Source organism: Engystomops pustulosus, chromosome 4, assembly GCF_040894005.1.
Source record: "Engystomops pustulosus chromosome 4, aEngPut4.maternal, whole genome shotgun sequence".
NCBI lineage: Eukaryota > Metazoa > Chordata > Amphibia > Anura > Leptodactylidae > Engystomops > Engystomops pustulosus.
This window is the reverse complement of record NC_092414.1, coordinates 82,617,373-82,905,730: the sequence shown is the minus strand read 5'-3', so window position 1 is coordinate 82,905,730 and position 288,358 is coordinate 82,617,373. Positions and strand designations below refer to the sequence as shown.

General features: G+C 40.6%; 2 protein-coding genes across 2 annotated transcripts; both read right to left on the bottom strand.

The window, feature by feature from the left end:
- Positions 1–141,949: 141,949 nt before the first annotated feature.
- On the bottom strand, positions 141,950–156,022 carry ALX1 (ALX homeobox 1). The gene is made up of 4 exons (XM_072150668.1): positions 155,778–156,022; positions 154,344–154,636; positions 145,739–145,867; positions 141,950–142,436 (listed from the first exon to the last, which is right to left on the bottom strand). Exons 1-4 carry the CDS (start codon positions 156,004–156,006, stop codon positions 142,116–142,118), a joined length of 972 nt encoding a protein of 323 aa, XP_072006769.1. The 5' UTR covers positions 156,007–156,022; the 3' UTR covers positions 141,950–142,115.
- Positions 156,023–172,647: 16,625 nt separating this feature from the next.
- On the bottom strand, positions 172,648–274,892 carry LRRIQ1 (leucine rich repeats and IQ motif containing 1). The gene is made up of 26 exons (XM_072146512.1): positions 274,729–274,892; positions 268,933–269,062; positions 265,815–265,906; positions 265,040–265,142; positions 263,592–263,821; positions 260,538–260,612; positions 258,341–259,654; positions 248,882–249,034; positions 248,318–248,468; positions 245,158–245,351; positions 243,334–243,461; positions 242,266–242,339; positions 240,382–240,475; positions 223,475–223,642; positions 222,995–223,378; positions 221,812–222,013; positions 219,850–219,969; positions 219,027–219,113; positions 216,156–216,280; positions 214,954–215,049; positions 214,782–214,870; positions 210,387–210,488; positions 179,864–179,996; positions 178,629–178,689; positions 176,810–176,933; positions 172,648–173,167 (listed from the first exon to the last, which is right to left on the bottom strand). The coding sequence occupies exons 1-26, from the start codon at positions 274,843–274,845 to the stop codon at positions 173,034–173,036; spliced, it is 4,680 nt and encodes a 1,559-aa protein (XP_072002613.1). The 5' UTR covers positions 274,846–274,892; the 3' UTR covers positions 172,648–173,033.
- Between the last annotated feature and the right edge of the window lie 13,466 nt (positions 274,893–288,358).

The following is a 288,358-nucleotide window of genomic DNA, read 5'->3' as shown; positions in this document are numbered from 1 at the left end:
ACCGCGGCGTGTTAGGGGTTAACACCCACGATCGGAGAAATCTCCGATCGCGGGTGTTAGAGGCGGGTGTCAGCTATATTATATAGCCGACACCCACAGCTTCTGGCCCCGGCTCCGTTCAGGAGCCGGGGCCAGAAGCTTGACGTAATAGTACTGCATTTTGCGGGAACGCACCTCCCGCCATGCAGTACTATTACGTCAAATGTCGGGAAGGGGTTAAAGCATGGAAGAGTCTTACAATCAAGGTTAGTATGTGTTAGCCCCAGCATCTACAATAGAGCCTATTTATCATGTCTTATATGCCAATGTGCCGGCTTTAACCCCTTTAGGACGTAGCCAGTTTACAGCTTAAGGCTCAGTCCCATTTTTTAATTCTGACTTGCGTTGCTTTATATGGTTATAACTTTTGTAACTATTACTTATCCAAGCGATTTTAAGATTGTTTTTTCATCAATTGTTGTACTGCATTTTAGTGGTAAATTTTGATTAGATTAGTTTTGTGTTTTTTTTATAAAAAGGGATGATTCGGTTTTCCGTATTTTCAAGGAGATTTCAGATTAGATTTTTTTGGGGATCATAACTAGAGATGAGCGAGCACTAAAATGCTCGGGTACTCGTTATTCGAGACGAACTTTTCCCGATGCTCGAGTGCTCGTCTCGAATAACGAGCCCCATTGAAGTCAATGGGAGACTCAAGCATTTTTCAAGGGGACCAAGGCTCTGCACAGGGAAGCTTGGCCAAACACCTGGGAACCTCAGAAAAGGATGGAAACACCACGGAAATGGACAGGAAACAGCAGGGGCAGCATGCATGGATGCCTCTGAGGCTGCTTAATCGCACCATTATGCCAAAATTATGGGCAACAGCATGGCCATGACAGAGTGACAGAATGAAGCTAGATAGCATCTAAAACATCCAATAATTGACCCTGACACTATAGGGGACGGCATGCAGAGGCAGCGGCAGCAGGCTAGAGAGTGTCATGGCGACATACCCTAAATGGACTCAGGCTTCAAACCAATGGGTGGCAGAGAGGAACCAAAGGAGGTGAGCAAGAAGCGCTCAAATAATATCGGTACATGATAAAAGTTTGCCAGTATATTTTGTGGATTACACAGCAGGGTGGCGACAAAGTTAACATGGAAGCCATGAAAACAACCCAAAATTCTGCCTGACACAGCTCGTTTGATAAGGGGACCATGTATGGAGGCAGTGAACTAGTAGTAGATTAAAGGTGCTGCAGTTAAAACTATGTTAATTGGATCTTGGCATGGAGCTGGCGCTCCGCTGCCAGGCGAGCTTTCGCCAATCCAAGCCCCTGTCTCTAGGCTACTCCCCAAACAGCACTTCTAAGAACCTTTTGTATAAGATCAAGTGTAGTAGCGTTCTTATAAGTTTGGGATATGGCGGGTGAGGGGAATGTAAACAGATGCGCAAGAAGCGCTGACATAATATCGGTAAATGATAAAAGTTTGCCAGTATACTTTTGATGTGGAATGCCCTGTAATAGCTCTTGGGCGGTGTGCCTTTTATCGCCTAGGCTCAGCAGTTTGAGCACCGCCTGCTGTCGCTTAGCGACGGCACTGCTGCTGTGCCTAGAGCTACCGACTGATGGCGCCATGGCCACGGATGGTAATTCGGAGGAGGAGGAGGTGGAGGAGGGGTGGGAGGAGGAGGAGGTATAGTAGGCCTTTGAGACCTGGACCGAGGTAGGCCCCGCAATCCTCGGCGTCGGCAGTATATGACTAGCCCCAGGGTCAGACTCGGTCCCAGCCTGCACCAAGTTAAGTGTAGTAGCGTTCTTATAAGTTTAGGATATGGCGGATGAGGGGAATGTAAACAGATGCGCAAGAAGCGCTGAAATAATATCGGTAAATGATAAAAGTTTGCCAGTATATTTTGGGGATTACACAGCAGGGTGGCGACAAAGTTAACAAGTTTGATGTGGAATGCCCTGTAATAGCTCTTGGGCGGTGTGCCTTTTATCGCCTAGGCTCAGCAGTTTGAGCACCGCCTGCTGTCGCTTAGCGACGGCACTGCTGCTGTGCCTAGAGCTACCAACTGATGGCGCCATGGCCACGGATGGTAATTCGGAGGAGGAGGAGGTGGAGGAGGGGTGGGAGGAGGAGGAGGTATAGTAGGCCTTTGAGACCTGGACCGAGGTAGGCCCCGCAATCCTCGGCTTCGGCAGTATATGACCAGCCCCAGGGTCAGACTCGGTCCCAGCCTGCACCAAGTTAAGTGTAGTAGCGTTCTTATAAGTTTGGGATATGGCGGATGAGGGGAATGTAAACAGATGCGCAAGAAGCGCTGAAATAATATCCCTAAATGGTAAAAGTTTGCCAGTATATTTTGTGGATAACACAGCAGGGTGGCGACAAAGTTAACAACTTTGATGTGGAATCCATGAAAACAACCCAAATTTGTGCCTGACACACCTCGTTTGATAAGGGGACGATGTATGGAGGCAGCTATATGGACGACTTTTGGAGGTAGCAATGGAGACAACGTGTGGAGGCTGCTATGGAGACAATTTAATTTGAATAGTGCCTGTATGTGGCAGTCCAAAAAAGTTTTCAAACCAGAGGAGCATGTAGGTGGCCCTCCAGAAAAATGGAATAGATTGAGTGCCTGTATGTGGTAGTCCAAAAAAGTTTTCAAACCAGAGGAGCAGGTAGGTGGCCCTCCAGAAAAATGGAATAGATTGAGTGCCTGTATGTGGCAGTCCAAAAAAGTTTTCAAACCAGAGGAGCAGGTAGGTGGCCCTCCAGAAAAATGAAATAGATTGAGTGCCTGTATGTGGCAGTCCAAAAAAGTTTTCAAACCAGAGGAGCAGGTAGGTGGCCCTCCAGAAAAATGGAATAGATTGAGTGCCTGTATGTGGCAGTCCAAAAAAGTTTTCAAACCAGAGGAGCAGGTAGGTGGCCCTCCAGAAAAATGAAATAGATTGAGTGCCTGTATGTGGCAGTCCAAAAAAGTTTTCAAACCAGAGGAGCAGGTAGGTGGCCCTCCAGAAAAATGGAATAGATTGAGTGCCTGTATGTGGCAGTCCAAAAAAGTTTTCAAACCAGAGGAGCAGGTAGGTGGCCCTCCAGAAAAATGAAATAGATTGAGTGCCTGTATGTGGCAGTCCAAAAAAGTTTTCAAACCAGAGGAGCAGGTAGGTGGCCCTCCAGAAAAATTAAATGCATAAAGTACTATAGCTAGAGCCAGTGGGCCCTGTCAAAAAATAGCCAGTTTCCTCTGCTTTAGTGTACAAAGAGGAGGAGAAGGAGGAAAATGAGGAGGAGAAGGAGTGCATAAATTATTCAGGTTGAGCTTCCTTCACCTGGTGGAGATTGGAAATTATGAGAAATCCAGGCTTTATTCATCTTAATAAGCGTCAGCCTGTCAGCGCTGTCAGTCGACAGGCGTGTACGCTTATCGGTGATGATGCCACCAGCTGCACTGAAAACCCGCTCGGACAAGACGCTAGCGACAGGGCAGGCAAGAACCTCCAAGGCGTACAGCGCCAGTTCGTGCCACATGTCCAGCTTTGAAACCCAGTAGTTGTAGGGAGCTGTGTGATCATTTAGGACGATGGTATGGTCAGCTACGTACTCCCTCACCATCTTTCTGTAAAGATCAGCCCTACTCTGCCGAGACTGGGGACAGGTGACAGTGTCTTGCTGGGGTGACATAAAGCTGGCAAAAGCCTTGTAAAGCGTACCCTTGCCAGTGCTGGACAAGCTGCGTGCTCGCCTACTCTCCCTCGCTACTTGTCCCGCAGAACTACGCACTCTGCCGCTAGCGCTGTCAGAAGGGAAATACTGTTTCAGCTTGTGCACCAGGGCCTGCTGGTATTCATGCATTCTCACACTCCTTTCCTCTCCAGGGATGAGAGTGGAAAGATTTTGCTTGTACCGTGGGTCCAGGAGAGTGAATACCCAGTAATCGGTGCTGGAATAAATTCTTTGAACGCGAGGGTCACGGGATAGGCAGCCTAGCATGAAATCTGCCATATGCGCCAGAGTCCCAACGCGCAAGAATTCACTCCCCTCACTGGCCTGACTGTCCATTTCCTCCTCCTCCAACTCCTCCAACTCCTCTTCTTCTGCCCATACACGCTGAACAGTGAAGGTCTGAGCAATGCTCCCCTCTTGTGTCTCGCCAACATTCTCCTCCTCTTCCTCCTCATCCTCCTCCACCTCCTCCGATATGCGCTGAGAAACAGACCTGAGGGTGCTTTGGCTATCAACAAGGGAATCTTCTTCCCCCGTCTCTTGTGACGAGCGCAAAGCTTCCGACTTCATGCTGATCAGAGAGTTTTTCAACAGGCCAAGCAGCGGGATGGTGAGGCTGATGATGGCGGCATCGCCACTGACCATCTGTGTTGACTCCTCAAAGTTACTCAGCACCTGACAGATATCAGACATCCACGTCCACTCCTCATTGTAGACTTGAGGAAGCTGACTGACCTGACTACCAGTTCTGGTGGAAGTTGACATCTGGCAGTCTACAATCGCTCTGCGCTGCTGGTAAACTCTGGATAACATGGTTAATGTTGAATTCCACCTCGTGGGCACGTCGCACAACAGTCGGTGAGCGGGCAGTTGGAGGCGGCGCTGCGCTGCCCTGAGAGTGGCAGCATCTGTGCTGGACTTCCTGAAATGCGCACAGATGCGGCGCACCTTCGTGAGCAAATCTGACAGATTGGGGTATGTCTTGAGGAAACGCTGAACTATCAGATTTAAAACATGGGCCAGGCATGGCACATGTGTCAGTCTGCTGAGTTGCAGAGCCGCCACCAGGTTACGGCCGTTGTCACACACAACCATGCCTGGCTACAGGTTCAGCGGTGCCAGCCACAGATCAGTCTGCGCCGTGATGCCCTGTAATAGTTCTTGGGCGGTGTGCCTTTTATCGCCTAGGCTCAGCAGTTTGAGCACCGCCTGCTGTCGCTTAGCGACGGCACAGCTGCTGTGTCTAGAGCTAGCGACTGATGGCGCCATGCCCACGGATGGTAGTTCGGAGGAGGAGGTGGAGGAGGGGTGGGAGGAGGAGGAGGCATAGTAGGCCTTTGAGACCTGGACCGAGGTAGGCCCCGCAATCCTCGGCGTCGGCAGTATATGACCAGCCCAAGGGTCAGACTCGGTCCCAGCCTCCACCAAGTTAACCCAATGTGCCGTCAGCGATATATAGTGGCCCTGCCCGGCAGCACTCGTCCACGTGTCCGTGGTCAGGTGGACCTTGTCAGAAACGGCGTTGGTCAGGGCACGGATGATGTTGTCTGACACGTGCTGGTGCAGGGCTGGGACGGCACATCGGGAAAAGTAGTGGCGGCTGGGGACCGAATACCGAGGGGCGGGCGCCGCCATGAGGTTGCGAAAGGCCTCGGTCTCTACTAGCCTATAGGGCAGCATCTCCAGGCTAAGCAATCTGGAGATGTGGACATTAAGGGCTTTGGCGTGCGGGTGGGTTGCACTATATTTGCGTTTCCGCTCCAGCGTCTGGGGTATGGAGAGCTGAACGCTGGTGGATGCTGTGGAGGATCGTGGAGGCGACGATGGGGTTTTTGTGCCAGGGTCCTGGGCAGGGGGCTGACTATCAGCTGACACAGGGGAAGGAGCAGTGGTGTGCACGGCCGGAGGTGAACGGGCTAGGTGCCACTGATTCGGGTGTTTAGCATTCATATGCCTGCGCATACTGGTGGTAGTTAAGCTAGTAGTGGTGGAACCCCTGCTGATCCTGGTTTGGCAAAGGTTGCACACCACAGTCCGTCGGTCATCCGGTGTTTCCTTAAAGAACCTCCAGACTTCTGAAAATCTAGCCCTCGCCGCGGGAGCCCTCGCCACGGGAGCTTCACTACGTGACACATTTGGCGCTGATGCACCTGCTCTGGCCCTGCCTCTCCGTCTGGCCCCACCACTGCCTCTTCCAACCTGTTCTGCTATAGGACTCTCCTCCGTCTCAGAAGCACTGTGTTCACCCGGCCTCTCAACCCAGCTTGGGTCTGTCACCTCATCATCCTCCGATCCCTCAGTCTGCTCCCCCCTCGGACTTCCTGCCCTGACAACAACTTCACCACTGTCTGACAACCGTGTCTCCTCATCGTCGGACACCTCTTTACACACTTCTTCCACTACGTCAAGAAGGTCATCATCACCCACAGACTGCGACTGGTGGAAAACCTGGGCATCAGAAAATTGCTCAGCAGCAACCGGACAAGTGGTTTGTGACTGGGGGAAGGGTCCAGAAAACAGTTCCTCAGAGTATGCCGGTTCAAATGCCAAATTTTCCTGGGAGGGGGCAGACTGGGGGGGAGGAGGCTGAGGTGCAGGAGCTGGAGGAGTGCCAATTTCGGTGACATGGGTGGACTGCGTGGAAGACTGACTGGTGGACAAATGCATTTGTCGGCAATCCACGACATCACCTGTTCGCACTGTTCTGGCCTCAACAGTGCTCTACCACGAGTCCCAGTAACTTCAGACATGATGAACCTAGGGAGTGTAGCTCTGCGGCGTTCCCCTGCTCCCTCATCAGCAGGTGGTGTCTAACCCCACCCAGGACCACGGCCTCTGACCCCTGCAGTAGATGGACGCCCATGTCCCCGCCCTCGTCCTCGTCCTCTACCCCTAGCCCTCGGGTTAAACATTTTGAAAATGAAAGTTATATAACTTTAATTTTGTTTTTAACTTTTTTTTGTTTTTTTTGTGTTTTTTTAGGTTTTTTTTGTGTTTTTTAGTTTTTAAAACCAAACAATGCTATCCTATTGCTATGGCTATTTTCTAGCCAAGTATGAAAGCACACTGATGAGATGACGCTGAGTTATGAAAAAATAAACGTAAAATAAAAAGGAAATGGCAGACTGTGCCTAATTGAAATCCAACCCCTAATAAATTTTCCCACTTCGGTCTTTGCGATGGATATGTGCATCACTAAGCGCTAAACACAGCGGTCGCAAGTCTCACTACAAATTCCTCACAATTGGCTAGTATTTGCACTGCAGCAAGGACAGCCACCAGCAGATCAACCAGAAATAAAATATATATAACGCTATTGTAGGCGTAAGTAAGCCGTTTGGATTCTCCTTTGGCTATTTTCTAGCCAAGTATGAAAGCACACTGATGAGATGACGCTGAGTTATGAAAAAATAAACGTAAAGTAAAAAGGAAATGGCAGACTGTGCCTAATTGAAATCCAACCCCTAATAAATTTTCCCACTTCGGTCTTTGCGATGGATATGTGCGTCACTAAGCGCTAAACACAGCGGTCACAAGTCTCACTCAAAATTCCTCACAATTGGCTAGTATATGCACTGCAGCAAGGACAGCCACCAGCAGATCAACCAGAAATAAAATATATATAACGCTATTGTAGGCGTAAGTAAGCCGTTTGGATTCTCCTTTGGCTATTTTCTAGCCAAGTATGAAAGCACACTGATGAGATGATGCTGAGTTATGAAAAAATAAACGTAAAATAAAAAGAAACTGGCAGACTGTGCCTAATTGAAATCCAACCCCTAATAAATTTTCCCACTTCGGTCTTTGCGATGGATATGTGCGTCACTAAGCGCTAAACACAGCGGTCGCAAGTCTCACTCAAAATTCCTCACAATTGGCTAGTATATGCACTGCAGCAAGGACAGCCACCAGCAGATCAACCAGAAATAAAATATATATAACGCTATTGTAGGCGTAAGTAAGCCGTTTGGATTCTCCTTTGGCTATTTTCTAGCCAAGTATGAAAGCACACTGATGAGATGACGCTGAGTTATGAAAAAATAAACGTAAAATAAAAAGAAACTGGCAGACTGTGCCTAATTGAAATCCAACCCCTAATAAATTTTCCCACTTCGGTCTTTGCGATGGATATGTGCGTCACTAAGCGCTAAACACAGCGGTCGCAAGTCTCACTCAAAATTCCTCACAATTGGCTAGTATATGCACTGCAGCAAGGACAGCCACCAGCAGATCAACCAGAAATAAAATATATATAACGCTATTGTAGGCATAAGTAAGCCGTTTGGATTCTCCTATGGCTATTTTCTAGCCAAGTATGAAAGCACACTGATGAGATGACACTGAGTTATGAAAAAATAAACGTAAAATAAAAAGAAACTGGCAGACTGTGCCTAATTGAAATCCAACCCCTAATAAATTTTCCCACTTCGGTCTTTGCGATGGATATGTGCGTCACTAAGCGCTAAACACAGCGGTCGCAAGTCTCACTCAAAATTCCTCACAATTGGCTAGTATATGCACTGCAGCAAGGACAGCCACCAGCAGATCAACCAGAAATAAAATATATATAACGCTATTGTAGGCGTAAGTAAGCCGTTTGGATTCTCCTTTGGCTATTTTCTAGCCAAGTATGAAAGCACACTGATGAGATGACGCTGAGTTATGAAAAAATAAACGTAAAATAAAAAGAAACTGGCAGACTGTGCCTAATTGAAATCCAACCCCTAATAAATTTTCCCACTTCGGTCTTTGCGATGGATATGTGCGTCACTAAGCGCTAAACACAGCGGTCGCAAGTCTCACTCAAAATTCCTCACAATTGGCTAGTATATGCACTGCAGCAAGGACAGCCACCAGCAGATCAACCAGAAATAAAATATATATAACGCTATTGTAGGCGTAAGTAAGCCGTTTGGATTCTCCTATGGCTATTTTCTAGCCAAGTATGAAAGCACACTGATGAGATGACGCTGAGTTATGAAAAAATAAACGTAAAATAAAAAGGAAATGGCAGACTGTGCCTAATTGAAATCCAACCCCTAATAAATTTTCCCACTTCGGTCTTTGCGATGGATATGTGCGTCACTAAGCGCTAAACACAGCGGTCGCAAGTCTCACTCAAAATTCCTCACAATTGGCTAGTATATGCACTGCAGCAAGGACAGCCACCAGCAGAGCAACCAGAAATAAAATATATATAACGCTATTGTAGGCGTAAGTAAGCCGTTTGGATTCTCCTTTGGCTATTTTCTAGCCAAGTATGAAAGCACACTGATGAGATGACGCTGAGTTATGAAAAAATAAACGTAAAATAAAAAGAAACTGGCAGACTGTGCCTAATTGAAATCCAACCCCTAATAAATTTTCCCACTTCGGTCTTTGCGATGGATATGTGCGTCACTAAGCGCTAAACACAGCGGTCGCAAGTCTCACTCCAAATTCCTCACAATTGGCTAGTATATGCACTGCAGCAAGGACAGCCACCAGCAAATCAACCAGAAATAAAATATATATAATGCTATTGTAGGCGTAAGTAAGCCGTTTGGATTCTCCTTTGGCTATTTTCTAGCCAAGTATGAAAGCACACTGATGAGATGACGCTGAGTTATGAAAAAATAAACGTAAAATAAAAAGAAACTGGCAGACTGCTCCTATTCGAAATCCAACCCCTAATAAATTTTCCCACTTCGGTCTTTGCGATGGATATGTGCGTCACTAAGCGCTAAACACAGCGGTCGCAAGTCTCACTCAAAATTTCTCACAATTGGCTAGTATATGCACTGCAGCTAGGACAGCCACCAGCAGATCAATCAGAAATAAAATATATATAACGCTATTGTAGGCGTAAGTAAGCCGTTTGGATTCTCCTTTGGCTATTTTCTAGCCAAGTATGAAAGCACACTGATGAGATGACGCTGAGTTATGAAAAAATAAACGTAAAATAAAAAGAAACTGGCAGACTGTGCCTAATTGAAATCCAACCCCTAATAAATTTTCCCACTTCGGTCTTTGCGATGGATATGTGCGTCACTAAGCGCTAAACACAGCGGTCGCAAGTCTCACTCCAAATTCCTCACAATTGGCTAGTATATGCACTGCAGCAAGGACAGCCACCAGCAGATCAACCAGAAATAAAATATATATAACGTTATTGTAGGCGTAAGTAAGCCGTTTGGATTCTCCTTTGGCTATTTTCTAGCCAAGTATGAAAGCACACTGATGAGATGACGCTGAGTTATGAAAAAATATACGTAAAATAAAAAGAAACTGGCAGACTGTGCCTAATTGAAATCCAACCCCTAATAAATTTTCCCACTTCGGTCTTTGCGATGGATATGTGCGTCACTAAGCGCTAAACACAGCGGTCGCAAGTCTCACTCCAAATTCCTCACAATTGGCTAGTATATGCACTGCAGCAAGGACAGCCACCAGCAGATCAACCAGAAATAAAATATATATAACGCTATTGTAGGCGTAAGTAAGCCATTTGGATTCTCCTTTGGCTATTTTCTAGCCAAGTATGAAAGCACACTGATGAGATGACGCTGAGTTATGAAAAAATAAACGTAAAATAAAAAGAAACTGGCAGACTGTGCCTAATTGAAATCAAACCCCTAATAAATTTTCCCACTTTGGTGTTTGAGGTGGATATGTGTGTCACTAAGAGCTAAACACAACGGTATCAAGTCCCCCTGCAAATTCCTCACAATATGGTACTAGCTGCACTACTAGTGCCAGCAAGCCCAGCCACAAGCAAACAAAAAAAAAAAAAGTAGAACGTTATTGTAGCCCTAAGAAGGGCTGTTGGGTTCTTGTTGAATCACTCCTGCCTAACAGTAATCTACTAGCACCCTAACGCTGTCCCTGACCAGCAGCAGCTCTCTCCCTAGCGGCATCCAGACACAGAATGATCCGAGCAGCGCGGGCAGCGGCTAGTCTATCCCAGGGTCACCTGATCTGGCCAGCCAACCACTGCTATCGACGTGTAAGGGTACCACGTCATGCTGGGTGGAGTGCAGAGTCTCCTGGCTTGTGATTGGCTCTGTTTCTGGCCGCCAAAAAGCAAAACGGCGGGAGCTGCCATTTTCGCGAGCGGGCGAAGTATTCGTCCGAGCAACGAGCAGTTTCGAGTACGCTAATGCTCGAACGAGCATCAAGCTCGGACGAGTATGTTCGCTCATCTCTAATCATAACTGTTTTTAATTAGAAATCCCCTATATATTTTGTCCCTCCCAATGTTGGCTTAGTTCTATTTTATAGTGGCCGCCTACTTCTTCTTAGTCAGTGTCTGAGACCAAAATGAATAGTGAGCATTCAAGACCTGTTCACATGGTGTGGTATTGCATGACGTCTGCTGCTTCTGTGGTGTACTTCTAGTGGGGACCTGTGGCCTAGAGTCATGGTGGTTATGCCTGCCAGTATGGGTGCTAAGGAGCAACTGGGTCTTGGTTCCTGCTGGCGCTGTGTTTACCCCCTGGCTGCCCTAGGTGTTTGGTTCCTTGTTAACCATTTCTATACATGTTTTTTTCGCTTCATTGGAAAGATTTGACTTATAGGGTATTTCTGTGATACTTGTTGTTTTGAACCTTGGATATTGTATGATTATCTGTATTTTTTGGTTGACCTACAAACACTCTTTGCAGTCAGGATGGTTTAGAGATGAATTTATCATGTTCACCTCATTGAGTCTGTTTTTAAATGTTATTGTCTGGTCTTTGTCAATTTTTGTATGTATTTGTAAGAATAAAGATTGTTGATTTATTGCATTTCTGTGGTTTTAATGACACATCTTTCTGGCTTGTGGGTTGCAGCGTCGGTGGATGCCATGTGATGCCGCACCTAATAGCGTAAGGACCCACTACAACAAGGTCACTGTAAAGTGGTTAGTGGGGTTATGCAACTTGATCAAAATGTAACTAAGAACCACTAGTTCGTTTTGTAAATGTAGCCTAGCGGCAATAGATCATTGTATGATGAGTGGATGTGCGGTCCAGTTTTTTTTTTTCCCAATGTTGTTTTAGCACCTTTAAAAAATAGATGAGAAGCATAAAACAAATAATGACAGATATCTTCAGTTCAAGGTGTGGAATTATCAGCCTCTCTTGCCTGGGTGTACATCAGCACTGGTAAATTTAAAGCGAACCTGTCACCTGTGTTTACCCCACTAAACTACTAGCCCCCTCAGGTAGGGTATGAAATGTCCTTTCTAGAATTCCCTCGATTCCCTAGATTTATGTGAAATGTCCCCTGTTTACCTATTAAAAAAAATCAGCCCTAAAAGTCAGGCCAATATAACTCTTCTCATCCCATTTTCACATGAGATGAGTCAAGTTTAGTGGTTTCACAGGGAAGTTTAATTTCAGACTCCCCTATAATTGGTTCTTTATTACCTAGAAACATGCTTTATGTGAAATATTAAATATAAGAATCTCATTTTTGAGATCCCTTCAAATCCATTTATGGATCTAATAGGCAGGAACTGGATCTTTCACTGTAGCTTGCTTATCCAACTACAGGCAGTCCCCGGGTTACATACAAGATAGGGTCTGTAGGTTTGTTCTTAAGTTGAGTTTGTACGTAAGTCAGAACTGTATACTTTATTATTGTAACCCCAGTCAACATTTTTTTGATCTCTGTGACAATTGGATTTTAAAAATGTTGGATTGTCATAAGAACCAGGATTATCAATAAATCTTATTTACAGACACCATTGATAACTGTTATAGCTGTTTATTGTAGCCTAGGACTAAAGTACAGTAAATTACCAAAATCCAGAGGTCCGTTTGTAACTAGGGGTCGTATGTAAGTCAGGTGTTCTTAAGTAGGGGACCGCCTGTATCTCTTTAGTTGTCTGCATCTCTGGTTCTGTAGCTCACAAGTCTGATAACATCCTTATCTTTAATATGACATAAAGAGCATGTTTCTAGGTACTACAGAACCAAAGATATGGGCTTCTGAAATGACACTACCCCTGCAGTCACTAAACTTGACTCATCTCACGTGAAAATGAGGTTAGAAGAAAAATATTTGTATTACATGATTTTTTACAGGTAATGAGGGAAAATTTCACATAAAATGAAAAGGACAATAAAAGGGTCATATAATGTTTTTATACATTTACAAAAATTAAAACCTCATGTACAAAAAAAAACATTATTTTGCCAACTTAACTTTTTTATACTTTGGTGTACGTAGCTGTGGGTGGTGTAATTTTTTTGTGACTTTTTATGACATTTTCATTGCTATCATTTTAAAGACTCTACGACCTTTTGATCACTTTTTTATGCATTTTTTTAAAGTTTTCAAAAAAGTTCCATTTTCGACTTTCGGGTTAAACGCTGTGAGAAACCATCATTATATTTTGATAGATCGGGCATTTTCGGGCTGGGTGACAGCTAATGGGGCACATTTACTTACCCGGTCCGTTCGCGATCCAGCGGCGCGTTCTCTGCACTGGATTCGGGTCCGGCCGGGATTCATCAAAGCAGTTCCTCCGACGTCCACCAGGTGGCGCTGCTGCGCTGAAGTTCGCTGGAATGCCTCGAAATACACCGGCCTATCCAGGATGAAGGTGAGTGAAATTTTCGCGACACAATTTTTTTTTTAAATGCGGCGGTTTTTCCGAATACGTCGGGTTTTCGTTCGGCCACGCCCCCCGATTTCCGTCGCGTGCATACCGGCGCCGATGCGCCAAATTCCGATCGCGTGCGCCAAAAACCCGGGGCAATTCAGGTACAATCGGCGCAAATCGGAAATATTCGGGTAACACGTCGGGAAAACGCGAATCGGGCCCTTAGTAAATGACCCCCAATGTGTTTATGATTTTTTCTGTTTATTTATTTTTATGTCAGTTCTAGGGAAAGAGGGTGATTTGAATTTTTAGGTTTTTTAATTATAATTTTTTTTTTACTTTTTTTTATTTTTACTATTTTTCAGACTCCCTAGGGTACTTTAACCCTAGGTTGTCTGATGGATCCTATCATATACTGCCATACCCCAGCATGGCAGTATATGGGGATTTCCCTCATTCATTCATGAAGAGGTTAAGCTGAGGCAGCCTCTGGTCTTCGGAAGACCAGAGGCTGTCATGGCAACGGATCGCCGCTCCCTGATGATGTCACAGGGAGCGATGATCCCCGGCAAGATGGCGGCGCGCATGGGCAATGCAATAAGCAGCAAAAACTTAGGGGCTATGGAGAGGGCTCAGCCCTTGAGCCCTCTCCATGCACCCGCACCCGGCATGTAACGTACCATTACGTCACATGCCGTGATTCAATTCAGTGCGGTTCAACCTCTTTTTATTGTATTGTCATATAATCCCCCTCACTATTGGGAAGTAGGGATACTGTCCACTCAATGGGGCACATTTACTTACCCATCCCATCGCGTTCCCCGCCGTGCGTTGTCCGACGAGGATTCGGGTCTGCCGCAATTCATTAAGATCGTGCGTCCAATACCCAGCATGTGTCGCTTCTCCACTGAGATCCGCCAGAGTTCACCTTCTTCTTACCGGTGCATGTGAGTGCTGATCTTGCGACACAATTTTCTTTTTAAATTCCGCTTTTTTTTCCGTTTTGCCCCCCGATTTGTGTCGCATGCAAGCCGGCACGTATGCAAAACAATCCAATCGCGTGTGCCAAAAACCCGTGGCAATTCAGCGCAAAATGGAAAAACCCCCGAAACCTGGCGAAAATGCGGCGTTCGGACCCTTCATAAATGTGCTCCATTGTCTTTGTTGTCTGACACTTTGTTTCCAACTTTTATATACAATATGTGACAATATGTGACACTATCACATAATCGCTGAGTGGGGGCAGAAGAAAAACACACCAGTCTATTGTTTGTCACCTCCATGGACATCCGGCAGCGCACCACCATACTGAGTCAATCAGCAATTCTTTGAGCAGGCAGCAAGTCCTTGCATTGCTGATATGCAGCTACAATTCGAGAGATTCGACAACCATCTACAACTGGTCTCAGCTGAACAACCTGGCCTGCGATGTTCTCTACATCCTTTGAACACTAGCAGAAACTACTGGTGATAGTAATTGATCTGCTACACTGGAGTGGAGGGGAAAAATAAGTATAAGTTCTTTTATTGTGCTTTTGACAAGTTTTTACTATAACACAAAAATAAATGAACCCTGAAAATCCCTCATCATCCCAAAGAGTAATGGATCATAAAATAATTTCATCTGTATTATAACATAATACAGATGAAACTGGGTTTAACTATTAATTGACCACAAATATCCTGCATTAGAAGATCAATATAAATGTAACTTAGCTTCAGACCTAGTTACTATCACGTTTCCCAGCATATAGTCAAATGTTGTGTATGCAGTGCATTAAGCACATATACACTTCGAATTATTGGAAGCAAGAATTGGTACCTAATGAGATTTCATCAACCATTTAACCATAATTGGATTTTAATGCGTATTTGTTAGCTAAAAAAAATAAAATGGCATAGAAAAATCTTTACAACATCAGATAATTTTACATCTAAAAGTAATCATAATTGTTAACTGGCATTAATTCTGATTTATTGTTTGAACAAAAATAGTTGACCCATCTTTTGACCTTTTAAGTTTTAATGTAGGCCTCCAAAATAAAGTACAACCAATAAAATACTTCATATAAAATTTTAAACAGAAAAAAATTCTTACTACTAGAAAAGCATGTAGAATTTCTTACTAAAATAACCTCATATTCATGAGTGGATCAAGGTTAACATAAATCAGAGGGCCACTTACTGCAGAGATACAATTTTGATTTATGCATGTAGCACAAGAAACAAGTGCAACACCCCTGCCAATGCATGGAACTGTTTATATTATATGGGGCAAGAATGGTTTTATACTGGGGGGGGGGGGTACTGTATATATTATATGGGGTAGGAATTGTTTTATATTGGGGGGTACTGTATATATTATATGGGGCAAGAATGGTTTTATACTGGGGGGTACTGTATATATTATATGGGGCAAGAATGGTTTTATACTGGGGGGGGTACTGTATATATTATATGGGGTAGGAATTGTTTTATATTGGGGGGTACTGTATATATTATATGGGGCAAGAATGTTTTTTATACTGGGGGGGTACTGTATATATTATATGGGGCAAGAATGGTTTTATACTGGGGGGGGGGGTACTGTATATATTATATGGGGCCAGAGTAATTTATACTGGGGGATGCAGTATATATTATATGGGGCAAGATTCATTTATACTGGGGCGGGGGTGCTCTATATTTTATATAGGGCCAGAATAATTTTATACTGGGGGGCTGAGTATATAGGATACAGTATATTACTAAGCTGGGGGCTGTATATGGGATACAGTATATTACTAAGCTTGGGGGCTGTATATGGGGTACAGTATATTACTAAGCTGGGAGGCTGTATATGGGATACAGTATATTACTAAGCTGGGGGGGTTGTATATGGGGCACACTATATTATTAAGCTGGGAGGCTGTGTATGGGATACAGTATATTACTAGGCTGGGGGGCTGTATATGGGGCACACTATATTACTAAGCTGGGAGGCTGTATATGGGATACAGTATATTACTAAGCTGGGGTCTGTATATGGGATACAGTATATTACTAAGCTGGGGGCTGTATATGGGGTACAGTATATTACTAAGCTGGAAGGCTGTATATGGGGTATGGTATATTACTAAGCTGGGGGGTTGTATATGGGGCACACTATATTACTAAGCTGGGAGGCTGTATATGGGGTACAGTACTGGGAGGCTGTATATGGGGTATGGTATATTACTAAGCTGGGGGGTTGTATATGGGGCACACTATATTACTAAGCTGGGAGGCTGTATATGGGATACAGTATATTACTAAGCTGGGGCTGTATATGGGATACAGTATATTACTAAGCTGGAAGCTATATATGGGATACAGTATATTACTAAGATGGGGAATTTATATGAGATACAGTATATTACTAGGCTGGGGGATGTATATGGGATACAGTATATTACTAAGCTGGGGAATGTATATGGGATACAGTATATTACTAAGCTGGGAGGCTGTATATGGGATACAGTATATTACTAAGCTGGGGGGGCTGTATATGGGATACAGTATATTACTAAACTGGGGGCTGTATATGGGATACAGACAGTATATTACTAAGCTGGGGGGCTGTATAGGGGATACAGTATATTACTAAGCTTGGGGGCTGTATATGGGATGCAGTATATTACAAAGCTGGGGGGCTGTATATTAGGGGGTGCTATATATTCACATTGGTCAGGGAAGCACTGTATGTAAAATCATGTAACATAATAACAGGGTGGGATATATTAGTTATAGGATACAATAGATTACTTTGCATCATTTAAACACAATGTCAGGGGTCTGTATTAATAAATTGGGGGTGTTTTATATTGATTGGTGCTGTGCATGCTATAATTCCAGTAGAAATATATATATATATATATATATATATATATATATATATATATATATATATATATATATAAAAATGCCCTTCATTTTTTATATGTGGGGAGAGTGCAGTCATTTGTGTTGTGAGGGGTATATACTTCATAATGTTAGTGACTGTGGTATTTTTAGGGACACCGGGTGGAGATGCTGCATGGAGCTGAAGATATCTGCCCGTGAATTCAGCAGCGATACGTCATGGATTGGAGAACCCGGAATAAAGTTCTCCTGATGGAAGAGATTGTCATCTATAAGGTACTAGATGCCACTAATGACTCCAAGAACCTGTAGTCAGTCACACAGTGTCAGGGAGCTGCCTGTGGGATTGTTAATTGTTAGTAAAGTTTTCAGCATTTACTTAACAGGGAGCGGGGGGGGGGGGGGGGGCAGCATTTTAATATTCGCCTCAGGCAGCAAATATGCTAGAATCGGCCCTGAATATGAAGTTTGCATTTGTGTGTCTTGATTTTGTGTAATTGTGTAGAAGTAACCTTTACATTCTTTGCTTGTTTTCCCAATTTGCAATAAATATTTGTTCTTAACATGTGCTTTTTAGTGAAGAAATCAAAGTTTTCTTTTATCTGTTGGAATTCTGATGGAAATGAATTCCTTTCATCTTTACTTTATGACATAAAGAGTATTTCTCTGGACATGTAGGGTGTAGTTTGTAATTTTCTAAATTTATTTTGAGCTGGCATGACTAACACTAACACTTACTGAATTTACTAACTTTTAAATCTAAGTCTAGTAAATTAAAGTATAAACATAAATTCTGAGTTATAAAAATATAGTAATTTTGTTAGATAATTCATTTAGAAGGCCATAACATCAAAATATTTTTCTGTTTGAGCTTAGTTTGATCTTGTAAGCCTACAATGCAATAAGCAACATGGTGCACTAGTTAACAAAAGAAGGTGCAGTTAACATAAATGGCAAATTCTTTTTAATACCATGGCTAAAATGTGCCTATAAACTCATGTCCCATTGTAGCTCTACCCCAAAAAAATTGTCCTTGCTATATGTTTAGTGTACTGTTGGATATAAAAAAACACTGACAAGATATATCAATTGTTTACATCAGATGTAGAAAAAAAGAATTATGGCTTATACTTGCTGTCTTTTCTCACTGTGTCCATTTAAGTTCCCTGATTAGCATGAAAGTTTCCCCCTTCCATACCTGTGGACAGTGTGCTGCCTTAGCATTTGACTTTTTACATCATATACAACCCAAGATAGCCACTAATTTGTTTCATGTTAGATACACTAACACTAGCACAATGGGGCAGATTTACTTACCCGGTCCATAGCGATCCAGCGGCGTGTTCTGTGTGGAGGATTTGGGTCTTCCGGCGATTCACTAAGGTAGTTCCCTGATGTCCACTAGGTGTCGCTGCTGCGCTGAATTCCATCGCAGTGCACTTAAGTTCACCAAGCCAGGCCGGGTGCAGTTAAGAGCGTGTCAAGCGACAAATTTTTGTTTTTTAAATGCGGCGGTTTTTCCGAATCCGTCAAGTTTTACTTACGGCCACGCCCCCCGTTTTCCGTCACGTGCACGCCGGAACCGATGCGCCACAATCCGATCGCGTGCGCCAAAAACCCGGGGCAATTCAAGGAAAATCGGTGCAAAACTGAAAAATTTGGGTAACCCTCCGGAAAAACACGATTCGGGCCCTTAGTAAATGACACCCATTGTCTAATCTTAATCTATCTTTAATGTGCTGTTTATTCATCTCCATCCTAATTTTTCTTCTGCTTTTCCTTTCTGCAATTCCCCAAACTGCCTTCTCCACAGTGAATCAAAGTCAAAGTTTAAAATACCAACATGACTGTAAATATGCATAATCTGCCCTCTCCATAGATCTCTGAACTAAGAAATCAATTCTTGTCAGTTCGTAAACTCTGAACTTGTAAGACCTCCTTGATTTAGTCTCCTACCATTTACTCGTCTCCAAGACTTCTCCCATGCATCTCCCAGACTCTATACCATACTTTCTGTCCCCCATCTTACAAACCCAACAAACCTTCAAACATAACCTCAAAAGCCAACCTTTTAAGAACTGTGTACAATAATCAATAACCTCACTGCTATGCTTGTTCCACTTTTGCTTTCATTTATCCTATATAAATTGTGACCCTCTCGACATTGAGTTATTTAGAGCTCAGGCTGTCCTTTAATGTTGCTTAGAAGGAAATGCGCAAGTAGTTTTCCATGGTGAAATAAGAAAATTATGCCTAGGTGCTACATCTAAATGCATACCCATAGACAAATCAGCCCCTATACTGTGCTGATCCGATGTTAAAAATTTCTAATCACCACCATAATCTGTTGGGAGCCAATTTCTTTTTTAAAAGATATGCTGGTTTAGCTATTATCCCACATCATGTCCCCAGGTTTCTCAGAAGTCATGCATTGATGCATATAAAGCTGCCTTTCAAGTGTGGCCCTCAGACACATTTTTCCTTCCAGAATCTATGGGAGAGCATGCATGGCCTTTAAAGGGTAACAGTCATTCTCAGAAAAAAAAAACAACATAATTCTGCTCCAGGTGTCCCTGGAAATCATTCCTCAAGTCCCCATTTAGTACGTCTTTTGGCCCATAGCAACCATCACCATAAAAAACGGGGATGAAAAGGAAAAAAAAACAAACAAGAATTGTAAATTACCCAGAGGAATAACAGAGGACAAATGAACCCATACACAAGTCTACATACACACATACCCCTGATGAAGCATGCCGAAACACATGTCGTTTGTTATGCACCCTTGGTCTGCATATACCTGTGTCTCTGTGCAATACTTGTGCAACATCCCCCACCGGGGCCTAGCCTTTTCTTGGGGCCTGGAGACAGTCGGGGCCCGCAGTACCTGAGTGGCTGGCGGTTGCGGCCTAAGCACGCTTGTGTCACGGTGCTTGGTATGAGGAACCGGAGGGCTGTCCTACAGCCTGGCAGGTCTCCAGCAGGGTGGTGTTGGCAAGAAATGATGAGGGAGAGGCTGCTATAGCGGATCTCCCTGGGGCAACCCTTTGGTGTCTAGAGTATGAGTCTCTGTGTGGTGGACAGGGTGCCCATGATGGTGACAGCCGGAGTAGCAGGGACCAGACGGAGGCAGAGGTTGAACAGAAACACTTACAGTTCTTTATTGGAACCGACAGGAACATCAGCAACGTGCCTTTAACAAGATGGTGGAGTACTGGAGAGGTACTTGGAGGGAGCCACAGGATGTAGATCACCAGCCTGGATGCAATGGCAGGCTGGGAGGTAGCTGTGTCCTAATAGGAAGCTTCAGCTTTATCCTGGATTGCTTCAGGTATCACCCTTGAAGGTAGGATGATACCCCTTTCCTCACTAACTAGCTATTAGCTCCACTTCAGGCAGGGGCTAGGCTCTTCCTGCTCTGGTCTGGTGTGCTAGCTGTACAGACTCCGAAGAGTCTGTACTGGAGAGACTCCAGTCTGCTTCTGAGCTACTGCTCAGCTAACTGCTCTCTAGAACATTCTTGGCCAGGGGTTTTATTATCTCCCCTTGGTCAGGTGGTGGCTGCTCCTCCAATTACCTCTCAGCTCACAGAGACAGAGTGTAACACAGATCATTGGATAATAGACTCTTACATCATACACAGATTAACTTCTGCCTTGCCAGGCAGGATTAACCACTGCAATGTCCCCTGTGTGATGTGGTGACATGCTGTGGGGCTTATTCGCAAGCACTCCTTCGCCATTGCATCGGCGAGGGTTTTGCATTTGTTTGTGAGCAAATACCTTGTCTTGTCCTAGGACTGTACCTTCTATACCTCTATACAGGTTACTGTGATCTATTTATCATGTATATTTAGTTATTTGACCATTGATGGACTTTTTCTGTGTATGTTTAGATTGTTTGAATTGATCTAATAAAAAGTTATGTTATATCTAACATATCTAATATCTATCTATCTTAAACTGCAGCACAACACATGGGGAAGATTGGAGACTAGAGATGAGCGAGCACTAAAATGCTCGAGTGCTCGTTATTCGAGTCAAACTTTTTCCGATGCTCGAGTGCTCTTTTTCGAATAACGAACCCCATTGAAGTCAATAGGAGACTCGAGCATTTTTCAAGGGGACCAAGGCTCTGCACAGGGTTATGGGGGCAGAGAGGAACCAAAGGAGATGAGCAAGAAGCGCCGAAGTGATTTCCTATGTGAACAAAAGGTTGATGGTATATTTAGTCGATAACACAGCATGGCGGCGACAGAGTGACCAAGTTTCATAACGTATCTGGGAAACACCCGAAAAACGAGCCTGACACAGCTCGATTGCTAAGGGGACGACATGTGGAGGCAGCTATGGAGACGACTTTTGGAGGCAGCTATGGAGAGGACATGTGGAGGCTGCTATGGAGACAACGTGTGGTGGCAGCTATGGAGACAACGTGTGGAGGCAGACATAAAACTAGCAAAGGCCTTGTAAAGTGTACCCCTTCCAGTGCCAGGCAAGCTGCCTGCTCGTCTACTCTCCCTCGCTACTTGTCCCACAGAAGTACGCCCTCTGCCGCTAGCGGTGTCAGGGAAAGACTGTTTCAGCTTGTGCACCAGGGCCTGCTGGTATTCATGCACTCTCACACTCCTTTCCTCTACAGGGATGAGAGTGGAAAGATTTTGGTTGTACCGTGGGTCCAGGAGAGTGAATACCCAGTAATCGGTGCTGGAAAAAATTCTTTGAACACGGGGGTCACGGATAGGCAGCCTAGCATGAAATCTGCGATATGCGCCAGAGTCCCAACGCACAAGAATTCTCTTCCCTCACTGGCCTGACTCTCCATTTCCTCCCCCTCCTCCATCTCCTCTTCTTCTGCCCATACAAGCTGAACAGTTAATAAGGACTGAGCAATGGTCCGCTCTTCTGTATTGACTCCTCAAAGTTACTCAGCACCTGACAGATATCAAACATCCAGATCCACTCCTCATTGTAGACTTGAGGAAGCTAACTGACCTGACTAGCATTTCTGGTGGAAGTTGACATCTGGCAGTCTACAATCGCTCTGTGCTGCTGGTAAACTCTGCATAACATGGTTAATGTGGAATTCCATCTCGTGGGCACGTCGCACAATAGTCTGTGAGCGGGCAGTTGGAGGCGGCGCTGCGCTGCCCTGAGAGTGGCAGCATCTGTGCTGGACTTCCTGAAATGCGCACAGATGCGGCGCACCTTCGTGAGCAAATCTGACAGATTGGGGTATGTCTTGAGGAAACGCTGAACTATCAGATTGAAAACATGGGCCAGGCATGACACATGTGTCAGTCTGCCGAGTTGCAGAGCCGCCACCAGGTTACGGTCGTTGTCACACACAACCATGCCTGGCTCCAGGTTCAGCGGTGCCAGCCACAGATCGGTCTGCACCGTGATGCCCTGTAATTGGGCGGTGTGCCTTTTATCACCTAGGCTCAGCAGTTTTTTGCGACAGCACTGCTGCTGCGCTGCTGCTGCGCCTAGAGGGGCAGGCCCCGCAATCTTCGGCGTTGTGAGTATATGAGCGCCCCAGGGTCAGACTCGGTCCCAGCCTCCACAAAGTTAACCCAATGTGCCGTCAGCGATATATAGTGGCCCTGCCCAGCAGCACCCGTTCACGTGTCCGTGGTTAGGTGGACCTTGTCAGAAATGGTGTTGGCCAAGGCACGGATGATGTTGTCTGACACGTGCTGGTGCAGGGCTGGGACGGCACATCAGGAAAAGTAGTGGCGGGTGGGGACCGAATACCGAGGGGCGGCCGCCACCATGAGGTTGCGAAAGGCCTAGGTCTCTATCAGCCTATAGGGCAGCATCTCCAGGCTCAGTAATTTGGAGGTATAAACGTTGAGGGCTGGGTGTGTGGGTGGGCGGAACTGTATTTCCTCTTGCGCTCCAGTGTCTGGGGTATAGACAGCTGAACGCTGCACATGTAGACATTGGGGGACGCTGTGGAGAATCGTGGAGGCAAATGTGTGGTTTTCGAGTGGGAGGTGTTTGTGCCAGGGTCCTGAGCAGGGGGCTGACTAGCAGAGGCAGCAAATGACACAGGGGAAGGAGCAGTGGTGGGCCCGGCCGGAGGTGAACGGCCTTGGTTCCATTTAGTGGAAGTGTTTATTACTCATATGCCTGTGCATACTGGTGGTGGTTAAGCTAGTAGTGGTGGAACCCCTGCTGATCCTGGTGTGGCACAGGTTGCACACCACAGTCCGTCGGTCATCCGCTGTTTCTTTAAAGAACCTCCAGACTTCAGAAAATCTAGCACTCGCCACGGGAGCTTCACTACGTGAAACATTTGGCGCTGATGCACCAGCTCTGGCCCTGCCTCGGAGTCTGGCCCCACCACTGCCTCTTCCGACCTGTTCTCGTATAGGACTCACCTCCATCTCAGAAGCACTGTCTTCACCCAGCCTATCAACCCAGCTTGGGTCTGTCACCTCATCATCCTCCAATCCCTCAGTCTTCTCCCCCTTTGGACTTCCTGCCCTGACAAAAACTTCATCACTGTCTGACAACCGTGTCTCCTGCAGCTCAGCAGCAACCTGAGAAGTGGTTTGTGACTCTGGGAAGGGTCCAGAAAACACTTCCTCAGAGTATGCCGGATCAAATTCCAAATTTTCCTGGGAGGGGGCAGACTGGGGGGAAGGAGGTTGAGGTAGAGGAGCTGGAGGAGTGCTCACTTGGGTAGCATGGGTGGACTGCGTGGAAGACTGACTGGTGGACAAATGACTTGAAGCATTGTCCGCAATCCACAACATCACCTATTTGCACTTTTCTAGCCTCAACAGTGTTCTACTACGAGTCCCAGTAAGTTGAGACATGAAGCTATGGAGTGTAGCTCTGTGGCGTTCCCCTGCTCCCTTATCAGCAGGTAGTGTCTCACCCTGCCTAGGACCACGGCCTCTGACCCCTGCAGTAACTGGATGCCCACACCCTCGTCCTCTACCCTTATCCCTCGGGTTCATCATTGTCCAAATAAAAGTCAAAAGAGAAATATAAACTGTAAATTTTTTGGGGTAATTTTTTTTTATGTTTGTTTCTTTTTGGATTTATAGAAGAACAAAACATGCAGAAGAAATCAGACAGCAACCTCAGAAGATGATTGCTATGGCTAGTTTCTAACCAACACAGACAATTTTTTTTAAATGTCCCGATATTGATGTGAACAAAAGACCATATTAGTTTACGCCACACGTGACGTACAGTACGCTTCACCGGCAGAGAGAATGTGGATTGGGATTTCTGGGGACTAGCTTGCTAAACAGTAGCAGGCAGACTAAGCTAGATGAAATTGCATTTGCACCACTGATAGCACACAAAAGGATTTTGTGCTGTGACTTTCACTTTTGAAAAAAAAAAAATCGGCAGACTGTGCCTAATTCAATCAAACCCCCAATAAATTGTCCCACTTAGCTGTTTGAAATGGATATGTGTTTCACTGAGAGCCAAAAATAACGTTCGCAAGTCTCCCTGCAAATTCGTCACAATATGGTAATAGCTGGACTACTAGTGCCAGCAAGCCCAGCCACAAGCAAATAAAAAAAATAAATAATAACACTATTGTAGCCCTAACAAGGGCTTTTGGGTTCCTGTAGAATCACTCCTGCTTAACACTAATCTAATAGAACACCCTAACGCTATCCCTGATCAACAGCAGCTCTATCCCTAACGGCATCTAGGCAGAGAATGATCGGAGCACCACGGGAGGTGGCTAGTCTATTCCAAGGTCACCTGATCAGGCCAGACAACCACTGCTATCGACATGTAAGTGTACCACGTGATGCTGGGTGTACTGCAGAGTCTCCTGGCTTGTGATTGGCTCTGTTTCTGGCCGCCAAAAATCAAAACGACGGGAGATGCCATTTTCTCGAGTTGGAGAAATATTCGTCCGAGCAACGAGCAGTTGCGAGTACGCTAATGCTCGAACGAGCATCAAGCTCGGACGTGTATGTTCGCTCATCTCTATTGGAGACTTAAAGAGGACATAGCGCATGTTATCTCTGCTCTGTATCTCCTCCCCTGTCTGCCAATTACTGCTGCAAGCATGAGGTGAAGGGAAGGGGGCTCTGTAGTAGCTGCTGCTTCTAGTGGATTATTTGTTTATATAGTGGCGTGGAGGGTCTACAGGGAAAGATAAGAGTGTAGGTGTTTTGTGAGAAAAGCAGCTTAGAGCAGGGAGAGCTTGTATATTCTTACTCATTCTTCAGCTCAGAGAATATAGGTTGTGCCTAGCAACCGCCCTGTGAGGGTTTACTGACAAAGACTGATAGCAGGGAGAAGGCTGCTGAATAGCAGTGAAAGGAGCAAGATTCGGGTAACTAATCCAATTGCAGAGGGGCTTCAAATTTCCTGCCCTACAACATCTCAAAATGTATGCCTGTAAAGATGACCTGCAATGAAGTTTAATTTTTTGCCAAGATTTGCATCAACTGTCTCTTAGCTAGCCAAACCAATTTCCTGCACTGTACCCTGTGTAGGGAACTGGTTTGGCTAGGTAAGAGAAAGTGGATATTAGCATCTGTGAGACACTAAATATCAAAACAACACTGTCTACAGTTGGGAGTCTATTCCTTTTAAGAAAATATATATTGTTTTGGCTGTCACCCCAAACCATGTCACTATGCTTCTTGATGTAAGACATCCATTGATGTAAAGGGAGCTGCCTTTCAAGGTATCACTGAGGTATAGATTTCCTTAACAAACCCTGGATTGTGCCCAGCGGATTATGCGTTTCCTTTGGGTCTCTGTACCTATGTAAAGATGGCCTGATAAAAATAATGGCTCTGAATGAATATATGAATGTGGGGAGAGCTGCTATCTTCTATTTTTGTCATGTCCGTTTCTCTCCTGTAGGCTACTAATCCCTCCCTTTCCACTAATAAAAAGTGACGGCAGACCTAGGTATTGTACGTAAGCTAAGTGTATCAAGTATTTTGCTAAATTTACAGTTTTTAAACTCTGAGATTTGCTTGGTAAATTATAATGTGGTATATTAGATCAAAGGAGAAAAATTTACCTAATTGTTTTCCCTTGAAGGGACTATTGCCTTTTAAACTAATAAATCTGATACTCGTGAATGTATCTGATAAACTTTGTCTTCAAAATTTTCTAAATGCTATTGTACAAATGGCCAAGCATAATGTTTCATCTCAGTGTGAAGCCTGAGTACTTTTGGTAGTTATTGGAAGTTGCACTATTATCAGGCCTTTTGGAACATTTCATGTATTTTTCTTGCGGAGTAACATGAATGATGTCCTACCTCCTGGGTGCTCTGGGCTTTATTCATACTTAAAGACAGATTTTTTTTTTTACATTACAATAGTGGCAGTTCAAACAGCATGCCTTGCCCTCTTTAGCTAGAATATTCTTGTTTACTACATTTTTCCCAAACCACCCTTGGATTCATGTGCTGAGATAAAATGTGTTTATGACATCTATTTGACAAGCCTACAAGGCTAAGTACAAGCCTAAAGCTCTTACATCAATATTAGATTGGTTTAAAAAGCTTCTAATAGTTTACTCACAACTTTAATAGTTTTATATGATAGAATTAAAAGATCTTTATTCAGAATCTTTGGGGTAGGTCTTAGCATCTTGCAATATTGAGTGGAATTGGCTTCATGAGAAATTAATGTTTTTTATTAAATTTGAGATCAATGTGTAAAAGTTTAAATGTCAGATAGACATTTTTCAATAAATTTGTAGACAAGAAAAAAAATGTACTTTATTAATGGTCTCCAGTTTTTTCAATAAAACCCTACTAACTGTGAAGGAACTCTGTAGCAATTACCTGACTAGTATACAGTAATGGCCAAAAGAGAGAATGATACAAATGTTAATTTTTACAAAGTCTACCGCATCAGGTTTTATAATAGCAATTTGCATATACTCCAGAATGCTATAAAGAGTGATCAGCTTAACAAGAATTAATTGCAAAGTCAATATTTGCCTAGAAAATGAACTTTTTTCCCCAAAACACATTTCAACTTCATTGCAGGCCTGCCTTAACCCCTTCCCGACATTTGACGTAATAGTACTGCATCGCGGGAGTTGCGTTCCCGCAAAATGCAGTACTATTACGTCATGCTTCTGGCACCGCCTCCTGAACGGAGCCGGCGCCAGAAGCTGCAGGTGTCAGCTATATATTATAGCCGCCACCTGCCTCTAACACCCGCGAACGGAGAATTCTCTGATCGCGGGTGTTAACCCCTGACACGCCACGGTCGCGCTGAACGCGGCGTGCAAGGGGCATTTGAGAAGAATCGGACCCCCCGCGGCGCTTACCGGGGGGGGGGGTCCGCTGCTCCGATCGCAGCCCCGCGATCCTCCTCCGGCTGCCGGGTCCTGCCTTCTGACAGGACCCGGCTGTAACACACTGAGCATGCGCAGTGTTACATTACACAGTGTAATACATCTGTATTACACTGTGTAATGTGAAGAAGAGCTTGAACAAGTGATCAGTGGATCATTTGTTCAAGCTAACCTGTAAAAGTTAATAAAAAATGTTAAAAAGATTACATAAAATAATTTTTTAATAAAAATAATTAATTAAATAAAGTTAAAGTCCCCTAAACACAAATATTCCCTATACACATGCAATAAAGTGAAAAAAAAACACAAAATCGCCAAAAAAACCCACATATTTGGTATTCCCGCATCCGTAACAATCCATACAATAACTCAGAAACATTATTGGACCCGCTCGGTGAACGCCGTAAAAACAAAACCCGAAAAACATGCCAAAATGTAAATTTTTCATAAAATCTCTACACAAAAATGTTCTAAAAAGTGATCAAAAAAAGTTATGTGCACAAAAATGGTACCACTGAAAAGAACAACTCAACACGTAAAAGATAAGTCCTAAACTAGCTCTGTCAACCAAAAAATATTAAAGTTACGTCTCCAAAAAGATGGCAATGCAAAAACAAATGAGATTTCCTGTATATTAGTTTTTATCCAGTAAAATTGTAAAAATAAATGAAAAACTATATAAATGAGGTACCAACGTAATCGTAGTGACCTATAGAATGAAGATAATATAATAGTTTTAGTGTATGGTGTACGACCCCAAAAAAATACGAAAAGAAAATAAACCAAAATTGACAATTTTCTTTTCACCCATACATTCAAGAGTTAATAAAATCTCATCAATAAGCTAATGACCCATTAAAATGAAGTATTTGTAAAGTGCATCTCATGTCGCAAAAAATAAGCCCTTATATGTCCAAATTGCCAAAAAAATAAAGATTGTATAGCTAATAAAAAGTGACAATGCATAATCTGCTCTGAATGGCACAGCTTCCCTTCGATGCCCTGGCGTGTGCCCATACAGCAGGTTACCACCACATATGGGGTATTATTATACACGGAAGAGATTGGGTATCAAATTTTGTGGAGCGTTTTGGTATTTTATCCACTGAGAATTTGTACATTTTTTGAAAAACACATTAATTTAGCCAAAAAAATTTTACTTTCAAAATTGCATCCGATTTTGTTTTAACCCCTGTAAAACAATTAAAGGGTTAACAAACTTCATAAAAGTTGTTTTACGTACGTTGAGGAGTGTAGTTTCTATAATGGGGTAATTTATGGGGTTTTACTTTTATTTAGGCCTCTCAAAGTGATTTAAAACCTGAGCAGGTCCCTCAATAGCAGGATTTAGCATTTTTTATGAAAATGTGAAAAATTGCACCTAACGTTCAAAGGCCCATAACATCCTACAAAAATAAGAGTATGCATAAAAAACCATGTCCACATAAATTACACATTTAGTGAATGTTAGTTATTACGTTTTTTTGCGGTTATGAATATGTATGGAAAAAGTAGAACATTTTGAAGTTCGAAAATCAAGAATTTTTCCAAATTTTCACCAAATATCTGATTTTCTCATAAAAAAATGCAAAACATACCACCAAAATTTTTAAACTAACCTGAAGTACAATGGGCCACATTTATCACTCGTTTTTTCTGTTGTTTTTGCGCCTTTTCATTCAGGCGCACCGTTTTTGCGCCATTTTTGCGATTAACCACCAAACTAGCCGCGCAGCTCAAATAACTAGCTTTCCCTCATCTATCTTACCAATCCAGATGTTTTGCTGCGCCTAATGATATTCATCACTTGCAACGTTTTCATTTAGGCGCAAAAACGGTCGCAAAAACACTCCAGCCCGAAGGTGGCGTTAACTGAGAAGAAAGCACTGAGCCCCTTTGCAGAAGAGCTCATTTCTAGCAGCAGAGCTCAGCCAGACACTGGAACATATAATAGATACATTAGATACTCTGCAGACACTAGAACATATAATAGATACATTAGATACACTGCAGACAGGAGCTGCAGACTCTATTTACAGTTCATCACCTTCTATTTACAAAATATTCTGCAAAATGCTGAGCTCACAGCAAGAGAGAAGAGAACTTTGCACAAGTTTGCAGAAGCTTGCAGAAGTTTGCAGATACTACAAACAAGTGTCCCCCATGTAATTCTGCACAGTGTCTGAGGGGGATATTGTGCAGAATTACAGGGGTGCAGCAGGAGACCAGCACTGGGGGATCCCCTCCAGGAGAAGCCCCTGCTGAGGAGGTCACTGGGTGCAGGGTGTCACACACCTGGGTGCTGCTGTGAGTGTTATCTTCATTCTGGGATGTGGGAGAAGCAGAGAGGAGCTTCTAGCAGAATCACATGTAAGTGCCCGAATCTAACATTGCGCCTAAACTGCGCCAAAATTGCGCCTAAACTGTGTTAAAGTAAAGTGATTAATAAGAGGCAGAAAATATACTTATCACAGATGGTTGTAGCTTGTGATAATTCTGGCAAAACAGTGCGCCAGAATTTAGGCGCAACTACTACACTTAGGCGCACAAAAGTGATAAATGTGGCCCAATGTGTCACGAGAAAAAAAATTTAAAATCACTTGGATATGTTAAAGCGTTCCGAAGTTATAACCACTTGTAGTGACACAGGGCAAAAAAATGGGCCGTGTCAGGAAGGTGAAAAGTGGCTTCAGCGTTAAGGGGTTAAAAGGACCTGCTAACATCGTTTCACTAATTGCTCCATTAACACAGGTGTGGGTATTGATGAGGATAGGGCTGGAGATCAATCTGTCATGATTAAGTAACAAAACATGGAGATTTTGGGTCCATGGTCTGGAAACTCCCCAGATCTTAATCCCATTGAGAACTTGTGGTCAATCATGAAGAGACAGGTGGACAAACAAAAACCAACAAATTGTGGCAAAATGCAAGCATTGATTGTGCAAGAATGGACTGCTATCAGTCAGGATTTGGTCCAGGAGTTGATTGAGAGCTGCCAGGGAGAATTGCAGAGGTCATGAAGAAGAAGGGTCAACACTGCAAATATTGACTTGCTGCATTAACCCATTCTAACTGTCAATAAAAGCTTTTGTTATTCATAATATGATTGCACTTGTATTTATGTATGTGATAAAAACATCTGAAAAACACACATAAAAACCAAAGGGCAACAGATCATGTGAAAATATGATATTTGTGTCATTCTCAAAACTTTTGGCCATGACTGTACACTGTACATTTTAACTTCAAACGGCACTTCTTATGTCCCTTTTTTCTTATGTGTCCTGCTCATGCTGCATGAGTTAGGTATCAGAGTGTCAAGACAGGGATGAGGTGAATTCCTCAACCTCTGTCCATGTCTACTTGCTGGTCCTGCACTATATAGCTGACAGCTGGGTGACAAGGCAAAGAGTCAAAACCAAGGTGGTGAGGTACAAAATCGTAAGCCAAACAATAATCAAGCTAGGGTCAGAAAAGCACATCAAACATTGAGAGTAAACAGATACACAGAACAAAAAGGGTCATTATTTATCTTTAGTCAGAGCATTTATGCATGTCTTTTCTTTTTTTTTGACAGGTTTTGGATTTGTTTGATTTATCTTGAAGCAGTGGTTCTTAATCGGGGGTTCTATTGAACCCTAGGGGTTTGGTGAGTCGGTCTCAGGAGTTTGGCTGAGCCTCCGCCATGGAGGTCACTAAACCTATCACTAAAGAAGGGTTCAGTCAATGTACATATGAAACTGGTGGGTTCGGTACCTCAAATAAGGTTAAGAACCACTCTCCTAGAGGTTGATATATCTAACATCTAAGTCTAAGGGTCTTTTTCAACTTTTTATTAAAAAGTTGCACAAAAGTCTCAAACTCTTCTGCAACTTCATCTTAAGTTCTATGCCTGCTCAGGACTGGAAGTGTAGATTTGTACCGTGTTAGCCATGGAGAGCAGAAGAAGAGTGAAGAAATCAGGCGATACCTTTTTGAGGCTAACTGAGTATATTTGATGGTGAGCTTTCGAGAAGACTAGTTCTCTTCGTCAGACATGATGTTATGCATGAAACAGAAAATTCACAGATACACAGAACAAAAAGGGTCATTATTTATCTTTAGTCAGAGCATTTATGCATGTCTTTTCTTTTTTTTTGACAGGTTTTGGATTCGTTTGATTTATCTTGAAGCAGTGGTTCTTAATCGGGGGTTCTATTGAACCCTAGGGGTTTGGTGAGTCGGTCTCAGGAGTTTGGCTGAGCCTCCGCCATGGAGGTCAAGACACACACATATTTGATTTATCACTAAAGAAGGGTTCAGTCAATGTACATATGAAACTGGTGGGTTCGGTACCTCAAATAAGGTTAAGAACTAGAGATGAGCGAACATGCTCGTCCGAGCTTGATGCTCGGTCGAGCATTAGGGTACTCGAAACTGCTCGTTACTCGGACGAATACTTCGCCCGCTCGAGAAAATGGCAGCTCCCGCCGTTTTGCTTTTTGGCGGCCAGAAACAGAGCCAATCACAAGCCAGGAGACTCTGCACTCCACCCAGCATGACGTGGTACCCTTACACGTCGATAGCAGTGGTTGGCTGGCCAGATCAGGTGACCCTGGGATAGACTAGCCGCTGGCCGCGCTGCTCGGATCATTCTGTCTCTGGATGCCGCTAGGGAGAGAGCTGCTGCTGGTCAGGGAAAGCGTTAGGGTGTTCTATTAGCTTACTGTTAGGCAGGAGTGATTCTCAAAGAACCCAACAGCCCTTCTTAGGGCTACAATAACGTTCTACTTTTTTTATTTTAATTTGCATCTTTTACCATTTTGTGAGGAATTAGCAGGGGGACTTGCTACCGTTGTGTTTAGCTCTTAGTGGCACACATATCCATAGCAAAGACCGAAGTGGGAAAATTCAGTAGGGGTTGGATTTCTATTAGGCAATAACTCAGTGTCATCTCATCTGGCATAGTAGTGTGCTTCCTTTGATACTTGGCTAGAAAATAGCCATAGGAGAATACAAACAGCTTCTTGAAGCCTACAGTAGCGTTCTATATATTTGATTTCTGGTTGATCTGCTGGTGGCTGTAGTTTCTGCAGTGCATGTACTTGCCAATTCTGAGCAATTTGTAGTGAGACTTGCGACCGCTGTGTTCTGCGCTTAGTGGCGCACATATCCATAGCAAAGGCCGAAGTGGCAAAATTCAGTAGGGGTTGGATTTCTATTAGGCAATAACTCAGTGTCATCTCATCTGGCATAGTAGTGTGCTTCCTTTGATACTTGGCTAGAAAATAGCCATAGGAGAATACAAACAGCTTCTTGAAGCCTACAGTAGCGTTCTATATATTTGATTTCTGGTTGATCTGCTGGTGGCTGTAGTTTCTGCAGTGCATGTACTTGCCAATTCTGAGCAATTTGTAGTGAGACTTGCGACCGCTGTGTTCTGCGCTTAGTGGCGCACATATCCATAGCAAAGGCCGAAGTGGGAAAATTCAGTAGGGGTTGGATTTCTATTAGGCAATAACTCAGTGTCATCTCATCTGGCATAGTAGTGTGCTTCCTTTGATACTTGGCTAGAAAATAGCCATAGGAGAATACAAACAGCTTCTTGAAGCCTACAGTAGCGTTCTATATATTTGATTTCTGGTTGATCTGCTGGTGGCTGTAGTTTCTGCAGTGCATGTACTTGCCAATTCTGAGCAATTTGTAGTGAGACTTGCGACCGCTGTGTTCTGCGCTTAGTGGCGCACATATCCATAGCAAAGGCCGAAGTGGGAAAATTCAGTAGGGGTTGGATTTCTATTAGGCAATAACTCAGTGTCATCTCATCTGGCATAGTAGTGTGCTTCCTTTGATACTTGGCTAGAAAATAGCCATAGGAGAATACAAACAGCTTCTTGAAGCCTACAGTAGCGTTCTATATATTTGATTTCTGGTTGATCTGCTGGTGGCTGTAGTTTCTGCAGTGCATGTACTTGCCAATTCTGAGCAATTTGTAGTGAGACTTGCGACCGCTGTGTTCTGCGCTTAGTGGCGCACATATCCATAGCAAAGGCCGAAGTGGGAAAATTCAGTAGGGGTTGGATTTCTATTAGGCAATAACTCAGTGTCATCTCATCTGGCATAGTAGTGTGCTTCCTTTGATACTTGGCTAGAAAATAGCCATAGGAGAATACAAACAGCTTCTTGAAGCCTACAGTAGCGTTCTATATATTTGATTTCTGGTTGATCTGCTGGTGGCTGTAGTTTCTGCAGTGCATGTACTTGCCAATTCTGAGCAATTTGTAGTGAGACTTGCGACCGCTGTGTTCTGCGCTTAGTGGCGCACATATCCATAGCAAAGGCCGAAGTGGCAAAATTCAGTAGGGGTTGGATTTCTATTAGGCAATAACTCAGTGTCATCTCATCTGGCATAGTAGTGTGCTTCCTTTGATACTTGGCTAGAAAATAGCCATAGGAGAATACAAACAGCTTCTTGAAGCCTACAGTAGCGTTCTATATATTTGATTTCTGGTTGATCTGCTGGTGGCTGTAGTTTCTGCAGTGCATGTACTTGCCAATTCTGAGCAATTTGTAGTGAGACTTGCGACCGCTGTGTTCTGCGCTTAGTGGCGCACATATCCATAGCAAAGGCCGAAGTGGGAAAATTCAGTAGGGGTTGGATTTCTATTAGGCAATAACTCAGTGTCATCTCATCTGGCATAGTAGTGTGCTTCCTTTGATACTTGGCTAGAAAATAGCCATAGGAGAATACAAACAGCTTCTTGAAGCCTACAGTAGCGTTCTATATATTTGATTTCTGGTTGATCTGCTGGTGGCTGTAGTTTCTGCAGTGCATGTACTTGCCAATTCTGAGCAATTTGTAGTGAGACTTGCGACCGCTGTGTTCTGCGCTTAGTGGCGCACATATCCATAGCAAAGGCCGAAGTGGGAAAATTCAGTAGGGGTTGGATTTCTATTAGGCAATAACTCAGTGTCATCTCATCTGGCATAGTAGTGTGCTTCCTTTGATACTTGGCTAGAAAATAGCCATAGGAGAATACAAACAGCTTCTTGAAGCCTACAGTAGCGTTCTATATATTTGATTTCTGGTTGATCTGCTGGTGGCTGTAGTTTCTGCAGTGCATGTACTTGCCAATTCTGAGCAATTTGTAGTGAGACTTGCGACCGCTGTGTTCTGCGCTTAGTGGCGCACATATCCATAGCAAAGGCCGAAGTGGCAAAATTCAGTAGGGGTTGGATTTCTATTAGGCAATAACTCAGTGTCATCTCATCTGGCATAGTAGTGTGCTTCCTTTGATACTTGGCTAGAAAATAGCCATAGGAGAATACAAACAGCTTCTTGAAGCCTACAGTAGCGTTCTATATATTTGATTTCTGGTTGATCTGCTGGTGGCTGTAGTTTCTGCAGTGCATGTACTTGCCAATTCTGAGCAATTTGTAGTGAGACTTGCGACCGCTGTGTTCTGCGCTTAGTGGCGCACATATCCATAGCAAAGGCCGAAGTGGCAAAATTCAGTAGGGGTTGGATTTCTATTAGGCAATAACTCAGTGTCATCTCATCTGGCATAGTAGTGTGCTTCCTTTGATACTTGGCTAGAAAATAGCCATAGGAGAATACAAACAGCTTCTTGAAGCCTACAGTAGCGTTCTATATATTTGATTTCTGGTTGATCTGCTGGTGGCTGTAGTTTCTGCAGTGCATGTACTTGCCAATTCTGAGCAATTTGTAGTGAGACTTGCGACCGCTGTGTTCTGCGCTTAGTGGCGCACATATCCATAGCAAAGGCCGAAGTGGCAAAATTCAGTAGGGGTTGGATTTCTATTAGGCAATAACTCAGTGTCATCTCATCTGGCATAGTAGTGTGCTTCCTTTGATACTTGGCTAGAAAATAGCCATAGGAGAATACAAACAGCTTCTTGAAGCCTACAGTAGCGTTCTATATATTTGATTTCTGGTTGATCTGCTGGTGGCTGTAGTTTCTGCAGTGCATGTACTTGCCAATTCTGAGCAATTTGTAGTGAGACTTGCGACCGCTGTGTTCTGCGCTTAGTGGCGCACATATCCATAGCAAAGGCCGAAGTGGCAAAATTCAGTAGGGGTTGGATTTCTATTAGGCAATAACTCAGTGTCATCTCATCTGGCATAGTAGTGTGCTTCCTTTGATACTTGGCTAGAAAATAGCCATAGCAATAGGATAGGATTGTTTGGTTTTAAAAACTCAAAAAAAACAAAAAACACAAAAAAAAAAAAAAAACACAAAAAAACACAAAAAAAAAAAAAAAAGAAGTAAAAAAAAAAAAAAAGTTATAACTCTCATTTTAAAAATGTTTAACCCGAGGGCTAGGGGTAGAGGACGAGGGCGGGGACGTGGGCGTCCAACTACTGCAGGGGTCAGAGGCCGTGGTCCTGGGCGGGGTGAGACACCACCTGCTGATAAGGGAGCAGGGGAACGCCGCAGAGCTACACTCCCTAGGTTCATGTCTGAAGTTACTGGGACTCGTGGTAGAGCACTGTTGAGGCCAGAACAGTGCGAACAGGTGATGTCGTGGATTGCTGACAATGCTTCGAGCAATTTGTCCACCACCAGTCAGTCTTCCACGCAGTCCACCCATGTCACCGAAATCCCCACTCCTCCAGCTCCTGCACCTCAGCCTCCTCCCCCCCAGTCTGCCCCCTCCCAGGAAAATTTGGCATTTGAACCGGCATACTCTGAGGAACTGTTTTCTGGACCCTTCCCACAGTCACAAACCACTTGTCCGGTTGCTGCTGAGCAATTTTCCGATGCCCAGGTTTTCCACCAGTCACAGTCTGTGGGTGATGATGACCTTCTTGACGTAGTGGAAGTGTGTAAAGAGGTGTCCGACGATGAGGAGACACGGTTGTCAGACAGTGGGGAAGTTGTTGTCAGGGCAGGAAGTCCGAGGGGGGAGCAGACTGAGGGATCGGAGGATGATGAGGTGACAGACCCAAGCTGGGTTGAGAGGCCGGGTGAACACAGTGCTTCTGAGACGGAGGAGAGTCCTCGACCTGAACAGGTTGGAAGAGGCAGTGGTGGGGCCAGACGGAGAGGCAGGGCCAGAGCTGGTGCATCAGCGCCACTGTCAACTAGTGAAGCTCCCGTGGTGAGGGCTCTTGCGGCGAGGGCTAGATCTTCAGAAGTGTGGAGGTTCTTTAAGGAAACACCGGATGACCGACGGACTGTGGTGTGCAACATTTGCCAAACCAGGCTCAGCAGGGGTTCCACCACTACTAGCTTAACTACCACCAGTATGCGCAGGCATATGAATGCTAAGCACCCCACTCAGTGGAAACAAGCCCGTTCACCTCCGGCCGTGCACACCACTGCTCCTTCCCCTGTGTCAGCTGCTAGTCAGCCCCCTGCCCAGGACCCTGGCACAAAAACCCCATCGTCGCCTCCACGATCCTCCACAGCATCCACCAGCGTTCAGCTCTCCATACCCCAGACGCTGGAGCGGAAACGCAAATATAGTGCAACCCACCCGCACGCCCAAGCCCTTAATGTGCACATCTCCAGATTGCTTAGCCTGGAGATGCTGCCCTATAGGCTAGTAGAGACCGAGGCCTTTCGCAACCTCATGGCGGCGGCCGCCCCTCGGTATTCGGTCCCCAGCCGCCACTACTTTTCCCGATGTGCCGTCCCAGCCCTGCACCAGCATGTGTCAGACAACATCATCCGTGCCCTGACCAACGCCGTTTCTGACAAGGTCCACCTGACCACGGACACGTGGACGAGTGCTGCCGGGCAGGGCCACTATATATCGCTGACGGCACATTGGGTTAACTTGGTGGAGGCTGGGACCGAGTCTGACCCTGGGGCTGCTCATATACTGCCGACGCCGAGGATTGCGGGGCCTACCTCGGTCCAGGTGTTTCAGGCCTACTATGCCTCCTCCTCCTCCCACCCCTCCTCCACCTCCTCCTCCGAACTACCATCCGTGGGCACGGCGCCATCAGTCGGTAGCTCTAGGCACAGCAGCAGTGCCGTCGCTAAGCGACAGCAGGCGGTGCTCAAACTGCTGAGCCTAGGCGACAAAAGGCACACCGCCCAAGAGCTATTACAGGGCATCACGGCGCAGACTGATCTGTGGCTGGCACCGCTGAACCTCAAGCCGGGAATGGTTGTGTGTGACAACGGCCGTAACCTGGTGGCGGCTCGTCAACTCGGCAGACTGACACATGTGCCATGCCTGGCCCATGTGTTAAATCTGATAGTGCAGCGTTTCCTCAAGACATACCCCAATCTGTCTGATTTGCTCACGAAGGTGCGCCGCATCTGTGCGCATTTCAGGAAGTCCAGCCCAGATGCTGCCACTCTCAGGGCAGCGCAGCGCCGCCTCCAACTGCTCGCTCACCGACTGTTGTGCGACGTGCCCACGAGGTGGAATTCAACACTGACCATGTTATCCAGAGTTTACCAGCAGCGCAGAGCGATTGTAGACTGCCAGATGTCAACTTCCACCAGAACTGGTAGTCAGGTCAGTCAGCTTCCTCAAGTCTACAATGAGGAGTGGACGTGGATGTCTGATATCTGTCAGGTGCTGAGTAACTTTGAGGAGTCAACACAGATGGTCAGTGGCGATGCCGCCATCATCAGCCTCACCATCCCGCTGCTTGGCCTGTTGAAAAACTCTCTGGTCAGCATGAAGTCGGAAGCTTTGCGCTCGTCACAAGAGACGGGGGAAGAATATTCCCTTGTTGATAGCCAAAGCACCCTGAGGTCTGTTTCTCAGCGCATATCGGAGGAGGTGGAGGTGGAGGAGGATGAGGAGGAAGAGGAGGAGAATGTTGGCGAGACACAAGAGGGGACCATTGTTGAGTCCTTCACTGTTCAGCGTGTATGGGCAGAAGAAGAGGAGTTGGAGGAGTTGGAGGAGGAGGAAATGGACAGTCAGGCCAGTGAGGGGAGTGAATTCTTACGCGTTGGTACTCTGGCGCATATGGCAGATTTCATGCTAGGCTGCCTATCCCGTGACCCTCGCGTTCAAAGAATTTATTCCAGCACCGATTACTGGGTGTTCACTCTCCTGGACCCACGGTACAAGCAAAATCTTCCCACTCTCATCCCTGGAGAGGAAAGGAGTGTGAGAATGCATGAATACCAGCAGGCCCTGGTGCACAAGCTGAAACAGTATTTCCCTTCTGACAGCGCTAGCGGCAGAGTGCGTAGTTCTGCGGGACAAGTAGCGAGGGAGAGTAGGCGAGCAGGCAGCTTGTCCAGCACTGGCAAGGGTACGCTTTACAAGGCTTTTGCCAGCTTTATGTCACCCCAGCAAGACACTGTCACCTGTCCCCAGTCTCGGCAGAGTAGGGCTGATCTTTACAGAAAGATGGTGAGGGAGTACGTAGCTGACCATACCATCGTCCTAAATGATCACACAGCTCCCTACAACTACTGGGTTTCAAAGCTGGACATGTGGCACGAACTGGTGCTGTACGCCTTGGAGGTTCTTGCCTGCCCTGCCGCTAGCGTCTTGTCCGAGCGGGTTTTCAGTGCAGCTGGTGGCATCATCACCGATAAGCGTACACGCCTGTCGACTGACAGCGCTGACAGGCTGACGCTTATTAAAATGAATAAAGGCTGGATTTCTCAGAATTTCCAATCTCCACCAGGTGAAGGAAGCTCAACCTGAATAATTGATCCACTCCTCCTCCTCCTCCTCATTTTCCTCCTTCTCCTCCTCTTTGTACAGTAAAGCAGAGGAAAATGGCTATTTTTTGACAGGGCCCACTGGCTCTTGCTATAGTACTTCATGCATTTAATTTTTCTGGAGGGCCACCTACCCGGTCCTCTGTTTGAAACAATTTTTGTGAGTGCCACATACAGGCACTCAATCTATTCCATTTTTCTGGAGGGCCACCTACCCGGTCCTCTGTTTTAAAAAATTTTTGGGACTGCCACATACAGGCACTCAATCTATTCCATTTTACTGGAGGGCCACCTACCTGCTCCTCTGGTTTGAAACATTTTTGGGACTGCCACATACAGGCACTCAATCTATTCCATTTTACTGCAGGGCCACCTACCTGCTCCTCTGGTTTGAACAATTTTTGGGACTGCCACATACAGGCACTCAATCTATTCCATTTTACTGGAGGGCCACCTACCTGCTCCTCTGGTTTGAAACATTTTTGGGACTGCCACATACAGGCACTCAATCTATTCCATTTTACTGCAGGGCCACCTACCTGCTCCTCTGGTTTGAACAATTTTTGGGACTGCCACATACAGGCACTCAATCTATTCCATTTTACTGGAGGGCCACCTACCTGCTCCTCTGGTTTGAAGAATTTTTGGGACTGCCACATACAGGCACTCAATCTATTCCATTTTACTGCAGGGCCACCTACCTGCTCCTCTGGTTTGAACAATTTTTGGGACTGCCACATACAGGCACTCAATCTATTCCATTTTACTGCAGGGCCACCTACCTGCTCCTCTGGTTTGAAGAATTTTTGGGACTGCCACATACAGGCACTCAATCTATTCCATTTTACTGGAGGGCCACCTACCTGCTCCTCTGGTTTGAAACATTTTTGGGACTGCCACATACAGGCACTCAATCTATCCCATTTTACTGGAGGGCCACCTACCTGCTCCTCTGGTTTGAAAAATGTTTGGGACTGCCACATACAGGCACTATCCAAATTAAATTGTCTCCATAGCAGCCTCCACACGTTGTCTCCATTGCTACCTCCAAAAGTCGTCCATATAGCTGCCTCCATACATCGTCCCTTTATCAAACGAGGTGTGTCAGGCAGAAATTTGGGTTGTTTTCATGGATTCCACATCAAAGTTGTTAACTTTGTCGCCACCCTGCTGTGTTATCCACAAAATATACTGGCAAACTTTTACCATTTAGGGATATTATTTCAGCGCTTCTTGCGCATCTGTTTACATTCCCCTCACCCGGCATATCCTAAACTTATAAGAACGCTACTACACTTGATCTTATACAAAAGGTTCTTAGAAGTGCTGTTTGGGGAGTAGCCTAGAGACAGGGGCTTGGATTGGCGAAAGCTCGCCTGGCAGCGGAACGCCAGCTCCATGCGCATCATGCGCTTCTTGCGCATCTGTTTACATTCCCCTCACCCGCCATATCCCAAACTTATAAGAACGCTACTACACTTAACTTGGTGCAGGCTGGGACCGAGTCTGACCCTGGGGCTGGTCATATACTGCCGACGCAGAGAATTGCGGGGCCTACCTCGGTCCAGGTCTCAAAGGCCTACTATACCTCCTCCCACCCCTCCTCCACCTCCTCCTCCTCCGAATTACCATCCGTGGGCATGGCGCCATCAGTCGGTAGCTCTAGGCACAGCAGCAGTGCCGTCGCTAAGCGACAGCAGGCGGTGCTGAAACTGCTGAGCCTAGGCGATAAAAGGCACACCGCCCAAGAGCTATTACAGGGCATTCCACATCAAAGTTGTTAACTTTGTCGCCACCCTGCTGTGTAATCCACAAAATATACTTGCAAACTTTTACCATTTAGGGATATTATTTCAGCGCTTCTTGCGCATCTGTTTACATTCCCCTCACCCGCCATATCCTAAACTTATAAGAACGCTACTACACTTGATCTTATACAAAAGGTTCTTAGAAGTGCTGTTTGGGGAGTAGCCTATAGACAGGGGCTTGGATTGGCGAAAGCTCGCCTGGCAGCGGAGCGCCAGCTCCATGCCAAGATCCAACTAACATAGTTTTAACTGCAGCACCTTTAATCTACTACTAGTTCACTGCCTCCATACATGGTCCCCTTATCAAACGAGCTGTGTCAGGCAGAATTTTGGGTTGTTTTCATGGCTTCCATGTTAACTTTGTCGCCACCCTGCTGTGTAATCCACAAAATATACTGGCAAACTTTTATCATGTACCGATATTATTTGAGCGCTTCTTGCTCACCTCCTTTGGTTCCTCTCTGCCACCCATTGGTTTGAAGCCTGAGTCCATTTAGGGTATGTCGCCATGACACTCTCTAGCCTGCTGCCGCTGCCTCTGCATACCGTCCCCTATAGTGTCAGGGTCAATTATTGGATGTTTTAGATGCTATCTAGCTTCATTCTGTCACTCTGTCATGGCCATGCTGTTGCCCATAATTTTGGCATAATGGTGCGATTAGGCAGCCTCAGAGGCATCCATGCATGCTGCCCCTGCTGTTTCCTGTCCATTTCCGTGGTGTTTCCATCCTTTTCTGAGGTTCCCAGGTGTTTGGCCAAGCTTCCCTGTGCAGAGCCTTGGTCCCCTTGAAAAATGCTCGAGTCTCCCATTGACTTCAATGGGGTTCGTTATTCGAGACGAGCACTCGAGCATCGGGAAAAGTTCGTCTCGAATAACGAGTACCCGAGCATTTTAGTGTTCGCTCATCTCTATTAAGAACCACTCTCCTAGAGGTTGATATATCTAACATCTAAGTCTAAGGGTCTTTTTCAACTTTTTATTAAAAAGTTGCACAAAAGTCTCAAACTCTTCTGCAACTTCATCTTAAGTTCCATGCCTGCTCAGGACTGGAAGTGTAGATTTGTACCGTGTTAGCCATGGAGAGCAGAAGAAGAGTGAAGAAATCAGGCGATACCTTTTTGAGGCTAACTGAGTATATTTGATGGTGAGCTTTCGAGAAGACTAGTTCTCTTCGTCAGACATGATGTTATGCATGAAACAGAAAATTCACAGCATTTTATACACACTATACAGTGATCATCAAAGGGTATTAAAAAAACCTCTAAAACAACAGATTGATAAAAACAGGGACATCTTATTTACAACAGGATGGCAATAAAAACATTAAAAACCTATGAGGCGAGACACATGAGCCCTGGCTCTTATCTGCTTGTGGCCTCCAGGTCAGAGGTAGGAGGTCATGAAGCTGGCATGAATGTTAAGACCACCATGTTAAGGTGTTGAATCTCCTCATTAATTTATACTCCCATTCTTTCCTTTCCCTCTGCGTCTTAAAATGTCCCATTAAAATAGTAATCTGCAAATCCTCCATAGTGTGGTCCTCTCTGGAGAAATGTGCAGCCACTGGGAGATCTTTTCTTTCATTTTTAATGTCAGATCGGTGTGAATTCATACGTTGATGGAGTCTCTGACCTGTTTCCCCAACATAAAGGCCTGTGGTTGGACACTGTTGACACATAATAAGGTAGACCACATTAGAGGACCTGCAGGAAAAGGTCCCCTTGATCTGATGTACCTGCTGTGTTTGAGGTACGGGTACCTGGTCACCTGTGCGAATGTGATGGCACGTTTTACATCTGCTTTGCAGGCAGGGTGAGGTACCATTTTCTGATGGAGGTCTCAGGGCACTCCGGACAACCAGTTATTTGAGGTTTGGTGGTTGCCGGAAGGACAGGAGTGGAGGGACTGGAAATATTTCTTTTAGCCTTGTGTCTTTATGCAGAATCGGTTGGAGTTCCTTGGCAATGTGACGTAGGATCTCCAGTTGTGGGCTATAAGTGACTACTAGGGGTACTCTGGCCTCCTGTTGGGTCTCCTTATATTTGAGTAAATCATCTCTGTTGATGGCTGCTGCTTTACCTATTTGGTTATCAGTCACTTTTGGCCTGTAGCCCAACTGGAGAAATTCAGACCTGAGCTCCAGGAGGTGTTTTTCCAGGTCTTTCTTGTCTGAACAGATACGGTTGTAGCGTATTGCTTGGCTGTATATGATAGACTGTCTTGTGTATTTGGGGTGGAAGCTGTTATTTCTCAGGTAGGCCGTTCTGTCTGTTGGTTTATGGAATATTGTTGTGGTTAAGTGGCTGTCTTTAATCTGTATGGTGGTATCCAGAAAGTGTATCTCCTTGTCTGAATAGCTTAGTTTCAGATTGATGGTGGGGTGAAAGTTGTTGTAGCCCTCATGGAATTGAATTAGGGCCTCCTCACCTGCAGTCCAGATGATCAGAATATCATCAATCTAACGGAGGTAGATCATGGGTTTTGTGGTGCATGTGGATAAGTAAGCACCTTCCAGTTCAGCCATAAAAAGATTGGCATACTGTGGTGCACACCTTGAACCCATCGATGTTCCCATACACTGTGGGTACAGATCCTCTCCAAATGAAAAATAGTTGTGGGTGAGCACAAATTGTATGAGATCTGAGACCAGTTCTGTTGGTAAGTTGTGCTTCTCCATATGTGCCCGGCATGCTGCTATTCCATCTTTATGGGGGATGTTAGTGTATAGGGATTCCACATCCATGGTGGCCAGAATTGTACCCTCAGGAAGTGGGCCTACAGTCTTGAGCTTGTTTAAAAGGTCAGCAGTGTCCTGGATGTAGCTAGGAGTACTTCTGACCAGGGGTTTAAGGAGATTTTCCACCCAACCTGAGATACTTTCCGTCAAGGTGCCAATGCCAGAAATAATAGGCCTTCCTGGATTACCATCTTTGTGTATCTTGGGGAGCATATAGAAACAGCCTGGCCTGGGGTCCTCTGGGATGAGAAGGTGGACTTTGTGTTGCATCTCAGATGAAAACTTCTTGGTCATATCAATAAGTTGCTTCTTGTAGGCCTCTGTTGGATCACTCTCAAGTTTACTATAATGAATGGGGTTGGACAGCTGTCTGTTTGCTTCCTTGATATAGTCAGAGGTATTCATTATGACTATTGCACCCCCTTTGTCTGCAGGTTTTATGATGATATCTGGGTTTGTTTTCAATGATAGAATAGCCCTTTGTTCCTGCAGGGTTAGGTTATTTACTTGTTTCTTTCTTTTCCCCAGGATTTCAGTTTTCACTTTTTTTCTGAAGTGGTCAATGTATGTATCCAGTGTTGAGTTGGCTCCAGATTTGGGGGTCCATGTAGATCTTTTTGTTGGGTTGCTGTTGAACTGTCCTGTCTCCAAATCTGTGCTGTGAGGAGAGTCTCTGTCGTGGAAATATTCTCTGAGTCTTATTTTTCTGAAGAATTCCTCCATGTCATTGCAGACAAAATTAAACTCTGCAATGACATGGAGGAATTCTTCAGAAAAATAAGACTCAGAACCTGAGACCTCCATCAGAAAATGGTACCTCACCCTGCCTGCAAAGCAGATGTAAAACGTGCCATCACATTCGCACAGGTGACCAGGTACCCGTACCTCAAACACAGCAGGTACATCAGATCAAGGGGACCTTTTCCTGCAGGTCCTCTAATGTGGTCTACCTTATTATGTGTCAACAGTGTCCAACCACAGGCCTTTATGTTGGGGAAACAGGTCAGAGACTCCATCAACGTATGAATTCACACCGATCTGACATTAAAAATGAAAGAAAAGATCTCCCAGTGGGTGCACATTTCTCCAGAGAGGACCACACTATGGAGGATTTGCAGATTACTATTTTAATGGGACATTTTAAGACACAGAGGGAAAGGAAAGAATGGGAGTATAAATTAATGAGGAGATTCAACACCTTAACATGGTGGTCTTAACATTCATGCCAGCTTCATGACCTCCTACCTCTGACCTGGAGGCCACAAGCAGATAAGAGCCAGGGCTCATGTGTCTCGCCTCATAGGTTTTTAATGTTTTTATTGCCATCCTGTTGTAAATAAGATGTCCCTGTTTTTATCAATCTGTTGTTTTAGAGGTTTTTTTTTTAATATCCATTGATGATCACTTTTTAGTGTGTATAAAATGCTGTGAATTTTTTGTTTCATGCATAACATCATGTCTGACGAAGAGAACTAGTCTTCTCGAAAGCTCACCATCAAATATACTCAGTTAGCCTCAAAAAGGTATCGCCTGATTTCTTCACTCTTCTTCTGCTCAGGACTGGAGTTTATTTGCTACTTTTTAACTATGATTTGTGCCAAAATTGCAATTGCCAAAATTCATGCACGGCTAACTTTGATAGGAAAAAGTCACAGATTTAGGCATAAATTTACAAATGTGCTACAAAAGGTTGCAAATATAATAGAAAAAAGAGAAAATCTTAAGATAAGACATTTGATATGCAAGAAGATGTCAGTCACTCAGCCATCTGCAATGTAAACATCTGGGAGTGTCACTTATCCAGCAGACCTGACACAGGGATAGTATAAAAAATGTAGAGTCCATCTAAATTTCACAGAACTAACAAAAGCTATAGAGCCTCTACACTACTATTTAGTTAAGAAAGCTGTATTCACTGTGTGCATTGGCTCTCCTTGAAACTCATTTGAAACTTTTCTAAAGTGGGGCTTCACAATAAGAAAGTTCTTAAATTTTAATCGCCTAGGGATTATTACACAATAAAGATAATTTTTAACCCCTGTACTTTACAATTTTACTCAGTTTTATTGGTCTTTTAGCTCCTATAACTCATTGATGGTCAGTGTAAAATCTCTAAGCAGACACATCATGATTCCTCTGTGCTATGAGATTCTGCATGCTGACAAAGTGCTTATATTATCAGGGCCCAGGGTTTATCAACATTTTCATTTAGCTTTCATTTAGAGAGATGAGCAGAGTCATCAGATGGAAATAAGACACAATGACACACACAAGCTCTGCTATCCCACCTATAACACACACAGTCAACTCTGCTCTAAAGTCCTTATCTTGTCTGTAGTTTTTAGAGTAAACTCTGCACAATGCTGCTTGCTGGCAGGAAGTGCCAGTGTCTGAGCTGTTCTTGTATTGCAGGGGACATGAAGCAGAGAGCACTGCAGTGTGCATAAAAGAGAAGCTATTCATGAGAAAAATTCAACCATAGTCAGAAGATTTACGGTTGGATCCAGGGACAACCAAATTGTTCAAACCAGGACTGATAGAGATTGTCTGGAATTATATCTGTGAAATGCTTTATTTTTGTTAATAACAGCTAATTAGAGCATGTGTTATGGTGTTATCCTAGTTAAGAATATTGTCTTCATGGGAATTCACCTTTAGGTGAAATTTGTTTATAATTCCACACATTTATCTAAAAATGCTTAAATGACGTCTAGACTTTAAAACTCATATGCCTTGTCCGAACATTGAATAGAATAGAATGGATGCAAAACCAGAGAGAAAATGTTGAAAATGATAACAAAGTAAAAAAAAGTATTGTAGACCATAAGGGATGACAGATGCAACCTTCATGGCACAAATGGTAAATGATAGCTATAGCTGAGACAAGTGTAAAATGTGATCTGAATTTTTATACTATAATGAAAACCCAAGACAATAGTTAAAGTATAATTTCCTTATAAATATTTGACAAAGCATCTGCAGGGTATAGATGGAAGCGGCTTGATAATGTTGTTCTGCCATTAGTCAGCCATACAGCTCTAGAATCAGATGTTTTATGAAGTTATGAGTAAAAGTTTACAGTAAATGATTTTAAAAATCTGTGTACATTCATGTTATAGCAGTTTTTATCCTCACCAACTACAGTATTTATTGTGGTGTCACAACCTGGATTCTCCTAATGCCATATGGATCAAGGATCAAGGAGTTATTTCCAGTATGATTTTGTAACTGTGGGGAGTGTTTATTATGTGATTGTTTCTCCTATTTGTGAAGTCTGAAACACACAGGTTGTCAGCCTTCAGATCCACCAGAGCACAAAAAGGTAACTGGAATTCATTCTATAAGACTATTGAAGTCAGTCTGAGGTGATTTTATATGATATCAAAAACTGTATTTAGCCATGTTTTGTGAATGGTACATATAATCATTATGCATGGTCATTCCAAAACCTTGAAGTGGTCCGAGAGCATAAAAAACCGCTTGGGTGATCAGGATGTGGCAGGTTAAAAAAAAAAAAAAATGTACTTACCTGTGCAGTGCACTGCTATCTGTCTGTTCCGCGCCCCATGTAAACAAACAGGGAAACAGAAGTGTGCTGCCTTCAGCCTTTGGTCCCGTCATTGTGTGCGGCCATGCCCATTCGTCCCTCACTATACAGCGCTGGGAATAAGGACAGGTGGGCGTGGCCAGCAACCTAGGGCGGCCAGAAGCTGAACGCAGAGCGTGTAGTATAAAAAGAGCACTGCCATAAGCAGTTGGTTTTGTGTTCCTGTAGAAGCTGAGCACTGGGTTCATTATAATGTGAATGCAAGCTGTCCGCTTCTGTCCGCTACACAGACACAGATTCATCTTATTTTTCTGTGCAATTTGTTAATGCATCACTGATTGATGTGAGGGCCAGCTTTTGGCACCCTAGCGATAATCTAATGGTAGTCTATCCTGAAGTTAGTTCATCAATTATACTTTCTAAAATAATTTCTAAGGATATCAGATTAAGAGCATGTAACAACTGCAGCCAATCATCATTGATGACTCTTCCAGATGCATCTTTTGTAAACCCCACCATGCTTAGACAACTCAATTGAATAGTAAAGACAATATCTTATAGAAAAGGTTTATAGTTTTAAAATCACATGAGCAGAAAACCCTTGAGAGGCAGCGATTTACAATTACTTTTCTTTTACATGCAGAAACATAAACCATCCACATCGATGAACAGATTACAGCATTTGGAAACCATCATGTGCCACAAACAAAAATTCTCATCTGTTACCATCCTATGCTGTAGTATTTTTGATTGATGTCCAAAATCAGTTGTTCTCAAAATGGAAAAGGAAGCATGCAGCTCTACTGTATGGTGGTCAATATGGGTTTTCCATTAGTTTGAGAAGGATCTAGGCTACAGTCATTACACTGAGCCGCTACATTGTTTATCAGAGGCTGCTCTGTGTCAGTGGTGAATGTTAAACCACCATCAATCTGATATTGCTGACATATGCTTTGGTGCATCAATATTTTTGGCCAGTTGGGAAAGACTGTATATAATTTATATGTTTCTGAATTTGATAATTTAACTCTGTATTGCTTGTGACAAAGTAGACGTTTTTGTAACATCTTCAGGCAGACATGTTAGAAGGAAACATAAATTGGTTTACAGGCTTGATCTTGAGATGAAAGCTATATAGTGAAAATAGTAAAAGGTTTCATTGTAAAGCACACCAAACAATAACAACTAAGCAATAAACGTGTGGTAATATTACTGGGGAAAATAGAAAACTGAAAAGAAAAGGGGAAAAAATAACAAAAGATGCAAAATACAAATAGATCTGATTCATTGAGATGAGCTGAGAACAAAAAATTAGAATACAACAAAGCCGTCATATTTCATGTTTTTTTGTGATACCACATGGTCATTCCCACTGTATGTATTTCTATGAAGTTGTTCAAGGAGTTCAGATGAAAGTGAAATAATAGAGGTATTATAAAGTGTCATTTCTTCTACTATTATAAATGGCAACTTATGCAATGTCTACATCAATGCTATTAGTCTGCTTTGTTATGCCCTGCCACAGATTTCATTATCACTACTACCAGCTCATACTTCTGTTATCTTCACAATGTGCCATCAAGTGTCCATTCAAATGCGCGGACAGTAATTCCTATAAATGGATTCATGGTGCATTTAGATCTTTCTTCCAGTGAACTGTTCTGCAGTTTAAAGAAAAAAAAAAAAAATAAAGTAAATGCAACTTAAAATTCAGACTTTTATATTCAGAAGATTTATAGAAGAAATATACTGAAGAGTTTACTTTGTTGATTTCTCGAACAAATTACAGGCACTCCCCGGGTTACATACAAGATTGGTTCTGTAGGTTTGTTCTTAAGTTGAGTTTGTATGTAAGTCGGAACCGTATACTTTATTATTGTAATCCCAGGCAAAATTTTTTTGGTCTCTGTGACAATTGGATTTTAAAAATGTTGGGTTGTCATAAGAACCAGGAGTAACACTAAAGCTTCATTACAGACGCCTGTGATAACTGTTATAGCTGTTTATTGTAGCCTAGGACTAAAGTACAATAAATTACCAATTACCAGAGGTCCGTTTGTAACTAGGGGTCGTATGTAAGTCAGATGTTCTTAAGTAGGGGACCACCTGTATACATAACAAGCTTTCATGCTGACCATGTACTTTTAACAACTGTCAAACAAGCTGCCATGTATACAAAGGCATGTCTGGCAGAGCATGCAGGTGTTTTAATGTGGAGAAGGAAGGAAACTGCGACAAAAGGAATAGATTACCTTCTCAGGACCAATATTTGGCATGAACACAGGACCAACACTAGAAATTCGGGGCCCTTGACTGGCAAACGATGTGGGAAGCTTCATTCAGCACCCACGTTAGTTTCTGATCTTATATTTGCTATGTGGTGTAATAGAAGTACAAGTCTAAAAATGTCTTGGGCCCTTGACTGTAAAGTGAATGTAGAACTCCCCAGTGGTCTAGAGTTTGTGAATGAAGTACATAAAATATTAATAAAACTAAACTTGTTGCACAGAAACTATAACTTAACTAAACAACTCCTATCTGTAAATTTAGCAACACAAACATTTTAGCATTCTTAAAATGTAATACTGCTTTGCTGTCCCTATAGAGAACACTATTAGGTCCCACAGTAGCCCATAGATTAGTGTCCCCACAGTAGCCACTATAGTAACATTGCCCTCAAAGTAGCTGACATAGTAATAATGTCCACATCATTGCTTATATTGTAATGGTTCCTTCACAGTAACCAACAATGTAATGGTTCCCCAAAAAGTAGCCAAAAGTCACTTTGCCCTAAATAAAATAGCCAAGTCACAGATACCCATATTAGCAAAGTTACAGTTCCTCCCACAGTAGCAAGTCAAGGTACCTCTCACTATAGCCAATAGTCATGCTGTCAGCCACAGTAGCCAAGTCACTGTCCCCACCATCAGTAAACAAGTGAAAGTGTACTCTACAGTAACCGGCTCATAGTGTCCACCATAGTGTCCACATGACAGTGTCCATGTACAACTAACCCAACCAGTATCCAAAGGCGTGTACATTCACAATCTTCTATTTAACCCCACTATATAGAATTGTGCTGAAACATCTGCCAGGAAGATACACCGGATTAAACCCGAAACACCCGAGATTCATGCCAGCAATGATCACGGGTATTAACTGTTTGCATGCCTTTGGCAAAGTTACCAGTGGCATTGAAACTACTGCAGACATGTGCGCCACCATTTTGGGTAGTGTCGTGAACTCCTGATGATGTCAATGGGGAGTAACAATTCCCCCAAACAAATGGACACTATAGATTATGATTATTTAAAGATGGTGTTTTCATTTTTATAAAGCCATAACTTTTAAATAAGCTGTTAATTTCTAAAACCATTAAAGGGTTTGTCCACTTTCAGCAAATAATTAATATTGTTTGTGCTGTGGAAAGTTTTTTTCAATAAACTTTCTATATCAATTCAATGTTTACTTCCAGTGGATAGAAACCTGTCTATGGTCATGTGATGTCACACATGTGGGTGCATGGCTCGTTGGTATCACAAAGTAATCGAAGTTGTGTCATATATAACGAGCTGTGCACCTGTATGACATCACATGACCATGGATAGATTTCTATCCACTGGTAAAAAACATAGAATGACAGCCAGCAGAGATCTAGAAAACAGCAATAAATTGATACATAAAGTATATATTGAAAAACTATAACTTTTAATTACACAAAAACATAAATTATTTTATAAAAGTGGACTATCCCTTTAAAAGATCTGTAAATCTGACTGCAGTTTATTCAGCATTTATTCAAAAATAGCTATAATGCCTATCCATTGTAACAAAAAACCAACATATGTATTATTATCTTTAAAGAATGCAATCTTTGTGGCATTAAATGGTAGCCAAAAGCAGAGAGAAATCACTATCTTTCATAATGAAAACATTGTGCTATTGGGAACATATTAAACTCTCTGTGCATTTCTAGTTTTGTGGTACTACAATATAAAAAACCTCAGCCATTTTCTCAAGGGATTTCACTAATAGAAAGGGTGTCTTGCTTCATGAATTACGACACGGATCATTTTTTATCATAACAATAAGGCGTTGGTGCTGTCTAAATGATGTATTCACTTACTTTGTGATATGGAGCTTAATCATTGATATTAAGAAGAATTTATAATCAAAATGATGTAGTAATATATAAAGCGCCCTGTGAGATTTAGTTTCAATGATTATGTTCCTACATACATATTGGGGGTCATTTATCATTAGGCCACGTCCTTAAGACAGATCTATGCCTGACTTTGAGGTTCCGCTGCAGTCAGATTCATTAAAGTGGCTTTGGTCCTTGATAAATCTCCTAGCAGTTGCATGAAAAGTCACAAAAAAACATCAAAAGTCGCAGAACGTAGATCAGCGTGGGAACTGGTGTCATTTTGCGCCAATGGTCGTAAAGTCGCAAATAATGAATTCAGTCTAATTGTGAAAACTGTTGTCAAAGCTTTACACTGTTCTATTCTATCAGTACCACAACTGCTCCAAAACAACGCCAAACATAGACATAAAAACTATGATAAATACCCCCCCCCCCCCCCCACTGTCTTCATTTTCCAGTTATATATTCAAACATTTAAAATGACAGCAAATCTAAAACTACTTTTGCTCTACAAGGTAAATCTTACATCTTATATTACATATTATATTCAACATTAACTAGGTCAATGGCTATTTTTACAGGGATCTGGGGAAGACTTGGTGCAGCGTTCACAAGCAAATTCTCTCAATGAGGGAATTAACATGACATATGTTTATATTCAAGTGAGGAAAGTCATTTAGGAAAGTATTTCAATGATGTTCTTTATTGATTTTTAAATACCAAATTGTGAGATAGTTATATTAAAGAGTTACTCCAGGCAAAAATCAAACATTTGGGCTTTGGACAAATGTTGGAGCTTGGATGCATCTGAAGACTCTGCTGCCAAACAGAGAAGTGCTGTGAAATGCTCTCAAACAGTATAACAGAATTCTAATAGTCTACTTTTCTATTTTTAACTGGAGAGTTGCTTTATAAACAGAACATAAAGGCTCTGGTCATAAAGATAAATAAAAACATATGAAAACCAATGAAGGAACATATATCCTAGAATCACCCCACAGCGGCATCATGTTTGCTCCAGTTATAGCTGATAATAAAACAAATATATAACAAATAAAAAATAAATAACAAAATAAAAAATCATGAAGCAATGTCATTGAACTACTGCCTCAATAAGCCTTCATTTCAGCACAATAATGCTCAATAGCTTATTTGTTTAGAATTGCAGGAAAACTGTGAATCATCTCGAATCTGAAGTTCACAGTGATTCGTGGGAACGAATTTAAATTTTTTTTCCCCCTTTATAAGCAAAATGGTCACGAGCACAACGTGTTACATGGGGCAGGGAACTCTGGGAAGAAGAAAGGAACATGGCGGTAGTGTTCCTCACTGTATGGGGTTTGTGTTCCTCACTGTATGGAGCTCAAATAGAGGAAGAGATACAGAGAGGGCGCCACATGTGTGAAATGCTTTAAAGATTTGTTAAATAGTAATGAGAATTGTTGTGCTCACCTTTTCCTGTTGTACAGCCAGTACAACACGTTTAGCAAGTTTTTAGTGGTTTTGACGGATTCGGCAGCCATCCTGGTCTCCGTGGTGAAGAATCATCTATGGAGTATGTATCATGGATAGAAAAGATTTCCAGGCTAGATCCGTGCCAAATCATCCAACTTAAAACCTTTTGTCTTTGTTTAAGGTTTCATTATTAGCTTGAGCAAGGCGCGTTTCGAGCCCGGACCGAGCTCTTCCTCAGTTGCATAAGGTCCGGGCTCGAAACGCGTATTGCTCAAGCTAATAAAGAAACCTTAAACAAAGACAAAAGGTTTTAAGTTGGATCATTTGGCGCCTTATATAGCCTGGAGACCTTTTCTATCCACCTCATTGTATGGAAGTAGTTTTCCTCACTGTATGGTGGTAGTGTTCCTCACTGCATGGGGGTAGTGTTCCTCACTGTATGGTGGTAGTGTTCCTCACTGTATGGGGGTAGTGTTCCTCACTGTATGGAGGTAATGTTCCTCACTGTATGGAGGTAGTGTTCCTCACTGTATGGGAGTACTGTTCCTCGCTGTATGGCGGTAGTTTTCCTCATTGTATGGCGGTAGTGTTCCTCACTGTATAGCGGTAGTGTTCCTCACTGTATGGGGGTAGGGTTCCTCACTGTATGGCAGTATTGTTCCTCACTGTATGGCAGTAGTGTTCCTCACTGTATGGCAGGACTGTTCCTCACTATATGGGTGTAGTGTTCCTCATTGTATGGCAGTAGTATTCCTCCCTGTATGGCAGTAGTGTTCCTCACTGTGTGGCAGGACTGTTCCTCACTGTATGGCAGTAGTGTTCCTCACTGTATTCCTGTAATCTTCACTGTATGTCTGTAGTGTCCCTCACGGTGTGGCGATAGTGTTCCTCACTGTATGGAAGTAGTGTTCCTCACAGTGTGGGGGTAGTGTTCCTCACTGTATGGCAGTACTGTTCCTCACTGTATTGCTGTATTCTTCACTTTATGGCTGTAGTGTCCCTCACTGTGTGGCGGTAGCATTCCTCACTGTATGGGGGTAGTGTCCCTCACTGTATGGGGGTAGTGTCCCTCAAAGTATGGCGGAAGTGTTCCTCACTGTATGGGGGTAGTGTCCTCACTGTATGGCGGTAGTGTTCCTCACTGTATAACGGTAGTGTTCCTCACTGTATGGCGGTAGTGTTCCTCACTGTATGGCTGTAATCTTCACTGTATGGAGGTAGCGTATCTCACTGTATGGTGGTAGTGTTCCTCACTGTATGGCGGTAGTGTCCCTCACTGTATGGCTATATTCTTCACTCTATGAAGGTAGTGTTCCTCACTGTATGACGGTAGTGTTCCTCACTGTATGGCGGTAGTGTTCCTCAATGTATAGCGGTAGTGTTCCTCACTGTATGGCCGCAGTGTCCCAAACTGTAAAGGGGTAGTATCACTCACTGTATGGCAGTAGTGTTCCTCACTGTATAGCGTTAGTGTTCCTCACTGTATAGCAGTAGTGTTCCTCACTGTATAGCGGTAGTGTTCCTCACTGTATAGCAGTAGTGTTCCTCACTGTATGGCGGCAGTGTCCCTCACTGTATGGTGGTAGTGATCCTCACTGTATGGCGGTAGTGTTCCTCACTATATGGCAGTAGTATTCCTCACTGTATGGGGGTAGTATCCCTCACTGTATGGCGGTAGTGTCCCTCACTGCATGGCTTTATTCTTCACTCTATGGAGGTTGTGTTCCTCACTGTATGGCAGTAGTGTCCCTCAATGTGTGGTGGTAGGGTCCGTCACTGTGTGGCGGTAGTGTCCTTCACTGTATGGCCAGAGTGTTCCTCACTTTAAGTCAGTAGTGTTCCTGGCGCTAGTGTTCCTCACTGTATGGCGTCAGTGTTCCTCACTGTATGGGGGGAGTGTCCCTCACTGTGTGGCTGTATTGTCCCTCACTGAATGGGCGTAGTGTTCCTCACTGCATGGCTGTAATTTTCCTCACTGTATGGCAGTAATGTTCTTCACTGTATGGCGGTAGTGTTCCTTACTGCATGGCGGTAGTGTCCCTCACTGTGTGGCGGTACTGTTCCTCACTGTATGGGGGGAGTGTCCCTCACTGTGTGGCTGTATTGTCCCTCACTGAATGGGCGTAGTGTTCCTCACTGCATGACTGTAATTTTCCTCACTGTATGGCAGTAGTGTTCTTCACTGTATGGCGGTAGTGTTCCTTACTGCATGGCGGTAGTGTCCCTCACTGTATGGCGGTAGTATTCCTCGCTGTATGGCGGTAGTTTTCCTCATTTTATGGTGGTAGTGTTCCTCACTGTATGGCTGTATTCTACACTGTATGGAGGCAGTCTTCCTCACTGTATGGCGGTAGTGTCCCTCAGTGTGTGGCGGTAGTGTCCCTCACGGTATGGCCGTAGTGTTCCTCACTGTATGGCAGTAATTTTCCTCATTTTATGGTGGTAGTGTTTCTCACTGTATGGCGGTAGTGTTCCTCACTGTATGGCGGTAGTGTTCCTCACGGTATGGCTGCATTCTACACTGTATGGAGGTAGTATTCATCACTGTATAGCGGTAGTGTCCTTCACTGTATGGAGGTAGTGTTTCTCACTGTATGGCGATAGTGTTCCTTGCCGTATGGGGGAAGTGTCCCTCACTGTATGGCCGTAGTGTTCCTCACTGTAAGGCGGTAGTGTTCCTCACTGTATGGCTGTATTCTACACTGTATTGAGGTAGTGTTCCTCACTGTATGGCGGTAGTGTCCCTCACTGTATGGAGTTAGTGTTTCTCACTGTATGGAGGTAGTGTTCCTCACTGTATGGCGATAGTGTTCCTTGCCATATGGGGGAATTGTCCCTCACTGTATGGCCGTAGTGTTCCTCACTGTATGACGGTAGTGTTCCTCACTGTATGGCGGTAGTGTCCTTCACTGTACTACATTAGTGTTCCTCACTGTATGGTGGTAGTGTCCCTCACTGTATGGCCGTAGTATTCCTCACTGCATGGCTGTATTCCTCACTGTTGTGGCGGTAGTGTCCCTCACTGTATGGGGGTAGTGTTCCTCACTGTATGGCGGTGGTGTCCTTCTCTGTACTCCGGTAGTGTTCCTCACTGTGTGGTGGTAGTGTCCCTCACTGTATGGCCGTAGTATTCCTCACTGTATGGCTGTATTCCTCACTGTTGTGGCGGTAGTGTCCCTCACTCTGTGGCAGTAGTGTCCTTTACTGGGAGGTGGTAGTTTCCCTTACTGTATGGCTGTAGTGTTTCTCTCTGTGTGGCCGTAGTGTTCCTCACTGTATAGCGGTAGTGTTCCTCACTGTATGGTGGTAGTATTCCTCACTGTATGGAGGTAGTGTTCCTTACTGTATGGCGGTAATATTCCTTACTTTATGGAGATAGTGTCCCTCACTGTACGGCGGTAGTGTCCCTCACTGTGTGGCGGTAGTGTCCCTCACTGTATGGCTGTAATGGTAAGGTAAGGTAAGGATACCGAATTTGTATAGGTTTTATAATGTTTTCATACATTTACAAAAAGTAAAACCTCCTGCACAAAAAAATTTTTTTTCCATCTTCTGGCACTAATAACTTTTTATACTGGTGTACAGAGCTGTGGGTGGTGTCATTTTTTGTTACTTTTGATGACATTTTAAAGTCTGTTAAACTTTTTAATCACTTTTTATTGAATTTTTTTCAAAATGGCAAAAAAGTGCCATTTTCGACTTTGGGCGCTATTTTCCGTTACGGGGTTAAACGCAGTGAAAAAACATTATTATATTTTGATAGATAGGGCATTTTCGGACAGGGGGATAGCTATGATTTTTACTGTTTATTAATTTTTCTATCAGTTCTAGGGAAAGGGGGTGATTTGAATTTTAGGGGTTTTTTATTATAATTTTTTTTTTACTATTTTTTAGACTCCCTGTGGTACTTTGATGGATCCTTTCATATACTCCCAATTGATCCTATCATATTCCCAATGACATCATGGGGAGCGACGATTCTCGGCAAGATGGCGTCATAAATTCACTTGCCCTGTATAGTGTGTATATACAGGATCCAACTAGTGGCTTTCATAACATGGAGAAGCATTCAGTATGGAATAAGTAGTATAAACCAGCAGTGAAATGGTTACATGAAGTGCAAAGTTTATGCTGTGTGAGCAGCAGACTACACTTCATGTAAGTGTTAATAGTTTATCTACTGGAAAGCAGAAGCTGGATTGCAGGGAACAGTCTGTAACAAAGCTTGAGTTGCAAAGAGAGGCAGAGAAAGTTCTGCAAAGTTACAAGCTGGGTTGGAGAGACTGAAAGGAAACAGGGAAGTCTGTCTACATACCTATTCTTTGCAGGCACCTTGTTCATCCACAGATATGCATAGACAGCCTTTTATGCTAAAAAACTACAGATAGTGTAAGTTATTTTCCCTGGGGAGCTGTGTGTGTTGTTAGTAGTAGCAGGACTATGCAAAATTCATTTATGTTTCTGGTGTGCACCTCCAGCAAATGTTCTGGAGGGGTCTTTTAAAATGAAGAGCTTTTTACTCTGTGAAACGAGCTGCTACTCAGTCCCTTCTCTGCCATGATTAGGAGCTGTAGTACAATTCAAGTTGGATAATACAGCATTCACTTGTATAGTATCCCTGCGGAGCAATTTCTGGAGCTGCAGGCCTGGAATATTAATCTTTTCACAGTCCTGCTTCTACTAACTACATTTCTCCAGTGACAATTCCCAACACCATCTACAAATTTGCATGATTAAAATGACCAACCAATTCCTAAATTCCACTATTTCAAGACAGTATTCTGCTAATACTTTTTATCAGAGTCAAAGCTGACAGTATCTGCTGGTGTGTTTTATCAGAAGTCCTTGGGGGCATTTATTATGGCCTTTCAGATGGAAAACTGGGGGTGTTTTTTTTGTCCCTTTCTGGGCCTCTAGCACCTAAATTTATGAAGTGTCTGAGTCATAGTATTGGGGATTTCCGTCATTCTCCACTTGCTCTATTTTTGGGCGCATAATTTTGGTGCCACTTGTGAATCCACCAGTTTTCTGGTGCTTCTATTTTTACGACACATTTTTTGGCACAAAAATAGCTGAGATAAAAGCTGGTCTAGGGAGTTCAAAACATTTCAGTCCATGCGCCAATTCAGTAATCCCTTGCACCACAAACTTTTATCCCACTAAAAATTATAGAACGCTTCTGCGCCGAAATGAATAAATGCCCCTCCCTATTTCTTAGAGGCACTTTCTGGGCAGTCCATTTCGACATGTTTTAGGGGGGAATTTTTATTTCTACAACTATTGATTGAGACTGATGACATTGGTGAGAGAACTATGTAAACTATAAATAGATAATTGTGTATGATAGTAATATTTAATTTAGTCCAGTGTATACATAGATGGGAAAATACAAAGATTGGCCAATCTATTTATCTGTAGTGTATATACCTTAGGTCAAATATGTTTTTGTAGCAGTAACAATGAGGAATTTAGGTAATAAAGCAAAGTAAAAAACATTATCTCTTAAATATATAAGAGATAATGATACTGTATGAGTGCTGTGCATATGAGTACTATGCTATTAAAATATATTAAGATCTTACTTACAGCACATATTGATAAAAATAGCATCCAAATTACTTATACAACTTCCTATATGAATTTTCTTTTATGAATTCAGAACTGAATATTTATTTCAGAGCAAAGATGCCTTTAAGACGCAAAATTAACTGGAGCACATTATAAATAACTTGAAAAGGTTACAGAAGAATAGCATAGCAATCTTATGTCACGCTTGTTCATTTTCAGAAGACCCTTATGAAATAATACAATAAGAATGGCAAAATGAAAAGAAAATGTATGCGTCTGTGCAGGGAGACAGGTTCATTTTCTTAATGATGCTGCCATCTAGTGGTGCAAAATACTTCTCACACTGTTTTACTTTAATGAATATTATTGCTAATAGGTATGAGAAGCATATCTTAAATTATACTCTATACAATTTAACCCTAATAAATTGTAAAAACTGTATGATAAAAAAATAGAAAGTTAATATTTTATGTGAAAAATAACATTATTGTTCACTCACGTTTTCAGTAATTGTTAATTTTACCTGCCAAGAATGATTAATTCAGAAAAGGAAACCTCAATGTCCATTTGAATGTCATGTTATTCAGGAATTTTAATACAATGACTTTTACTGTGAATGCAGCATCCAGCTCAATAAGCAAAGGCTTTGTTCTTTAACTGAAAGACATCTTAATAGGACTATCCAGTGTGATGAAGATTTTCATGTCAATATATTTGTCACATCTCTGATTTTGAATAGGTAAATTTCAAGTGAATTTCACACTTTACTATGTAACAGCGTATTTTCAGATTATGCCATCACTTGCCGAAATCCTAGTGCTCCAATCTTAAAGGCGTTTGCCCATGAAAGAAAGTTCTCAAATTTTATTCCCCTAGTGATGTTTACACAATAAAGATAATTTTTACCCCTCTACTTAAGAATGTTACTCCGTTTTATTACACTTCATGATTCCTCTGTGCTATGAGATGCTGTGTGCTAACAATGTGCTTAGATTATCAGAGTACAGGGTTTATGTAAACTTTTATTTAGCTTCTGAACATCCTACTAGTATCTGACACATAGAAAAAGAGAGATGAGACAGATCAGAGATGATCAGATGCAAGAGATGGATATAAAACACAATGACACTCTCAGCTCCGTCAACTGACCTTTAACACACACAGAGTCTACTCTGCTATATGCCTCCCTCCCCCTCACCCAGTTAAAGACCTTACTTGTCTGTAGCTTGTAAAGTAAGTCTCTGCATGCTGCTTGCCATCAGGAAGTGCCTGTGTCTGAGCTGGTCTTATAATGCAGGGGGAGGGGCAGGAGGCAGAAAGCACTGCGTGTTCAGACAAGAGAAGCTATTCATGACCATAGTCAAAAGATTTACAGTCGTATCAAGGGGCAACCAAATTGTAAATACCAGGACTGATAGAGACAGGTTGGAATTTTATCTGTGAAATGCTGTATTTTTGTTAATACAGTCAATTAGAGATTATGTTATTACCTTATCCTGAGTATAGTTAAGACTCTTGTCTTTGTGAGAATACCCCTTTAAGCTTTCTGATCATCTACAATGTCAGATAAACAGGTTTAACTAAGAATAGAGATGAGCGAGCACTAAAATGCTCGGGTACTCGTTATTCGAGACGAACTTTTCCCGATGCTCGAGTGCTCGTCTCGAATAACGAACCCCATTGAAGTCAATGGGAGACTCGAGCATTTTTCAAGGGGACCAAGGCTCTGCACAGGGAAGCTTGGCCAAACACCTGGGAACCTCAGAAAAGGATGGAAACACCACGGAAATGGACAGGAAACAGCAGGGGCAGCATGCATGGATGCCTCTGAGGCTGCTTAATCGCACCATTATGCCAAAATTATGGGCAACAGCATGGCCATGACAGAGTGACAGAATGAAGCTAGATAGCATCTAAAACATGCAATAATTGACCCTGACACTATAGGGGACGGCATGCAGAGGCAGCGGCAGCAGGCTAGAGAGTGGCATGGCGACATACCCTAAATGGACTCAGGCTTCAAACCAATGGGTGGCAGAGAGGAACCAAAGGAGGTGAGCAAGAAGCGCTCAAATAATATCGGTACATGATAAAAGTTTGCCAGTATATTTTGTGGATTACACAGCAGGGTGGCGACAAAGTTAACATGGAAGCCATGAAAACAACCCAAAATTCTGCCTGACACAGCTCGTTTGATAAGGGGACCATGTATGGAGGCAGTGAACTAGTAGTAGATTAAAGGTTCTGCAGTTAAAACTATGTTAGTTGGATCTTGGCATGGAGTTGGCGCTCCGCTGCCAGGCGAGCTTTCGCCAATCCAAGCCCCTGTCTCTAGGCTACTCCCCAAACAGCACTTCTAAGAACCTTTTGTATAAGATCAAGTGTAGTAGCGTTCTTATAAGTTTAGGATATGGCGGGTGAGGGGAATGTAAACAGATGCGCAAGAAGCGCTGAAATAATATTGGTAAATGATAAAAGTTTATTAGTATATTTTGTGGATAACACAGCTGGGTGGCGACAAAGTTAACAACTTTGATGTGGAATCCATGAAAACAACCCAAATTTCTGCCTGACACACCTCGTTTGATAAAGGGACGATGTATGGAGGCAGCTATATGGACGACTTTTGGAGGTAGCAATGGAGACAACGTGTGGAGGCTGCTATGGAGACAATTTAATTTGGATAGTGCCTGTATGTGGCAGTCCCAAAAATTTTTCAAACCAGAGGAGCAGGTAGGTGGCCCTCCAGAAAAAAAGAATAGATTGAGTGCCTGTATGTGGCAGTCCCAAAAAGTTTTCAAACCAGAGGAGCAGGTAGGTGGCCCTCCAGAAAAATTGAATAGATTGAGTGCCTGTATGTGGCAGTCCCAAAAAGTTTTCAAAGCAGAGGAGCAGGTAGGTGGCCCTCCAGAAAAATTGAATAGATTGAGTGCCTGTATGTGGCAGTCCCAAAAAGTTTTCAAACCAGAGGAGCAGGTAGGTGGCCCTCCAGAAAAATTGAATAGATTGAGTGCCTGTATGTGGCAGTCCCAAAAAGTTTTCAAACCAGAGGAGCAGGTAGGTGGCCCTCCAGAAAAATAGAATAGATTGAGTGCCTGTATGTGGCAGTCCCAAAAAGTTTTCAAACCAGAGGAGCAGGTAGGTGGCCCTCCAGAAAAATGGAATCGATTGAGTGCCTGTATGTGGCAGTCCCAAAAAGTTTTCAAACCAGAGGAGCAGGTAGGTGGCCCTCCAGAAAAATAGAATAGATTGAGTGCCTGTATGTGGCACTCCCAAAAATTGTTTAAAACAAAGGAACGGGTCGGTGGCCCTCCAGAAAAATTGAATAGATTGAGTGCCTGTATGTGGCACTCCCAAAAATTGTTTAAAACAGAGGACCGGGTCGGTGGCCCTCCAGAAAAATTAAATGCATAAAGTACTATAGCAAGAGCCAGTGGGCCCTGTCAAAAAATAGCCAGTTTCCTCTGCTTTACTGTACAAAGAGGAGGAGAAGGAGGAAAATGAGGAGGAGGAGGAGTGGATCAATTATTCAGGTTGAGCTTCCTTCACCTGGTGGAGATTGGAAATTATGAGAAATCCAGGCTTTATTCATCTTAATAAGCGTCAGCCTGTCAGCGCTGTCAGTCGACAGGCGTGTACGCTTATCGGTGATGATGCCACCAGCTGCACTGAAAACCCGCTCGGACAAGACGCTAGCGGCAGGGCAGGCAAGAACCTCCAAGGCGTACAGCACCAGTTCGTGCCACATGTCCAGCTTTGAAACCCAGTAGTTGTAGGGAGCTGTGTGATCATTTAGGACGATGGTATGGTCAGCTACGTACTCCCTCACCATCTTTCTGTAAAGATCAGCCTTACTCTGCCGAGACTGGGGCAGGTGACAGTGTCTTGCTGGGGTGACATAAAGCTGGCAAAAGCCTTGTAAAGCGTACCCTTGCCAGTGCTGGACAAGCTGCCTGCTCGCCTACTCTCCCTCGCTACTTGTCCCGCAGAACTACGCACTCTGCCGCTAGCGCTGTCAGACAGGAAATACTGTTTCAGCTTGTGCACCAGGGCCTGCTGGTATTCATGCATTCTCACACTCCTTTCCTCTGCAGGGATGAGAGTGGAAAGATTTTGCTTGTACCGTGGGTCCAGGAGAGTGAACACCCAGTAATCGGTGCTGGAATAAATTCTTTGAACGCGAGGGTCACGGGATAGGCAGCCTAGCATGAAATCTGCCATATGCGCCAGAGTACCAACGCGTAAGAATTCACTCCCCTCACTGGCCTGACTGTCCATTTCCTCCTCCTCCAACTCCTCCAACTCCTCTTCTTCTGCCCATACACGCTGAACAGTAAAGGACTCAACAATGGTCCCCTCTTGTGTCTCGCCAACATTCTCCTCCTCTTCCTCCTCATCCTCCTCCACCTCCACCTCCTCCGATATGCGCTGAGAAACAGACCTAAGGGTGCTTTGGCTATCAACAAGGGAATCTTCTTCCCCCGTCTCTTGTGACGAGCGCAAAGCTTCCAACTTCATGCTGATCAGAGAGTTTTTCAACAGGCCAAGCAGCGGGATGGTGAGGCTGATGATGGCGGCATCGCCACTGACCATCTGTGTTGACTCCTCAAAGTTACTCAGCACCTGACAGATATCAGACATCCACGTCCACTCCTCATTGTAGACTTGAGGAAGCTGACTGACCTGACTACCAGTTCTGGTGGAAGTTGACATCTGGCAGTCTACAATGGCTCGGCGCTGCTGGTAAACTCTGGATAACATGGTCAGTGTTGAATTCCACCTCGTGGGCACGTCGCACAACAGTCGGTGAGCGGGCAGTTGGAGGCGGCGCTGCGCTGCCCTGAGAGTGGCAGCATCTGTGCTGGACTTCCTGAAATGCGCACAGATGCGGCGCACCTTCGTGAGCAAATCTGACAGATTGGGGTATGTCTTGAGGAAACGCTGAACTATCAGATTTAACACATGGGCCAGGCATGGCACATGTGTCAGTCTGCCGAGTTGCAGAGCCGCCACCAGGTTACGGCCGTTGTCACACACAACCATGCCTGGCTTCAGGTTCAGCGGTGCCAGCCACAGATCATTCTGCGCCGTGATGCCCTGTAATAGCTCTTGGGCGGTGTGCCTTTTATCGCCTAGGCTCAGCAGTTTGAGCACCGCCTGCTGTCGCTTAGCAACGGCACTGCTGCTGTGCCTAGAGCTACCGACTGATGGCGCCGTGCCCACGGATGGTAGTTCGGAGGAGGAGGTGGAGGAGGGGTGGGAGGAGGAGGAGGCATAGTAGGCCTGAAACACCTGGACCGAGGTAGGCCCCGCAATCCTCGGCGTCGGCAGTATATGACCAGCCCCAGGGTCAGACTCGGTCCCAGCCTCCACCAAGTTAACCCAATGTGCCGTCAGCGATATATAGTGGCCCTGCCCGGCAGCACTCGTCCACGTGTCCGTGGTCAGGTGGACCTTGTCAGAAACGGCGTTGGTCAGGGCACGGGTGATGTTGTCTGACACGTGCTGGTGCAGGGCTGGGACGGCACATCGGGAAAAGTAGTGGCGGCTGGGGACCGAATACCGAGGGGCGGCCGCCGCCATGAGGTTGCGAAAGGCCTCGGTCTCTACTAGCCTATAGGGCAGCATCTCCAGGCTAAGCAATCTGGAGATGTGCACATTAAGGGCTTGGGCGTGCGGGTGGGTTGCACTATATTTGCGTTTCCGCTCCAGCGTCTGGGGTATGGAGAGCTGAACGCTGGTGGATGCTGTGGAGGATCGTGGAGGCGACGATGGGGTTTTTGTGGCAGGGTCCTGGGCAGGGGGCTGACTATCAGCTGACACAGGGGAAGGAGCAGTGGTGTGCACGGCCGGAGGTGAACGGGCTTGTTGCCACTGAGTGGGGTGTTTAGCATTCATATGCCTGCGCATACTGGTGGTAGTTAAGCTAGTAGTGGTGGAACCCCTGCTGAGCCTGGTTTGGCAAATGTTGCACACCACAGTCCGTCGGTCATCCGGTGTTTCCTTAAAGAACCTCCAGACTTCTGAAGATCTAGCCCTCGCCGCAAGAGCCCTCGCCACGGGAGCTTCACTAGTTGACACATTTGGCGCTGATGCACCAGCTCTGGCCCTGCCTCTCCGTCTGGCCCCACCACTGCCTCTTCCAACCTGTTCTGGTCGAGGACTCTCCTCCGTCTCAGAAGCACTGTGTTCACCCGGCCTCTCAACCCAGCTTGGGTCTGTCACCTCATCATCCTCCGATCCCTCAGTCTGCTCCCCCCTCGGACTTCCTGCCCTGACAACAACTTCCCCACTGTCTGACAACCGTGTCTCCTCATCGTCGGACACCTCTTTACACACTTCCACTACGTCAAGAAGGTCATCATCACCCACAGACTGTGACTGGTGGAAAACCTGGGCATCGGAAAATTGCTCAGCAGCAACCGGACAAGTGGTTTGTGACTGTGGGAAGGGTCCAGAAAACAGTTCCTCAGAGTATGCCGGTTCAAATGCCAAATTTTCCTGGGAGGGGGCAGACTGGGGGGGAGGAGGCTGAGGTGCAGGAGCTGGAGGAGTGGCGATTTCGGTGACATGGGTGGACTGCGTGGAAGACTGACTGGTGGACAAATTGCTCGAAGCATTGTCAGCAATCCACGACATCACCTGTTCGCACTGTTCTGGCCTCAACAGTGCTCTACCACGAGTCCCAGTAACTTCAGACATGAACCTAGGGAGTGTAGCTCTGCGGCGTTCCCCTGCTCCCTCATAAGCAGGTGGTGTCTCACCCCGGCCAGGACCACGGCCTCTGACCCCTGCAGTAGTTGGACGCCCACGTCCCCGCCCTCGTCCTCTACCCCTAGCCCTCGGGTTAAACATTTTTAAAATGAGAGTTATAGCTTTAATTTTTTTTTAACTTTTTTTTGTGTTTTTTTTTTTTTTTGTGTTTTTGAGTTTTTAAAACCAAACAATGCTATCCTATTGCTATGGCTATTTTCTAGCCAAGTATGAAAGCACACTACTATGCCAGATGAGATGACACCGAGTTATTAAACAAAATAAACGTAAAATAAAAAAGGACAAATGGCAGACTGTGCCTAATTGAAATCCAACCCCTACTAAATTTTCCCACTTCGGTCTTTGCAATGGATATGTGCGTCACTAAGCGCAAAACACAGCGGTCGCAAGTCTCACTACAAATTGCTGACAATTGGCTAGTAGATGCACTGCAGCAAGTACAGCCACCAGCAGATCAACCAGAAATCAAATATATAACGCTACTGTAGGCGTAAGCCGTTTGGATTCTCCTATGGCTATTTTCTAGCCAAGTATGAAAGCACACTACTATGCCAGATGAGATGACGCTGAGTTATTAAACAAAATAAACGTAAAATAAAAAAGGACAAATGGCAGACTGTGCCTAATTGAAATCCAACCCCTACTAAATTTTCCCACTTCGGTCTTTGCAATGGATATGTGCGTCACTAAGCGCAAAACACAGCGGTCGCAAGTCTCACTACAAATTGCTGACAATTGGCTAGTAGATGCACTGCAGCAAGTACAGCCACCAGCAGATCAACCAGAAATCAAATATATAACGCTACTGTAGGCGTAAGCCGTTTGGATTCTCCTATGGCTATTTTCTAGCCAAGTATGAAAGCACACTACTATGCCAGATGAGATGACGCTGAGTTATTAAACAAAATAAACGTAAAATAAAAAAGGACAAATGGCAGACTGTGCCTAATTGAAATCCAACCCCTACTAAATTTTCCCACTTCGGTCTTTGCAATGGATATGTGCGTCACTAAGCGCAAAACACAGCGGTCGCAAGTCTCACTACAAATTGCTGACAATTGGCTAGTAGATGCACTGCAGCAAGTACAGCCACCAGCAGATCAACCAGAAATCAAATATATAACGCTACTGTAGGCGTAAGCCGTTTGGATTCTCCTATGGCTATTTTCTAGCCAAGTATGAAAGCACACTACTATGCCAGATGAGATGACGCTGAGTTATTAAACAAAATAAACGTAAAATAAAAAAGGACAAATGGCAGACTGTGCCTAATTGAAATCCAACCCCTACTAAATTTTCCCACTTCGGTCTTTGCAATGGATATGTGCGTCACTAAGCGCAAAACACAGCGGTCGCAAGTCTCACTACAAATTGCTCACAATTGGCTAGTAGATGCACTGCAGCAAGTACAGCCACCAGCAGATCAACCAGAAATCAAATATATAACGCTACTGTAGGCGTAAGCCGTTTGGATTCTCCTATGGCTATTTTCTAGCCAAGTATGAAAGCACACTACTATGCCAGATGAGATGACACTGAGTTATTAAACAAAATAAACGTAAAATAAAAAAGGAAAAATGGCAGACTGTGCCTAATTGAAATCCAACCCCTACTAAATTTTCCCACTTTGGTGTTTGAGGTGGATATGTGTGCCACTAAGAGCTAAACACAACGGTAGCAAGTCCCCCTGCTAATTCCTCACAAAATGGTACTAGATGCAAATAAAAAAAAAAAAAAGTAGAACGTTATTGTAGCCCTAAGAAGGGCTGTTGGGTTCTTGGAGAATCACTCCTGCCTAACAGTAAGCTAATAGAACACCCTAACGCTTTCCCTGACCAGCAGCAGCTCTCTCCCTAGCGGCATCCAGACACAGAATGATCCGAGCAGCGCGGGCAGCGGCTAGTCTATCCCAGGGTCACCTGATCTGGCCAGCCAACCACTGCTATCGACGTGTAAGGGTACCACGTCATGCTGGGTGGAGTGCAGAGTCTCCTGGCTTGTGATTGGCTCTGTTTCTGGCCGCCAAAAAGCAAAACGGCGGGAGCTGCCATTTTCTCGAGCGGGCGAAGTATTCGTCCGAGCAACGAGCAGTTTCGAGTACGCTAATGCTCGAACGAGCATGTTCGCTCATCTCTAACTAAGAAACTTGTAAAAGAATATAGGAACATCTGTAATTTATAGGCTCAGATCTGGAGTCCATGTTTGTTTAAGAGGTGTGATTTAGTTTGTATACAGGGGAGCTGGTTTATTTAGGGGTTTTGCGTGTGCAGGGTGCCTGATGTGTTGTATGTAGGGAGTCAAGTAGGTGGTCTGTATTTACTTAGGTTAGTTTAGAGAAATATCTATTAAAGGTTCAATAAGGAATAAGTAGGTTTTTAATCCTGACTCCTAACAAGGACTGTGTTTCCAAAAAGTCACATTTATCAAATGTAAATGCAACAATTTGACTATTTGACAACCCAACTGGAGCCAGACAGTATATGGGGCAGATGGTAGATCAAGAGATGAGTGACTGGTTTGGCTATGGCCTAGCCGCAGGCTCACAGTAGTAAACTGCTGGAGTAGGCCTCTCCCACATCCTACAGGGCAAGCAGAGTGAAGAAAGGGGGGGGGGGTATGTGGTATAGAATGGCTGTCTTGAAAGTATAGAGGAGGAAGGATCTTTAGCACTGCAGCAGTTGTCTGCCCAGCTGGGTAAATCTTCCTGGAACTTTCTCATTAGCAGCATAAATCAGCAGCCAAGTCTTCCAACAAAAATCCTCAGAAAGACTAAAAACCCAGGACTGAGCCTTTATTATAGACTGCATCTCACCAGGGGATTACTAAATTGAGCATAAATATATTCAAAGAAGCTACATTACAAGTAGTAAATAACCACTATTACATATCTCCCAACTTTTGGGCTACAAAAAGTCCCTCCCATTTCCCTATACCACGTCCATTGTCCCACCCCTTGCCCCACCCTAAACATAGTATATTATCAACCTTAACTTCTTCAAGGCACAGAGCTCCACGTTGAGCCCTAATCATACAAAGGTGGGGTTTGCTGCGTATTGAGATATTAACTCTTTGATAGCTGCTGGCGTCTTTTAAAAGAAGGCGGTGCGTGGGCGCCACCATCTTTGTTGAGATCACCGCTTGGGTGCCTGTGTGATGTCACAGGCACCCAAGGCTGTATCGCATCTGCAGATACGTTACATTGTGTCTTTGGCACATTGTAATGAATCCTATCTAGAAATGCCATATACTACAATACTAGTATTGCAGTATATGATAAGAACGATCAGACCATCTAGGGTTAAAGTACCCTAGAGGGTCGAAAAAATAGTAAAAAATAAATAGTAATAAATAAAGAATAAATAAAACAAAATAATCAAATTAGGCTGCATTTAGACAAATGTATGTCCACACAGCTACGCCCAGGCAGGCATATATTCATTGCCATGAAAAGGAGGAGGCATGACCCCCAAAAAATAACGTCTTACACAGCTCTGTGCACCAAACATGAAACAGTTATTAGTGTCAGGAAGATGGCAAAACTATTTTTTTTTTCTAAGACCTTAAGAACATGAAGCAGTAGAAAGCACAACTGCTGAGAACACAGCAGGCAGTTAGGAGGGTATGAGGTGTACAGAGAATACAAGCACTGTGGGGAGGTATACAGCCATAAATGACTAGAAATGGTGAGCAGCACATAATCAGGTCTCAGACAGAAATGTAGAGTGTGCAGGCACATGAGGAGACAGCTAGAGGCTTACAATGGCCACCATGCCTCTGCTACAACTACTTGCTGCTCTGTGGTACAGTCACATGACAGAAAGCAGTGCTGCAGTCACATCACACTTGTACTCCTGGAAATGAAGAGTTTAAAGGTGTGCTGGGCGGAGTCTACATGACTGTACTGACTGTGACGTTTGTACAGGGGATCGGCTGAAGCTGAGGAGGAGGAGGCAATGTGGCTCTGGGGTGGGGTGTGGACGGTACTGAGAGTGGAGATTGTATTTGTAGTGAGTGAGGGTGGAGTGTTCATTTTCTGGGGAGAGGATAGATGTCCCGGCCCATACCAATCGCTGGACAGGACAGTCCCACTGGATCCGGGATGGTTGGGAGATATGCTATTACATGTTGATGATGTATAAGTAGGTGGCGTTATCTCATCAAGGCCTGTGTATTTGAATTTTTATCTCCTAGATGTCTGTAAAATAAATATTAATACACAGACAGTTGGAAACCTGCCTGTGGCTGGGCACTACCTTGCAGCACACAGGGTTGAGAGTTCTTTTCCATTGTTGTTTTTGGTTCAGTTGTAGCAGATGCTGCAAACAGTTGGGGTACCATCGGGGTCAAAATTGGAGCAGGTTTAGTAGGTGCTACTGCCATCCCTGGAAAGTCCCTGGAATGAGACTGCCGACAACAGACAGTTAATGGAATAAGAGTGCTGGCGACAGACAGTAACAGGATATGAGACTGTCAGTGACAGACAGTCACTGAAATAAGACTGACGGCAACAGACAGTCACTGAAAGAGACTGTCGGCGACAGACAGTCACTGAAATAGACTGCCAGCAGCAGACAGACATTGAAAGAGACTGTCTGTCGCTGGTAGTCTCTTTCAGTGACTTTATGTCCCCGACATTCAGTGAAAGAGATTGTTGGTGACACACAGTCACTGCCTGTGACAAACAGTCAATAAAAGAGACTGCAGGCAACAGACAGTCACTGGAAGAGACTGACGGTGCCAGGCAGTCACTAAAAGAGACTGCCGGCGACAGACAGTCACTGAAACAGACTACCTGCAACAGACAGTCAATGAAATAGACTGGCGAAAACAAACAGTCACTAGAGTAAGACTGCCGGCAACAGACAGTGACTGAAAGAGACTACCTGTGACAGACATATAGCGAAAGAGATTGTTTGTGACAGACAGTCACTGAAATAATACTGCCGGTGACAGACAGTTACTGAAAGAGACTGCCGGCGCCAGTCAAGAACTGAAAGAGACTGCCGGCAACGGACAGTCACTGAAAAAGACTGCAGGTGACAGACAGTCACTGAAACAGACTACCTGCAACACACACTCACTGAAAGAGACTGCCAGTGACAGACTGTTAATGGAATGAAAGTGCTATAGACAGACAGTCACTGGAATAATAGTTCTGGTGACAGACAGTCCCCGAAATGAGTCACTGAAATAAGACTGACGGTAACAGAAAATCACTGAAAGAGGCTTTCGGCAACAGAGAGTCATTGAAAAAGTTTGCCAGCAACAGATAGTCACTGAAAGAGACTACTTGCGACAGATATGTGAAAGAGATTGTCGGTGAAAGACAGTCACTGAAAGAGACTGCCAGTGACAAGCAGTCATTGAAAGAGACTACCTGTAACAGACAGTCACTGAAAGAGACTACTTGCGACAGATATGTGAAAGAGATTGTCGGTGAAAGACAGTCACTGAAAGAGACTGCCGGTGACAAGCAGTCATTGAAAGAGACTACCTGTAACAGACAGTCACTGAAAGAGACTACTTGCGGCAGATATGTGAAAGAGATTGTCGGTGAAAGACAGTCACTGAAAGAGACTGCCGGTGACAAGCAGTCATTGAAAGAGACTACCTGTAACAGACAGTCACTGAAAGAGACTGCCGACACCAGACAGTCACTGAAAGAGACTGCAGGTGACAGTTAATGAAATGAAAGTGTTATAGACATTCACTAGAATATGAGTGCCCACGACAGACAGACAGACAGCTAATTGAATGAAAGAGCTGGCTACTTCCCGACCCTAGTCTCAAGCCTCTCACCCAGCCAAACCAGTTCCCTCCGCTATACTGGGGAGACCCAATCAGGTCAAAACAATGCTGTCTACAGTTGGAAGTCTATTCCTTCTGGAATAGATATACTGGTTTGGTTTTAATTCCCGCATCATGTCATAAGGCCTCTTGTAGGTCATGCTTGATGTCAAGGGAGCTGCCTTACAAGGTAGCTAAAAGAGGCGTGGTTTTCCTTGTTCCATCGTGGAAAACTTTGTATATTTTCCCAGAGCTGGCTACAGACAGTCACTGAAAGTGGCTGCCAATAACAGACAGTCACTGCAATGAGAGTGCCGGTGACAGGCATTTACTGAAAGAGACTGCCAGCGGTTGGCAGTCACTTAAAGAGACTGCCGGCGACAGTCACTGTAAAAGACTGTATGCAACAGACATTCACTAAAAGAGACTGCCAACAACAGACAGTAAATGAAAGAGACTCCCGGACAGTCAGTTAATGGAATGAAAGTGCTATAGACAGACAGTCACTGAAATAAAACTGTCGGTGACAGACAGTCACTGAAATGAGACTGTCAGCGACAGTCACTGAAATAAGACTGACAGCAACAGACAATCACTGAAAGGGACTGTCGACAACAGACAGTCACAGAAAAAGACTGCCAGCAACAGACAGTCACTGAAAGAGACTACCTGCGACAGTCACTAAAAGAGACTGCTGGCAACAGACAGTCACTGAAAGAGACTGCCAGCAACAGACAGACACTGAAATAAGACTGACGGCAACAGACAATCACTGAAAGGGACTGTCGACGACAGACAGTCACAGAAAAAGACTGCCAGCAACAGACAGTTACTGAAAGAGACTACCTGCGACAGTCACTAAAAGAGACTGCTGGCAACAGACAGTCACTGAAAGAGACTGCCGGCAACAGACAGACAGTGAAATAAGACTGACGGCAACAGACAGTCACTGAAAGGGACTGTCGACGACAGACAGTCACAGAAAAAGACTGCCAGCAACAGACAGTTACTGAAAGAGACTACCTGCGACAGTCACTAAAAGAGACTGCTGGCAACAGACAGTCACTGAAAGAGACTGCCGGCAACAGACAGACAGTGAAATAAGACTGACAGCAACAGACAGTCACTGAAAGGGACTGTCGACGACAGACAGTCACAGAAAAAGACTGCCAGCAACAGACAGTGACTGAAATAAGACTGACGGCAACAGACAGTCACTGAAAGGGACTGTCGACGACAGACAGTCACAGAAAAAGACTGCCAGCAACAGACAGTTACTGAAAGAGACTACCTGCGACAGTCACTAAAAGAGACTGCTGGCAACAGACAGTCACTGAAAGAGACTGCCGGCAACAGACAGACAGTGAAATAAGACTGACGGCAACAGACAGTCACTGAAAGGGACTGTCGACGACAGACAGTCACAGAAAAAGACTGCCAGCAACAGACAGTTACTGAAAGAGACTACCTGCGACAGTCACTAAAAGAGACTGCTGGCAACAGACAGTCACTGAAAGAGACTGCCGGCAACAGACAGACAGTGAAATAAGACTGACGGCAACAATCACTAAAAGGGACTGTTGATGACAGACAGTCACAGAAAAAGACTGCCAGCAACAGACAGTCACTGAAAGAGACTACCTGCAACAGTCACTGAAAGACTGCCTGTGACAGACAGTCACTAAAAGAGACTGCCGGCGACAGACAGTCAGTGAAAAAGAATGCCAGTGAAAGACAGTTAATGGAATGTGAGTGCTAGAGACAGACAGTCACTGGAATAATAGTGATGGTGACAGACAGTCAGTGAAAGTGACTTCCACAAAAGACAATCACTGGAATGAGAGTGCCGGTGAAAGACACTCACTGAAACAGACTACCAGCGACGGACAGTCACTGAAAGAGACTGCTGGCAACAGACAGTCCCTGAAAGAGACTGCAGGCAACAGACAGTCACTTTAATGAGACTTCCGACGACAGACAGCCACTGAAATGAGACTGCTGGCGATAGACAGTCACTGAATAAGACAACCTGAGACAGACATTCACTGAAAGAGACTGCCAGCGACAGACAGTCACTGAAAGAGACTGCCGGCAACAGACAGTCACAGAAAGAGACTGCCGGTGAGAGACAGATAATGGAATGATAGTGCTAGAGACAGGCAGTCACTGGAATAAGAGTGCTGGCGACAGACAGTGACTGGAATGAAACTCTTCGCAACTGACAGTCACTGAAAGAGATTACATGCGACAGACAGTCTCTTAAAAGAGATTGTCGGCAACAGACAGTCACTGAAAGAGACTTCCGGCAACAGACTATAGCATTTATGTAACATATGTCCTTGGGGAGTAAATCTGGGAGAGTTCCTTGCTGTACTAATATATATATCTTAAGTGGGAGCATTTTATATATTTTATAAAGGGAGCATAGTATATAACATAGGGGCACAATATATAGCTAAAATAAGGGGCACAGTATCTATCTAAATTTAGGGTGCACAGTATGAATTAAAAGGTGGGACTGCATGTATGCATTCATTATAGGGATGCTGTATACATGTATATAAGAGGTCTCTGTAAATATTTAAAATCATTTAGAATATTATATATATGTATATAGGGACCGCTCATTGGTCCTGGTGCTGTGTTTCTGTATGAAGCTTGGTTCTAGTAGAAAGGCAAGTTTGTGGTCGGGGACAGGCAGGAGGTCGAGACAGGCAGCACAGGATCAACGTCAGGAACAAAGCAGGAGGCCAGGGCAGGCAGAACAGGATCAGAGTCAACTGCAGAACCGTGGTCACAATGGGAAATCCAAACACAAGCACAAGACAGGGACAGAATCTTTCTCAACAACATGAGCATGATCCAGCAGGGGTGGTCCATTTCCAAAATTTTCCCAGGGGCAACACCTCTAGTGATGCTCCTGGTTAAAAAAGCAATTGAATACATCAAGCAATTGCCATGGAAAAATTTTCCCTGCCCCAAACTTTAAAGATTCTGTGTAGATAGAAGGTGATTTGAGTAGACAAAATGCCCTCTAGGGTTAGATTTAGTTTTAACATAGCAGTGATGATGACTAGAGATGAGCGAGCACTAAAATGCTCGGGTACTCGTTATTCGAGACAAACTTTTCCCGATGCTTGAGTGCTCGTCTCGAATAACGAGCCCCATTGAAGTCAATGGGAGACTCGAGCATTTTTCAAGGGGACCAAGGCTCTGCACAGGGAAGCTTGGCCAAACACCTGGGAACCTCAGAAAAGGATGGAAACACCACGGAAATGGACAGGAAACAGCAGGGGCAGCATGCATGGATGCCTCTGAGGCTGCTTAAATGCACCATTATGCCAAAATTATGGGCAACAGCATGGCCATGACAGAGTGACAGAATGAAGCTAGATAGCATCTAAAACATCCAATAATTGACCCTGACACTATAGGGGACGGCATGCAGAGGCAGCGGCAGCAGCGGCAGGCTAGAGAGTGGCATGGCGACATACCCTAAATGGACTCAGGCTTCAAACCAATGGGTGGCAGAGAGGAACCAAAGGAGGTGAGCAAGAAGCGCTCAAATAATATCGGTACATGATAAAAGTTTGCCAGTATATTTTGTGGATTACACAGCAGGGTGGCGACAAAGTTAACATGGAAGCCATGAAAACAACCCAAAATTCTGCCTGACACAGCTCGTTTGATAAAGGGACCATGTATGGAGGCAGTGAACTAGTAGTAGATTAAAGGTGCTGCAGTTAAAACTATGTTAGTTGGATCTTGGCATGGAGCTGGCGCTCCACTGCCAGGCGAGCTTTCGCCAATCCAAGCCCCTGTCTCTAGGCTACTCCCCAAACAGCACTTCTAAGAACCTTTTGTATAAGATCAAGTGTAGTAGCGTTCTTATAAGTTTAGGATATGGCGGGTGAGGGGAATGTAAACAGATGCGCAAGAAGCGCTGAAATAATATCCGTAAATGGTAAAAGTTTGCCAGTATATTTTGTGGATTACACAGCAGGGTGGCGACAAAGTTAACAAGTTTGATGTGGAATGCCCTGTAATAGCTCTTGGGCGGTGTGCCTTTTATCGCCTAGGCTCAGCAGTTTGAGCACCGCCTGCTGTCGCTTAGCGACGGCACTGCTGCTGTGCCTAGAGCTACCGACTGATGGCGCCATGCCCACGGATGGTAATTCGGAGGAGGTGGAGGAGGGGTGGGAGGAGGAGGAGGTATAGTAGGCCTTTGAGACCTGTAACGAGGTAGGCCCCGCAATCCTCTGCGTCGGCAGTATATGACCAGCCCCAGGGTCAGACTCGGTCCCAGCCTGCACCAAGTTAAGTGTAGTAGCGTTCTTAGAAGTTTGGGATATGGCGGGTGAGGGGAATGTAAACAGATGCGCAAGAAGCGCTGAAATAATATCCGTAAATGGTAAAAGTTTGCCAGTATATTTTGTGGATAACACAGCAGGGTGGCGACAAAGTTAACAACTTTGATGTGGAATCCATGAAAACAACCCAAATTTCTGCCTGACACACCTCGTTTGATAAGGGGACGATGTATGGAGGCAGCTATATGGACGACTTTTGGAGGTAGCAATGGAGACAACGTGTGGAGGCTGCTATGGAGACAATTTAATTTGGATAGTGCCTGTATGTGGCAGTCCAAAAAAGTTTTCAAACCAGAGGAGCAGGTAGGTGGCCCTCCAGAAAAGTGAAATAGATTGAGTGCCTGTATGTGGCAGTCCAAAAAAGTTTTCAAACCAGAGGAGCAGGTAGGTGGCACTCCAGAAAAATGAAATAGATTGAGTGCCTGTATGTGGCAGTCCAAAAAAGTTTTCAAACCAGAGGAGCAGGTAGGTGGCCCTCCAGAAAAATGAAATAGATTGAGTGTCTGTATGTGGCAGTCCAAAAAAGTTTTCAAACCAGAGGAGCAGGTAGGTGGCCCTCCAGAAAAATTGAATAGATTGAGTGCCTGTATGTGGCAGTCCAAAAAAGTTTTCAAACCAGAGGAGCAGGTAGGTGGCCCTCCAGAAAAATGAAATAGATTGAGTGCCTGTATGTGGCACTCCCAAAAATTGTTTAAAACAGAGGACCGGGTAGGTGGCCCTCCAGAAAAATTAAATGCATAAAGTACTATAGCTAGAGCCAGTGGGTCCTGTCAAAAAATAGCCAGTTTCCTCTGCTTTAGTGTACAAAGAGGAGGAGAAGGAGGAAAATGAGGAGGAGGAGGAGTGCATAAATTATTCAGGTTGAGCTTCCTTCACCTGGTGGAGATTGGAAATTATGAGAAATCCAGGCTTTATTCATCTTAATAAGCGTCAGCCTGTCAGCGCTGTCAGTCGACAGGCGTGTACGCTTATCGGTGATGATGCCACCAGCTGCACTGAAAACCCGCTCGGACAAGACGCTAGCGGCAGGGCAGGCAAGAACCTCCAAGGCGTACAGCGCCAGTTCGTGCCACATGTCCAGCTTTGAAACCCAGTAGTTGTAGGGAGCTGTGTGATCATTTAGGACGATGGTATGGTCAGCTACGTACTCCCTCACCATCTTTCTGTAAAGATCAGCCCTACTCTGCCGAGACTGGGGACAGGTGACAGTGTCTTGCTGGGGTGACATAAAGCTGGCAAAAGCCTTGTAAAGCGTACCCTTGCCAGTGCTGGACAAGCTGCCTGCTCGCCTACTCTCCCTCGCTACTTGTCCCGCAGAACTACGCACTCTGCCGCTAGCGCTGTCAGAAGGGAAATAGTGTTTCAGCTTGTGCACCAGGGCCTGCTGGTATTCATGCATTCTCACACTCCTTTCCTCTCCAGGGATGAGAGTGGAAAGATTTTGCTTGTACCGTGGGTCCAGGAGAGTGAATACCCAGTAATCGGTGCTGGAATAAATTCTTTGAACGCGAGGGTCACGGGATAGGCAGCCTAGCATGAAATCTGCCATATGCGCTAGAGTACCAACGCGTAAGAATTCACTCCCCTCACTGGCCTGACTGTCCATTTCCTCCTCCTCCAACTCCTCCAACTCCTCTTCTTCTGCCCATACACGCTGAACAGTGAAGGACTGAACAATGGTCCCCTCTTGTGTCTCGCCAACATTCTCCTCCTCTTCCTCCTCATCCTCCTCCACCTCCACCTCCTCCGATATGCGCTGAGAAACAGACCTAAGGGTGCTTTGGCTATCAACAAGGGAATCTTCTTCCCCCATCTCTTGTGACGAGCGCAAAGCTTCCGACTTCATGCTGATCAGAGAGTTTTTTAACAGGCCAAGCAGCGGGATGGTGAGGGTGATGATGGCGGCATCGCCACTGACCATCTGTGTTGACTCCTCGAAGTTACTCAGCACCTGACAGATATCAAACATCCACGTCCACTCCTCATTGTAGACTTGAGGAAGCTGACTGACCTGACTACCAGTTCTGGTGGAAGTTGACATCTGGCAGTCTACAATCGCTCTGCGCTGCTGGTAAACTCTGAATAACATGGTTAATGTTGAATTCCACCTCGTGGGCACGTCGCACAACAGTCAGTGAGCGGGCAGTTGGAGGCGGCGCTGCGCTGCCCTGAGAGTGGCAGCATCTGTGCTGGACTTCCTGAAATGCGCACAGATGCGGCGCACCTTCGTGAGCAAATCAGACAGATTGGGGTATGTCTTGAGGAAATGCTGAACTATCAGATTTAACACATGGGCCAGGCATGGCACATGTGTCAGTCTGCCGAGTTGCAGAGCCGCCACCAGGTTACGGCCGTTGTCACACACAACCATGCCTGGCTTCAGGTTCAGCGGTGCCAGCCACAGATCAGTCTGCGCCGTGATGCCCTGTAATAGCTCTTGGGCGGTGTGCCTTTTATCGCCTAGGCTCAGCAGTTTGAGCACCGCCTGCTGTCGCTTAGCGACGGCACTGCTGCTGTGCCTAGAGCTAGCGACTGATGGCGCCATGCCCACGGATGGTAGTTCGGAGGAGGAGGTGGAGGAGGGGTGGGAGGAGGAGGAGGCATAGTATGCCTGAAAGACCTGGACCGAGGTAGGCCCCGCAATCCTCGGCGTCGGCAGAATATGACCAGCCGCAGGGTCAGACTCGGTCCCAGCCTCCACCAAGTTAACCCAATGTGCCGTCAGCGATATATAGTGGCCCTGCCCGGCAGCACTCGTCCACGTGTCCGTGGTCAGGTGGACCTTGTCAGAAACGGCGTTGGTCAGGGCACGGATGATGTTGTCTGACACGTGCTGGTGCAGGGCTGGGACGGCACATCGGGAAAAGTAGTGGCGGCTGGGGACCGAATACAGAGGGGCGGCCGCCGCCATGAGGTTGCGAAAGGCCTCGGTCTCTACTAGCCTATAGGGCAGCATCTCCAGGCTAAGCAATCTGGAGATGTGGACATTAAGGGCTTGGGCGTGCGGGTGGGTTGCACTATATTTCCGTTTCCGCTCCAGCGTCTGGGGTATGGAGAGCTGAACGCTGGTGGATGCTGTGGAGGATCGTGGAGGCGACGATGGGGTTTTTGTGCCAGGGTCCTGGGCAGGGGGCTGACTATCAGCTGACACAGGGGAAGGAGCAGTGGTGTGCACGGCCGGAGGTGAACGGGCTTGGTGCCACTGAGTGGGGTGTTTAGCATTCATATGCCTGCGCATACTGGTGGTAGTTAAGCTAGTAGTGGTGGAACCCCTGCTGATCCTGGTTTGGCAAAGGTTGCACACCACAGTCCATCGGTCATCCGGTGTTTCTTTAAAGAACCTCCAGACTTCTGAAAATCTAGCCCTCGCCATGGGAGCTTGACTACGGACAACATTTGGCGCTGATGCACCTGCTCTGGCCCTGCCTCTCCGTCTGGCCCCACCACTGCCTCTTCCAACCTGTTCTGGTCGAGGACTCTCCTCCGTCTCAGAAGCACTGTGTTCACCCGGCCTCTCAACCCAGCTTGGGTCTGTCACCTCATCATCCTCCGATCCCTCAGTCTGCTCCCCCCTCGGACTTCCTGCCCTGACAACAACTTCACCACTGTCTGACAACCGTGTCTCCTCATCGTCGGACACCTCTTTACACACTTCTTCCACTACGTCAAGAAGGTCATCATCACCCACAGACTGCGACTGGTGGAAAACCTGGGCATCGGAAAATTGCTCAGCAGCAGCCGGACAAGTGGTTTGTGACTGTGGGAAGGGTCCAGAAAACAGTTCCTCAGAGTATGCCGGTTCAAATGCCAAATTTTCCTGGGAGGGGGCAGACTGGGGGGGAGGAGGCTGAGGTGCAGGAGTGCCGATTTCGGTGACATGGGTGGACTGCGTGGAAGACTGACTGGTGGACAAATTGCTTGAAGCATTGTCGGCAATCCACGACATCACCTGTTCGCACTGTTCTGGCCTCAACAGTGCTCTACCACGAGTCCCTGTAACTTCAGACATGAACCTAGGGAGTGTAGCTCTGCGGCGTTCCCCTGCTCCCTCATCAGCAGGTGGTGTCTCACCCCGCCCAGGACCACGGCCTCTGACCCCTGCAGTAGTTGGACGCCCACGTCCTCGCCCTCGTCCTCTACCCCTAGCCCTCAGGTTAAACATTTTGAAAATGAAAGTTATAACTTTAATTTTTTTTTTACTTTTTTGTGTTTTTTTGTGTTTTGTTTTTTTTTTGTGTTTTTTAGTTTTTAAAACCAAATGATGCTATCCTATTGCTATGGCTATTTTCTAGCCAAGTATGAAAGCACACTGCTATGCCAGATGAGATGACGCTGAGTTATTAAAAAAATAAACGTAAAATAAAAAGAAACTGGCAGACTGTGCCTAATTGAAATCCAACCCCTAATAAATTTTCCCACTTCGGTCTTTGCGATGGATATGTGCGTCACTAAGCGCTAAACACAAAGGTCGCAAGTCTCACTACAAATTCCTCACAATTTGGTAGTAGATGCACTGCAGCAAGGACAGCCACCAGCAGATCAACCAGAAATAAAATATATAACGCTATTGTAGGAGTAAGTAAGCCGTTTGGATTCTCCTATGGCTATTTTCTAGCCAAGTATGAAAGCACACTGCTATGCCAGATGAGATGACGCTGAGTTATTAAAAAAATAAACGTAAAATAAAAAGAAACTGGCAGACTGTGCCTAATTGAAATCAAACCCCTAATAAATTTTCCCACTTCGGTCTTTGCGATGGATATGTGCGTCACTAAGCGCTAAACACAAAGGTCGCAAGTCTCACTACAAATTCCTCACAATTTGGTAGTAGATGCACTGCAGCAAGGACAGCCACCAGCAGATCAACCAGAAATAAAATATATAACGCTATTGTAGGCGTAAGTAAGCCGTTTGGATTCTCCTATGGCTATTTTCTAGCCAAGTATGAAAGCACACTGCTATGCCAGATGAGATGACACTGAGTTATGAAAAAATAAACGTAAAATAAAAAGTAAATGGCAGACTGTGCCTAATTGAAATCCAACCCCTAATAAATTTTCCCATTTTGGTGTTTGAGGTGGATATGTGTGTCACTAAGAGATAAACACAACGGTAGCAAGTCTCCCTGCAAATTCCTCACAATATGGTACTAGCTGCAAATAAAAAAAAAAAAAAAGTATAACGTTATTGTAGCCCTAAGAAGGGCTGTTGGGTTCTTGTAGAATCACTCCTGCCTAACACTATTCTAATTGAACAGCCTAACGCTTTCCCTGACCAGCAGCAGCTCTCTCCCTAGCGGCATCCAGACACAGAATGATCCGAGCAGCGCAGGCAGGGGCTAGTCTATTCCAGGGTCACCTGATCTGGCCAGCCAACCACTGCTATCGACGTGTAAGGGTACCACGTCATGCTGGGTGGAGTGCAGAGTCTCCTGGCTTGTGATTGGCTCTGTATCTGGCCGCCAAAAAGCAAAACGGCGGGAGCTGCCATTTTCTCGAGCGGGCGAAGTATTCGTCCGAGCAACGAGCAGTTTCGAGTACGCTAATGCTCGAACGAGCATCAAGCTCGGACGAGTATGTTCGCTCATCTCTAATGATGACCTATGCTTGCAGTAGGCAATAATTATTCAGACAGTAAGGGTTTTACTCCCAAGACCTTGACTGATGAGCCAAAAAGGAGTCCCCTATGGATAGAGCATCTCAAAGAAAAACCTTTAATGTTAGCATTTTCTAAACAAAAACATTTACTAATTATTTTGTATGGTAAATAAGAATGTGTGTGTAATGAAGAATGTAATAGATTTTAACACTCACGATTCTAAAATAAGAGCTGACTTGCTGCCATCTGCTGGCAAAAATGCTAGATACTGGTGATTTATAGTAAACGCACGTTGTCAGGTTTATATTTTTAAAGGTTTTATGTTCCTGGTGTTTTCCACATCAACTTGAATGCAGCAGCAGTTATACATTTCTGTTTTTCACTGCCCACCATCAAAAAGCCATAACTTTTGTATTTTTCCATGTACAAACACGCATGAGGGATTGTTTTCCACGTTACAAATTAAACCTCCTAGTGATGATATTTAATATTCAATGCCATGTATTGGTAAGACAGAAAATTCCAAAGTGCAATGAACTTGACCAATAAAAACCACATTTGCTACATTTTCTTGTGGATTTTGTATTTACAGCTTTTAGAGTGCACACCTAATGATACCTCTTTACTTTTGAGTTGATACAATCATGGAGATACCAAATGTATATAGATTATATTATGTTTCAGTAGACGATATTTGTTATACTATTGTTTACAGCATGGAACAATCATTTTTATATTTTTTAAAATCTGGACAAAATCTGACCAAAAGTTTGGACACACCTTCTCATTCAAAGAGTTTTCTGTATTTGAAAATTGCAGATTCACACTGAAGGCATCAAAACTATGAAGTAACATGTGGTATTATATACTTTACAAAAAAGTGTGAAACAACTGAAAATATGTTGTATATTCTAGGTTCTATGTAGCCACCTTTTGCATTGATCACGCCTTTATACACTCTTGGCGTTCTCTTGGTGAGCTTCAAGAGGTAGTCACCTGAAATGTTTTTCCAATAGTCTTGTTCTCAGAGATACTTAGCACTTGTTGGCCCTTTTGCTTTCACTCTGCGGTCCAGCTCACCCCCAAACCATCTTGATTGGGTTCAAGTCTGGTGACTGTGAAGGCCAAGTCGTCTGTATTGTATATATATATATATATATATATATAAATATATATATTCATAATAAAATATAAACAGCATTCTTCACCATCCTGCCATCAATGGTATTGCTATCTTTAAAGGTGTGTTCACACGAACATGCGGGGGACGTATATCTGGCCAATGGATATGCATCATCCATAGGCGACTATGGTGCCGCAGTCATTACCGTGCCGTGGCCACAAAAAAGATAGAGCATGGGTAAGAATAGCCCTCCCCTTCCTATGGAGAGGGGAGGGGTGAGCAGCACTCAGCGCTACATCCGGATGGGCACACATTTGTGTAAATGCAGTCTTAGGGCTCATTCACACGCCCGTATGTGGGGATGTATATGTGGCCTGGGAATATAGAGCATGCTCTATCTTTTCCCGTGTGTGTGGCCGTGCACCGCTGTTTTCTTTGGAGGGGGAAGGGGTCACCTCCTCCTCCTCTCCAGCGCATGCCGGTATGCCTGCCCGGCGGGTATACCGCAGTGTGAATTTACCCTTAAAGCCAGATACTATTGATTATTTTATTCACAATGCATTTGTACTCATGCATCCTGTTCCGGAATCTCTTGAAGGACACACTTTTCTTAGCGCTGTAAGTATTATTTTACATGCTTCCTCCTCTGCCAGTGATTAGACATAACTTGATTCCTTTCCTTTAAAAATCTTCAGTGACCAAGCTACTTATAACATTGTAGATGCTGGGTATAATGAACAATTTGCTTGCTCGGGGCAATTCAATAATAAAAATTTTCACTGAGCCAAATGAGAGGTCCTGTAGTTTTCACTGAGCCCACCAATGTGTTTAAAAGGCACTACCATAAGTTATATATGCCCATGTAGTGTGGTGTTCCATGTGTCAAAATCAATATATCTAAAATAAACTGATAACTATATAGAAGATGCATAACCTTCCCTACTTTGAAATTGCTGAAGGCGTTTATTTTAGTTATCTGTGTGAGCTTCAGACACAACAAATCTCGGATCTCCCTCCTTCCCCCAGTATCCTATTTATAAAGGCTTCAGTAATGTTTGAGAGATCAACAAAGTTTGAAATTATCAATCTCAGCCTTTGACTTTATCAGTCTGGGATAGAAACATAATCAGGAACATAAATTGTATTTCCTTGTGAAAACATTTTCTTGCCTTAAGACACCAACCTCACTGATTGCCGAGAATGTCTGTGTTTACACTTTGCGGGGCGCATGCTGACTGCATTAGGACCTAAGGAAGCGAGCAACGTATAGTACATACACTCGGAATTGAGTGAAAAGGCTCTCTTGAAATCAGATACTTCAATCTCATCATTTCAGATTCCTGAAGCGCATTAACCTTACTACTAGATGTTCTGCACGGTAGTATTCCTTGTAATGAAATCTGACTGAAAACCTAAATGAGTTTAATGCATGAAATGCGTAAATACAATCTGGCCTGGATTATGTTTATGTTATTCACTTAATTTTAAGTAGCTTTCACTGCCTAACAACAAATATATAGTCCGGGTTCGACAGAGACTTTACCAGTGTCACCGAGACAATAAGAATTTTTTAACTTTTTTTTTTTTGCTTTGAAATATTAGAAAACCCATCACCTTCCAATTGTTTGTTTTCTACGGTGAAAATATCTAGTGATGTACAATACATGTTTATATTTGTGATTCTATACTTTAAAAAAAACATAGAATTGTTTAAAATAAAATACACAATTTTATCACTCATTATTCAAAGTCTTCCTTTTTGTAAAATGAGCCGCTACTTTTAACAAAATAGAATAGAAGGAATAGAGAATAGAAATTTGATGTACTAAAATTTAGAAATTGACAAAATAGCAGTTGGTGCACATCGGAGGTCAACATTTCAGATGTTATTTCTCTTTTTTCTAATAAGGTAATAGGTGGATAAATAAACAGAATTGGAAAATAGCATCTTTCACATTAAATATTAGAGTTATAAAATATATGTGTTTACTATCAATGAATATTGCAATTCTAAGTAAAATATTATTAGTAAATATATTATGTTATGGTAAAAAAAATGTATTATTCATTTTATATTATGGGAATCTTAATGTAAAAATAAATGCTTAAATACATATAAAATTGCATATATCTTATATATTATTTATATTTCAATATTTAGTAATCATAGATGATACATTCTATTAAAAATATAAATTTATAAAATAAATACATAGACAAAGTATATCTGTCTTTCACATTTTGATCTACCTCCAAAATTGGCAAATTTCTACAATTAGATAGCAGCAATGGGAGTTGTGGCATCATATTGCATCCATAATGCTTAAATAACATAGGACATCATTTCACATGCCATGCTACATTTCAACAACATGAACTACTTAGAATTCCCAAATTATTCAATGATGGCCTCTGTTTATGGGGCCTTTTTGCAAGTCATATTAAATAATAAAAGCAATGTACAAAACTCTACAAACAGCATTTCCTTTGTAATCTCTTCTGATTAGAATGGCTCATAACCCTATACAAAATGTTAGAACGCCTCAAATTTGAAATATGTTGTTTGAACCACAATCGTCTGCAAATGCGGCTTAATCCATAACTAAATCAGCACATGTGTGCTGCCTTCATAATAAAATGTAGTGTAGCAACCGCCTGACAAGTTGATTAACTAACTCCTAGCTCAAAGTACACAGTAAATACTTAACAAATGATATCCATAAAATATAGATTTGGTGACAGATTATGGTCAGATAAGACGACCACAAGCAGCAATGTCAGCCACAACATTCCTGATTTCTGCATGCTGTAGGATTGAAATTGGTGCTGCCCCCAAGCTACTGCTGGAGCGTGTGTGGCGAATTAACTTTCTTTTATTACACAGAAGGACTCAGTTTGGATAAAGGTGAATGCTATTACAGAACTATACAGAGTCAATGTTTCATTTCTTTGGGGAAAGGGGCATTTCTTTATTTTGTGAAGCCTTTACACGTTACAGATCATTATATGCAACATTTATATAACAATGCTTAAAGGGACTCCAGATAATACCCCATTAAACTACTAACCCAATGAAGTAGCATATGAATTATGCTTTATACGATTCCCTCTCTGACCTGACATCTCACCCCTTTTCCCATAAAAATGTTTCTCCAAATTCATGTAAAGATCAACAGAGAAGAGTCATCTTTTGCCCGAAATAATTCAAATTTAGAGGCTGGCGGAAAAGTATCACGTTCAAATGCTTCTATCTTTATTTTCATAGTACTTAGGAACATGCTTTTGGTTTCATATTAAAGAGAAGAATCTTATCTTTCAGTCCCTTGTTTGGGAACCTCATCACTTGGATTGAGTGGAGGGCCTTACAAAGTGGAAAGGGAAACATAACACGTGTTACCTACAGATAAGTGTTATTGCATATGTTGCAGATAATGTACGGATATACGAAGTGGATTTTTTTGTGAAAAATCCCTAGCCTAAGGCTACATTCACACAAACATATGCCAGTAGCACAGCGGGTATACTTTCACGGCAATGGAGAGGAGGAGGGCTGACCCCTCCCCTATCCATAGAGATACATGGCACACTAAGCCATAACATGGGGAAAATGGGACATGTCCTATCTTTTCCCCGGGTCCTGAGCGGTACGGTACCACTCCATACCATTCAGTGCACCCATGGCCGGCCTATGGGAGACGTATATACGGCCGCAAGCTTGCAGCCAAATATATGTCCCCCAACAGTTGTGTGAATATAGTCTAATACTGTAGCGTTCAAGTGAATTTGATTTGGAAAAAGTAGTATGAACAATGCATGTTTTTCCAAATGGAAATTGTGCAATGCACAAAATAAATTGCTGATCATTTCACTTGTCTGCAGATGCTTTCAATTTTTCTTTACATTAAAGTTAATGACCTTGAGAAAATCCACATCCACGATTCATAGATATCTCAATAGATGGATCCATTCTCATACACTTATTGTCAGCCATTCTTATAACAGTTAAGGATTTTCCAAATAAAATAAAGATTTCTGGATAAAATAATGTTTCAGTTTATTCTTTGAATGTCCCCATTACAATCCCCTTGTAGCTGCCAAATGAGGGCTACATCAGAGCTGGAGAGCAATTTTACAGGTCCAGTGCTTTTACCAGATTCCCTCATGTAGTGCTTAGATCATTTACACAATTTAATGTCAAAAATCAATCATTTACATTTCATTAATTGATCAACAATTATGTTTACTGTAAGAGAAACTGTAGCTTTTCAACACCAAATTAATGTAAAAATGATAGTTATACAATTTTCCAATATACTTTTTTTTTTTTAATTGCTATTTTTCTAGATCTCTGCTTGCTGTCATTTTATAGAAAGCTTCTATGTTTACTTCCAGTGGACAGAAATCTGACCATGGTCACACAGGTGCACTGCTCATTAGTATCAAAGAGAGTTATCAGAGCTGTGTGATATAACGAGCCGTGCACCTGTGTGACATCACATGACCATGGACAGATTTTTATCCACTGATGGTAAACTTAGGTGGTTTACCTTCTCCCTACTCATTCTCCTGCTCCCCCTCCTATTGTAGATAATATCACAGCAGCAGTGAGTATCTTTACTGCGTTTCTCAATATTTCTGGCACACAGTGGGAGGGGAGAAAGCAGAGAGAGCAGGGAGGCAATGTAGAATTGCTCCTTGGAGGGGGTGTGAGCCAGAGCCCCAGAGCTCAAAGAGGCTCTGGTTATTGCCTCCCAGATCCACTATGCTTAAAGGACATCTAGCACCAGGATCAGAGCTTGTAAACAAAGCACACTGACATACTAATGTGTGCCCCCTCTGGCAGGTTAATTTCTCTTTAAATAGGACTTTTCACCACCTCTCCATATAGTCTCTATTCCTTTAGTCTCTCCCATCCCTAAGCAATCAGTGCCCTTAGTTTTGGTACCAAATATGTTAGCTGCTTTCTACTGCCAAGTGGGGGGTGTCCTGGCAATCCTTCATTCAAGGACCACAAAACTGACTGCAAAAAGCCTAAGTAGCATATTGAATACCAAAATTCATAGCATTGATTCCATGGAAACAGTGGGCGAGGGGGGGAGTAGCTAGAGAAAAATCTCCAAACATACCAGAATCAGCAGAGATTCGCAAAGACTTAGTGGGTGGTGAATGGTCATCTTTAAGAAGATTGTATAGTAGAATGAATAGTATACCTTTATGCCATCACAAGATAATAATGATTACTATCTATATTGTGGCATTACAATGAGTCATAGTTGGTAGTTTCCAGATGAAAAATGCAAGTCATTAACAATATTAAAGTAAAATTGAATTTTAAAAAACTAAACATATATTATAAACTATATTATAAAGTTCAGCAAAAATGTGGCAAGATATTTGTGAAACAAAAAATAGTTGCAATACTAAAATCCTACTTTGTTTGGGAAGTTGTACCAAAAAGTGCCTGCAGAGGGAGACAAAGGGTCAAATACTGTTATCACAAGAGTTGGAGGAAGATGACATGGAAATGAAAATGCTCTAAATGTCTGTATACTGGTCTGTCACACAGTTTATTTCATTTCCATTTATCATGTACTATGTACAACTATATAATTCGTTTTTATAAAATAAAATTTTACATAATCTCTTATAAACTGAAGCAGGTTTTGGGGCTTAGGAAAGAAACATTTAACTAGATTTCTAAGGCTAAGTTCACAATACCGTTTAAATCTGCATTCCTCACCTCCATTAAAAAACTAAAGAACAGAGGTTTAATGTATCAATCAAAAATATCATTAACATCAATGTAAAATCTATGCCTTCCGTCAGTTTAGGCAGGTAACCGTTATCCATGCGTTTTTCTACCAGAAAAAGTGACGGAGGCTGCAGTAATTTTCCTCTGTTTCCTCTAATGTGACTTTGTGAAGTGAAGAAGTTCTGGGTAAGAACAGAAAAGGGCAGATAGACTTTTTCTGAATTTTTTTTTTTTTTGTATATTTGTGTGAAGAAGAAGAATATTCTAAAATATAAATTTTGTGGCACATAGAATTTATTAAGATGATCTTAGGTCTTTCAATTTAAGGAATGAAAAAAAGAATGAATTAAACACCAACCTTCAATTTGTGTGTATGAAATATTGTACTGCTCATCATGTGGTTCAAATAGGGAAGAAAGAATGTGAGCCAAGCGCTTCCCACAACCTCTTTCTCTGCTTACTTACCAGCACTGCACTAAACCGCAGGTGACAACTGGGTGGAAGTCCCTACCCTTTCTACATCCAGAGAACAGAATGTCAGACAAACAAATTTGGGTTTTGTATGTTGGAGGATTTATTGATATTTTCTGTGAAACATGCAACATTTTGATCGCCAGCAAATCCATTTGTGTGCTTTGAACAAAAAAAAGATATTTTTTTTTCATTCTTGTTTTCATCTTGTAGGTGAATTGTTTTTATATTTTAGGCTTCTACAGAGATAATGCAGATGTTTTGATTATTATTTTCTTGTTTGATTGTTAAAAGCATTTAATGGTTTTGTGAACTTTTTCAACATTTTTCAAAACATTTTATGAAATTTTTTACATTTTTTTAAAGACCTAGAGTACATTATCCCTTCATCACATATGCATTGCAATGATATATGCCTTTTGTCCACACAGTGACAGGAATTTTTTTTTTAAATGCCTCAGGAAGGAGGAGGTATTGAGATTGCAGTAATAATTTTGGAAACCTATACAGTAATCCATGCTTCCATTATCAGGAATGCAGTTCTCAAAGTCTGCAAGAGCTTCCATAGTTGTATCTGCAAAATGACCACTGACAGCTGGAGCAGACAGGTAATGTAAGACAGAGTCAAAGCCTGCCTCAGGATCCACAGGTCCAAAATCAGCAGGCAAGTAGAATAAGAATCAGTCAGGAACCAGACTATATCCACCATGAACCAGAAAGAAAGGTTAACACTTACTAAACCATAGCTCCTTGGACATGTAGAAGAGGAAGAAAGTATAGGAACACCAAATCGGAATAGGTCATAAATATATCCAGCCCCCAAAATAAATATTCACAGCCCCAGCAATAACTATATAAGTCCCCCAGTAATAAGTATATACAGCCTCCCCAGTAATATATACAGATTCCTTAGTATTATCTACAGCCTCCTCAGTAATACATATACACAGCCTCCTTAGTAATATGTACAGCACCCCAGTAATAAATATATACAACCCTCCAGTAATATATACAGCCTCCTCAGTAATAAATATATACAGCCTCCTTAGTAATATATACAGCCCACCAGTAATAAATATATAAAGCCCCCAGTAATATATACAGCCCAACAGTAATAAATATATGCAGTCTCCTTAGTAATATATACAGCCCACCAGTAATAAATATATACAGCCCCCAGTAATATATACAGCCCCACAGTAATAAATATATACAAACACCTTAGTAATATATACAGCCTCCTCCAGTAATAAATATATAAAGCCCCCCAGTAATAAATATATACAGACCACCTACAATAAACATATACAGACCCCCAGTAATATATATAGCCCCCCAGTAATAAATATATACAGCCCCCAAGCAATAAATATATAGTCTTCCCAGTAATAAATATATACAGCCTCCTTAGTAATAAATAGATACAGCCTCATTAGGTGATTTATCCAGCCTTCCTAATAATAATAATCTTTATTTATATAGCCCCATCAGGTTCCATAGCACTTTACATATTGTGGGGAACATATACAAATAAAAGAAGACAATACAGAGAAACAACAGTCATATGAGACAATAGGGTTGAGGGCCCTGCTCGCAAGAGCTTACAGTCTATGAAAATATATACAGCCTCCTCAGTAAAAAATATATACAGTATAGTACCCCAGTAATAAATATATAAAGCCCACGGTAATAAATATATAGCAACCCCCTATAATAAATATTTACAGCCCCCCTGTAATATATATAGCCTCCAAGTAATACATATATACAACCCCCCAGTAATAAATATATAAAGCCCCCTGTAATAAATATATACAGACCCCCTGTAATAACTGTATACAGCCCCCCCCTATAATAAATATATACAGCCCCTTCCCAAATAAATGTATACAGCCATCCCTGGAATAAATATATACAGTGCCCAGCAATGAATATATATATAACCCCCAGTAATAAATATATACAGTCTCCCCAGTAATAAATATATAAAGCCCACTATAATAAATAGATATAGCCCCCTCTAATAAATATATGCAGCCGCCCGTTTTATATATATATATATAAAAACCAGCATAGGTACACTATAAGATCCAACCGTAAAGATCTTCCGGTTCCGAAGCACTTTTCGGAGCTAGGACATACCGAAAGACACCTCAGGTTTCGCATAATCGATCATGTGCCCCCGCTTAGACGGGGGGGTGATAGGGAAAGAATCTTAAAGAAAAAAGAGCTCCAATGGATTTATACATTGGAGACACTTAGACCTAAGGGACTTAATGTGGATTTTAAGTTGTGGACACTTTGAATTGCTTTTGGAGTCATATTCAGGCAGTAGTATTCTGTAACCATCTGATTTGTAGATACACAATAACACTTAGTGTGAACATATTTGTATATAAAAAAATTTACTGATGTTTCTTTATTTTACAGATTTTATGGTTTTTGCCCCAGATGTCTCCCCGCGAAAGCTGCTGGACCTTGCACATCAATTTTTTCTATATATTTTTCTCTATAATACTTACCTTAGGCTGGAATCGTACCATGGACATACGCCATCCTGTTTCCTCTTCTTTTGAAAACCTGATACCATGAAGTGGAATTTTTTCCATTTGTGCCTCACTCAGCTAGGGATAAATTAAGGTATTATTATACCCATGACCACAAATCAGGGTTTAGGTGACACACTGGATTACACCCGTAAATGGGGAGCTTCCAGGTACGTTGTCACCCTCAAGGGGGTTGATTTCCCCGGGAGGGGTTAATCATCCCACCCCTGTCCCGGTCACACTCGTTGCTATATGCACCCTTGATAACTGAGTATATAGGCACCTATACTAGATATGGGACATAGAACTGTACACTACAGCGCATCATTTCAGCGCATTGTCATGTTCCTGTGCCTCTGATGATCATGCTTGTTTGAGATACATACCGCATCAGCGCAGTGCTTGAAGCACATCCAGACTGTAGCCTTGTCCGCAGGTTGCCATGACTACGGAGTGGTTCCTATGACGCGTGTCTAGCTCCACAACAACCGCAGCGCATGCGCACTGCGACCTGGATGGCGTGCGTTCCACTGGTGCGTTCCAGAGAGCCTTTTTCTTTTTCTTCTGTTTGATCATGCTATTAGATGCCTCAGATCGGAGTCCGCAGCCAAACCGGGGACGCATCAACCACACACAGTAGGAGGATACACTTGATCCACTTGGCACTTTATCACTTTTATTGTGGGGGATCCGCTGGATACCAGGATATGGCATATGCACTTTACCTTGTATATATATTTATTATGTCTGCAATTTCTTTCACTATATGTACTTACCCAATTTTAAATATACACTGCATCTATGTATTATGATATTGAATTGTTTTGACTATTGTAACACAAATATGATAATATGATGGGCGGCACTTATGAGGTCATGTGACCTCTCACGTTTGTATATATGTCCACCATTCACACTTGTTAAATGGCTTGAGGAAGGCTACCTGTAGCCGAAACGTCGCTTGTGTTATTGAACATGGAATAAAACTACAAGATTTTTTCACTTCATCCGGTGTGCTGCGCTATTTCCTCTATATATACTACTAAAGGATTTAAGGCCCAATCCTTAGACGCTTGCACCCACCAACAAGACTTCTCTGAATGTGCTGCTTGGATTTTTCTATACGTATTTTTTGGCTTTTTCATAGCTTGCACTTCAACTCTTTTGATAAAAATTATGGAGCATGCTAATCAAAATGATGGATTCCATACGTTTACCTACACATCTGAAGATGGGGAAAGGATTCTACAAGGCCTGACATGTGACTCAACTTTTCTAACCACCCCAGGAATTACAGAACTCAAACGTAAATATGAAAATTCTTCTAAAAAAATGATGTCTCTTCAATTGCACCTTATCACTTTAAGTGAGTATTACAAAAACCACATGATCCCCAGGGGGATGCGCTCACGAGTCTCACCCACATTGTTTGCGCATGATAAAGACTTTTGCACTAAATTTTCGCAAATTTCTAACAAATATGCCATGGATCTTATATTACTAAATGTTGAATTTCTCAAAAAAGATATAGAAGAGACTAAGAATAACATCCAGGACATCGAATTGCAATTAAATTCTTCCCTCGCAGCTGATGAATTTTCCACCTTCATTAACTCAGTCCAGACACGAGTCCAAACAAACAAAACTGAACAAGAGGTTACAAAGAGAAATAAATGGCTACGCGACACGGAGGACTACAAAAAGGGACTAATATATTGTTGGCAAGGTGACCATCCTCAGACTAAACAGAAGGAAGCGACCAGACGCAAAGGTAGAATGACAAATAAACAAACAACATCAAGTTCTACATCTAGACAAGCTAAAGACCGTTCCGGTGCTTTTTTAGAGAGAACAAAGACTGTGAACGACCCAGGACAAGAAGAGGGGGGCGAAAGCACCACAGATATAGGAAGACCTGCAACAGCCAAGACAGACCAATCCACACCGAAGATGGCACTGCGAAAGAGAACCTAACATCACTTGTGGTAAATATTTCATCTAAGACTCTTACCAATAACCAAATGTCAGTATTGTCTAAAGGCCTTTCTTTCTGTATAACTGCTCATCCTGACTGGTTCCAGTTAGAAGTTGATGTACAAAAGTTTATTCGTTCAATTAAACTAAAACAATTTTTCCATACTCACCCTAGAGTTGATAGATGTAGCAGTTCTGAGTTAAGCCTTAAAGAATTTCGATTACGCAACAAAAGTTCCTTCCTCCCGGATGTTGAGGCACCTCATATTGAGGCCTTTGCATCCGCGATTAAGAAGGACATTATGAGTCTTAAAGAAAATACTAAGGATGTCATTTTGGATCACCCTAACCTTACAAGAGGTGAGATTGATGCCTTGTGCGAGCTGGCCCATGACGGCGACATCACCATCAAGTCAGCCGACAAGGGTGGTGCTGTCGTCGTCATGGATACCAGCTCGTACCTGGCGGAAATCAATAGACAATTAGCCGATACAGGGGTATATCAAAAAATCAGCATGGACCCCAAATTCACTCTGTCCAGGAAAATTAAAAATATACTGGACCAGGCACTACTGGAAGGTATCATTGACGATGAAATGTATAAATTTTTATATGTCACAAACCCGATTACCCCTGTGATTTATATTTTACCCAAAATACACAAAGATTTAAGGTATCCCCCTGGTCGCCCAATAGTTGCTGGCACACAATCGATCTTCTCTAATATCGCCACTTTTCTTGATAGAGCACTCAATGACCTCGCTACTTCAGGTATCTCGTACATCAAAGACACATCGGATTTTATCAACAAATTAAATGAGATACAAATTTTACCAACACAGTACATATATTTGGTCTCATTCGATGTGGTCTCGCTGTACACATCTATTGATCATCAGCGAGGCATTTCAGCGGTTATGAAAAAGATAGCCACAAAAAACTTTTCACCAAAAACACAAGATTTCATCCTTACACTCTTAGAGTTTGTACTTAAAAACAATTATTTTTTGTTTGGTGATCAATATTTTTTGCAGTGCAGAGGTGTTGCTATGGGCGCCAATATGGCGCCAACCTACGCCAACATTGTTATGCGGGTGTTGGAGGAAGACGTCATCTATGCCTCCCCACTCTTCAGACATTGTTTGAGGTGGTGGAGGTATATAGATGACGTCTTCCTCCTGTGGACGGGGACCACACATGATTTGGATGCTTTCCATGCTTTCCTCAATACTATTGATGATACAATCAAATTTACAGTTGTCATTTCCGATTCAGAGTTGCAATTTCTTGATGTAACTGTTAAGTTGGTGGACGGCCATTTTGAAACTGACTTGTACATAAAGCCAACAGATAGGAACACTTTGGTGCGCTACGAAAGTAGTCATCCACGCACCACTATTCAATCATTGCCCTATAGTCAGTTCCTCAGAGTCAAACGAATTACTAGTGAACCACATAATTTGAATAAAAATTTATCCAACATGTCACATAGATTTCGTCAACGTGGTTATCCACAAAAAATCATTGATATTAACATGCAAAAAGTCAATAATGTACAAAGAGCTGATTTACTATCTCAAGCTAAGAAAAATACACATACAGAAAGAATTCCATTCATTACAAATTTCAATTCTCAGAGCCACAAAGTGGCAAACATCATCCGACGACATTGGCCAAAACTTACATGTAATGACACAGTAGCACCAGAATTTCTTATTCCCCCATTACTATCTTATAGGAATGCCCAAAAAATCGGGGACAGACTTGTCAAGGCTGATGTAGGTCCAATGAAAATAAGTCGACAGCGAGGGATATTGGGACAATTGAGGAAGGGATGTTTCCCCTGCTGCAAATGTGTTAATTGCAAACATATGGACAAAGGCTCTACCTTTTCCCATAATGGCAAACAGTATGACATTACTCATTTTTTAACATGTGACAGCACTTATGTTATATATCTCTTAAGTTGTCCATGCGGACTGGCCTATGTAGGAGAAACTACATTGGAATTCAAAACTCGCTTTAACCAGCATAGGTACACTATAAGATCCAACCGTAAAGATCTTCCGGTTCCGAAGCACTTTTCGGAGCTAGGACATACCGAAAGACACCTCAGGTTTCGCATAATCGATCATGTGCCCCCGCTTAGACGGGGGGGTGATAGGGAAAGAATCTTAAAGAAAAAAGAGCTCCAATGGATTTATACATTGGAGACACTTAGACCTAAGGGACTTAATGTGGATTTTAAGTTGTGGACACTTTGAATTGCTTTTGGAGTCATATTCAGGCAGTAGTATTCTGTAACCATCTGATTTGTAGATACACAATAACACTTAGTGTGAACATATTTGTATATAAAAAAATTTACTGATGTTTCTTTATTTTACAGATTTTATGGTTTTTGCCCCAGATGTCTCCCCGCGAAAGCTGCTGGACCTTGCACATCAATTTTTTCTATATATTTTTCTCTATAATACTTACCTTAGGCTGGAATCGTACCATGGACATACGCCATCCTGTTTCCTCTTCTTTTGAAAACCTGATACCATGAAGTGGAATTTTTTCCATTTGTGCCTCACTCAGCTAGGGATAAATTAAGGTATTATTATACCCATGACCACAAATCAGGGTTTAGGTGACACACTGGATTACACCCGTAAATGGGGAGCTTCCAGGTACGTTGTCACCCTCAAGGGGGTTGATTTCCCCGGGAGGGGTTAATCATCCCACCCCTGTCCCGGTCACACTCGTTGCTATATGCACCCTTGATAACTGAGTATATAGGCACCTATACTAGATATGGGACATAGAACTGTACACTACAGCGCATCATTTCAGCGCATTGTCATGTTCCTGTGCCTCTGATGATCATGCTTGTTTGAGATACATACCGCATCAGCGCAGTGCTTGAAGCACATCCAGACTGTAGCCTTGTCCGCAGGTTGCCATGACTACGGAGTGGTTCCTATGACGCGTGTCTAGCTCCACAACAACCGCAGCGCATGCGCACTGCGACCTGGATGGCGTGCGTTCCACTGGTGCGTTCCAGAGAGCCTTTTTCTTTTTCTTCTGTTTGATCATGCTATTAGATGCCTCAGATCGGAGTCCGCAGCCAAACCGGGGACGCATCAACCACACACAGTAGGAGGATACACTTGATCCACTTGGCACTTTATCACTTTTATTGTGGGGGATCCGCTGGATACCAGGATATGGCATATGCACTTTACCTTGTATATATATTTATTATGTCTGCAATTTCTTTCACTATATGTACTTACCCAATTTTAAATATACACTGCATCTATGTATTATGATATTGAATTGTTTTGACTATTGTAACACAAATATGATAATATGATGGGCGGCACTTATGAGGTCATGTGACCTCTCACGTTTGTATATATGTCCACCATTCACACTTGTTAAATGGCTTGAGGAAGGCTACCTGTAGCCGAAACGTCGCTTGTGTTATTGAACATGGAATAAAACTACAAGATTTTTTCACTTCATCCGGTGTGCTGCGCTATTTCCTCTATATATACTACTAAAGGATTTAAGGCCCAATCCTTAGACGCTTGCACCCACCAACAAGACTTCTCTGAATGTGCTGCTTGGATTTTTCTATACGTATATATATATATATATATATATATATATACAGGCGGACCCCTACTTAAGAACACCTGACTCACAAACAACCCCTAGTTACAAACGGACCTCTGGATTTTAGTAATTTGCTGTACTTTACCTATGCTACAATAAACAACTATAGCAGTTATCACAGGTGTCTGTAATTAAAATTTATTGTTAATTCTGGTTCTTATGACAACCCAACATTTTTAAAATCCAATTGTCACAGAGACCCAAAGAAATTTTGACTGGGGTTACAATAATAAAGTATACAGTTCCGATATACAAACTCAACTTAAGAACAAAGCTTGCTTGTAACCCGGGGACTGCCTGTTGTAGGGGTTCAGCTCAAATGTGGGGATTGGCAATGACAAAGCTCTCTTGGACAGTAGGATTAAAGTTTCAAACAAAACGTCAAACAAAATCCTTGCCTGTTCGGCTCTAACTATAAACTTGGCGGCCCTCACTAGCCACTGGAGGGCTTCTCCCTGCCAGCATGGAAAATACGTTCAGTAACCCTGTGTCACTCACGTGTGGCTCTCACAAAGTCCAGCTTCTGTGTCTCCAGGTAGAGAGCAACTTCTGGCTGCTCCATGCCCTTCTTTAAGGGGTTGCACACCTGGTGCATTGTTAGACCCATTAGAATCTGGAAGCTTTGGTCTGGAGCAGTGATCACACTTCTGTCTCCATTCCAGCAATTAGGGTCCTGTACCAGGTCTTCCAAGAGACCAACACATGGAAAACAGCTTCCAGTTTGACCCAATTCACATTGTGGTCACTGTAATACACATAAACACTCATTTTCTCTCCAATTCAATAGGGACTTTGTCACACTGTATATCCTCCCAGTAATAAATATATACAGCACCCCCAGTAATAAATATGTAAAGCCCCCTGTAAGAACTATATACAGCCCCTCTTATAATAAATATATACAGCACCCCCTGGAATAAATATATACAGTGCCCCTGTAATAAATATATGCAGCACCCAGCAATAAATATATAGCCCCCAGTAATAAATATATACAGCCTCCCCAGTAATAAATAAATTTATATAAAGTAATATATACAGCCTCCTTAACAATATATACAACTTTGTCAGTAATAAATATAAACAGCCTCCTCAGTAATAAATATATAGAGCAACCCCAATAATAAATATATACAGCCCCCCAGTAATAAATATATACAGCCTCATCAGTAATAGATCTATACAGCCCCCTATAATAAATATATATAACACATATATATATACACACATGTTCCCACCCCCAGTAACGCATATATACATGCCACCACCCCCTGTAACACATATATACATGCCAACACCCCTGTAACATATTTACACATGCCCCACCCCCTTTAACACATATAAACATACACCACCCCCTGTAACTAATAACTACATGCCCCCATCCCCAGTAACACATATATACCTACCCCCACCCCCTGTAGCAGCCCCAGCATTTTGTGTTTTCTGCCCGCTTCTCTGTTAAAGCAGAAGCCGGTTCAGAGACTAGTTCAGAGATGAGCTGAGGTGTTGGGCCAGGGTCGGCTCGGATTTCAGTAGGCCCCTGGGTGGCCCCTAGTTAAGCCTCAGTAGGCCCCTTTACAGTGAACTCACGGGCGGCGTTGAAAATTCATAAACAAAAACAGTCCCCTGTTCTCTAGAATGTTCCCTAGTTTATCATAACTAACAGCCCCCTAATGTTTATTTTATATACAGCTCTCTCATTGTTATATACAGCCACCCCCCCCCCCCCACACTCCCTATGAATTCATTAGATACAGCCCCCTAATAACCATGAATTCCTTATGCACAGCCTTATGTGTCCCCCCCCCCCCCCAGCAGCCCTGGGCCACAGCACTTGCTCGGGTATATGCTGTCGCTATCCCTGTGTTGGGCCCACACAAACTGCAGGCCATTCAGGCGGCAACCACCTGAATAGCCTGTAGTTGCTGGGGGCCCTTTAAGGTTTACTTTGACAGCAGCAAAATTGTGAGGGTCATCATACCTGAGGCCTCAGGCTATAAAAAATGGCAAGAGAAATGACCAGGGAAAGAAGTTATAATACCTTCTCTGCTATTCAGATCTGGAAAAGGGAGCAACTTTCTTGGAAAGCAACAAACTTTACAGTTATCTGTTAATCTGTCTCCAATTATTTGGAAAAATCGGACAGAAAGACCCCAAAATCAAGTATGGTGCGTCAAAGGTTTATTGTTCAAACAAGGACTGTGTGTTTCAAGGGAAGACATCTATCTTCATCATAAGAAAATGCCCGGACACACCGGATTGGATTCATCTCTGTTCTGGCTGTTTTCTTGGATATGAGAAAGTGAGAAGTACTTCCTTCGAAACACATAATCACTGTTTAAACATGGATCTGCAAAGGCCGAGGATATGAATGAAACATGGATTGTTTTTGTGTTTCCATCATCTCAAAAATGGATTATGCACTGATGACATGAATCGCATAAATGGACCACAAATCAGTTGTTTGCGGACCAAAAACAGAACACATTCATGTGCTGGTAGGCTAGGGCACTTAATGTAAGTGCAGATTCTGGCCATAAATTCGACGTGACCACGAATTGTACACAGAAGATATTTATGTAAAACTTTAACACCACATCTTTAACATATGTGTTATAAATCCTTATATATTTCACATTCCTATAGACTTATGGGAAGACACACTTAAAAAGAGCCCCTTTCATCATATTTCATTACGATGCACAGAGTCCTGTCCTATGTTCTGTGGTCTGTCCGTGAAATCCGCCAAGTGCTCTGTCCTTTTTTCATAGAACAGCCATGGTTGTATGCAGCCTGGCTTAGGCCTGAGTTTCACATAGCAGCATTTTTTTTGGTAACAAACTTCTGGCTATATATCCTACCAGATAAGCAATATTTGAAGATAATCTCATATAAGAATAATTTATTGTCCTTTATAACCTCCATATTTTATGATATAACCTATGATGTATTCTATTCAATATTGTGAGATGCTTTCTGACACACATTATTGCACAGGGTTCCAGGTGCCACAAACCTATAATACAGAGCTCTCATGTTTTTCAAAATGAATCTGGAAGGCTGCCCAGACAATACATCTGTCCTTTTGTTTCGTACCACACATCAAAGCTAAACTCAAAAAATTAACTTACTAGGTTTTCCAAGGTCTTTGAAGACGTGTAAAAATATCTTTTAATATTTAAAACTAGCACATCATTTGTGATCACATTTTCCCACCTTTATAAGCATATGTTCAAACAAGTTAAGAGCACAGGTTTACGTCTTCCATGTTATTAATAGTATTTATAGGACACCTGTAATGTAGAGATGTTTAGCTCAAGAACATGAAACATGAAAAACAGAATCATTCCCAGAATGATAGGGCTTGACTAAACCTCAAAATAAAAGTCTTCAGATGTGAACTGTGGAGGTATATGTATTACATTGTTTCCATCAAATAACTTTTACTGTTATGTATGGACTTTATTGACCATCGGTTTTCTTTGATCGGCTTGGACAGTGATCTCCAAGCTGGAGTATAGCTCTCCGGTAAGAAACTGCCTGAGCCATCTAGAAATTGTAGTTTTGCAACATCAGGAGGCCCACAGGGTAGAAAACACTACTCTAGGATATAGGGCTGACATCATAAGGTTACCATAGAACTATCCGGACATGACAATGCTTGCCGTTACAGTGTGGTGGGATATTTTCCTTTCCAGGTTTAATTATGAAGAGTCCAACTAGTCACAAGATTATTTCAGACTTGTCATCATTCTAAAGCCAGGATAATACAGTATCACATCACAAGATGATTATAGTCAAGTGGAGAAAATTGTGCAGGTGAAAGCATATTTTAATGAAAGATAACACAAAACTATACAAAGCAATAAAATGGGGCATTAAGAGGCAACAATCTACATGTAGAAGCCCCATCTATGTTCCTTCTGAATTCTTAGCAATATGGCATTGCTTATGCATCCTGAAAAGATGGAAGTCTGCCAGTAATAGATCTGGGCTGGAGGGTAGGTCACTGGTTGTGCCACCCTATGTGTAAAAGTAGGACGTCAGAAAGGCGCTGGTCATCAGGGGTAAGAGGTTTCCTTTTATTCAAATATATTTTGGACAACGCGTTTCGCACTCCAACAAGTGCTTCCTCAGGTCTAGGCTTGTTGTGCTGGAGAAGTGATCACTGTGCGAAACGCATTGTCCAAAATATCTTTGAATAAAAGGAAACCTCTTACCCCTGATGACCAGCGCCTTTCTGACGCCCCATTTTTACACATAGGGTGGCACAACCAGTGACCTACCCTCCAGCCCATTTGCTATACGCCCTTGTTACCCAACCTTGGGGCGAGGGTGGGGACGCGGCAGCAGTTACTTATCACATATGCCTGACCCAGCGTTGTGCCTGTCTCTAGCACAACCAGCAAAGGTGAGTACCCAATCTCACCCAAGAGCACCTCTTCCTCAAGAGCACCCCCGAACTAACCAAGGATAATCTTGCACTAGGTAGCGCTGTTTCTCTGCATGGCATGATCCTGAAATGATCAGGATGTTACTTTTCTTAATGTTACTTTTCTTAACTAGTTGCTAGTAATGGGATTATGAGATTGTTTATTTTTTACATTCCTCATAGTTAAAGGGGTTGTACCAAGATGGGACCTCCACCGATCACAGAAAAAAATCCCAAGGATCTAGAGAATGGTGGTTCCATTCTCACTAATGGAATGGCAGGACAAGTATGCATCCAGCATTGTCAGAAAAAGAATGTAGGAAATTGCAGAGCTCAGCACTACAACACTGTGCATGGAGGTTCTGGAGATAGCCAAGAGCTTTGCTATTGTGGACCTGATACTATAGTAATTGACTAACCTTCTGGTGAGTGAGACCACTCTCAGTATGTGAAGTGTATACATCTCAGAGAATGAATACTTGGATGATCAGAATGCTCAACAATGTAGTTTAGTATAGATATCAAAGGATGCAGCTTGCACAGAAATGTCATTTTCCTGTATATAGATGAAATATGTCAATTATTATATGTTTTTGAGATTACGCATGCACATACAGTAGTGTAGCCATGTATTGTGTGGTGTTACACAGTGCTAATCACCAAACTCCATAATTAATTACTCCACACTTTCCTTTATTACTACCTATAGTAAATTTAGAAGTAAATATTTTGCAAGCAAAGTAGATCTAAACTAAACACTAAGAACAAGATATACAATATATACTGGCCATTAGATATAGGGGTATACACTCACCGGCCACTTTATTAGGTACACCTGTCCAACTGCTCGTTAACACTTAATTTCTAATCAGCCAATCACATGGCGGCAACTCAGTGCATTTAGGCATGTAGACATGGTCAAGACAATCTCCTGCAGTTCAAACCGAGCATCAGTATGGGGAAGAAAGGCGATTTGAGTGCCTTTGAAAGTGGCATGGTTGTTGGTGCCAGAAGGGCTGGTCTGAGTATTTCAGAAACTGCTGATCTACTGGGATTTTTACGCACAACCATCTCTAGGGTTTACAGAGAATGGTCCGAAAAAGAAAAAACATCCAGTGAGTGGCAGTTCTGTGGGCGGAAATGCCTTCTTGATGCCAGAGGTCAGAGGAGAATGGGCAGACTGATTCGAGCTGATAGAAAGGCAACAGTGACTCAAATGGCCACCCGTTACAACCAAGGTAGGCAGAAGAGCATCTCTGAATGCACAGTACGTCGAACTTTGAGGCAGATGGGCTACAGCAGCAGAAGACCACACCAGGTGCCACTCCTTTCAGCTAAGAACAGGAAACTGAGGCTACAATTTGCACAAGCTCATCGAAATTGGACAGTAGAAGATTGGAAAAACGTTGCCTGGTCTAATGAGTCTCGATTTCTGCTGCGACATTCGGATGGTAGGGTCAGAATTTGGCGTCAACAACATGAAAGCATGGATCCATCCTGCCTTGTATCAACGGTTCAGGCTGGTGGTGGTGGTGTCATGGTGTGGGGAATATTTTCTTGGCACTCTTTGGGCCCCTTGGTACCACTTTATGACCACAATGTACCCAACATCTGATGGCTACTTTCAGCAGGATAATGTGCCATGTCATAAAGCTGGAATCATCTCAGACTGGTTTCTTGAACATGACAATGAGGTCACTGTACTCAAATGGCCTCCACAGTCTCCAGATCTCAATCCAATAGAGCATCTTCGGGATGTGGTGGAACGGGAGATTCGCATCATGGATGTGCAGCTGACAAATCTGCGGCAACTGTGTGATGCCATCATGTCAATATGGACCAAAATCTCTGAGGAATGCTTCCAGCACCTCGTTGAATCCATGCCACGAAGAATCGAGGCAGTTCTTAAGGCAAAAGGGGGTCCAACCCGTTACTAGCATGGTGTACCTAATAAAGTGGCCGGTGAGTGTATACAGTAGCAGTTTCCCACCTTACTTAAAACTGAGCTGCTTAAGATTAAGTGAGGATTAGCCCAACACTAAGAAGAAACCTCTTTATCTCAGCAGGTCTTTAGCAGCCCCAGAAATACTGGGTTTTCCTCTAGTATGTGATGACTACTTATATTTTCCAAAGTATTCAATGTCAATAGATTTTAAAATGAGACACAAAGTGAAAAAAGCAGAACTATATAAAATAAAATAGAAATTCTTTGTTGCAAAAAAAAACACTTTGTTATTATTGCATTTGTGTTTTCAAACTAGTTATTTACAAATATCTTTTGAGACTCTACAGATAATAATTTCAGACAAAAGCACAAAATAGAAGGTGGATCAAAAATGGTGGATCAGAAATACTGATGCACAAAGACTTTCTATGAAGGAGCCTGTAGCCTGGAATAACTTGTTGTTTAGTTGTTTGATCCTTCCTGGAGAATTATCTGGCACAAAATCATGGTCAATGTAATATGATAAAAATCTTACAATAAGTGCAGGTTATATTTCACAATCCATACTCTTGAAGGGCACCTTAAAAAAAAAAGAGAAGCAAGGGGAATACCAAGGACAATATGATAAGAGATCACATTTGGGAATCTCCTTCCTTCAAAAATCAACTTTTGAAATTGGGCTTATGAGCCAGAAGGGCTCTGGGGTAGTCACCAAAGCCCCACCGTGCTGTAGCTTCACAGCCTGTTACAATGTGCTGGAGGACTACCCCCTACCTCTGTGTGATATTACAGTAGGGAAGTGCTAAGGGAGCAGGGGAAGGGAGTGAGCTAGCCTGTGACAGCAGGTAAAGCTAGTGCACAGAGGGTTCTAGTAACACCACCCCAAGCCCTTCTAACTCACTAGCATAATTATTAGTTGATTTTAGAAGGAAGGAGGTAATGTATAACAAATAATAAAGATAAAAATAAGATTACCACTGTCACAGTGCCTGGATCTATGAGTAAGGACCCCTGGTTTTTTTGGTAGATTTCCTATGAAGGCCATCTACCACCAGGATCAAAGATTGTAAACTAAGCACGCTTACATGCTGGTGTGTGCCACCACTGACAGGATCTGCTATTCATTTGGCTTTTATACCCTGGTTTTTCACAAAAAGGCTTTAAAAATTATGAAATTAGTTTGTGGGGCTTCAGGTTCCTTAAGTGTTAATGAAGCCTGGAGCCCCTTAGGCTCATTTGCATAATTTAAAGCCTTTTTTTTTTTTCTTTAAAACCAGGGAATAAGAAGCCTAAAGAAGAGCAGATCCTAGTAGTAGGGGGCAGACACTAGTATGTCAGTGTGCTTGGTTTACAATCCCTCATCCTGGTGGTAGATTTCCTTTAAGCTATTTTAAGATTTACAGAAAAAAAATGAGCTCTGAACTTGCAAGCACACAAGAATACAGTCCTGGAAATTAGCACTATTAGGGAAAATATGATTAAGGAATCATTTTTACAATCACATACAACCTCATTAATGTAAATTAGTTACAATGGTTAACTATTCTGTATATGGCAATAAACAACAATTCTATTTACATTTTTTTTAATCAAAATGTAGTTCTAGCAAACATTTCTGAACAAACCTTGTTTGCCTTGAAGATCATTGGTTTGATTGTGAGACATCAAGTATCGACTGCATTATATCCCTACAGCTTTTACATCAATATTATGTTTCATTTTCCATAACTACACATAGAAGTTTCTATTACTGTATACATAATGTTTTCATTATAGTTTGTAATATCTTATTCCTTAGGGCAACTGCTTTTGTAGGGATAATGCAGCTGCTAAAATTCCATTGGGCCCAAAAAGCTATGTTCTTTTAACCAACCTACTTGTTTATTAATACAAGCAGCGACGGGTATGGTATACATTTATAAATATTTATGGCCCAGGTTTCTGAAATAACACTCATTTAAGCAGTTGAGGTTCACTTGAACAGTTCCCACAATATTATTTTCATCAGTGAGAACATGGAGTAATTTCATAGCCCAATAAAGATGTTGTGAAGGGCACTGCCCACATAAGTACAACTAAAACACCCAAGGCATGTTTTCCTCAAACATCCCATATGAAATTAATTTGAGGTTCTCATTAGCAGATACACTTGCACAACAATACAACTAGGAAAATTGCTTTTCCACTAGTAAAAGGAAAGATGCTTGGCTGAATGCACAAATGGATAATATTTGAACTGTTGAATATCATTTATTTCTTTTGCAGATGTGTCTAATGTTCTAACAGTAAAAACAAGAGTGTGACCAAATAGGGCTGCAGTATTAGATAGCAGCCCTGGAGTTCTGTGTAACCATGCCTTTGTGTGTGTTGTTAGTACCAATAGAACTGTTACAAATGTATTTATATTCCAGCATTGTAGCTGGACTTGCATTAGCAAACTACCATGCTGTGATTATCTGCACCGAATTTTTACATTTAATTACAAACTGACTACAGCAGTAACTTGGAGCAGAGGGAAGGGGTCTGGAGCAATCTAATGCAGAGCTCTCACAGCACAGCAGATTAACAATGTGATCCAAGTCCAAGTTCAAAATCCTTGAAGATGAATGTATTTTTCATGACTACTGCTGCTACCAACAACACACACAAATGTATGGTTGCACAGATCTCTAGAGCTTCCATCTAAAACCATCTGCAGCTTCAGATTGTGTCAGGACGGGATGGGAATTATACTGTCCCTGCCCACTTGGTGATCACCCTAATAACAATTCCTTTATTTATATAGTGCACGCAGAGCTTGCCAAATCAGTCCCTGTGGGGCTCGCAATCTAATCAACCTAGTATGTTTTTGGAGTGTGGGAGGAAACTGGAGGACCCGGAGGAAACCCATGCAAACAAGGAGAGAACATACAAACTCTTTGCAGATGGTGACCTGGATGGGGCTTGAAGCCAGGATCCTAGTGCTGCAAGGCCACTGTGCTGCCCTAAACTGCATTATGACCCCTGGCCTACAGGCCAACTGTTAGCAAGCCAAGTATTGGCTTTACCTGTACAGGCGGTCCCCTACTTAAGAACACTCAACTTACATACGACCCCTAGTTACAAACAGACCTCTGGATATTGGTAATTTATTGTACTTTAGTCCTAGGCTACAATAAACAGCTGTAACAGTTATCACAGGTGTCTGTAATTAAGCTTTATTGTTAATCCCGATTCTTATGACAACCCAACATTTTTTAAAATCCAATTGTCACAGAGACCAAAAAAGTTCTGGCTGGAATTGCAATTTTAAAATATACAGTTTCGAAATTCAACTTAAGAACAAACCTACAGACCCTATCTTGTATGTAACCCGGGGACTGCCTGTATATGCCTCAGACTCGCAATAGCATCACCAGGCATGAACCCGCTATAGTCCCTTGATTAAAACATTTTTTTTATCTTTAGCTTTTAATTCATTATTATCAATAATTTATTTTATTACAACATACACATAAACATACAACATAGATCGAAGATTTACTTAATAGATTGTTATGGTTAATCGTGTGCTTTTGCATACAGACTTCTATATATATTATGCATACATGTATAATTGTATTTAGCCCTTAAGGACGCAGGGTTTTTTCGTTCAATTTTCGCTCTCCACCTTCAAGAATCTATAACTTTTTCATATTTTTGTGTACAGAGCTGAGTGATGTTTTATTTGCAGCGGAACAAATTCTACTTCTCAGTAACATTATTTATTATTCCCTGCCGTTCACTAGGAAGCCGGAAAAAAATGTAAAATGTGGTGAAATAGGCAAAAAAAACGTATTTGCATCTCGTTCTTGTGGGTTCAGTTTTTACTACTTTCACTGTGCGCTCCAAAGAATGCCTTTGATTTAATCTTTGGTTTGGTGCAATTACAGTGATAACAAATTTATGTAGGATTTATTGTGTTCTAATGCATTTTCAAAAATTAGATACATTTGTACAGAAAAAAAAACTCCACCATCTTCTGAATAAATAATTTTTTCATACTTTGGTGTGTGAAGCTGTGTGAGGTGTAATTTTTTGCTAAATGAGCTGACATTTTTATTACTACCATTTTTAGCACTGTAAGACCTTTTGATAACTTTTTATTACATATTTTATGTACAGTAATCAAAAATGGTGTAAAGTAGCCTTTTCTGACATTTGGACACTATTTTCACTGCTGGCAATAACCGTTTTAACATTTTGATAGATCAGGCATTTTAAGACGCAGCGATACCTATTGTATCTGATTTTTACTGTTTATTACGTTTTATATCAGTTCTAGGGAAAGGGGGGGTGATTTGAATTTTTAGGCTTTTTTATTTTTTTTATTATTTTTAGAACTTTATTTTTTTACTATTTTTTAGACCCTCTAGGGCAGTGATCCCCAACCTTTTTCTGCCCAGGGACCAGCTGTAAACATACATTTTCTTCAGGGACCAGTTCGGTGGGGGGTTGCGGTCTGGTGTCATAGTTTCATAGCTAAAAATGTATATTTGAATGCTCCACCATAACTCCCTGTGTGCTTACCTTACATCGTTCCATTTCCTGAAGAAGCACCCCAACTTGTATTGTCCTTTTTCCTGTAGCATGCTCCCCTCCCATGTCCCCTTTACTGCATTATGTCTTCCCTTCATGTCTCCTTTCCTTTGCTTCCCTCACCATATGCTTCCAATGTCCCCTTTCCCAGCCGAACTCTGTCAAAAACAAAAATACTTACCTTCCTCATTCCCCTGCAACAGTCTTCTCTTCCTTCCCTTCACTAATAGCATGATGTTATGACATCATGACGCTTGTCGTCAATAGAGCAGTGCATTATTTGGTGGGGGGGGGGGTTTTGTTTCACAGAGGTCAGGCGCAGCCCAGTACCAGGTGTTACAAGGCCCGGTTTTGGGCCGCGGACCGGTGGGTGGGGAAAACTGCTCTAGGGTACTTTAACTACTCTATTACAGTAAATGGCACTTTTACCAAGTATTCATAAAAATGAGCCACTGGCTCATTGTAACGAAACTGCATATGCCATGCTCCCAAGGCAACCGATAGCCGTTCCCCTATGTTGTTCTGGGGAGCGACATTCGGAAAAAAGATGGTGGCGGCCAGGCACTGCTGCCTTCTAAATGCTGCCTGTGGCTCTGGAAAAGAAAAGCTATCTCTATGCGTCCATAAGCCAAAATGGGCTCGGTGAAAAATCACATTCAGAGTTACCTCAAATGCATATCACATTTGCCTGTCCTAATATTAGTTAATCAGTTAATCTAACTGTTAATGTCATAGTTTAGAGTGAATTTACACTCATATATTAAATATTCTCTTCTTTGGGGGCGTGGCTTAGCCGATGACTGTGATGGCCACATGAGACAGATGCTCCTAGCCTACGGAGATGCCCAAGCCTCACACGCAGCACAGGGGAAAAGAAATGGCACGGGACCTAGCAGTAAGCCTATTAAGGCCTTATTCACTAGTGATGCCTCCAAGATATCCATGGCTCCACTGCACATGCTGAATAAACAGGGCATCAGCAGAGCAAAGCCCTAAAGTTCCCACTTACAGCTGGACACTTGCATAAGCACCCACAAAACCTAGGGAGTACCTTTCCCCTTCAAATCCTGATAAATTGGACTTGACCCCGCCACAGGGCTTCTGCAACCTGGCCCCCTCTACTCTCCAACTACAGAAGGAATACAGCATGCCCCCCCCCCCCCGCACCCCCCTAACTCTCTAATTGCAGGAGAATCCTGACTCTGCATCAGACTCCCAAAATATCTGTATCTCCTCAGCCTCTTTTCCATCTGCAAGCCCCACTAAACAAAGGCAGAAGTTGCTGGATAACAACTCCTTATCGGAAGACATACAGATTAACCCTTTAATGACCTGTATCGTAATAGTATCTCAGTTTGCTATTCCCATTAATTTTAAAAGACCCAGCATACAGTGAGTACAGAAAGTATTAAGACCCCTTTACATTTTTCACTCTTTAAAAACATTTGGTGTTTGATGCTATAGCTATTTTATCTGTTTGTAATATATTAAAGTTTAATAAAGATTTATTTAAAAAAAATGTTAAATTGCAGCCAATTGGTAAGATCAAAAAAATTCTTTTTGCTCAATAATGTAGACATTGCATCCCATCTTGATTGAAAAAAACTGAAATGTAGATATGTTTGCTAATTTATTAAACAAGATAAACTTAAATATCACATGGTCATTAGTATTCAGCCCTTTTGCTGTAACACTCAAATATAACTTACATGCTGTCCATTTCATTATGATCCTTCTTGAGATGGTTCTACTCCTTCATTGGAGTCCAGCTTTGTTTAATGAAACTGATTGGGTAAGGCACACACCTGTCTATATAATACCTCACAGCCTCCATAATCCTTAAATGGAAGGCGTGTGGGAAGACCACAGGTCTTCCTTGACCTGGCCGAGCAGCCAAACTCAGCAATGGAAGAAAATGCTTGGTGAGAGAGGTAATGAACCCCAAGATCATTGTGGCTGAGCTCCGGAGATGCAGTATGGAGATGGGAGAAAGTTCCACAAGTGAAATATTGTGAGTGTGACGAAAGAAGCCTCTCCTCAGTGCAAGACATATAAAAACCTGCATACAGTTTTAAGAAAAAACATAAGAATAACTCCCAGACTATGAGAAATATGATTCTCTGGCCAGATGAGAGGAATATTGAACTTTTTGGTGTTATTCTAAATGGTGTGTGAAACCAGGCACTGCTCATCACCTGCCAAATACACTCCCTACAGTGACACATGGTGGTGGCAGCATCATGTTATGGGGGAGTATTTCAGATGCAGGGACAGGACGACTGGTTGCAATTGAAGGAAAGATAAATGTGGCCAATTACAGAGCAATACTGGATGAAAACCTCTTCCAGTAGGCTCTGGGCTTGAGACTTGGCTGAAGGTTTTTTTTAAGCTGAACTGAGGTGTTTAATAAGTGATAGTACCTATGAAGGAAAGATGATACTTTGTCCGTCTTTTATGGTTATGTCTTAGATGCCATACAAAATCAAATATGCTAAACTTACTCTACGCACTGTGGTAATCTTCTTACATTTGTTATCCATGGCCTCCTTCCTTCTGAATACAACCTTTTCAATTATGCTAGTAAGCCAGAAGATCTCTGTTACCAGAGCCCCTCCATGCTGCACCTTCATGGGCTGTTGCAGTGTGCAGGAGAACTTTCTCTTCCGAGTGTTTGCTGAAACTGCTAGTGCTGTAGTGAAATTGCATCTGCTAGAGGGTGGGGAAGTGCTGAAGGAGCAGGAGGGATGGTGAGACAGCCTGTAAATCTGCAGCACTGAGGCGCCCTGGTAACACCTCCCAGAGCCCATCTGTATCATTAGCATAATTTAAAAGTTGATTTTTAGAAGGACGGGGCATGGATAATACATATGATTAGATTACCACAGCCACAGTGCCTGGATCTATGAATAAGGGCCCTTTGTTTATCCATGCTTGACTTTGATGGTAGAACTCCTGAGCTAAACTCATAAGCCCAGAATGAGCATGGATTTATAATAATAAATTAGAAGCACTACAGAATTTTTTTTCCCATGATCTATTATATGAATCTACTAATCTCCTCCTGTCCTATTAAAGTTTTTAACTAAAACTAAGCAAAAACAAAAAGCTGTGTTTGACATACTATCTATGCACATGAATTAATAGCCCATATGCAGCTCTTTCCATTTTCAGCCTTTCAAATGTCTTGAGGTCTGGGCATTGACTAGGTCTTTGTAACAGCTCTTCATCCAACTACTTGGAGGTTTCTGAACTTAGTTGAATTTGCTGGGATATGCATTTCTGGAAAGATGATCAAGTGTCTTAGAGGAGCACACCAGTCACAGCTGATTCACTGAATTATACCTTGAGCAGGGTCAGAAGCATGACTCTTGGTTCCAGCAAGGTTCTAGGAATACAATGAAAATAATTCATGCTCCTCCATGCAGACCCTGTACCATGTATTATTCAATTAATTTGTTTAAATGGAGTGTTCCTTTAAAATTCTTTCACTTGTGAATAATCGCATAATGGATTTCAGATCATTTAAAAAAGCATTACGACCCCTCCTAAATTTATTGACATTGGAAGTACAGGCAGTCCCCGGGTTACATACAAGATAGGGTCTGGAGGTTTGTTCTTAAGTTGAATTTGTATGTAAGTCGAAACTGTATATTTTATAATGGAAGTTCTAGACAACTTTTTTTCTTTTGCCCCAGTGACAATTGGAGTTTAAAAATTTTTGGTGTAATTGGACCAAGAATTATCAATAAAGCTTCATTACAGACACATTACAGCTGATCATTGCAGCCTGGGACTATAGTAAAGCATCCAGAGAGCTTTACCAGAGGTCACATGGGGCAGAGGGGTCCGTCTGTAACTATGGGTTGTCTGTAAGTCGGGTGTCCTTAAGTAGGGGACTGCCTGTATGCTTCTTTATAAGTTGATGTCGTTTCTTTCCCCCTTGGCATTGTGGTAACACACACCTGAATACTTCAGACCAGCAAACTGCTAAAACTTTGGCTTTTATAGAGGTGGTCTCACTTGCTGATAATCAAAGGGGTTGTTTGTTGCTACAAAAAATTTATATATGGCTTGGGGGGGTTTTAAAACAATAAATCTTATACTCATCTGGCACTCCCATTTATGTGCACCAATGCCAACCTCTCTATGTTTACAGAGGCTGGCGCTCCAGTACCAACTAATGCCTCGCACCTTCTACATATTAAAACTGATGCTGTAGCAGGTATGTGGCAGGAGAACAGGAGCTCCAGAGGAGGTGAGTATAATATTTTTATAACCCCCCCCCCCAAGCCTTATATCACATTTTATTAAAGGATACTTTAATACCATTTAGTTACCAATAGTAGACGTGTCCTACTAAAAAGTTCCAATACAAGTTCTACCTGCCACAGGGAAGGGGGCACCTGCCTTGATCACCCTCAATGTGGAAAAAGCTAAGTGGGGGTGGGTAAGGCAGTGGTTAAGGCAGGTTCTATGGTGTACAGGTTTTTCGGGGCCCTTCTGTACTTTCTTGAACTCATTATATGCCAACCCAAGAGCATGGTTAAGTACGCCAGAGTTCTTATCTAAGGCTTTCCCGCTTCAGGGGACGAGGCAGGGATGCCCCCTCCTGTTCAACTTGGCCTGAGACAATGGCTGGAACCCTGCACGCAGTATTGTAAAGTAAAGCTATCCCAGCTGGAAACGTAGGAAGTCTTCACTTCAAGAAATGGAAGTGCTTTTTCAGACACTTTACCAGGGAGGAGAGAGTAGACTTGATAAAGCCATTTTCGCTTACCCAATGGTCCTTGTTGGAGCAATTGAAGGGCATCCTGTAAAGATGAGGAGTGGGATATAGAGAGAAAAGGTGGGATTGCTGACTTAATCTAATGTGATGTAAAGGGGGAGTCCTAGTTTTTCAATTAAAAGATTAGTGACCTAGATGTATCATGGAAAAATGTAGGTCTTTGGCCTTTACTTGATATTAACCTATTTTCAGCTTCATGATTATACGCACTGTGGGAAACATAATGGGGGTCATTCACTAAGGGGCCAATTTGCGTTTTCCCGACGTGTTACCCGGGTTTTTGGCACACTTGATCGGATTGTGGTGCATCGGCGCCGGCATGCACAAGACGGAAATCAGGGGCGTGGCCGAACGAAAACCCGACGGCTTCGGGGAAACCGCACTTATCTTCACCAGGAATAGGATCGCAAACTCCGGCGGACCTCAGCGGACTTCAGCACAGCAGCGACACCTGGTGGACATCGGAGGAATTGCCTTAGTGAATCGCCGGAAGACCTGAATCCACCGCAGAGAATGCGCCGCTGGATCGCGAATGGACCGGGTAAGTAAATCTGCCCCAATATTTTGCTATTATGACTTTTTCCAGATGATTTCTATGTATGTGTATTGTTTGTAGGATTCCCATGAAGACAAGTTTCTTAAATAAACCCAGGATAACAAAATAACACATTCTCAGTTTCACAGTTATTAATAAAAATACAGCATTTCACACATAAAATTCCAATCTCTCTTCATCAGCCCTGGTGTACACAATTTCAGTTGCCCCTGGTTTCCGACCCTGGGTCTTTTGACTAAAAGGGCTGGCACCCATCTTAATTTTTTTATCTGACACTACATGAGCTGAGCTACTCCCTGCCTCTAGCCCCCTCCCTCTCCATTCTAGGACAAGCACACAGACACTTGGTGGCTTCCTGCTGGCAAACATTAACACATCAAAATTATGAGGAGAGCTACAAGCTACAGGCAGATAAGTTCTTTCTATACGGGGAGGGGGAGGGAGGCATAGGAGTTCTCATAGATATGTAGCAGAACTTACAGTGTGTAATACGCATATCATAGATATCATCTCTGATCTGTCTCATCTCTCTTTCTATGTGTCAGATACTACTACAATGTTCAGAAGGTAAATGAAAGTGTATATAAACCTGGACTCTGATAATCTAACCACATTGTCAGCTCACAGAACTAGAGAGATCACGAGGGGGCACATTTACCCACCCATCTGGAGGAGTTCACAGAAAGTGCATTGTCCGTGTATAATGCACCCTGCAGCCATTCGCTTAGATCTTGCAGCCGATATCGTGCATGTGTCGCTTCCCTGCTCAGGTCTGCCAGAGTTCACCTGTGCATGATCTTGCGACACAATTTAAAAGTTAAATCCCACACTTAGTCCAAATCCGTCAGATCGTCTGACGGCCTGCCCCCCAATTTCTGTCGAATTAAATCCTGCGCAGCTGCACCACAATCTGATCGCGTGCAAGACAATCCCCTGCTCAATATCTGTCACAGCTGCGCAAAACCTGAAAACGTTGGAAAGTTCAACGAAAGTGCATCCATTTACCCTTAGTACATAAGCCCCAATGTGTCTGCTTAGAGAGTCCCCACCCACACTCTGGGATTTTACACTAACCATAAGTGAGTGATAGGAGCTAAAACTGCAATAAAACTGAGTAAAATTGTAAAGTAAGGGGTTAAAATTTATTTTTATTGTGTAAACACTAGGGGATTGAAATTTGAGGATTTTCTTTTGTGGGCAAACCCCTTTAACCTTTTTATAAATATTAACCACGTTTTATTAGGAAAAAACATATTATTTGTGTATAGGAGATCCAGGTACATAGAAGTAAGATTACTGCCAAGTTGTGCTTTTCTCATCATAAATGTAATTTGCCGTATTCTCTACTTCTTAAACCAAAAAATTCCGAGCAGCCACACATCCTCACATGAGGAAGCCACCTGCATCCCTATAAAGAGAACAATATGTTCCTAACCTGTAGTGTTTAGACATTGCTCTAGATGTATAAAGTGATATAAAAGCATGGGGGTTATAGAATACTTCCTCCAGTGCTTTCACAAAAGTATTCATTTAATCTTTCATCTGTTAAAGCACATGTGGAAGCTTACATAAAATAAAAACAAGGATGTGACTCAATATTGGAATATATCTAACACATGCAATGTGTGTGGCGCTCCACATTCGACTGCTTCTACATAGATTGTTTAGTCCTTGTGAGAGAAACATGAAATGTTCTATTTTGTCTGTTAGGAGCATGGAGCTTGTGTGACCTTCCTGGCCATTGACTTCTTATTTCGTTCTAGAAAATCAGCTTACATATGATTACATTTATCCTATAGTATTCCATTCACAATTGTTATTCATATGTGACTGTAGATAACCCTAAGACCTCAATTATGACTAAAGGGTCACACAAGATTTAGGAAGTACTTTTAGCTGTGTCCTCACACTGAAAAACTGGTGGTAACTAATGATTATATTAATGATATTTGTATGACTGAAAAATACTATTTGAGTTATGGGGCACGGCACAGCATGAGACCATGCCGGGCTCAGTGTTCAGGTAGAGGAAGCACAGTAAGTATAGTAGGTCGCCATATAGCAATTTTGAAAAAAGTTTTTCAATGCAAAAAATACATTGACATCCAGTTATTTGCAGAATATGTAAAACGGACATGTATGGTATATTATATGGCTATGCCATAAATTTCTATATTCAATAGAATAACAGGGCTCATCTAATAACATTTATTTATACAAACTGATGACCTCTCGGGTGCATTTAGACGGCCATGTGCTCACCCAGACCCGATCCTAGTTAAGCACAGGGCCGGGAGGTGGAGGTGGGAGGGGGGCTATGAGCAGGCTGGCAAGCGGCCGCGCCACATATCTGCCAAAGTATAGAACAAGTCCAACTTGTTCATTGTGTGGAGATGCACCTTGTGCTCACAATGCTGTGAACTAGAGCCATAGAGGTTTATGGGGGCCGACCAGATCACGTCCCCATAGTGGCCATCTGAATGAGACCTTAATTAGTAGAAATTACTTTTCAATTCTACATCCATGTAAATGTTGACATTTCAGTCCATCTAGACTTGAACCAATTTTTCACAAGAAAAGTCTAAGGTCATTTGCACTAAAAGCACCCATTTTTTAACTGTATTAAAAAATAACAAATACATATGATTCTTATTAAATGTGGTACATCTAACCATATTACAGCTGTCAACTCCTAGAAGGTTGGAAAATAAAATCCCACCCACAACTAGCTGCAATGGGCAACTTATTGCTAAAGAATACATAAAATTCGGGAAAAGAACAGGCTATTTAAATACCACAATACACATTTAAGCATTTTAAATTTATCTTCTTCTGGTAAAAATTAGACATCTGTCTGGTAACTGGTATTTCTGGTTTTGGGATGTTATCCAGTATAGAGCATGTAAGGATATAATCAGGCCAATTGACAAAAAATAAAGCAAAATATTTACTGAAATTATTATTTTTTAATTAAATCGAAGCATTTCATTGTCTGCAATTTCTTTTTTTATCTTTGACATTTTACATGGTTTTTTCTTGCCTGTTCCATTTTAGATGTACACATGCAATGTAAGCTTTATCAAGTATCAAATTAAACAATTTACAGGCAGTCCCCGGGTTACGCACAATAGGTTCTGGAGGTTTGTTCTTAAGCTGAATTTGTATGTTAGTCAGAACTGTATATTTTACAATTGTAGCTCCAGGTAACTTTTTGTGACAATTGGATTTTAAAAATATTGGATTGTCACAAGAACCAGGATTAACACTAAAGCTTCATTACAGACACCATTGATAACTGTTACAGCTGTTTATTGTAGCCTAGGGCAAAAGTACAGTAAATTACCAACATACAGAGGCCCGTTTGTAACTAGGAGCTGTCTGTAAGTCAATTGTGTTCTTAAGTCAGGGACTGCCTGTAGTTACAAACAAATAGAGAGACATTGGTATACAAGCCCTGTAATAATCGCAATTCCCTCTGAACCACCAAGTAGGTGTGAAGAGGTACAAAGAGGTTTGTGCCCAGCGGTGGGGTGGGCCGGCATGGGGCGTTCCTGTCTCACACCTGAACACTCACTGTAGTCTGAGACCATTCGAGCCTGAACTGCCGCAAGTAAAAGCACCTAGCACAGAATTTTACACCAGTGCAGTCACCCGCCGAATTCATCAGTAGGCCAAAACCATCAAATATATACGGCACAACAAAGGGCAGGGCTTATATCATACGCTAGCGCCCAATGTTCCCCACACAGTAAAAATAATATCTTATGCTAAAAATGCGACATATTTCCAAAGGTAAAATATGTAAGTGGGTTTGCAGCGTCAATCATACAGAAAAACACAAAATATTAGCTCGTCCTGTATTTAAAAGTATCCACCACGGTCAGTACCTATGAAGTTACAACGAATCATCAGTTATTACGCCTTTCTATGCTGATATCTGTCATAAGAATCAGAAAAGTAAAAGAAAGTTTGTATGGTAGCAGCAAACTATTTATCACCGTTGCTTGGTTAAATGCAGAAAGAGCTCATGGAGTTCAGGCATGGACTAGAATACATATTTCTCACTCCCTGCCTCTTTGTTTCTCTGAATGTAATCGTTTCATTCACATACATTATCACTCAAGTTAGTAGATGCACTGCTACAAGAAAATGTTCAGTTTGTGCTTGACCATCAATAAAAGGGATGAAGCGTCTGCTGGACCTATAGAGATGAGCGAATATCAAAGATGTGATATGTGAAGCGTTGGCCAAATTTTTCATAATATTCAATTCAGATCTAAATCAAAACTCTGTCCAAAGTAAATCAGAAAAGATTGGGATACCAACCGAATCCAGGAAAAGGTGAAATTGGTACCAAATCTATAAATCACAAACAGATTAGCTCATATATAGAATGAATGAAAGGCCCTTTGCCCATTAGCGAGTTCAGTCTGAGAAACCTGCTTCGTTTCACTGGACTGACCTCAGAAAGTCAGTTCAGTACAGTGGTTCAAGGTTCAGTCCAGGAAATCCCTCCAGTACATGGAACAAGTATGTAGACAGACCATAACAGTACCCCGGGGCCCCGGCACTTGCCCAGGTTAGCCGGGTGCTGGCGCCGGGCCTGGTCTACATATTCATGTGTACATTTTTTATTTAAATTAAATTGAATATTTCTGTTAAAGAGGTTTCTTGCAAGCATGGCCCTCACTCCTATTGTTCCATATGACTGTTGTACTCTTTATTATTATATTTGTATATGTTCCCTATTATTCGTAAAGCGCTGTGGAATTTGATGTTGCTTTATAAATAAAGATTATGATTATTATTATTTCTAACTTGGCCTAAAGTTATTTGCCGTCAAATTAAACAGAATAGCAGTATACCCTTTTAAATATTGATGACCTATCCTATTGATAGGCTATCAATATCAGATTGGTGGACACTTGGGTTCCTACAAATCTGCAGATTCCAGGACTCAGGGAACAGAACCCCAGAATGGGAGCTGAGCTGTAGTTCCTAGGGTCAATCACTACACAGAGAGCAAAGCTGTAGTTACGCCCCTTGTATTGTATTGCCAGGCCTCATGATTGTGTACTTCAGTGAATACCTATTCTTTGGGTATTCTGTTGAGGCCCCATGATGGTCCATGAGCACAGCGAAGTGCCAGTCTGTTGCCAGCCACTAGTGGTGTCCTTTTCAGAAATTTGCATGTATGTAAAGTAAGTGGAAGTTAACGATACATCGTTAGTGATTGAATCCTCCTTTAATTGGTCTGTCTGCGTCTGAAGCTAATTACTTGACACATGATAACGTTCTACTGTCTGGGATGGCAAAAATTCGCTGAGGAGCCTACTGAAGAAATTTAGTGCACGCTGAGAAGAGGAATTAACTTAACAAATATTTTGACATCTCCCTTCTGTTTGGGCTAATAGGTAAAAGACAGCATGGTTTCTGTCCTAATCTGAGATGTGTTAATTCTTTCAATCCACCATTACACTGTTAGTATGCATCTAATTGTCACAGATTAGCCGTTGAGAAAACAAAGTCTAGATGATCTACTTTAAATTACTGCTTAATACCTGCTCTGGACCACATTCCCAGTGAAATCTAACTGGTATCTAGATGTATCCAAGAAAAATCAGGAGGCTCCATGAATGAAGCTGTATTGTACATAAATTGTATGATGGATCCACATATATAAATTATGGTCAAATATAATTCTGTAATTTCTGGCTACAAAATTGTTAATAACTGAAACATTGGTGTTAAGGAAACATTTTATGCAATTATCTTGAGATTATGTGCTCCCCATTTGTATTTGTCACATTTAGGCTACACATCGGCGCCAGGGGGAGGAGGAGGCGGTGAGCGCTGCTCCCCCACCCCTCTCCATAGAGATATTTGGCACACAGCGCCGTATTCTGGGGAAAGATAGGACATGTACTATCTTTCTCTCCGTTATGGAACGGTACGGTGCCGCACATGTGCGGCCCATTGCCGTCTATGGGGGATGTATATACTGTGTACATATGTGACCCGTATATACACTCACCGGCCACTTTATTAGGTACACCTGTACAACTGCTCGTTAAAACTTAATTTCTAATCAGCCAATCACATGGTGGCATGTAGACATGGTCAAGACAATCTCCTGCAGTTCAAACCGAGCATCAGTATGGGGAAGAAAGGTGATTTGAGTGCCTTTGAACGTGGCATGGTTGTTGGTGCCAGAAGGGCTGGTCTGAGTATTTCAGAAACTGCTGATCTACTGGGATTTTCATGCACAACCATCTATAGGGTTTACAGAGAATGGTCCGAAAAAGAAAAAACATCCAGTGAGCGGCAGTTCTGTGGGCGGAAATGCCTTGTTGATGCCAGAGGTCAGAGGAGAATGGGCAGACTGGTTCGAGCTGATAGAAAGGCAACAGTGACTCAAATCGCCACCCGTTACAACCAAGGTAGGCAGAAGAGCATCTCTGAATGCACAGTCGAACTTTGAGGCAGATGGGCTACAGCAGCAGAAGACCACACCGGGTGCCACTCCTTTCAGCTAAGAACAGGAAACTGAGGCTACAATTTGCACAAGCTCATCGAAATTGGACAGTAGAAGATTGGAAAAACGTTGCCTGGTCTGATGAGGCTCGATTTCTGCTGCGACATTCGGATGGTAGGGTCAGAATTTGGCGTCAACAACATGAAAGCATGGATCCATCCTGCCTTGTATCAACGGTTCATGCTGGTGGTGGTGGTGTCATGGTGTGGGGAATATTTTCTTGGCACTCTTTGGGCCCCTTGGTACCAATTGAGCATCGTTGCAACGCCACAGCCTACCTGAGTATTGTTGCTGACCATGTCCATCCCTTTATGACCACAATGTACCCAACATCTGATGGCTACTTTCAGCAGGATAATGCGCCATGTCATAAAGCTGGAATCATCTCAGACTGGTTTCTTGAACATGACAATGAGTTCACTGTACTCAAATGGCCTCCACAGTCACCAGATATCAATCCAATAGAGCATCTTTGGGATGTGGTGGAACGGGAGATTCGCATCATGGATGTGCAGCCGACAAATCTGCGGCAACTGTGTGATGCCATCATGTCAATATGGACCAAAATCTCTGAGGAATGCTTCCAGCACCTTGTTGAATCTATGCCACGAAGAATTGAGGCAGTTCTGAAGGCAAAAGGGGGTCCAACCCGTTACTAGCATGGTGTACCTAATAAAGTGGCCGCTGAGTGTACGTCCCCCATAGGGTCATGTGAAAATAGTCTTACATTCATTTATTAGGGTGCCCACTACTGATACCAAAAATTTGTTAACATTAGCTATTACATTGAATTCTTATTTCTCTCCCAGTTTAGGTTCCAAAGGACCAACATGATGTGTGTGAGTGAGTAAGTGTCGTCATAAAATCTTTTTGATCAAATGTAACATAACTAGAGATAAACAAATATGGGGGATCCAAAGATTTAATATGAATCTGGCAATTTTCACACACTGAATCAAATCCTAATCTTTTCTTTTTTGCTTCCAACAAAACTTGAATATAAGATAATAACAGAAGTCTGAGGACACATTTAAAGGAAATCTACCCTAAAAATCAAGCACAATAAACCTAAAAATCTAACTCGTAGATCCAGACAGTGACTATGGTAATCCTCTTAAATTTGTTATCCATGGTCTCCTTCCTTCCAAATTCTACTTTTAAAATTATGCTAATGAGCATGAAGGGTTCTTGGAACACTTACTAAGGCCCCTCCATGCTGCAGCTTCAGAAGCTGTCAGACTGCCTCTCCTCTCCCTCTTCTCCCTCAGCACTTCTCCCTCCCTTTGCCTGATCCTCCTTGCACACTGTAAGATCCTGTGAATCTGTAACACAGTGGGGCTATGGTAACAAATCCAGGGACCCTTCATGCTCATTTACATAAGAAGATTACCCCACAGTCACAGTGCCTAGATCTATGGGTAAGTGTCCCTGGTTTATCATACTTGATTTTGATGGCAGATTGCCTTTAAAATGTTCATTAATTTCAATCAACTTTTGATGGTTCCTTTTTTCCTTATTGTCCTGTCGTAAGTTTCCGCTATTATCGTTTTAGTGAAAACCCAACATTTAAAAAAAAATGAAACAGAAATTACTTTTTTTTTACAAATAAAAACCCTGTATCTATGTGTGGACCAAATAGATTCAGGACTGAAATTTAGTCAGCTTTGCTCATCTTTAGACCAAACCAGTTACAATAAAAATTGGAATTGAAAAAATACGTATTGTCAGGGTACAGTACCCCAGGTAAATCATTACCTGTATCCCTTTTATCTCCCATCTACAATTTAAAAAACCTAGTGAATAACTTCATAGAGATTTTAGTTTTGCTGAACAGCTAAAAAGAAGGTAGGTGTCTGAATGTTTCTTGTCCGTGTTAGAAATATGCTTTGTAAGCAAAAGTGATATTAATGATGGTTGCGAAATCTATGAAGATATAGAAATGCCGCTTCGCTTATGAATGGAATGAAAATCTTTAACATTTAATTAATACAAATGTTCTTCAGAATTTTTGTATATACCATGATGTCTTGCTGTTATCTTTATAAATTATGTATTCTTTGCAAGACATTTTGTTAACATTTCAGAGTAACTTACTTTTGTCCAGCATGTCATCCTGGTATTATTTAAGCAATGACTTATGATTTGTTTGGCCAAAGCATACCTGCCCTGCTCACAGCCACGCCTACTTTTTTTAATAGTGTCTCAAATGGCACAAAAGGGTAAAAAGGTTGCAAATGAAATGGTGAGAACCAGGGATTGTGACTTTTTCCTGCTTGTACGCCAAAAAAAAGATACTAAAGGCATGATACATCAGGACCAATGTGTTTTTGGTCGATAATTTTCCCAGGCCCCTATTCTAACTGTGATGTAATGTAGAAGTATATTTTCTATTATTCTGACAGACAAGGCATTTATAAAGTCTGGCAATAATAAAGACCCATTCCTGCTGGGGCCAGCATGAGGCAGGTGGAGGAGTGAACTCCCTGGACTGGCATAGTCTCTACTAGAAAGCCAGCAGAGACTGGAGATGGAATCATTGCCAGGTCACACCTGGCTAAATAAGTACAACCAGGCCCTTTTAAAGCTACTAAGAGGTCGTCGTCTCTAAGTAGAGCCAGGAAGCCATGCGCCAGAGAGGGGTATTTTAAAGGTAACCTGAAATTGACCTAATAAACCACTACCAGTATGTTGTCAAGCAGCTGAACACCTTCCATCATATTTCTTTCATGACCCAGCGTGGTGTCATCATCCAGAAAATTTATGTTGAAGTGAGATGTAAATTGGTTGTATAAAGTCAAGGAGGCAGAGATTTTAACACTGAAGTCAAGATCTTGGTTACTCAGAAACCCACCTTCACTGTTATTGATGGTCCTGAATCCAAAGACATCACTAACCAGATCTACTGAAGTCTGATGCATGAAGTCAATCACATAGAAGGAGGTGTTCAGAGTTGACTTCAGTGTTACAACTCACTTCAAAGTTGATTTTTTTGGATGATGCCACCACACTGGGCCATGAAAGAAACAAAAACTAGATAGTGTTACACTGCCTGACAATATACTGGTAGTATAGGCCAATTGCTTATGACATGTTCCCATTAAGACTGGTGTGGAAAATACCAGTCTTAATAATTTCCCCCTGATGTTAAGCAAGTATAATTTGGTAAACTTCTACCCAGAAAATGACTCTACTACTAAAATGTCAACAACTTTACCGTACCGGCCAAAGTCACACTGATAAACTGTTAAAGAAAATATCCAGTATTTTCATTTATTTGTGATTTTCAATTTTACTTGCATAGGGTCCTGAAATGTCTTTGGTTTCAGGCCATGGTACACTAGATACACCAAAGAAAATGAATTTCTGGACTTCTCATACTAAACTAGTTAACCCTTTTTTGCTATCATATTATTAAGGACTGTTGATCCATTTCAAATAAACCAAAGCTGGAAAATAATACACATGGTCTAATCTCAGCTTCAGAAGAATATTGTTTGTGCTGGACTATAGGGGACCCTTTCAATGTGACTCTATATATTTATCTTTATTCAATGGACAACACTACATTAAAATGAAATTTGAAAATTTGGTCGTAGTAAAATAGTTTGAACAGGTAATGCAAACATCCAATTCTTTAACACTTTTTAATGTGAAAAGGATTGTTTTATTAAAGCAATCATGATATATAAGGTAGCACTTAGTTCACTGCACAAGTGCTGGGGGAGCAGGGGGAGGGTGAGACAGTTTAACATTCTGTGAAACCAGATCACAGAGGGGCTAGAGCAGCCCCTCAGGCCCAGAAGCATACTTTTAGAAGTTGATTGTAGACTTATAAGAAAATTCAAAATGGTGAGACACAACAGAAATGTAAATTGCTTTTTGACCTATAAAAATTATTCTTCAAGATATCCGGCCCCCCCTGATTCACCTTATTCCTTTTTTTAAGTAGATAGCGGAGAAAAATGGGCTTGCACCGATAATTACAACTTTTGCATGCCTTGTACACCAGCAAACTGGCATTCAAGGCACAGAGACAGTGTCCCCAGTGATTTAATATACCTGAAAATCCTCAAAAAAAGAAGTTCCCCTATTTCTATTTTTTTACAGTTGAATTTTTGGTACAAGCTGTTCAATTGTTTATTATTTCAATGCTGAAAACAAAATGCATTATTACTTTGGTGTTGTTGTATTTCTGCACCTCCATAAGGTATCATGTTATAAATCAAGTTCTGAACGAATTAGAGTTTCCACTTAGAAATGACTGGAAATGTGTCAGGATAAACAGAAGCACTAGCAGCCAATTATGGTTAGCAATTAGAGTAGGTTAGTAGAGTACAAACAATTACTATTCCTTGAAATGGCTTGAAAACTTGAAGTTTCCTTCAGTTTGAGAAAACTGTTCAAAGCACTTAGAAATGGCTCTGTTATATTTCACAGCGTCAGGATTGCCGGAGACATTTTGCTTTTCACTTCTAATGAGGTACATTAGTCAAGAAACGACTGACCTTTAACCCTGGGATCAAGTAAAGTATCTACTATGCATTGCTAAGGCTTGGTATAAGATTAGGACTTGACATGAGACATCTGCATAAATTAAATACATGGACGTAACTACAAGTAACCTGTGGAGCTAATAGACTACTGTAAACCTGTCCCTCCCTTTTCATCTTAATATTTATTTAAAAAAAGGTTAATAAAGTGTTAAGATGGGTCTATGTGAATATCCAAATTACAGTATATAAAATATAACAGATATGTGCCCATAATCCTTATCTAAGGAAAAAGTGTAAGTACAGTCCATTGCATCCATCTTACTAAAATAGGAGATATGTGTTATAACCCTATTCAGTAAACCGTGCATAGTTCTGAAGCTTCCCCCCTTTAATGGGACCTATGTAAATATAAAAATGCATTATACGTTGTAAAGGCTTGCGAAAGTTTCCTCTGGGTCCTCCGCTTTCCTCCAACACTCCAAAACATACTGGTAGGTTGATTAGATTGTGAGCCCCATAGGGACAGGGACCGATTTGGCAAGTTCTGTGCAGCGCTGCATAATCTGTGTGTGCTATATAAATAAGGGAATTATTATTATTAAATTATATTCTTAGTTTTACATTACCATATCTAGGTCTGTGCAGAAAAAGTTAAATATAAAGACCCTTGGCTCTTTATAAGAATGCTGTTCACTTTTTACAATGTACTTTTCAGAGATGGAATTGGCAGATTTGCTTAAAGGTTCCTCAAATGCTACATAGCTTTTCTGCTGTATTAAAGGGGTTTTCCCACAAATGTCCAAATATCCACAGGATAGGGTCTTACTTGTTGATAGGTGGAGATCTCAGTGATGAGACCCCCACAGATAAAGAGAATGTACTAGGTCCATTAGGGTCCAAGTATGGTGCTCAGCAATCTCTGTCAGCTCCATAGAGATGAACAGGGAAGCCTAGACATGAGCTTCCTGCTGCTCCACTCATCTCGATGAGAGGTCTGACTTGGGTACATCGGACCCCTCATTCTGGTAATCCGGGTTTTTTTCTTTTTGTGGATAGGGGCTAACTTGTTCAGTGGGAAAACGCTTTCAACATGTCAACCCCTTCTACATTTCCCGATCTTATAAAATTCTCATAGAATAACTTTAAATGGATGTCTGGAGGTTGTAAAAAATGGCTGCTTTCTTCTAAAAACAGCACCACACCTGACCATGGTTTGTGCCAGTATATTAAAGCTCAGCTCTACAAAGATGAATGGAGCTTAGGCGCAATACCACACACTGCCCATGGCCAGAAGAGGAGCTGTGTTTGAAAGAATGTAGCCATGCTTTGGAACCTCTTTAAGTTACAAAATCTTAGTGCAAAGTAGTTTTTCATGGCCCTGAAAATGTACACAGTGACATAGAAGGAAGAGAATGGTATTACATTCTAGGCATAATAAAGCCTAGTGCCATTATAGGGAATATAAACATTTTTATGTGACTGCACCTGGAGAATAAATGCACTACTACCAAATGAAAGAGAAAATAAACATTGATTTCTCTGTACATGTGATAGTAGTGTCACAATATACCCAAACGTATAGGCAGAGTAACCTCACAGTCCAGGGTTAATAGTCGCAATAATGTAAAAGTACAAGTTAGATAAATACAGTTATGTCACAATATTGAGAAATTATACCTTGGGTATTACAGAACCTTTTTATGCTATAGAACAGTGGTGGCGAACCTATGGCACGGGTGCCAGAGGTGGCACTCTGAGCCATTTCTGGGCACTCAGACCATCGCCCCAGGACAGAGATCACCAAATGGGACCAATTCTTCCTGCAGTCCCAGGCAACTTAAGCGACACTTCTTTGGAACTGCAGGAAAAGTAAGAAGGTGTTGACAGAGCTGCAATGTCTTTGAAGGTCACCGTGCCGGATTCTCCGTTCTTTCTTTATAGAGAGATCCTAGAGAGAAGCTACAACGAGAGTCTGATTTGCCCTCCTTCTTTCAAAAGTGTTGGTGGCCTCAGGCGATCGATTCGATTGAAAGATGTGGAAGAACAGGTAGCAATAAGTTACTGCTTAAAATGCCATGTTGGCACTTCACAGTAAATAAGTGGATTTTGGTTGTAGTTTGGGTACTCGGTCTCCAAAAGGTTCACCATCACTGCTATAGAACAACTGGTATTAAAAAATACAGTGTTCAGACAGATCCAGTGGCTTCAACACAGCCTACCAAGCGTAGTGCATACATTATATAGTGGGTGTGCTTGGTATTGCAGTTCATCCCCATTTATTGATATTAAATACAAGTTATGATACACAATGGAACAGATGGTTTAAGGAAGCAGAGGAAGCACATACTGGACTGCTGAGACACCTTAATACATTTGAATGGTGCGAATCTCACATTTCATACCCATGTCCTGCAGCCTGATGGTCTATCCTTTAAAACAAAAGTCCAGTACAGGCGGTCCCCTACTTAAGGACACCCAACTTACAGACAACTCATAGTTACAGACGGACCCCTCTGCCCACTGTGACCTCTAGTGAAGCTCTCTGGATGCTTTACTATAGTCCCAGACTGCAATTATCAGCTATAAGGTGTCTGTAATGCAGCTTTATTGATAATTCTTGGTCCAATTACACCAAAAATTTTGAATTTCCAATTGTCACTGGGGCAAAAGAAAAAAAAAATTGTTTAGAACTTCCATAATAAAATATACAGTTTCGACTTGCATACAAATTCAACTTAAGAACAAACCTCCGGACCCTATCTTGTATGTAACCCGGGGACTGCCTGTATTACCACTTTAAAGGGATACTTTGTGAATATGAACTGACTAGGGCTTAGAAGGGGCTGTTATAAGACAACACAAGTTTCTCCTACAGTCCAATCCGGTGTCAGAGCTCTCAGAGCCTGCATCGGTGATAGCGTGTGCTGTATTTCAGTTCCTTCTCATTCCCTTTAAACAAAAGTATTCATTAAGCACTTGAAGAAGGAATAAGTTGGTCAAACTGGTTCTATGATTTGAGTAAAAAAAATGAGTAATAATTTGAGTAAAAAAGCCCCCTTTGGCCTTTCACGTGTTTTCCTGTGAATTTCCAAGCTCTGCATCATTGCATAACACATTAGCAATGTGAAAATCCATCCAACATCCCTCATAGCTCATAAATTGTATGAAATACTTAAGACATATTTAAAGGGAAGATGAACGCTGAAGGTTATATAAACACACATAGATTTATTAAGAAAACAAAAAAGTCATATTTTGCAACTTCTTTCAAGTGCTTCAAACTTATGGACACTTTCAGCATGCAGTATATCTAATGCACCATGAAATATTAGCTAATAATTCACATATAACATATGATTACTGAACCAGTATGAACACTTAGCAATGCTTTCTGGTTGGGAAGGGCTCTAGATTCAGTTTGAGAAGGTTGAGAAGGGCAATGCTTTCTGTTTGAGAAGGGCTTTGGTTCCAATTTGAGAAGGGGTTTAATATACTTTGAAATACAGAGGTCCCTTCCCTTACAGTGACTTTAAGTCATACAATTTTAATCAACTATTGCAGTGATGGCAAACCTTTAAGCGGCCGAGTGCTCAAACTGCAATCCAAACCCCCCCCCCCCTTATTTATTGCGAGGTGCCAACCAAAAATTAAAGCAGTAACTTATTGCTCCTTGTTCCTCAAGAACATTCGATCATATTGACCTCCTGAGGACAAGATGGAAAATCCTCATCATTTTAGCTTCTTTCCAGTGTCCCTCTGTACTCAGAGAATTGTGGGTCCAGAAGAAGGTCCTCCAAAGATAATTCGGCCCTGTCTACTCAGTCTCCCTCTTCTTACAGTCCCAAGTAGCAAAGTAAGTATCACTTTAATATATGACTGAAAGCAGCATCTTTTAAGTTGCTTGGAACTGCAGGAAGATTCTTTGAGTTCTGTCTGATGTGCTGGGGCGATGGCCGGGTGCCCACAGAAAGGGCTCAAAGTGCCGCCTCTGGCACCAGTGCCATAGGTTCGCCACCACTGAACTATTGCATCACTATTGCAAAACCATAAATAGCTTACATAACCCAGGAGGTCGCAATTTGTGGGGCATACAGTTACCTCAAGACCAAGCCAGTCAATGTTCCACTTTCACCAGTAGAATAGACTTTGAGCCCCACTGGGGATGGGGAACATCACTGTGGAATATGTTGATACTGTAAAGGCACAACATATTAGAAACAAGCAGAGCCAATTGCTAGCTGTTGTAGTGAGGCCCTTCCTCAGACTAAAAAAAAAGTTTACTCTTGTTTATTCCAAGTTTGTCATAGGACACTTGATCTCTAACCCCAAATGACTCCTACAGTGAAAGCTGATATGAGGTGTTATAGAAAGTGGAACAGAGTAATATGTTGACTACTTATGGACAGAATTGATGTATGGCTATAGGAAATCAGCAGTATACAAAAGCAGAGAAAAGGATAATGGGGTCACTAATAAGAGGCGTAGATGCACATGATGAGAACAAAGTTACTTCAATGAAGAACAGCTTTGAACAATGAACATCAAGGAAGAGAGTTAAGAAAAAGTATTCAATAAAATAGGAGTACCACTCCAAAGAGAAAAAAGGATTACAATTTTGGTAAATAAGTATGGAGAGGGATGGATTAAGTGGAACTAATAACTATGTATAGACACTCTACAAAAAATTCAACACACTTCGCTTTATATGGTTATAACCTTTGAACACTGTTACTTATCAAAGTGAAAATTTTTTTTATTTCATGCGAGTTACAAATTGAACATCAGTTATCTGTATTTTCAAGGTGATTTCAGAATTGACTTTTTTGGTCATTATTGTTTATGATGAAATTTTTTTTTTAATGCAATTTATTGGACATCATTTGTTGTATGGACACAAAGCGAGACACAGAAGGGAAGGAAGGACATGCATTAGCCAATTTATCCTAAAGAATTCAGCGTTTTTTTATTTGGTTCATGGGCGCAGTTTTGTGAGCTATAAAATATTTGTTTTTCTTTTAATGTTGCAACGTAAGGGCTTATTTTTTGTGGGATGAGATGCATTTTTCACTGATACTATTTTGGGGGGGTTATGTCCTATTGCTGAAAATGCAAGCATTTTGCTCTGAGCACCATGTTACATTTATTCTACTTCTCAGTACGATTACGCCAATATCAAATTTATATGTTTTTGCTTACGTCTCAATAATTTTGTATATTAGAACCTAATGTGGGAGAAAACATTTTCCAAGTGCTACAACATGTCCAATGAGAAAGAAGCTCTCAACCAACTATATAAAGTTGGTTGAGAGCTTGTATCTTGTGGGACATATTGGGTGCAAACGGATTACAAACAAGGGAAATTTTGTGGCCCGTTTCAGCATTGCTCACCCTGCTCTTCTCCCCCACCCACTAATTTTAAATACACTCTTGAAAAATTTTGTTTGCAGTTTCGCTGTTTATTTTGAATTCATAGATCAGTAAAAAGATATGTAGTTGACTTGCACTATATGGAAACTTTCCAGAGTATCATTAAAAAAAATAAATATATATATATATACATATATATATATATATATATATGTATATATATATGTGTGTGTGTGTGTCCCTTTAAATTTAAACCCTTCTTACTTTCCCTTCTGTTTGATGTTGCGCTGACTCTCACTTCACCACAACACTACAAAGTGTCCAGATTAAGTTATTGTAAGGAAGCAGTGATCATAGCACGAACACATTCAATCTGGTGATCTGTAAAAACAGCCTCCCCGTAGGAGTTCTTAAATTAATTACTTTGGTCCACTTGACAAGGTCAAATCCATTCCCCCTCATGATGGATCTCATCTGTTGCTGCACATAAAGAGATGTTTTCCTTCTCTTGTGACTTTGGTAGAAGCTCATCCATCTCTGAGTTGCAAGAGAGATCTGGCTAGATCACAGAGAAAAGGAGTATTCAGGGGGCAGCTGATGGCCAGTGTGATACATTGTGCTCACTTTCTAATGGTTAGAGGTGATAAAAAGCAGTCCTACGTAAGGGTCTAGAGATTTTACTATCATCTATATGTGGATCATAAACCAAACATTTAAGAGAATGACCAAAGGAATAAATGTATGTTAACACACATACACATGCAGAAAAGTATAAAAAAGCAGATTACCAAATAAAATGGGTGATAACAGTGCAAAATAAAATATCATCACAATATAACATACTATCATTTGTTTCATATTTGGTGGAATCTACTGAATATTCTTCTTTTTCTAGATTTAAAAACTTCTATTCTTCCTGTTTTTTCACCCTCGGTAGCACATTTTTGTACCTGGTTAGTGTCGATAGAGGGGCAGATGTATCTTTATTTATTTGTGTTTTTTTTTCCTTTAGTTTTTGCATTTGCATATTTTTTGTGCATTTTTATGTGACTTCATTGAAGCTTGTGGCGCACTTGTTTTTTTGCTTTGTGCCAAAGATGTGACATGAAAAAGCCAAGAAGGACTGTGCAGGTATCTTTAGTAATCCTATAAACCAGGTGTAAATCAGGGTAAAGCCCCTTTCTAAAGTCCCAGTAAGGATATCTCACTTTTTCCCTGCCTGACAGGTTTGGATAAGAGCGCTAATACTTACTCCGAAACGTGTCACCTGCCTTTTCTATATGTTTTTTTTAATTTGTTATGATCACTTGATATTAATGCATAGCACTAAAATGTGTGATTTTTACCATTTTTTTTTAATTATTATATTTTTTCATAATAAAAAATATAATAATAATTCTTTATTTATATAACGCCTATGCAGCGCTGCACAGAGCTTGCCAAATCAGTCCCTGTCCCCATGGGAGTTCACAATCTTATCAAGCTACCAGAATGTTTTTGGATAATATAGCTATAATATACAAATAAATAGATTCATTAATACTTTTTAATGACTCAATAAAATTTTAACAGATTAAAGGGCAGATTTATCATACGCTGGTGCTAATGGCGCCAGATTTCACTCATACAAGCCTTGGTAAACGTGGCCCAAAGTGTCAAATGGATCTGAGTGATGCAGTGATAAGTTAAAATACCTCTTTCTCTCCCTTATGCTAGCTCATGGTTTGTAAACTTTATACCAAGGTTTTGTGCTAAGCGAATGCTACATACCATTACCAAACCAGGAACATGTTATGTCTTTTCTAAACTCACTTATTTTGGAATGTTTCTGGAACAGTACACTGTCAAGTGCACCACTTTTTGGCTCTATTTTAGTTAGAATTGTGGCACATATTTGTAAAATCATTCCTCTTATCTTCATGGAGCCAATAGAATTCCATTGTTAAAGAAACATAATATTGTTTACCAGCATAAAATATTTGTTTTCTCCAACCCACATTCCAGATACATTAGACCCCCTACTTATTGGAACAAGTCTTGGATTTTTTTGCAAGAGACTGTGGCTCCTCTCCATAGGGGTCCTGTTTATGGAACTTCTTACAGGATTACTCTCTTTGGATCATGTTCTTAAGGAAACTGTGTATGGATGAGCTGTTACTCTTTCATGGATTTAAATCAGAAAAAGCAAACAGATTTCCCAATATGACAACATTAAAAGCTTGGTCCACACATGATGGTGTAAAAATGTTATTTAGTTTGTCAGTATTATATTACCATACTCATCTTCTTTTACCTCCCTTGGATAATTGAGTATCATGAAGCATTGCCTTCTAATGATTTATGTAACCCTTTTTTAGCAGTTTGTATAAGTTTTCCATATTGATCATATCTGTAGTGGCAGAAACCATAAACAGCTTTTTTTTGTGCGACTTTTCATAATGTGTGACTTTTTAGGTGCATAATCAAGCAGCGTACCATAGTTAGCTGTCTTCAGGATTTAGTGCACTGCATCGTATTTTTCTTTGTAGCCCAGATCTTTGTTTAACTTGTGCAACTTTTGGGCTTGAAATTGTCCCATTATTGCGCCTAATAGGTTTCAAAACAGAGCATGCTATACCCAGACTTACTTTTGAGGAACTACTATTTGGGACTAAAAAGTCGCACACCACAAAAAGTCTCAAAAGTGAGACTAAACAGGCAACTCATCACATGTATCACAAAGGTTAAAAACTTAAAATACATTGTAATGATTAAGTAGGCCAACTTCAGGAAACTTTAAGGATCTCTGCCATTCTTCATGAATCTGGTGGCCCCCTGCACAGCTCCGACAGAGTGCACCACTTTGTTTTTGGTCCACCTTTAACATAGGGCGTGCGTCATGTTTCTGTCGGACTTTGCATGATAAATGTGGTGCATGGTCCGACTAAGCACCGCAACGTCCCTTTCAGTGCAGAATTTTGTGTCGCCTGAAGAATAGTGCAGCCGCAACGCAAAACTCTTGCGTGTATCACAAATGTGGCGCAGGCACCTCCTAAATACCTGTGCAAGCAGTTTGTACCTAAAAGAACGTGCAAAGTCTGCCAGAAAATTGGTGCACCTCTCTTAGTAAATGTGAAAACATTTGTAGCCTTACAAAATGCTCAACATAGTATTGTGAAATGTGATCTAAAAATGTTACAGAGGTTATGTAAGCACAACAAAAGTCAGAAATAAAGTGTTGTTATAAGCAGCGCATGCACTGAAACCATTATAAAAGATCAGCTCATTGAGAGGTCCATTCCCTTTCCAGACCAGAGTTAAGGTTCCACCATAAATTATGTTCTACTTATCATCTTTGTGTGGAAAAGTACCAGTAGTAGCAGTAGATTTATAAGGAATAGACAGTATTAAATGTAAGTTGATTCTGGGCATTGGGGGTTGTGCAATGAGTTGTGAATGTGAGGAAGCTTATTGCCTTCTTTAGAGATAACTTATGGCCTTCCTAAGTCTATTGACCATTTCTGTAGGTCCTCAAGCTACACCGATGTGAGGAGCCCATCGGTATAACAATATCATGCATTATGTAAGTTAAACATACGGTAGATAAAATGAATATCCACAAACCAGACTCATAGCATAAGGGTCTGTTAGAGTCACACAGATGATAAATGAAACAAGTTGCAATATAGACTACATATTGGCAATATAAATCCACCTAGCACATCAAAAGGAGGAACAAGATACAGAAAGAAATGGGCTGAGTAATATTTAAGATCGATGTGGCAGTCGAATGACACTTTCAGTGTAGAATTATAACTAATATAAACTGTGCTGGAATTGATTGCAACTAGAAATAAGCAAAGCTGTAAATCTGGTGAATTTAAGGTACTGAATTAAATTTGCACACCTCACCTTTACACCTATCCACACAGCCCCCCGGACACCTGAAGAGCAGTCTGGCCAGCCACCTGCCGGCGCAGCCTTCCATCTGTATGTATGTGTGTATATGCTATATGTATATGCAGTATGTGTGTATGTGTGTAAATACTGTATGATACACAGTAATTTATACTGTGTATATAAATGAATGGATGTGTACATACAGTGTGTGTATATAGTGTATAAATGTACATGTGAGTGTATAAATGTGTGTGATTCTATAAACGTGTGTGTACAAATATGTATATTTTTTAAGGGGAAGGGGGGTCCATGCAGAAATCTGCTTTGGGACCTAGCCTCTCATAGTTACGCCCTGTACCAAGGTGATGTCATCTCAGGTCATTTACCTTTTAGGAATTGCAAAATCTACCCCATGCATGTATCTGATCACATGAAATGTGGAGGATGGGGAGGCATGTTGTGATTTCATGTGATCAGATACATAAATAGGGTAGATTTTGCAAATGTTAGAGGGTAAAGGATGGTCACATGACATGACAGGAAATGTAAATGGTGACAGGATTCATGGAACATGGGGAAGAACTGCTGGTCTTAGCAGAGGAGGCCACGCGCCTTCTGACTCACATCTGTATGCTAGGTAAGAGAACAAAACTGATTTTATTTGAATGCAAGGGAAACCATTTTTAGCTAAAAGAAATGTGGTATTAAGTTAATAGGGCTCTATGGGAACCTGTCATTAGGTGTATTTATGAAAACTGTGCTGACAAGTTCCCTTTAAAAAGTTTGTAAGAAATTAACAAAACAAGACCTTTTTAGTTAAAAATAAAAACTGTGTTGACAATTACTAGGACAAGCAACAGCAGTTTGAAACAGATTCACCCTCAAATAAAATCTTTAGAAAAATGTGTTGAAACGTCTTCAAAGCAAAACTTGAATATTTATCTCTCTCATTGAGTTTCAATGGCACAAATTATTTCCCATTGTTTAAGATTGTACACAATATTACATAATACACAAACAATCTTATACAGAAATTAAAAAATTACAAAACTACCAAAATAAATTGTTAACGCAGTATTATTCATAGAAACAAATCGAATAAAAATATTCAGTAAACTGTGGTTTTAGTAACAAAGTTCAGCTCTTGGCCCAACACAATTCTACGTATATACCTGATCACACTGCTAAAATGTCATGTTTCTAGGAGACTAAATCAGCCACGTACAAAGACTTCTTGCTTCTGGTAAAAATAGCAGTTGTCACAATTATGTATATTATGGAAGGATACAAAGGCCATATGATTTTTGTCGAATTGTTACCTTATGCAAAAGAAATGTTGCATCTGCTTAGTGTTATTTCACGTTTTCATTTTTCTATAGTTTCTTCTTGTGCTAACATTGAGCAGGACTTGATGATGTTTTGGTGTTCCTGTGCATTATTTAATTGGGTATATAGATATCATAATGTACAGTTTATCAACATTGCAAGAGGTTTCCGGTTACTTCTTTTAATCAAGGAATCAAAGTGCTTCCTCATCCCCTGTTATCTTTCTCCCTCCTAAGGCTAAGTTCACACTACTGTCCAAACCTTCGTTTTTTTCCTCATTCAACGTATCAATTTACATCAATGTAAATTTGATGTTATCAGTTATGTTCAGTTTAGCCAGATATCTATTATGCATGCATGTTTTTCTGACAGAGGCTTCAGTACATTTTTACCATTTAAAAGAAACACATGGATAACGGATACCTCCCAAACTGAACATAATGGATGACATAAAATTTACATTGATATCAATGGGATTTTTTACTGATAGGTTTAACCTCCGTTCTTTACTTTTCTAAATTGAGGAGGTAAGGAAAAGAGGTTTGAACGGTAGTGTGAACTTAGCCTTATCTGCTTTTCTCTCTGAAATCTCTGTGAATTTTACCTTACAAGAAGCAGATCTTTTAAGTGTTTGACTAAATTGAAATATACATGGTGAAAAATAGTCAACTGCAAAAAAGTAAAGGTATCCAATATGATGACAACAGGTCTATAGCTCATTAATAAATAATTAATTTTAATTATCAACAGGAAAGTACATTTTCCCTGAAGACAGGCTGTAATAGCCTATGGCGTGTTCATTTCAAAAATGCCTTTGTAAGCATTACCGCATGTATAAATCCAGGGGTTTTTAATCAATTATTTTATCTGTCTCTCTGATCTCGTATTATGGTGTATCTCTGGCACACTGTAACAGGATCCCGGATGACAGCGATGGGACCTTTAAAAGGTCCCCCTTATGACATCATGAGGTGTTGCCCGGGCATCCAAGATGGTTACGCCCACATACAGCACTGTTAGGTGCTGCGCATGGGTTTGACCACAGCACCAAACAGATTAACTGCCACGTTTGGAGCTAACAACGTTCATGGCAGGAACCGGCAGCTGATATGGAGAGTCTGTGAGCCCTACCCATTAAACCAACCAATATATATTTACGTTGAACTGATGTGAAAGGCTTAAGCTACACATATCAGTAAATACTTCCTACGCATCATGAATCCTGCAAGGTATTGAACGTTACAGTTTATAGAAAGCTAAGGTCAGAAAAAGCGAGGTCAATGAATACATCTTTCCTGTAGGATAACACTAGAACAATGTGCACTTCTACTGGATTCTTGTCATAAACGAATCTAAATATTTTCTAGTTAACCTTCCCCCGTCTCCAGACCATTTCGTTCTCTTAAATCAACTGCGCTCAGTTCCATGTATTTTACATTTTTGAACTCCATTGCTGACTCTTTTCAAGATCGCTACTTTCTCACTCATCCCAAGCAGCTTGGAATGTGACAGGGGAAAGAGGAGGAGAAGTAAATCAAAGCATGCAGCAATTCTCCAGATGCAGCACATTTTCCACAAGGGTTCTTGGTACATTTCTGGCATTTTAATCCTTTAGTGGAAACATTTATGAACTTATGAAAGCTTGCTTCATAGTGCGTAAATTTCTTTATGGCTGGATTCTGTTTCATCAAATACATTGTATTTAGAGTATTTATTTATAATTAAAAATCCCTTCACTGATCGTCAGCTAAATTGAGCATAAAAATTACACAAAAAATTGACCAACTCTTCGATACACTGAAAAATTGTATTACTACTGTATTTATATAACTACTGACTATAAGTGAAGCTAGTATTCTACATGTCGATACAGATATGTTCTCCCTATAGAAGTCAATGGCACCACTTGATTTGTTACTAGAGATGAGCAGGTACATTTGTTGGTACGTAGATTCGGTATAAATGTGTCATTTTTCAGGCACAAAGCATACCCCAACATTTTCTGCTTCACTTTTAAAATAGCAGCTTGCTACGGCTATCATTCATCCCAGAGCTTAGGGAAGGAGGACTGACAAGAAAATTAAACACACACTAGATAGGAGCTTTTCATGAACAATCTGTCCCACATTTATCAAAAACAATGGGGCAGATTTATCAAGCAGTCTGAAAGTCAGAATATTTCCAATTGCCCATGGCAACCAATCACAGCTCCCCTTTAAAATATTCATGAGCACTGGTGAAATGAAAGCTGAGCTGTGATTGGTTGCCATGGGCAACTGGAAATATTCTGACTTTCAGACTGCTTGATAAATCTGCCCCAATGTGTAGTGAAGTGTGCAGGGTGTGCCAGATTCATGAATTGTGGTGCATGTTCATCATGAATCTGGCGCTCCCTGTACTGCTCCGACTTTTTTTTGTGCACCTTAAACATAGGGCATGCAACACATTTCTGTTGAACTCTGATGATGCATGATAACTGTGTCGCAGAATTTTGTGTTTCATCGGATATAGTACCAGCGTGACACTTCTCAAATACATGTGCAAGCTGTTTGCACATAAAAGAATATGCAAAGTAAAACAGAAAACTGGCGCAGGGGTTTAGGTAAATCTGGGTCTCTGTGTTTTAGAGGACTAGAGAGGTAACAAACCAATTTCTATGACGATTTGAGCAACATAGTCTTGGACAAAATGAATTCAAACCTGAATTCTGCAAAGTGAATCTTGGATGATCCACTCATCTCTATTTTACTGTTACTAATTGTTATGAAGTATTCTATTCAGGTGTAGCTAATTCCTAGATTTTGCTTACCCCACTGAAGAACTGGAGTGAATTTGCCCTTAAATTAACGATTTTTGAAAAAGTGACCCCTCATGAATCTGTTTACCGCATCTGGAAAAATCACATGGAAAAATCTGGATTAAGTTGCCTGAAGTAGAAAGTGGGTTGGGTTGGCTCACTCTCACAAAAAGTCACAAATTTGAGATATTCAGGGGCATTCATCAATTTTGCCACAGGGGTTTTTTTTGGAACTCAAATAAAGCTCTAAATTACAATGAGATTTTAGATTTTGGTGCAAGGGCACAATGAATAGGCTCTCAAAGAAAAGATTATGAACTGTCTCCGCATTCATAAAGGTAAAATAGAAATTCGGAGATCAGCTTTTTAGCTCATCTATCTGTGCACCAAAAAATGTTGGGAACCTAAAAGTGCAGGAAAAGTGTTGGAATTACCAAGTTGCGGCCATATTGAGGACCGATATTGTGGCCCTGAAACTTTATAAATATGGTGCATCAAGCGCAGCACCAAAAAACGGGCTGAATGCTATTAATAATTGCCCACATTGAGCACATCTTTATATATTTTGAGCATCCAATGATACGGTGAGTTCAGGTTATTAACAACTCCTTATTATTTTTTACTTCCCCATTCCTTCTTATTTCGTACTTATCACCTTTTGCATTTATAGTAATGTACCCCATGTGTAATACAGGTAGCTCCACATATCTGCTAAACCAGGAGAAATATCTCTACTAACTCATGTCGAATATAAAACATTTTCTCTGTATGTCTGTGTGTTAAGGAAACTAGCCACTATTTCTGTGTGGTTTACATACTGTTGTGTTTTATACAGTGAAAACATCTCTCACAACATGAACTCTTTGAGTGAGTTCATTGCCTCTTATGTATGCCTTCTCTCTTCTAGGTAACCCCTGCTCTTTATTTTTACATGGCAAGGAAATTCTTTTTGACAGAAATTGCTTTCTGCACGTAGTTAAGTAAAGAAGGGTTATTTTCTGTGTAATTCTTCTGGACAGTACCATAATCAAAGAGAAAACTAACTACCACAATTCTGTCCTTTACAGCATATACTGTCAGAGGGAATATCAAAGCAGAGAGTGGAAAATAGTAGCACATAGGAGTAGTAAAGGTGCTGAAGGCTGCACATGGTAAAGCCATCAATAGTAGAACCATCTTCATAACCAGCAACATCGATGTAAAGTGGAGAGGAAAGATTTCTCATCTTATACTCAGATGATGATGATTTAATATATTTGGCATGTTTGACCTTCAAGTTTTCTTTGTCTGCAAGCCTAATCTGAATGGAAGTTGTTTTGATCTTCACATATGTTATTTATAGTCAATAATTTACGGCTATAATGGGTTTTCTTCATCCCTTCTATATTAACCACTAGATTTCCAAGACAATATGAATTGGAATTGCTATGGGATCTTTCTGGATTATAATGCAGAGCCTGGATGGCAAGTGGTACACCAAATTGCTAAATGTTATTTCAATATGTGATTAAACACAACCTGAGGAAGACTGAAAATTTTCTTTTTTTTTTGATGTGTTGAGGGAATATTTTAAAATTGTTGTTTTTTTGTATATCAACAGTAAACAATATATTTGGAATCATTTAAATGCCTCTCCATAGGCCCACCACAAAATCAGAGGTTTCTACATTAAAAGTAGCCAGACATCAATTTGTGGTCTTTTGTTCGCAGATCTATTCTCCTATGGCAGATTTGCGTCAATGAAAACAACCCTCAGTGCCCTATCCATAAAAATGGTGAATGTTCACAGTCCAAATGACCAGAAAAACTGGCATATAGCTTTACAGACATGCCTTTCCCGTTTCGCAGTGATCTGTCATTTTTGAGAATTCCATCTGGAAAGGCGAGTATAATGGTTCCTGTAACATGTCCCCAAGTTCTAAAGATGACACTGCAGCGTTCTTACCATATGAGCTTCAGTATATGCTTGTACCCCCCCATAATAGAATTCTAATTTCTTACAATTCTGTAAAATGCAATTGTCTCTCCTACAAATGTACAAAGAGACAACTGAGTGCTACCATTTGCCTTTACTTGGTTGGATAGCTTGAGAGGATGCAGAAACAAAACCCTTTTTGTAATAAATTTCAAGTAGAAACAACAGCAACAACACAATATTAGGTTCTCACAAAGGATTATACAAAACGTTTTGGGATATGAAAGTATTTACAGAATTTCAGGGTTCAGGGAAGCTGACAAGTCTTCTTTAGCCTGTTAAATCTCCTGGTTCAGGAAGGGGAATTGAACTCTAAAGAGTCTTAAAGGCCATGCACGTGGTGCTGAGAATTGGAGTTAATAAAGCAAATAAAGAAAATAGGTTTTGCTTTGTTTTAGAGCTTCCCGGATGCTATGGCACACTGAAGCCTTCTACAAGCTGCCATGGATAAGTTACAATTAGGGCCTAACAATAAGGCTAAGTTCACACTACCATTCCTTACCACCATTAAAAATCAGTTAAAATATCAGTAAAAAATCCCAATTGACATCAATGTAAATTTTATGTCATCCATTATTTTCAGTTTGGCAGGTATCCGTTACGCATGCTTTTTTTTTAAACAGGGAAAAAGGACTACAGCCTCTGTCATTTTTTTAACCACAAAAATGCATGCATAAGGGATGGCATAAAATTGACATTGATGTCAATTAGTTTTTTTTTTTTTTTTGATACGTTAATGGTAAGGTTTGAACAGTAGTGAGAACTTAGCTGTTAGGCCCTAATTGTATTTTATCCATAACATAGTGTGGAAGACTCCAGGGTGCCATAGTATTCAGGTAGCTCTCAAACAGGGTTAAAGCAAGCTAATTTACATGTCCACTCTTCTTGAAACATAGTCTTTCTAAGACTGAACTTCTTGTCTTTCCACTATCTTCTAACTGACCCAAACATGACCTTGGTCTGTGGAATCACTATAGCAATGAGGCATCAGGCCCGCTGGACTTCGACCTCTCCTTCACACAACATATTCAATTTCTTGCTTGCTTTTGCCGCGTGCATCTCAGAAACATCCCTAGAATCCACCAATTTCTTACAATTGAAACCTCTAAAATGCTAATCATTGCTCTGATTAACTCTTGACTAGACTACTGTAACTCACTACTAATTGGTCTTAAAGTCACTAAACTCTCTCCTCTACAAGGTATTCTTAAGGCAGTAGTGAGGCTCATCTTTCAGACCAAACACTACACGGATGCTTCCAGTTTGTCCCAATCACTTCAAAGGTTGCCCATCCCCTTCCAAATACAGTTTAAAATAATAAAATAATAACCTTCATCCACAAAGCTCTGCATAATGCTGCTCCTCCCTATCTCTCTTCTCCCATCTTACTCTATCGGCCGAACCCGTGCTCTTAGATCCGACAGTGACATTAGATTAATCTCTACCTTAATTTGTACCTCTCATGCTCGTCTACATGACTTCTGGAATGACCTTTCCCAGACTATCAGACTAATACCAAACCTTGAAAGTTTTGAATGTGCACCATTATACAAGCTCTTATACCTCTTACGTCAACCCCTCCGTCCTCATAGACTGTAAGCAAGGCCCTCACTATTGTTTTATATGAATTTTTGTTCTCTGTAAGGTAATATTATATTTCTATATGCCCCCTAAAGCTCTGTAGAATTTTGTGGTGCTATATAAATAAAGATTATTATTATATTATTATATTCCTTACCTACAATTCTCAGCAAAGCATATTACCGAATGTTTACCATATTATGCTTTACTACACTATTACAGTCTTTATTATATGTTCAAGCCCCCATTTGAATGCTTAAAATAAAGTACAATAAAAGTTTTTAAAAAATTTAAATATACCAAATTTTTCCATGGTACAAATAAAAATAAATATAGTACCGGTAAATGAAAATTAGTAGGTATCATAAACCTATATAATTGTCGTAAAAAGACAAAATAATAAAATATGCTAAACACTGTAAAAGGAAATATAAAACTGCTAAATCACTATTAATACAATATTTATTGACCAAAAATTTTACCTAAAGTTTTTGGCGTCAATTCATGTTTCTTTTAATTTAATTTATTCATGTTAGTAAAATAACAAAAACTATAAATATGTGATACCACTGTAATTATACTGACTGTTAAATGGAGGTAATGGGAGAGATTTATAATGGGGGAACGTTGTGTGTCGGAATATGATCCCTACCACCCTGGTGCTGCTGGATGCATCAGGAGGCTCCAGGTTCTGAAATATTTGCTAGCCGGCTCCACTGGCATAAAATTCTACCCCAAGGCCATTTAGGCTTGAACGGTCTCTAGTAATAGCGAGTGCACAACTCCACCACCAACTGTGCCCCCTTCACATAATCACATTGCGATTATTTTAGGGTTTGTATGCCAGAAATCTAGTGTACAAGGCATGGTAAATGTCCCTTATGTGTCTTTTTTACAACCAATTAAAGCTTTAAAAATAAACCCTTAAGAAAATAGCACTGCTGTGTTTCATTTCCAGCTCTATCAAATCTATAATTCATCTTCTAACATCCCAGTACATTGTGTAAAATGGTGCCTTTAGAAAGTACAATGTGTTCCTCAACAAACTCTATGTGAAAAAAAAAAAAACTATAGTTATGGCATTTTGAAGATCGGGACTAAAAAGTTAATAGTTTCATAAAAGAAAATTAGCAACAGTAGGAAGGCAATAGATGCATTTATGGTAAGTTTGTAAGAAATTGACATTTATCTAAGTCAACTGAAAAGCTGAGAGATAAAAACTGCGGATTCTATTAAATATAATAGACCTTTGAAGGTGAGAGAATTTTCTTTTTATTCTTAAAATATTTTACAAGCTTCAAAAATGCAACAACCTTAAGTTGAACATTAAGAACATAATCTTCACACTGTCTTTATACATTGTTAAATATTACAAAATAGAGTGTATTCACTTTAATTATTAAAAAGGAAGAAAATATTAATTTACATAGCCCATGAGATATTTGCCGTGTGTTCTTTGGCCTTCATTCGAAGAACTGCAATACTAGATGATCGCCTTTCAAACTCTGGTTTTGCTTCAAAAGAGTGTCCATTTGTAGTGCCTGATAATAAGGATTCAGTGAAAAAATTGTTTAATGGCATGTGACTGAACTGGTTCTGATGATTTGTGAAGCCGGCATATGAAGAATCAGTGCGAGAAGAGTGGGAATAAGGTGACATACAAGATGAAGGTTCGCGAGGCAGCATACACGAAGTCACCACAGATCCGCCACTTGGGTTACCTGGCCATAGGTTGTTTTGAATCTAAAAAAGATACATAAAAAAAAACTTTCAAGATTTAAAACTAAATAAATTTACATTACAGTTGCAGGTTTCCAACACTAAGAAGGGACATTGTCTTCAATCATAACTAATTATTTATTTCACAATCACACGTGTCTAGAGAAAAAAGGTTATTCTGGATAAATAGTAACATCATTTGTACTTATGCTTGGCTTGTCCACTAGTTGGCTCATTGTACACCAATTCTACCACTAATAAATGAGCCAATATTGCTGTTTTCAACCCCTACCGTTGTCTTAAAAAATCTAATCTTGGTTTTTATTTTTCTAGTTGTGGATAGAACAATAAAATTGGTGAACAATTTAAATAATACATTTGTGTGAATTCTGCCCTTCATAGAAACAATTCCATACTGTTCACCTGATACTTGAGGTTCTTCTACCTAAGCATGAAATGTGTTTGTCTAGAGCCAAATGATCTTTTGATGCTGCCTGCCTGTTTTATATTCCTTCCCTGCAGTGCGTATGTGTAAATGAGAGCATTCCATGTGTCGTGTTAATTGTGCCTCACTTAATAAAGCCTTTAATATACACTTACTGTATATAGTAAATCCTTTGTGCAATAAACATTGCTGATATTTGTCTGTATAACTTAGGAGAAATTATTTTGTACCTTTCCATAAAATAGAAGCTAAAATTGAGTTCCAATAGTGTCAACTGTGTGTTTACAGACATAAAGCAGACCATGGTTAGCCTAGATTTATGTACATTAGAGTGTACAAATAATTATCCTAAGGTTATGCATATTTTGGATTATGGTAAATTTATGTCCTGCATATTTACGTCAAAAGACTCATAGGGGGTAATTTATCATAATTTTGTCTTTCATCATGTGCATCTATATGACATTCAACTTTTTGGGCACAAAAAAACTCTTCATAACTGTGAACAATTCACAATCCGTAAACGCACATGATGCAAGACAGAAGTATGATCAATGATAATATGATTGATTTTCACAAAATAATGTTTACATTATCTATGCAATAAAGAAAAGTATCCTGAAGAATTTTTAGCTTCAGAATAGTAGAACTATTTTAACTGAGTTATTTTATATTGTTTTCTATTATATTTGTGACATCTTTGGTCACATTGGTACAATTGCAACTTTTTACACCCTCCAAACCAACGTATTATTTCAACTGATTAGTTTTGCGTCTGATATATCTTTAGAAACCAGGTGTGGATATTTTAAAAAGTCACACATTTTTGCACAATAAATTCTACTCCCCTGCTGGCGTAGGAAAAAGTTTAGAAGTTGCTCAAAAACTTGCTTCTCTCTCAGTGTCCAGGTCCAACTACAATAGCTACCGTTCATTATCACACCCTTTATATAGGTACACTATCACTTCATCCTGCCTGTTGTTCTCAGAAATAGCAGGGATTGCAATTGTTACAGGTTGCCTTAACATTTAGCACAGTCCTTACACGCTTATTAGACATTTTTATATTACACTATTATTATATGTCATACATCTAATACATATACTATTAGTCTTTTTATGAAAACTTTATGAAAACTTTTTTATACACGGTATGTACTGTATGTATATGTACATTCATATGTATGCGTGTGAAATAAGTTAAAAATATGAATTGCGTGCACTGAAGCTTGCAGCAGCAAACATTTCAGTTTCTAGAAAGAAAAAACATATCTCCTTTTCAGCATCAACTCTTTGAAGGAGAAGAAAAGTTTGTCTTGCATTAGAAAAAAGGAGAGACGTAGAATAGTCATTGAAAAAAAAAATGAAAACAGATGTATTGGCTGGAAAAGGTTATTTTAAGCAATCCTTTACCACTGGGGGCCAAGGTTCACAAAAAAAGTCCCCAAAGGTACAATACTATCTTATATCCAACAGTTTATTTATTCAGCAGTCAACAAAGCCAAAGGACCTACAGTAAAATACTTCAGAGCTTAAAGAATTTCAGTTGCTGTGCCTCCAGATTTGGCAGCCGTCGTCTTGTTTTCTCTCTAACGCTAGTAGTACATTAAGGCGATTTCTCACCGCACAAAATGGTTTAATAAAAATAAACGTAAAAAAATGGCGAGGAACAGTGCTGCTAAGTATGACCCTGTACAGTATAGTGCAGCAACATGGTACATGAACTTAATAAGGGTTAATACCTCACCAAATAATGTGGTTCCAAGTATCTTGATAATGAGATCAACAATAATATTTCTCATTATTATTGCTAAATACATAAAATATTTCATATAGTTCATAACTGTAATATGTTGTGAATGTAGCAAATTAAACTTTGGAAGGTCATAAATGAATGTTGTACTATAATGTTTATGTCGCTTTTACTGGGTTGTTCCCTACTTACATTTAAAGGGGTATTCCCATTTCAGCAAATTAATGTACAATACAATACAATACATACAATTTTCCAGTACTCATTCTGTATGAATTCCTCACAGTTTTCTGGATCTCTGATGTCCTGCTATTGAAAGCTTCATTGTTTATATCCAGTGGAATTAAATCTGACAATGGTGCACGGCTCATTATATCACACGGCTCTGCTTACTCTCTATGATACTAACAAGCTGTGCACCTGACTGACCATGGTCAGATTTCTGTTCACTGGAAATATAACATTGAAGCTTTTTATAGCGAGACAGCAAGCAGAGATCGAGAAGTTGATACAGAAAGTACTTTGGAAAATTGTATGATTTTTCATCATACTAACAATAACATAAGTTTGCTGAAATGGGAAAACCCCTTTACGTAGTTGCCTTGCTATTTCAGGACATTTACAATTGTCACTTCTCTACTGAAATATAGAAGCAGGAAGTCCCCAGGTAAAGAACAGGATTAGTTTTGTAGATTAGTTTGGTTGACATTTTATGTAAGTAGGAACTGCTATATTTTGTATAGTAATATTTTTTGGACAATTGGATTTTCATAATTTTGTGGTGTCATGGGAAGGATTGACAATAATTCTTCATAGCAGACACCTTTTATAACTCTTACAGTTGATAATTATAGCCTCAGGCTAGAGTTCAGTAAATAACCAGCATCCTGAGAGCTTCACCAGATTCCCCAGAGGACAGAGAGGTAAGTCGGGTGTCCTTAAGTCGGGGTCTGCCTGTTTGTTGACTATACTTGGATGTTCTTCGGTTTACACTTATCCTTTTAATCTAAAAAATCCACAGAAGTATGTGTTTACTGGTGTGGTATACTAGTGATGGTGTATTAACATAGCAGGCCTGTATTCTGCACATTTTTCTGGATTGGTTAGATTTTCCTCATGCATATTTACCTGTGGGTAGCTGTCACTCCTTGGCAGCACAGAAATATCATAAGTGGCAGCAAAGTGGCTTTTGGCTTGTTGTATCTGACCATAGCGTTCTCGCTTTCTCCACTTAGCTCTGCGGTTTTGGAACCAGACCTTAAAGAGATAAAGACAGGTTTCACTGAGAACGTGCATGATGAATGCAATATATTAACCACTAATTTATAAGTGGGACTAGTGTGGCATTTGCCTCTCTACAGCTCCATCATAGGACAACATAATCTGTGAGAAGTGTATTTTCAAGAGCTTTGAAATGGCTTCTGTGCCTGGCAATTCTATGTAGGCAACCACAGCTCGATTGAATAGTACATTGTGGAAAGAAATCGACCGAGTGGTGAAGCTATAGCTACAGCTAAGGTAGAAAACTATGCAAGGAATCCAGATTTCAAGGTCTCAACGTGTCCATTTTAATACATTGTGAAAAGTCTACGATGGGGGCATTCTGCAGTCTAAGGTAAAACCACAAGTGAAATGAATAGTACTTGAAGTTACATGATAAAGCAAATTGCACTTGATATTTTTAGTTATATGCCAAATATATCAAAATGACAGCTATATAACGTCAGTAATAGATATATAGATAGTGATAAGATAGCTTCCTAGATATGGGAAATATAATTGGATAAATCAATAGATAGATAACTTTACCCATATATACACATTAGAAATGTCAACACTGATATTTTAATTATAAAGCCATTATTTAATTCTATGATCAAGACAATCTTGTGTTTTCACCCACCTAGTCAACTAACTGTTGCCATAAAAAAATGTTTTAAGAAAACGTAGCTACTGTCTCCTAATAAAAAGTTTGTGTCATTGTCCTCACAAGCAGTTAGTCCACACAAGTCCTTCCACATCTCCAGATGACCACACACTGTCAAACAGAATCAAATCTTGGAGAGGTCTTAAGACAGATGTGCTTTACTTTACACCATCCATAGTGTATTTACTCATGTGTATTCCATCAAACATAAGAACCAGCCAGCATATGGCAGCCACTAAATGAAATTGGCAACTAGAATCGACAATAACATTTTCCTCTCTACAATGGTGACATGAGACATGGAACACGCAAGGCAAAAGAAAGAGATCTGCTGGTGGACCTGCCACCACCAATCAAGATTTCCTACTGCTTTAATCTAATCCAAACTACAAGTTCTTTGGTATACACACTTTTTTAATTATTTGTGTTTTTGTTCCTTTTACAACTACTGACAAAATGACAAGGAGCAACAAACTGGTTATGTATGAAAGGGAAATGTATCCACTTTCCCACTGTTGCAAAGTTGTCAGATTGAATGTAAATAGTTGTCAGGTCAGTTGTAGCCTGAATTGTACAAGATAAGAATCACTTTATTAGGTTATCTGGTAGAGGGACTTATGAACGACATCAGTATTAGGTTCCCTCCTGCCTGAATTTTTGAGTGCAGATCCCATAGTTTTAATGTAATCCATTTTGGCATCCATTGTATCACTTCTTGCACCATAAAGCACTTGACTTATGCAGAAGTTAGATCGAACTATGCTCTCTATGTGGGCACCCAAAAAAAAAGGTCAGCTGTCTGACTCTAGAAAAAACTGCTAGCCATCGACAACTTATACATCTGAATGCACCCTTAGGAAACCCATGTCAGATCATCTATTATGAAAGTAAGATTTGACTAAAGAGCATATTCCTGTTTATGGTCTCTTTACACGGTATGTTAGTGTGGGCCAAACCAAGTTTGGAAGAAACATCTGATCATATCATTGGGAGCTTCTAACCATGGTGACAAGTGTCAGAAGATTGGAGGAACAAGCAGTTTAATTCCATTTCTTCTAAGATTATCCTCCACCAGTGGTGTCCAGCAGCTCACTCCCGTCTATCCATTACAATACTGTGGCTGAGCCAATCGTGTATATTTTCTGAGGGTAGCTCGGGAAGAATAGCTGTTAGACAAATAACTGTTAGACATCAATTATCTAATGGACATGATAATGCCTGTGCTATACACAGATAGTAACATTAAAATAAAATGTAATGGTTCTGCAGAGAAATTCACAGTGTTTTGCCCTCACAGGTTAAAGCTTATCACAGGGAGATATAAATTTATCATCAGGGCACCCTTATAAAAAAGGACCCTCTAAGACCCTATAGGATATGCACTGTTGACCACTGAAGAACATAACATAAGTAAGGCTATGTTCACACTTCTGTTCAAACCTCCATTAAAAAATTAAAGAACAGAGGTTTAACTTATCAATTAGAAATCTGTCATCCGTTATGTTCGATCAGGCAAGAACTGCAGCCACCGTCATTTTTTCCATCCACCGTATTGATAACAGATACCTGCCTAAACAAACATAACGGATGACATCAAATTTACATTGAAGTCAGTTTTTAATTGATACGTTAACCCTCCGTTCTTTACCACCTACGGAGGTGTGAAAGAAGGTGTGAACTTAGCCTTAGTGGTTTTCTAAATTGAATTGTATTGAGGAATTTTGATTGTAAATCTCATCTTATATTTGCTGTTCTGGAAAGATATATTTTAATTAAAATGTATGCATTTATATCTAGTGTCTTTTTTTCTCTACGTGCAATGAAGATCCCTGTATTACATTACTGTATTGCTTTACTTATCAACACTATTAAAATGTATTTCTATTTTCTTTAATATTTAAACAACTGCTTATACTTAACGTAAAATCTGAAATTTTAAGCTACTTTCCTGTAAACTGTGACGTAAAGCATTTCTACGTAGACGTTGAAAAAATCTTCAGAAAATTATAGTAGAGAAGACCTATAGCATGTTCTACGCTAGCCCTTTCAGGTTAAACACATGCTATAAAATATATTGATAGCAAATGGAATTTTTATTAACTAAATATGTTGAATTTTTGCACCTTGCTGCACCACAGAATCTAGGATATGTTTTTAATAACAACTTGGCAGTAAAACCAACATCCAGTTTGACAAATACATTGTATTGATATAGTGCTCTAGGTATATATATATATATATATATATACATATATATATATATATATATATATATATATATATATATACATATATTAAGAATAGTAGTGTAGTATAGTAGACAATAAGGTCTCCGGTGAAACAAATGCACTCTTGAGATGATAAGTTGAGTTAATATCTATGTATAAACTCACAATCAAATTAAGTAATTACATATTAATAATAGCATCTTGTAATTTTCAATCAAAATTGTCAAACAAAAAAAGTCTAAAAAAATCTCAAAAATTGAATAGTTATGTTAGTCTGGGGTTAAACAAATAAGTTGCATAATTTTTCTTTATTAAAGTATTTTAGTCTGTTCCCTTATAAAGAATGGCTGGACCATTATACAACCTCTTGTGTCACCCCTTCATCCTCATAGTCTGTAAGCTCTTGCAAGCAGGGCCCTCACTCCTATTGTTCCATATGACTGTTTGTTTTGTGTAATGTAATATTATATTTGTATATGTCCCCTATGATTTGTAAAACGATACGGAATATGATGGAACTATATAAATAAAGATTATTATTATAAAGGACATACAAAAGGGTGACAAAAAGACAAAAAGCGTGTACAAGAAAAAAAATAAAAACCACAGCAAAATATAGCACACTCCAAGTTTTATCCAGGTCTGTTATATATGGCACATCCCCAGGACAGGACGAAGAGGATCAGAAGCCACATAACCTTTTTCTGCTGAGCTAGACCTCATCCATAGCAAACTACCAAAAGGCAAACTGCTTCAAATTTAGCCCCAGAATGTTTTAATATACTAGCTATCTATGTCGGTTGTGTCTTGCAGGCAGTTTTATGCCAGAGTCAGACACAACTTATGGTGGGCCAAAAGAACCCATCCAATCCCTTTAGATATAGTATAGAAAGAATGAAAACCAATGCATGTTGCCTTTTTGTCTTCTGCATGAGTATGGCACCATATGGTACAGTACTTGAGACAGCCTTTGATAGAATGCATGCTATTTTGGCATTCTCCCCACGCTGTTGGAAATCTCCTAGCTAAAGCCTAACCCTATGGTGTAGGGTTGTGCTACGTTCCTGTTGAATGGTCCTTGAACACCCCAATGGGTTCCACATTTGGATCTGGTGTACCCGGCTGATATTTTATGCCATCTGAAATTAATCCTCCATCAGATTTCTATCAATAGGCCACACAGATCCAGTAACCATAGGACTAGCTTGTCAATATGTAGCTGCAGTGAGTTTAGTAAATTGTATTAAAATATGTGCTAATGATTTAAAATTGTATTTACACATTCAAATAGACTAAGGCCTTGTTTAGACAAATTTTGATGTTTTTTTAAAAAAAATCTCCCCAGTTGTGCATTTTAAAAATATACATGAAGTGCTAAGTGGATGTCAGTATGTTGACCAAAGTGAACAGTACATTGGTAAGTGGTAAACATTTGTTTTGTGTTTTTACTTTTTTAGCTTTTGTGTATTTCTAATAATACAGAATTCCACAATTTTTCCAAAAAAGGAAGGCTACAGAATTCCAATGTATTTGCCTTTCCCACTAATAATGAATATAATAGAATACAGATCCTACATGACATGTGTAGCGCTGTCACAACCTGCATCACACGTAATAAATAGAAAGCAGATTTCTTCCATTAGAAACCTGTTTTATTGGTACGACGTATTTACTTACAACAAGCCTTGCTGTTAAAAGAGTATGTAGAAAATAACTCAATTAAGTTCAAAGCCAAAAACTGCTAAGCATAATGAAAAATTCTCCCCTTAAGGTATACATAGCACGCTATGGCTGGTAATGGCGTCATTTCATGTGGGCCATTTTCAGCATCAGCTCTCATAAGTATCCAGCACCATCATTCCCAGTGGAGGTGAGGCCTCTTAGCTAAAGTCTATCTTCAAACGGTTAATAAAGAGATTTACTGCTACCGAGAGACAATAAATATGGCACTGGCGAAATAAATGCCTAAGAATAAAAGAAAGGAAAAAATTCAGCTTGGTAAATGTATTCATCATGTCTGTGGGTGGAAAAAATATTTCCTGAATTCTCCCCAGGGAACACAGAGAACATGTTAGGAGAATTTAGTAATGAGACTCTTTCACTGGGGGAAAAAAGACCTTGACAATCTCCTTTAAATGGGTGCCAATTACTACACTGATGGGAAGCAGGAAAGGCGACCGGTGAGATAAATTAGGTTCAGGTTTACTTCTGGTGAATGCTGGGGAGGTTACTATTAAACCTAATGATATGTTGCTCAAGGAAAGAGCACATGCTTGGGCTAGCCGGTATTTACAATGCTGGGGAACTGACCTCTCTGCTATGGTTTGGAGATGTACAGATCCCGGTATAGCCTATGAAGCCATTTGGTAGCTCGGCATGCTAAGGAACATGTTACTCCTCAAAGCTGAGGAGCCACAGGTTATCTAGGCCTGATAAAACCGCAGCATCTCATGACAGAATGTTTAACACAAAGACATTCCTTTTGAATGACTGAACAATTCCAGAATCTATAATATAAAAACACACTACTTCATCAATCTATGGGAACTAAAAATATAGAACACATGTGGGATTCACTGCTGAGCATTCTGGAGGAAATCTGGTCAGGACCTACAGAGATCTACAGACTCTACAATGTTTGAGCTGCACAAGATCTCAGCCCAAAAAAATCCTGGTTTCACGTTGGTGTTTTTATTTATGTTTTGCTATATGGGTTTCATCAATACAAGTGTGGGTAGCCCCAATAAAGTAAGTCCCAATAAGAGTAGAGTAACACCGTGAAAGGAGGTGACCACCTAGTGTCCAAAATATTGCACATAAGCTGCAGTGTAACTTATAGAAACAAATAGGATCAGTTGTTTTCACAAAAAAACTAAAATGTTAGGTGCATTATAACTATTTGTTAGCGTCGCGTGTTGTATGTGTATATGAGACAACTCAGATTGATGCAATTTTTTTGAATTGAAGATTTTTGGGACAGATTCCATAAACATGTCTATCATTCATTTTCTGAAGTATATACACATATATATCTGTACCACAGTGTAGATTTTTAAAAATATTTTCTGCCCATAATTTAACTATATATTTATAATACAGTTAAACCATATCACTAATTTCAAAGTCATTAGAATAATGGTGCAAACTAACAAACCCTACAGCAGTCGGGTTTCTGTTTTGAACAAAATGAGACTTTCTAAAATTAAAAAAAATAAAATATTCTTTGTAAATAGGAAATGTAATTAATTCACACAATCACAGATATCATCTGGATGCTGTTGATTTTTTTGCATCCTAAATATTGATTTTTATTGATTTTTTGCTAACTATTTGAATTTCTAGTCAATCCTTTATTCTCACTTAATCTGTTTTTAATATAGAGGAAATCAATAGTTTCACAAAAGTTTTTTTAGCAACCTGCTCACAAGCAACTCAGATTGAGGGCAGCACAGTATGATTTCGGTTGTACTGTGGCATCAGTTTGAATCCCAGGAATGAAATTATCCTGAACCTGTAAGTTTTTTTTATTTGTTTTATTAGTATAAAACAAAATAAGTCTAAATGGAATGAATGTAATTTCTGTAAATTAATAAACACACAGTGAGTAAGTAAAAAAATGATCGATAAACTAATGCAAGCAGATAGTTCAGGAATCAGTTAAAGAAAAGGTTGCCAAAAACAAACAGCAAGAAGTTGCCGGTTTTAATGTTCTTGAATAATATATTCACTATAATAATTTTAATAATAACAATCCTAAAAGCCTTAATGACTCCTTATACAATGTATTATTTTTCTATAATGAAATTCAGTCACTTAGTGTAGATGCACACAAGTTCAAGACATTTCAGTGACTGTCCTATTTATCCAAATGGTACCTATAGAAATACATATGATTCCCATTAAAAAATATATAGATAAACGGATAAATGTTCAATTGCAGAAACAGCCATTATTTTGCGTGTAATGGCCTTCACTGTAAAATAACTAATAAAACCCTAGGAAACTATGGGATCAGTCTTGACCACAGTTTCCCTCTAAGGCATAGAGGGGGGGGTATGCAAATGAACTCATGAAAAATAACTATATTTTTTATAAAATATTCATCTTTATACTAAAAAAGTGAACTATTGCAGCAAAACATACTATAGACTGATTTATCAAACACCAATAACAATTCTAATGGGAATAGTGAAATAGGAAGACTATGCCTCTCTTCCAAATAATCCTATGATATGTTCACAAATGTGTTGAAGATGTAATTGTATTTGTATAAAAGATAAGTTTTCTCATCCAGGACTGCTGGACCTAGTTCACTTTAGCTTTTGGTGAATGTTCATCTCTCTGGTGGATCTAAAGTATTTAAATACACCCCATAAGTGCCAGCACACAACTGTCCTAATTTGTTGTTTATCTTTGGTATAACTGGCATGTCCCAATTAATTGGCCTTTATTTGCCCAAAGCATGTCACTACTGAGCTGATGGATCATTTGTCATATGATATTCTTCCTTTGGTATATCCAGCAAGTGAGGAGTATGCGTTGTGAAAAGGAAACAGTGTCGCCAGAAATGTGGACGCCCTTTATGTGACAGTGTTTACAGGCCTGAGCCAAGTTCACACTTCTTTCAAACCTCTGTTCTTCCCTCCATTAAAAAAGGTAAAGAACAGAGGTTTAATGTATCAGTTCAAAATCTCATTGACATCGATGTAAACTGTATGTCATTGCTTGTGGTCAGTTAGACAGGTAACCGTTATCCATGCGTTTTGGGTTTTTTTTCAGAAGAAAAGTACTGCAGCCTATGTCATTTATTCCATCCAGAAAATGCATGCATAATGGATACCTCCCTAATCGGACAATAACGGATGACGTAAAATGCACATTGATGTCAATGGGATTTTTAATTGACACATTAAACATCCTTTCTTTACCTTTTTTAAGGTAGGGAAAGAAGGGAAGGAAAGAAAGGGAAGGAAAGAAGGTTTGACCTGTAGTATGAACTTAGCCCTACCTCTACTTGTCAGTACTGACTGATCACATGATTAATTACCATGACATGTTCACAATGTATTTTATTATAGGTGACAAAAGTACATGATAAAAACTATCTAGAAATAATAGAAAGAATCCCGTATATCTGTTTGGATTTGGAATTTTCACTGTCATTATGATTTATGTATCTTTATTATCATGTAATGCTTTGTAACTTCTACAACATATCCCAAGAAGGCCACATAAAGTACAGATACTGTACAAAAATTTTCCAGTGTCCCATGATGGGCTGGCATATTGTGGAGTGCACTGCCGATTATGGAGATGTTTTTATAATCCCTGCGTAGTTATGGGAAATGCAAAAGGGATTCTATTCCAGGAATTACTGGAATCGCCTGTAACTCCATTGTACAGGACCAAGTTGGAGTGTAATACAAATATAAATATATATATATATATATATATATATATATACAGCAAATATTTTATATATTGAACATTATCCTAGATGTATTATATACTGTATAACTATAGTAAGATGTATGACATATACATAGAAAGCTATATACAGCTGGGTTGGTGCACATACCTGTACCCGGGCCTCAGTCAGCTCGGTCCTGAGTGCCAGCTGCTCCCGTACATAGACGTCGGGGTAGTGCGTCTTCTGGAAGACTTTCTCCAGCTCCTCCAGCTGTAGACTGGTGAAGGTGGTGCGGTGCCGCCTCTTCTTGCTGCTGGATACATTGCTGTCACATTTGTCTGCCAGCTCCTCCAGATCCCCCTTGTCCTGCTGCATGCCCTTCACCGGCGACACCCGCACACTGCAGCAGGTCTCCAGGGGCACAGCCTGCGGCCCCTCCACTTTAGCCAGACCATAGTTCACTGCCATAGAGGGAAACACAGAGGGCACAGAGGGTTTAGATGGAAACCACACTCTATCCATCATGTTTATAGTTATAAGAAAGCAAAGGGATGTCACTGAGGCTCCAGCACTGCCAGGGGGATTGTCACCACACCACTACCCACTATATGCCTCCTAAGCACTTCTACAAAGAGGACTGGAAAATAATCGCTGATGGGGATATAGTAATGTGCCGAGGTGCGGAGGAAATTATCCTAAAACATTATTATTACAATTATTATTACAAACCTTCCCTATACAAAACTATATATATTTAGCTCCTTCTTTGATTTCTCAGAAAACAAAAGTTTTGAATTGAGAAAAAAAACTAATATAATTAGTCAATAATAAGCGCAATCTGTGTGATAGTGCCCTGATTCTACCACCAGTAGTACTGCTCCTTCTCACACTTCATAAACTATCCAGACATCATAACCTGTCATCCCATCTACCTTCCATAGTTAATAGCTTATATTAAGAGACACTATTATCACTAATAGAAAGTAAAACAATTAATTATAAAGTAGATAGATCGATATAGCTGCTGCTGATGGACAGATAAATGGATAGATAGATAGATAGATAGATAGATAGATAGATAGATAGATAGATAGATAGAAAACGGCTGCTGCTGTTGATGGATAGAGAAAGAACGATAGATATTTAATAAATGTAATAAAATATACTTAATACAATCTAACAGAAGTATCAAAGTCAGTTATTATACATTTACATAATCAAACATATATTTTACAGATTATAGAGGATAGATATTATCAAGATAAATATAAATATTTGTCATTGCTATATATTGGTGTAAAGTTATTTTATAAATATTTTAAGGATTTGTATAAATCATTATGTATGTTAAAGTTGTAATAAGTATAAATTATACCAGTAGACTAATTGTCATACAGTGTTATAGAAGTGATTATTATAGAGAAGTAATCCATAGGGGCAGATCGATTAATGAAGGGTATTTTATGGAGAAAGCAGAATTTAGATCTAAAGATAGAGAGCTAGAGGAGTTGCATGTTACACAGTCTCTCTACATTATATGTATTTATATGTCAAATACCAGCTCACATTTTCGTTTAACCCTTTCGCTGCCACTCTGCTTACCATTGCTGTCCTGGCATGGGGAGCTCCTGTCAATCCGCACATGGTGCTCGTTCCTCTGGATGGCACTGAAGGCCTGCACACATTTGCCCACTGGGTTCTTGTTGTAGAATGAGTCATTGTCCAGGGTGTCCATAACATGCTCCAGGGTGCCCCCTGCCCCCATGTAGAAGTCTTTACTGTTCTGGGTCTTTATGGAGAACTTGTCGCTTAGATGATAATCCATAATCATGTAGCCTGCTGCTGCCGTCTCCCTATTATAACCCAGGCAGTAATAGTGAGTGAGGGGGATCACAGGGGGCTTATATACAGCTGCGGGGCCTCCCATCACCAACATGTGGCTCCACCCCGCCCCCTACCCCTAAATCCCAAGCCAAACAAGGGGATGATTCAATGCTCAAACTCGTAGAGAGGAAGCCCTCTATATTATCTGAATTAATCCTATCCCTACCTTGTCACTTACATTACATACATGTAAATGTCATTAATCCATGTTCATGTGCAGACATCCTCTATAAGGGCAATATGCTGGACGTGTGCAACTTTACATTGACACATTCGGTAAGGGGTCCAATACATGTGCACAGATGTAGATTCTGCACCTATAGTTATAAAGAATGGTAATCATTTAAAAAGGTTATAGACGATAGAAAGAAAGAAAGAAAGAAAGAAAGAAAGAAAGAAAGAAAGAAAGAAAGATAGATAGATAGATAGATAGATAGATAGATAGATAGATAGATAGATAGATATATTCTGAACTATGAGGATGGAGTAGAGATACTTGCCCAGCGAATACTTAACAAATAAAGAAGAGAAAATCTGGACCTTCAGGTAAGACGTTTTGTACCAATACCTATAATAATTAACTATATTGTTATATACGAATATCAGCCATTATAGCGATGTACAAACGAAAGACATTCTCATCTATTAATTTTTGTAGATTTTTTTTATGTATGGATTTATTTGTATGGATTTTTTGCACTCCATAAATTATTGGAGGAGATTTAAAGCTGATGCTTCAAAAATATTTATTGTCCATTAATATATCCAACTATGTTTCTAACTATCTTTCGATCTACCTAATATTTTTTTTTTCCTATTAAATCTGTTCATCTGTTTCATATCTATCGATGTTCAGCTATGAAAAGGTAAAAGGAAAACAGCAATATGGAGTGTGGAAAACAGAGTGCAATCCTTGGGACAGCCGCCACAAGTCTAATCTTCAGTACATAAATCCAAAAAGCTCCCCAAGGGTTAACTAGTGGAAATATGGTTTCATTCACACAAGAATCGACTAATATTTTGTGTGACAAACTATATATTTTTTCACTTTTTAATCTTTAAAAATGCTACGTTATGCTAGAATTTATGTATCTATCTTATCCCGTATCCAAGGATAAAACAGCACTCGCACAGGCAGATGGTGAAAAAAGTGTATCCTTTATTCCATAAAATGCGAAGTTACCTGAGCCTTTCCCAAGCTATCTAATCTTGTATGTATATCTCATGTCCATGTCATATATATATATATATATATATATATATATATGTCTGTTATCCATCTTCCTTTCCTATTCCTGTCCATCTACCTTGGATGTAATCAATACAAATCATTTTCTATATAATAAGACGGATTCATCTATGAAGACAGATTTGTAGAAATTAATTCCCAGGCTTGGAATTCTACCATAGATCGGAAACATTTCCTAATATTTGTTAAATAAAATATGTGAGTATGTTACAGAGTGCCACTTGATTGAATACAAACCAAGTCCATATCATATTTTCACCCTAAAATCTGCATCATCATTTGTGCCCAGGGTACAAGCTCATGCACTGGTATTCACCTCTAATATAAGGACAAGCTTTTTCTTACACTAAGTTTTCTCCCTCTATGTGTGCCAAGGAGCTGTGTGCTAGTTTCTACAGCCTCCTTATTAGAGTAAGATATTGCCTAAAATGGATTTCACATGTGATACTAAACAGTGATTTTATATGGTAATAAAAGTCTGCGCTTTAAAGGACTCTAGTAAACTGCAGGAGCCCTTCCACACCCAGCCTGTCCCTACATAGAGGCCAGAAAACCTGGGATTTATCAGTCTGTAGACAGCAAACCCTAAGGAAATGTATGACCACGCACTAAGAGCATTTATGTATGATGTGATATATAATATGACATGCAAATAATGAGCTATGGATGTCATTCCTGTAATATAACATTATAACATAACATAGACTATAACCTGACTGAGTCCTGGGTCCTGTCTCAGAACATCCTCTCATTCATCTTCCTAATGATAAGTCGGGGAATTCAACAAAGCTGTCAAGGTAGATGTCATTGAAGAATATACAGCTCAGTGCCCTTTCCCTCCTCACCTCATTGTACATGATAACAGGACTGGGGTATAGATATAGACATTCACTGCTAAAGGGCAGCCACTGAGGTGATGCCCCAGCCATAAAAAGTTAAGTCTACAGTACAAAATAGATAAATTACTCGCTCTAAAAGACCTATTTTCTAATATAAGCAGAAATAATCTAAATTCCACATGAAATAGAAATGGAGGAACTGTATATAAACCGCATATAGTCCGAAAATGTATATGTATGTGTTGAATGGATATTATAACTGATAAAAAGAGGTAATGTATAACAAATCTGCACATTGCATTTGTCGATTTTTGGGGGATCTTGGTATGATAGTGTTTTGAGGTTTTCATAATTCTACAAATGAATAAGGTGTGGAGAAACAAAATGGATGGAATCAGTTCTATTGTAATAATGGTTGGAATAGTACATGAATAGCAAAAAAAACTGTACAAAATGGTGTTAAAGATTATAGTAGTAGAAGTTTAACCAGAGCCAATAACCATAATAGTACTAAATATTATTTCTGTAATATTAGTAGTACAAATAACATAAGTAATAAGGCTGAAGTATAGTTGTAGTAGGAGACTACCATTGAGTTTACGGTAGATAACACACGTAACAGAATAGTATACTTTTTAATGAAAATTACAATAGAGTAAAACAACATTGGTCAGATTAGAGTAATAGTAAAAATAATTGCGATTCATGAAGCCATTAATAGTAATATCACGGGTCAGAGCATAATAAAAAATTGCTACTCAATTATTGTTAGTAAATTATTACACAATATTACCCTAGACCATTGTCCCCCTTCCAGGAATGGTCTATGTATCACTCGCCTGTTGAGTGAATGGAATGAGATGATGGATATATTTTAGCCAGATAAACCAGACATACGGTATAAAATATTCAGAACCCACTAGTAACCTGCCATGCATTGCATCAGCATATTTTGGATTACTTTAGTTAACATGTAAGAAATAGTGCCCTATTTTTGGTCAAACAAATCGGATATCCTGTGCCAAGCTCAAGAAATGGTGATTCAGTAGTTATCATCCAATTTTTATAGTAGAAAAAGAGCCATTATAATACAAAAATGTATATATATATGTGTGTGTGTGTGTGTGTCAAATATACAGTATTAAACAATATAAAAGTGTAATAGAAATATTACTTGATATAGGGACAACAATCTCGAAAAAAGTATATTTTTGCACTAGAATCCAGTAAAATAAAAATACAATCAAAGCCGTATCAACATAAACTAAGAGCTGGATGCGTAGTCAGTGTCTCCCTGAGCTCAGCAGAGTAATTCCCTTTTAACACATTACAGACCAATATATCAGTATGAGAAGTTTTTACAGAGCAATTTGCTGCTGTAAATAAGGAGCAGGTAACATGTTCTGCAGCCATAGTCCTAATTGTAACCACACAGCTCCCATTACTGCAGCCATTTATCTGGAGCTGTCACCGCTCTGGAGATGGACAGGGCTTTCACTTGGAGTATGGGTCTTCTCTTTGATGAAGCTATAGATACACTATATACCTCTTCTACTATCTCCACCACACGCCTGCAGCAGCATTCTTGCCCAGGATTATCCCATCACAAGGCTGGACTGGGAAGGAGTTTTAGCAGTGGTAGGTCAGTATTAGTCTCATTATCCAGATCTGGGATCTTTTATGTCAGGTAGGACCACTGTATACCTAGTAGATTAGTATACACTGTATACCTAGTAGATTAGTATACTGATCTGAGGATCAAGCATTAGGTGAGACTCATTCATCTGCAGCTCGAGTTACCTCAACGCTGTTGTTGCTGTGCTCTTGGAGAAACAACACATTTTCAGCTTTCCATACAAATATTGGTGTTGGCAAACATGAGAACTTCCCAGATCCAATCCAGAGTATACAGTTCCCTGTGTAGATGTTCTGTTTTCACATAGGCAGTCATTTCTGGGTGACAGGACATCTGGAGGCTCCACACTGCTGGGGAGGGCACCCCACTGTCTCCATACCTCTGAGGAGTCATGTTCTGCTTGGGTTTACACCACATGTGTCCATATGGAAGATGAGTGCGCTGTCTGTACTAGGGGTAAGTCGTAGGGCTTCATTTGGGCATCTGTGCTACCACTTAAAATACACCTCTTTGTGATGTATAGTATTATGAAAAAAATATTTATATCTAATAGCTGTGGTTGTATGAAGAGGCAACAATCAATAACCCTTCATCAGAACTGGCAGAAACGTATATGAAAAATACAGGAAGAAAGAAAGATGCAAGCGACTAAGAAAATGAGGAATAACTCTTTATATTCCGAATGACAAGAACACACGACCTTGTCACATGCATTTACTTGTCATACTTTTCTGATTATAAGTTATAGATAGTAAGTAAGACAGAAAGAAAGATAGATGGAATCACATGTTATGATAAAAATCAATACATTCATATATGTACATGTATACATATCTATTTACATAATGCATAATATATATATATACATATATTAGGAACATACATTTATACCCTATGTTTTGCGGCATATCATGTTTTTAAATGATAATATATTTTAGGCGAATAAAAACTTTGAGGGCAATGTAGAAGATAACTTCGCGTTCTTATGTAGTTTGAATATCCTCGCTGTAGAGTTTATACTTTATACTCAAAAAAGTAAAGAATTTTTACATCCGTTTAATGAAAAAAATGCTGATTAAATTTTCGCTCTGTATACAAATTTTATATAGTGAAGATAAAAAATATTGTAGATACAGAGATAAAGATATATAGATACTGTAAATAGATATAATAAACAGATAGATAGATAGATAGATAGATAGATAGATAGATAGATAGATAGATAGATAGATAGATAGCACTGTCTATGGACGAATAACAGTTTGGATTCGTCAGTATTTAGAAACACTTACACTATTTACTTAAATATAACTGTAAAAGAGCAGGCAGCACTGCAGCAGTACTGAGAATTTGTGTAGCCAATGTGCTCTTGGTCTTCTTATTTAAGACGATAGATCGAGGCAATAATATGTATGAGATATCGATACAACGATAGATAGATAGATAGATAGATAGATAAGAGATAGATAGATAGATAGATAGATGGATAGATAGATAGATATATGGATAGATAGATAGATAGATAGATAAGAGATAGATAGATAGATAGATAGATAGATAGATAGATAGATAGATAGATAGGAGATGGATAGATAGATAGATAGATAGATAGATGGATGGATGGATAGATAGATCGATATATGGATAGATAGATAGATAGATAGATAGATAGATAGATAGATAGATAGATAGATAGATAGATAGATAGATAGATAGACAGCAGAAGGTAGCAGTAATAAATAAATTGTTCCAGCAGAGATTTACTTCATAGTATCTAACAGATATTCAGTAACTTTCGCTAAATAGGGCTGGAAAAGCTGTCCCCTGAAAGTCCAATCCGTGAGATAGTGCAGATTTTATTGTCTTACACTAGAAGTAATATAACAATTACACCTCTGATATGTAAATCTCCTCTCTATGAAGACCACACAACGTCTATTATTATAAAGTCCTCATACAGTGCCTTTTGGAGATGCCACATCCTGGATAGAAAAGATGACATTGTCCAAGCTCTACAGCTTATATGATCATTATTTATGGTGAAACGAGACGCAGTGGTGGCAAAATCCAACCTTTTCCAGTAATCTAGATGTTCCATGATTATATTATAGCTGTTAATATATTGATAGTTAGTATAAATAGTATTATTAGCCATCATTATGGAGAAGACGACCACGAGTTCCGAATAACATATCTTATAATATGGTGATAGACTTGTCCTGTATGGCAGAGCTTAGGATGGGTTGAAAGTGAAGGTATAGAAGGTATAAACAGAAAAGTAATGTTTGTTCAGTAATAGAGAAATAAAAGTTCAGCATGATACATAAAATAAATGTTACATTGAATCAATGCAAGGTGGTAAACTTTCTCCTAGTACTCAGAGCTGGTTCATTTTATGGGTATGTTCATTAAGGATATGTTCATTATGGGTATGTTTATTATGGCTATGTTTATTTTGGGTATGTTTATTATGGGTATGTTTATTATGGGTATGTTCAATTTGGTTCAGAAATTTATGCGACATGTATTTTTCTCATTTTAATACATTCCAGCAACATGCTGTAGGAACAACACCATCCACATCAATATTTTACAAACCAATGGCAGCCCATGTGACAGGCTGCTAATGATGGGAAACTACCAGACATCTTTGTATTAATAAGAAAAGCTACAGAGAAGAATCACTGTCTTCATTTTTTTTGGCTAAATATGTAACAATAAATAAATAATTGTCATTATTTTCATGTGTTTTCTGTAAGTTTTTTGTTGGTGCATTTTAATCCTTTTCACCAGAGTAAATGCCACTGACTCCATAAGTGATGGATAAACACCAAAAGCTATATGTAGTATATTTTGTATTAACCCACTGCTTAATAGCTAACATCTGCCTGCAGCATTTTAAAACAGAGAAAAAACTAAAAATCTGCAGAATGTCATGAAAACAAAAACACATGCATGTCTGTATGTGTCTTTGTAATGCCATCTTTATTGGAGCCCTATCCAATGGCACAGAGCAAATATTGAATGCTGTAAATACCCTAAATGCAGCCTGACCTGATTTGGTGTCACCCTGCTTCCCATAGAGATGAATGACTGAATCAGTCAAATGAGGAATTCCTTTAGCTACTTTTTATCTATTTATTGTTGAAAAATGTATGACAAAATATAAAAACACCAGTCCTTGTAGTATACAAACATACTGTACATCACCACAGGGTGAAATGCAGCCAAAAAGCATTACACATAGGAGATTTGTACTTCAGAGCTGGTTTATTCTGCCCTCAGGAGGGAATCTGGAATATGTAAAGTTGCCTTTAATGAACTCTGTCACCCGCAGAAAGTTTTTATTCCAGTATCCTTCATAGGCGCAGAGATTTTATAAGCTCCTGAGAAGTAAAATGGCATCAAAAGCCATTCACACTTAGCTAAGGATTTCTAGTAGTGTAGATTTGTACAGTGTTAGCCATGGAGGGCAGAAGAAGAGTGAAGAAATCAGGCGATACCTTTTTGAGGCTAACTGAGTATATTTGAAGAATACTAATTCTCTTCCTGAGACTTGGTATCACCTTATTTCTTCACTCTTTAAAGGATTTCTATAGATACAAGCAATGCACAGGATCATTCCTATGGTCACAGACTTACACAGCTTATTGTTGTATACAGAGACACTGGTTTGTCTGTAGAGTATATCAATCACTGTCCTCAAAATAAATATTAAAAAGTAATAAAATATATATAATAAAATACATACATTTATAAAATTATCTCCAAAAGTTAAAAAAAAATTCCTACAACTGTGAAACCAACATATTATTAAAGTGTCTATGTTAGAATGTTGTGGCAACTGTATATACCCATGTTATACAAAATGTCATAAATATAAATATATTTGATTTATTGATTTACTGTGCATTGAATTCCCAATTTGTATGGTATTAGGATTAAACTAGAGTCAGATTTAGGCCTTATTTAAAGGGTTGCATGTTCACATGGACTGGATCCCAGGCATAGGTCACCACAGGGCAGGGAAGGGAGGGGGAGTTTAGTCCTTATGCATATGGACAAATTTATTTCTATGGGCTCATACACACAGCGGCTGATCTGTATATGATGCCCAAGCCAAGGTCCTATTCCTGCCCTAGTATTTGAAGCTTGAACAGTCTTTATTGTGGTAATTGGGATATGAGAGACCACAAAAGCCGATTACACATGGGCTAAAAAGCAACAGACTGGGGATCCATTGTTTGGGGGACACCAACATTCTACAAGTGATTTCAGTAATCAAATATACAAGACAATAGGGCTCATTTACTAAGGGTCAGACTGCCGCACTTTCGTCGAGTTTCCTGAATATTTCCGTTTTGCGCCGAATTGCCCCGGGATTTTGGCGCTCGTGATCGGAATTTGGTGCATCGCCGCTGGCTTGCACATGACAGAAATCGGGGGACGTGGCCGCCGGACAACCTGACAGATTCGTACAAACCGCGGAATTAAAAAAGGTTTTGTGTCAAAAGATCAAGCACTCACATGCACCAGGAAGAAGCAGGTGAACTACGGCGGAACTCAGCGCAGCAGCGCAGGAAGGAACTGGGACGCAAAATCTTAGTAAATCGCGCCGGACCCGAATCCACGTTGGACAACGCGACAGGATTTGACCCTAAGAAATTAATGCACTTCACCATCTTCTTTCAAATACCAGCATGAGTATATACCATCGCATTGTGCCATTTGTAAGGTTATGCCTATCATTGGGGCTTTGGCATTGCAAAGATGAAGGGTGAACATACAGCATGGACTGCCATTCTGCAGGTGAAAAAACCTAATCAACCATGGTTTTACAAATCATAGCCCTATGTGACCCCATTATCCTACAATTACAGCTTTACACGTTCCTACATGCACCCCTGGATTATGTAAGTAGAGTATATATATATATATATATATATATATATATATATATATATATATATGTTAATACATATTGGCATCCAAAAACTACTTAGGCTCAATTCACACTACCGTTCCTTCCCTCCGTTAAAAAAGTAAAGAATGGAGGTTAATTTTTTTCCCATGAAAAACGGATCCCTTCCTAAACGAACCATAACGCATGACATAAAATTTACATTGATGTCAATGGAATTTTTAAGTGATACATTAAAACTCTGTTAAGACAACGTTCAACCTTTAGTCTTTACTTTTTCGATGGAGGGAAGGAACAGAAAGAAAGAACGGTAATGTGAAATGAGGCTTACCTAAAAAGTGAGTAGTGGGAACTAATTAACTTTAATGGCAGATTTTTGGTTTTGCCAATGTCCGGTGCAATCTTCCAAACTCCATTGCCTGGCTGGATATAAAGCAAGCAATTATTTACTAGGCTAAGTTCACACTACTGTTCAAACCTCTGTTCCTTACCTCTTAAAAAAAATAAAAAAGAACAAAGATTTAACGTATCAGCTAAATATCCCATTGACATCAATGTAAATTTCATGTCATCCATAAAATTGCAGCCTGCACCATTTTTCTATAAAATGAAACGCAGGCATTTATTGGATAAAAATGCTGGCCTCCTTGCCTATAGTTCTCCTTTGACAAACATTTGCCTTTTACATCACATAACTATCAATGACATAGCAGGTTCTTTATATGTGGTTTAATACATGGCCTCCTTCCTGTCCTGTATGTAATGATTCTGGTATAGTGGGAATTTTCTCTCTAGCCCACACCATTTCTGAATTAGCAAAGGCATTACTTTTGGATCTTTAATGTCAGTGGGGCGGAGCCAGGATGTATGTTCATGCCCAGAAATACATCTTTAATAACTTTACTCCACCCACCTGACAAATATTGACAATGATTGCAGGATTGACGAGGGCAAGATAAGAAAATCCAATTTCTCCAGAATCAATGGGATGAGTTGGATTTGGTGAAGATCAGGGGCGTAACTTGAGGGGGTGCAGTGGTTGCGGTCGCACAAGGGCCTAAGAGGTTTAGAGGGCCCTTATGGTGTCACTTTCCCATATGAGAAGCCTATTACTATACACCATACATTATAGTCAGGGCCTGGCGCAGACTTTGCACTGGGGCCCATCAGCTTCTAGTTACGCCACTTGCGAAGATGTTGGATATTACATAACTCACAGGAGGGACACTGGCTTTTTGGGTCAATCAATTTACATAAAGATTGTAGTAACTGCGAGTAAAGAAATAGTTGCAAGTCTTCAGTACCGTTTCATTGGCATAAGGCCTCTGATGTTGTAATGGCCACATGCTATTCATCAAAGGGTTTAGATCACATAGATAGATGAAAATCTGAGATGCATCATATGTGCTGTCATGCTATGGACAAAGGATCTGCACATATGTTCTCCTTCCATACAAGTACTGCAGATTTTTCTTTATGTCCCGCACTTCTATCTCTCAACCATAGTGCTTAACAACTACTTCATTACCATTTGGTGAGAAAAAATATTGCATGGAAGCTGCTATGGGAACAGTTTGTCCTAAATATATGGAAAAAATATATGGAAAAAAAATAAAATGCCTAATATTGTAAAATATATGTAACTTTAACATGACTGAGATCCCAGATATCATCAGATTTCTGACTAGAAGTAAAACTATGCATATCCCAGGAATTAGCACCATGCAGTGATCCACTTCCTAGGAATTACATGACCTAAAGTCTGCGCTTTATAAAAAGTGCTGCTTATATCATCCACATATATGTGGAGGTTCATAGAGAGATAAAGAAGTGTTGGGGGCAGATATGTTCCTGGACTTTCAGAAGGGGGTCCCTGTCAGCTTCTGTCATGTACTGGATAATAACTGTTTCCATACCTGAATTGATCACTCTGAATGTAGTTTTCTATAAGATTTAAGAGAACCTTTCACCTCTCCTGACTTGGCTGTTTTACTGAAGAACTATATTCCTCATGAAATAAAAACTGGGAAAATAATGGGGAAATATGGTAAATGCTATTAAATACAATATGATTCCTGCAGTAACAAATACCTGGGAAAATATACTTTTTTACGGCTGCTGTTCATGGTACTTCTTCTGATGTGACGTCTTTCTATGGCGCTGCATCAGAAGAAGATTGCAGGACATTGCATCCTGTAGGAGGTGCTGCCGGGTCCCAGCACTAATACTTGGGATTAAAAAAAGCTCCGATCCCGGGCATTTAACCCTTTATAGAACATGGTCAAACATGCATTGTCTAAGGAGGGGGCAGGAGGTCACTTTGTCACCCATCACAGGATGCAAAAGATGTCACACAGAAGTCTGTGGTCCACTAAAAGAAGCTGCTCCTCCCTCTTCCTGCATTTCAAATCTAAAAGGTTGTCTGCTCATTTAGATTTAAGATTTTAAATACCCAAACCGGACCCTCTTCTGTCCAAAAGTCAGCACTGGATGCTGGCAGGGAAACAGGTGTGTGTATAAGAAAAGTATGCATAACAATAAACTACAAGTCCTTACTCAAAAAATGAACCTTAACAAAGCTACATTGACAAAAATTTTCAAAAGTGATTGCTCCTAGAAAGTGACAGCGCAAAAACTTTTTCCTTCCGCTAATGGATTTCAATTTGGTATCCCTGAGTATTGACAAAGAGAAAATAGTTTTTTCTGTTAATTAGAGTCTACAATAAATGTAGAAAGTTTTAATTACAAAAACGTCAGATTCCTGAGCTTTTTTAAAGGGCATCTACCACCAGGATGAAGGACTGCATGCACATGAGCCTAAGGCCTCAGGCTTATTTGTATACAGTCCTTTATCCTGGTGGTAGATGCCCTTTAATTACCGTTTACTGTACAGACAGGGTAAAAAAAAGTCCATTAAAAGTCCATTAAAATTGTGCTATTAAAACTACATTTTGTCCAGAAACAAATAAGACTCCACACACTTATAGTGACATGCTAGGAGCATGGGAGAGGTGACTTCACGCTAGAGGCATAATTTCACGCCGCCCATATGGCGTCACCTCCCTCTCCCAGCATGGAAGAGGGAGGTGCGGAAGCGTGCATAATTAGCAGCCCGGAGCGCTGGACATCTTGTCCGTGTGCTATGTGCTGCTAACTATAAGTTGCCTTTCTTTCGTGTCAAGATTAGCTGAGGTGAGCATTTCTAGGTTGCTTTTTCAAATGGTTGATTTCCTTTAAATTTGTGTTATGGTAAAAGTTACCTTTATGCAGCATTCAAAAGGTTTGGCCCTCTGCATCATTATGTACTAACCGTGATGCAGCCTTATGGCGTCATTTCCAAGACTGACTTTAAAAAAGGTCACATTGGAAACAAGCGTTCTTCAGTACTTGGTAGTATTATAACCAAAACTGTAACTTGGCAAAAAGCAGACTTTGTGCTAAATTTCAGTGAAGCTTTTTATTCCAAGGGGAAAGACATTTCTGTCCAATTTTGGTCTTAGCTATCTTGGAATAGATCAAGTAAAAAATGTAACTTACCCACAAAACAAAAATGTGCAAATATGTTGAACAAACACGGAAGTAACGCTCTTTGCCATTTCAAAACAGTTTATTCTAAAAAAGCAACTTAAAATTCATTACTCTTATCAACCCAAACATTCTCAAGATCCCAGCATATCCGAACAGAACAAGCAGCACACACTACGGATTTAGAGGCCATGTTTACCTTCAGGCAGAGTCTCAAGGAGAAACAACTGGATCACTGTTTTCTGTCTTCTATGCCAGTGATAGATTTCAACAAATGAGAAAAAATTTGCATGCAACATTAAGCAATTGAAACTTTAAAATTAACATTTTTTGCTCATTTTTTCCAGCAGCTTCAGTGTCTTCTTAAAATAATCTGATCCTTTACTTAAAGTGACCTCTCAAATGTCTAGTGCTAAATGGATTATAACTAAAGTACGGAATATGGAAAGTATAAGCAATATATACGCAGTAAAGTATAATACCAATTTGCACACATAGCAGAAGAACTGCAGAATTTACCCTGCCCTAGAGGGCGCAGGTCAACCTATGCATTACAAAGGTTGAATTTTGATCCAGGATTTGCTATAGATAAATCATTTGCTGCTGGTCAACAATTTGCACAGTGTGTGTATAGGGTTTGTAATAGGCCTCCCGAACACAAATGTGTACAGTTTGTGGGCCGCAAACAGGGGAACATGATCCCCTGTCTGCTGCTCTTTGACATGGTGGGTGAGAACCGTTTACACTGCTGATGCCAATAGAAAATGACTGCTTGGGCGTGCAGGAATAGAACCTGCTTTATAATTTGTGGCATGGGCAATGGTCATACCCATGGTGCGGTGCATGAGCCCATAAAAAGTAATGGCAGAAACAAGAATCCGGAACATGCAACAAGTAGAATCCTCAATGGATAATTTATTCAAAATGAATAATCATCTTTAAATAATTTGACATTTCAGTCACATTGCTACAGATTGCTGATAGTAGGAAGAGGAGCTATCAGTGGGGGAAATCCTCAAAATGTGAGGATCACCATTAGGTTTGGGGCCACTGGCCGCCAGTAAGGACATAGGATCTATGAAATCAAACTAGAAGTAGATATATTGCAATTAAAAATTGTAGTCATCTAGTTATTAAAACTACTGGCATTACGTACAAAATAGGTTCCATAGGTTTGATCTTAAGTTGAACTTCTATGTAAGTCAAAACTGTATATTTTATAATTGTAGATCCAGACAAAGTTTTCTTTCACCCAATTGGACAAAGAATTATCATGAAAGCTTCATTACAGACACCTTACAACTGATAGTTGCAGCCTGGGGCTAAAGTAAAGCATCCAGAGAACCAGAGCTCACAGTGGGCAGAGGGTTCCGTCTTTAACTAGGGGTCGTCTTTAAGTTGGGTGTTCTTAAGTAGGGGACAGCCTGTAGAAGTAGCAATAGTGAAAGTATAGTAAAATAATAAAAAAATAATTATTATTTATATAGTCCTATTTTATTACACAGAGCTTAACAGATCATATACGGACAAAATAAGTCATTACATACAATAATCATCATCAGGTGAGTCTATAGGAATGAGGTCCTGGGGTTGCATGGGATTGCAATCTATGAGGAAGAAGGGGCGACACAGGAGGTAAATATCTAGAAGAAGCTATATTGTAAGTATAGCAAGAAGTAGAAATTCTGTGAGTAAAGCTAGAAGAGATACATAAAAAGTGGGCAGCACTCCATGGTTCCAATTTAAAAAAAAGAGGTGAACTTTAATGAACAAGTGGCACTTTGAAATTGGAACCACAGAGTGCTGCATGCTTTTTTACTTTTTATACCTATATAATATATATATATAGTAAGTAGAAGAAGACATTTTTGAGTATAACCATAATTAGACACACTGGGGGAGATTTATCAAAGAGATCATTAGAGAATAATAGATAAGTGCAGTGTTAGACTAGACTAGTCCTTTACTGCACCAGATTTATCACTAACTCTGATGCTGGATGATAAATCTGAAGTAGTTTAGGACGAGGGCCTAACGGTATAAGTAGGCCCTTGGGCTACGGACCATCTGAGGGCCCCTTTGCTTTTTATTTTGGATCATGACATTTTATTGTGTTTTTTTAACATTTTTTTCTGGCACACTCAATTACACAAGTAACAAGACAGCAACAAAAATATGCAGAACATGTCCGATTCCCCCAGATCCCACCTCTGTTGTGGAGGAGGAGAAAGCAGGTCTAAACTAAGTCCTGCCTACCAATTTCCCGTATGCTATCGGAACGACCAGTGTCACTGGAAACATCAACATTTTTTTTAGAGTAAACAGTAGGTGTGTTTATCATAGGATGGGCAATGTGTAGAGAACAAGTTGTCTGAAAAGTTAGTGACCATTTCACCAACATTAATAATCCTGAAAACCCCATTAAATAACTAATATTGATTGGTATGATCTATCAGGGTCGGGCTACACACATGTAAGTATCTAACATTGTATCAACAAATTGCCTTATGAACAAACAGTGAAATACATGCAGGGAGAAAACATTTCCCAGGGGATTACTAGGACAAAATAACTGCAAATAATATTCTGGAGCATCAGCCAACGCTATGCCCGCTCATTACTATATAAATGCTTAGGATTTCACTACAAAAATTGACTTTGACAAAAACAGGAAAACTGTTAATTACACTAATTTCCCTCATTTCTAGTTTCATGAGGATGACTGAATGACTTATTTTATTCTGCACATGTTCAATTCAGGATGTAACTATTTCCAGAATGAAATACAGAAACATGACTAAATACATTGCCGTAAGTGAATAAACCTGAACTCAGAGCATGCTAAATCCACACATTAGTTCTTGAAGCTTTGAAGAGAAGAAAAAAGCAGGAAAATGGGCAGGCATAAAAAAGATGAGCAGTTTTAACAAAGGTCTTGTAGAGTCCCTGGTATGCATGGCTTAGTACCTATCTAAAGGTCAAGGACACCAATGAACTGGCAGCAAGGTCATGAGTGCCGAGTGACCACTGATGTACAAAGGGAAGTGAATTTTAGTCTGTCTGATCCGATTCCACAGAAGAGAACTATAGAACAAACTGCTGACAAAGATAAGAAAATGGCCATAAAGAAAAGGTGTCAGGACATACATAGGGGGACATGTATTTTTATTTCTGTTAATAAATGTCAAATTGTTTCATTTTTGCGACTTTTGTTGTTTTTGTCGACTTTACACTGTCGTATCTCATTTACGCCTTGGTCTGTGCCTTGTGCAGTGTGTCTTATGTATTTTAGTTTCCCAGATGTTCTGTGCAACTTTTCACTTTTGTATCACTTTTTTTGCTTATTTTTGGGACTTTTTAGGCACCTTCTAAGTGTGCGGCCACACATTGCATTTTAATTGCATTTTGAAACACAATACGACAGCTGAGGCGAGGTGATTTGCCTAATTACATTACTGTTAACATTTGCGTTTACAAAACGCAATATAAACTCAATGTTAATGCATGCGTTTACATAGCGTTTACTATGTGTTTTGTATATGCAAATGTTAACAGTAATGTAATTAGGCAAATCACCTCTCCTCAGCTGTTGTAATAGGTTTCAAAACGCAATTGAAACACCACGTGTGACCGCACCCTTATGACCGCATTGTTTTTAAGAAAAAAAGGCTCTAAAAATTATGCAAATAAACCTGAGGGGTTCCAGGCTCCATTAATACCTAGAAAGCATGGACCCCTTTGGGCTCATTTGCATAATTTTAAAAGCCTTTTTTTGTAAAAACCAGGGCATAAGAATAGAAGGGCAGATCCTGCCAGAGGGGGCACACACCAGTATGTCAGTTTGCTTGGTTTACAATCCTTCATCCTGGTGGTAGATGTCCTTTAAAGAGGACCTGTCACCAAGAAAATCGGCACTAGGAGCTGCTTACTAAAGTAAGTATCTACTAGCGCTAAAAGTGTTAGAATGATAGCGTTATCAGAAACCTCCATAGGCCGGTGGTGACTGCCGCACATAATGCGGAAATCACCACCCCTAAACCCGCCCACAGTCTTGCCCCCTCATGAATACACCAGACAGCTTTGAGAGCGGTCCGACGTTTACATTGTAGTCCGCCGCAGTGTTAGTTATCAGAGGTTATCAGAGGTTAGTTATAACACTGCTGCATTTGTTGTAGCACGAGGAGATACTTACTTTAGTAAGCTACTCCTAGTGCCAAATTTCTGGGTGACAGGGCCTCTTTAATGCCTCACAGACATGTGCATTCTCCCTTCAGCAACTGGTGCCCCTGAACCAGCAGTTCATTGCATGTCTTTGAAAAGGTACTGCCCCCTGGTCGCTACTCAGTTAGCGGAAAGACAGTGGATAATACTTAGTGAGGGACATCATTCCACATAAATAATCACGTGATTATGCTGCTGAGAAAGAGAGATAAAATACAGGAGAAAGAAGCATTCTTCATGCACAGAATTTATTACAAAGTTTAATATTATCAACACCATTATTTATATAGTAAATAAAAATGGTTTGCACGTTAAGTTATGCTTTTAATAGACTCTGACAACACCCAAATCACATATACCTGTATGCAATGAATCATTTGTATGCATATGCAAATGAGTGTTATGGTGCATGATGTGAATTTATTGCTCTCTTCATTTTCACAGGGAGAACAGCAAACTGTTACTAAAGGCAAGAGGGTGCACCAGGCGCTGCGTCCACGTCAACCAGAATTCTTTTGCAAACTGAATGAAAATTTTATATTTTAGACTAAACATGCAATTTTTACAGATTTAAAAAATACAACTATTTAACAGCTTTTCCTTTCTTTTTTCCTCCTCCCCATCCACCACTGAAATGAACGGGATTGTCTCGAAATGAGATGCGTTCTTTCCGCTGAGGTCCAGAATTAATTTTTACTGGTGCAAATACATTTCTGCCTAAAGAACAGAAAATACAAATATATTAACGCATCCAAAGACAGTTCCAAATAAAATTGGCCCTGATTACGTGAACAATAGTTCACCAAAAACAATCTCTTCCAGATGATGGCTCCAACCCAGGCAACACATTTTAAGGCAGATTGCCATATTCGAGGTATCCATCGACAGCAGTGCAGAAGATAAATGTTACATGTCAGACAAAGAATGAACTGAAATTACCTGCTGAATGAACAAGATACCATTCAAGCGACCTACACTTGAGGGGGTCGAGATGACTACGAGCTCCTCTTAGAGTTGAGATAATAGGAATTTTTTTAAAAATACATATATATTTTATTGAATTGAAATGCCACATGTGAAGTGGCAAATATTAGATTAGATTAACTTTATTTATAATGGCCTAGACCTCTGGTATCCTCTTTCGGTCTGTAGATGAAAAGATCTATGAGTGCTAGTTCAAGTGTAAAAATACACATAAAAGTTGTAGGGAAATTATAAAAGTTGTCTGGGATTAAAAAAAACATTTTATATATGGCTCAGAGGGTATCAAAACATTAAAGAGCTGATATTCACCTCTCTAAGGGCTCCCGTTCCAGTCTTGACAGAAGCAAATCTGCTACAGCTGCTACTCAAACTCCTGCTGTAGTGGCACCTACACTGTTGACATGAAACCACCACTGGCCTCTGTATACAGACAGGAGCCGGAAGTGACAACCGGTGGCACTGCAGCTAAGAGGGGTGATCAGCGCTTTATTGATTTTACACATCCTCCCAGCCATGTATAATTTTTGTCCGCCTGACATTGACATTTTTGTCAGCATTGACTGAACAACAAGGGTTTGGATATGCCCCACAAACAAAGGAAATCTTAGCTGTAAAACTATTCACACATTTCCAGGAATAAAAACAGAGGTGATTATTTATCACTGGTTTTTTTTTAAAGGGCACCTACCACCACGAATCTACCTATAAAGGTAGATCGGGTGGTAGGTGGATGTATGGGACGTGAGGATAGCCCTTTTTAGAGCTAATCCTCACGTCCCCGCTAGCCTAGCATAAACTTTATTTCCCTAATATGTTAATTTAATTAAGCGGCTACCGGGGCGTGGAGTAGCCGGACACGAGGCTACACGGCGCGGCTACTCCACGCCCCAGTAGCTGCTTTCCCCCGCCTACCCTGTGATCTTCGGCGCGCAGCTCCTGGCAGCTGGCAGCTCTACACCAAGCTACCGAGGACCAGGGACAGGAAGAAACCTGCGCCAAAGAGGTGAGTATGATGTTTTTTTTTTTATTTTAATTATAGAATGGGGACATTAATTATATGTCTGGGGCAGGGGAGAGGGGACATTATTGTATATCAAGGGCTGGCAGGGGGGGGGCATTATTTCATATCTGGGGCTGGCAGGGGGGATTAATTATATTTCAGGGGCGGGCAGGGGCATTATTGTATATCTAGGGCTGGCAGGGGGCATTAATTATATGTCTGGGGCGGGGAGGGGCATTATTCCATATCTGGGGCTGGCAGGGTGGATTAACTATATGTCTGGGGCGAGGGGGCATTATTGTATATCTAGGGCTGGCAGGGGGGATTAATTATGTGTCTGGGGCAGGGGAGCATTATTGTATATCTAGGGCTGGCAGGGGGGATTAACTATATGTCTGGGGCGGGGGGGGGGGCATTATTCCATATCTGGGGCTGACAAGGGGGATTAACTATATGTCTGGGGCGGGGAGGGGCATTATTCCATATCTGGGGCTGGCAGGGGGGATTAACTATATGTCTGGGGCGAGGGGGCATTATTGTATATCTAGGGCTGGCAGGGGGGCATTAATTATATGTCTGGGGTTTGGGGGGGCATTATTCTATATCTGGGGCTGGCACTGGGCATTAATTATATGTCTGAGGCGGCGGTCATTATTCTATATCTGGGGCGGGCAGGGGAATTAATTATATGTCTGGGGCAGGGGGCATTTATTATATGTCTGGGGCAGGGGGGATATTCTATATCCGGGGCTGGCAGGGGGCATTAATTCTATGTCTGGGGCAGGGGGCATTATTCTATGTCTGGGGGGCAATATTCTATAAGAAAAAAAAGAGAATGTTCCAGCTCACCTCCAGCCTCTATGTGCTCCGGAAACGGCATGGACTTTACCTCGTCTGTTGAGGTCAAAATTGCATATGAAAAACTCTCAACAGTCTGGGGCAGGGGGCCATTATTCTATGTATGGGGCAGGCAGAGGGCATTAATTATATGTCTGGGCCGGGGGGCATTAATTATATGTCTGGGGCGGGCAGGGGGCATTAATTATATGTCTGGGTGTAGAACATAAGATGTCTGTGTGGTAAACTTTGCAGGAATGCTGTGTACCTGGAGGTGATGGTGGAACTAAAGGAGAAGATGAGGAACGAGTACAATCCGGGGAAACATCACCTGATGTCACTGGATGCAATAGGTGAGGATCTCATGTGTTTTCTGTAGCTGTATATGATACTGATATAATACTGATTTTTTTCATGTTTTCATGTTCGCTTCTGTGTATATATGTAGCATTATAGTAGTTATATTCTTGTACATAGGGGGGCAGTATTATAGCAGTTATATTCTTGTACATAGGGGCAGTATTATAGTGGTTATATTCTTGTACATAGGGGCAGTATTATAGTAGTTATATTCCTGTACATAGGAGCAGTATTATAGTAGTTATATTCTTGTACATAGGGGGGCAGTATTATAGTAGTTATATTCCTGTACATAGGGAGCAGTATTATAGTAGTTATATTCTTGTACATAGGGGGCCGTATTATGGTAGTTATATTCTTGTACATAGGGGGCAGTATTATTGCAGTTATATTCTTGTACAGGGGGGCAGTATTATAGTATTTATATTCTTGTACATAGGGGGCAGTATTATAGTAGTTATATTCTTGTACATAGGGGGCAGTATTATAGTAGTTATATTCTTGTACATAGGGGGTAGTACTATAGTAGTTACATTCTTGTACATAGGGGGCAGTATTATAGTAGTTATATTCTTGTACATAGGGGGTAGTATTATAGTAGTAATATTCTTGTACATAGCGGGCAGTATCATAGTAGTTGGGTTGTATATGGGAGAAGGTATTGTAGTAGTTTTATTTTGTATATAGAAGGCAGGATTGAATGTGTTATTCTAAATGTGTTATTGTAGCATTATTCCTGTACATAGGAGGCAGCATATATTCTCTCTCTGAATTGTACATTTATGGCACAGGGGAAAGGTATTTAAGGCTTACCGGGTCGTGTGTTTGCAACATTCTTTGCACATTAGATTCACTTAATGCAAAACAAGAACATCTTTTGCTAGTAAGGCCATCTACCAACAATTTGTCTGTTATAACTCCACCCTCATAATCTGACCACACCCACTTGTTTTTACTCCGCCCATAAATTGGGTCCACTTTTGTAGTTTTTTCCAGGGCCATTTTAAATTCCCAGTCCGCCCCTGGCAATGTCCCAAGTGTCCCAAGGAGCTGGTCTTATGATAAATAACCCCCATAGAGACTATCAAAGAATTTTAGTATTTACATATGTCCTGTCAACAATATGGCCCCTGTTCCCATTAAGATACAGATGCTTACTATATTAACATATTACTTACCAGAAGATGTCCCAGAACTTCTTTGAGTTCTCACTTTTTCTTCTCTGTTCTGAGATAATGTGCTGCCAGATTTTATGGACAATAGGTCAAGATCATCAACTTCTTTGCTTAAAGGACTATTAGTCTGAAAGTTATTACAAATATAACAGCTATTAGTATTCCAATTACATAGATCACATGACTGCCCATTTTTGTACTGTTCAGTGGTTACAGTATTTTTTGGAATATAAGGCGCACCGGAGTATAAGGCGCACCATCAATAAATGCCTGCTAAAAAGTCTAGGTTCATATATAAGGCGCACCTGATTATAAGGATGAATGACCAGCAGGTGGCAGACCTGTGCACAGTTCAAGGCAGCTGCTGTCTGTAAGTAAAGTTCGTATATAAGGCGCATTATAGTCCGAAAAATACGGTACTTAAAAGCCAGATCATGTCATATGGAGTCTTAGGGTTCATTCCCATGGCTGTATGCTCGTCTGGATTGGATGTGCTTGCCCGGGAGGAGGTGGGTTCCGGTGAGCGATCTTCACCCCTACTCCCTCCATAGGCAGACCAGTGGCCACCCAACTCGATCACAGTGCAGTGATGCACCGCATGCTAACCGGGAGCGATAACGGTCTATGCGGGCCGTGATCTGGTCGCAAATAATGCTACCCGATCACGGCCATCCGAATAATTACATTTTAATGGAACCTGAATAATGCAGGTGTAAAGCTAAATTAACACCTAAATAATTTGTTTTTTGTTGTACGGTGGCTAAAGTAAATGACATTATTCATGCACATGGAGGAACTTACCTCGTCTATCCATAGTACACAAGCCAAATTCTATAAGGTGATAACCCTAGTGTTCATAGCCCCCTTATTCTTACCCGGACTGGGCACTCCCTCTTTTTTCCCATCTCGATTCCTCAACTCCCCTCTATATGCATCTATCCTACATTTACTCCTTATTTTTCTTCTACTCTTCATTCTTATCCTTTTGGAGACCCTAATGCAGGCCCTACGGGGGCTCTTGTAATATTCCTTATCATCACAAAAAGAAAAAAAGGCAGAGAGATAAAGACATTATATTGTATTTGATTCATACGCAGTACGCATGTTTATATTTTACTGGATATAATGAAAACTGCGTTCCTGATCCTTGATTGTCAACAATAACACCTAAATAATATGTCAACCTCTAAACCAAAAACCCTTTAGGAAGAATATTACCAGTATAATAATATTGTGAGTATAATAATTGTATGATAATTATTTTTCCAAAAAAAAGAGAACTGGCTGCTATAAGTAACTGTGACTTGTCTTTCTAGGTCAGTTTTTAATATGTTAGATCCATTAGAGCCATAGAAAAAATTAAATGTAAGAAAATGTAATCATTGCAGACCAGAGATAAATATAGAATATGCCTATAAACATAAGGGCAGTCAACAGGTTTTCACTTGTCTAATACATGTTTTTACGCAAACATGTATGACATTATCAGTGATGGAGGGGAAAAAAACACTAATATAAAGCTTGAGCCAAAACAGAATGTAATATCTAAGAATAATATGGGAGGCATGAAAAATCAGAATGTAAACTGTACCCCCACGTTCTGGTTCTGGATGTAAACCATGCCAGCGTCACCCGTAATCTACACAGCATATTAACAAACACCTTGATGCAATTACAGATCTATTATTTAGATCTGTGGTGTGCTTAACACATGGCCATTGATTGTATGGAAATGTATTCAAAGTATTTATTCAGAATATTCAGCGGTTGAGATAGAATCAGATAATAATCCCTCAGGGAAAAATATAGGATAATATCTTACCACAAGCTGGACACGTCTTCCATTCAGTACATCGTGGTTTAATTCAGGCAAGAAACGTTTTCTGCAATAGGAGAGCATAAAATCACAGAATATACATGTCCTTCCTTGTTTACCAGGTGGACAGACGTGGGGTCTCATTTCTGATGACACATTTCTATGTATGCTTTTCTTCCAAATTTTAAGACTTGTGTGAGTGACGACCGTGTAGACTTGTGGTAAACAAGTGGTTTGTGGGAACTTGGATAAACTGTCCAAGCTGTTCATACATGAGGTACATAACTGCAGGGAGTACTATACAATGGTGGCTTGTCATAGCTTATTAACCAATGTATTTATTCAATGTGACATTTCTAGCAGCTGTAGTGTCACTGTACCGGGCTGGCCTCTATTGGTGAGCTGTGAGCAAATTGCTTCCGCATGATAACTACATTGTTGGCCATTGATTTTGCTTCATATTTCTGTAGCAAAAGCAATGTTTATTCTGGGAATATCAATCGCCAATACTGGAGAGAAAGTCAAAAAAGTATGTGAGCATAGACTCTGATTTTATTGTCTCTCATTATACCTAGTAGATGAACTGACCCAGTTATAATTGGCATCAGACAGACTCTATGGAGGGGGTAGAGAAGTGAAATCTGCTGTAGGCGGCAGAGGAACTCTCCACGCCAGCACAGCCGCCTGCCGGTTATATATCAGGAGGCCAGAGCCTCTCAATTTACCCGATGAGTGCAGGGGCGGGATTAACATCATACGTAGAGAGCCATGATAAACCCCCCCTATTTTTTTATATTTTGACTATTCTATTCCTGCACTTGCAAATGAGTTATCCATTCCCATATGATCCTCACTGACTTTTCCCACACAAAGAGAAGGAGGTAGTTTGATTAGAGCTTAAAGTGAAAAAGGTAAGTAAATAAATGGAAAGTAGAACCTTCTAAACCAGATTTATCAGATTTATCAGATGATAAATTTGTTGCATTGTTAGTCTGCCTATTCTACCTGTACTCTTCCTAGTGGTTGGTTTAATTTATGCCAAAAAAATTGTGTTGGAAATTTAGTGCATTGTTGGTGCACAGAATACCATCTCAACCAGGACTTTTTGACACACAAGCCATACAAAAATCTAAAAAGTGTCTAAAACAATTTAGAGCAATGCACTGTAACATGGGCCAGATAGTTAGAAACGCAAAAAGACAAGAAGCTATGACTGAGCTACACAATAAGAATGTCATTACCCTTTGGATGTTGCAGAACTGGTTGTGTTTATATCGGCACATTGCGTGTGAAGCCACTGATACGTAAGTTCTCTGCTTCTTGCTAATGCTTCTGAATCAAGTTCTTTTATCTGGCATAATTCTTCATCTTTAGCTTTGAAAAAAGTTAAATGTGATATAATAAAACAAAGTAAATACATATTGTATACTTTTGCAGGTCACAAAATATGACTACTCACTTCATGCTGTCCTATAAAGTTAATTTATTCGTAAAGTGCTGCGGAATATGATGATTATTATTATAAAGATTATTATTATTAATTAATGCAAAAATGTACCAATAATACAATGGGCCAGATCTACTATTCTGGCTGCTCCAGTTTTCTGACATACTTTGCACTAGAAAAAATGTCGCACACTGTGGGGCAGATTTATCAAGCTGTCTGAAAGTCAGAATATTTCTAGTTGCCCATGGCAACCAATCACAGCTCAGCTTTCATTTTACCAGTGCTCATGAATATTTTAAAGGAGAGCTGTGATTGGTTGCCATGGTCAACTAGAAATATTCTGACTTTCAGACAGCTTGATAAATCTGCTCCTGTATGCTAAAGGTGCCATAATCTGGGCCATAATCTAAACACTGAAGGTGGAAATGGTGGCCCCCACCAAGAGGCGTCGCTAGGTCAAATGATCCAGGGCCTGTGCCCCATATCTTTTGGCCTGTGTCCCAAATGTCCCTAGTCAGCGGGACACTTGTCACGCTGTATGCTGGCATTTCCCCGGATTTCCTTTAAATGTAAATGACACAGGCAAACCTCTACTCTAGACTTAGCGTATTACAGCAATATTACATTAGCAGTGCAGTTTATGGGAAACATGGAAAACACATACATACATTGCATTAGAAATAGGCAGAAATGGCTTTGCAATACAAAAGTTGACTGCAACCATCCACCCTCAAACCAGACCCCCCCCCCCTGACAGTGCTAAAGATGATTTTGTCTGGTTTCTAATGCCTGTTGCATGGCAATATAATGACAGCTGTGTGCAGATCAAAATAATACAAATTGTTTATATATCAAAGATATATTCTCCATTGCTTTACAGATCCTAGAATACATATACAAATAAAATAAAACATTACCGATTTCTAAATGTTTGAAAATCTGTCAACCATTATCTGCCGCATCCTCAATTTCCATCCAATCACAGCTTGGCAAACAGAAATCCATAATAATATTATATTGGGGAACTGTTTTTCTTGGATTTTCTTTACATTAAACATTTTACCTTCTGATCTTAATATTACTGATGAGACAGACTGGTACGGATGAAATGGAATAAGGATAACCCCTCTTCTTTTCTCACACAAAGATATGAATAAATTACATTTTTAAAAAGTTCATAATCAATTAAAGTAAATAGTAATTGTTGGTAAAAATGGCACAACCAATTTACACATTCTTTGAAAGGTCCTTTTATGGCCATACATTAGCAAGTCGACAATTTAAAGACATGTATTTACATATTACACAACATGCAAATATCATTAATGCTACATATGTTAACATTGCCCAATGATCTGGGACACGTGTTTGCCCAGGTTATTATATCCCCGTATAATAGTATTTTTATAGAGGTTGAAAGGAACTTGTCACCAGGTTTTACTAAACTACTAGTCCCCTCAGGTAGGGGATGAAATGTCTTTGCAGAATTCCCTCTTTAATGTTAAATCTCACCCATCACCTATAAATAATCTCCCGCCCAAGGCAGGGATATATGACTCTTTACACCTCAAATTCACATGAGATAAGTCATGTTTAGTGGTTACAGGAGGGAGAGTCACTTCTGAAGCCTCTATCTTTGGTTCTATAGTCCCTAGAAACTGTGTCATATTAATGGGAACCTGTCATCAGAAATTGACCTAATAAAGCACCAGTATGTTTCCAAGCAGCTGAACACATTCCAGATCATGTTTCTTTCATGACCCAGTGTGGTGGCATCATGCAGAAAATCAACTTTGAGGTGAGATGTAAATTTGTTGTGTAAAGTCAAGGAGGCGGAGTTCTAACACTGAAGTCAAGCTCTCTTCCTCATAAAGCCCCCTTCACTGTAAGTGACGGTCCTCCATCCAGAGAAATCACTAACCAGATCTCCTGAAGTCTGATGCACAACGTCAATCCCAGAGGAGTAGGCGTTGAGAATTCCCCACCTTGACTTCAGTGTTAAACTCTCCGCCTCCTTGACCTTATACAGCCAATTTACATATCACTTCAAAGTTGATTTTCTGGATGAGGTTACACTGCCTGACAATATACAAGTAGTGGTTTATTAGATCAATCATGGTGTATTTTAGATCCCATTAAGCTTATGGCTCTGTGAACTACAGAAGTGGAGGTACATGAAGTTAAAAATAATCTGCAGCTTGCATTTATTAATCGTATTTGCACAAAAAAATGTCTGCACCACATTTATGAAGGGTTTTAGTTAGTTTTATGGCTCTCCTACACCAAGTTTGCACCAAAAAGGTCCATGGGCCAAAAATACTACTGACCCCACAAAATTTTGTCCTAGTTTTCTAGTATACAGTAAGCCAACTAATAGGAGGTTCAGAGCATGACCAGATAGCCTTAAACTAAGACAGATTTATCATGCAGCATTAGACACTTACATGACTGTTATGTCTAGTCTAACTCTGCACTGTCATACCTTTTATACATCTGCCCTATGTCTTTAGCTGTATGTCACTCTAGTTCTGTAGCTCACACAGTCATAAGCCTGGTGTGTTATGAAAGATTAGATCCTTATCTTTACCATATATAGGAGTAAATGAAGTGACACTACCCCTGCAACCACTAAACTTGATCCATCTTATGTGAAAAGTAGGTGAGAACGGCAACGACTTTGTTAAAGATTTTTTTATAGGTAAATGAGCTCGATTTCATACCTAAGGGGGGCTAGTAGTTTGGTAAAACCTAGTGACCGGTTCTCTTTAAGAGCTTGATCAATTATTCCATCATTGATTGGCCTATTCCACAAGTGGTGCAAACAATGTAGAGTTTCCTGGAGAATTTAATCCTGCAAATGGAAAATTCATCTGAATTATGGTGATTTTCTGCTACAGGCAGACCCAAGCCTGATGTGCATTCTTACTCCCACATGGAGGAAATCAGTCATTACAGATTGCATTTCCATTGGTCTTGTACATTTATTCTTAAAACCTATAAATGAAGATTAAGGATGGTCTCACACATCCAGGGTATAAGTACATGTATTCTAAAATATCATACATGTTTATTCATTTGGAGTCTACTTATTGCATCATCCCATCTCATATGTATTTGGTTGTTGCTTAGAAGCATAGCATTAGTAATTGAAGGGAGACTGAAAAGACTCTGAAACACCAGAAATAGAAACCTATGTAGGAAAAATCTTGTATTGCAGTAGTAATTACAGTAAACAAACGGTAAGATCTGATTCAAAATATTTGAAAGGCCAAGTCGGAAAAACAAACTCCAGTAAGATGGAGAAACTGCTTCCCAAGATTTGTAAATGCATTTGTCCTGTGGGCAAGTAGCTACTCAAAACCAGCTGCCATGACAAAATCTTTTATCCAGTGCAAAAAATAAGCTATTGTTTACTGATCAAATCGGCAGATAAAGAAAGACAGGGAGATGGATATCTTGTGCTTCTTATAACCCAATGCCAATGCCCTAGATTGCTCCCAGAAATGTTGCTGAGTTGGAAAATGAATGCTAAAAACCTGCAAGTAGCCAGTGATTTTGTCTAGTAGAATTCTCGAATACCATGTTCTCAGTGGATGCTATGTGTCCATAGAGGAATAGAGGTAATTTATCCCTAGAAAGCAATAATAATCAATAATATTTTTCAGTATATTACAAATTCCTACCGTGTATACAAAAAATGTGCTGAAAAACCTCACCTTGACATCGGCACGCACTATGATGTCAGCGAGCAGCTGACCTCATGGTGCCTGTGACAGACAGTGCGGGGACATGGAGCCAATGCCGCAGCATCGCTGTATGTCAATCACAGTGTCCTTGCCTTGCTAACTATTCACCTGCAATCAGCAAATTAAAGGAATTTCCAGACCACTGTGGAGTGGTTCGTGAATCACAGACCGTGCATGAACAGAACCACAGTGCCAGGGATGGACACCATAGTGATATGTGATGCAAGGAATCTCTGCATGATATGTCACTATGATGTAAAAAGTCCAATCCCTAGCACTGTGGTTGAACAGTAAAACAGGACGATAAATGGTCTGTGATGCACAGTGTCACAGCATGTGTAGCTACAGCATTGAGGGGCTCTGGTAATGGCCCTTAGAGCCCCTCCAGATCATTAGCATTATTTTAAAGGTTGATTTTAGAAGGAAGATATAGATAACAAATATCAGGAAATTACCATAGTCACGGTGTCTGGATCATTGAGTAATTGACCCTGATTTATCATTTTTGATTTTGTAGATTTTCTTTAAAAAATGTTGACATTCAGTTTTACATAGAATTTGGCACATAGGGATTTTCCTATATGTTATCATCTTTCATCGTGAAAATTCAGTAGTGTTAAAGTACAATCAGGAAGTAAAAGAAAGAATTTTTTGCGATAATACTCCATTTATTGTTGCAATACATCTGTGCAATTTCTTTTGACTTTGACTGGCTGCCTACTAATGTGTGGGAACAGTGGGAAAACCGATGCTGTCATTAGGGCACAAAGCGAGTCAGTGGCTGAATTACAACTGAATATTATGAGATGTGATAGTGTGTTGGCAATGTGCAGACAGAAACAGAAGAAAGAGTCCAAGAAAGTGAGCCAGTGTATTTCAGAAATATGTGAGAAGCATCATCCAAGCCAATAATAAATATGGAAACTTAACTTTAAAGTGCTATCACATCTGCTATGTCCAGCCGGACTCTATAATAAACTTCATTTTCTCTTGTCTATATTGTAAATACCGATATCTGATTGGCTGCAAAACAAGAAACCAATCACAATATCCACAACTCCATTATTTTCCCCATCACATATTCTCATTGTTCTAGCATATAAATAGACTCGCCAAAAGAAGCTATCAAATGAATTTGTTAGTGTCCAAAAACATTTATAAACCAATCTTTCGCTGCAAACTGCAAGCAACAAAATGCAAGTGCTTCTATTCATCAAAAGCCGAGCATCTAAACCAGCTGGCATCTAATCCATTCATCATCTAATCCAGCCGTCATCTAATCCAGCCCTCATCTAGACCAGCCCTCATCTAATCTAGCCCTCATCTAATCCAGCCCTCCTCTACACCAGTATATATACAAAAAGTCCTCCAGCTCACCTGGATCATGCGGCAACTTAGTCCGCTAGCACGGATCCACCCCGCTGCTGGGCAATGTAGTCCACAAAAAAGAGATTTCCGGATCCAGCTAGGTGCAGATTAAAATCGCCTTTATTCGATTTTTAGGGCATCCATCAGATAAAATACAGGTGGCATGGTATAATCGTCAACGCGTTTCTAGCACATACAAGTGCTCTTAATCATGACAGTCATGATTAAGAGCACTTGTATGTGCTAGAAACGCGTTGACGATTATACCATGCCACCTGTATTTTATCTGATGGATGCCCTAAAAATCGAATAAAGGCGATTTTAATCTGCACCTAGCTGGATCTGGAAATCTCTTTTTTGTGGACTCCTCTACACCAGCCCTCATCTATACCAGCCCTCCTCTACACCAGCATTCATCTAAACCAGACCTAATCTAATCCAGCCGCCATCTATACCAGCCGTCATCTATACCAGCCGTCATCTAAACCAGCCCTCCTCTACACCAGCCCTCCTCTACACCAGCCGTCATCTATACCAGCCCTCCTCTACACCAGCCTTCATCTAAACCAGACCTAATCTAATCCAGCCGCCATCTAAACCAGCCCTCATCTAAACAAGCCCCCATCTAATCCAGCCCTCATCTAAACAAGCCCCCATCTAATCCAGACCTCATCTAAACCAGTCCTCACCTAAACCAGCCCTCATCTAATCCAGCTGTCATCTAATCCAGCCCTCATCTAAACCGGCCCTCATCTAAACCAGCCCTCATCTAAACCAGCCCTCACCTAAACCAGCCCTCACCTAAACCAGCCGTCTCTGCACCTTTTACTTTTGAAAAGTGTTTTTAATAGAGCCAAAAGCAGTACCGTTATTAAATCAGTAATATTGACATGTAATGTATTTTACATACATTTATAGGCTTCAATTTTATATTAAATTGGTTCAAATGGAACAATGTAACAAAACCAATTTAGTAACAATAAAACAATCGCGGTAATCTCCCGGAATAATTAAATCATACCTGTATAGGCATTAGAAATATTGAGACTCAATAAAGACATTTTATGGTGAGGCTTTGTAGTAATAATAATAATTCCTTAATTTATATAGCACACACAGATTACCCAGCACTGCACAGAGCTTGCCAAATACACAGATTCCAACCATGGATCCCAGGTTTTGTAGGACTTTTGTTGGAGGCCTTCATTGAAAGATAAAGATCTTTGTAGCACAGAGTTATTGTTAACTCTTCTGGTTCTCTGCACCTTTTTCATCCCATAAGTGCTGATTCAGATAGACCACAGGGGACACATACAATATTGTGACACATTGGGGCTCATTAATTAAGAGTCCGCGGACCACACAAGCGTTGGATATTCCGTCGATTACCGATTTGTGCCGCATTTAAAAGGGTATTGTGGCACACGCGATTGGATTTTGGCGCAATCGTGTTGGCTTTCATGCAACACAAATTGGGGGGCAGGCCGTCGGACGGTCCGACGGATTCGGACTGAGCACGGTATTTAACATTTAAATTGTGTCGCAAGACAATGCACTAACATACACCGGGACAAAGATGGTGAACTCAAGCGGACATGAGCGGGGAAGCGACACATGCAGGATATCGGGTGCACGATCTTAGTGAAACGCGCCGGAGTCCATGATCGTCGGGGACAACACAGCAGGGACAGGACCGGGTAAGTAAATGTGCCCCATTATTCTCATAAAAGTTAAATGTGACAGCCGACATGACTGTTATACGTTTAGAGGGAAGGGTCCAGGCCAGGGCAAGTCTTGTTGTGGAGGATATATATTATAGTTTACAAAAAATCAAACAAGAAGGACAGCACACCAATACAGGCAGTCCCCGGGTTACGTACAAGATAGGGTCTGGAGGTTTGTTCTTAAGTTGAATTTGTATGTAAGTCGAAACTGTATATTTTATAATTATAGATCCAGACAAAAAAACGTTTGGCCCCAGTGACAATTGGAGTTTAAACATTTTTTGCTGTAATGGGACTGAGGATTATCAATAAAGCTTCATTACAGACACTTTACAGCTGATTATTGCAATCTGACACTATAGTAAAGCATTCAGAAAGCTTCACCAGAGGTCAGAGGGGTCTGTCTGTAACTATGGGTTGTCTGTAAGTCGGGTGTCCTTAAGTAGGGGACCGCCTGTATATAAAAAAGAAAGTGGGCACTTTATTCACCCAAGTGCTACATTTTGGATCCTGTTCAGAATCCTTTCTCCTTATAGTTTACGTTTATAATACACGTCACTCCTTTTTTGTGGAGGATATATATTATAGTATATGTCACTCCTTGTTGTGGAGGATAGACCGAGATTGGAAAAAGAGTGGAGAAAGTGACATGCATAAGACTCTTCAGCACTTGATGACTCAACCCAAAATTCTAATGTGGGTCCATTCTAATGAACTCAATTCTGTATATGCATGCGCATGGATATTTTTTAACCTCTTATGGTCTGAAACACTTTTACAAAAAAAATAATGACCCATATTTATTAAAGCCCCTGCACCAGTTTTTGTCTGACTTTGCACCTTCTTTTTAGTCCTATGTTAAAGGTGGACCAAAAAAAAGTTGGAGAAGTGCAGAAGGCGCCAGATTTATGAAGATTGTGTGCACAATTCATGAATCTGGAGCACCCTGCAGACTACACAGGCAAACTGTACATAGTGCAGTTTGAATGGTTTTTGATAAATGTGGCCCAATATCTTTTATGCTACAGAAATTCTAAATAATATATCATACCTTCAATGCTTTTTAGTACATATCACTGACAACTCCAAAAGCAATATGTTTCAGAAGGGGTGGTTTAGAAAACCAAAAGAGGACTGGAATGGCGCTATTCGGACAAGGGTCTTCAAGAGGGTTAAAATGCTTTATTCCATAGTAGACGCGTTTCAGGCTAATCAGCCCTTCTTCAAGTACAATTAGATAAAATAGGAGATGATTTTCAGCGGCAGCTTAATCCGCCAAACCAATGTTTCAGCGGATTAAGCTGCCACTGAAAATCACCTCCTATTTTATCCAATTGTACTTGAAGAAGGGCTGATTAGCCTGAAACGCGTCTACTATGGAATAAAGCATTTTAACCCTCTTGAAGACCCTTGTCCGAATAGCGCCGTTCCAGCCCTCTTTTGGTTTTCTAAACCACCCCTTCTGTCTATTGGATCACTGGTTTAACTTAGGTTAAACACCAGCACGCTGAAGGGCAGCTTACGGATACTTTAAAAGCGCATTAACTGTATAATAAGGTGAGCACACCTCTAGGGGGGGGGGGGGGAGGCGGGGGTCACTTCCTACATACCCCCCCTATTTTCTGCGTGGTTCCATTCGATACCATACGTACCTCTTTCTCCTTATCCTCACAGTATCACACGAGGCGCCGTCCTCTTGTTTGCCTTTGTTTTGTTTTTTCCCCCCTACTTTTAGTACTCAATATGTTTCAGGTTCAGAAGCTCACATCCCACTAATATACAGAAATATGAACTGTGAAATACGTGGGAAGCTATAAAGTCAAAGTGCAGATAATTTCAATTTTAACTACAAAAAAGTGATTTGAAGGACATAAGGAAATAAAATTTTAACAATAAGATGTGTTCACATTGGTGCAGTGTTAATTCTTAAAAGAAGACCTCTGATTTTGCACATTTGTAGCGTTCAACAACTAATATATATCATCAAACTGATTTTCTTCACAACAACAGCTGTAATAAGAACTGGCATAAGTGTTCCTATGGCTGTGGAGAAGAGGAAAGTGGTTTATTAGTAGCAGTCAAGTCCTTTCCTGCAGTAATTTAACATGCACTTTCACCCCCCAGACATGTTTAAACAACACTTTAATTGATGTGTGAAGTGTGTGGCTGGCCAATAGGTCTTGTCCTCTTACACGAGATCATTATCAACCTTCTCATGGTGTGGTGCTGTATAACCAATATAGTAGTAAACGGAGTCACATAATGCACTAAACATTGGGTAACATTATCATGATAGATGCGAACTGACCTAAAATGTAAAAGACCATAATGGAAAACTACATAGCAAGGTATAGAACTGTCATCCTAAATTAGTAAAATGATGAGCCATGTTTATATACACGGAATATGAAATATTTGCATATTTTAGTGCATATTTAGACAGAAGTATATTCTGACATAAGAGGAGTAGCCTAATAAAATATAATGTAGCTATATGGAAAAGCGGTGCCAAAGATCATGCAAATCCACCAAAATGTGGCACATTTATCTGAAGTACACCAAGCCAGCAATAGTAGGTGAAGAGTTAAAATATGCCAAATTTATGATTAATCTTAAATGGGATGTCAGTTAGTATATAAAAAAAAAGTTACATGTGGCAGTAAAAATAATGAGCCTTTTATACTTACCTCCTTCGGTGCTCTGTTCTCCCGCACTGCTGCCTGTCACTGCTGAGTCTCTTTTTGCACGCAGCAATGATGAGGCAAGAACAGCTGCGTGCCTGCTACAGTGGGAGTTTCAGGCTGTAGCAAGCACACGGCTGTTAGGACGGCAGTACCAGTCTCTATATACAAAATGAGATCCACCAGTGACCAACTCACTGCGGGTGAATGGAGCACCGGAGGAGGTTTATTATTTGTAAAGCCCCCTCAGCCATATGTATATTTTAAATCTGGACAAATCCTTTAATTTCCCTGCCCCTGGAATCCTCTTATACGGTGACTTCTTAGTCTATAAATTTGAAGAAGCAAAGCATATTAAGTAGGAACAGGGCCGGGACGAGGGTAGGCCCCAGTTGGCGATGGCTGGAGGGGCACTGGAGGTTTACGGTGCTGACAGTCAGGACTAGAGCTTCTCCTCTGTCGATTCCTGTGCAGCCCACCCCTCTTATTGTGTGGCTGCATGATGCTCCAGAGTTGGAGAGGTATGTACACCTCCTCAAGCATAGGCTGCTCACCTGGGAGAGACAGCATTCTGAAGAACAGGAAACATGATGAAAGGTGAGTTGAGATTGTGTGTTGTTAGCTAGGGGAAGCTTGTGTATTGTCAGTGTGTGTGTATTGTCAGTGAAGGGGAGGAGGCTGTGTGTTGTTAGTAGGAGAGTGGGGATTGTGCGTTGTTAGCGAGGGGAAGCTTGTGTATTGTGCGTGGGGGGGGGGAGTGTGTGGTGTCAGTGAGTGTAAACTTGTGTTTTGTAAGTGGGGAAGGGTGTGTTGATGTTGTCAGTGGGGGCATGAGCAGCAAGGATGTTGGCAGTAGGATAGGGGGGAGCTGGGATGTTTCCAGTAGAAGAGTGGTGTGTTATGTCAGTAAGAGGAAGCTTGTGTGTAGTCAGCGGGGGAGGGGAGCTTTGATGTTCTGAAGAGTAAGGGGTGTGTGTTGTCAGTGACGGGGAGCTTGTGTATTTTCTAGTATAGAATAGATTCAGCTAGAGTTCAGAAACAATTCATTACACACTGTATCTTCCTGTCATTTTTCTTAAAGGGATTGAATGAGTGATTAAAACATTATTTATATAAGGCTCTTAAGGCAAAGAAAATAACAAACAAGAGATACTTATCCTTTCTGCTACCCTTGTTCACCTGCTTTGCTGCCCATTCCCACTGCCAGCTGTTTGTATGTAGAGACTGGCATTGATGTGGCATCGACAGACAAAACATGCTACTGCAGCAAGATTTTAAGGCAGTAAAAAGCATATGAATGTTGATGCGACACCCCATTTGCCTGCTGGTAGTGATGATGGGCGGTGCTATGGCTGAACCGGAGTTATAGTTGTTATTGTTGTTGTTATTTCCTCACCCCCTGGAGCCATTTTTTTTTATTCCAGACAACCCCTTTAATCATAACACTTTTAAGACGTGTTATGGTTGCTTCTTAGTATATGTGTTATACTTGGTTATGTTTTTACCTTTAGGTATCATCCACATGAAGGCGTACTTATCACAGGTTGCAAACAACAGCTCTGCGGTCTGTTGTCTGTGTGTAAGGTCCACTCACACACCACTGACAGTAGAATGGACTGCTCGATCCACAAACACTTGCAAGAATATAACCTGCTCTGAGTTTTTCGGCTCAGACAGTCGCTTCATACATCTCAGGTATCCAAAGCCGTGTGTATGAGTTCATAAAAATACATGGAACACACAAATAACATTCATGTACATGATGACTTATATAAATGTGATATGCCTGGTTCTATATATTATTTACACAATATTCCTGGGGGCTGGGTATGGTGGTATTGCCACGGTGCAAAAATATATTGGGTGGTGCCGTGTTCTTGTCCATCTAGGGCACAGGTAGGAATTGCGTTTCATGCTGTTTGGCATTCATACAAGTAAAAGTATGTTAAAGGTAACATTATAAAAAATATTTAGTGTAAAAATTGTGTGATCTTTGATTACAAGAAAAATAATAAGAAAAGATTACACTTTTTGAGCTCATTCAACTCGGATACATTGAAAATTCCCTTTCAGATGAGTTAATCTTAAATGTTAAAATCTACTTCCAATACCTTTTGAGGTAGTAAAGGAAACTTGTCTAAAAAGCAGGAGTCATGCCTATTATCTGCAGCTCTCAAGGGTATCATGTAATCTGAGGTCACAATCGAGGCAACAGAAGCAATGTCACAATATCAGAGAATGGGCCAATTCAGGGCTCCCCTGGACAGAATGAAAGGTCAGGTCTTGTGGCACATAATTGTATTAAAAAACAGCTCTGTGCACACTTTTAGAAATGTCATCTGAACAAACAAGACAGGGTCATTTGCAGGTTAAATTAGATCAAACTATTGCCTTGTAAAAGTCTTTGGCAACCTATTTAATGCTTCATCCGAGATATTACTATTTATGGGGGTAAAGTGGATGCTGGTAAGAAGAATGACAAAACAAACATATAAAGAAGACAAAACTATTTTCTCCCTAGCCCCTTCAGGATAAAGCCTTTTTTTGTTTTTGCTATTCTGTTTTTTACTCCCACATTACAAAAGCCAAAAACTTTGAAATTCTTCAAAATGTAACAACCCAGTAACTTTTCTATACTTTGTGTGCATACTGTTTCTGTGTGAGATGTCATTTTATTGATATTATTTGGAGGAATGTACAGCCTTTTGATTCCAATTCAAATTCTTATTTGTGTCACATTAGCAAAAATTGGACACATATTTCCAATACACCACAAGGGATAATTATTTTTTTTTATTTTATTATATCTGAATTTTTTTTACAGTTTTTTCAGGTGGACTGATTTCTATATACTAGAATCCTACAGTACTGTAGTATACTGCTAATACACTGCTTCCCGTTAGACCCTACCTCAGCCAGTCAGGTTCAACCATGTTATCAGATGGCATTGATCACTGTTGTTAGTAGCGGGTGTCTGCTGTATAATACCATTCTATATGTATAGGGTATATTGTGAGAGACCCTTTCCTATACCCTTAAAGGGGTTTTCTGATGAAAGAAAGTTTTCAAATCACCTAGTGATGGCTCTTTCCTGTTTTTTCATGTCCATTTTTCACTCCCCACCTTCAAAAATCTATAACTTTTTTATTTTTATACGTAAAGAGCTGTGTGACGGCTTGTTTTCTGCGTAACAATAATAATAATAATAATAATAATAATAATCTTTATTTATATAGCGCCATCAAATTACGTAGCACTTTACAAATCATAGGGGACATATACAACTATATTACATTACAAAGAACAAACAGTCATATAGAACAATAGGAGTGAGGTCCCTGCTCACAAGAGCTTACAGACTATGAGGATGAGGGGGTGACACAAGAGGTTGTATAATGGTCCAGCCATTCTTTATAAGGGAACAACGTAACAAATTTTGGCGCTATTTTCCGTTACAGGGTTAAACGCATTGAAAAACCGTTATCATACTTTGATAGATCGGGCATTTTCGGACGCGTCGATACCTAATGTGATTATGATTTTTACTGTTTATTTTATTTTTATTTATGTCAGTTCTAGGGAAAGGGGGGTGATTTGAAATTTTAGGGTTTTTTTATTATAATTTTTTTTTTTAAATTTATTTTTATTTTTACTATTTTTCAGACTCCCTAGGGTACTTTAACCCTAGGTTGTCTGATCGATCCTATCATATACTGCCATACTACAGTATGGCAGTATATGGGGATTTTCCTCCTCATTCATTACAATGTGCTATCAGCACATTGTAATGGAAGGGTTAAAACAAAATAGCCTTTCATGGAGATGGATCGCCGCTCCCCGATGACGTCACGGGGAGCGGCGATCTCAGGTAAGATGGCGGCGCCCAAGCGCCGCTATCTTTTTGAGGCTACCGGCAGCTTTGCCGGCAGCCATTGCTGTGATAATATGCAGCAAAGACTTACCGGCTATGGAGGTGAGCTACGGCGTGAGCCCTCTCCATGCAGCACGACCTGACCGCCGCCGTGAATACAAGGCAGATTTATCAAGCAGTCTGAAAGTCAGAATATTTCCAGTTGCCCATGGCAACCAATCACAGTTCAGCTTTCATTTCACCAGTGCTCATGAATATTTTAAAGGGGAGCTGTGATTGGTTGCCATGGGCAACTGGAAATATTCAGACTTTCAGACTGCTTGATAAATCTGCCCCATTGTGCTTAGATTATCAGGGTACAGGTTAATATTGTCAGGAATAGTGGACCCACTGGACCACCGCAGATGATGATGTAAGCAGACACCTGGGATCGGAATTTAACCCGGTTTTGACCAGAGCGCTACGCAAAGCGGGCTGGACTTGTTGTGGCGTTTCATTCCACAGGTGCAAGTTGTCCACACTGACATCCAAGGCGAGGTACAAAAACGGAAGGCAGGTTTGTGGCCGGGGACAGGCAGGTGGTCAAGGCAGGCGCCACTGGATCAATGTCAGAGGCAGAGCAGAAAGTCAGGGCTTGCAGTGAAGGAGTGTAAAATGGGAACAGGTCCAGGGTCACAACGGGAAATCAATAAACAGGCACAGGGCAACAATACAAGCTTTCTCGGATGGCATATAGCACAAAGATCCGAAAGGATGTGCAGGAAGAGACAGGCTTAAATAGTATTCTGGGATATTGCCAGCACCAATTTACGGCACGCTGGCCATTTAAATATTCTGAAGCTGACGCACGCCCTAGGAGTCGGGAACATGTGCGCAAGGCCGAGGGCGTGAAGACAGGAGCGGGACAGGTAAGCGGACGCCGCAGGGCACATGGAGGATCACAGGCACCCGTGACATAAATTCATTTTTATTTAGCTTCTGTACGATTCTACAGCCTTGTACAGTCTACTAGTATCTGACACATAGAAAAAGAGAGATGAGACAGAGTCATGAGAGGGATATAGTTATATTTCCGCAGTGCATACACTTTGTAGTTAATACATTTGTTAAACTGTAAGGCCTAGGTAATTCAGTGTTGTTTTACTGCATTATAGGTACACGACAGGGTATCTTAGGCCAGAGCTAATTTTATAATTTTATGCAAAAACTGAAAAAAATTAAAAGATAAATAAGATACTTTACATCTGATACAACAATATACATTCTAATGTCCGGTTAGTTCAGGTCTTTCCTGTCATTCTTCATTTTTGTTTTAGGTTTCAATTTATTTATTTTTTTTATTTACTTGCAAAAAAAAATTAAGGAATAATTTTTGGAAATAACTGATACAATAGAATATCAATTGACAACGATACATTATACGTATACTTTATGGACTTGTAGAGAACTGGAGATTTCTAACTTCTGCCATGCTTCTATATTCCTATTTTATGATTTTCATCAAAATAGCTAAAGTATATTGGAAGGGGGACAAAAAAACAAGATATTTTAGAATCCCATCGAAGTCTAAATAATTTTTTCACAGATGTGTTAGATTCATGTTATTTTATTTTGTTACAGTTTATAATGGAAGAAAGTGACAGAGATGAAACCATGGCACGGACTGCTTCATATTGTGTATGAAGCTATTGCTATTACATTATTATTCGGTAGATACAATTATTTTTATACTGCTCTAGATTTCAATCTGTTTCAAAGCAGGAGGCAATACTAAACTGACCTAGGAATTACTTTCTGACATCGCAGAGAAATGTCAGGAGAGGGAGGAGGGTTAATGTTAATTCAGGATTGTGGGAGTATTACACTTATAGTATTTTCTCTTTTAGTCATTTTTCTTTGATGTTCTAGGAGGGGCAAGGTGGTCATATGTAGGAGTAACATGATATATAAAGATGCCATTTGCCACAAGATTTGCAGTTAATCTCAATGCATTTAAATCGCTGAATATACTTATATTCTTACCTAAAACGATTTTTAAAGTCCTAGCTTTAAAAATAATGTGAATATTTTGTAGAGCTGGCCATTGTACTAGCTAAACATTGGTTAAATAACTCAACAAATCACTGCATTCTGACATGTTTATATATGATTGATTACTATTCCAAACCAAAAGGGTAAGTATTGTGCTCAATATGAAGCTTATGAGGAACGTTAGGACCAAGACCATCACCTCTACCACTGCATGTAGATTAACCTGCTTAGCAATTGAAAGAAGTCATATTCAAGAGCTGTGCTACATTACATTATCAAAATTAATAGTTGGAGATTCTTGTAAAGAGAGCATACTTGTAAAACTGGTTGTCATAGAGTGGTAGTTTCCTATACACTGACCTTGAAAATTGAAAAGTCTCCTTCCCCACAGTCTTTTTTTCTATCAGTTCAGAGGTTTAAAAACAAGTTTTTTTCTTTGTAACAAGCTATTTTAGGCCATGTGCACACCAATGTAATTGGGGCCTTGATTTGTGGGCAGTACACTGCCCTCATAGAGGTCTATAACACCCAGTCACACTGGGTGTCATAAGACATTGGTATCCTTAACCCTATTTGAGTTGTGATGAGGATGAACACATATCTGACCACCCAAAAAAAGCGATGAACATCAAAAACGGCAACAGAAAAAAAGTAAATTTACAAAATTGAAAAACTGCTATGTGTAAAAGAAGTCGATCTCATTAGTTATCATCACTGTACCATACAAAACTAATAACTAAAAAAAGTAACTGATTACAGGGAAGGCTATGTTCGCTTCTCCATCAGAGGCTCCGTTAGAAGCCTGTGTCACAGATTCTACCAAAGAGCATGGACGAAAAAGTCCTGCATGCACATTTTTTCATCCAATAAAACGGGACACGGGACCAAAACAGACCCAATTATCAACAAATTGTGTCAACTTACCCCATCACATTAGTATTCACACATTAACAGAGTGTTAGTAATGTCATGATCTGTAGTTGTGAAAAGATCTTATAGTATCATATTCACTAAAACTGCAAGTCTTTGATTTCCTGGTGGTAGAAAGGCCCTGAGCATAAATGGTTGGCAAAAAGCCTGATTACACCAGTTAACATCAAGTCCAATCTCCTTATGATTTGTCATATGTTAAAGTGGCTGCTCACTCCCTCCTTGTTTATTATTACTACTTGGAGCTAAAGCTGCCACCCTCAGCTAGAACAGAGATAAATTTGCTGATTTTGTATGTGTTTACACAATTAGAAAGCAAAGGCTGTCAGCTTTGTACCCAAAAAGCCAAGGAAGAGGACTGATCTGATAGCCATCTGAAGGACAGTGTATTTTATTTCATAGTCTGGCAGTCTTCCAGGAGGCAAACTTTCCCTATCAGATTAAAGGTAAATCCATTAAAATCATGTATGACTGGATATTTATACAAAAAAATTAACCTTCAGGAACAAAAATATCACACATTTAGCTATCCTTGTTTCTACTATCAAACGTAAACACTGTAAAGGTTAATAAATCAGCAGGTGAACAGTCAAAATGATAGGGAAAGGAAGATTATTCAGCTAATCCAAGAAGCCATATACTGTAATAATAGGATGAAAACAAATAATAATGTTTAAGTAGATCCATGCAAAGTTTTTACGTGCATGGGGATTTATGAAGTCCAGCAAAACATATTTCTGGCACTTAAAATGGATTTCAAAGCTTTTTGAGCTAATTTGTGCAAAAAATGCCTAATTTTGCCATACGTAACCTGGGGAGCTGATCTGTACCATGTGATTGACCAATGATGGATCATCTTGGCACATATGTGTTAGACTTAAAGATGTTGTAAACAGCAGGAGTAGTTCATTTTTGGCAACATGTTTTGAAAAGCGGGCTTACTCCTTTAAATAATCTGCTCTTAAGATCTTGACACATAATACACTGAGCATATAATTGGTGTCATTTATAAATGTATAGCAACATTTAACTGATCTAGAGATACATTGTTTAGAAATACCCATGGTCTAGGAATAAATGTTGTTCCTCCAGATGTCCATTGGTATTTAAAGAATACAGAATTTAAGATGCATATTAGTTTTTGATCAAAAACAGCAATATGTGATCATTTAATAGTACAGATTATTATGTCTATTTGATACCAATTTGGTATTTACATAAAGCTATATATTAATTGTCTCCACTTTTCCTGCCTACAGATCAAACTGAATAGAGAAAAAGTTTAAAAAGTTAAAATATATCTTTCATCCAGACTGAATGGTCACTTATAAGTAAACAGTTGTTGCATGTTTCACATTTTGTATTATATGATTTTTTTATAGTTTCCTGTGAATAACTAAAAATATTAATAGCAAATGTGTTAGAAATTTACCTTAGGCGTGAGTAGGAAGTTTTACCACTAGGCTCCATGATATCAGTGTATACTGCTGTATATTTTGAAGCAGATTTAACGTTTTACATAGTAGAGGGTTGAATATATGTATACAGAAGGAAATTGTGCCACATCAAAAGCATGACCCTAACTGGTCAAAATATCCTGTTCTTACAATTGGATGTTAAGCTATATAAGATGATTGCCTTGTTTTCTCTTTTTCATCTGTAAAGGCTTTTATTTACATCTATATAGAAGGTTCAGTTGAAATCTCTGCTGAAGTCAAACCTTGTCATGTTCCTACTAAGAAATAGAAATGCAGAATTTCTAATGTATATAACTCAGGCATATACGTTTATTTACATTTTTCAAAAATTTTTGTTTATGGCATATTTTTAACTTGTTATGTATACCATTTTATCCTTAAAATATATGCCTAAATTGTGGACCTTTATTTATTCCGGCTTTTTAGGTCAATTGACTTACATAACCTTCCTTTTCTGGGAAAAGGTGAAAAAAGCTCTTCTTAAGGGGGAAGTTCAAGCAGGAAGAGACTTTGCAAGGTGAATTAAACACATCTTTAAATCTGGGATTAATGGCATGGAGGGAAACACCGCTCTTCCATTTTCTGTTATTCTATTTAAAAAACAACGTCAACCTTGTGAACCTCCGCACAGGGCAACAGGCGGTGTGTTTATTTTTAACCATTCCGATTAAATCCAAGTGTTGAAAATAGTTGGTTCAATAAGGAATTAATCCAGACTTTGTCTTCCCACCAATTAAGACAAAATCATTCAGGTTTCAATGGATACTAAAATTATCTGTATCTTGCTCTCCCAGACCCAGGTCATAACCTTGTTTAGGCACAGGAAATAGTTATCAGGTCATACAATGGTCAAAAGAAAAAGAATGTGAATGGCCCTAACCCTGACATAGTGGGAGTGTGTTCAAAAGAAGTTGTCTTAAGAGAAATCAAATCACCAATAAAATATCTGTCATATACTCGCAACTATTACTCACATGTATTTTATTCATCTGGCAATTTTTCATTGCATGGGCTCATGTCTTGGACTCTATGTAAGATTAATGGAATGTTTGGGTTGTAAGACAGTGAGATTCAAAATTACTTACAGGTTTCATTTCTCAATTTATTCTAAACGGCAAAACTGTGGCTATCACAATGCTGTCCATCTAGCCCAAGTGCATGCTAAGAAAGGTCAAAGCAGTATTTTTCATATGGCTGCTCCAGTGAACTGGGTTTGCACTCTGCCAGCAGAGCAAATCTGACCCATGGAGAGCACTCCTTCAGATCAACACTGCCTCAGGCCTTACTACTTTCTCCAAGAAGTCTAACATTTCAGGCATCAAGTTGAAATTCTTCTGGAGATGATTAACCCAAACCCATGACAGATTTTTTCCAAGATATCCAACTCCTCATGTTTATTTTATCCTGGCTCTTTTTTGGATGTATTGGACATAACTAACCTACTCATTTTACATGTTAAGGGGCTGGTAGAGAGCCATTTATTTCTTCAAATGAGAAAATATTTCAATGTGCAAGCCTCTATTGTTGTGTGAGCTCACACTAGATAATAAGAAACAAAGCTATACTTTGCTCTGATTCTCAAACTTCCTCTGTTTCATCACATCTTAAGATAAAGATCTTACATGTTTTTGGAAATGTATATGTTTAAGTTTTACTCGCTACATACAGAGTCGGACTTGAACTGCTTTAATTAAAAGTTGATTGATCAAAACAAAAATTTGAGCCAAAAAAACCCTCCCGCTGATTCTATTTTTAACCAGATACGTATGCTTCTTCATCCAGTGACATTCATTAGTATCTATACAAATAAGACGACCTTAAGAAAAGAACAGAATTTCCAGTAATAAATGGGAATATTAGTTATAATGTTAAACTGGCATGACAAATTTACATATATTACTACTATTATTAATACTCCATATTACTACCATTATTACTGTATAATCATATACAAGCAAATATTGTTCTAGATCATAGAAACAGTTTTTCAATAAAAATAAATTAAAACATTCTGAGTTATCCCATTATTGACCCCCCCTTTCCCTATTCGATGTAATGAAGGTAAAATGGATGATAAAACAGTTTAACCGTTCAATTCTGTACATTCGTTGCTTAATATATCTTTTATTCACCTTGATCTTTAAGTAGCATCAGTGGACATAAAAAAAATTGCTGACAAATGTAAATTAACACCAAAGCCAAAATTAATATCTTGACCTATGTTTGAATTCCAAAGAAAAAAGTGCAATCCTTCAACAGATTCTTTGTGTGTTTTAACACAAAGGAACCAAGTAACTTTAAAGAGTTATACATGGAATTAACTTTAAAGAGTTAACCCTAGATGCCACTGTCAATTATGACCACAGAATCTAAACCGCAGCGGCACATGAAAGCTGCCAACATGACACCAATATTCACCAACCCAGAATGTCACAAGACAGTGGTGCTTTGTTGCCATTACTGCAATGCTGTAACCTACTGGAGGCAGAGTCAGCAGTATATCTACAATATATTGCTATACAGGCATATGGCAGTATATTAAATGAGCTGTTAAACCTCCAGGTGTTTAACACACAAATATGTGAGCAACTAAAATTAGGCGTTACGCGTTCTGACCGGGAGCTATGAAGTCTAAAAGGCATAATCAGGAATTTCAGGGCCTCAGGCAGGCAAATTGTGTGCCTCCCCTTACCCTGGCATAGATTAAAGTTTACCATGCTACAACACATTTCATACGTAACTATAAACTCCTTTGGCCAAAAGACAGACCTAACCAACTCATTTAGTGGAGAAACATTTCTAAAAAAAAAAGTGGGGAAATATTTTTGAATACCAGCACTCCCACGGTTAATTTACATTTATTATATTCCATCTTTTTTAAAAATACATGAAACAGCATATGGTGTATCGGGTGTCTGATAAGTTTCAGATTTACATCTTTTGATGTAATTCCGTACTCATGATCTCATTTAATGTTATGCTGTTAGTATGTGCAATACATTTACCAAGTGAATCTAAAAAAGAAAACGCCCACATCATGATGTAAATATACGGACACCATTAATAATATATGATGACAGCTTAGTTGTGTCACATACTAGAGGTTTACTCGGTACACAGTGACATTTAGCAACTCACGAGTGATTATCTGCTGTGAAGGGTGTAGAACTTCTTGGTGACCAATCCTGACTACGAGAGTTTGTCCTCAGATGTCTTCAGTTTTGAAGCACATCTCTGCACTGAGCCCGCAAAATACAGTCACAGGCAATGTGCATTATAATTTCTTATGGATCCACTATGTAAATATACTATCAATATAGTGCCCCTATGATTATATGTTGCCCCCATAACAAGTTACTGCATAAACATTGGACCCGTATAGTCAATAATATATTTAAACTGATTCTGGGTATACTATGTATATATTATCTCTACATAATGTTCAAATTAATAGTTTATTATATATATATACACACACACACACATATATATATATATACACAATACAATATATAACATTATAATTAATTATGAAGTATCATATTTTTATACTATTTTGTATTTATGTAAAATATATTATGGAGACTCTACGTAGATCAATTCAAATAAATATGGTGCCCCCGCGATATATAACTTTCCTTCCATAATGGCCACCAAATAATATAATAAAATATCCCACGCTCGTGTGCATCATTTCTTCTTATTTCCGTTCAGGATGCAGACAGCGATCGCACCCACCTACAGTACATCCTGAATGGAAGGGGCGTGTGAAGGGTTCTTTCCCCTGTTGTGCTAATAATCCTCAGTTCAGAAAGCAGGAGGCACAATGATGTTATTCTGAAAGCACGGACTGTGACCGGGCCCCTGACGGGTGTAACACTGGCACTTCCTTTTCTCTAACCCTGGGCATAGTCCACGTTGCTCCCTAGGGGAACATTTGGATTTAAATTTCTTGAGCTCAAAGTGCATTTTCTTTTTAAGAAAGAGAAGAAATGTTAACACAAACACTGTCTAGAGCATCCCTCTGTATTTGCCTTTTTCCCATAGTGCATGTTAATGCCTTCTTCTTCAAGGATGGAAAATGCACGACTGTCCACATGAGAGAAAATAGAGAAAATATGATTCATCATCCATTGGCCAATTCTGATGTTCACAGGACCATAGAAGGCACCAAGTACAGTACAGTAAAAAATTAGAATTATGAGCCATCCGTGGCTATGCAGTAAACTGAGTTGCATTGTGTGTTCTGAAACATTTCTTTGCATTAGTATTAGCCTACATTAACTGTTGTATCAAATTATTATGAGCTAGCCTTCTCTCCCTACAAACTAATCTTGATCTGCAGTCAATGCACCTACTGCATGCTCCTACCATAGGGTACTCCACAAACTGGCCACCAGCCTACTTCATGCAATCTGTGCTTTGGTAGTTAAAGACACTGCTGCAGCTCTTTGATAGACTTGTCTAAACATTTTACATTGTATTCTAAAACATATATATCAACATGGTCAAAGTAAAGAAACAATTCCAAAAAGAAAAAACCCGGAACGTGGCAGCCTAAAAAATACCCTGAGCCTAAGCTTGAGTCCCTCTACTCCGGAGTTTCTGATCCATATCTAAATCCTAGAGGTAAAGCTTCTGCCCCCTCGATGAAGCTAAGTAATAGTGTAGATGATATAGGGACAGGAAACTCTTAAGAATTAGGACTCAATCTTAGGCTCCATTCAAAACCACCATTCCAGGTTTTTTTCTTTCAACACTTCTTCATTGGCTGACGTTCTTCAATCTGGAAGTATCTAAGCAGAACACGTTTTACGCTTGGTTCGGCGTTCTGAGGCGATGGCATTTTAACACTGCTATTATTGGGGTAAGGCTATGAGCTTCTTTTTAGGGTGATAGGTCCTCTTTAACATTTTGCTAAATCCTGCAATATAGGATTGGTGATGTAAAAACTAATTGGTCTCCACCAATATGAAATCTTCTACAAACGGCTGACAATAGTATAAAATGGGGTCATGATTATATAACCAGTGCCCTGCTGTTCCTGCTCTGGTACTTACCTGCTCCCCTACCTTGGTTTCTGTGACAACTTGGCATGCAGCCATGTGATCACTGACATTAACAAGTTCAAAGCTGCAGCAAATGGGTGAGTTGTAGTGTCAATGCAACATGAAATGTTCAGGACCATAAGACCAGAGACTGCAGGGTATCAGGCAAGCAAAAGTGCAGGATTGATAAAGAATTACTTCTTCTCTATGGTTGAATTCACACAAACACATGTCCAGGCATAAATCCGGAGCGCTGGAGAGGAGGAGGGGTGATCCCTTCCCTCTCCATAGAGATGCACGGCGTACTTGCAAGCCCGTATAAACGCCCCCCCCCCCTTTAGTTCGTGTAAATGCAGCCTTAAACCGATGTCGGCATTTTAAAAAAAAATAATTTTAATGGGGATGGAAGAACACCAAAAAGTGTGGCAGCTTTGCCATCACGGATATCCAAGAAGCAAGGATACTTAAGCAGTTCTTGAATTCACAGTGCCATCAGGTGACGGCTGATATTTCATGAACGGATTTGGAAAAGTGGTATTTTAGGGGTCTTCAGCAGGTCCAGCAGGGACTTTTGATGACATTTGGTAGGCCCCCCAAAATCACTAATTAGTATCATATTAAAGATTATAGTCTTTCAGATCACATCGGCTACAAAACTAGAGAGACAGTTAAAGTTGGGAATTTGATCTTTATCTGCAGCTCACATTCGAACTATAGTTTAAGCTACCCATATCCCTGGCTCTGTAGAACAGAGTAGAAACCGGATTCCCTTTAAAGATTTTTCCTACTCAGGCCACCTTTACAGGCATACGGAGACTTAAAGGGAACCTGTCATCAGAAATAGGCCTAATAAACCGCTACTAGTATGTTGTCAAGCAGCTTAACTTCTTCCAGATCATGTTTCTTTCATGGCTCAGCGTGGTTCCATCATGCAGAAAATCAACTTTGAAGTGAGAAGAAAACTGGTATAAAGTCAAGGAGGCGGAGAGTTTAACATTGAAGTTAAGCTCTCCCCAAATCCTCTCATGTGATTGACATAATGCACCTGACTTCAGGAGATCTTCCTAGTGATGTTTCTGAATGCAGGACTATCAATTATAGTGAAGAGGGCATTCTAGGCAAGGAGAGATTGACTTCAGTGCTAAATTCTCCACCTACTTGACGTTATACAGCTAATTCACATCTCACTTCAAAGCCAGTTTCCTGGATCATGAAAGAACCATGAAAGAAACATTATCTGCAAGGTGTTTAGCTGCATGGTATTTGTCATCTATGACTTCCTTTTAAAATTATGTTTATGAGCCTGAAAGGCTGTTGTGGGTGTTTCCAGAGACCCTCAGTGTAATCTTTTCACTGGTTGTTACAATGAGCAGAACAGGTCTCCCCTCCCCTGCACTTCCTTCTGCTGCTAGATTACACAGGCAGTGGGAGGAGGGAGAGAGTCGGGGGTTAACAAGCCACAAATACCAAATATAAGAAGATTACCATAATAATGGTGTCTGGGTCTATGAGTAGGTGCCCCTGGTTTATCATGCTTGATTTTGATGGTAGATTTTATTTAAAGACCCTATATACTATAGCACAATTGTGATAAGATTCTTTGGATCATTTGGATATGACTTCAGAGATGGTGGGTGAATTTAAACATAAAAATGTGGAATGTTTTGATTCCTTTAAGTTTTTCAGGTCATAGAAATTGTTGACCTATCTTTAGATCAGGCATCCAGCATACCCACCCATCAGCTATTCAGTACAATAGCTAGTACGGAAACCATAACAGTGAACAGAACTGAAAAAAACTGTAGTGGAAGTCCCAGGTTACTTCAGCTAAGTTCCCATTAATCCTAATACAGTGATATGGCAAGGCCAATACACAGATAAGGGATCCGCCTGCTCAGTCTTAATACAGATGACTGCTGTGAACAGTAGATCGTTGTGCTGTCGGGTGTCAGACCTTCTCTAATCTGATATGTATGAGTTAACTTAGGGGTAGGTCATCAACATCATAAAAAAAACCCTTTTAAAAAGCACCTATCAACACGTATAACACATGGCTCTTAAAAGTTGGTAAGCAAATAAATATCAATAAAGCTATTGCGACAAAATAACAGATACAGTAAAATGTGGATTTTTAACCCCTTCCTGCCGAGGCCCTTTTTAGTTTTTGAATTTCCATTCTTTACTCTCCACCTTCAAAAATCTATAACTTTTTTTATTTTTCCATGTAAAGAGCTGTATCAGGGCTTGTTTTCTGCATAATAAATTGACTTCATAGTTAGAGTATTTAATATTCCATGCCATGTATTGGGAAGCAGGAAAAAATTCCAAATGCAGTGAAAATGGTGAAAAAACGCATTTGCGCAGAATTTTTGTGGGCTTGGATTTTAATGACATGTCTACTTCATCCTTTGGGTCGGTGTGATCACGGGAATACCAAATTTGTATAGGTTTTATAATGTTTTCATACATTTACAAAAAAATTAAAACCTGTACAAAAAAAAATAATTCTTCATTAAGAAGAATAACTTTTTCATACTTTGGTGTACAGAGCTTTAGGTGGTGTAACTCTTTGCGACTTTCGATGATGTTTTCAATGCTACCATTTTTAGGACGGTACAGCCTTTTGAACACTTTTTATTTTTGTTTTTTGTATATTTCAAAATGGCAAAAAAGTGGTATTTTTGACTTTAGGCGCTATTTTCCGTTACGTTTGATAGATCCTAACATGCGATACCTTACAGGTTTACAATTTTTACTGTTTATTTATATTTATATCAGTTCATGGCAACTGATTGCTGCCCCCGTTGAAGTCACGGGGGACAGCGATCGTATCCAAGATGGCGGCACCCAAGCAATGCCAGTATTTAAACACTTGCGATAGCTGCCGGCACTGACCACGGCTGTTAGCAGTGGGTGTTTGCTGCATTATGCAGCAAACGCCCACCATGTAAGGAGAGGGCTCATCCCATGAGCCCTCTCCATACACCCACAGTCAACATATGACCTAATACTATGTCACATGTTGGTAAAGGGTTAAAGGTGAAGTCCAAAAATTAGGGGTTGAGTGCTTATTATTCTGTACAAAAGCCAGAAGAAGCTTTTAATACATCTTCTTTAGTAAATACCTGTACCATTGTCTCTAGGAAAAATTTTTGATCATTTTTATTTGCAACTGTTACTTTGTGGATAGATGGAGAACTGGGTGTTGCTATTCTGCAAGATAGAGATGGTGTGTCCCGGCACAGTCTGATACTAGCAGCACAAATTGTTTAGTGTTAGATTGGGCCTTACCTAACTTCTAGGAGAAACAAAGGAATAAAGCAACCCAACCGGACAGGAATATTTACTCAGCTAAATATATAAGACATAATGTAATGACAGTTCCTCTTTAAAGGGGGTTTTATGTGATTAGAGTTTATTTATTGAGAAAGTCTCTAATATAAGTTACATTAAGCTCTCATGTTATTAAGTTAGTTTGGCTAAATGTACAGAAAAAGTCAACGGGATTAAAGATAATGCAACAGATTATTTTTTCTACTTAAAAAAATAAAGAGCTTTGAAAAACACCCAGGACATAGCTTTTTCAAGTTTTTAATATTACCATCTATGTTGATGTGAAGGCTTTGTTTTAGAGGTCAAGTTGTCATTTGTACCCATTCTGTAAAGTTTTGAGGGAGCATACAACAATGTGCATGTGCAGAGACATAAACCTCACGTGTCTAAATAAACATTTCCAAAATAATGCATTCCAAAATTTACAAAATATTAATGGGTGAAGCTAAATTTGTTATCATTTCAATACTATGGCTTTTTGTGCAGTTATTAGAACACATTTGGGGTGGGGGATTACTAATAGTGGAATTTTAAACACCAGCCTTCGTTGTCCACAAGTATTGACTGGATTAGATCTAGCCAAACCTGGTTTAAAAATCAGGAGCAGTCTCCGCTGTTTTCTGTCAGGGGCTTGAGTTAATTCAGGCCTATTCACGCCACTGCCCCCACCTGTTCGGCTCCACACCTCAACACGCCCAACATAAACTGAGTAATTATTGCCCATCATGTCCTTTTTTATTACTGAAATATTGTATTTTGGTTGATTTCTATCAATCTGCTTACAGTCACTTCCTTATAAACAGATTAAACGGTGGCACTTTGGGGGGAAATGTGGAATAATTTTTTTTTTTGAAAGACGTTATTAGGTAAAAGCGTATACGATGCAGCAGACAAATCAAATAGCATGAGCCACCATGAGACTTTTGTTGCGTTTGTTCTAAAACAGGATATGTAAATACGCCCCATAGCGGATAACTGGTATATACTTCATTATAATATTTGGTAATCTCCCACATTTGTGTCTATGTTTCCTTAACTTCAGAAGGGCTTTGCACAGAACAGTTCCGTTTTTGTATTTTTGAAGGGCCGAACTTATCGTAAATTTCCTTTTACATTACGTAGTGTCCAAATAATAATATAATCATATATGGATTTGCTCTGAGCAAAACCACTGCAGATCTCCCAGGCTTTCCATTTCTATTTGCTAGGGTTCTTCTAAAATGACCCATAAAGACTATTAGAAACTTATATAGGATTTCACATTTCCTGCTGTTCTGGCCTGACTGTCTGTGTTCGCTTTGATTTTCGCTTTTGTGAGGGTCTTATGTCTGTATTGCTTTCCTAACCCTGACATTGAAGAGTAATGGAATTATGTCTTTTTACCATAGGCTTCCTTGCCACCAGTCATCTGTATTCAATGAATAACTGTTATTGTTTTGGAGCCTCATTGCTCTTAGGTGTAAACGATATTGGTCTAAGCTTCACTTGTCAATTAGAGGATCTCTTGTGCTATTTTCTTAAGAAACTTCTTGGACTGTCATATTTACATAAGGAGATAGCTTTATTAGATTTCTGGGCATAGAGTTCGAAGCGATAAGAATTTCTGTTAAATGATATGCGGCACAAATTATCGTATCCAATTCAAAGTGCTAATATAAAAGTCAACAAATGCAATTACATATCAGTGATATGGAGATTGTGGTTTATCCACCATAGATTAAGTAATGTGGATATCATGTAGGATTTTTTTTGGATATGTGTCTTTTGTTCCCATTTCTCTCGTGTGAAATGTGCTGTACACAAACCCAATACCGCAAATTAAATCCTCACTAAAGGCAACTCAGGTTCTGGAATATATGGTAACCTGCTTGACTACAAACTACTTGGCATATATTCAATTGTGAACAACTAGCATCTTCCGCTTTAAAAGGAAGGATGAAAGACGGTCTCCCAGTGTTAGGGGTGGCTTGTCAGGTAAGTTTGTCCTTGCTGTTTACAACCTCAAGCAAATGGCAAAGTAATGTACACTGAGCAGGCAGCCAACACCATCTCTGCACTATGGAGTCTTAGGCGCTCCATAATTGTCTGCTTTGTTGTACAATTATAGGAATTATTCTCTAGAAGATATGCTGAAAAAATAACTGCTTAAAACAGGAGGCAAACAGAGGTGCAGTGTATCCGAACAAACTACAAAATGCAATACTTTTTAACAAATTAATTCACATTTCATTTTTTTCTAAATGGACCATATGTGAATTCCTTTAAAAAATAGAGCATGTTCTACTCTGATCCGTTTTTCTCGTATCACTCATAGGCTTCAGTTTATGAGAATCAGCGAAAAACAGATACTACTCAGATACAACTCAGCCATGAAAAACTAACATTTTTATGACCAATTTGCATCTGTGGAATCCATTTTCCACTGATCCTCCTAAAATATAGTCTGTGTAACAGATGCATGGATCATTACAAAAAACATAGAGGACTGCCTTGGTCAAGTGAGTACACACATAGTATGTGTTAAAGGGAAGATTGCCAGAATAAGCACTATGTCCATGGGGTTTTCTAATTATTATTTACAGGCGGTCCCCTACTTAAGAACACTCGACTTACATACGACCCCTAGTTACAAACGGACCACTGGATATTGGTAATTTATTTAGTCCTAGGCTACAATAAACATCTATAACAGTTATCACAGGTGTCTGTAATGAAGCTTTATTGTTAATCCTGATTCTTATGACAATCCAACATTTTTAAAATCCAATTGTCACAGAGACCAAAAAAGTTCTGGCTGGGATTACAATGATAAAATATACAGTTCCGACTTACATACAAATTCAACTTAAGAACAAACCTACAGACCCTATCTTGTATGTAACCCGGGGACTGCCTGTACTTTGCAATTATTATTTACAGACGACCCCTAGTTACAAACGGACCTCTGGATGATGTTAAGTTACTGTACTTTAGCCTTAGGCTATAATAAACAGCTATAACAGTTATCACTGGTGTCTGCAATGAATCTTTATTGTTGATCCTGGTTCTTATGACAATCCAACATTTTTTAAATCCAATTGTCACAGAGACCAAAATAACATTTTGACTGGGGTTACAATTATGAAGTATACAGTTACGATTTATATACAAATTCAACTTAAGTACAAACCTAAAGAACCTATCTTGCACGTAACCCAGGGACTGCCTGTACTATATATACATATATATAAAATATAAAAAAATGTATAAAATATGTATACCGTATATATATAATATAGGTCTTTACTTAAAATAGATCTTTACTTATATAGCACAATCATGTTCTGCATAACTTTATAGATTCCAAGGTAAATATACAAATAAAATAAGACATTACAGAGTAATAACATAGCCCTTTGATATAATAGTAGTGAGGCCTCTGCTTCCAAGAGCTTGCAATCATTGAATATATCACAACATTATGTTTAAAGTTCATGAAATTTATTTAAACTTCAGATATATTTCCTATTATTATCTAAGTAGATATGGATGGGGATGTCAAATGTTATCAATTAATTAACTAAGTTTTATTTTCAACAGAAATCCTTGGTGTTGATATTTGCATGGTTAACCAATGCTTTATTTGGCATAGCCAGCTGAAATTAAGTATACATTTTCCAAGCACATTACAGACAACAATGAGATCAAATAGAGTTAGACTGCAAGCCTCAATTTTATGAGGAACATCTTGCTGGAAGAGGCCAGTGTCAGGGTCAAACTGAGAAACATGCAGATGATCTCTTTACATACATTAATGTACTCCCTAAATACAAAGCCTACAGTGCTACTACTCTTCACATTCTTGCAGATCTGTGACTCGAGATTAATAGTGAGATAATTATGAAAGAAAAATAAGAAAAAGAATTTCATTTATTCAGCTGGTTTATGGACAATGATAAATGCCAGATAAAGAATACTCCACATACATAAAGCGAACCATATGAAGCTCAAAATCATCCTATATCACATATAATAATGGAATAAAAAAAAATAAATGTCCAGATTTATATTTTTAAATACATTTAGAAATATAATTATTTTCAGATTAAAAAAAAAATCAGTACTAACCTCGAAAGTACTCCATTTTTGCTGCCTGTGCCTTCTTTGGTGGCATTACAGGGATATGTTTATTTTCACTATTTTTGAACAACGCCAGGCGCACAGCTGGGTCTAAATGAAAAGGTAGATGTTAAAATTAAAAGGGAACGATTTGTTTTGGCCTTGTAAAGATTAAGCTACGCTTTTTAAGTTTAACAGGCAACTAAGATTCATGCAATTTAAGAAGAAAATTTTGTGCGTTTCCCCCAGAATATACTCCTTTTTGAGGAAATGGAAGCATTAACAGAACAGGAGGAGAAGAAGAAATAAATGTGATAAAGCAAAATCAGAAAAAAGAATATATATATAAAAAAAACAGATATAAAAGTTACGTTTTTTTCACAGAATTCTATATGCAGACAAAATGTGACGGAATGAACTGAAGTCCTTAAGTATCTCTAATCAGGAAGATGAGAAACTCTTCAATACAGAGGATTCTCAAGCCTTGAATCAATTTTTCTAATACAGTTTCATCTTCAAAGCATGTCTTTGCTATGATGCTTTTCATTTGTTAGGGAAGAGCCTAATTTTTTAAAGACTCCATTTGAAAACCACTGGAATTTTAACATGAGACTAGCAGCAATACAAATAGTTCATCTTGCTATCAATGAGCGCTGCTGAATAGCCAAGGAGCATTCATTTTATTTTGATCCATTTTAATAAAATACAAAGCTAGATGGAGAACATAGTCGCTGTGCATGACAGCATAAAGTAAGAATCACTAATGTACATGTACCAAAACAGATAAAGTATATCCTTATAACATGAAATTGTCAACCTTAAATTTAATAAAGCTTAAAAACATTCAGTGTTCTTAAAATCTTCATATTTTTATTTGTTGCAATTTTTTTAAATCTGTAAAAGTTATTGTAAGGGCATACAGACATGCCGATTTCCCAGGTGGAAAAAAACGCACTTGCGATGCGTTTCAGACTCTCCAAAATAATAGTTCTTTGTCAAGCATGACAAAGGACTATTATTTTGGAGAGTTCGAAATGTGGATATCTGCTAATCCGTTGGATGTTGTGGGCTTTCATGGATATATATGGTGTGAACTTATCTATAGGAGAGGTAAGCGTTTTATGTAGTTTAAAGGGAACCTGTCACCAGGAGACCCATTTTTAGCACTCCCCAGTCCCCACAGAGCATAGTACATACACTGCCAAAGTGTTATTTGTATTAAAAATTGGTTTTACAGAAAAAAAGATATGTTATATTGTACCTTTTATTAGCATCTGCTGTGTGACTAGGCAGTTGCCAAATAGGAGGGGCTGGAAAGGAGCAGATCCCCCCCACCCTTGGGAAACATGTGACCTTTTCAAATATATGAATAACTCCCCTCACTCGGGATTGGCTGTAGAGGAGCAGGGGGCGTCGCTAAGCCAAGTAATGGGTGTTTTCATATATTTGAAAAGGTCACATGGAGTAGCTGTTCCCCAAGGTTGGGGGGGAAACTGCTCCTTTCCAGCTCCTCCCAAAAGGCAACTGCCTAGTCACACAGCAGATGCTAATGAAAGGTACAATATAACATATCTTTTTTTCTGTAAAACCAATTTTTAATACAAAAACACTTTGGCAGTATATGTACTATGCTCTATGGGGACTGGGGGAGTGCTAAAAATGGGTCTCCTGGTGACAGGTTCCCTTTAAGATACTTTAGTAACAAATGATGAGCAAAGATGTTAAAAAGACATGTTTTTCACAAACATCAAATGATTCTGTTTAAATTAATACATTAATACATTAACTTAAGATTCATTTTGAAATTGAACCTCTATCACTGGATATCTATTCTAGTGAGGTTCTGGTCTTCTCACAGAGGCTGTCTTTTGGAGAAATGTTGAAGGATGTCCAGAGAATGAGAATTTTTTTTTTTTAATTTTAGAAAACTAATGCACACTAATGCTCATAAGGTATATGCCGTTATTATCACACAGCTCTGATTACTCATTTGCACATACCCTGTTTATATATACCTCAAGACAGTGTCCCACTTTACCCGCTTAATTTCCTGAATCATGGCACCTAGAAACGCAATTCTGGTGTCCTAATCAGAGATATACAAAGTTGCCGTAAGAAAACTTGATTTTTAAATAAAGATTCCCAAAGGTCTTTTTCAATTAGAAATACAACCAAGGGGAGGTTACCCTCTTTAATAGGACATCAGAATTGTGTTTCTAGGTGCCATGGTTCATGAGATATGACCAGCTTCAGAAGAATCTCTGAACCAGGCAAATGGAGATAGACTGACACTGTACACAATATTTTGGTAAAAGTTTTCACAATTTTATAAATTTTTATCAAAAATTACAAAAAGGCATTTATTGACACATTTTTAGTTATTTGTTTACTACTTCTATAAAACAAAAGTTATTAATCAAATTATCCTATCAAGTTAAAGTCTTACATGTCATGTCAAGTAAATATTGTTATGATATGTTATGCTTTCCCAAAGATATCGCCATTTAAAGAAATGCATAAAAATACAGGAAAAATTGACCTGGACATTCAGGCACCAATGACCCTCAGTCGAAAAGGGGTTAAGAAGATTTGCAGCAATTTTGCAGTAGGTTGTATAAATGAAGTCATTTTTTGTGATATTTGCCAGCACAGCATGGGCAGATATGTTAGTGTGCAGTATAAACATCATTCCAATTGTTTTTAGGTCTTATTGATGTTATATCAGGTATATTAAAAAAAATGCAGGTATACCCCCTTTAAAATGAACACACATATATGGATAGGGAATTACAAAAATAAGCCGCTATGCTTCATGCTCCGACTGTAATACCACTAATGTGAAATGATACAAAGTCCTATTCTAAATGCTACCCTCAATAGGTCAGTCTGTGTCAGGCATAGGGAAAAGGGTTAAGTTCTCTATATTTTAACTGATTAATTTGTGCTTTTGTGGAGATAAGCTACCACCAAAAACCTCCCAGCATTATATGCATATATGCTTATAGGGGCATCAGATGAGCTGTTGTCCAATTGGGCACAGCTTTCTCTTGTGTCATTACAGATAAAATAGAGGAAGTGAATATTATTATTATCATCTCAGATCGTGCTTAGGGTCACTTTTGTGGGAGAACTCAGCTTGTCTTTATTCAAGACTGAAAAAAGTGACGGAACCATGCGCCTCAAGTGAGGTAATTTGTAAACTCTTACGTATTCCATGTGTCTCCTGAAATATTAAATACATCTTGACAGAGAAAAAGCGAATATAATCATGATTTTATGCCCATTTTCCACTTTACGTTATTTACCTCCAGGATAAGTAAACCCTTGGTGGCTACAAATTAGGCCAAAGTTCTAAGGCTCATGATAGTTAGTTTTTTGCATAGTTTCATGCTTATATCAGTTTCCTTCTTACAAAAATAATGATAATTAAGGATTTACTCAGGCTTTTTACCTTTTTGATCCTGATAGTAAATTGTATAAACCTATAAGTCAAATCAAGTATTAAAATAACAAAACACCAAAAATGTCTTTATAGGCGAAATACAACACATTGTACTGCCAGACCTTCCAGGACGCTCCATATGCTTTAATGTATCAATTAAGCTATAGATTAGATTTGAAGCTTTCATAAGACTTTAGTCTAAACCTGTCCCTTGAACCAATGAAAATATAAAGGCATTTTTTATTATGCCCGGTGGCACAAGAATTTATACCTGTAATGAAAAGCTTTATGTTCTCTGTAGTGTTGAGCAAATCTGGGCTTGGCTCAACACCCCCCCCCCCTCACTGTCAACGCCCATGATCTGTGCTTGCGAGTGTTAACTGTTTAAATGGCACTATCAAAGTCGATAAGCGGCATTTAAATCGCCAATTTAGGGAGGATCCTTGCTCCCTGGCGATGTCATGTGCGCATCCGCAGTAATTTAAATGCTGTTGGTGACTTTGCCACTGACATTTAAACAGCTAACACTGGCAATTGATGCTTGGGGTTTGGTTTCGGTGTCCAGACCTGGACAGATTTTTAAAATTTGGGTTAGCCTGAACTCGACCAAACTCGAATTTTAACGGGTCCGCTCATCAAGTTCTCTGGAAGGACATGCTCTGCCTGAGACCCTTAATCATTGTATATTATAGGGTACAAAGATGGATTCTCACGCCGAGAAGTTCTAGCTAGGGGATAATCATGACCAATAGCCTCATTGACATAGAGTTTACAGATTACAGATTTCTTTTCACAAAGGTTCATTTGGAATTCATTTTAAGGGTCTGAATAAGGACAGGGAGCAATGTGAGTATTGACAAACTCCAAGATAATAACTACAGAAAGTAAAAACAAAACTACAGATAAATATAAAAATAAACTATATAATCCGTGTATGTATCTTTAGTTCTGAAATCACTTACCCAACATTTTTTTATGTTTTGCTTGCTTAGACTTCATTTTCTGGGCTCTTTTCAGCATCAATTGGGCAGTAGATGCATCTTTAAACCCCCTGCAGGAAAAGATATTAACATTCATAAAGCAGAGTCCCAAAATGACACATCAAGATATTGTAAAAGGAAGTATTTTACATACCACTCCTGAGAAATTTTTTCCTCTTTCTCCGATTTGAAGCAAATGTCAGTATTGGACTTCATGCTATACACATGTGACAGATCTTGTTTCTCCGACCTGACATCAGATGAAATAGTAGGCTAGATCAGTTAAAATCGAGATCTACTAAGGCTTTGTAGTCTAAAGCCGCTCCAGCTAACTGTTTATACATTCCAAAATCTAAAATAAAATCTACTTTAAATAGTGGTGGAAAGCTTTATCGTGAAAGGTTCTAAAAGTCTGGTTACATTCGGAAATGTTTACATTTCAATTACTTAAGGAACATTTCAAAAATTACCGTTAGCTCACAAATCCTGACCTGCCTAGTAAAAACATCCATATCTATATCGAGAGATGCGTTTACCCTCTAATTACATACAGTGGAAGCTTTTAAATGATTAAATAGTCAAAATAATAATTATTTCTGCTGGTACATGGTATTAAAGACACCATACCGATACAATACAAACATGAGTTCTAGACTCACTACACTGACAACTATCTGTTTTTTAAAGGGATAAACACATTGCATTCAGTGTTTGTGATCATTAGTTGTTCTTTTTGAAAAAAAAAAAGACTGAGCTATGGGTATGATCTTATATGTTATTGTTAGTGTAGTCTTAAGATCCAAAGTCCAAAGGTTTATGTACAACCCTTTTAGTTTTAGAAATTCCCAACTAAAAATGCAGAGCAAGCAAATAAACTTGCTGGCAGTTCAGTAATGTTCCATTTCTCTCTGGAAATGGAACGTTCTACTTATTAAATTAGTATTAGCTGTTTATTGGATTTAGCCGTCAGGTGACCCATTTAAAAACAGAAATATGTTCTTGGCTTCCTGGCAGGCATCTTTGCGGTTTTGTTTCCAGTTTGTCAAGTTCTTAGGGAAATAGGCAAGTACTAAACCTAACAGCAGGAGCCCTGTGTCTGTGATTTGTCATTCTGTACATCCTCTGGATTTAGGTTTATATTATTTTGTGTACATTTTCTTATAGTTTAAATAAAAAAATTGTGAAATAATACACCTAGAAATATAAGTAATATTTCTAAAATATGTCAGTCTTGTCAAAAGCTAGTCAGCAGGCTTATCTCCTGGTATACATCATAACAGCCCAACAATGACAGGTTCTGCATTAAAAAATGTGAATTTAAAATTTATACACATAAGTGTATTGAATATTTCTTACCTGCTAGCAAGACTGTCTTTTTCATATCTATGTCCTCTGTCTAGTGCACAACCTTCAGAACCCACCCAGGCTTCTTGTGGGAAACTTGGTACAGAATATTCTCTGTCTTCTACAGGAACATAGCTCTGAGGACAAGCAAATGTACAAAAAATTAAATACTTCCCATACAGGAGAATTGGCTGTGTCCGTCACTGTGTTGGGAGGTAAACAATTGCATGGGTTGCATAATGGGTAAATCTGACAGTAACAGAATAAAAGTTTAGGTGGTCATTAATATTTAGTCTCTGAAATTTGCACAATTTATTTGGGGGTGATGGGGGGATTGGGCCTTTTTCAATTATCTTAGATGGTGTTAAATCTGGCATTTAATAATAATTATTTATATAGCGCCTACAGATTACGCAGCGCAGCACAAAGCATTACAAATTGGTTTGAGTTTGTTGCTTTTTTGTAACAATTTAAAGAAAAAAAAGTTGAAGATTTTTGAGCCACCTATTCTAATATTTTTCCTATGCCAGAAGGATTACAGTTTTTGCGCAAATATTTGTGACTTTTGAAACTGTTCCACAAAAATCCTTGCCTTTTTTAACATCAACTTCTGGATTCTATAGATAAATCAGATGCAGCACTGGCAACCTAGGTTGTAGCAAAATTTGCTGAGCAGGTGAAAAAGTTGCCAAAAAGGCGCAAATCTACTAAAGTGTCCAAAAAAGTTGCAAAAAGAAGTGCATAAAGAGAGAAAAGAATAAACGAAATCCCCCATAATATACACATTAAGGAAGATTTATCAGAGGTGAAGGGGGAAGAAATGTTCTAGCTACTCATGGCAACCAATCAGAGCTTAGCTGAAATATTATAAGCAGCTGTGTAAAATGACAGCTGACATCTGATTGGTTGTCATGGGCAACTAGAACAGTTCAGACACTTCTGATAAATCCCCCCACCTTCCATATTACAATACGTGTACTTAAAATATATTTATTTTACAAAACTTTAAACAAATTAAAATTAAAATACAAAAATAAGAAGCTTTTAAATGTTTCCAAATACACACATGAGAAAAACTGATTCTATAAAAATGTTACACTAATTATTTAAATGATGTTTTAAAAATGAATTAATAAAAAAAAATACCCTGGTGAAGGAGTGGTTAATAATATATACAAATACTTGGTACAATTTCACATGGCATCATCATAAACAAACTCTTATGACTGACAGAGGCAGTATTGTACATTGTTTAGAGACATCAAATGGATGGACAGTCGCATGCTGGACTGTCACTCTATGAAAACTGCTCCCCAATGTGATCTTGCAAAAACCACTTGTAATTACTTAAAATTATGTATATAATTTATATACAATTAAAGAGAACATTTAAAGAGAACACAGTTTTATTATGTCACTTTGGGTGTCAATGTCGGAAGCGAGGTGGGTGGTCAGGGGTGTGAACGAGTTGCAAAAAGTATATAAAAAGGTATCTGCTGGATTTTTAGTCTCTGCATAGAAATAGTAATTCCCTCATAGAAAAAAATGTTGATGAAAAGGTTATGAACATATATCATATTACCAATGTCCCCGGGGCACCTTTTGGCTCCATCACATTACAATGGGGGGACTTTATTAATGGACTTGCGCCACAATTCTGGCGGTTCTGTGCCAAAAAAAGTATGAAAAGCCTTACACCACAGTTATCAAGGCTTTTTAGACCTGTTTTTAGCCATTTCCCGACTTGCCTGAATGAAGGGCGTGGCCTTCGGAGAGGGGTGAGTCTTGGTCTAAAGTGGGCGTGATCTATTTGAATGTTCCGTGCGCCAAAAATTGTGACACAGAGTTTAGACCATTTAAAAGTAGGTCTAAACTGGAAACCAACATTCTGATCCTGCACCAGATTCATTAACACAGTGATAAATCTGGTGCAGAAAATGACTAGGGTTTTCCTCCACTAAACTGACGGAACCTGGGACACGGGGGTGGGGGGGTGGTGGTGTGTGAATATTTTATAACGGGGTGGAGTGAAGAGTTTCATTTCCATATTTTTATAAAATTGTTTTTGCCGCAATACTGCCATTCCAAGATTAAAGAAAAAAACGCTCATCTCTTAGAAAAAGTAACAAGCACTTTAAACCTGATGGTAGATGTCCTTTAACTGTGACCATAGTTGCTGCAAACTCAGCAGGCAACCATTTATGGTCTGTATTCTGCCTAAAACAGGTACATGCAATTATCTTTCAGTGCTCCTAATATTACTGGCAGTGATACTGGTCATTCTATCAAGGCCTTAGATCCAAAAATTGAATTTCAATACCAAGGGAAGATTTGTTGGATTGATAGCAACACTGGTGTTGCAACTATTACACTGGGTTGGTTTGGTATGGACAATTACAAAGGACAAAATAAGCTTTATTGAGCTGCCAGCTGTTTTATATAAACACATAGAAAAACTACATTTGAAAGGCAATAAAACCATTTCACCCAAGAATTGGGATGCATGAAATAATAGTGAAAGATAAAATATTAACATAAGCTCGAATGTTGCCATAACCTTGAAGATCCTCAGCTGTTGATAGAAAATTGTTACATTGTTTGTAAGTGCTACATCAACTAGTCATTTCTCATCCACAGCCAAAAACACAGCCGACACATTTCAGAAATGTGTTTTTTTAAATTCTTTCTTAGCATTAAGCTACTGTGAAACAGTGTTGAAAAACGTCCAAAATAAAGACAAAGATATGAAATATAAGAAATATAGCAGCTGGGGAGAGTAAAAGTCAATGGCATCTTAAAGCAGGGCAATAAATCACTACATGAATCACAGTGGCATAACCTTAGCGGATGATGAAAGGCTAAGACATCTCAATGACATGTTACCTTTGGTCGTTCTGGTTTACTGAAGAGATGTTGTGCTCCAGAATGGAAAACGGCAGAATCAACGCTCCAGCCTTTCTCGAAAACATTCTTAAAGAAAGCCGTGTAAATGAAAATCCCAAATAAATTAGAACATTTGCAGTCATGCAAAATCAAGTGTAAAAGACAAACAAACATTTTCTCATTTGATTTCATGCAATTTGACATTTTTGTTTTTTTTAATAATTGGGTGTCCATTTGTGTTATTGTTACTACATCTCTGTATAATCCCTACATTTACCATTCTTTAAAAAATAACAATATCATGAGAGGCTCCAGGCTGTCATGGCTACCAACCACCACCATCAATGATGTCCCTTAGGATGTGGCCATGAGTGGTAATATGGTGGAGCCCGTGTGATTCTACTGTGCCATGGTCTGGCTTGTCTGTTGCACTAAACAGGTTGACAGCAGCTATTGGTGCCTGCGGTGAAAGCAGTGATTGACAAAATGCTTTAGAGGGTTTGTACCAATTATTTCAGTTATCTCATGTCCGCATGGAAAGGATAGAGCATGCTGATTGGAGAGGGTCCAACAGTGTGAGATAGCAAAGCCCTACTTCCTACACTACCGTACAATTTACTGGAAAAGAAGATACATGCTCTTCCAGCCATTCCACCCACTAGTGAGAACTAGAACCCTGTGCTCCAGACTGCTGGGATCCTCACTGGTCACAAAAAGGGAACCCCAGCAGTTCGGAGCACAGTGGTACACATTTTTTTTTAAATGAAAAGAATAAACTTTCAGGACAAATTACTTGATAAGTCAATTACTTGCTACGTCTTACTTCATCAAAAGTAAGTTCTTCCAAATTCACTTCTTCAAAGTCATCTTCTAGTTCTTCTCTATCTATAGCAGCTAATGCAGCTGCTAACCTTTTTCGTAAGAAAAATCCTTTCCAAGCTGCCTATGGAAAAAAATAAAAATAAATAAAAATAAAATCATCAGACACCTAGAAGAGGCATGGATCATCTCCAAATACAGATTCACAGCGTTATCCCATTAGGAAGATAACACATCTTGGAGCTTTGTTTAATAGCTCAATGATCTGTTTTTTGAACTTTATGTGACATCTAAAACTACAAGACAAATTAAATGCCTGCATGTGTCTGAAGCTAAGAATACCCAAGAGGGTCTCTTCAAGAGAGCAGAAAGGAATTCTTGCACTCCCCTCACCGCATGCAGCCTGGGTCAACTAATTAATAATTTGACAATTCCTTTAGGGTGTTTAAGAGCCTCGGGGAAAAGAAGATACAAAGAGAAAGCAAAGTGTATACTTGCAACCTTTAACATCCAAATTAGTGTGACTCAAACAACCTCTTGTCTGAAACTTGTAGGGTTAGAGTGTCTGGCTATTTATAGAACGGAGCTATGGGCAGTTTGAGGCTATTCTTACTCTGAGAAAGTGGTAGGCACAAACATTGTTAGCATCCTTTTTAGATTTTATAAATATACCGTGAAGAAAGAAACGTGCCTATCGTAAATAGGAGGATTGTTCTATTCCTTAGTAGTGAAAATATGACATAACATTTAACACAATTCACATTAACCTACAAGAATAGTGGTGATTCTGCCAAACATAAAAACACAATGGGGCACATGTATCAAACTGTTGGTTTGCCTTTCTCTTCATTTGAGACTTTTTATGGTGCTTGTGCTCATTTCCAACTTTTTTTGCGCTTAAAACAGTCTCCTTTCAAAGTTTGTCATTGTCTAGTTTTCTGCAGTGTTCCCTGAGTTATCACCCGAATCCGGGTGAAAAGTTGAAACTTTTTTAAAAATTAAAAATTTAAGGCTGCCTATGACCAAGCGTAGAAATTAGTTTGGAACTGATTGCGACTTTTGGAACTGCTAAGATACATCTGACCAGCAGAAAAACCAAGAAAAGTCCCCAAAAAAATTGGACAAAGATCTGTGTGTGTGGTAGAGGGTCTATGTGTAGAAAAGTGATAAATGTGAAAATGTAGAGACTGTGTATAAACAGCAAGGAATAATTATTATTAAATATTATTATTATGTAATAATCATTGCATAATAATTTAGAAAACATTCAAGCATCTTTGCACATTAGAAATTTTAAAGCCCTAACACAGTGATGGCTAACCTATGGCACTGGTGCCAGAGGTGGCACTCAGAGCCCTTTCTGTGGGCACTCAGGCCATCACCAGAGATGACTCCAGGTATCTTCCTGCAGTCCCAGACAGCCCAGGACTTGCTGTGCACAGAGCTATTTTAAAGTGATAGCTCTACCTGGGACTATTTTCTGCTATATTGGTGTCCTCAGAGTGCTGGTATCAATGAAAACTGTGACAGAGAAGGGAGTATAAATCACAAATTAAATTTCTGTGTTGGCACTTTGCAATAAATGAGCGGGCCTTTGTTGTAGTTTCGGCACTCGGCCTCTAAAAGATTTGCCATCACTGCCCTAACATATCATACAAAATCGGTTTTCTGATCATTCACATTGAAATGTCTGAAAGGTAGAATTGGGGTCCCATGTACACCTGTTGTACAAAAAGTGGAGGAAGAAAAGTATGGAGAAGGAGAATTCAAGATACCACATAGGAAGGGGGGGGGGGGAGATTTATCAGAAGTGTTCTATTTACCCATGGCAACCAATCATAGTTCAACTTTTATTATCCCAAAGCTATTTTTAAATTAAAGCTGAACTCAGACACATTTGATAAATCTTCCAATGCATATCTATGGTAGAAGCTCCAAATATAAATTGTGTGTGAGGAATATTTACCTGTATTACTGTGGCAGCCTGTTGTTTAACCTCAGATGTCTTGGGCCTTGTACAGTTCTTAATAGCGGATATTTTTCTGCCGTGATATTGACGCCATGCTGACTGTATAACAGAAGCTGCCTCATGAAGCTTCGTATAATAACAGATATCTCTCCTTATTACATACCCTCTCCATCGAGACTGGATCAGAACTGCAGCATGGCTGCTTGTGCAAGATGGGAAAAAAAAGCATTATAAATACAAATAAACATATCTGATACTAATGTTAAATATAATTATAGATTTTTTTGCTCTATTTTGTGTACCAAAATAACTTTCACATCTGCATTAGTGGCACAATAAGCATGTGGTGGTTTTCCATCCAGGAAAAAATGATGGGTACCCAAATGTACCCCTGCAGTGTGCATATGAATGGACTGGCGGATGTATAATACTTGCCCCTTAACTCATTACTCTTATTGGCATTGTATTCAATGTAAACATACCTTTACAAACTACAGAAACAAAACATTAATCTGATACTTCAAAAACTTCATCCTTCCACAATGCAGCTGCATGTCTAGGTGATTCAACCACTGGTTGAAATGTGGGAGCCACATCTGACCCCAGAAATGGCTTCAGTAGCGTTCAATACAAAATATTATTTATAACTCTTTCCATAAAGTATTGGAGTATGAAATTATTAGGTAGTTACAGGTACTTTGTACATGGTAGAAGGAATGATGGGCTTATAATATATCCGGCTGGTTAAATGCCATAAAGAGATGAGCAGAACTATTTGTTGGTTTGTAGATTTGGCACAAATCTGTCACTTTTTCAGGCACCAAAGCAAATCTGAATGTTTTCTGTTTTGCTTTGGATGGAGCTTTTAAAATAGCGGCTGTGTTTTAGATGGATAAAGGCATCAAACAATCTTTTTAAACTTTTAGTGAAGCTTCAGTGAATCAAATCTTGGCGGCAGCACGTACATCAACTTTAAGCATTACACTACTGCTTTTTGGATATTCTGTTACAGTACAGTCCGTTAATATATATAAATATATGGTCAAATTGTAGTAAATTGAGCATTGTCATTTGATGGTAGAATTCATAAAAGGCTTAAACGCTACTACTGCACATCTGGATATATGTTCTGTAACTGGTGGAAGGTACAAGTTGAAAAGATGAAAGGTGTGCTACTTACACTTCTTTAGAACATTCTTCAGTGCCTTTTCTTGCAGAAATTTCTGATCGCTGAGGCTGATTTTTCATGCTTTCATTACGATTTCCACGATTGCTTTGTTCAGCATTTACAATGGATTGCTCATCTACAGATGGAACTTGGTGAAGGAGGATCTGCTTTGTGTCTGTGCGTTTATCTTCATGAGGACCACTGATAATGTGAGCACCATTCTGACTTCTGTCAAGGTCTAGTTGACTCACACGGCCTCTCGAAATCTCTGGATCTTCTCTTTCAGCAACTTGTGTGTCACCGTACTCATGTGCATATCTATGTACATTGCTAACTCGTAATATTTCTCCCAGTGAGTTACAATACACCTTAAGTTTTCCTAAAGACAGGTATACTCTATAAAAAAATGAGTAAACAATATATTTATATATAATGGATAAACATCAATAACAATGAATGTTTTTAAAAACTTTTTAATATGTTACTACATACCCCTCCTCACTATTTACTACATGCCAGAGTTTACTGACGCTGGATATCTGGTGTTGACAAAATGCCATGAAACTTCCTGGTGTTGCTGTGTGGAATTTATTATCCTCAGATTTTATTTCTTCATCATTCAAGAATCTTAATGCTGGTAAAGTTTTATGTAAAGTGGATCTAAAATGAATAAAGGTGACATATTGAGGAGCTACTTTGGTAATTTCCGTGTACATATTTATAACCACAATTACATTTTGGTTTTACTGTGACCATAGAAAAACAGGAAAACTGCAAAGTAGAAAAGTATAAAATGAATGAATTAACAATTAACTGCACTCACTCACTTATATGGTGTGCAGAGTACCTTTGTAGTGGTACTAGTAATTATCACTGTGTACAAGTAACATCGGTATTAGTACAGTGTTTTAATTCAGTATGAAGATTGTAAACAATAAAGTTACATTCACATTTCGATTTTTTTACATGTTCAGCGTGTCTGCTTAACAGATTCATTTACATATACTGGCAGATGGAGGCATCATTTTGCCTCCATCAGCGCAGGCAGGAAAAACATGGGTGGGAAAATGCAGCAAGCAGCATTTTTTAAATCCTGCTTCCTGCTGGAGAGAGTGTATATGCTCACCAGAGGCCATAATGGCCTATGGTGGATGGATGCAGCTGTATTGCATCCACCCCTAGCCTCCGCTGAACATTCACAATGGGAGGTCCCCAGTGATGTAACTGACCATACCATATAAGGTCAGTGATGTAATTCAGGAGTCTCTTTGAACATCATCAGCAGGCAATGATTGGCTCAATGCTCCTCTGGTCTCCTGGTGGTAAATGGAGCAAGATGACATATCCCACTGTAGGTGCAGAGTGGGAGACATCCTGGCCCTCTGTTGGAGGATACGTTGGGAATCCTCCTGACCTATCCTTACAATGGAGGGCTGCAATGAGATGTGAATGTAACCTTACTATAAATGCTAAATTTTAAAAATGGTCTGCATGGACAAAAGTAGATAGAAGGCAAACACACTATATATACTATATAATGAATGCTGAAAATAAGTGTGTCAAAAAAGCCAAAAATGTAGTGTTTACATACAAGACAAATCTTAATAACACTCACAACCACACTGTAGTGCACAAAGCTATTCAATACTAGAGTGGATGCAATATTGTCCACCTTGTACCAGCCTACACAATCGAAAGTAAAGGTACATAGCTCTACAGCTCTTTTTTGTAAACAATAAAGTACAAGTACCAATATATATGAGGATGGTATGGTGTAAAATATTGGTCATTCAATCTAGAGAAAATCTCCTATGGATCTCTAATCGTCAGGGACCTCATGTTGGATGGGCCGCACACTTCCTCCATGAGGTCCCAGCTAATTAGGTGTGGTATTATCTATTTGTTCTGTGAAAAGTATGTATCATACTCTCATGCTTCATTTAATATAGTACTTTTCTCAATATGAGGTAGCTGGGACCTCATGGGGGAAGGTTATTTTGTCCATCCTCCATAGGAGATCTATAGGAGATTTTCTCTAGATTGACTAATAATTTACACCATACTTGATACTTTTACTTTATTGTTTACAAGAGAGGGCTGTGCACCTGTGTACCTTTACTTTAAACTGTGAAGGCTGGTACTAGTATTCATTAGCTTTGTTAACAACAGTTTTACTTTAAGATTTTTTTTTCTCTTTTTTTTTTTTTAAGATTTGTAGTGTTTCATGTATTCGCTTTTGACACACTTCTATTCCTTGTTCTTTGAAATGAAGCCTTACTATATCATTTTAGTACAGTATGTGATTATCCGCTTTCATATAGCCTAATTACCTGGGATTGGCATATGGTATGGTAATAATATATGTAAATTATATAGTAGTGTCCTTTGTAAACTTTATTAACTGTATGAGTGTATTTATTCGAGGTACAATTGCATACATTAAAAACTGAGCAAGGGATAAATATATTTGTAATCACTTTATAAGGGAGTAACACACACTTTAATAGTCCTTAGCCATGTCTTTAAGTCCTTTACACCTTAGCAACATTCAAGGAGTGTGGAAATCTCAGGTTCAAAATCTTCCCTGGGGCCATAAGACACTAGTTACGCCCCTAGCCAAAGCCTTATAGTGAAAATGATCATAATCCGTTCTATCAGCAGAGTAGGTTATTCAGTTTGTTAAATGATCAGAGGTCTATACCACCAGGATCATTAAGCCTATAAGAGTCGAACACGAAATTCAATTATATCAAATTTCCCTATAAAGAAGACGTTGATGAGTGAAGCCAATGTATCCACAGAGAAAAATACTGTACAAGCCAGTGCTGAGTAGTTATAAATAAAATGGGTGCCAAATCAAGTTGATAAATGTGTTAAGAAATATAACTGGGAGTTAGAGGATCTCAACAGTAGTTTTTTCCAGCTGTTTCTCACATGTTGAATGCCTGAGTCAATATTTCATTTAGTGAAAACTTCCTAGTGAATATTTAGGCACTTAAGGGCCTGCATTAATCATGGCTGCAGTGAAACACGTTCCCCTAGGAGCCCAAGAACTGATCCTTGGGTTTCATTTGTAAAACACAACCTCTAAGTTCTTGGGTTTGATGGTGTTATCGCTGGCTGCACATGAAAGCGGGCAGTCGATCGGAAAATTTTACAGTTAATTCCTAAGCAGGTATCAAGGGGTTATGAAAAGTTCATTAGTAGACGCCGCATGAATACAGTCAAAGCTGAATTCAACAACTTCATAATTTTTAATATCCCATTAGTCATAAGTGTCTGAAGAAAATAATCCCATGTCCAAGTAATAATATATAAGCATGAGGAATTGATCCATCCATGTCTACAACTGATAAAACATTAATATAAGAATACATATAATTGAATTATTGTAGGCAAACACATGAAACACACAAGTATACTTTAATCACAATTTTGTTTGCACCATTATAATATAGTTAACATCTGAGAATAGAGTCAAGATCTGACAAATTCATATAAAGGTATAGTTAGTGCAGTTAATAAACTAGTACAAGGCTGGAAGGTTCTAAAAAACAGGAATCAATTTTCTGTTAGTAGTCACATAAGGCTCTTGAAGCACCCTGCTATTCCTGCTGTGACCAGCTCCTGAGGCCGGCGATTCTACCAACTGGTTAGCATTACAGCCTTGCAGCGCTGGGGACCTGGGTTCATGTCCCAGGTCAACATCTGCAAAGAGTTTGTATGTTCTCTCTGTGTTTGCGTGGGTTTCCTCTGACGCTACAAAACATACTGGTAGGTTGATTAGATTGTGAGCCCCATTGGAGACAGGGACTGATCTGGCAAGTTCTGTGTAGCGCTGCATAATCTGTGTGTGCTATATAAATAAAGGAATTATTATTATTATTCTACAGATTCACAGATCTTATGGTAAAAAAGCTATCTAAACTTCTTTTCTCTAGGCCATCGTAGTGACTTTTTGTTTTTAAGGGGATATTGCATTGAACAGCTTTTTTTAAAGCTATAATTGATTCTAAGGTCATTTCTGATTTGCATGATCCAGACAAGCAAACTGCTGAAACTCCTGCTTTCAACAGAAGTGGTCACACTTGCTGATAATCATTTATTCAAGGATACTTCCTATTGAGTAAAATTACACATAATTTATTAAACAGTGCTTCAGCATTTTGGCTAGTACTATTTAAGTAATTCTATAACCCTTTTTTATTATGTCCTGACACACAAAACCACTTGTTTTTTTTCTCATTATTCATAATTCTCTATGACAACTGATGATGCCACCTGCTCTAGATTTAGGAAAAATAATAAGTCTTAGCACTAATCGAGGGCAATTGGTTATAATAGGTTATTTTGAAGCATTTGTTTCAAGGCAGAAAATGTTCTAGGTTGTTTTACAAGTGTATAAGTATAAAGGCTCCCTAATTTATTTAGTTGTCAAGCCTTCAGATCATGTTGTGTGGTCCCAGAAGTTCTGAACTTCTGTAGGCTAGGTTAAAACCTTCTCTGTAGTGATATACCATATATGAAACTGCTAAACATGTTTTGCCATTAAGGAGGATTCAGAGAAGGAAGTGAAAACTACAGTTCCTGTCCCCAGTTCAAGAATTTTTAATCTTCCTCCCTTTTTACTGTGTGGTCATGATATTTATGAGGGGTCTAGGTGTCTGGATCAGTTCTTTAGCTTTCTGCTTCTATATCTCGCAGAGATGTGTGTAAAATAGTGGAAAGCGTAATTCAAAGCCAAATAACAATTAAGATACCACTAAAGAACAATGACAGAAAGGCCTCTTTGGAGTTTACTACACAATTGTTTTAAATGGAAAAGTACTCAGTTTTAAGGCACTTGTGGGACTCTGATGCAAGTCTCTAGCAGTCAAGTTTTAGAATTTCAAGTCCTGAACATTAACCACACAGGAGCATTCTCCTTCAATGTACTGGAAATTGGCTGTTAAGTCAAATTATTGCTCCCTAGAGAAGACAGTGAGATGAAGGGAAGAAATTAACATATGGGTACTTATAAGCAAAGTTTATATACCCAATCTATTAAAGTGGCTTAAGAAAATACAGTAATATTTTACTTTTACTGCCAGACATCACAATTAATCAGTACAAATATTTATATGAAACCATTAAACGCGTTACGTTATGAAGCGATAATTCTGAGATTTTTGAAAAGATAACGTTTTATGAAAAGATTAGGTTTAATCTATAAAACTCTACTTGTAATCACTGCGACCTGTTATTTTTTACACACAAATGTGAATTTACTGAGCACAGTGGGGCTGGTAAGTTTATAGTAAAATTTATATCCACATATGTGCATTTTTATAGCTCACCTGGGAGCACAGCGCTATTACAGATGCAGGTTATGCAGAAATGTATCATTCAGGCAGTTCTTTCTTGGCAATCGCTGAAAACAAACCTCATCAGCCAGCAAAAATAGCAGGGAAGTACTGGCAATACGGCTAGCGAATGCGTATCACGCAAACACATGGGCTAGCCTGACATCTGCAAGCACTTAAACTAAACGTTAGTAACCCATTACTGGCAGCTTTAGTTACAGCTATTATGTTTTCTGCTACTGAAGAAAGTGTTCATGACTAGTAGAGGTTCAACAATTACACGTAGACTGGAGATCAACATTAGAAAATAATGTATGATCCCCTGATTTTTTTCAGAAATAATTTAATCTCTATCGATCAATATTTGAAGGATTTTTGTAAGGGGTATACCATGCTACTTGTACGTGTTTTACAAAATTACCAACGTATATCAATAAAACCCCTTTATTTTGGCCCAGAAATATCATTGTGTCTGCGCCACTTTTATGTCTATGTTTGCACTAAAAAAGAAGGTCTTTTGAGCTTGCATGTGTATTTATGAAGCTACTTTTGTGTTCTGGTTGCACTTTGTTTGACACTTTAGAAAACTGTATATTTGGGCCAATGTTTTCCATCAGATTAAAATAAATTTAACTTGCTTTTATCACCAAAATTAAGTGTGGACCACTGCTCCACTGTCCACACAACATGCTCCTACGCAAAGGTGAATCTAGCCTTTTGATTCTTTCTGCTAATGAGAGGTTTGGTCACTGAGATTGGGCTTTTAAATGATGAGACAGATCCTTACCCGGTTCAGTGCTGCACTAGTGAGCAATTCAAGCTGCATTGTAGAAATGTTTTACCCGTGGAGATTCTTGCCATTATCCTTTCCTCTCTTGCTTTTGTCTTTTGATTGCGACCAGCCTTCTTAGGGTACTTGAATGAGTTTGTGATATTGTAAAAATAATGTTGTAAAATATTCTATGAATTAAATACTTGGAATGACCAACTTCTCTTGTTATGGCTAATGGAGTCAACCCTTTAGCCTTCACCTGGACAAACTGCTGGGTTTCAATCACTTTGGAGTGGCACACCATTGTTGCAAGGTCAGTAAAAACTGGCAAGTTAGGCTGCCAGTTAAATAGGGTTTGTCAGATAATTAAGGAAATTAGCACCAAATGAAATCCAATAACTTGCAGGTATACGAGGGCGCATCAATAGGTACCCGTTTTTGACAACAGTGGGTGTTTCTGAGGGAAGTTGGTGTTGTCATCGTGTGCTGCCATCTATGAAACGACGGCAAAACAAATTGCAGACTGATTGATTGGTTAGTTTGGATTTGGCAGACATTTGAGTAAGACGTGTTTTGTGATTTTCGCTAAGATAGAAAAAGAGCAGTATCGTATATATATATATATATATGATACTCGCTGATCGACGAACGAAAGTGCGTGAAGTAGCAGAGGCCGTAGGTGTGTCGAGTGGAACAACAATTAAAATTTTACATGATAAGCTGGCAAAGAAAAAATTGTCACCCCGATGGGTGCCGCGATTGCTCACGGTGGAAAAGCGGATGCGGCTGTTAACTTCAAAGCAGTGTTTGGAGCAATTTAAGGGAGATCCAAAGGAGTTTTTGTGTCGAGTTGTCACCGTTGATGAAACTTGGATTCATCATTACACACCAGAAACTAAGCAACAATCAAAGCAATGGATTTCTCCTGTTGAATCTGCTCCAAAAAAGGCGAAGACGGTACGATTGGCCGGAAAGGTCACGGCGACGATTTTTTGGGATGTGAACGGCGTCATCCTCATGGATTTTCTAGAAAAAGGAAGAACGATCACTGGACAATACTACAGTGAGTTATTGGACCGCTTCGACAAAAAATTGAAGGAGACATGGCCGCATTTGTCGAAAAAGAAGGTGTTGTTTCAACACGATAACGCACAAGTAAATTCAACCGGAGTTGTCACCACCAAACTGTATGAATTGCATTATGGATTGCTGCCGCACCCCCCATATTTACCCGATCACCCTGCGACTTTTTCTCGTTCCCAAACATGAAGAAATGGCTCACGGGAAAAAAACTTAGCTCAAACAAGGAAGTCATTGCCGAGATAGAGGCAAAATCCTATTTTTTAGAGGGGTTAAAAAATTAAACTAGCTATAAAATATACTTAATTAAAACTAAGCATTTCCCTTATTCCTAAATGGTTCCTTTCCATTGCTGCAATGTTACAAAAATCAGTTTGTAAACTTATATGCAACTCAACTGATGTGAGTCCAATGATAGGAATGGGGTCCTGCATATGTGTTCACTGTGTTCACTGTGCTGCCCTTCCTCCTTGTTCCTTATTGAAAGGTCACACTGCTACAGAACATGCTACCTTATGGAACTAGTACTTATGGACCTTCTGCCAATATTCAGCTACAGATATATACAACTCCCTTTATTTTCACCTTCAAGAGCAGTAGGAAGCTTTTCCCTTTCCCTTGCTGAAATGTTGCCGGTGGGTGTGTGACTCAGCACAGCTACATCATTAACCTCTCCCTCAGAAAGTGGGGCATGAGAGAGACCTGGCTATATGAAAAGATATCAACCTCATGTTGAAATCAACCTCAAGGAATTGTCTTCAGAGAGTTACACGTCTCTCTCATGCATGGAGAGAGAAAGTGATGTCACCTATGTCTGTGTAATGCATAGTAAAGCATTGCTAGTGTTTGTGCTTTATCTGCTGCCTCTGACATGCTCTGTTCTCCTATACATATGTGAGAGACACAGAAATGAACTACACAAGTACCTGACATTCTCTATATTGCCATACACATGTAAGAGACACAAAAATGAGCTACACAAGTACCTGACATGCTCTGTTCTCCTATACATATGTGAGAGGCACAGAAATGAGCTACACAAGTACCTGGCATGCTCTGTTCTCCTATACACATGTGAGAGGCACAGAAATGAGCTACACAAGTACCTGACATGCTCTGTTCTCCTATACATATGTGAGAGGCACAGAAATGAGCTACACAAGTGCCTGAAATGCTCTCTCTTCTCCTACACATGTGAGAGACACAGAAATGAGCTACACAGGTACTTGACATGCTCTCTTTTTCCATACGCATGTGTGAGACACAGACACCAGCTACACATAAATATAACATGCTCTCCCATACACATGGATGCATCTTATAGCTGTTGTATCTCATACACACAGGTTGCAGGGGGTGTGGTCTAGTAGCACATAGATTTACAGGCATGTAGAAGGACAATGTAGGGATAGGGGTAATGCTTTCTAATGGCAGAAAATATATTTAGTTTTGGGGGTTAATTTGCCTGACAGGTTTTCTTTATTCCATCAAAACATGGGAACAATCCCAAAACACAACAATTCCATTTACTAAAATAAACTACTGCCCAGTGCTCTTATTATCTTATTATTATCATCCAACTTTAGATCTGAGGGAGACTGAATATACTATGTGCATGTATATATAACGCATACCATGACATGGACCAATGATGGCGAACCTTTTAGTACTAAGTGCCCAAACTAATACCAAAACCCACTTATATTTCACAATGTGCCAACATGGCAATTTAAGCAGTAACTTATTGCACCCAGCACTTTCACTGCTTTCAATTGTATCAGCATCCTGTAGACACAAAACAATATAGTAGCTTGTGATGAAGAATTGCAGGGGCTTGAAGAAGGAGCTGCAGTGATGGTCTAGCCCTGTCCTCCCCCTGAGTACCAGGCAGCCGAGGATGAGTGTAAGGCACCAGGGGTAGTGGACCCACTTGACTACCTCGGACGATGACGTAAGCCGACACCTGGGGGCAGAGTCTAAGTGGCACCCTATTTTCACCACAGCCTGCCGCAAAGCGGGCTGGACTAGCTGCTTGACTTTGTCCGCAGTGGCAACAAAGGCGTAGTACAAAGTTGTGAAGCAGAAGTGTGGTCGGGGACAGGCAGGTCGAGACAGGCAGCACAGGATCGGAGTTGGGGGCGTAGCGGTAGGTCAGGACAGGCAGCACAGGAGCGAAGTAAGGAATGAAAGCAAGGTCACAATAGGAAATCAGGATAATCCCAAAGGGCATGGAACAAAGCTTTCTCTCAGTCATAAAAGCACAAAGATCTGGCAGAGGAGAAACAGAAAGGGGCTGGAATTTATCAGGGCAACTGGCCGGCCAGCGCCATTTATTGGCTTGCTGGCCCTTTAAATCTTACAGAGCTGAGGCGCGCGTGCCCTAGGAGACGGGGTCACACGCATCGGAGTGGGTGGACCCCAGAGACTGCCAGGGAAGGTAAGTCAGCGTGCAGACTGGCTCCGGGGGCAGAGGACAGTCATAAGGAAGGTGTGATGGCAGAGTCTCCGCTTGTTTCTCTAAGAAGACGTCGGAAAAGCCTGTATAAGCAGCGGCAAGACCCACCAGAGTCTTGGAGGGAGTGGCGTAACTAGGAATGAGTGGGCCCCATAGCAAACTTTTGCCTGGGACTACCCCACCCCCAAACCACAGCTCTCCCCTGCCCATTTTGCACATATATAAGGGTCCATATATCATCGAGTTGTCAGGCCTGCCACACAAAATGCACAGCTTGCAGAGGATGAAAATCCTTGTATTGTATCAAAATATGATGCAAGGACGGATTGCTGCTAATACAGTTTATACAGTGCTGGGGAGTGGGATGAAAAGCGAGGGGGAGTGGGATGATTGCTGTGTTGCGCCGTATAGCAGCCCCTAAAGATCAAGGGCCCCGTAGCAACTGCTAAGACTGCTATGGCGGTAGTTACGCCACTGCTTGGAGGATACCAAAGCAGACATGGTGGACACCGGCTGAAGAACCAAGAGACAGTGATACTGGCACTCTGGAGCCCAGTGAAGAATCTCCCCAGTCTGCCAGTAGAGCACTGGAGTGTGGCTGCAACCACGGGAGATTAAAAAGAATGGCAGACATAGATCGGGGAAGTACATAAAATGACAGTTTCTCCTTGTGCATAACCCCAACTTGCAGAGACAGAAGCTCGGTGCGATAATATACTGGATCGCTGAGGGCCTGTCCACTGACGGAGGAGACAGCCAGCGGCTTCTCTTGGTGAACCACAGGAAGGTGATACTGGGAGTCCATGGCAGCATCCACGAAATTTCCTGCAGAACCATAAACCAAGAAGGCAGTGGCTTGAAACTGAGTACCTGTCCTGGAGCTGAGTAGAAAAGGCAAATCAGTTGTGGAGAAGCTTTGCTCTCACCCAGGGACGCTCCTCCCAAGAACCCTAGGTGCGCGCATTTCGTAGATGCATGGGGACGGACTGGACAAACCTCAAAAAAGTGTCCTGGGCTGGCACAATAGAGGCAAAGGTTCTGCTGTCTTCTTTGGGAGCACTCTTGAGGTGTCAGATGAGCCTTATCCACCTGCATGGGTTCCTCAGCAGCAGACAGGGAGGGCGGCAGAGGTGGTCTTTGTAAGGCAAGCGGGATAGACGTCAGGTACAGGCTTGCGCTTCTTCAACAGGTGCTCAGAGAACAGGATGTCGATCTGAGGGGCCAGGGAGATCAGACCACTCAGGGAAGACGGCAGGTCCCGTGCAGACGGATTCCACGAGTGCGGAATTGAAAAGCGTAGTCACCAACAGACAAGTCCCTTTAGTGTAAATTCAGCAGGGTGGTTTCTGCAGACGAAGCCCAGGTTGGGTCCTCAAAGACAGACCAGAATTCTGCAAGGAATATGTAGATATAAGCGGTGACCGGGTTGTTCCTGCCCCAGAGTTGAGTGGCCCATGCCAGAGCTTTCCCGAAGAGCAGACTTAGCATGAATGCTTTCCGTGGCAAATGTGTAGGCATTAGCTCGATGTGCAGAGAGCACTGTGTGATGAACCCTCTGCACAGCTTAGGGTCTCCATCATATATGCCGAAGATGATAAATCCGTTGTAGCGGGAGGTACCGTAGGAAGCGGTCGCTGCTGCTGCGTGGCCAACAATTGCTGCAGGGTGGCGATCAGTTGTCCAAATTGCTGGCATTGCAAGGCAATCTATTGGGACTGCTGGATCATGATGGTGGTAAGATCAGCCAGCTCAGGTAGTGTAACCTTGGTGGTATCCATGGCCGGATCTTACCATCAGGCACAAGGGGTATTGGAATCACTGGACCATTGCGGAGGATGACGTATGCCGACACCTGGGATTGAAGTCTAAGTGGCACCCAGTTTTCACCAGAGGGCGACGCAAAGCAGGTTGGACTTGCTGCGGCATGGTACCACCAGGACTTTGTCCACGGTGGCAGCCAAGGCGTAGTACAAAGTCGTGAGTCAGAAGTGTGGTTGGGGACAGGCAGAAGGTCGAGACACGTAGCGCAGGATCAGAGTTGGAGACATAGTGGTAGGTCAGGACAGGCAGCACAGGAGCGAAGTCAGGAACAGAACCAAGGTCACAACGGGAAATCAGTATAATCGCAAATCGCAAAGCTTTCTCTCAGGCATATAAGCACAAAGATACGGCAGGGGGCACAGGAAGGGAGTGGAATTTATCAGGGCAGGCGGCCGGCCAGTGCCAATTATTGGCGCGCTGCCCCTTTGAATCTTTCAGATCCAGCACGTGCGCAGCCTTGGATACGGTCATGTGCACGCCAGAACCCAGGGACCGCGGAGACCGCCACTGGAGCCAGGGAAGGTAAGTTAGCATGCAGGTTGTCTCCGGGAGGCACAGGGAGGCACGCAGGGGAGCCTGTGACTCGGGATATGGATCGCAGGGGCATCCGTGACAGTCAGCCACTTTAACATAGGGCAAAGCACAGCACATCCTGAACTTCTTTGGTTCTTTCTGGCGAATTCTGTGCTGGGGTGACAGCTAAAATTTTTTTGGGGTTATTCATCATGATAAACCAGGGACACATTCACAGATCCACGCATCAGGACTGCTGTAATATTCTTATATTTGTTATCCATGGACTCCATCCTTTTAAAATCAACTTGTAAAATTATGCTAATGAGTCTGAATATCAAACTGAATCCAATTTACTTAAATCGGAATTATAGTAACAGCAACTTCTGACCACCTCAGAGAGGTGCAGACAAGGCTAGTCCCATCTCAGCTGCTTAGATGTGTGGTACATAAGAATCAGAACCACAAGTGCAGTTGTCTAAAGGATTGTATAATATTAAAGGCTCATAATGGTGTAAATGAATAAAATAAAAAAGTAAAATGTGCATACAAGAATTTTAGATATTTCCTATTCTACCAATTGGACCCCATCTGCTGGTGAAGTGGATGATTACAAGTTAGAAACAATTCCAACTTTTGCATTCATGTGAAAAACAGGATTATAGCGACATCTGCTGTTTAAGCAAGAGGTATCGGAAACTTTAATAGAGAGGATAACGCTGGAGACACCTGCTGGGCATGATGTGAAATACATACATGAAAACTATTATTGATGAGACTGGGAATATGAAATGCAAGCTTTATATATTAACAACCGTTCAGAGTAGACATCACATAAAGCAATGGTTAGCAGTATGACATACATCACATTGGCTAATAATGCTGTTTTGCTGTTACAACATGCAGACATGTATAAAGGCAATAACAATAATCACAGTATAGTAACATGGTTAATTAAAGGGGTATTCCCCCAAAGACCGGATTTTTAAATATATTCAGGATAACCAAATAACAATTTCTCTAATTCACCGTTATTAAGAAAAATACAGCATTTCACAGATACAATTCCAACCTGTGTCTACCAGTCCTGGTGTTTACAATTTTTGTGGTTCCTGGATCTGACCGTAAATCTTCTGACTATGGTTAGATTCTTCTCATGAATAGCTTCTCTTGTCTGCATGCTGCAGTGATTTCTGCTTCCTGCTCCTCCCCATCGGATTTACAAGACGGACTCAGACACAGGCACTTTCTTTTGGCAAGCAGCAGTGTGTAGAGAATTACTCTACAAACTACAGATAACATAAGGTCTTTATCCTAGGGGAGGGGGAGGCATAGTGTGTGTATTTTATAGGCGAGACAGCAGAGCTGTAGTGTGTCATTGTGTGTTACATCCATTCCATAACTCTGATCTGTCTCATCTCTCTATTTCTGTGTCAAATGCTAGTAAAATGTACATAAGCTAAATGAAAGTATAGCTTAACCCTGTACCCTGAACTTTCTTTCATGGGCAATTCCCTTTAAGTAAATATATATTTTTCCAGAAGTTTTACACCAGCACAGGGTCACACAAAGCACAAAGATATATCTGCTGCTATAGACACCAGAAATCCTTCCACAATGTCCCATCATGTACGGTATCTTCCTATGCATTGCAAAAGTTGATCTTTATAATGAAAATCTGCAGATACTTGATATGTTACAGATTTACAGTGTAACCCAACTTTTAACATAATTTCATAAATCAATAGTGTAGATGATGATAGTACAAATTGTGATATGATTTTTTAAAGAAAAATGTTATGGTGCCCTTCCTTTTCCCCTGCTTTTCTTCCTTTATCACCTGCACTACTAATTTCTGAAATGGAATACAAATACTGCGCTTTAGTTTTTTTTCTGCAGACTGTGGATGAGTTTTGTTTCCATCCCATCCACTTTAAGGCTATGGTAAGATTTCTATGTCTTCTGGTCATGATGTGGTGAGCACACGGTGTATCATCACATCGTGTTCAAGATGGCCACTCATCTTTATATGAAAAGAGGAGGGGTGAGGAGCAGTTAGTCCAAGTACTAACATGTTTTGACTAATTATAGTCTTACTCGTAGAGCATAAGTAAGACTATGATTAGTTGAAACGCGTTGGTTTATGGGTGACATGCATATAAACACTTTGGATTTTAACATGCTGTAAATAAAGGAAGATTTTACCTTTGGAGTGCTGGACAATTTCTCTTTTCTCTACAAGTAACAATTTGTAACAATAACCCTTACAAACAAGGATAGTCTGTATAAAAATATCTCAATCCAAAATAAGTATATTTTTATATAAAATAAAAAAAATCCAAAAAGATCCAGACAAAAGGTGGAAAAGGATAGATTCATACCACTGGCATGGGAAAGAGAGTATGTACCTAAATGTAACCTAAATATAAATGTTGAATGACAAAGTGGCTTCTTCAGGACCATCTCATTAAAGTCCAGGTACTTCTACATGGTACTAGGAAATTATATATATTTGTGTATAAAACCTAATGCTTAGATTACTGGATGGTAATGGTGTGCACCAACAATATCCACATATTATGCACTGCTCATTTTAATGGCGTCCATGTCACAAAGTCTAGGAAACATATTTTTATGCCCCCTGTGTTACATACTAGGCAAAGTTTGCCGCAGCCACAAATGCATACACATTAGAGTTGTGATTATTGTTAATAACCAGTATTTGTATGCTGTGATTATTGTTGTTGCTTCTGCCTTGTCATTTTGTATATTGGGTGCATGGCGGTAATCATTGTTAGGAAATCAGTTGTCAAACTTATCGTTGTTATAGTCAACAAAGCATTTACCAGTCATATTTGCTATATATCCTAATGGAAATCTACCATCAAAATAAACCATGAAAAACCAGGGCCACTTACTCATAGCTTCAGACACTGTGACTGTGGTAATCTTCTTATATTTGTTATCCATGGACTCATTCTTTCTAAAAATCAACTTTAACACTTATGCTAATGAGGGGTGGTGGCTCCTGCTGTGGTCCGTGATTCCAGCTGTGCTACGCTGTTATCCAGCACATTATCTGTCACCTGATGGGTGCTAAGAGGAAAGGGCACCTTCTGTACCCCTTTCTCAAACATTTGCCCTTGGCAGTGGGAAATATTTAACAGGCCTGCTGGCTTCACTACAGGACGCAAGTATGGCTAACGCTCCTTTTCCTCCGGAGAGAATTCTCCTGCCAGTTCCTGCATAATCTCCTGTGTTCTCTGCCAGTCTGAGCCTAAATCTGGCTGAGGATGCCTATTTTCGGGTCGGTGACTCCTTGGCCCTCCACCACAGCCCTGTTTTGAGATGCTGTGTGGGGCAAAACACCAGGACACTCTACAGGCCCCCAAGACTCCACATCAGTCTCCCACACTACCGCAGGAACACGGTCCTGCAGCTGCTCCACTGATCCCCCGATCCCTGGAAGGACATACAGTACCTTTGAAGATGAAAAATGATGCTACAGTGGTGGTGAAGATTACTCATGCTGATGCCCTTTCTCACCTTGGAGATGATCCAGAGACTTTTTTGGCGCACAGTGCAACACAACTTCCTTTGACATTGACACCAGACTCTCCCTATCTCCATCTAGAACCTCTATAACTGGAGATGGACCTTCTGGAACAGCTGCAATTGCCTCTGTCACCTTGATCCCCAATGGCAAGCATCTCCGGGGTCTCTGATGAAAATCCTCCACCTTTATAGGAAAAGGTCAATGTGCTAAGTCCACTTACCACCTGCAATAAATCATATGGGTATACTCCTATGTCATGGCCAGAAGGGGGTAAAGAGGGTCTTCAACTCCCTCAGCATGTACCCCATCCATTCACACTTGCTCCTTATCCCTCCACTCTTCTGCTCCTTATCAGTTTCCTCGGGACCCCAGGCTGTCACTCAGCTGTTAGATGCCACCTAAGCTCTCCTGCTCTATTATCCCAAGAATTTGGGTCTATACCAGAATTGCAGACCTTGCAATATTATCTTTGTTCCATTCCCATTAGGGAAAATATGGAAAGCTACATAGCCCATTTCAAGAAGCTCTAAGTGATCACTTCACTGTCCATGATTCTGTTCTAGCCACACATATCTATCAGGTAAACTACCTGGCAGACCACCTGGAAGACGCCAAGAACAGAGGCCAATGCAAAAACATAAAAGTAAGTGGTTTTCCTTAATCGTTGTAGCCTAATTGTATGTTTCATGATGTCTTACATCAGATTTTCACTTCTTTCAGAGGTTTCAGCTGAAACTCCTTTAGAACTTGATGGAGCTCATTGTTCACTACCAGATCCTCCCTCTGATCATGACCCACCTAGAAATGTGGTGTGCAGAGTACACAGGTACCATTATGTCTAAGGTTCAGGTAGCTGGAGACATTGAATGTCAAGAAGCTCAACTACAATCACTCCCTGACCAAACCCACCTGACACTGCTTAAACACGTAGCACCTAAACCCCTCCTCAAGGAATTGCGATAGAGAAACATCTGATATATCTGGGGCTTCCCTTATAGGTTGTTCCCTACTAAAGTTTGACATAGTTATATTTGTTCTTGTGTTTTAAGTTTGTCTCAAGCTTTCTTTGCACTTCTCCCCTTCTATGTCACTGTAAGTTTTTGAACATCTATGACTAGACTGGCTCTATCATTTTGCACCTACACGTTAGGGTCCTAAAGGCTCCAGTAAAATGGATAAATATCTTGTATCGCCCTCCATAAGAAAAAGGTTAAAATAACCTTCTTTCAAGAAACACATTTGTTACCACATGCCCCTAAAATCTGTACCCTGGATGGCATCACTGCTCACATCTGATTGCAAGGTGGGAGGCGTCTCCCATAAATCTTTTCAGCATGCCTTGATAGGCACAAAATGGACCCTGCAGGCAGATTCCTGTTTTTGAAAATAATGTAGGTGGATCTGTGTTTACCGTTCCTAATGTTTATGTTCCTAATCAAGATCAGGTCTCCTTCGGTATCCAGGCTCTCCATGCTCTGGCTCTGACATCATCCTTGGTGGCGATTTCAGATTCGTGATGGATGCTGCCCTAGACTCTAGCACTCGTAAGTCCTCTGTCTCTACAGACTGAGCTTCATGCTCTCCATTTAGAGTACATGTGGCTCTTAGAGGACTTGGAAACAGCAGCATGAAGGGGCTCTGGTAACACCCCCCAAAGCTCTGCAAAATTTTAAAAGTTGACTTTAGAAAGAAGGAGGCCATGGATAACAAATATAAGAACATTATCACAGCCACAGTGTCTGGATCTATGAGTAAGTGTCCCCAGTTTATCATGCTTGATTTTCATGGTAGATTTCCTTAAAGTGCAGCTAGAGAAAAAACAAAAAGCAGTATCTCAACAAATGGTAAAAATGAGCTCACCTCCACTTATTCTCTTGTAGAAATGGATTCTTGCAAATGGAAAGTTTTCTTAAATTTGAGCATCCTTCCAGCCACAGAGATACAAGTTTCAACTCTAGAACATAAAAGTTAATATATTTCATGTTAGTAAAATTGGCAGGACATGAGGTGGGTAGATTGCAGTGTTATCCGAGGCTGTCAATCTGAATACAAATGTTCTGCAGTAATTTTTTCAAATGTGATTGACCACGGCCATTACTGGATAAACAGTTCCATTATAAGGCGGGAGGGGAAACGGTGGGAGCAATGACCGCACTGCATTTATAGTGCACCATAGGACAGCAAGTGCGCATGTTTTGCTTTTACTATTTCTCCGGAATTCTAAGAGTTTTGTGGAAGCTTGGAAAGGCCCTGTAAAGATGCACTCCTTTACTTTTCTTTACTTTCTAATACCCTGTATAAAGTAATAAATGATAAGGTTTTTAAATATACCAATGTCCTGATGTGTCATGTATGAACTTTGTGCCTTCCAAATTCATTCTTTATTTTGGATTATTTATGTTTCCTACTGTTGGAGCCTATGCCTTTTGCTTGCAAGTACAGTTCGAAAAATGTTTTGACCTTAAAAGGACTCAGTTAGGGTATGAAATGTTCTTTCTGGAATTCAGGTTTAGAGGCTGCTGGGGAATTGTCACTTCAGATGTGCCGATCTTTGTTTTTATAGTACAGGCAGTCCCCGGGTTACGTACAAGATAGGGTCCAGAGGTTTGTTCTTAAGTTGAATTTGTATGTAAGTCGAAACTGTATATTTCATAATTGTAGATCCAGACTAAAAATTTTTTTGCCCCAGTGACAATTGGAGTTTAAACATTTTTTGCTGTAATGGGACCAAGGATTATCCATAAAGCTTCATTACAGACGTCTTACAGCAGATAATTGCAGTCTGAGACTATAGTAAAGCATTCAGAAACCTTCACCAGAGGTCAGAGGGGTCTGTCTGTAACTATGGGTTGTCTGTAAGTCGAGTGTCCTTAAGTAGGGGACCGCCTGTACATACAAATTTGTACAAAATGGCATTGTCCGACGAGAATGCACTGTGCCGCGATTCACTAAGATCGTGCGGCCAATATCCTGCATGCGTCCTCAGGTCCAACGGAGTTCACCTTCTTCTTCCTGGTGCATGTAAGTGCATTGGATTGCGATACAATTTGAAAGTTAAATCCCGCGCTCAGTCCGAATCAGTTGGATTGTCCGACAGCACGCCCCCCAATTTTTGCTGCATGGAAGCCAGCACAGCTGTGACAAAAAAACTATCGCGTGTGACACAATCCCAGCACAGACACCTTTTAAATACCTGTCCAAGCCATGCAATCCCCGAAAAAGACAAACAGTCCGACGAAAGTGCGATCTGCAACCCTTAGTAGATGAGCCCTATTGTGTCTTTTATCTAATATGACTCCTCCAGCAGCTTATAAACTTGACTTGACAAAATATGACTCATTTTCACACGACTTTTGAGTTGTGCTTATAGCTAAATGGACAAAATTTCACATCAAATCATCAATTTTAGAAAGCCCATTTTATACTCTACCTGAGGGGGCTAGTAGTTGAATCTGTTTAATCACAGCTCAAATAAATGTAAGGTGGGGTATGATAGACACTGATATAATCTTTACAGGAGGACCTTGACACACAGAGAAGGAAGCAGTGGCATGGCAGAAATACTAGGATCTCAAAATACAGATACCTATAATGAAAGGTTCCCAAATACATGGATGTAACTGAGCTGGAATAACATGATGTACACAGATGAAATCTGCAGGAAATTTAGCATTACACATTCAATAAAGAAGCAGCTTCTTTAATACATGAAAAAAACAAATATACAATTATAGCCTAACATACCTGATAAGCAGTTACTACTTAGGTCCAATTCTTCTAGTGAAATAAATGTATTAAATGGTGAAAGTTGAGTTATGCTGTAAAAGAGAAAATAGATTGATGGACAAAATATATAAAGTGTAACTGTCCTTTAAATAAATTTTAGATATTCTGTGTATGGAGGGGGGTTATTATAAAAATGTTGTGATACATTTCACAATATAAAATGGGAGTGGTTATGACTGAGGGGGCATATATACAATTCTTCTTTCCTATATGATAAAGGTAGAACTTTGTTCCACTATCTCATTCACTACAGTAACAGGGGTGGAAATAGGAAAGCCAAAGCCCATCGGCTAAACGAGAGTTAAAGGGGTATTTCAAGAATCAGCATAATTCATATACCAATGAGTCAGTAAAATATAAGCTAATAAGTAATTAGTTGTTATTTAAAAATGTGCACCCTTTAGCAGAAAACAGTTGTTGAGATAGACAGTAATGAAGAATTAAAATGCTACTGGCCTATTAATCAGTCCATTCATTTCCTCCGCCTGGAGCAAACACAGGACAGAAGATGGTCGATGGTCACATGACCACATCACATGTTCTGCACCTGCCTCGGCAGGTCATGTGATCACCACTAGTTTGGCTGTAGTCGGTTGGTTGCAGTTCATCCAGTGTGATTAGTCTTTTGGTGATGTGCAGTGATTGCAGTTACACATCATTACTATGGTAACATAGCATGAAAGTCTGTTACATCATCAGTGGGGGCAGAACATAAGAGGGAGGAGGAGTTACTGAGAACTAAAGGCTCATGGGACTTGTATTTTCCAGCTAACTGCTTCTTTGTGAAAATTTCATGCAGGTACATTTTGGTTTCCCAAATGTTTAGAAATATGTTAATCTCATTCTCTAGGCTTGAAAATTTACTGCTGGTTGCTCTAACAAAAAATGTAATTATTGTTTACAATCTAAATATATAGCTCTTTAGATTTATTTTTCTAAAAAAAAAATAAGCGCTTTAAAATTCTGCCCAAAAAAGCTGAATTTTCATGTTTGCATGTTCATGAAATACTATTAGGTTATTTTTACCTGTTTTGTGACACTGAGAAAACCTGCAACAAAGGCAACCAATATGATGACAGGTCCGTCAGTGTTGTTAAGTTATTGTCATCCAAATATAACTCTCTAATGAGGACGTGATTATCCAATCTAGGAATCTGGGAACAAATAAACATGTCAAATCAAAAAACTGAAGTACATGTGCAATATGTTAGCATTGCATGGATTTAGAGTCTCCCAATTCTGAAATTGCTAATTTGCAACAATAAATAAAGAGTCATGCCAGCAAATGATTTTTCTTATCTTTTAGTGAAAAACTATCATAAAATACAAAAAGCTTTTCTTCTTTCTTCTTTTCCAATTTTTACATCGTTATTTTATTGGTTGTAACAATCCACAGTTCATTAGTCCATGAAGTCTGCAGAAGAGGGGAACTCCCCCGAAATGTCACACGACACACTTCATACAGCAGACCTTTGGTCACGTCTGGTGTGATGTCTCTGCCCGTTATCCACTGTGAGTCGATATACTAAACTATTGGAGGTCTGTGATTTTTCCCAAATGGGAAAGATTAAGAAGGTATTTACCTAATGAACGCAGCTTAAAGTATTTTCTCTAGCGTGTATGACTCCAAATGGACTGTGGATTGCTATAACCTAGGACAGTGATGGGAACCTTTTGTGCCCAAACTGCAACCCAAAGCCCCCCCTTATTTATCCCAAGGTGCCAACCAAAAATTAAAGCAGTAACTTATTGCTCCCTGTTCTTCAACAACTTTCAATCATATTGGCCTCCTGAGGACACCGACACAGTATCAATGTAGCTGCTTTCCAGAGCGGCACTGTACATGGAGAATCATGCAGCCAGCAGGAGGAACTCTTAAGATAATTTGGCCCTGTCCACACATTGGGGCAGATTTATCAAGCAGTCTGAAAGTCAGAATATTTCCAGTTGCCCATGGCAACCAATCACCGCTCCCCTTTAAAATATTCATGAGCACTGGTAAAATGAAAGCTGAGCTGTGATTGGTTTCCATGGGCAACTGGAAATATTCTGACTTTCAGACTGCTTGATAAATCTGCCCCATTCTGTCTCTTCCTACAGTCCCAAGTAGCCAAGTAAGTATCACTTTAAAATATCAATGAAAGCAGTTTCTTGGAAGTGCCAGAAGATTCTTTAAGTACTGTCTGGTGTGTTGGGGTGATGGCCCGGGTGCCCACAGCAAGGGCTCTGAGTGCCGCCTCTGGCACCCGTGCCATAGGATCGCCACCACTGACCTAGGAAATAACAATATGAAAATTGGAAGATAAGAAAGAAGTAAAAATTTTTATAGTAAAAAATAAGAAAAATCATTTGCTGGCATAGTTCTTTATTTATTGTAACAAATAAACGTGCCAAGTTCACTTTTGCAACTAATACTGCGCTTTCTCATGTCATCCCAGTGAATCTAAACTAAAAAAGTGAAGCAAGGCAGCAGTAAACCTTGATAAATGATTTGCAATTGTTTGGTTTATATAACTCTTATGCTGACCAATGTGTTTCCATGGTAACAAACCCAGTGTAGTCTACCAAATGTAACTCCGAACCGAGAAAATGGAGTATATCTGCAGGATCAGACTATACAGCTCTCACAGTCTGTTGGAAACACATACCGGTAGGTTTGCACAGAATTTTAATGAGCATTTTTTTTTAGATAATACCATTTTAAATTTACGAAGCTTTTGCACACAACCAATAGCAACATTATGCACTTTAGCCATCTCCACCTTTACTAGAATAAACCATATTAATTGGCATTACAAAATGCTAATGCCAATCCAATATAATTTGGAATCCATTTTGAGTATTTATTACCTCGGATAAATTATTCCCTTGTAACTTTAGAATCTGAAGTAGGCCACAGTCCTGAATTCCTTCAAGTTCAGTAAGATAATTGTAAGAACAGTCCAAATATGTCAGAAGAGGTGTTCTCTCAAGGGCTTTAGTGGATATCAGCTGGTTGTGATCCAGGACTAACCGCTGAAGATTTTTCAGAGCCTCCAGTCCAGCTATACAAGTTATGCAAATTGAAAATTAATATCTAGATGGCAAAGAAACATCATAACAGTACATCATATGGCTATACTATATGTGAAAAGTATTGTTCACTTTCATGAAATACATTATATTGTTTGTGTAATTAAAAGTTATACAATTTTAAAATATAATTTCTGTATCAATTCGTCACAGTTTTCTAGACCTCTGCTTTATGTCATTCACCAGGAAGCTTTATTGTTTTCTTCCTGTGGATAAACACTAGTCCATGATCATGTGACAGGCGCCCAGCTCTTTGTATCACAGAGGGGCACATTTACTAAAAGCAGTATAAACCGCACTATATGCAGAAGGTGCCAGATTCAGGATTTCTGGTGCCCGTTCTTCATGAATCTGGCGCTTTCTATACTGCCCTGACAGAGAGCACCACTTTTTTTTGTGCACCCTTAACCTAAATAATTATCCTTTATTTATTTAGCGCACACAGATTATGCAGCGCTGCACAGAGTTTGCCAAATCAATCCCTGCCCCCATGGGGCTCACAATCTAATCAACCTACTAGTATGTTTTTGGAGTGTGGGAGGAAACGCTCGCTTACATGGAGAGAACATACAAACTCTTTGCAGATGTTGACCCTGGGACCTGAACCCAGGTCCCAAGCGCTGCAAGACTGTAATGCTAACCACTAAGGCACTGTGCTGCCATAGGACATGCAACACATTTCTGTCGGACTTTGCACAATAAATGTGGTGCACGGTCTGAGTGAGCATCGGAACACCCATTTTAATACACAAATGAGGCACAACCACTTCTTAAATACCAAATATATGGTATTTAAAATTAAGTCATTACACATCCGACGACCCCTGCAGGTCTTCCTTTCTTCAGAGGCAGGTCTGTGCGACGTTGCGGTGCTATGATGATAGCTGCTGCTGCCACCATATTGTGTGTGCTAGCAGATGGCACAAACTCTGATGTCAGCAGCGGATGACGTAAGAGTCTGTGCACGGACCTGCCGCTGCCGGACTGAAGAAGCGGAGACCTGCAGGGGTCATCGCAAAGGTGAGTATTAACTTTCTTTTTTTATGTGTTGGGCTATTGGGGCTGGCTATATACTGGGGGAAGACTGTCTGGCTATTAATTGGGGGCAGGCTGGCTATATACTGAGGCAGGGGGCTGGCTATATACTCAGGGCAGGCTGGCTATATACTGGGGGCAGGGGACTAGCTAAATACAGGGGACTGGCTGGCAATATACTGGGGGCTGGCTGACTATATACTGAGGGCTTACTTTATACTTGGGGCAGTGGCTGGCCAGCTGGATACTAGGGGCAGGCAGCCTGGCTGTATACGGGGGGCAGGCTGTCTGGCAATATACTGGGGACAGGCTGGCTGGCTATATACTGCGGCGCAGGGAGCTGACTGGCTATACACCTGGCCTAGGCGGCTGTCAGGCTATATACTGGGGACACGGCGCTGGCTATATGCTGGAGGCAGGAGGCTAAATTGCTATATACTGAGGGGGAGGCTGTGACCAATGCATTCCCCACCCTAGGCTTATACTCGAGACAATAGGTTTTCCCAATTTTTTGTGGAAAAATTAGAAGCCTTGGCCTATATTTGGGTCGGCTTATACTTGAGTATATTACCTATGCAAACAGTTTGCACCTATAAGAATGTGCAAAGTATGACAAAAAACTGGCACATGGCCCTTAGTAAATGTGCCCCAGAGAGTAATCAGAGCTGTGCGTTATAACGAGATGTTCACCTGTGTGACATCACATGACCACGTTTATTTTGTATTAGAAAATATTATAACTTTTCATTACACAAACAATAATCATTTATTTGCTAAAAGTGGACAAGCCTTTTAGGAAATAATCTACCCATAATTGAAAATGACAAAGAATCTTAGAAGACACATTAGACTAGGATTTTAGACTAAGCAGGACTATCATTCAACAATTCCTAAAAAAGTATATCTGTGATAAGTCTCCATGTATTCAGTTGTTTTTTCTGTAGCCTACTCCATTTTCATTGCTCTGTGTAATCTGAAGTTCCACAGTCGGTTTTTTTTTTTAGGTAAATATATACAGTAGATTTTGAACATATACAGACCATGAAAAATTCAGATGCAGTGTTAAAATGAAAAAGAAAAATAGTGAAAAAAGCCTTTGATTTCTTCTTAAAGGAAATCTACCTTCAAAACCCAGCATGATAAACCAGGAGCACTACTCATATTTGTTATCCATGGCATCTTTACTACTAAAATCAACTTTTAAAAATATGTTAATGAAGGGCTTGGTTGGGGCGTTACCAAAGCCTCTCAGTGCTGCGGCTTCACCGATTGTAACACTGTGCAGGAGCAAGTCTCCCCTCCCACCATGTGACATTACAGAGGGGAAGGTAATACCCTCGGAGCCCTTCTAGCTCATTACCATAATTGAAACAATTTATTTTAAAAGGAGGGAGGCCATGGATAACAAATATAAGAAAATTACCAAAGTCATGGTGTCTTGATCTAGGAGTAAGTGCTCCAGGTTTATCATGCTTGATGGTAGATTTGCTTTAAAGGAGTTTCCTGACTTGCATGAAATGGCTTAAAAATAATTTTAGCATGACTTGCCCTACAAATTCCCCTACCACTGCTGATCCCTAACACTTACTGGGCCCCCACCGATCTTCACTTCCCAGTCCTGTGAAATGCCTTTGCAGCCATTCACCTGCTGAGACGCATCACTGCTGCGGGTACCAGGAACTTTATAAATGTCTAAATGTCTGGTAACAGATCGGCCAGTAATGATTATTATTTTTTTTTTTAATTCTCTCCTGCTCTATAACGTATGTTTCCTTTAACCAAATATAGAACACAATTAATTCTCTTTTTACACATTATTGATTTCTTGCAAATGAAAGTGAAGTTGGGGTAAACTTTACATTCCAATTGTAAGATGCATTAAATGAAAACATTAATAAATTACCAATTCTGGTTATTTGGTTGAATGACACTTCCAAATTCATAAGGTTTTCACATTCTTCTAGTCCGTGAATTGATGTGATTTCATTCTTACTTAACAGCAGCGCACGTAGGTTCTTCAAGCCTTCACAGTTGATTATACTGATGCAATTTTCCTGTGTATAAAAGTTTCAATGATTTATAAGAAAAAGCTTGACAAAGGCTGAGTTAACAGCCGAAACGTTGCTGGAGGTGGAATAAACACGTTTGTTTGTTCACAACATTAGAGGGCTGCCGTTTATCTTTGCTTTGGATATCTTACCCACCCAGACTGGTGTGAGTGGAAGGATAGCACCCGCTATACCTCATTACTAAGGACTGTGCTGCTGTTTTTTTGCTATGGTTCCACTTATCTGACTTATTACAAGTAACCGCTTTCTAATTTCCAAAATTTTATTCTAAGGTCTCTGCTTATTCCATCTTGCTTCAAAAGTCTGGACTACACTGCACACACATTTCACACAGCATACATAAAAGTCTATAGACAGGGGGCAAAGTGAGCAGCTTTGTTAAAATTAGGGTTAAGTACCTGAACATCGACATATTGCAATTCTTTACAGCTACCTAATCCATCCAGTGCAGTTAATCCACAACGTCTCAATGATAGAAATTTCAATTTTGTACATTTCGACAACGTTGAAAGACTACAGCCTGGCAAATCATGAAGAGTCACTGTTGTAACCTGGAACAACAAAAAAGAGCACATTCAAATCTTAACATAAATTAAAATAACAATACTGCAGAAATAAAAGAGAGAAAGATGGTGATGATAGTTGTATTACTCACTACTTACAGACACATACTTTTTCACCATTAAACTACATGCTTCCTCAGCTAGGGTATGAAATGTCCTAGAATTCTTTTATTTTAAAACTGTTTGCTTCCCTATTTAACCCCTTAACGTCACTTTTTCGTTTTTGCGTTTTCATTTTTCACTCTCCACCTTCAAAAATCTATAACTTTTTTATTTTTCCATGTACAGAGCTGTGTTATGGCTTATTTTCTGCGTAACAAATTACACTTCAAAATGGTGGTATTTAATATTCCATGCCGTGTACTGGGAAGCGGGACGACGTTTACAATGTTATAATTTTTAGGACTGTTTGAACTTTTGATCACTTTTTATAGAATTTTTAATTTTTTTAAAAAAATGCCAAAAAAGTGTCATTTTTTACTTTGGGGGCGTGATTTTTGGGCATTTTCGGACGCGACGATACCTAATGTGTTTATGATTTTTACTGTATATTTATATCAGTTCTAGGGAAAGGGGTGATTTCAGTTTTTAGGGTTTTTTATTATATATTTTTTTAAATTTTTATTTTCACTATTTTTCAGACTCCCTAGGGTACTTTAACCCTAGGTTGTCTGTACGATCCTATCATAAACTGCCATACTACTGTATGGCAGTTTATGGGGATTTTACTCCTCTTTCATTACAATGTGCAGTAAACACATTGTGATGAATGGGATAATCTGAAGATGTCTCGGGTGTTCGGAAGACCCGAGGCTACCATGGTGAGGGATCGCCGCTCCCCGATGACGTCCCCCATGACGATCCTTTTTGAAGCTGCCGCAGCTTCGCCAGCGGCAATCAGCAGGAAAGCACCCGGGATAGGTGCCGGCACCGATAGCGGGTGTTACCGGTAAGCCTTTGCTGCAATATGCAGCAAAGACTTACCGGCTATGGAGAGGGCTCAGTCCGTGCCCCGCATGTGACGTAGTATTACGTCACATGTTGGTAAGGGATTAAAAAAATCACCTGTTAAGTCATATGCAAATTAGCTAAGAAGAGTCACTTTTTGTTTGTGATGCGTTTAAATATTTTGGACTCTATAGCACAATGCTTTTGGTATCATATCAAAGATAAGATCTGTATTGATGATAACAGCAGTTAAACCCACAGTTGGAAATACGAGCTGCAGATAAAAATCCAATTATTGCCTATGACTTTAACTACCTGTATCTCTGTTTATATAGCACACAGAAGCACAATGTAACTGATACTTGAGATGCATGGTTCTGGGCAGAATAGAGCCCAAGATGCGTCAATTTTGAATGAAGTGTTACTTTAGCAAATCACTGGAGTGTGAAATAGTGAATAATAAAGCAGAGTGTGCAACTCAGTGTACAGGCGGTCCCGACACCTGACTTACAGACAACGCCTAATTACAAATGGCCCTCTCTGTCTACTGTAACCTCTGTGGATGCGGGTAGTTTACTAAGACTTTGCCCCAGGATGCAATGGTCAACATTTGAGATATGTAATTTGTCTACAACGGATGTTTATTTTTCACTAGCTGTAGCCCCCGGCAGTTAATAACTGCTCTTAGATATAAGAAAATAGAATAGGTTGACAAAAAATATTTTATATCCATCTCTATCTATCTATCTATCTCTCTTTCTGTTTGTCTGTCTGTCTCCATCCATATTACCTTACACATAAGCTGTCTTATACCAATTGACTATGGTGGCGAACCTATGTCATGGGTGCCAGAAGTATCAGTCAGTGCCCTCTCTGTGGGCATCCAGGCCATTGCCCCAGCAGAGACTGAAAGGACTTATGGCCTCCTGCACTCATACTACATATTATTGGTTGTGTGTGGCTACAGGATAAGAGAGGACAGGGCCGGTTTGCTACTGTGAGCCTCTTGATTCTTCCTGTCAATGCTACAATAATATTTCAAATTCCCACCAGAGGCTGGGAGGGACTGCGGAGATAAGTACATGTTTATTTTTTTTAACCCGCCCCATCCTGGCCACCCAAGGGTTTTTTCATACCCTCGGACAATCCCTTTAATTTTATTCACCTCTCATATACATACATTTCTTCAATTTGATTTTATTCCTAAAATATACCTGTGTGAAGATGATTTCCGATAAACATAATTGGTCTCTTAGAGATGAAGGACAGCTAGCAACTATCCTAAGGGAATCTGAATTATTTGTGGCTTTTCACCATAACGATATAGGGGCTCATTTACTAAGGGTCGCGGAGCGCAAATTCGTCAGATTGTGCGCCTTTTTCAGGGATTACACGGCTTGCACAAGTATTTAGCAAGTGTTTGGGATTTTGGCTACGCTGCCTTTGCTGGCTACCATGCGACACAAATTGGGGGACGTGCCATCGGACTATTGGGACTGAGCGCGGGATTTAACTTTCAAATTGTGTCACAAGGCAATGCACTTACATGCACCACTGAAAAGATGGTGAACTCCGTCGGACCTGAGTGGGGGAGCGACACATGCAGGATATCAGACTCACGATCTTAGTGAATTGCGAGACAGTGCATTATACACGGACAATGCACTTTCAGTGAACTACAGGTGGTCCCCTACTTAAGGACACCCGACTTACAGACAGTCCATAGTTACAGACAGACCCCTCTGACCTCTGGTGAAGCTTTCTGAATGCTTTACTATAGTCCCAGATTGCAATAATCAGCTGTAAGGTGTCTGTAATGAAGCTTTATTGATAATCCTTGGTCCCATTACAGCAAAAAATGCTTAAACTCCAATTGTCACTGGGGCCAAAAAATTTTTTGTCTGGATCTACAATTATAAAATATACAGATTCGACTTACATACAAATTCAACTTAAGAACAAACCTCTGGACCCTATCTTGTACGTAACCCGGGGACTGCCTGTACAGGGGGAATATAAGTAAATGTACCCCTAATACATTAGAATATGTTAGAATACCCTGTAGAACTGTTGTACAGACCTTCAACAACAATAGTGTGTTCCATGACTTTAGTTGTACATTCTATGATTTACAAAGCAGCTCCATCCTCCAGGTATTTTTAATCTAAAGGAGGTTTCCTTACATGTCCTTTCTCTAAGTTCAATCGAAAAACACTATAAATTATTAAGTAGATATTAAGCTTTTTTTCAAGCATCAATGAGATGTTGCTGGTTACAGTGTCATATGGCAAAGCAAACTTGGATAGGCGTGTTTAGAAAGATTCCGGCTATGATCATTTTCTTCAAATGAAGAAACATAACCACACACGTCACAACATATTGGAACCATTTCTTTTATTACTGAAGCTGAAAGCCTGCTCTGTTTTTCTACACAACATGAAATGCTTCTCCTTTGATATGCAAAACTAGATCTCTTACGCTATGGAAAATCTTCTAATGAAACGTGACACATGGAGAGGCACTGACAAGATGATTTCTTTTTTAATAACTATGTAAAAGTATCGAGGAAAGTGATTTATATTGTTTTATCACAACTATATTACATGCTTTAACCAATGCATTATCTAATTGTATGGCACAAACAGGCCACATTCAGTGCAGCATAAACAGCAGACATCTGTTTTCTTTAGTCTACATTAAAGATGTTTGGTTGAGGTTACGGCTCAGTGGATTTAGCCAAGGCGTCTACACAAGGAGGCAAATATTGTAAAAGCTAAACCAGCAAGAGATGAAACATAACAATAATGATGTCATCAGATAAATAGCTGCATCAATATTACGAATGCTGCAGGCCACAAAACTTAAAAAAAATGGAAAAAAGGATTTTCAACTCCTTTTAATATACAATAAATGAAAAAACAAACAAAAAAAACGTTCTTACATCTACAAAAAGCCACTTAGTTACTGTGAAATGGGCACCAGTTTCTTAGACTACTCTATGCACACTGAGATTTGGTAGTTTGTGACACTCCTGCTCTATAATGGCCCAGGCAACAGGAGGTGGGAGTGGCTCAGATTTACCCGGGGAGGGAATTTATTTAAAGTGTCTCAATGTAAGGCTACCATGACGTATTAATCGCCAATGAATAGCCACATTCTTGAAGGACATCTATCATCAGATTAGCTGATGGTAGATGATTGCAACTCCCCTCCCCCCCCCCCCCGTCCCATCCCGGGGTGCACTGATCTTCTTTTATTATAACTTGTAATGGCCACATTTAATAGAAATTTAACATTATAAAATACGCAAATGAGCAAAACGTACTCTGTAGAGCGTCACCAGGTCTTTCTGCAAAACTTGCGCATGAGAGAGAACAACATTGCTAGCGATGCAGGGTGTGATGAGCAATATTTGCAGAGATAGCCAGTAATGTACACTATGTGGGCGGAACAAGTAGTGCCGGGGCATGAGTAAATTATATAGCAGCAGAGCACAGTACAGCTCATTTGCATATTTTATAAAGTTACATTTCTCCTAAATGTGGCCATTGCAAGTTATTAGAAAATAAAACCCAGAGCAATTCACTAAGATCGTGTGCCCGATATCCTGTATGTGTCACTTACCTGCTCAGGTCCGCCGGAGTTCACCATCTTCTTCCTGTTGCATGTAAGTGCATTGTCTTGCGACACAAATTGAATCTTCAATCCCGCGCTCAGTCTGAATCAGTTGGATCGTTCGATGGCCCATGCCCCCCCCCCCTATTTCTGTCGCATGGAAGCCAGCAGAGCTGCAACAAAATTTGATCGCGTGCCACACAATCCAAGCACAAACCCTTGTTAAATACCTGTCAAAGCTGCGCAAATTCCAAAAACCGTGAACAGTCAGAAGAAAGTGCAATTCTTAGTTAATAAGCCCCATTGTCTTTGTGTGCACAGAATTGCATTATAAAGATTGTGACATATATTGCAAATATTCACTTGTCCAAAGAGGTCATCCATTACTCCCACCTGTCTGAAAAATCTCCCATTAGACCCTGTCTCTTCTGCACTGTACTGTTCCTTTAAAAAAATACTTTTAAAGTATTATAAAGTTATAAAGGCCTTTTTAAAAAACACAACATGAAATAAAAGGAGCAAATGATCTGTAACAGTAACTGATCTGAAGCCATTATGCTAGGTCAGGTAAGTGATGCCGTGGAGACACAGGCCCACCCATACATTCACGAGAGGCGGAAAAATCTCCATAGAAATAAAGTAATGGTATTTTTAATCAAATATTGATCTTTTATGGAGTTTTCCTTGAAAAGCAGCCTTAGTCAGATGGCGGTCTGTGTTTCAACTAGATGATAAAGCGTTAGATACTTATGTAATCCCACCTGTCACATAGTTATGGAGCAAAACTCATTTCACTCCTAAAACACACATATCACGGTAAGGGCACAGTGCACAGAACTGGAAACAATTTTGCAGATTCATCTGAACAAGGACTAAAGTGCCAATTGGTACTTTTACAATGTGTCTCCATATGTGTTTTTAATATATTATGCACCTAAATTATACACATTTAGGATATTACTTGCTGCAAAACCACAAAACTTTCAATTTCCTGTGCTTTCTATTTCATAGAACAAAGTATAAAAACATGTTCTGGACATTAGGGTCTATAATTATTTTCAGGCTAAATCAGTAAACATTTACTATTTCATCTAAGCAAACACACTGTGTAATAAATACAGTGCAGTTACTCGGGCCAGCATGAGAGTGGATGTCATAACTACATGCATATGTGTCATGCAACCAAGGAAATCCACCGCCATGGAATATCCAAAACTGCTGCCACTTCTGCTCCACAAGTGTAGAAGGACGGAGTCTTAGGAAAGCTTAACAAGAAATGAGGAATTACAGATTTATTTCCAAGTGTAGCAATACTTTCAGTACTCTGACCTTTTTCCTGAAGTACAAGCCACAGTATGAATACAAATCCCAATGAAAGTTCCTATGACTATTATTGTGGCGGTCTGCCAAAATGTGCAAGCTGAATGATTTTTACAGAGATTTGTATTTTTATCAATAAAAATTTTTATCTACCCCTGCCTGCTAGGATATATATGTTCTTCAATCCTGCTTATACACCTCCAGGAATAAGGAAACCCCTGGGGTGAACTATTTACACCAAGCAACATGTAACTGGTTACTGTCCCTTTTGCATCATATCTACAGAGAGTATGGGGCTTATATACTAAGGGTCAGCGGATCGCATTTCCATCGGACTTCCCGACATTTTTTGGGATTTGCGCTACTGGGACATGTATTTAGCAGGGGACTGTGTCGCACGCGATCGGATTTTGACTCTGGCTTTCATGCAACAGAAATCGGAGGGCGTGCCGTTGGACGATCCGACTGAATCGAACTGAGGGCGGGATTTAACATTCAATTTCTTTCGCAAGACAATGCACTTACATGCACCAGGAAGAAGAATGTGAACTCCGTCTGACCTGAGAGGGGAGGCGACACATGTTGGATATCGGGGGCACGATCTTAGTGAATCACAGCAGATGTGCATTCCAGTTGGACAATGCACTTTCGAGGATTGCGCAGGATGGATAAGTAAGTGTGCCCCTATGTGTGTCTTCTGTTCTAGTCATACAGTAAAAAAAACTGTATAAAGTCCCCACTTAGCAACATAATATATCTGCATGTTGCTCTATCTATGTTTGTATATAAAGTTCTGACAAGCATCTCTATTAGATCTTCAGTTATCAAACATGCAGAACAGTGCAATGCAAATACCTGCTCATTGTGCTTGACCGCTCCTGGTTTTGATTCGCAACAACTTAAAGGGGTATTCCGACAAAGACAAGTTTCTTAAATGTACTCAGGAAAACAAAATTACACATTCTCAAATTCACTGTTATTAACATACAACATTTCACACATATAATTCCAACATGTCTCTATCTGTCCTGGTGTACACAATTTCAGTTGCCCCTGGTTTCCGATCATGGATCTTCTGACTTTAGCGTCGGCAGCCATCTTGCTTTTCTGTCTGACACTGTGGAGCTGAGCTGTTCTTTGCCTGTAGCCCCTCCCCCCTGCATTCCAGGATGAGCTCTCACTCACTGACTTTGTGCCGCCAAACAGCACATCACATCATGAGGAGAGCTACAAGCCATATAAGTTCTTAATCTGGGGGAAGGGAGGCACATCTGATCTGATAGTGTGTGTGTAGCGGAGACATAGCAGAGCTGGAGAGTGTCATTGAGGCAGATTTATCAAGCAACCAATCACAGCTCCCCTTTCAAATATTCATGAGCACTGGTAAAATGAAAGGTGAACTGTGACTGGTTTCCTAGGGCAACTAGAAATATTCTGACTTTCAGACAGCTTGATAATTCTGCCCCCTTGTGTGTAATATGCATCTCATGGATCTCATTATCTCATCTCTGATCTTTCTCATCTCTAATTCTATGTGTCAGATACTAGTGAAATGTTCATAAGGTAAATGAAAGTGTCAGGTTCGCTGGGGAGAATGCTGGGACTTCTGGTTCTTCTGGTGGTGCTAGCAGCGTTCTCCGACCTCCGGCGGGTATCCGCGCAAACTCCACCTCTCGTCCGCTACCAGCGGTCTCTGGCGTGCGCCCCGGCCAGCGGCTGCTAAAGACCTCGCGCTGTCTAGGAGTTGTGTTCTGAACTGCTGGGACTTCTGGTACATCTGCATGGTGCCTGCTATTGTGCTTGGTTATATTGCACCATGAGGGGTTAATTCCCAGAAGTTCTTCACTCGCTCTCTGCATTAGGTTTGACTTGTTGAATTGTTGTGATCTCGGCTAGTTTTTTGACATTGACTCTTTGCTTACTGACTTTGTTCTTAACGTACCCTCTTGTTGGGACTCCGGCTAGTTAACTACTCTTTTGTGTTTTATGTTTTTCAGTCTGTTCGTGTTTCCCTTCCCACACTTATCCAGTGTATTTCGAGTCTTCAAGTACAGTAGTTGCCCCACGGTTTAGCGTGGGGGGATATAGGAAGGCACAGAGGTTGCGGAAAGCTCAGGGCACACTATCCCCTGTCTTCTGTGTTACCCAATCTCAAAGCACTAAGGGATCATAATGTGTCTGCTCAGAGAGTTCCCGCGCGCACACTCAGATTTTACACTGACCATCACTGAGTGATATGAGCTAAAACAGCAAAATTAGTAATTTGAAATTTAAAATTGAAATTTGAAATGTGAGAATTTTCTTTCATGGGTAAACCCCTTTAAGTAGATAACAGACGACTAATAAAGACTTGAACTGGACCTTATCTCTCTGCCAGTCCATAGTATTCTGTACTCTTCTAAAAAGAACAGCTTATTACTCTTTTCTCTAGCATGTCTTCTACATGAAAGTGAAAGTAAGAGATGTGCTGAGCATAGATTGATAAACTGTTCTGTTAGAAGATAGTGCTTTTTTTTAATACTATAGCCACACAGAGAGTTAAAACTCATTAGCAAAAGCTGTAAGGGTGAGTGTACTTTAATCTGTATTCAGCCAGCATAGACCCACATTACACAAGCGTGAATACTGGATTTCCTTCCCGTTCGTTAAAGGGGTTGTCAAAGACTTATTGAAAAAACAAAAGGCGGCCGGGAGGGGACTGCTTGATCCAGCACTGGATCCAGCTTCCGGCTGGTCGTGGCCATCCACGCCCACCCGTCCCTATTCACAGCATAGTATAGGACCCGGATGGGTGTCGGGTCCAGCTGGAAGCTGAATTCAGCGATTCTTCCGCGGCCATGTTTGTTTGCATGGCGCATGGTCCGGAGTGATAGCAGTGTGGGACATCCGGAAGGTAAGTACATCTTTATTTTTTTAAGCAGCCCCCTCCACCCTTTTTTTTTTTAAGTCTTGGACAACCTCACTACTGAGGGACTTTGCAGCCTGTTTAATTTTATAAACAAAGCAGATTTTCATAGTAAAGGTAATGTTCATAACATTCCCCCTAATACCATATAAAAATGATCCTTTAAAGACAGTTTACATAAAAACCTGGTTAAAAAAATTAGGTTATTTTCTGTCAACACATTTCCTTTAAAGCAAGGTTACCACATTGTCATTTTGTTGTAGTGTTGCCGTAATTTTGTCATGAAGATTGTGAAAATGTGGATTTGGATTAAAGTTTTGGAGGGTTGCCACACTTTGCACATGTGACATTAGAGGAGTTTGTCAGACAGCTTGATAAATAACATATAATAAATATTTGCTAAAATCTCAGACCATAATATTTAAAAAATGCTACACCAACCGAAACAGTAACGATTATACATATAAAACAAGAGTATATAGTCTAAAATGAAAATCTGGCACTACCTGTTGTAAGTTCTGCCATGGAGTGTTGTGTAGTATGAGGGCTTCTTGCAGTGGAGGCTGTTGTTTGGCTGCAGAGCTTTTCCTTTGTCTTGTCTTTTTTATCACAACCTTTTGGTTTTCCCGCAAAATTTTGGTCCAAGGTTTGCAGGATTTCATCCATGCTAGTCTCTTCACCTCCGCTTGATCTGAAAGAGCCCCATCATTCAGAGCTTGACAGTGTGAGTTTCCTGCAGGCCGGCTCATGTCTTCTACTTCTAGGTGCTTAACAGAAGATTGTGTATTATAGAAAGGTTCCTTATTGGATGAAACTGGCCCTCCAGTCATCACTAAAGAAGGGGTTTTACTTTCTATGCCCTTCTGTGAAGCTTTAGAACTTTCATTATGTATCATTGAAGAACCACCAGTGTCTATTTCTAGGGTACTATTGACTTCTTCGGAATCTACATCCAATATACTTTCCGGTCTTCTTTCGTCATCGTTTGTCTTCTTTTCTTGCCCTTCCCCATTCACTTCTTCCTTCTTTGAAGTTTTTGCTTTTGGATCCATGTCAGATATACTTTCCGTATTTTTCTCAATGATTTTTATGTTATTTCCAGCATCTATCTCTTGCTGCTGCTTTTCTTGGCTTTCTCTATTCTCCTCTATCCTCTTTGCTGTTTTCTCTAGTGGTTCCATCTCAGATATGCTTTTAATATTTACATTTTTCTCAGTGCTTTTTACCATATTTCCAACATCTATCTCTTGTAGATGATTTTGTTGCCTTTCTTCTTTCTGTTCTACCCTCTTTGCAGTTTTTGCAGCCCAGTTAACTTCCTGTTCAGACGGGCTACAAGAAGAATAGATGGGGCAGTTTATTTCTTCTTTCCTCTTTTCTTCCTGTTTCATGAGTTTTGCTTTCTCTAGTCTAATTTTTTGTTCATTCTTCTTCTTTTCATATTCCCGCTGCCTTAATTCCTGTTCAATAATCTCTTTCCTTTTAGCTTCTGCTATCTTTGTTTTTTCAATTTCTTGTTGTTGTTTCTTTTCTTCATCTTTTCGTCTTTTCTCTTCAAGCTTCATCTTAATTTTCTGTTCTAGTTCTTTATTTTCCATATCCATTTTACGTTGCAGTTCTTTCTTTATTTTCATATCCTCTTTTCTCTGCATTAATATGGGTGCAAACATTTTGTATACCCGGTGTGCTCTGAAAGCTTTCTGGATTGTAATAGCTGAGTTACACTGAAGTTCTTCCAGGCACCTTTTAGCTATGGCCTTTTGTTCCTCAAAAACTTTTCTTTCAATAGTCAAATCTGTTTCAATTTTGTTAATTTTATTCTAAAATGAAAATACACGTAGAAAGAAAAAATCCTGTTTAATTAACTTAAAAACTTTTTAAATAAACAAAATGTATATATATATATAAACAACAAACTGTAGACTGTATACTGTAGAATAACTGACAAGAGGGACAGTGCTCTCATGCGGAACGATCCATAAAAATCTAAACTGGAAACGTCAGACTTGAAAATGTACAGTAGGGCCGGACTAGTGATCAAGAGTGAAATGCATTGTTACATTCATTTTTTGTCTGCAGTGGATTTTTTCACTAATGGCTGAAAACAATATGAGAAAACTTCTACTATTGTTCACAAACCATGAAAAAGGAAGATCATTTAAGAAAACCTGTCAACAGGAATGTGATTTCTAGCTGGTGACAGGTTCCGATAGCCTATGCTATGCTAATTTTAAAAATGCCTCTGTCATTTCAGTAGTTTATATAAGTTTTATTCACACTACCTTGCCAGCAGCCTGTGATGAGTCCCACGGGAGTGGCAGCTGCAGTCTGTGTCTCCCCATGCATTCTTCCTCTCCTCAACACCATCCCTCCCCTCCTCTGCCTGATCAGTACACATGGCAGGAAGTGGGGAGAGAGCTGCATGACTGAGGAGGCGACTGACACAGGCACACAAAGACTGCACCTGCTCCTCCCTGGGACTCACCACATGCTGCTGGCAGAAAGCCAGGTAAGGTGAATTAAACTTATACAAATTACTGAAATGATCTGGAAAGCTGACAAAAGCATTTTTGAAATCAGCATAGCACACGCTATTAGAACCTGTCACCAGCTAAAAATGACATTCCAGGTGACAGGTTCATTTAAAATTTCATTTAAATAACATCTAATGATTTCTATGTCAAAATTTTCCAAATGATTTACCTGGTGATTTCTTAACTCTTGTTCAAGGGCTTCATTTTTTATCTTTAGATCTGATTCAAGTCTTTCTTCTTGCTCCTTAAAAAAGTATAACAGATAGATAGATATCTTACTGGTTTTCAACCAACTTGTAAAATATTATTCCATTTCTGTTGTTTATGTCCCTTAGGCTACATTCACACTACAGTATGGGGGACGTATATACGGCCGATATACGTCCCCCATACACTTCTATGGGCTCACGGCCCTGTACGGGAGCGGTACGGAGCAGCACACGTGCAGCACCGTGCCGCTCCGTAGCCCGGGGAAAGATAGGACATGTCCTATCTTTCCCCGTATTACGGCGCCGTGCGCCATTAATTTCTATGGAGAGGGGCGGGGGTGAGCTGCGCTCACCTCCTCCTCCTCTCCCCGCGCTGCCGTGTGCCCGTCGTGCTACGGTGCGGCGGTCTCACGGAGGTGTCAATTTAGCCTTATATTGTGAACTTTGAACATTCAAATTACATTTTGGCACTTGTATAGACTAACAGGGAGGCAGCTGCCAATCTAGAGATCCCAGCAGTCACCTCTTCCTGATCCATAAGTTTTTTCCAAAGTTACATATGTAAATATTTGGGTTAATTCCCCCTAAAGTAAATCTAACATCCAAATCAAGCATGATAAATAAAGGACACTTACTCATAGATCAAGGCCCCATCACTGTGGTAATCTTCTTATATTTGTTATCCATGGCCACCTTCCTTCTAAACCAGAGCCCATCTGTGATGCAGCTTCACAGATTGTTACACTGTCTCCTCTCCCCCTGCTCCCTAAGAACTTCCCCTTAGTTTCTTCCTGATGTAATATCACAGGAGCACATGACGTTTCAGGACATAATGAGATGGCGGAAGCAAATTCCATGCTTCTTCTTATTTTTTTAGGGTAGTTTGGTGCTTCCATAGGATAGACACATACTCAGGAAACTATTTCAAGACCTTTTCTGCCCCCTTGAGAGCATTAAAGGGAATTTGTCACCACCGTAACCCCTCCAAGCCCACAAACAGTACTCCTTTTGCCAATATGGCGCCGCTGTAGGTGGCTGCCTGTGCATTGGCTCCAGCTTTTGACCCCCCTACCCCTTCATCCCTGCAACATCTACTTGGCCTCTCACTTTATCATCCCCCACTAAGCGGATCAGCGGCAGCAGGGGCTCCATGTTGCACAACTGCTTGCAACAGCGTGCCGGAACCCGCTCCTGGCAGTCAAGAGCAGCAGTAGCAGCTTCATCGAAGCACCTGAAATGTAAGTGATGTGAGGAACAGACTCCTAACTGTAGAAAGCGCTGTTTTGACCTGCTCTATGACTGTGCCATCAGCCACTGATAGGAGCGCCTCCTTGACTTCTCAAGAAGAAGCAAGAGCAAATAACACTGCATATTCATGGTGACACGTTCCCTTTAAAATTAGAAAGTCAGTCGCTCTACAAAAAGTAGTCTATTAAAAGTTGTCTAATAAATCAAAAAGTTCCACGGACTAAGTCTGAGTAACTCCAACGCTGCTAGTAGATAGGATAGATAAGAAAAGTCTGCATGAGTCAATATCTGCATGGATACAATGTGCAACACTGTATCAGTATTTGTTTCTACACACAAAGCATTGAATAATAAAGTATATCAGCATTTTACTAGAGCCTAAGTTCAATATATTACAATCTCACAGAAAGAAGGAAAGGCTAAATAACTCTAACCAGATCTAATATAAGTACTAATGGTCACAATTTAACAATGGACACCTTCATATTATACTCTCATATACTCCTTCAATTCATAGGAGTGCATGCAGAGAAAAGAGGGGGCAATGTTTGCATGCGGGAGGAGAATACCTCCAGTTCTTGCCCTAGAAGTTTATTAATGTTCAGATTTTAACATTATTGTGTATATTGTAAAAAGAAGGAATTGATATTTTAATATACAATAATAAAGGTTATAATTTATCTGCCAACTAGTCCTATCTATTTCCCCCTTCTCCTTCATAAAGAAAACTAAACTGCACCTAAACCATCATATGTAAGAGATGCCACTGGACAACACAAGGCTGTGAGCATTGCCTCACCGGCTCATGCAAAGTTATAGATGGCTTTCCTCAATAATAGGCAATGGAATGCCATGGATCAGACACAACCTAATAAAAGGGGTTGTCTGGGATCAAGGGTTTATAGCTATACTCGCCCCTGCCCAGTGCTTCGATTCAGCGCAAATACCCCTGGGCTGTGTTTGTGTACAGAGCTTCAGCAGTGACAGCATGACAACTACTACAGCATGACGGCACTATACCCCTGAGCCTCTGTATGCAATGTGTACTACATAGTTTCTGCAAAGGAATAGAACACTTACTGACGAGTTTCTCCAACAATTAGGGTTGATCACTGAGGGATACAGCAGGAGAAACTTTGAAATTTGAAGTCAAGGGACGTTTCTAACTTCCCTTAAAGGATATCTACATTTTTCAGTAGTTTCATAGGTATATAGCCCATGTGTGGATCATCTGTGGACAAATTTTATAATTTCTTAGCAAGCTGACGATAAATAAACTTTGTAATAAACTTTATTGTGTTTTTAAGAAAATTTCCTTCAGAGGCTACTTGGGGCATAAAGTAGCCTTGTGTAATCCAGGGACTAAGACTAACCAACTCCCCGAGTAGCCTCTACAATTCACATGCTGCATGTGAATGAAGCGACATGGACCGCAGAGGAGCAATGGCTTCAGCTAGGGATGCGGGCCAGAAGAAGCTTCGGCGCATAATCCTGGTGCCTGGCTTAGTCCCCGGACTTCACAGAGGCTACTCCACGCCCTGAGTAGCCTCTGAAGGTAATTTGCATAAAGACACAATAAAATATGTCAATAGAAGATCCACACATAGTCTGAAAAAAGTAGTTTCCAGACGATAGATTTCCTTTAAGTGTAAAGCACAGCACAGCACAGCATACAGATAAAACAATATAAGATGCTAAAGGTTTCCGTAGAACAGAATAGGAAGAAAAGCAGCTTTCTCATGTTGCTCAGCCTTGTACTGACTTACTTGCTGTATGGCACTTAGCCGTAAGAGCTCTTTCTCAAACTCCTTTCTCCAATTGTCTCGCTTTTCATCTTGTTCTTTGATTTCTTTCTCTAGAACAGCTTTCTGAGCACCGAGTGTGGCTCCATTCATTTCCTTATGCTCGTCTTGTTCTTTTTTCCAGCGCTGCAGTTGCCTTCTACAGTTTTCTTCAACCTCAAGGTAACTAAGGTTTATAATCCCATCAGCGCCTCCTGCAATATAACACAATACTCAGTCAGCGCAAATGTGAGAGGTCTACACCCACCATCAGACCACGGATAGAAATGTAGTTTGGTTCAATTTAGGTGAACGAGGATGGGCTGTAATACCAAACACAACCCATGCACAAGAGTGGGTCTTTGTCTAGAAGAATGTATTCTTAGATTTCTAATTTATTTAGCCTTTTAAGGTTATTGTATACACAGTATGTGCAACTATCTGATCAATAAAGGGCAATTAATATGTCTTTTTTCAGCCATACGTATGTGAGAAGACTAACACAACAAAGCTTAACACATTCTTTCAATAGCTTTTGTTGTTTTCTAAAATATCACAATGGAGAAGGGGCATGAAGGGGGGGCGCGGTCTACCGAGCGGGGGGCGCAGCCGGACGCCGGCTGCGTTCTTTTCTACGCCAGGCCCTGCCCAGAAGCCTCTTGATGTATTGGGCTGTGAATTTGCAGCGGCGGGGCAATCATATGCTGGCGCACGAGCGCCAGCGTATGATAAATATCCCCCATTGGGTCCGCCCAGTGATGTTACTAATCCATATATGAGACACCTTTAAAGGACATCACCAGATCAAATACTGTTAACCAAACATACATACATACTAGTGTTTGCCCACTCTGGCAAGATCAACGGTTCTTTTAGCTGCAAATGATCTTGTTTTTAAGAAAAATGATTATGCAAATGAGCCTGAGGGGCTCCAGACACTATATTTGCATAAACGCCTTTTTTTTAAACCAAGGCATAAGAAGCTAAAAGAAGAGTAGATCCTGCCAGAGGGGACGCTCACCAGTATGTCAGTGTGCTTGGTTTACAATCCTTCATGTGGTGATAGATTTCCTTAAACATTGGCAGCAGCAAATCACCACCTGCTACCAATGTTTAATTCTTCATTTTTTATATTTCTATTGCAATTATATGTCTGAAGGATTCCTGACCTTTACTTACAAGAAAGAGCTGCAATGTATCCCACTGTATGCTTATAAGTAATGGAGCCCTCCTCCTTCTGGCAGATGGGGGAGGGCTCCATTACTTATAAGCATACAGTGGGATACACTGCAGCCCTTTCTTGTAAGTACAGGTCAAGAATCCTTCAGACATATACTTGCAATAGAAAGATAAAAAATGAAGAATTAAACCAGACTAATTAAAACCCATATGTCTACAGAAAGCAATAAAAAAAAAATAAGTATGCAATTTACCTGCAATCCCGGCATCATCTTCTCTCAAATTAGAGTTTTCAGTTTCAGAGTCAACATAAGTGAGTAGATCTTTTCTATCATCTTCTTCTATATCTGTCAAAATCTAAGAAAATGTAAATTTAATCACTAAGACTATATGGCGGAAAAATTCTCACTGCTACTACTTTTAGTTATTCTAGTCTGAATAAATAGCCTAATATCTTAAAGGAAACCTGTCATCAGGATTTCAAATAAATTTGCACCCAATGACAGGTTCCTATTATCTGTTTAACCCCTTCGTGTTGCAGCCTTTTTCATTCATTTTTTTGCTCCCCAACTTCAAAAATGTGTAACTTTTTCATTTTTCCATGTAAAGGTTTGTGGGTGAGATTATTTGCTGCGCCGGCTTTCATGCGACAGAAATCGGGGGGCGTGGCCGTCGGACAACCAGACGGATTCGGAAAAAACTTGAATTTAAATTTGCGTGTTAGGTGATAAAAGATTTATAAAAGTTAAAGGCCTTCCTGTAAAGTTACAGTGACCTCCTCAGGCATAGCATGACACTTCCGTTTTTCAAGGGACTTCACTTTCAGTGCTTTGGTTCTCCCTTGGTTTGTGAAGGCCAATCATTGGATGAAGTGCAGGCCCTGTGACTTTCTGCCAGAGCGATGAGGGAGTCGGCGCAGGGTGAATATGTCTTTTTATTCTTACCCAGGCCCCCTGGGGTTTTTCCATATACACAGAAAACCCCGAACCAGTATAATACATATAGTTCAGAAAGTTGTGTGTAACATACCCGTTTCTTAAACGTCTCTGGGTCTTCGTTGCTTTCTGAGGCCAGCTGAGCAATATAATCAGAATCATCACTGGGCTCATGCATAGATTTCACTAAAAGCAAAAAAATACCTTTACAAATAAAACATTTACATAGATTATATTTGTCTATATATAAGCCAAATAGTATAATGTAAATTCATTTTACTAGGGACCTGAAATTTTCTTGAGAATTATGAGAAATGATGGTCATAGCAAGGAATATAAATATAGGATTTGCGATTCTGGTAAGCAAAAAAAAAAAAAAATATTGCAAAAATGTGAATGGAAATAAGATAAAACCTTTACATTGTGTAATGCACTGTCGATGAAATCTATAAATCGTCTGCAAATATTACTATGGGAACCCTGCAGTTCCATGTTGTACACTTGCAGTTAAGAATCATGACGGGGTTTTTTTGCCCTTAATGTGCCGATTCAGTTGTATCTTCAATCATTGGGATACATGAATTTCAGTTACTATTCTGAGACCACCCGCCATTTTCCCATGTTACATGCTATAAGCCATAATGTCATTTTGCCCGTCACTGTAGTGGTAGATTTTTGGTTACATATAGCTCATTGATGAACTATGAAAGACTCTTGAAGAAAAACACATACTTTCCACAATAGTTTGAAGCCATACATTTTGCACATTTCATTCCGTGGCTTACCAGATCACTTAAGACAGGTTGCTTGAGGTCCATTGCAACTGCAATGCAAATATGCTTTACTGCCTTTTCTAAGCATTTGCACTACAATATAATTGTGTATTATACCTTGCACCCTGACAGAATCTTCTGTTAAGTCCCAGGGGTGGCTTTGGTTTGGATGCAAAAAAACACTTGTTTGTAATCTAGACTGCTCAGCTCTCAGCCCCCACCTTTGTGCTCTTGTACAACTCCTCCCTCCCACACTGATGTCAGATTACTAGGATGTGAGCTCTGTGAAGGAGCAGGAGGGAGGAGCCGTACAGGAGCACAAAGGTGTGGGCCAAGAGCTGAAGAGTGAGCTGCACAGAAAAGTCACATGTTTTTTGAAATGCAGCCACACCAAAGCCAACCCCTGGGACTACACAATGGATTCTGTCAGGGTACAAGGTTAGTTATAACACACAATTGTAATGCAAATGCTTAGAGAAATCAGAAATACATATTTGCAATGCAGCTGTAATAGGCTTTACAACCTGTCTTCAGTGAAAATTAGGTGCCTGGTGACAGGTTCACTTTAGAGTGAACATTTCAGTTAAACTAACACACACTGGAATAAGTAAATATAAACAGATACCGTTAAAAAGTCTACTTATATATGTTTATTATGCTCTAACAACATGCACATCAACATATTACATTGGACAAATTCATAAAAGTAATAATTCATTGAAGTAGAAATTCGGGCAACACAATGATACATTGTTTTTTCAATATTATGATATACTACAATAAAATTAGAAAATACACAACAAACTCTTATATTCAGATCCAGGAGTTTTATGTACAGGATGGTATGGTCCTACCTATTCTTCATACAATAATTATTGAGGTTATATCAGGTAAACTGTGCCTGTATAAGATATACACTTATACGCCACTAACAGTACTGTTCCGAAATGTAGTAATAGAAAAGTTCTGTGAATACTATGATATTGCTTATATGCCCACTGATGATACTAAGCAATTAAATACTGATGAGAAAATCCTGTACAGTATCAAATATTGTGAATCTCACGTTGGTTAATTGTGGTTATATTATTCAGGTTAGTTACAATACCTATCGCTGGTAACTACCTGTTTGTATATCCAGTCTTTACTCACGGTCAGATGTGCACCTTGGATCTAGCTCGGCGTCCCGAGCTGTAATGCTTCAGCATCTCCGAGTTCATGCTGCCCTTACGTTGGACAGACCCATCATCTGATCTTAGGCTGAAGACGTCATTCATTTGGATTGCCTCAGAGTGTAATAGTATTCAGCATAGTTGCAAGCTTTGCTGTGTACTGCCAGGTATCGCAAATATATTAATATCGGATATCGTAGAATGTGTCTTCCAGATATGTACCTTCTAAATAATTTACTGGATGCGTATCGACGTGCTTGTCTAATGCAATATTTTGATTTGCATCTTTTAGGAGCATAATAAATATATATCAGTAGACTTTTTGCCGATGTCTCTTTATATTTACTTATTCCATTTGCATTAACTATTGGGCTTGGTATCGGTCCAAACAGTAGCAAGGCAATATGTCATATTAGAAGATCAAAAAGAAAGCTTTGGTTCTGCTCACCTCCCTGGTCAGCGCAGTCCTGATAATGACCGATGCACGGAAAGCCGCGTGGGAACAGCATCAACTAAGGCTACGACTAAGGACCATGTGCGGTCCGAAACACGTCAGATTATGTGACTTCCGAGCATTATATTTTTAACCCTTTTTCAATAAAGTGCCGGATTTTATATTTCCATTTTTGCTTGGATGCTGGATTCCATTCTGGATTTTTCTCAATAATGAGAGAATAGCTGGCCGTGTATGACTTGCTGAAGAGAAATCAGCTCTCCTTCTCCGTTCAGGATTTCTCTTCAGCAACATACGGCAGAAAAGAAAAGCGCGCCCCTTATCGGTCAGGAAGCTGGAGGTTTTACTAATGGACTTTGGAACTTTACAGGCATGGAGAGGAAGCATAGAGGGATAGTTGTACAGCTGTATAATGAAGGTGACTGATGATTTCAGCAACAATACTCTGGACTTTATATAGACTGTATCCACAAGAGGGCGGACAGGGTGGGGCTTGTTATTGGTCTTGTTGTTATCGCATAATTAATCTCTCAATTTTTTAAAATGGAAAATCTGGTATTAGTGTGCAATTAACACGTCGAGTTGGCTCAGCAATTGTAATGCGAAAAAGGCAGCATGGCCACCACAGCGGTCACATATGTATGCCAACAGCACAGACCTAAGAGTAGCAGCGACATCTGAACCACCTGCAATTACAAGTAGTGACCTCAGAAGAAGAAATTTTATTCAGTGCAAAGAAAAATGAAGTGACCAGTAAAGGTTTAGCAAAATGAAACAATTCAAAATGGCTGAAAACTAGATGGTAAAATGTACCTGGAAAATATTCACTTGTCCATGTGTCTTTTGCATCCAAGTCTTCTAATATCAGCATTTCAGCATTTTCATTCCTTCGTTTAACAAGTTGTAAAAATGAAAGAACAGATTCTGGAAAACCCTCTATTGCCTAAAACAAAAATAACCACAGTCTGTAATGATCATGCTTCAGATATGGATGTACAGTTTAGGTTCTATTCACATTACATAATGGATATGCTGCAGCCACAGTACATAGTGGGAGTATTCTCTCATCTGCCAATATAATTAATGCTATAATGTAAAAAAAAAATGAAGAAGTGCACTTTCCTTTTTGAAATGCACTTGCATAACTAGGGGTCTGTGATGAAGTGCAATGGTACTGCTGGGTGATTTCCCTTTGCCATCCATATGTGGTGTGAATCATGGAAACAGGACAGGGAGTTATGGGGCATACAGTGGGTTCAGAAAGTATTCACAGCCATTTAAGCTTTTCATATTGTTGTTGCATTTCAACCAATTGGTAAGATCAAAAAAGTTCTTTTTTTGGTCATTAATTAACTTTGCACCCCATCTTGACAGACAGAAAAACTGAAATGTATCACTTGCGCATATACACACATATACAGTACTTTCCAAAACTTTTACCCTTGAACAGCTTTAAGTCCGTCTCTGGGGTAAGGGTAAATATGGACAAGTCAGAGGCCCTCTGTCTATTTATCATACCTAGGACACAGGAGGCCCTGGTAGATTCCTTTGGTTTCAAAATACAGCCACACTATATCACATATTTGGGGGTACGGCTCCCGACTCATAGATCGATACTGTTCTGCTGGAACTACTCCACACTACTGCAGCAATTCCAAACCGATATAAATAACTGGTCTAAACCCTCCCTCTCTTAGCTGGGTGTATCCACACAATTAAAATGGTGACCTTGCCGAGGTTTTTATACCTCTTTGGGTCCCTGCCCATTCCAGTCCCTTAAAGAACATTCAAACTTATACACTCCCATGTCTCAAAATTTCTTTGGAATAATAAATGCCCACGTATAGCACTCTCCACTATGTTTAAACATAAATGCCTGGGAGGCTTGTCCCTGCCCAACTTCATCCTCTATTACAAAGCAGCTCCAATAGTCCAATTTGCCCCTATAGCCACCCTCAAAAACACCCCTAGATGGATCGCACTGGAATCCCAATTACTCCAACCAGTATCCTTACCAAGTCTGTTTTGGATCACAGGCACAATGCCAGCCTCTGTACCAACATCATCATCCTTTTCATTTCACTCTTTAAAACTGTGGCGTTCTGTGAGATTTCAACATAAACTTCAATCCATCCCTTCCTTATTGCTACTGTTATTCCACAATCCTGCCTTTCCTCCGGGCTCAAATAAGGAACTTCAAATGGTGGGCAGCAAAAGGCATTGGGGCAGATTTACTTACCCGGTTCATTCGCGATCCAGCGGCGCGTTCTCTGCGGTGGATTCGGGTCTTCCGGCGATTCACTAAGGTAGTTCCTCCGACGTCCACCAGGTGTTGCTGCTGCGCTGAAGTTCATCGGAATGCACTGATCTTCACCAAGCCGGGCCGAGTGCAGGTAAGCGCGAGTCCAGCGACGCATTTTTTTTCTTAAATGCGGCGTTTTCTCTGAATCTGTCTGGTTTTCGTACGGCCACGCCCCCAGATTTCAGTCGCGTGCATGCCGGTGCCAATGCGCCACAATCCGATCGGGTGCGCCGAAATCCCGGGGCAATACAGGGAAAATCGGCACAAAACGGAAATATTCGGTTAACCCGTCGCAAAAACTCAAATCGGGCCCTTAGTAAATGACCCCCATTGTCCATGTGAAGCATTTGATGTCTGGGGGCAAGTTTTTATCTAACAATGAAATCAGTGCAAAATATGAGGTTCCTCCCTCAGAAGTCTTTAGGTTCAATCAACTGTCACATGTTGTATGTTCTATACCTCGAGGTATATCTTAAGATTCCTGTACAGCTTTTGAGAAATTTAGATATTCTTGCTAATTTATGAAACAAGAAAAACTGAAATATCACATGGTCACGGGAATGTGAGAGCATATGAGAATCATGAGGTCTAAGTAACTGCCTTAGGACAGTGGTGGCTAACCTATGGCACTGGTGCCAGAGGTGGCACTCAGAGCACTTTCTGTGGGCACTCGGGCACTCAGGCCCTCACCAGAGATGACTCCAGGTATCTTCCTGCAGTTCCAGACAACCCAGGACTTGCTGTGCATAGAGCTATTTTAAAGTGACAGCTCAACCTGGGACTACTGATGGAGTGGAAAGGTGTGGACAGATCTGGATTATGATTGTAGCTCCTGCTCCGGCCCTGACTATTCTACCTGTTTATGGGACCTTGGATGGAATTACAATGATCATCCAAATTTCTTCTATTTTCAGCTTTATTGGTGTCCTCAGTGGGCTGGTATCAATGAAAGCTGTGACAGAGAAGGGCGTATAAATTACAAATTCAATTTCTGTGTTGGCACTTTGCGATAAATAAGTGGGTCTTGGTTGTAGTTTGGGCACTCGGTCTGTAAAAGGTTCGCCATCACTGCCTTAGGAACTTAAAGACATAATTGTGGCAAGGCACAGTACTGGCCAAGCTTACAAATGAATTTCTGCAGCGCTCAAGGGTCCTAAGAGCACAGTAGCCTTCATAATCCTTAAATGGATTAGCCGTCCAGAGCAATCATGGTAAGAGAGATAAAGAACCCCAAGATCACTGTTGCTGAGCTCCACAGATGCTGTAGGGCAGTGGTGGCGAACCTATGGCACGGGTGCAAGGGGTGGCAAGGGGTGACAGAGTTCACCAAACACTGAATCTACCTGCAGTCCCAGGCAACTAAAGAGATGCTGCTCTCAGCGCTATTTTAAAGTGACAGAAGTGCATTATCTTCGGATGTCATCCTGCTGGACCCACCATTCTTTCTGTACAGAGAGACCCTGGAGAGAAGTTACAATAATAGTCTGAATTTGTCCTTCTTCTTTCAACTGTATTGGTGGCCTCAGGGGGCCGATCCGATTGAAAGATGTAGAGGAACATGTAGCAATAAGTTACTGCTTATAATTCCATGATGGCACTGATGGCACAGTAAATAAGTGGATTTTGGTTGTAATTTGGGCACTCGGTCTCTAAAAGGTTCGCCATCACTGCTGTAGGGAGATGGGAGAAAATTTGACAAGTCAACTATCACTGCAACCCTCCAAAAGTCAAGGCTTTATGGCAAAGTGTGCAGACGGAAGACTCTCCTCACTGCAAGACTTATAAAAACCTGCATATAGTTTGCAAAAAAAACCTATGAAGGACCATGAGACAATGAGAAATACGATTCTGTGGTCTAATGAGACATAGATTTTACTTTTTGGTGTTAAGTCGGAGAAAACCAGCCACTGCTCATCACTTGCCAAATACAATTCCGACAATAAAACATTGTGGTGACAGCATCATGCTATGGGGGTGTTTTCAGCTGCAGGGACAGGACAACCGGTTGCCAATGAAGGAAAGATGAATGAGACCAATTACAGAGCTATACTGGATGAAAACCTCTTCCAGTGCTCTGGGCCTAAGGTTTACTTTCCAACAAGACACTGACCCTGAGCACACAGCTAAAATAACAGAGCAGTGGCTTCAGAATAACTCTGTGACCATTCTTGACTGGCCCAGCCAAAGCCCTGACCTAAATCATCGAGAGCATCTTTAGAGAGAAATGGAAAATGTCCATGGCATGTTGCGGTCTGATTGATGGATCTAGTGACTGTCTCCTCAGAAGGTCTCCAACCGCCCCTCCTGAGGTTGATCCGTCGATTGGACCGCCACGTGACTCAGTCTTTCATAGCTTTTCAGTTTGTTCTGATAAAGCTAGAAATGTAACAGTGCGATGACGGGGGAGGGTTAGGGAGATTCACAGGTATTACCGGAAAAGTATGCAAAACTCATGTTGCTCTTTCCAGATCACAATTACAAGGTGGCGCACCCTGCACATGCCACAGACAGACTGCACTAATTTTGATAAATGAGGACCATTATCTATATGTGTTTTTTAAAGAGGACCTGTAACCCAAAATTTCTGCACTAGGAGCTTCTTACTAAAGTGCTAGGTCCTGCCTCCTGCTGTTGGCTCTGCACCTCTAGAGTGTCAAGGAGCAGGCCTGGAGACGGGACATTGTGGGACAGCACGGGACATTCTTCCTACTGCCTGGGAAGGTGGAACAGTGTCCAAAAACGGTGAATCCCGCCGCATCCAGGACGATTGGGAGCTAAGTGCATTGCCTTTGTAAATACAATGCAAATGCCACATGTGAACGCACCCTGAATTAAATATGTATCAGTGGATGGCCTGATAGGAGTAAAAAATACAGTACAGGCAGTCCCCGGGTTACGTATAAGATAGGTTCTGCAGGTTTGTTCTTAAGTTGAATTTGTATATAAGTCGGAACTGTATACTTTATAATTATATCCCCAGGCAAAAAATGTTTTGATCTCTATGACAATTGGGATTTAAAAATGTTGAGTTGTCATAAGAACCAGGTTTAACAATAAAGCTTCATTACAGACACATTTGATAGCTGATTTTATAGCTGTTTATTTTAACCTGGGACTAAAGTACAGTAAATTACCAAAATCCAGAGGTCCGTTTGTAACTAGGGGTCGTCTGTAAGTCAGGTGTTCTTAAGTAGGGGACCGCCTGTAAAATGTATAAATGACACCTCACACAGGTCTGTACACAGAAGTATGAAAAAGTTATTGGCGGCAAAACAAAAAATGTATTAAATCATAATAAAACCGAAATAAATTTGGTATCTCAGTGATGATACTGACCCAAATAATAAAGGCGAGGTGTCATTTACCATAATTGCCAGTAAATGGCATTGAATATTACATAGGGCTCATGCACATGTCCAGATTTTTCCTTTTCAGTAATTGTGGTCCCGTATTTACGATCTGTGGGTACATACACACGCGGTATGCCCGCCGTGCAGGCATACCGCCGTGTGCTGCAGAGGAGGAGGAGGTGGCCCTTCCTCCCTCCATAGAAAAAAGCGGGTCGCGGCCGCACACACGGCGAACGATAGAGCATGCTCTATCTTTTTGCGGTGTGCGGCCCGGTATCCCCGCCGTGCCGTTATTGCCGTCTATGGGTACGTACATGCAGCCGCAAATTTGCGGCCGCTTGTATGTCCCCGCAGACGGCCATGTGAATAAGCCCTGTATCCGCAAAAAATACGGCTGCAGGTCTCCCTGGGAACGGTCCGTGACAAATGATCACATACGGCTCACAACTTATGCAAACCATATTTCGTTGCGTTTCCATAGACTTTTATGGGGCAGATCAGGTCCAGATCTGGAAAAAAAATAGGATATACAGAAATCATTTAGAAAGCTGTATTTTACATTATAGTCTATGGGACCATGTTCCAGGTTGTGGATAGCACATGGCCCAAAAATCTGGACGTGTGTATGACGCCCGGCCCTATCAAGTACAATGTGTCACACAGAAAACAAGCCCTCACACACCGCTGTACCCAGAAAAATAAAAGTTATAAATTGATGAAGCTATGAAGGTAGGGAGTGAAAAATGGAAACACAGGAAGGTAAAGGTTATCAGTGGGAAGGAGTTATAGTAATGAGAAGACAAGATGCTCGTCCTCTGCCATGACAATCAGCTAGACAACTGCTCATCCGTGATTGGCGGAACACTGACATGTGACTAACGATCACACGGTCTCCTAGCAACGGGTGAAACATTCCCCAGCCATCGTGTAACCGGCACAATCCCCGCACAGTCTCACCTCCTCCTCCTCTGTGGAGCTGCCAGAGTCCTCCTCCGGCTCCTCGCCCGGTGACCCGCTGCCCGCACTCTCTGACTGAGAGAAGTTACTTAGTTCAAGCTCCACATCTTCCTCCATGTTTACCGGCAGCGCTGCTCAGCTCACGTGATCACTCAGCGGGCGGGGAGGGGGCGGGGGAGGTGCTGTGTGACGTCACTACACACGTGATGCGGGAAGCTGCTCTGTACAGTGCGGAGGGCGGGGTGCTGCTGGTGTCACCAGAAGGGAGTGTGGCGTCCTACATGGTTTCCTCACACTGCTAGAAGAGGAGAAGCAGTAATGTCTGACTGCACGGGACTAATGGCTAGTTACATGTGTGTATATGGAGGGAGGGTGTGTATGACAGGACTGTGAGGAGGATTGAACTGAGGTCAGTGGAACTGAGGTTTACTTTACATGGGACTGCAAGAGGGGTGACCTAAAATGTATGTAACATGGGACTGCGTGTCTGGTGGGGGTGACAAAAGGTGTATGTTACATGGGACTGAGGTGACATAAGATACATGTTTTATAGGACTCCGTGTCTGGTGGGGCTGGGATGGCATAAGATGCATGTTACATGGGACTGCGTGTGTGGTGGGGCTGGGATGGCATAAGATGCATGTTACATGGGACTCCGTGTCTGGTGGGGCTGGGATGGCATAAGATGCATGTTAAATGGGACTGCGTGTCTGGTGGGGCTGGGATGGCATAAGATGCATGTTACATGGGACTGCGTGTCTGGTGGGACTGGGATGACATAAGATGCATGTTAAATGGGACTGTATGACTGGTGGGGCCTTATGCAGCCCACACCCACTGCTGACACCCATAATTGAGGCTGGCATTCCCTTGCTTACTGGTGCATCTCTCTTTGTAAATCCAGCAGGTTAGGCCGCTTTCCTACGTGCGGAGGCTGGCATAAGGCTGCCAGAGAAGTGCATTGTGACCGCAAAAAAAGTTCAGTCTTTGGCCGTGTGGCACTTCTTCCTGTGCTGGGGGGAGGGTGATCAGCGCTCATCCCTCCACCTCTCCATTCGAACGTGTGCTACACCGGGGTCTCGGCCAGGGTTAGCATGCATTAACCCCTTAAAGTGATAGCGTTACCGGAAACCTCCACTGCGGCGGGGTACAATGTAATTGTCGGACAGCTCGCAAAGCTGTCCGACGTATTCATGTGGGGGCGGGGTTGGGGCGTGGCCAGGGGCGGTGACTGCCGCCTAGCGCGCGGCAGTCACTGCTGGCCTATGGAGCGAGCGGGGCGGTCCGGGGAAGAGGCAGCGCCTCGAACCGCCCCCTCATGAAAATCCATAACTTTTTCATTTTTACGTGTACAGACCTGTGTGAGGGCTTATTTTGTGCGTAACAAATTTTACTTTCCCGTAATGTTATTTATTTTAACATGCCGTGTACTGCGAAGCTGAAAAAAAATTCCAAATGTGGAAAAATTTAAAAAAAAAAAACGCATGTGCGTCACGTTCTTGTGGGCTCAGTTTTTACGACTTTCACTCTTCGCTCCAAATAACACGCCTACTTTATTCTTTGGTTCGGTGCGATCGCGGTGATACCAAATTTATATAGGTTTTATTGTGTTTTAATACATTTTCAAAAATTAAACGAATGTGTACAAAAAAAAAAAAAACTTTTTGCCATTTTCTGAAGCTAATAACTTTTTCATACTTTGGCGCACGGAGATGTGTGAGGGGTCATTTTTTGCGAAATGAGGCAACGTTTTCATTTCTACCATTTTGAGGTCTGTGCGACATTTTGATCATTTTTATTCCATTTTTTATGTGATGTAAAAAGGTGTAAAAGTCGCATTTCGGACATTTGGGCGCCATTTCCCGTCTCGGAGGTCACCGCCGGCCGTAACCGTTTTTATATTTTGATAGATCGGGCATTTTGGACACGGTGATACCTAATGTGTTTGTGATTTTTACTGTTTATTATGTTTTATATCCGTTCTAGCGAAAGGGGAGAGATTTGAATTTTTAATATTTTATAATTTTTTTTTATTTTTTAAACTTTTTTTCTTCTTTTTTTTTCCCACAAATTCTTAGACCATCTAGGGTACATTAACCCTAGATGGTCAGATCGTTCCTACCATATACTGCAATACTTCTGTATTGCAATATATGGCATTTTTGCAGCTCATTCATTACAATGAGCCACTGGCTCATTGTAACGAATCTGCATAAGCCATTAAGCCTCGGGTCAAACGAAGATCCGAGGCTACCATGGCAACCGATCGCCGACCCCAGATGACGTTCGGGGGCGCGGCGATCGTAACAAACATGGCGCCGACGCGCGCCGCCGTCTTTTAAATGCCGCCGTCAGCAATGAAAGGGTTAATAGACGTGATCGGTGCAAGCACCGACCGCAGTTATTAGCGGTGGGGGTTTGCTGCAATATGCAACAACCCCCACCTCTGTATGAAGAGGACTCAGCCTGTGAGCCCCCTCTGTCAGGATATGCTCTTCTTTTAGCTTCTCATGCCCTGTTTTTTTTTTTTTTTTTTAAATATGCAAATGAGCCTGAGGGGCTCCAGTTTCCATAGGAGTTAATGGAGCATGGAGCCCCTCAGGCTCATTTGCATATTTTTTAAAGCTCCCTTTTCTTAAAATCAACGCCATAAGACGCTAAAAGAAGAGTAGATCCTGGCACACACCAGTATGCCAGTGTGCTTGGTTTACAAACCTCGATCTGGGAAGAGATGCCAAGATAAATGACAGTATGCACATTAAATAATTTATTTTTTAAAGATGTTATGCAGCAGCTGCCAGATTGTCCTAAGTGCAGTTTGCCTCATGGATGTGCATGGTGCCCAAATTATTGAATACTGGCGCACAGTCTTCAATTATCTAGTGCCCCCTTCACTGCTCGGGAAGTGGGCACTTTTTTAGGCACACCTTTAACATACAGCGTGCGACACAAGTCTGTAGAGTCGCTGTGTCACAAGCTCCGACTAAGCACCACCATGCCCCTTTGGGTGCACATTATTTTTGTCTTTTCACCACCGTGCAGCCGTGACACACAACACAGGAGCAAACATTTCTTAAATAGATGTGCAAGTTCCAAACACATTCTTTCTGGTGCAAGGTACCAAAGAAAACTGCCGCAAACAGTTTAATAGATCTGGGCTATGGACTAGAGTTGCCCTCAGCAGGTCCTCCCTCTAGCAACTCCATGCTAGCCTAGCTATAGTATCTATAGTAATTGGTCTAGAATGGAATTGTTAAAGGGGGGAAGCTACCAGGAGCAACTCTGTTCTACACACAATCCACTGTGGAGTGGTGCGATTTCTGCAAGCTTTTGGCCATATATTTGTTCCCCAATGGTCGTGTGAATGTAGCCTAAAAGTTAACCCTGAAGAGAACAGAAAACTACTATGTCTATTATCCTGGTTTACACTGAATGTAGTTTCTACATTAAAAATTTTTTACTCCCACCGCACCCCCAGGGGGAGAAATCTTTAATGTCATTGGATAGATTTTTTAAGAAATATTTGTTACATATTTTTTGTGTTTATCGATCCGATAAAAAAATGTTTTGCCCATTTTGATTTTCAGCGTTTCATCTGTCAATGAAAAAGAGTAAAATCCTAGGTTGAAGCAATGTACTTTTCTTGGGGAATCTGATCCTGTAATTTGAAAAATGTTTTTTAATAAACAGATTTAGAAAAATTCTTGGACATATTTTTAGTTTTTCGATGCAACGTGTATTTTGCAAGATATTCCACTGCCCTGGCCTTTTTATTACACCCTGTTGCAGGTTCTGAAGGCCTCTTCTCTGAGCACCCAGAAGCTTGCATGAAGCTCCCCAGTTGTTTTATTTCCAGGTCCCCAGGTAGGTGTACTTGTCAGTCACTGGCAACGGGCAGCTGTTCAGTGTGAAAGAGGGAAGCCTGACTGCTTTTCTGTTTCTCCTCTGAAACAACATGATATTGGTTTTATTTGGATTCATGGTTAGTGCCCAGGTGGTGCTAAATTTCTCCAGGATTTCCTGAGTGTCCTGGAGACCTCTCTCGGTTGGTGACAATCAGAAGTCATATGTGCAACACCCCCACCAATGTATAGGCAATGGGGTAGTTGGGAATAAGGCCCTCTACCTGTCAGGATCCATATAGTGAGTCTGATCAACTCCCTCCAATGGATAATGCCAGGAGATCTCAGGTAATCTGCAGCTGTAGCCTCTGCCTGGATAGGCAATAGTTAAGTGGGTGTAGAATGTTGTTCAATTATGTGGCTGTATTGTAAACTGGAGTGTGATTGGAGAGGTGCTACCACCTGACCAGGAGAATAAAACCCCTGTGCAGTGGGAGCACAGGCCTCTTGAAACAGACCTCATGGTCTTGGCACATGCTCTCAGCACATAGGTGTTCAGTACACCTTCACTTAACCCACAGGACCAGAGTCAGGAGACTCTAACCATAGCTGAAGCTTTAACAGTTTGGACAGAGCTCCCACTCGACTATCTCAGCCTGCATCTACTACCAGACTGGTGTACTATTCCTGAGAACCCTCTCCACGACCACCCCAGTACCAGAATCTGCTGTTAACTGTTTAGGCCCGTTTCCTGCTACATGTTCAATAAAGAGCTGTGAGTTAATTTGCACAACGTTGCCTCCGTCTGATCCCTGGATACGGCTGTCTCCCATCACAGGCTCCCCATCCATTACCCAGAGACCTATCTTACAGACACTCAGGGGTTGCCCCAGGGAGAATCAGTACCTCAGCCTCTCCCTCCATATTTCTTGCACACACCACCTGCTGGAGACTTGCCAGGCTGTAGGACAGCCCTCCGGTCCCCATACCAAGCACTGTGACATCAGTGTGCCCTAGGCCGGAATTGCTAACCACTCTGGTATTCTGGGCCCCGGCTGCCACCTGGCCCTAAGAAAAGGCTAGGACCCGTTGGGGTATGCTGCATATGCATTTAGGAGAAATTTCGCCTTGATATCGTGGAGGAGGACTCCAGGACTGCAGGCAGCTCATTGATGTAGATGTTGAAGAGCATTGGTCTTGGGTTGCAGCTCTGACCCCTCGACTTTGTTGGGAATAGGCAGTTTCAACTTCACACTGCAGGTGTTCTTGGTGTAGAAGCTTTTGATGACATCAAAGACTTTCTCACCTATTCTGAACTACAGGAAGTAACTATACTTTTATATGGTATAAAGGGACCACTTTTTTGCATCTTATCTCCTTAATGACCACAATTTCCGTATTCAGAATAAGATTGCAGGACATCGGGTCATGCTATTGCTAGGCTTTGTTATCACAGCCCTGACACGGCACGAACCCTCCGGATCGGAAAAGTTCCAATCCCGGGTGTTTAACCCCCTTAGGCACTTCGGTCAATCATTGACTGTGGTGTCGGAGCAACTTCCGAGAGAGCACTACATTTCCATCACATAGACACTCTGCCACTGTAATGTCAGGGTGCCAATGGTGTTGCACGGCAGCCTGATGTCCAGTGAAGGACCCAGGGCTGCCTGTGACAAGTATCTGTAGGCCAGGCTGGCATAATAGATGCCTGTTAGGAGAGCTTTAATACACTGCACTACATAAATAATGCAGTGCATTATATAAGTGATCAAACAACCTCATGTAAGTGTCACCTAGTGGGACAATGCAATGTAAAAAAAGAAAAAGTTTTAATAAAAAAAGTAAAGTGTAAAATAAAACACTCAACACTCAAGAACCCCTTTAAAAGAAAAAAGTAAAAGCAAACAAATGTTGTACCTCAACACCCGTACCGATCCAGGCTATTTGTTCAATGTTAAAATGCACCCAAAAAAGTTGCAAATATAAGAGAAAAAAAATATAAACAACCACCATCATGTTGGAAGCCTGGTGAGGCTTGACTTTATCTCTCAGCCTACACAACTGTATGCTGCTCTTTGCTATAAAGAATAAAAGTTCCCTAGTTTTTCACCTCTGACACATGCCAGCAAACAGGAAAGACATAGTTGGAAAGCCCATTGGCACTAGGTACTAGTGCTGGGTTAATGGGGTAATAGTGGATTATAATGTTCTCGCATGTGTGTTAAAATAGCAAAACAGCCTGTACTATCTGTTTAATTTCCCACCACTCTTGCTCCAGCTCTCAGTATAAATGCTATATTTATGGAATTTGCATGTTGTTGTTGTTGTTAAATTATAGGACAGATTATTCTAACTAGTAACTAAAAAGTGTCTGAAAACGCACTAGCTGCATGTCAATAGTAGATTCAGCATTTGAATAATTCTCAAGTTTCATACTTTTGTACTTAAGATCTGTCACTAGAGGGCGATATTGTGATTTGCTGTGGTTTGTAATATTGTGCTCATATAGAAAACCTACAAAAACTATTGAACTATTGTAGTAGTGTAACAGTTGCATCCTCTTTGCCTATTTCAATCAGGTCTAGGAAATTGGTCATCGACATCCCATTGTCAACATGTAATCTCCTACCAAATATATTTAACCAGCATTGAATAGAGTTATAAATACATGATTATAAAAAATAATATAACTTTATTATAATATCTAAAATGTGTGGACATTAAAACATATCAAGATTCCAATACAACAAAATCCAACAAGCAGGTGAGTTATCAAAATAAATAGTATCGGGGAGACATTTGCAGTAAACACCAAGTTGCAGCAAGTTATGTATCACTAGAGAATTTCACACCATTCATATAGAGTGGGACAATCCCGTCACTACACTCTCTGTGCTTTCAGTACGGCTCCTCTCCTGTAATGTTCACTCTTTCTATGTCGATAAACCGCACTGATCCACAGATCCTCCTGATAAAACAATACCACCGTTAGGACCAGCACCATCGTGTTTTTTCGTCTTCCTTCAAATATTTTATTGTTCTATATTACTGGAAGAAATATGCATGCAGATGGCATGGTATGTCCAAACAAATTAAAATTTATTCCAATTCATCATCTCACAAAGTGAAGATAAAAAGGCGCATATCAAAATCTGTAGCGGGACACTAGCCGCACACATCCACCCGATCCTGAGTTTCACAAAAACAGCTTCTTCAGGGGTGTTGCAGCAACGGTCTTGAACCATTGGTAGCTCCGAGGGGCAAATGGTGCGCCACAAAAGTAGCTTTTTATGACATTTAATCTCATGTCCCAATATACAAACATTGCATGGTTACATTTCCGTTACCCATGTTCACGCTTCACGGATTGCTTCCTCAGGGGGTATGTCAACAGGCCTGCTGCTCGTACTATTTAAGTTATGATCCGATCACGTGCCCAACAAAAAAGGCCATGAGGCTGGAAATGGGGCTTACCCCGCTGCGGCACATCATCCAGGCGTTCCCCACGCAAATGAGGATCCCGGCCGTGTGTGCAAACGGATATGCGTCAGAGTGGTCAAACCCCCACCTCTGGAGCATGCGCATACCACTTAGTTAACTACAGTATGCACATAGCGAACAGAAAAGGAGAATGGGAGGGACATCTAATATTAGTAGATTCCATGTATATAGAGTATATATTATAATGCAACATCCCCACGGTAAGTAAGAAAAATGTATACCCACCTGTTACTTTTTGGGGCACATTTACTTACCTCGTCCGCGGAGTTCACCGAAAGTGTAAATTTCCTTTCATAAAATAAACTGGAAAATATCTGAAATCTGATGCAAATGCCTAATAGTTATAAATCAGGGCGCTCTCACATTGCGTTGTTTTTCACATCTGTGGATCGGTGATTTCTACAAATGCCTCACAAAACCATTGATTTCTACGGGTTTTTTCACATTGGCTTGTATTTTCACTGAACCGCTGCCTGAGGAAAAATTATGAAACTAGTCCTATTTTTTTTCACGGATGTGGATCATGGAATACAATAGAAGTCTATGGCTCCGCAAAACAACTTACGAAGCATCTATTTTTTTCCCCACTGATAAGGCTTAAAAACTAGATGTGATGTTTTCAAAGCAACGTTAAAAATTCAGTTTCTTTTGCATACACGGAGACAAAGTGGAAGAAAAACGGAGACGCGACTGAGACAAAACACAATGGATGTGCAACTGAAGCTGAACATCAACGCCAATGTGAAAGAGGATTGATGAAACACTAATTCAAATGCATTTCTTTGTGATATTTTCTCAGTATTTATCCATAACTATATCTGACATAAAACCATCAGTATCTTATATGTGCAGATTTCCAGTGTTGCTGTATGCTGCCTCTAAAACATTGGGTGAGTTTTGTAATGAACAGCATTTATTCACTTTCTCATATTACAAGATTGGGTGATAATTTATAATCCACTGCTTAAAACTCTGCCATCAGCAAACTGTGTCTACTCAGATTAGCCACAACGCGTGCATCTGGACTAGTGTCAGTGAGAAAGGTGTTAAGATCTTTTGTTGAAGCGGGATGAATCCAGACAAAGTCCAGACAGATTCAACAAGCAGTTCTATCAAAGCTTAATGGCTGAATGGCAAATCCATTCTCATATAATGGATATTTGGATAGCATCTCTGTTTATATTACCAGTCCACCACCTCCAAATCTGGGTGGATTTTGCAAGAATGGCTTTAAGCATATAGATTATTAATGTATCAAGCTAAGAAATGGTATCCAGTTGTGGAAGCAGGATCTTTTGGTCTCATCGTAATGACTTAGTTAATGAATACTATTACTATAAAATAAGGCAAATATTATACACAATGGAGAGCTCATGGGGAGAGTTTTTATTGATGTCTGGTGCCTAACTTTGCCTTAATGTATCTGTCCATCGCAAGAAATGACACTCCACATTCAACAACTGGTTTAGAAGTTGATATACTGATGTTCCTGTTTGTTGACCTATATGTGCGCCAAAAAAGGTGTAGGGAAACTAGAGGTGAAGGTAAAGTGCTGGAAACAAAAGCTGCACCAGAAATGAGTGACAGAAAAAAAAAAAGTTGTGATTGTTGGAAAATTATGGTGTGAAGTTGAGCATGGTACAGTTTTAAATAGAAGGGAATTCCCCCCCCCCCCCCCCATAATGTTTCATTGTTCAAAGCAGTTTTGAAGCTTAAAGGGAACCTACCACCATGAATCTACATATAAAGGTAGATCGGGTGGTAGGTGGATTAATAGAATGTGAGAATAGCCCTTTTAAGGGCTAGTCCTCACGTCCCCGCACTTTTTTGATAAGTTTTATCATATATGCAAATTTTCTTATGCGGCTACTGGGGCGTGGAGTAGCCGAAGCTGAGGTTGCACGGCGCGGCTACTCCACGCCCCAGTAGCCTCTTTACTCTTCCTACCGAAAATCTTCGTAAGCAGCTCCTAGTGCCGAAATTTTGGGTGACAGGTCCTCTTTAAGTAGAAAACTTATGGCACAACTGCTAACCAACCTAGACCTGTCCATCTAAACTGACCGCCCGGACAAGAAGAAGTAGCCCCGAGATCCAGGGTTACTCTGGAGGATAGAGATCTGAGGCTCACATGGGAGAATCTGTCCATAGGATAATTATTTATAAAGTAGAAGTCCTGTTTGGATTTTCCAAAATTCTTTATAAGATAGAAAGAAGAATATTGTAGAACCCACTCTGGTCAGATGAGACCAAAATTTAATTTGGCCTAAATGCTATTTTGCAATGCAGTTTAAGTTAGTGGCCATGTGGACTAGCAAGGGTTTTATATTGTAAATTACAATGTTTCCTTTTTTTGAATTAGATAAAGCGGCAGCAGTTTTATAGAAAATCCACTGTGATGGAGAAGGTTTTTCTTGAGTAATGAAGACTAAATGATATTTTCTCTTTCGTCTCAACTTTGTTCTACTTATAATTTCATGTTGCTACAGTGGTGCATGTATATTCAAAATGAGAAATCTTGACATTTGTAGATTAAATGCTCCTTAGACATTTTTATGTCTGTTTTGTTCATTACAAGCTTTTTTCCATTATTTTCTTTCAAAGTCACATTTAAAGTTTAGACATTGCAAGACAAAACCTGTAGAAAGAGACAGGGAAATAATTTACTTTTACAGACGCCAATAATCATGTGAGGATTAGAAATGTATATTGTTGCACTAGCTTACTTGAGGCAAAAATATACACAGCACATCTTATTTGAAAAATGTGAAATGGTATACTAAAGAATACTTAACATATTATAATCAATATAGAGAAGCATAAAACTGGAAAAGATCACACCAATAGAGAATTTTATTATATACAGAAATATCCAAATATAAAGATCCAGAAGTGGATACACAGAACATGGGTTATTGGGTAGTGCATATGTAAATAGGTCAAAATGATAAATACATAGTAAGGCTCCATGCACACATCCGCATGAGCAGCCGTGTGCCGCGAGCAGAAAGCTCGCCGGTGAAGGAGTGGGTGAGCGCCACTTACCCACTTTGTGGGTCGTCTTCTCTTAGAGAGTCTTTGGCTCCATGCACACATCCACAAATGGTGGCTGTGAGCTAAGTGCAAAAACAGCAGCGCCACGGACCTACCCTATCATAGGCAGTGCCCTTGCACAATGCAAGTCACAAGCATACTTTCATTTATGCACTTATCTCATGGCTGCCATTTGTGGATGTGTGCATGGAGCCTAAGGAGCTCCAAGAGAAGACCCACAAAGTGCTGAGAACACCTGGTGATGTGACCTGGAGAAATGTGATGCATTTCATGTGTTGCCTATTTCAATTATGATACCGGGGATGGCAGCCAAACAGGGGCGGACTGGCCATTGTACCCACCGGGAATTTTCCCGGTGGGCCGGTCGGTCCTGGGCCGGTCTGGGGCCGGTCCGGAGCTGGTGCGGGGCCGGTCCGCACTCCCTCCTTACAACTTTTAACATAATCTATAGTACCGGCATCGTACGATCGTACGATGCCGGTACTATTGATTAGTACACAGACGCAGCGCAGCACCGCTGCTTCTGCGTCTGTGTACACCCGCAGCTACACAGGTCGCGCAATTGACGTCATTGCGCGACCTGTGTAGCGTGGAGGAGGCTGACACTTACCCTGTCAGCTGTCCGGCCCTCCCTGCAGCTCCGCGGCTTGGTGTGGAGGCGCGAAGCAGTGACGTCACTAATCCCGCGCCTCTACACCAAGCCACCGAAGACCGAGGAAGCCACCGAAGAAACCTGCTCCAAAGAGGTGAGTATGATGTTTTTTTTGTTTTTTTTTAATGATAGAATGGGGCAATAATTATGTCTGGGGCGGGGGGTGCATTAGGGCTGGCAGGGGACATAAATTATATGTCTGGGGTGGGGGGGCATTAGGGCTGGCAGGGGGCATAAATTATATGTCTGGGGCAGGGGGGCATAAATTATATATCTGGGGCAGGGGGGCATTAATTATATGTCTGGTACGGGGGGGGGGCATTAGGGCTGGCAGGGGGCATAAATTATATGTCCGGGGTGGGGGGGCATTAGGGCTGGCAGGGGGCATAAATTATATGTCTGGGGCAGGGGGGCATAAATTATATATCTGGGGGGGGGGGGTCATTAGAGCTGGCAGGGGGCATAAATTATATGTCTGGGGCGGGGGGGGGTCATTAGAGCTGGCAGGGGGCATAAATTATATGTCTGGGGTGGGGGGGGGTCATTAGAGCTGGCAGGGGGCATAAATTATATGTCTGGGGCGGGGGGGGGCATTAGGGCTGGCAGGGGGCATAAATTATATGTCTGGGGCAGGGGGGCATAAATTATATGTCTGGGGCGGGAGGTGGCATTAGGGCTGGCAGGGGGCATAAATTATATGTCTGGGGCAGGGGGGCATAAATTATATGTCTGGGGCAGGGGGGCATAAATTATATGTCTGGGGCGGGAGGGGGCATTAGGGCTGGCAGGGGGCATAAATTATATGTCTGGGGCGGGGGGGCATTATTCTATATCTGGGGCTGGCAGGGGGCATTAATCTATATCTGGGGTAGGCTGGGAGTATAAACTCTATGTTTTGGGTAGGTTGGGGGCATAAATTCTATGTCTGGGGTAGGTTGGGGGCATAAATTCTATGTCTGGGGCAGGCTGGAGCCATTAATTCTTTTTCTGGGGTGGGATGGGGCCATTAATTCTATGTCTGGGGCAGGCTTGGGGCATTAATTTTATGACGGGGGTATGCTGGGGCCATTATTATTACACCTGGGTTATAGTCGGAGCTCTATCAATACTGGGGTGGGGGGGGGGGGGGTAAAGGAGGTTTCAGGAGAGAATAGAAGAAATAAATTATCCTTACCATTACAGTTACATTATGGGGCACTATTTGTGTGGTACTAATATTCTTTGGGGCACAGTATTGGTGGTAGCAGAAGAAGGGACAATGGGAAAGTGCAGAACATAAGACGTCTGTTTGGTAAACTCTGCAGGAAAGCTGTGTACCTGGAGGAAGAGACAAGGAGATGGTGGAACTAATGGAGAAGATGAGGAACGAGAACAATCCGAGGAGACGTCACCTGATGTCACTGGATGCAAAAGGTGAGGATCTCATGTGTTTTCTGTAGCTGCATATGATACATACTGATTTTTTGCATGTTCGCTTCTGTGTATATATGTAGTATTATAGTAGTTATATTCCTGTACATTGGGGGCAGTATTATAGTAGTTATATTCTTGTATATAGGGGGCAGTATTATAGTAGTTATATTCCTGTACATAGGGGGCAGTATTATAGTAGTTATATTCTTGTACATAGGGGGCAGTATTATAGTAGTTATATTCCTGTACATAGGGGGCAGTATTATAGTAGTTATATTCCTGTACATAGGGGGCAGTATTATAGTAGTTATATTCCTGTACATAGGGGGCAGTATTATAGTAGTTATATTCTTGTACATAGGGGGCAGTATTATAGTAGTTATATTCTTGTACATAGGGGCAGTATTATAGTAGTTATATTCTTGTACATAGGGGGCAGTATTATAGTAGTTATATTCTTGTACATAGGGGGCAGTATTATAGTAGTTATATTCTTGTACATAGGGGCAGTATTATAGTAGTTATATTCTTGTACATAGGGGGCAGTATTATAGTAGTTATATTCTTGTACATAGGGGGCAGTATTATAGTAGTTATATTCCTGTACATAGGGGGCAGTATTATAGTAGTTATATTCCTGTACATAGGGGGTAGTATTATAGTAGTTATATTCTTGTACATAGGGGGCAGTATTATAGTAGTTATATTCTTGTACATAGGGGGCAGTATTATAGTAGTTATATTCTTGTACATAGGGGGCAGTATTATAGTAGTTATATTCTTGTACATAGGGGGCAGTATTATAGTAGTTATATTCTTGTACATAGGGGGAGTATTATAGTAGTTATATTCCTGTACATAGGGGCAGTATTATAGTAGTTATATTCTTGTACATAGGGGGCAGTATTATAGTAGTTATATTCCTGTACATAGGGGGCAGTATTATAGTAGTTATATTCTTGTACATAGGGGGCAGTATTACAGTAGTTATATTCTTGTACATAGGGGGCAGTATTACAGTAGTTATATTCTTGTACATAGGGGCAGTATTATAGTAGTTGGCTTGTATATGGGAGAAGGTATTGTAGTAGTTTTATTTTGTATACAGAAGGCAGGATTGAATGGGTTATTCTAAATGTGTTATTGCAGCATTATTCTTGTACATAGGAGG

Coding starts and splice junctions, on each gene's coding strand:
- ALX1 (XM_072150668.1), bottom strand. CDS start 156,006: ATGATTATGGATTATCATCTAAGCGACAAGTTCTCCATAAAGACCCAG. Junction 145,868..154,343: donor TGACTGAGGCCCGGGTACAG/GTATGTGCACCA, acceptor TATCTCTTTAAG/GTCTGGTTCCAAAACCGCAG. Junction 142,437..145,738: donor GGAGTGACAGCTACCCACAG/GTAAATATGCAT, acceptor TATCTTTTTTAG/ATTCAAAACAACCTATGGCC.
- LRRIQ1 (XM_072146512.1), bottom strand. CDS start 274,845: ATGGAGGAAGATGTGGAGCTTGAACTAAGTAACTTCTCTCAGTCAGAG. Junction 240,476..242,265: donor AAGTAGTAACTGCTTATCAG/GTATGTTAGGCT, acceptor TTTATGTTCTAG/AGTTGAAACTTGTATCTCTG. Junction 173,168..176,809: donor AAGTTCTGGGACATCTTCTG/GTAAGTAATATG, acceptor TCTGTTCTTTAG/GCAGAAATGTATTTGCACCA.